Here is a 288358-nt window from a genome sequence, read left to right on the forward strand (position 1 = left end):
TTTACCAACCACAGCCAATAAAATATGGTAATAATCCTTTTTAAGTGTGGCAGGGTTGGACTTGAAAAATACACACATAATCATCACCTGAATTTGTACTTGAATTGAAGCCTTTACTTCCTGATAAGGCCTACCAGAGTTTACGCTTTATTGTCATTGATACCATCCCATGCCATCCAGCAGGAAATCAGGGCCTATCTGGGTACCTTGTCATTTGTCCTACACAAACAACCTTTTTTTTTTCACTTAGAAAATCCTCTTACTTGAACCTCCAAGATAGATCATGTTCCTCCCTGCAAAGGGCGGTAAAACTGCTCTGGTCTAGGACTAAGCTGTTCTGGTTGATAGTTTGGGCATTTTGCCCTCTGCGTTGCCACCACAAATCTTCCATATCCCACTCTGCTCCAAGCCCTGGCTTTTTATATCTTGTTCTTACTTTTGAGAACATTAATAAATTGGAAAGGACCCTAATTATACACTGATCTATGGCTCAACTCATAACTCCTGTTTCTTCCCAGGCTTAAACTCTCTTCCCTGGTTTACTATTGCTCTATATATGTGGTATCCTGCTTTTGGAATGTAAGCTCCTTAGCAAAGGAATTGTCTAACATCCAGTTTCTTAAACTGGTTTGTGACCTCATCTGGGATCCCATAAATGAATGTCCGGATTGCAAAATTATGAGTATCCATCAATGTTTGATTTATATCTCTATTTCATATATGTGTTACCTGGGGGAAACGTAAAAATTTCTTGGGTGAAAAGAGATGGCAAGTGGAAAAAGTTTAAGAAGCCCTTTAACCACACACATTATATAGCATATCCTAGGTGATTAAATTATTTTTTCTTCCTTCCTTCATGATACAATGAGTCACTAGAGGATAAAGATCTAAGTGGAGGTATAATATAAACTGTACTCTAAAGGAACTGAGGCTTTATTTGCAGTACTTATGGCTAATTGTTCTTGATATCTCTAGTGTACTTTGAAATACAGAATTGATGTAATTAAAAATAAATTTAGCTAAAATAATTTTCAGGGTTTTTTTCAAATTCTGTTTCATCCAAGTTTTTATTTACATATTATAATACAATAACTTTTTGGGAAAGAGGTAAATACCAGGAAGAGGCTTCAGAATCTTCTGGGAAATAAATCCTTCTATGATCACTTCAATTTATAATCCAGCTTAAAATCACTTCATTTATTATAGTCTGCACAGGATATAATGAATCATTGATCATGTTAATGCAACGTGTGGAATCCAAGAGTAGGAAAACAGATTTTTTTTTAAGTAAAACAAATTTTTCTGTGATGCATAGTCTTTGATACATAACAAAATCTTTTTCAGTTCAATATAATAATTATTTATTAAACATTAGCGTGCACATAGCACTATATTAGATGCTAAGTATATAAAGACAAAATGAAAATGGCTCCTGTCTTCAAGCAGCTTTCATTCTACCACAAGGAAGCATTCATTGGAGGCCTCAAGTTACCCTCCTCTAGCTCTTCTGCCTTTTTTAACCAAACTCTTAGAAAAAGCTGCTTCTGCTTCCTCTCTTCTCTTCTCTGATATTCTCAATGACTTCTAAACCTTTTGCAATTTGACCTGTTTATTTGAAACTGTTCTCTCCAAAGTTAGTAATGATCTCTTAATTGACAGATCTGAGGGCCTTTTCTCAAACCTCATTCTTTTCAGTCTGTTGGCAGTATTTGACACTCATGATCATCCTTTCTTTCTAAATATTCTCTTCATTTTTGTGATACCATTTTCCTTTGGGTCTCCTTTATCTGACTGCTTCTTGATTTTCTAGCTCATCATCCCTAATGTGGCCCCTAACATTGGGTAAACTCCAAAGCTTTGGATTGATTTCTTTCTCCACATTTTTTTTTTTTTTGGTGACTATTGGTTCCCATGGGGTTAATTATCATTTCTACACAGATGACTTCCAGATCTATATATCTAGTTCAAGCTTCCATCCTCAGCTCCAGTTTTGAATCTTCAACTGTCAATCAATAGGCATTTATTAAAGCACTTACTACGTGCCAATGATAGAACTAAGTGTTGGAGAATACAAAGAAAGGTTAACAGGCCCTGCTCTCAAGAAGTTCACAATCTATTCTTGGAGTTGTCAGACTTTCCTGATGAACATTGGCCTTGCCCTTTTGCCTCAATATCAGGACATCATAATCATTCTTACTTTTCTAAACATTGGGAGCATGACTAATGCCAGTCCCAGTATAGTCCAGCTCCCATACTACATACCAAAGATCTTTGGAAGAAATGCTTTCCTATTCCTATTCCAGAATTTAAAACTTCACTTGCAACTTCACTTTTGGCTTTGTTCTTAATGGAGTATACAAATATAAAGAAAAATCAATCTCTAAGATGTTCTGCACAGAAATTTGTGTCTTCTTTGAGTGATTGAACTCAAGACTTACTAGATTCAGTGCTGTTTAGAGCATATGCTCTCTACACAATGGCAAAGCAAAATGGCTTTAAAACTTCCCATCAAATAATAGGTCTTGTTGTTATTTAAAGTGTTTAATTAATTATAATTTGACAGTTATGAGAAAGCTCCAAAGAAATAGATTTAGAGCTGAAATGGATATTGGGGACCAAGTCCAACCCTTCATTTATACTTGAGGGAGCTAAAGCAGATAGAGGTTAAGTGACATGTTCAGAGTCACTCAGCTAGTTAAGTGTCTGATGCTGGATTTTAATTCAGTTATTCCAGATTCCAAGTCCCATGCTCTATCACCTGAGACAAAATAACACAATATTGCAACATACTAAGGGTTTAATAAATGTTCTTTGTTTTTGTTGATAGTGTTGCTTTTCTAACAAGGTTGGTATAAAGGCCAGATGGGATTCAAATCTTGAAAAATGTATAAAGGATACTTGGTTAGTCTGGTAAAACCTGTTTCTGAAAAAAAAGCCTTTCTATTTATTGTGATCCTCACTTCCTTATCTAAATATTCACTACTATAGCTTTAATAAAACATTCTATTATGTTTTAATAAAACATTCTAGGGTTATGACCCTAGGCAAATCACTTTAACTGCTCTCTGTCCCAGTTTCCTCATCTGTAAAGTGGAGTTGACATTAAGGCCTACTTTCTAGGACTATTGTGAGGATTATATGAAATGATATGTGTATAGCACTTTGTAATGTTAACTGTCATCATGTATGTTCTACTTCTGAGGCACCTCCTCTATACTGATCTTTCTGATATCACCTATAGTAGCTTAAGTAATCAGTATCATCCAAGTCTTTCAGTGTATGTACATTTAGTTCATTTGTGATTGGGTTAATCAAAGACTGTGTAAAATGCTATATAAAATCATAGCTATTGTTATTATGAATAGAAAGAGCCTAGAGAAGGGAGTAGGCAAACCAAGAAAGAGGAGAGAGTTGTAAGAAAAGAAAAACTGGGGTGTGAAGTTTAGATGAAATTGGATTAGATCCAAAAGATAAAGCAAAAAGATTCCAATTAAATTGCAAGCTGCTTAAGACCAAATACTTCTATTTATTTCATCTCCCTCTGTAATACACATGATAGCAAGTAGCTCTATAAATGATGTTGACTGACTGACTTTAAAAGGCGTTCTACCTTTATTGACTATCAAATTTTTGCAAGATAGTTAAAAATATATCCTATTCCTTATTTCATAATCTAAAAAGGAATAACTACAGAAATGAGGAGATACGATGGGCAGTCAACTTAACTCAGCTTGTTTCTTATCAAATTTAAATATGCTGTCCTAATCCCTCTCTTGATGTAGTCTAGGAGTTCTTAATCTAGGGTTCATTAATTTAAAATTTTCTTTTGATAATTTTACTTCAACATAATTATTTTCTTTATAATCCTATGAATTTTATTTTAAGTATGTCAGATATGTGATTAAAGATCCATAGGCTTCATTACTGCTGAAGGGGTCCATGATAAAATCCCTGAGCTAGTTCTGCATTATCAGCACTCTACTGAACATCTCTTTCTAGATGCCTGCTATGTATCACAAACTCAACTCAAAATGGAACTCATCTTCCCCTTTAAACCTGTTCGTGCAGATTTCCCTACCTCTACTGAGGACAACATCCTTCTAAACACACAGGTTTCCAGTTTCTTTCTTCATTCATAATAATTCTCTCCTCCTTTCTCCAGATCCTAGCCATTAACAAGTACTGTCAATTCTACCTTCCTAATAGTTTTCCTGTTTTCTCTTCTCACCTCATACAGATAACTCCTTTACATCAAACCCTCATCAGTTTTTGGTCGGACTTCAAAAGCCTCTTAACTGGTACTGTTTCCAGTGTTTTCCTTCTCCCTCCTTTTTCCCCGATAGCATTAAAAGTCATCTTCTCTGTTTGAGAATTACTTCTCTATTTCCATATCACATCTATTAAAGAATCTCTAGTATCAGCCTCTAAGATAAAATACCAGTTCTACCCCTGACATCTAAAACTCTTTCCAATTTGTCCCTAATCAACCTAGTCCCCTACACATATTTTTCCTTTCTACTTGTTCTTTGAAACTATAATTCCATTTTCCACCTCCATGTCTAGGTCAAGGAGTTTCTCTACCCCATCCTTACCTTAATACATACTTTCTCCTCCCCTTTGCTTCTCATAATCCATAATTTTCCTATAGATTTCTGTTTGGCATTATTAGGTCTTGGTCCACTAGTCAATATCTTCTCAGTTTTTCTTGCCTGTTTTTGCTTGTATGCTTGTGTAGATTCCCTAAAACCTACAAAATAAACCTTAATAATGGATTTTTTTTCTTAAATGTTTGTCTTTGTAGCTTTTAGATCCCAGCACAGTGTTCTATACATGGTGTGCACCTAATAAATGCTGGCAGAATGTTATTTCCTGCTCTGTGAAATTAGGGGTTGTGGACCCACACTTAACACCGTATACCAAGATAAGATCAAAATGGGTCCATGATTTAGATATAAAGAATGAGATTATAAACAAGTTGGAGGAACATAGGATAGTTTATCTCTCAGACTTGTGGAGGAAGAAGAAATTTGTGACCAAAGACGAACTAGAGACCATTATTGATCACAAAACAGAAAATTTTGAATACATCAAATTAAAAAGTTTCTGTACAAACAAAACTAATGCAAACAAGATTAGAAGGGAAGCAACAAACTGGGAAAACATCTTCACAGTTAAAGGTTCTGATAAAGGCCTCATTTCCAAAATATATAGAGAACTGACTCTAATTTATAAGAAACCAAGCCATTCTCCAATTGACAAATGGTCAAAGGATATGAACAGACAATTTTCAGATGATGAAATTGAAACTATTACCACTCATATGAAAGAGTGTTCCAAATCATTATTGATCAGAGAAATGCAAATTAAGACAACTCTGAGATACCACTACACACCTGTCAGATTGGCTAAGATGACAGGAAAAAATAATGATGATTGTTGGAGGGGATGCGGGAAAACTGGGACACTGATACATTGTTGGTGGAGCTGTGAACGAATCCAACCATTCTGGAGAGCGATCTGGAATTATGCTCAAAAAGTTATCAAACTGTGCATACCCTTTGACCCAGCTGTGTTTCTACTGGGCTTATATCCCAAGGAGATACTAAAGAAGGGAAAGGGACCTGTATGGGCCAAAATGTTTGTGGCAGCCCTGTTTGTAGTGGCCAGAAACTGGAAAATGAATGGATGCCCATCAACTGGAGAATGGTTGGGTAAATTGTGGTATATGAATGTTATGGAATATTATTGTAGGATGATTTCAGAGAGGTCTGGAGAGACTTAGATGAACTGATGCTGAGTGAAATGAGCAGAACCAGGAGATCATTATATATGTCAACAACGATACTATATGAAGATGTAATCTGATGGAAGTGGATTTCTTTGACAGAGAGACCTAATTCAGCTTCAGTTGATCAATGATGGACAGAAGGAGCTACACCCAAAGAAAAAACACTGGGAAATGAATGTAAACTGTTTGCATTCTTGTGTTTCTTCCCGGGTTATTTTTACCTTTTGAATCCAATTCTTTCTGTGCAACAAGAGAACTGTTCGGTTCTGCACACATATATTGTATCCAAGATCTATTGTAATCTATTTAACATGTATGGGACTGCTTGCCATCTGGGGGAGGGGGTGGAGGGAGGGAGGGGAAAAATCGGAACAAAAGTGAGTGCAAGGGATAATGTAAAAAATTACCCTGGCATGGGTTCTGCCAATAAAAAGTTATTAAAAAAAAAAAAAAAGAAAGTGAATGCTGAAATGAAATCAAGGATATTTAAAATTAAATGTTGTGGGAGTATAAGGAAAGGATTGAGTGACCTAGTCAAATCAATTCAATTTAATTCAGCAAACATTTATTAAAGAACAGATGTTTATCAGTGCTTGTTAAATTCATAATAAAAAGAAAAGGGAGATGAAAAAAAGAAAAGAAATTAGGGGTTGGCCTGACATTCTTTCCAGTTCAAAATCTATGGACCCGAAAGAACCACCAAGTGAGCGCTTAATAAGTGCTTGAGGACTCCCTCTGCCCGCCTCTCAGGGCAGCTGCGAGGACAGACAGACGCTAAATTTGCTAGGAAAGGACCGCGCTATTTTTCTAGGTCCGTTTGAAGGCGCTCTAACTACCGCGGGCCTCAGTTTGCTCATCTGCTCACACGGCAGCTGCGATAACCCCCAGCGCCCGGGGATCCCGGAGACAAAAGGAGTCGGAGGGCCGGCCAGGCTCCGCAGTGCGCAGGGAGGAGGCGCCGGGAGCGAGGAAGACCCGGCGGCCATGCCAGCGGCGGCACCGGCTCGGGATACGCCGCGGCCCGCCCCAAGGAGCGGGGAGTCCAGCTGGAATGACTCGGCATCAGACAATGCGGGGTCACCGAAAGCAACAGGTGTCCGGCCCGGAGCTGGCGGAGGAATGCGGACGAGCGGGGCAGTGGGGGGGCGGGGGGGGGAACACGATGGAAAAGGAAGCGTACGCGCTGATTGGAGGCTTCTCCAGGGTGTGAACTTAGGTGCGCTTGCTGATTGGTTGGGGTGAAGCGTCAGGTAGACCGCTCGGCCTTCCTGCCGTCCCGCCTCCTTGACCTCCCTCCATTGGCCAGAGCCGCTCCCCAGGCTCTCAATGATTGGTGAATCTGGCCCTCGGAGCCGAGAGCCGATTGGCGTGTGTTGGCCGCCGAACCGGGGTCCCTCTGGGCTTTCTGATTGGCTTGTGGAGAGAGGCAGGTATCCGGGCTTCCTGGCTCCTCCATTGGAGGGAGGAGTAAGGGGGGGTTGGGCCTCACGATTGGTGGGTTGGGGGCCGGGCCTGGGCCGGCGGGGAGCGGATTGGTCGGAAAGTAGGTTAGTGGTGCGACATTTAGGGAAGGCAGAAAGTAGGTCAGGGACGGAGGTGCCTGTTTACTGGAGTGGGGCTCGCAGTTGCCTCCTCCTCTGCCGCCGCCGCCGAGCTGTCGCCGCCGCCGCCGCCGCGGAAACTGAGGAGAGCTGGGGCCCCGGACCGCGCGCCCCCGGGCAGCTCGCCCGCCCACGGTGAGTGCCTCGGGCTGGCCGGGCGGCGGGGAGCCGAGAGGCTCTGGGCCCCGGCCCGGGCTTGGGCTGCCCTCAGGGACCGTTGACGCCCTTAAAGGCACAGTGCCCCCGGGCCGCCGAGCACCCTCGGACGGTCTGTCTCCCTTAAAGGCACAGACCCTCTCCCCTTGCGTTCCTCCTCCCCCGGGACGGAGGGGGCGACCTCTCTTAAAGGCGCCCGGTGGCCGTTCTCCCTCCGCGGGGGAGGGGGGGGGGGCCGGGGTTCCTGCTGTCACCTTAAGCGTGCCGGGTTCCCAATTCACTCAGCAGACCCTCCCCTTTCCCTCTCCAATTCATTTCTACCTGTAATGGGGGAGGGGAGGCTGCTGCTTCTTAAAGGGACAGTCCCTCCCCCCAGAGAAATTATTGGGGAATGGGGAGCTGTGGCTGCTTGCGCGAGTGTATTTCAGGGAAGCGGGGAAATAGACGTAAGCCTCGGTTAGGTTTCGAGAAGGGGGGGCGGAGAATCCATCTATTCTCCATCCCCTTCCCATCTTCTCTTTGAGCAATTCAATTCAATAAACATTTATTAAACGCCTGCTGAGTGTCAGTCACCGAGCTGAGTGCTGGGGATATAAAAAGAGGCAGAGAATGACTTGCTCATATTGGGGGGGGGGGGGGGGGGGGAGGGGGGACGGGGCCTCCCCCCCCTAGACCCTGGCAGGTGCCCGGCTTACATTTTGTTTTGTCCAGTTCCTGCCGCCCCCCCCCCCCCCGCCCGAGCGTTTTGCGGGCAGGATGGCTGCATCGCCTCCCAAGCCTGAGAGATAATGGGCCACTGAGTCCATCGGGTTGGACTTCCACCCGAGATCTGTTAATTGTTTGAAATTTGGACCCGGGACGGTTTTGCCCAGAATTGTCGTGAGCAGCTCGGAGTGGAGCTGGTGCTGGAATGACAGGTAGCGCTTCCGAGTGCGTCGTAAGAGCCCCTTTATCCCTGAGACAGCCTCGGGCCAAATCGCTGAGACCGAATGGGGAGGTTGAACTTCCAGGGTTTGACAGATGTCAAGCGAGAGGGGGAGGTTCTCGTGTTTGTCTGGTGTCAACAGCAAAACTAACCCTTGTTTGCTCAGTGAATGGGACTGAAGATAAAAATAAGACTTGCTTTCAGTGACTCTCGTGACATAAGTCTTTGCTTCAGCTGAAAAGGGGAGGGATTAAAGACAGGGAAGGGTGTTTTGGGGGTGAAAAAGTCATTGCACTTGATATGGCTTTAGTTATGTTTGTTTCTCTTTTTTAAAGTTTAGGTTGAGGTAACTGACCTGAATTAAACTCGCTTTGGCATGGATCCCTGCCTACTATTTACGTTTCTCTACCTTCAAGGTTTCACCCTTCAAAATACAATAAATGGTTTCTGTGTTTGAGTAGAAAGTCATAATGAAAGTTTTTTTTTTATTGTGTTTTGAATAGTTGATTTAGTATTAATCGACAAACATTCCTAATAGTACTTGATTTTGAAAAGATACTTTTTAAATTTTGTTTAAGAACTATATTTTAAGTTTCATTCATTCTAAGAGGTGTCTGTCATTTATTCTTCTCTCATCTTCCATTGTTACATGATAAATTATAGATAAAATGTATATTGTACTTGATAAAGACTTTTTCTTCTGATGTAAATTTAGCTTGGTGGGATTCTTAATTCATTGATTGTTGCATTGTTGTGGGGATTTTGAGTTATCTCTTGATTTTCTTCCAAATTATTCTTCTTTTGAGTGGATTTGTTGTTTTTTTTTGGCGAAGATACTGGAGTGATTGGCCGTTTTCTTCTCCAGCTCATTTTACAAGTGAGGAAATTGAGACAAACAGGACGAAATGACTTACCCTGAGACACTCAGCAACTAAGTTCCTGAGACCAGATTTGAACTCATGGAGTTGAGTCTTCCTGATTCCAAACTAAGTGCTCTTTCCTCTGTTGCTATACACCCACCCCTTTCCTTCCAAGGGAAAAGAATTTTTTAAAAATGTGTTTATCATCTCAGTATATCCTGAAATATTGAAAATTTCAGTTTTCAGTTCACATTATGTATTGCCAAGTCTTAAAAATGATTCACTTAACATATTTGAAATGAATTTTAACAATTAATTTTTAATGCAGGATTTGAAAATGTGTACAGACAATTGGATGTCTAGAATTTCCATGTTCTAGATATAAAATGTGAATAGCTTAAATTAAAACTATAATACTTGGCGTGATTTAATTTTGTACTAATTATTACTTTAACATCAAATGTAAATGCATCTACTTCTCTTTGTGGCATATAGCCAACTTTTTATAAATGTAAGAAGATTAGGGTAGAAGTCAGGAGATATGGGTATAAGGTACAATCCTGGCATCAACTACACTTGTGCTTTTAGGTAAGTCATTTAACTATAGTGAGCCTTAAAGGTCTCTTATCTATAAATGAAGGGGGTGGACAAGATGTTCTCTAAATTCTGACCTTTTGAGCTCTAACTTTCTAAACATAACTAATTATAAACTCAGAAAAAATATTTACCTGCTGAATATCTCTGAAATGCCTTTCTTTGAAAATTATTCTGGGGTAAACATTTTCTTGAAGCTGCAAGATATAGATGGCATATTTATTAAATTTTGAGACCATTAAAAACCTAGGCAGACTATCTAAAATTCACTTGGGATCTGAAAGAATGTTAGCTGCAATGATGACAGGCAAATTTAATCAGAGCTAAATTTAATCAAAGAACAGAAATAAATGTAAACTCCTCTATTGGGGTTAACATTTTGTCAGCTGAACAAACTATTAAAGATATAAAGATGAGGAAACCATGGCTAGCTGGGTTCATGTGAAAAAGACCTCAGGGATTTGAGTGGTATTGCAAACACATCAGGCCACATTGTTTCAAAGCAGCCAGAAACACTAATGTGATCTCAGATTGCACTAATAGAAGTGTTTTATCTAGAAGGAAAAAGTTATACTGTATTCTGTCTTGGTCAGATTACACCTAAAGTTTTGTGTTTAGCTCTGGGTTCCACATTTTAAAAAGGACATTGACAAAGTAATGTATGTTGAGAGGAAGATTATTAAGATGGTCAGAGTGGTAGATAGATATGCTGACATTCTCTTATAAGATGAAAGCTTGAAGCAAAGAGAATTTAGGGGGGATATAGTCACTGTCTTTGGGAGATGGTTGAATCTTCTGCTTGGCCTGATAACTGGAGGAACTTTCAGGAGCTTGCTTAAAAGAAGAGGAAGAGGGAAAAAATCCTTCCTAACAAGTAAAGCGTCCAAAAAATGTAATGGACTGTTTTGAAACATAATTTGTTCCCATTTGACAAAAGTGTTACAGAAGGCATTCATGCCTCAGTTGAAAAATTCATATCCTAGATGTGGTCTGATAAGAATAGAGTTCATTGGATTTATTAAAGCTCCTACGTTTAAAGTAGATGAGGTCAAAAGTCCCTTCTAATTCCAAGGTTCTCTGTTTCTGTATTTATAGAATCATTGAAGTAGATTTGGATTCAATGTAACATTTATTAAGCACCCTCTACTTCAAGGCATTTTATCTTTTTCCATCTAGCTCCCTCATTTTATAGACAAGGAAACAAGCCAGAAGTTCAAGTGACTTGCCCGGAGTGATACAGATAATATCAGATCTAAAGTCCAGCCCTCCTGATTCAGCTTCCAGTCTTTCCATTCATTCATACTATGTTTATTACAGGGCAGGAAAAGAAAGTGAATGTGATTTCTTCCTTTCTGTCAAAGTCATTTTTTTTTTTTGGCATAGTTTATGTATTTAGGTTTTGTGCTAGCAATATAGATTGACTTGGTTAATGAGAACACCAGGAGCATAATGATGTAAAAATTAAACATTTTTTGACCTTGTTTTGAAATAACTTGTCTTCTGTCCATTATTTATTGACTTATTTCTGATGAAGTAATACTTCTGATAGAATCAAAGGTCTTGGTGAGGAGATAGTCCTTTTCTAGAAGATTAAACAATTCCTGTCTATAATCATGTAAGATTTTAAATTTTAGATGTCAAAAACTGTTGTCTCTTTGATGTTGTATTGTTCTTCCATTATAGACTGTGATAGCTTCACAACTTGGTATAACTCTTTTGAGAGGTGCATTTTTTTTCTTATTATCGTTTATGTGTATATTTGGGGGTTATTTGCATGGAAATGATAATTAAATCACAGAAATCAATTAAATCACCTAGGGAGAGAAAAAATGGTCCTGGACAGAGTTTTAGGGGACACTTAAGCTTGGGGGTGAGGGGTAGGAGATTGCTGTGGCTTAACAATGGAAATGTTCCAATAAATAAATTTATTCCATAAAATAATGGCTTAATATAGAACTTTCCCCTATAAAGTTTATAAAACCCATAGCTGGTATTTTAATTATATACTTATATAGTTCCCCCCCCCCCCCTTAATGTGCTGTGCCTGATACAAAGTTGTGCCTCATTCTCTAAGGAGTTTATAGTTTAGTAGGAGAGAGAAAAATTGTTATTTTGTAATACTCAGTGGAATGTAAGCTCCTTGAGGTCAGGGAATGATTTCTGTCTTTGAATTAGAATCTGGCCCATAATGGGCCCTCAATAAATGTTTGTTGAGTCAAATTGAATTATATTTTTACATATACACATTTATGTACACATATCTATATAAATAAACTTCTGTATGGCTAAAGCAGAGAATCTATAGAATTCAGATATCTTAGAATTGGAATGGATTTTAGAGATTATTACTGTGACATAGGAATACCTTTTTCTAGATAATTCATGATAGATAACTGATCATTCAGCCTCTGTGCAAAGACTTCCAGTGATAGAAGCATATTGTTTGATGAAGTGGGCCATCCCATTTTGGGAGAGCTGTGATTGGTAGGAAGTTAGCTGAAACAAAAATATTCTCTATAACTTTTGACCTTTGACATATTGGACACATTTCTCCCCCCTCCCACCTTTAACCCCCCATGTCAAGCATAATAAGTGTAAATCCCTTTTCCACATGAAGACGGCAATCATGATCTTCCCAAATTTTCAGAGTTGTTATTATGGTCCCTGAGACCTCCTTCAAAAGAGTGCCCCAAAGTGCAAATCACTTTGTTTAATCAGTATGCACTCAAAACCATTAAGTCCACAAAGTCCTCACCAACATATTGATTAAGAGCCATACAGAAAGTATGGAAGTTCAAATGACATAGTAAAATAATCGACAAGAACAATTTCCCCCATTCATACATCTTGTCCTTCCACATGCTATCATGTATCATCAGGGATAGAGGAAGATATATAGGATCATGGCATAGAGGAGCATAACTGTAGGCAATATATATAGTCATATATGACCAGGGGAGGTCTTAACTCCAGTTCTATGGCTGTTAATTCTCTGGTAGAATAACTTTCTGTTGGGATTTTCATTAAAGTGTTTCTGCTCTCTGCTACCACCTTCTGGTCATTACCTGCAATTCAGCTTTTTTTTTTTCCCCCCATAGGAGGCAGTTCTGTGAGTCCTTAGCTTCTATTTTGTGATGTAGGCCCCAAACACAAAGTTTTAGCTGGCTAGCTTAGCTAGAGAAAGAGAAACCAATAGATAATTTCAGATCTGTTTTTGAATTGCTCTTTCCCATGTTGCTGCTAAGGTTCTTTGAGTCTTAATTCTTATCTCAACTGTGGCCACAAATTCCTTTCTTTTTTTCCTTTTTAAAAATAATATTTTCCCTCCTGTTATATGTAAAGACAAATTAATTCATTTAGAAAAATTTTTTGAGTTCCAAATTTTCTCGCTCCTTCCTTAAGACTGTAAGCAATTTGATTTAGGTTATATATGTGCAGTTATATATGTGCAATACATATTTTTATATTAATCATGTTGTGAAGGAAAAAACAGACCAAAAGAAGAAAAGATAAAGAAAGTAAAAAATAGTATGCTTCAATCTGCTTCAGATTTCATCAGTTCTTTCTCTGGATGTGAATCACATTTTTCAGCATGAGTCTTTTGGAATTCTCTTGGATCATTGTATTTCTGAGAAAAGCTAATTCATTGACATTCCTTACAATACTGATATTACAGTATACACTAGATTGTATACAACCCATTGGTTCTGGTCACTTCACTTTGCATTAATTCATGTCAGCCTTTTCAGGTTTTTCTGAAATCAACCTGCTTGTTATTTCTTATAATACAATAGTGTTCCATTTCAATCATATACCATGAGTTGTTCAGTTGTTTGCCAATTGATGGACATCCTCTCGATTTCCAATTCTTTGTCAACACAAAAAGAGCAGCCATAAATACTTTTGGACAAATAGGACCTTTTCTTCTATCCCTTTTTGGGATACAGTGGTATTTCAACTCCCATGATGCCCTGATTGTTATACAGAGCAACTTGGGAACAAGACTGAAAATGTCTTGTAAGTCTGGTAATGCAAGCAAACTTTACCTTATTTCCCCAGCAGCCAGAATTACTTACTCCTAAATTATGAAGCAACAGTCTATGTGTTGATTGCACAATTGTTCTTAAGCAAATTTTATTCTTCCTCCCTCACTGATGAATTGTGCAGCTTATCATAGAGTAGGTTTGGTGCAGTTTTGGCCATTGTGCCCTAGGATTAGTTAGGATTCATGAGAGAGAATATGTTTTAGGGGAAATAGCATAGATTTAGAGTCTGAGGACTTGATTTGGAATCTCATACTTGTGTGATCATGGTTTACTTGCTTCTTTCAGAACTTTGGTGTCCTCATCTGTAAATAAGAGACATTTGGGGTAGATAGATAGCTCATCTCTAAGCTCTTTTCTATCTTTGAATCCTATGAAGCCGATGCAAATGTTGCTTTAAAAAAGATCCCGTTGTGAATATTTGTTTCTCTCCGCCTGTCTCTCTATCTCTGTCTCTCTCTCTCTCCTTTTTTTTTTTTTTTTTTTTTTTGGTCTTCTCTCCTTTCACTTTCTTAATACGGGCCTTGTGGGTCCTGTTCCGTCAGCTCGTTGGTGATGTGGGAGTTTAACAATTCCTTCAACTTCAGTTTTTTTTTTTTCCATATCTGAAAATCCCTCACTTTAAACTCCATTATTTCTCTTATTGAAAAAACACCCCTCAGGTTCTGTTGCCATATTCTCTCCTTTCCCTCAGCTTTTCGGCTTCTTGCCAATTTCTTAATCTAAGAATGGGGGGTAGGTAGGTTTGTAGGATTTTAAAATGCTGTCTGCTAAAAATAAATTTAGACAGTAAGGGAAAACAATGTTATGTCAAGAACATGTTATATAAAATGTGCTATATGTGGTTCTCTTCTATATTATACAGGGAATTTATGTCCTGTATTTTTCCAAAGAATTAAAATACAGTAAAAGTATTTAATGTTTGACTTACATTTAATCTTTGGTTAAACATGATTTACATGTTTTGGTTTATTTTTTAGCTCGGAATTTTTAGGATAATTATTCTGTCTACATATACAGCACTTGGCATAGTGCTTGGCACACAATAGGTACTTGCTAAACACTTGTTCATCTATATGTAGCAAGTATTGGACTTTGAACTGAACCTGTTTTGTTTCTTGAACAGGCAGTGAAAGTGGTTTTAGTTTTTTTCCCCTTAAGTCTTAGTTTATTTACATTTGTTTCTCCTCTTTGTTACTTTGTTGCTTCTTTGTTTCTTATTGATGTGCTTATTATAAGTCAGAGCTTCTTGGTTTAATTGCTGCACTGGCCTCCTAACTGATCTTCTTGCCTTCAGGCTTCCTTCCCACCCCTTTCACCCTCCTTCTCCCCCTCCTTTTCTTCTGCATACCACTCCTGACTTTTTCACTCTCTTCCTAATTTACTTCTACTACTTAGCATCAAGTCTGAACATCTATGCTTAGTTTTTAGAGACTCCCTCCACAATCTATCCTCACTCTACCTTTTCAAACGTGCTCTTTTTCAACATGAAATTTCAGTTTTAGATAGACTAGGGGTTTTGTGGCTGTACCTCACAATATATTATTTATTTTTATATTTTCTAATCATGATTTCTCTCTCCTTAGAATACTTTTTCCTTTGCATTTGAACCAGTGATTCAGCTCAAAAAGTAAAAGTCATCATTTGAAAGTTGTAAAAGTACTCAAAATCTATGAGGTTGTCAGCATCATTCAGCAATGATAGTATATTGTTTTTTTTTAATTAAATTGTGTTTAGTTAACAAAAATCTTTGTTTCACTTCTGCTCTCCCTCTTCCACTTAGGGGAAAAAAAAAAGGAAAAAAGGAAAAAAAATGAAACCCTAATAAAATACATGTATAGTCAAGCAGAACAAATTCTTATACTGGCCACATCCAAAATATGTTTCATTCTACATCTGAATTTTGTCACCTCTGGTAGGAAATGGATCACATACTTCATCTTTTCTCTAGAATTATTTTGATTATGGTGCTAAACATAGTCCTTAAGTTCTTGAAAGTTGTTTAACCATACTGTTGTTGCACAAATTATTTTCCTACTAATGTTTGCTTTGCTCAATATCATTTCATACTTCCCAAGTTTCTATGAAACATACCTCTTATAACACTGTAGTATTCTATTACATCTTATATACTGTCTTACAGCACAATGGTATTCCATTATATTCATACACCATAATTTGTTTAGCCATTCATCAATGATGGGCAGCTTCCTGGTTTCTAATTCTTTGGCTCTACCAAAAAAGCTGCTCTAAAATTTATATATATATATACTTTTTCCCTTTCTTTGATCTCTTTGGGGTGTAGGCTTAGATCAAAAGAGTATTTTATATATATATATATATATATATATATAGAGAGAGAGAGAGAGAGAGAGAGAGAGAGAGAGAGAGAGAGAAAGAAAGAGAGAGAGAGAGAGAGAGTGAGTGTTAGAGAGAGTTTACTGGTTTTTTGGGCATAGTTCTAAATTGCTTTCTAGGATGGGTTGACTAATTCACAATTCCACCAACAGTGTATTAATATCCTTTTTTTTTCTTATTGCTCCTCTAATATTTATCATTTTCCTTTTTTTTAAAACCAACTTTGCCAATCTTTTGATATATGTATTAAGTAGAACCCTCAAATTATTTTAATTTGTATTTCTCCAATTGTTAGTGATATGAGGGTTTTTTCCCCCAAATAGCTATTGAAAGCTTGGATTTCTTCCTTTAAGAACTGCCTGTTCATAGCCTTTATCATCAATTGAAGAATGATCTTAAGATTTTTATACATTTAAGTTGGTTACCTAAATATGTTAGAGAAGAAACTTTTGCCAGAGAAACTACAATTTTTTTTTAAACTAGTTTCCTATTTCCCTTCTCATTTTGGTTGCTTTGATTTTGGTTTTGCAAAAACTTAAACCTTATGTATTCAAATTTGCTCATTCTATCATCTGTGATCTTCTGTTCCTCTTGTTTGGCCCTAAACTCTTCTCAAATCCATAGTTCTAAAAGATCAGTTCTTCTTTGATTCTCTAATTTGTTTATGACATCACCCTTCATGCTTCAGCCATTGATCCATTTGGTGCTTATCTTGCAACATAGTGTGAGATGTTAATCTAAATCTAATTTTTGCCAGACTGCTTTTCATTTTCTTCAGTAACTTTTGCCAAATTCATATCTTATTAGATAGGGACTTTGGCTTTATCAAAGCCTAGGGCATTCTATTCATTTGCTTCTGTAGTTTTGTACTTAGTTCTATTGATGAGCCTCTCTCTCTTTTTTTTCCCCTTTCTGATGAGCCTCTCTTAACCAGTATCAAATTATTTTGATGGTTGCTCGATTGTAGTTTAGTTTGGGATCCAGCATTGCTATGTCTTCTTGCTTCTCTTTGTAAGTATAAAACCATTGCATCTTTACCAGTAATACTAATTTGTCTAAATAAACCCTTTCCTACTATTCTTCCAATAGGTACAGTCCTCTTCCTCCTTCTCTCCTCTCTTTCCAAGCAATTAAAGAGAAAGATGTTTTCTTGCTACTCCTTTGCACTTAAATTTAGAGTTATGCATAGCTAGTTAATAGTTAAACTAAACCCTAAAAATGATTAAGAACATAGTTCAATCACGTATGAATTCTGTATCCAATGTTTTGTGAGACTAAGCTACTCATATCCTCATTGATTTAAAAGAAATGTAGATAGGATTCTTGGCTTTCACAAAAGATAATAGATGTATTTTTATATTCTTAAGTTAAAATGATAACTATAGTTTTCATTCTTTTGAAATGTACTTGAAGGTTTTTCAAGGGAAATGAATTAATTTGAGAATGAGAGTATGAAATCAGAAACAAGTTTGAAATATATTCATTCAAACTATTTTTGGTATAGTTGGGGAAAATATAATGATAGTTATGGAAACTTTTAGAGGAGTTGCAGCCTTTTTGCTCAGAAACATAAGGTTTCTGCTATTTTATATGGATAAAAACTTCCTGTTCCTATTAGCCCACATTTTCCTTTCTTCTCTTTTTGGAGTCTGGTTTGTCACTGTCATTACTGTGGGTGTTTCATGGTTATCATAGGTAACATTTGTAACCCTTTCTTTGCCATTTGAGAGATTAACTTTTGGTGACTCTAGTGATTAAGATCATCATTGAAATCTATCTTCCTGCAATGTCTGTCTTTTCCTTATAACTCTACAAGACCCCAGAAGAGGCCAAACAAAATAAGTCCAAAGTCATAGCTTTGATGAAATTAGTAGTTTTTAGATCTTATTTTCTTTCTTTTTTGAAAATGATGTCTTTGCTTGTTTCCATTACTATGGTATTTTCATGTGTTTTCCACGACCTTTCAAAGATCACTGACAGAGCTAATTATCACAAAGGACATCTTGTTCTCATAGCACCATATCACTCTCTTTGTATTTATCATCTGTTAACTGTTAAAATCAATTGATGGATAGGTTCCCTATGTAGTTCCATAAGTATCTTTTAGGCAGTTCTCCTTTTTGTATTTCACTAGAATCATTTGTGTTTGTTTCTTCAAAATTTCATTCTTGAGAATTTTTCATTCATCTTGGACTAATTGTGTTTTCAATCCACGAGATCCTATCTATTCTCTGTCCAAAGCCTTTGGAATGAAATCCATTTCCCTAAAATGTGGATTGTGTGTTAGATTATGCCTGACTTTTCTCATTTTTTTCCCCTCATCGTCCATGTCATTTTTCCTGAAGCAGTTAGTTCCTCCTTCTTGGTCAAAATCAGAATAGCAGTACCTAGAATAGCAGTATCCATTGTTCACTCCACCTTTTGATGAAATTGTCAATAAGGCAAGTCAAGAATTTTTCACTTGTTTTTCAGTTTTTGTAAATGCCTGATCCTTGGAGTCCCCCATAAAAATAATATCCTGTCTATGAACAGATAATTTTTAGATGATGAAATTGAAATTATTTCCATCCATAAAGGGTGTTCTAAATCACTATTGATCAGAGAAATACAAATTAAGACAACTCTGAGCTACCACTCCACACCTGTCAGATTGGCTAAGATGACAGGAAAAAATAATGATGAATGTTGGAGAGGATGCGGGGAAAACTGGGACACTGATACATTGTTGGTGGAGTTGTGAACGAATCCAACCATTCTGGAGAGCAATCTGGAATTATGCCCAATAAGTTATCAAACTGTGCATACCCTTTGATCCAGCAGTGTTACTACTGGGCTTATATCCCAAAGAGATACTAAAGAAGGGAAAGGGACCTATATGTACCAAAATGTTTGTGGCAGCCCTTTTTGTAGTGGCTAGAAACTGGAAAATGAATGGATGCCCATCAATTAAAAAATGGTTGGGTTAATTGTGGTATATGAATGTTATGGATTATTATTGTTCTGTAAGAAATGGCCAGCAGAATGAATACAGAGAGACTTGGGAAGACTTAGATGAACTGATGCTGAGTGAAATGAGCAGAACCAGGAAATCATTATATACTTCAACAAAGATACTGTATGAGGATGTATTCTGATGGAAGTGAATATCTTCGACAAAGAGAAGATCTAATTCAGTTCCAGTTGATCAATGAAGGACAGAATCAGCTACACCCAGAGAAGGAACACTGGGAAATGAGTGTGAACTGTTTGCATTTTTGTTTTTCTTCCCAGGTTACTTTTACCTTCTGAATCCAATTCTTCTTGTGCCAACAATACGGTTCTACACACATATATTGTATCTAGGATATACTATAACATATTTAACATGTATAAGTCTGCTTGCCATCTAGGGGAGGGTTGGAGGGAGGGAAGGGAAAAGTCAGAACGGCAATGAGTGCAAGGGATAATGTTGTAAAAAAATTACCCATGCATATGTTCTGTCAATAAAAAGTTATAATAATAAGAAAAATAAAAATACTATCCTATCTTTGTATCAGATCAACATAGTCCTCTGAGAGTCCAGGTGGTCTGGAGCAAATATGTTAAATTCAAGTGGAAGCTGTGGGCTACTTAATCCACACAGACTGCTTATTGACTTAGTTTTAAAATGTAATATTTTCTGGGTCTTCCTATATTTTTATTTAGTTTGTTAAATATTTCCCCATTACATTTTAATCTGCTTTGGGCAATATTTGAAAGGCTACATCATTGGCATCTTTAAACCAGAGTGTCTGTTCCTTTTTGTTTATTTTTTTTTTACTACGTTTCCCCTTTCTATTCCTGTATTTCCTCACAGATATATTTTCAAAAATGTAAAATTCCACTATGCCTTTGTATTTATTCTATTGTTTTTCAATAATGTATACTCTGGTATAGCTTTTCATGAACTTCTTCCCACCAAAATTCAGAAATACCTGTTTGTCTTCTTGTATTAGGATTTCTTGTTTATCTGATCCATTATTCAGACTTCATGCATTTATTGTTCTTGGCTTTCATATTGGGCATAATTTTCTGTATTATCAAGCTTCTATCGATTTTTTTTTTATTTTTGTAATAGCTACTCTTTTTGATATCTGGTTTAGCAGATGCATGTGGACAGCCTTCTCTCTTCCCTTCAAATTTTAGCTTAAATACATCTATCATTAGATTTGGAAGACTCCATGCAACTATATTTTTACTGGTCCTTAATAGGTATGTTATATCATTGAGCGAGAGCCACTCGTTATATAAGTTGTAGTCCAGAAATCTAAATACCATTCTTTTATCCAGCTGTTCTCTTCTTAAATCATTATTTCTCTTAAGAAACCCCAACCTTCACCTGGCAGTGGTGATGAAGGCACCATGATGAAGGTACCCCATGATCTTCATTTTCTGTCCTAGGATTTCATCATTACTAGATTCCTTCTATTGGTATTATTTGTGCCTCTTATTTATAAAATCTGAGAAAGTTTTCTATTTCATCAGATAGATACTCCCCCAAGAAGATGGCAATCTTTTTAATTATTTATATCAAGTCAACAATGAGCAGCATCTGTACCTTCTCATCATCAGGGTGTTACCACATCTCATTACTTGTACCTCTGGCAATTAATGACTAGATAACCTTTATGTAGTTGGTACCTGTGGGTCCATATCATCATTTCTTTGAACAAGAGAAACTGCTTCTTGCTCAGGAAATCCAGCTTATTGTTCTCTGGTGAGGTGAGAGCCTCATAAATATTAGTAGTGATCTCCTCTTGTTCCTTTCCTTAGATTATCATCCTCAAACTTAACTGGCTCAGTTTTGCTCTTCCTCATCTCCTTCAGAGAAATTTTTTAAAAGCTTTCTCTTTGAAATATGGTTTTTATTCTCTCAAGTAAGGTACTTCATTAGGCTCCTCAACCCCATCTCAACTTAGGGAGGAGAGAGGTTCTTCCAACACTCTTAGCTTCTCTGGTAGGGAGGCTAGTCTGTGTTCTGAATATCTGTGAATGTTTATTTGTCACTCATAGAAATACAAATATAGTAAGTATACTCATCTCTTAATGTTACTACAAAATTTTTAGTCCTTGTTGTAAGTAAAAGCCTCTGGTTTTCTTATTTAATTTGTAGCTCTCCTAGCTCACTTTTGTAACCTCCTGAATGTGTGGATAAGTACAAATTTCTCTCTCTCTCTCTCTCTCTCTGTGTGTGTGTGTGTGTGTGTGTCTGACTCTTCTGTTTCTGTCTGTCTCTATCTCTTTCTTTTCTTGTCTCTATCTCTAGGTCTGTCTCTTTGTTTCTCTCTGTGTTTCTGTCTGTTTCTCTCTCTGTCTCTCTCTGTTTCTGTGTCTGTCTGACTCTCTCCCTCTTTCCCCCACCCCCTGTCCCTCTCTCTTGTTCCCTTTCTCTCTCTCCCCTCTCCTCTTCCCTTTCCTTCCCAGAAGAAGATCCTCTGACCTCAAGGTTGCCCTGGAGGTTTAGCAGTATTATCTCCATACCCTAGGCTAACCTAGATATTCTAGGCAAAATCTAGAACAGCTCTAGATGTAGGCATGATTTTCTACTATTTCTTACTATTTCTAGCATTTAATACACAGTTCCTTACACATAATAAACAATAAATGGAAGTTTGCTTAACCACATGCTGCACAATGAGTTGGGTGCAAGTACAAGAACAGTTTATTTCCAATTTCATATCTACATGCTTACATGCATTTCCTGAATGGCAAATTATCCAGCCTCTGAGACTCTCCTAATAGCAAATCTCACTCCACATTGTAGGACAGCCCTTTGTGCTTTTGGACAACTGTATTGATTAGGAAATATTCGTTTAGCACATCAAAATCAACTGCTTTAAAATGAAGACCTTTGGTTTTTGGACATGGACAATGTAGGAGTTAGTTTTGCTTGTTAATGCTTATTTATTCTAAGTATTTTTTTTAAAGAGTTCCCCCCCCTCCCCCGAGGCAATTGGGGTTAAGTGACTTGCCCAGAGTCACACAGCTAGGAAGTGTTAAATATCTGAGACCAGATTTGAACTCAGGTCTTCTTGACTTCAGAGCTAGTGCTCTATTCACTGCACTATCTAGCTGCCCCCAAAAGAGGTTTCTTTTCTTTTTTCTTTTTCTCAATAAGGAAGTGGGAGTAGGGAAGAGAAAAAATTTATTATTTGTTCATGGGGAAAATTTTTAAATTAAGTTTTGGAAAAAAAAATCTTTTTAGATTTTTAGTACTTATTGCTTCATTTTAAATCTGCCTTGTTACACCAAGAAAAACAAACTTAATTCTTCTTGAAAAAGACAATATTTTAAATATTTGAAGATAACTATCCTTTTATTTCTCTTCTCTCCCCCTCCAATAAATATTCTCTTCTCCAGAATAAACATTCTTCATTCCTTAAGTTGGTTTTCACATGGTTTGGTTTTCTAGTCCCTTCCTTCTTCATACCACAAGTTATAAGTGTCAGTAGGCCTATCACTGACTTGGACACTGTTCTTTTAAAAAATATAGCCTAAGACATCATTAGGAATTTTTTTGACTGCCAGATAATACTTATATTGCATTTGTAGTCTACTAAAATCCCTAGATAGCTTTTACATGAACTACTGTCCAGCTATATTTAGTGCTTATACAGTTGTTTTTTTAAAAAGTGTAAAACTTCACATTTATCTCTTATTTAATTGCATTTTATTAGAGTTGGTCTGTTATTTTAGTCTCTGGAGACCTTTTAGTATCTCATATTAAAATTATTTTGCCGCCATGTTTGCCATCATTCCCAACTTTGTGTTATCTGCTGATAAGTGTGCCATTTATGGTTTTAATCAATGTCATGGTTAAAAATCTTGATGAGAATCAGATCAAAGGAAGGTCTGTGGTGCAATTGACTAAATACCAACCTCTAGTTTAACAGCGATCTATTAATGCTCACCCTTTAGGTTTGAATGTTTATTCAGTTATGTCTATTACCATCCAGCTGGTGTCTTTCTCTCTGATCTGTTAATATATCCTATGAAACTGTCAAATTTCTTTTTGAAATATAAATATATAATATCTATAGCATTCCCTCAATATGCCAGTTTGACAGATGTCAGATCATTGACCCTGTCCAAGATAATGTGTATCCTTCCTTTGTTCTCAGCCTAGCTAAAGAAATAATCAAAATGTTCCTGAAATGCAACTTCCACTTGCTCCCCATGGATAGAATCACCTCCTATACGTGTTTCCTTCAAAAGTCATCTTAAGCCCCAGTCTCATAGGAAATCTCTCCTGATTTCTTATCCTTCCCACCTCCTAGTGCCGTCTCTTCCCCCTCCCCATAGTCATATATTTCTACATGTACCTTTGGCCTCCTCTGATAAATTGTAAACTCCTTAAGGATACTTTTGTTTCTGTATCCTCAGTACCTAGAAAGTTTCTGGCACATAGTAGGGTAGGGATTGAGGCTGCACTTTTAATTTCTATGGTATTGGAAACGTCCCAGTGAGGAAAGCTTCCTTTAACAGTATGGGTAGAAACCTTCCCCTTAACCTAGAACTGAACTGCCTGTAATACTTAGAAGTAGTGACTTGGCTAGAGTCATAAAACCAGTTTTTTTCAGATGTTGTCTTGAATCCAGGTCTTCCTCTACTTTGCCATGCTGCTTCATAGGTGTACAGAAGAATAGTGGTTGGTTGGTGATTCACTAAACCTTTCTAGGCCTAACTCTCTTTATCTGTAAATGTGAGGCTATTATACTAGATGACCTTTTAAAAAACCAATCTGACTTTAATATTCGATGATTACAGAGTCACATTATCTTGGATTTTCAGTCACAAGTGACCTATTTGCTTCTTTTCAGATAAAAATATACCTTTATGGTCAAGAATATCAAAAGAATTATTGAAAAAATGCAAAAAACTTATTATAAAACAATAGTCCTCAAAACTATCTGGAACTGGCTAATAAACAGAGTGGTGGATCAATGGAATAGGTTAGATACATGACAATAGTCAATGACTATATTAATCTACTGTTTGGTAACTTAAAGCCTCCAGCTTCTGAGATAAGAATTGAACAAAAATTGCTGAGAACACTGAAAAATAATAGAAATAGATATTCGCCATAGACCAACATGTCACACCAAAATATCACATCTCATACCAAAATAAGGTCAAAATGAGTACATGATTTAGATGTAAAGAGTGATACAATAAGCAAATTAGGAAAGCAAGGGATAATTTACCTATCAGATCTTTGAAGAAGAAAGAAAGTTTTGGCCAAAGAAGAACTAGAGAACATTGTGCAAAATGGATAATTTTGATTACGTTAAATTAAGAAGTTTTTGCACAAACAAAACCAATGCTGCCAAGGATTAGAAAGGAAGCAGAGAGCTGGGGGGAAAAAATTACAGCCAGTGTTTCTGATAAAGGCCTAAATATAGAGAGAACTGAGTCAAATTTATAAGAATATAAGTCATTGTATAAATTGATAAATGTTCAAAGAATATAAACAATTTTCAGATAAATAAATCAAAATTATTTAGTCATATAAAAATGTTATGAATTGCTGTTGCTTAGAGAAATGCAAATTAAAACAACATGAAGTACTGCTTCACAATTATCAGATTGACTACTATAACAGAAAAAGATAATGATAGTAGTGGTGAGGAACTGGAAACTGAGTGTATGCCTATCAGTTGGGGAATGGCTGAATAAGTTACGGTATATGAAAATAATGAAATATTATTATTCTATAAAAAAATGAACAGGCTGATTTTAGAAATGCTTAGAAATATTTACCTGAACTGATGCTGAATGAAGCAAGCAGAACCAGGAAAACATTGTACACAGCAATAGCAGGATTGTGCGATGATAAACTATGATAAACTTTGTTCTTCTCAGTGTTCCAGTGATCCCAAGCAATCCCAATAAATGCCATCTACGTCAAGAGAAAGAACTATGGAGACTGAATGTAGATCAACACATACTATTTTTACCTTTTTTTTTTTCTTGTATTTTTTTTTCTCATTTTTCCCTTTTATTCTGATTTTTCTCACTCAACATGATTAGTATGGAAATATATGAAAAATGAATGTACATGTAGAACCAAAAAAATGTATTTTACATGTAATTGAGGAAAATAATAATAATAATATCTTTTTTCCCTCTTTCACCTACCCAAGAATTAATTCTTGTCCAAGACTGCAAATAGATAATATCGCTCACTAATCTATTACCAGCAGAGTTGACCTCCCTTTTCTTGACCTTTTGGAGTTCAGTTAAAATAATACATCCACTCAGAAAATACCTTTTCCTGTTAACTACAGATTCTCTTCCCCTTCTTTTCTTACGGAGGGCCACTCTGTAGGGCAGATGACTACCTGGGAGTACTAATTCCTAAGCTAAACTTCAATTAATTCAGGATGCCAAAAAGATGCTGATCAGGTCTGCCAATTTAGTTTGGTAGACCACTCTACAAATTTGAGCACTAGTTTGTAAGCCTGTGCCTGGGTGACGAGGGAGTAAGCCCTGTCTTCTCTCCCCTGTGCCTACAATTCTCACTGCTGATTCAGTCCATGTTTGGTCCAGTTCAAACCTCCCCGGTAGCCTTTAGCACTACTGAGTTCTTTGTACTAGTTGAAATCAAGTTAGAGTTTGTGATTTCCTTCATAATTTCCATTTTAGTTGTTATTGATGCCAGAAGTATTACTCAATAAGGGTAGAATGGAAAAGATGAAAGAATTCAAATGTCAAACCTGGAAACTTGTTGCCCATTTGTATATCTTGCAGTGTGAAGCTTCCATGTTCTCAACAAGCTCAAACCCCAGTCTCTCAGGGATCATCTCAGAGGTTAGGAACGTTGAGCCTCTTTTAGGACTAATAGCTTTTTATCCTGGTTTACATTCTTGTTGTATGGCCTTAATCATACTGCTGTTAAATTATTGCAACTGAATGCTTTTCAATTTCTTTAGTGGGGCTATTATTGGAAGGCTGTGCAAAGTCACTAGTCTCATTTTCTCCTCTGGACCATCTGGGTGATTGGGGGTGGCTGGATGCAGTGGGATTACCTTGACCTTTTTAAACTAAGGTCTTTAACAAGTTTCATTTTGACTGAGGCAAAACCCATTCAGTGATTAAGGTTAGGTAAGAAATGAGACAGAGAATGGCCTCTTTTTTTTCCTAATCAAAAAAATTTTTTTTATTCTTTGAACTTGAATCAGTCCTTAGAAAAATATTTTTAATGTTCAAAATAAATGGGAGCTTTGTGGTTTTGAGTAATATCTGCCCACATATTATTGTTTTACCTTTTAAAAAAAAGAGAGAAAAGAAAGTTCTATAGGTTTTAGTCACTGCTCCATAAAACATGAATTCAGTCAGTGGCATCAGAAAGGCTAAAATGGTTTGATCCAGTTTGCTATCATGTAAACCTTTTATATGAGCTTTTTATTAAAAAATAAAGTTGCCAGTTGACTAATTTGAGAAAATTTCCCCCCTCATTTTGATCATTTAATGGTAATTGATTGCCCAATCACTTCAACTGAATTTGCTTCCTGCCTGATTTGAACCATGCCTGACTGACTGAATGTTCTTCTTTTGAAATTGGTCTGAACTGAATTTTTACAACACTCATAAGAGTTGGAAGGAACTTCAGAGGCCACCTAGTCCAACCTAGAAATGAACAGAATTCTCTTTATAATAGACTCAACAAGTTGTCATTTCTTTGTTGGAGATTTTAAAGAAAACATTTTCCTTGCTCCTTGATAATCCAAAATAGAATAATAAAATTTCTGTTGTTGGCAGTGATAACAAAAAGGATCGCTTTCTATCTCTCTCTCTTTCTTTTTTTTTAGACATTTCAGGGCTGATTGTGTTTTTGGTGTAAGAAGCAATAATCAGTTGGCCAAGGTGAGAAGTATGCATTATACTACCTGCTACCATAGTTGAAGGGTGGAAGACACCCAAGTTTAAGACCTTATTTTATTTCTGTGAATTTTATCTACTTAGATTAGCTTAGTTTTTCTTTGATTAGATATTTTAAAATTCAAATCTGTTAGCCAGCTTATATACAAATTTAATAAATAACCCTGAGTAAAAATGTTGACCCGAACAAAGCTGATAATTGAAACTTTGATATATCATTAGAAATTTTCCTTCAAATTGATTGAATCAGTCTTTCATTAAATATTTATTAAATGCCTACTGTGTGCTATATAAGCACTAAGCACTGGGGATATAAAAAAAGGAAAAATGCAGCCCCTATTCTCAAGGAGCTCACAATCTAAGAGGGGAGACAACAGAACAACAAATATGGACAAACAAGCTTTATTCAGGAAAAGTAGGAACTAATTAAAAAAGAAAAGGGTGCTAAAATTAAGAGAGACTGGGAAATGCTTCTTGAAGAAAATGAGATTTAGTTGGGACTTAGAGAAAACCAAGGAAGTCAGATTTATTAATAAGCACCATTTGTATATAATTGTTCTTCCAACTATGAATTTGCATTTTCTTTAAGCTTTTGTTTCTCTGTGTTGTCTACAGGAATATAACTGAAAGACTTTGTCATCTACCTTGACTAAATCATAATACATAATAATCCTAATATTAAATTTATAATATTTCTCTTATCTATTAATCTAGCAAAAAGATAAAGGCACTAATTTGGCATGACTTGTTCTTTGTGAATCCATGCTAGTTCTTAATGATTACTCATTTAAGTTCTCACAAACCAACCATTTAGTAATCAGCTCTAGAATTTTTCTAGAAATTACATCAAGGTAACTTCTGTATAGTTTCCATAATCTGCTATTGCTACCATTTAAAATTTTTGGACACCATTTGGCCATTTCCAGTCTTTTGGCATTTTTTTTGTCAACACTTATTTATTAGAGTTCAGCAATTAAATTTATTGTTTTTTTTTCCCCAGAATCCTGAAAGTAATTTTATATTAACTAGAGGATTTGAATTCATTTAAAAGAGCTGTTATTGTTTTATTAGCTCCTCGCCTATGTTGGGATTCAATTCCCCATGTTTATTCTTTCCTTTCCAGATTGATTATCATTTTCTTTGGCAGATTAAATGAAAGCAAAACAGGATTTTAAAAGCAGCTCCGATTTTCCTGTCATCAGTTAATACTTTTTTTTTTTTTTTTTAACCATCTGCCCCAACCAAAGGGCCTCTGTGTTTCTGGTTTTTCATTCTTCAGACATACTCAGAAAAACTCTTTAAAAAATTTATCATCAGTATTTCTTTCAAAGCTCAGCTCATTCTTGACTTTAGCCCTTCTAATACTATTCTTGCAAATCCATGCCACTCATGTATTTGCATGTTATGTATTTGTTGTTAGTGCTCTTTAGTTTTTTGTATGTGTACAAAAAAGGAAACTAGATGATTCAATGGTTAGAGCTCTGGGCCTAGATCAAGAAGACCTGAATTCAAATGGAGCCTCAGACATTATTAATTAGCTATGTGATCCTGGGCAAGTAAGTCACTCAACCTCTCTTTGCCTTAATCCATTGGAAAAGGGAATGGCAAACTACTTCAATATCATTGCCAAGAAAACCTTATGGACAATATTGGTGTACTGTGGTCCTGGTCAGGAAGAATTAGATATAACTAGATAACAATCTATATAAAGGAGTAGAATTACTTAGAGAGCTTCATATATAACCATATTAGTATTTCAGATGTGTTTTCTTTTCTTCTTTTTCAGAATTTTTTTGAAATAACATCATTAGATTTAAATTTTTAAAGACCTCAGGAAAATTTCCTTTACAGTCTCTTTCTCTTTTTAACAGACTTCTTCATTAGATTATAAACTCTTTGAGGGTAGCAGACAATCTGATCCTCAAGACAGTACCTAACATATAGTTAAGCATTCAATAAATGCTTTTTGACTTCTCTCATATAGGAATATGTCTGATTGTGCTTATCTTATTCTTAGTGTAAGAGGAAGCTCCAGACCATCCCATTTAACAAGATCAGAAGGTTTTGAGTTGAAAGATAGTTTAGACATCATCTTTTTCAACCCATTTAATTTTACAGATGTCCCAGGAAAAATTAGAAAAAGAAGCTTACTATATGAATAAAAGTTCATATGGTGCTGGAATCATCAATCCCACTGCCTGTCCGAAGGATATTCTTTGCCATGGGGTTGTCTTAGTCCATTAGCAAAGGATCAATAGGGGACTCTTTAGAAGAAGATACCCCTAAGTCTCAGCTACGAAGAGTGAAGGGAGTGACCAATGAGAAGAGAAGAAAGGAAAGAAAGTAAGTGTTATTTTATGACTTTTGTTGCAGTTCATTGTTTGGAGCAAGAAACCAAATCCCTTCTAGTAAAATGAGACAAGGGTGGGAAAAGGCACAAAGAATGCTAAATTGATTGATCATAACTCAGAATGTTTCTGACCAGAGTATATTCTACTTGGATCTGGAAAATAAACTCTGAATTAAATTAAGCATCATTTTTATAATAGCTGAGATTTAATAAGAGGAGGTACTATCTGACTCAGTGTTTCTTACTCTGTAGTCCAGGGAACTCTAAAGGAGGGCTCCCCTCCAAAAAGTCCTTAAATAAATTTTAAGTCTGTGAACTTGCCTGAGGAAAAAATTTTATCTTTATTTTTTACTAATCTCTAAGTGAAATCTAGCATTTACTTCAATTATTTTAAAGTATTATTCAAAAAAGACTAGACTTTTCTAGATTGCCTGAAGGGACCATGACATATGAAAAAATTAAGAATCTTTGCTTTGTAATATTTTCATCAAATGGTTACTTGGTCTTGTGCCTAACAAATACTTTGATTCTTTTATAGAACTTTCAGAGTGTCTAATTTCTTAATATCATTAAGAATTTTTTTTAAAGTGGATAACTGCTTTGGCCCGTTTTATAAAAAGCTGATCAGGGTCAATAAATATCTCAATATACTACAACTTATAGTAATTACTTAATTTCCCAAATATACATTTATTTTATTTTATTTTACTCTGAATTTAATGAACACCAAAAAAAGGAAACATTTCCATATATGTATAAAATAGACCAGAAAAAGAATATGTGTATGAAACTAGTGACTCTTTTTCCTACAGCTTGCTTTAAAATATGAGTATATGTATGTGTGTATACATATATGAAATCATTTGACATGTTAACTTTCAAAGCTGTCCTGCTTATCTAATATCCTTATGAACTTTTGTGCATAAAAATCACTTCAGTAAAAATTTCCCTCCTCTTTCTCCTGTTCTTCTTCATGATCATTAACTCCCTTCACACTTCAAAATAGAGGGTTTGAGGAAAGAAAAATAGTGTTCTTGCAACAAAGAAGCAAAGCAGATTCTTGCATTTGACATCTTCAAGTCAGTAAGCTCTGGGAATACAAAGAAAGGCAAAAATATTACTGCTCTCAAGGAGATTACAGTCTAATGGAGGAGACAATATGCAAACAACTACATACAATTTAGATAGTTACAGAATAGATCTGAAATAATTAACAGAGAGAGGGCAGTAGAATTAAAGAGGAATGGGAAAGGTTTCCTTTGGCTCAAAATTATGTCACACTCTGCACTTTGAGTCTTTTGCTCCTCAGCCAGAAAGTAAGTAATGGCCTTGCCATTGGTCTTACAGATTTATGATCAGTCATTGTATTGATCTGACTTCCTATAAAATTTTCAAAATTGTTTGTAATTTATATTGTTGTTTTATAAGTTGTTCCAGGTTTTCTCACTGTATTCTCCATCACTTCATACAAGTCTTCCCAGGTTCTCTGAAACTCTTCCTTTTATCATTTTTTATGACATAGCAATTAAAAAAACCCAACTTTTATGATTAATAAAGAATTATATTCTCTCTTCTCTCTCTGTCTTATCACACACACACACACACACACACACACACACACGTACACACCACACACCACCCATTTCCATGGGGGTAAAGACAACAAAAAAATTTACATAAGAAATATGCATAGCCAGAATCATAATTAGTTACTGGATTGATCTAAGTTCTTACATCTTTTAAAATTGTTTTTCTTTAGAATATTGTGGTTGTATAGATTGTTTATTTGGTTCTGTTCACTTCATATACAGTTTTCCAAGTTTCTCTGAAACTGAGCTTTTCATCATTTTTTTTTCATTTCTACATGTAACACTTTATATAAATTATCTTTACAACCAACCCCCAAGTTAGATAGTATGAATATCTCTTCATTTTACAGATAACAAAATTGAGACCTAGAGTGGTCCCCAACTAATGGATACTCCCTTAGTTCCCAGTTCTCTTTCACTAGGAAAAGAACTGGTTTAAGTATTTTTGTACATATGGATCCTATTTACTTGATGTCTTTGAGGCATAGCTCTAGTAGTGTTATTGCTGAGATAGTATGCCAGTTTATTGCCTTTAATTCCAAATTGCTTTCCACAATAGCTTGATCAACTCCCAACCAACAGTGACTTCTTCACTATCACATAGGGTTACAATAGATGACTGGTTGACTCAATTCCTGGATCATAGGATTATACCATTACATCAATGTGCCTTCAGCCTAATAGTCATTGATTCCTATTAAACTACTATGAGCTATAAAGGATATATTTTAGGAACTTAGAAACAGCATAATAATATAAGATAATTAATCATTGTAGCATGTAAATTATAGGAACTTAGACTTCTAACCCTACCAATAATCCACAATATTTTTAATATAAGTGATGATAAATCTTGTCTCTCCTGTGATATCCCACTCTGTTTGCAAAAAATAATGTTTTCAGTGGTAAATCATTAAAGATCTGTTCTGATGCCTTGTCATGGTACCCTTGCATCATTTCTTATAGTATGATAATATTTGATCACTTTCAATCATTTGTTCAGCTGGTCCCTACCTAATGGATACTCTCTTAGTTTCCAGTTCTCTTCCACTAGGAAAAAAAAAAAAAACTACTTTAACTATTTTTGTACGTATGGGTCCTATTTACTTGATGTCTTTGAGGCATAGCCCTAGTAGTGTTATTGCTGGGATAATATGCCAATTTATTGACTTGAGTTCCAAATTGCTTTCCAGAATAGCTTGACCGACTCCCAACTAACCGTGAACCAGTGTTCCTATCATAATAAATAGTTCCTAATGTCAAGGAACTTAAAATCTATGGGGGATACCACATATAAAGAGACGAAAATATGCATGATCAACAATTAAGTCAGATTAATAATACACTGATCTCATCTGAAAGTGTGTGGAATGTTTCTTACCTCTAGCATTATTCCTTTCCCCCCACTTTTCTTTATTAAAAAACCTTTAACAGAAATCTGTTTTTTCCCCCCAACTCCATAGGGGAAAAAAAGAAAATAAAGTGAATTCCCTCAATGACTGTATACAAAAATATATATGTCTCATTCTGCATCAAAATGCATAGCATATTTTATCATTATTCCTTTGGCAAAGTCTAGGAGTTGGGAATAATGAATTATTGAGCTTAATTTGGCTGAAAATGTGAAGAGGAGTAATATTCAGTAAGCCTGGAAAGGTGTGAACAAAATCATTTTTAAAAGCCTAATATTGTACTATCTTCCCCACCTCCCTCCTGGCCCTGCCACCTTTTAATAATGTTTTATTTTTTTGAAACACACACAAAGACAGTTTTCAATATTTACCTTTGCATAACCTTGTGTTCCAAATTTTTCTCCTTCTCTCTCCCAAGACAGCAAGTAATCTGACAATGGTTAAATATGTGCATTTTTGTCATGCTGCACAAGAAAAGTCAGAGCAAAAGAAAAAAAAAAAAACCACGAGAAAAAAAGAGCAAACAATAACAAGGGGGAGAAATATTGTGCTTTGATCCATATTCGATCTTCATAGTTCTGTTTCTGGATGCAGATGGCACTTTCCATCACAACTCTAGGGTATTGTACTTATAAAAGCCTTTAAAAGGCAGTTTATCAAGCACCTACTTTGTACCAAGCATTGTGTTTGTAAAAAGCTTTAAAGGTTAAGCATGATAGCACATTCCCGCTCTCCATGTCCCTGGTTTGATGCACCTGCTTAGCCAAACCCATTCTTAGAGCATTCTCCCTGTCACTGATTGTTGGAGCCTGAGGTTAATGGATTGCTTGAGTTCAGGAATTCTGAGCTCAGTTGCTAAACCAGTTGGATGCACATATTAAGTCCAGCACCAAAGTGGGAGAGTCCTTACCAGCAGAGGTTCACAAGGCTGCTGTAAGAGGAGCAAACTGACTTGGGTCAGACAAGGACCATATCAAAGCTTCTGTACTGATCAAGATTGAGATCTGACCTGTTGGCTACTATACCCAGCCTGTGTAAAATGAAGTCTTGTGAGGCTCCAACAATCAGTGACAGGGAGAATGCTCTAAGAATGGCTTTGGCTAAGCAGGTGCATCAAACCTGGGACTGGAGCAGAAAGCCTGCAGTCATTTTCTGGCATACTTACTCTACACAGTACTACTTAAAGGTGCTATTGTAATAACAGGAGTGAGACCGTTTTACTCTTATTTTTAGTCTTATTGACCCATGAGTTCTTCCCTGCTAGTATTTTTCTGACTTTGGACTCAGCTTACTCATCTGGACTGTCTGGTGCTTTCCATCTCCCCCCAGTCATGGCTGTCCACCCACCCTATGCACCTACTCAGGGAGTGTCTACATGCTCTTAGTGATGAAAAATGAAGCCAACTGCCTGTCCATGTGCATTTTCAGGTGCTGACAGTAGTATGTATCACAGAAGATTATATATGACTATTGCAAAAACCTGGGTATTTTTTCCCCTCATTTTGGGTATTTTATTTTTGTTTTGCAAATGGAAGGATTTTGATGTATTAGCACTTGGAATATTTAGTTATTAGAGAATATCAATTGACCTAACCTTCATGTAGTTATTGTTAGTGGAGGAAATTTTCTGCATCAATTATGCTGGAAAAAAATCTATTTGTCCTTTCTTCCTTGTGGTATTTCTTAATTATTCCCATATGGTATTTTTAATATTTTAAAGTCATCTTTTTATATATATCAGCATTATTTGTTCATTCTAATAGAGGTTAGAAATGTTCATTATATTCAGCAGCATTTGTATAATGCTTTTTGGGGTGAAGAGTGATTGAGGGAAGCATCAAAACAATGACCTGTAGTGTAATCATGCCTCCAGAGGCTATAATTTGGCCTCTGATTTGATGGAAAGGAAGTTCTGTGGGTGTAGCATTAATATGATGGCCAGAATAAATGAGACTATAGTCCCACTATGTACTCTGAGCCTGATGGCCCATATGTAGAACATTGTCTAGTTCTGGATACGATGTTTTAGCAATAATAGTCACAAGCTGGAGCATGTTAAGAAGAGGACAGTCAGCATAATGAGGACCGTGTCATATGAGAAGGAACTTGGGACCATGGGGGACTGGAAGGTAAGAGAATAGGAGGTAGTAGGAGAGTTCCCAACTCTAAGCCCCAAGACTACCTGTCCAACCTTTTTTCTTAATACACACTTGCCAACATGAACCTTCTCTTCTAATGAACTGCCTGAGGCCATGCTCAGCTCATTCTTGCTTTTGCATTTTTGCTCATATTTTTCTCTCATGCCTCTCATCCTCCATTCTTGTAATAGTTTCCTTCTGTCAAATCCGGATCATCTTTAGTGTTATATCCTCCAAGAAATCTGATCTTTATAATTTCTAGTTTTCCCACATTAAGTTGGGCAATAACTAAATAACTAAATATTACTAAATAACTAAAATAACTAAATATAAACATCATTGAGAATAATTCCTGGAGGGCAAGGACTGTTTAATTTTTGTGTTTGGAGCTACAGCATCTTACATAGTGCCTGACATACAGTTGACCATATCAGTAAATGCTTCTTAAATGATTGAATATATGTATAAATTTCTTGCTATAGAAACTTTAGGATTGATAAAAAAAAAAAAAATTATCGTTACTCTCATTAAGCCTCCTGATTGTCCTGTGAGGTGAGTACTTCACAGGTTTTATTCTAATTGGTAAAATAAAGAAACCAGGCTTAAGCAAATTAAGCTGTTTGACCAAGTACACAGTTAAAAAATAGTAGAGGTAGAATTTAGATTTCCTAAAATCAGCCCAAGCACTGACATTTCTTTTGCCTTGTATTGTTCTCTAATTGTTTCAGCACATATCCTAGACAACTTTTAAAAGGCACTAAAGTTTGAGACCTTGTTGTATGCTTTTGACACCTCACAACTGGAATACATAGTAAATAAATATTCAGTTAATACTTGAGTTGAAAGTCAGTCAAAGATTTTTTGTGTTTAAGATGATTGTATGAGGATTAGTTTATAGCTAGAAACCATTTTATTACAAATAATGCTTCCAGGTCTTGGTTTTTAAGTAGCAGTCTAAAGGACAAGTGTTGAAAGTAGTTTATTCTTAGAGGAAGTGAACCATAAATATAATTTCTTTGGAGGGAGTATTCTCAGAGTGATGCTTCTTTGGAAATATGAAAATTATGTTTCCTGCTGGTGCAGTTATTTAAACAGTCTGTATAAGCCATATTAAAGCCATTAGTATTTGTAAGGTCATAACTTCTGTATGAGCATATAAATAGACTTTGACAAAATCTTAATAGAATGGTCTCTGGCATGGCTCATCTTGGCCTTGGCAATCTCTGTGGCTTACCACATGATCGTGATCTTTATTGATTTGTGCAGATCAGAGGGAAGGAATTGATGCAGCTTTTGTTGGATTCACCAGCCACTTACAGACCCTACTTTAGTTGACCTACTTTGGGTTTGACCTTGATTTGCACAGTGAAATGTTATTAATATACCCATGATTAAGCCAGTCGTGTAACAAATCAGTTTTTTTTCAACACACATAAAGATATGCAGTGGGAAATTTTAGGGTTTTACTGCTCCCGCATTTTAACTACTTATAAGGAAAGAGTCTCATTTAAATAAAGTGAAGCAATTATTTGAGCATGTATAGGACACTGGGCAAAGACAGCATGCTTTGATTCCTTTCTAGATGGAAGCTTAATCAGGAAATGGCCTAGATGGCATTCTTTCAAGTAGGTCCTTGAAGTATCTTGGCAACAGTCTCAGGGTCATAATTGGAAGAATTTGGCTCTGTTTGTCTGTGGGTGTTTACAGTGTGTTATAGGGCACTGTTTCTTTTATTTATAGAATGTTATAAGCAACAAGCAGCTGAAAACTGAAAAGTCACTAAATGTGGATTATTTGGAGCAGATTCCATTTTTAAAAGCACCAGAATAAAAACAGAGTTATTATAAAAATATATTATGATGGCACTTGACATCTATAACTATAGGGTTGCCAGTGTCTGTTGGAACCACATTTTAAGGGCTTTATAAATCAACTCTTGTTCAAGCTATGAACTTGGATTTGAGTCATCTTTATTTGGATAGAGGGTATAGTTATGTCTAAGTGAATAATTGTTTATCTAAAAAAAATGCATACTTACTAACTGAAAAAGTTGAGGTACATGTCATCCTGGTCCTTAAAGGCTGTGGTAGTGGAGAGAAAATTCCAAAGGTCCTACCAACCCAGAAAAGATAACAGTTGGCCAATAGAAGATTTTTTTGGGGAGGAGGGGGGTCCACAGCAGTTCATGAAGATTTTAGAAGTTCATGAAGGCTTTAGAAGAGTTTATGTCTCGATAGAGGAAGTACCGGCACTAACTGCCATTTATTCTCTGTCTTCTCTTCTCTAAGCTTAACATTTCCAATTCTTTCAGATGGTCATTTTTGGCACAATCTCACCATCTTGGTTCCCTTTCTCTAGCTTATCATTCACTTTTAAAATTCTGGTACCTAGAAGTAAACACAGTGTTTCAACTATGCCCTGACTAGAGCAGAAAATAAGATTGTCACCTTCCCAGTGGTAACGATACTATATCTCTCCTGCTAACCAAAGATCACATTAGCTTTTTTGGCTACCATATGATACTAGTGACTCATGGTGAACTTTAGTTCACCAAAATTCTCAAGTCTTTTTTAGAATACTAGCTGTCTAGACACATCTCCATTTTGTACTAGTGAAAGCTGATTTTTTTTAACTTAAGGATAAGGAATTTGTGAGGTATAAAGGATAGAATAGTGAACCTAGAGTCAGAGAAACCGAAGTTCAAGTCTATCCTCAGACATATTCTAGCCATGTGACCCTAGATCCTTTAATCTCTCCCAGCCTCAGTTTCCTTAGCTGTAAAATGAAGATACTCTCATCTCTCAGGGTTGTTATGAGGATAAAATAAGATTATTTGCAGAGTGTGTTGTAACTCTTAAAAGTGCTACATTAATAATACTAGCTATTATCATCAAAATCATTTTCTTGGTTTATATTTCATAATATTAGCTTCAACCTAACGTTCTAGTCAATCAAGACTGTTTTTAGAGCTGTATTTTATCATTCAATATGTTGATCATCTGCACATTTGGTAAACACTTCAATTATGCCTTATCCAAGTAACTAGCCATCTCTTTAATGAGTAAGAATTTTTCTAAATTTTGATGATATATTTTAGAATTTTTCTGGGATTTGAAGTCTAGCTCATTGTCCTACATTTTGCAGATTCTATTCTTTTCTTAGCAGGGCACCATAGAAAGTCTGCTATTAGATTTGATGTCCAAGAACCATATTTGAATCCCAGCTTTGCCACTTATAGCCTTGGTAAGCCTGGGCAAATGATTTCATCTATTTGGGCTTTGGGATTCTGTAAATTGAGGGTGAATGACCAGGTTATTTGTAAGGTTCTTTCTAACTCTGAATCTATGATCCTGTTGTCATTTTTTGAAAATCAGATTACTTATTCTTTTCTAGTTGCCTATTTTCCGTAGTCTTTCAGAGATTTCTGACAGCAACTCAGTAATCATATCTGTTAGCTTCAGAACCTCAATTTGTATTTCTTTTGGATTTAAATGACTTTAACTTATCAAGAGCAGTTAACCACTTTTTTGCAACCACCTTATTTATCTTGGTTTTCAATACTCTCCTAGACATCTAATTTTTGTCCTTTTCAGTCCAAAGATCATTCTCTTTAGCAAAAAAAACCCAGAAATAAACTAAGAGTTGAATGACAGCTTATCTCAGCAAACTGAGAGAATAGCCATTGTCAAACATCCAGTGATACATGCATTTTTCACTGTGCATGAAGTTTGCTTGAAAGTTGAAACCATCTCCCCTTGCTTCCCGCAAAGTAATTGGGGTTAAGTGACTTGCTCAGAGTCACACAGCTAGTAAGTGTTAAATGTCTGAGGCTGGATTTGAACTCAAGACCTTTTGACTCCAGGGCTGGTGACATTACACCATCTAGTTGCCCCTGAAGCCATCTTTACATGTCAGGTGGGAAGAACTCCACAACTATCGCTAACATCAGTAGCTTTCTAGCACTGGACAGCAGCTTCCTGTAAACCCTGATTGATAAATGTTACAATGGCAACTTATTGCCATTGTTGTTTGTAAAATTCAGTGCATGGAATTTACAGATTATTCTAGAACCTTCATCATTTTTGTAGAACTTTGGATGGTTCAATCAGCAGCTCAAATACTCACCAACCATTTCCAGATAAAATGGGAGGGTGGATCTTTTTTTCTTTATACTGCATTTGCCTTTAAAATATGCTTATGAGCCCTTTATTCTTGATTTGCATAGTGGAATCTTCCTAGGACCTTGCTACTGAGACTTGTGTATTTGTCGATTAACTGTCAGTTACTCAGATACTTAGTTATGGGGGAAAAAAAAGTTGATTCCATTCTTAACTCATTTATTGTGTGTTGACTTCACTTATAAAGGGAGGATTTGCTGTCATTCTTTTAGAAGTGCCTAGCCAGTATTTTAAAAATTTGAAAAATGTACAGTAGAATCCATTTTTCTTTCACTAAGTATGTCACTTGTGTGTTGTAAACTCTGTGCCATGTTATTATTTCTATAATAAAGGTAACTAAGTTAACCTGCCTCTAGGGACTTTATAATATTTAGAGCTAAGAGAGACTTTAGAGATCATCTGTGCTGAACCTTGTCCCCATCTCACCTCCCCCCCCTTATTTTTTTAACAGACGAGGAAAGATAAGGTATATAATAGACTGTAAAATTAAATGACTCGCCCTTGGTCATATACTTAATCAGTTGCCAGACTTGGGCCTTGAACTCCTCTTTTGGGCCTTGAACTTGTCTTTTGAATCTAAGACTGTTTTTTTTTTTTTTTTTTTAATAGCCTTTTATTTACAGGTTATATGCATGGGTAACTTTACAGCATTAACAATTGCCAAACCTCTTGTTCCAATTTTTCACCTCTTACCCCCCACCCCCTCCCCTAGATGGCAGGATTACCAGTAGATGTTAAATACATTAAAATATAAATTAGATACACAATAAGTATACATGACCAAAATGTTATTTTGCTGTACAAAAAGAATCAGACTCTGAAATATTGTACGATTAGCTTGTGAAGGAAATCAAAAATGCAGGTGGGCATAAATATAGGGATTGGGAATTCAATGTAATGGTTTTTAGTCATCTCCCAGAGTTCTTTCTCTGAGCGTAGCTGGTTCAGTTCATTACGATGGCAGGATTACCAGTAGATGTTAAATACATTAAAATATAAATTAGATACACAATAAGTATACATGACCAAAATGTTATTTTGCTGTACAAAAAGAATCAGACTCTGAAATATTGTACGATTAGCTTGTGAAGGAAATCAAAAATGCAGGTGGGCATAAATATAGGGATTGGGAATTCAATGTAATGGTTTTTAGTCATCTCCCAGAGTTCTTTCTCTGAGCGTAGCTGGTTCAGTTCATTACTGCTCCATTGGAAATGATTTGGTTGATCTCGTTGCTGAGGATGGTCAGGTCCATCAGAACTGGTCATCATATAGTATTGTTGTTGAAGTATATAATGATCTCCTGGTAAGACTATATTTTGATTATGTTGCTAAGTTCCTGTTTCTATTCCATTTATAATATTACAAAGTTTTAGAGTTGAAAAGGAAGTTATTTAGTGTTAGTTGTATGTGAATTGGATTTACTTTTATGATTTATCTCTGAAAAAGATGATGAAGAACTGATTCTTTCTAAGGGTAGTTCATTTCACTTTTGAAAAAACTATTTATTAGGAAGGTTCTTTGCCTCTGCCACTCAAAAAGAATGAGATCAGTAAAAAATTTCCTAGAGCACTAAATTTGAGATCTTCTGCTTTGACATCAAGTCTGTAATCAGTACTCAGATTTAGAGCTAGAAAGGAACTTTAGAGTCTATCTGGTTTTACCGGGTCATTTTATAATATGGAAGCTGAGGCTTGTAGAGATTTAAATTATTTGTCCATGACCACACAAGTGAGTAGCAAAGGTGAGGCTTACACCTTCATTTTCTAGACTTCAAGGCTATCAACTGTATCTGCTGTGCCACAAGTTAACCCCACCTTTAAAATGGAGTTTGTTGCCAGAACAGAGCCATGAACTCTGAACCCTTCAGTTGAAAGTCTAATGCTTTAATTACTGTCAGAGTCATAACCTGATTCATTGAATGAATTCCAAATCTACCTAACTATACTGTCATCTAATCCACATTTATTCATTTTGCCTAAGATCACATGAAAAATTTTGTCAAATGATTTGCTAAAATCTTTTTTATTCACTTTTTCCCCATTTTTCTGTTTGAGAGCAAAGGGTAGGAAAAGAGGGGAAGAAGGAGGAGAAACAGAGACAGAGAGAAATGCAGCAGAGGTATGGTGGATTTCCCAAAAGAGCATGACTACCACAATCAGCTCTTCATCTTCCCAAAGAAGTGACTCCTGATGGGGGATTTAGCCAAAGAGAAAGTGTCAAGATATATTAAAAGAACATTTGTCTTACCTTCAAGCCCCACAAGAAGATCCTCGGGGGCACTTTTATTGACAGGAAATATTCCTTCACTAAGAATGCTTTTATTCAAGGCAGGCCCTTTCCTATATGTTGTCCCAAATGAAGATGATGAGCCCAGTTGTTGTCTACCATGACTATTTGTGTTGTGTCCAAAAACAGCCTGTTCTAGAAGTGCCAATAGAGTGGGATAGTGCCCATTCCTTTGAAGATAGTTCACCAAAGCATCCTGGGCCAAAAAGGAGCCCCAGAAATTCTGAACGTTTCCTAGAGTGGGGAAATACTAGTAGTACATGTGTAGCTTGGCCTGACAATAAAAGCGTCTTCCATCAATAAATAACATATAATCTATGAGATTCTCCTGATGTGCCACTTTAGTGATCCTGCCCTCCCAAAAAGGGAATAGGAGGATGAAGTTACTCTCTCACAGGATGTTCTTGATCTATTCATATTGACTCGGAGCAGTCCTTTCTTCTCTCTCCAAAAGCATCATAAGAATAACAGAGAATTTTGTCAGAAATCAAAATCATACTCACTAGTCTATAATTTGAAAATTTTACTCTTTTCTCTTTTAGGAAATTGAGATGACATTTGCTTACCCTGAGTTTTATAGCCACTTCTCTTCACCATTCTTCCTGAATTTTTGAAAAAAGATGAAGATCACTAGCAATCCTGACCGCCAGTTCTTTCAGTACCCAGCAATGTGTTTCATCTAGACTTGGTGATTTGATCACATCAAGAACATCCAGGTACTTTCTCCATTTCCTTTTTGTCTTGAATTTCAACTTCCTGCTAAGCATTTTGATTCTATGCTTCCTAGAAGTTCCAGAAAAATTTATTCTTCACAGTAGAAAAAATTAGAACAGAGTGATGAATAGTTCTACTATTTCTGTTATCTATTCTTATTTCATCCACTCTGGGACTCAGCCTAACTCTTCATTAAGCTTTTTCTTGCCCCCAACACAGTTTAAAAGCAAAGCAAAACAAAACCAACATTCTTCTATTTTTACTTTTACATTTGTTGCCAGCTACAGTGTATTCTGAACTTTAACATTCTTAATGTGTTGCTAATTTTATACTACTGTGATGCTTTTTTAATTCAGTTAGTCAGTCAATAAGCATTTTATTTTTTATTCTGTTAAGGCAAGGAATACAAATACAAGTAGAAAGTTAGCCCTTGATCTCAAGGAGCTTACATTTGTTGGGGGAAGACAGTTCATAAATAGAAGCTGAAAAGGGGAGGGAAGGAATGACAAAGAAACCTGTGGGACTGATGGTTTTAGCAGTAGAAGTCCATAATACCTCCAGAAGAAGAATGAGTCATGGCGCCTGTGTGCCCACCTATCGGGGAGGTGCTCTGAGGAGCCATCTACACGGAGGAAGGGGTCACAGGGGCAGAAAGTACTTCTAATGTATTTATTCCAAAGTTGGAGTTAGGCTTATGAATAAAGAGCTGGGCAGTGGTAGAACATGTCTGGAAAGATGTCTTAGGCCTTTGTTTCCTTATCTATTCATACTTTTTAAAAATCCAAGTTGATCTTTCTAAAACAAAGCCAAGAGTATTGAGGTTTTAGTTTTGAAATCCCAGTTGCCTTGATAACTTTCTCATGCATCTACATCAGTCTCTTTTATTTGCATTGTCCCTCTTTTGCTTTCTTCTAGAGAGAGTAATTTGTGTTTCTGTAAATTCAAATTAGAATTTTGAGAGCATCCCATCCCTCTTTAGTTGACTTATATTTTATAATTCAGAATACTTTTTATTCTGAATTCTTTGGAATCCATCCTACCAAAAAACTAGGAGCCTTTTCCTTTCTTTCCCACATGAATTTTAAGATGCAATACATATTTCCTTGCAAGATTCACATTATTTCTACTTTGATAAGTGTTTTCCTCCTCATTGGTTGAAGAACATAGAATCTCCAAGTTGGAAGTATCAGAATTGGATCCTGAATAGCATATTTTAAGATGCAATACATATTTCCTTGCAAGATTCACATTATTTCTACTTTGATAAGTGTTTTCCTCCTCATTGGTTGAAGAACATAGAATCTCCAAGTTGGAAGTATCAGAATTGGATCCTGAATAGCATTTCCCTCATGGCTTCCCCTGCTTTTCAAAGAATGAAATTATCATTAAAACAAGTCAGGAATTTTAGCTGCTTTGCCTTTAGCTATTGAGAGCACTTTAACAGATGGTTAGTTAACTAAACTTTGCCATCACTGTTGTATCCTGCCTCTGTGTTTGGTTTTTGATTTGTTTCCTGAATTTTCACATCTGGTCTTATTTCATAATGAACTTTTGTATTTTGTCTCTTCCCTTCTGTCTTCACAACCTTAATCCAAGTTTTCTGTCTGAACTTTTACCACTTTACCTCCTGACCCTTAATTTCTAGGATCATTGTTTTGTTTGTTGCCTTGACTATTCCTTCCTATCCTTAATATCAGTCAATCAAAAAGCACTTATTAAACTCTTACTTTTTTACACTTGTGTAATAGTTTTTTTGTTTTGTTTTGTTTTAAGTTTAAATATAAGATGGGGAAGCTTAGTTAAACAACCATAATTCCATGTGAAAAGCTAGAGGTTTAGTAGATTTTAAGCTCAAAGAGGAATCAGCACTGTGATGTAGCAAGCAATCACAAATGCCATTATGGCTTATTCTAATTGCTGTGTTTCTCTTAATGCAGCCTAATTCTCCCTTACCTTGAGGTTTTCTTGGGAAGACTGGATGACCAATTTTTGGATAAGGAATAGGGAAGATTTTTGGTTAGGTCCTGAAGTTTCTTCTAGCTCTTAAGATTCTCTGACATTTCTACCACTGTCTACCCTGATCAGTCCATATCTAAAATATTATGTTTAATTAATGAAATAACAAATCTCTTTTAATCTAGAGAGGCAGCTTAAAGTAGTACCTTTTCTTATTTGTAAAATAATATGATAATACAGTAGTATTGAATTCCCAGGGTTATTGTGAGGCTAAAAAAGAGATGAAATATGAAATATGGAGAAGCAGGTTGCAAACCTTATTATTATCAGAGAACTGTACAGAGCCTGTGAGATGATACTTATAAAACACTCTGTAACCTTTTGAAGTGCTCCATAAATGGCGGCCAGTATTAATTTTAGAAACTGACTTGTATAAATTCACACTGATTTAGTAGCCTGAAAGGTTTGCGCTTTGTAACTGAACTTGCCTCCTTCACCCCAGGGTTGTAGTAAAGTTCAAATGGAGTAACACATACATAAAGCCTTAAGTATTATGTTAAAGAGCTTTGTGATCACAAAATGCTCCAGAAATCTGAACTGCTTTGGCACAGGTATGAGTAAGAGTGTAATGATTCTCTCTGATTTCTCTTCATTTAAAAAAAAGTAAAGACTCTCAAACATATCTATAACATTAGGTGTTTTTTTTTAATTCCTAAACCAAGATAAGTACCTTTAGTTCCTTATATGTTTGCCAAGAGATTCAGATTAGATAAATTGACTGAGCTTTGAAAATTACACAGGTTAGCTTGGTTGTAGCAGCCAATCAAATCGTTGCTACTTTGATTAAATGCATAAACTGGGAGTCTCTGAGACACTGGATTTGGTAAGCTTATGTCTTTCGAGAGGGTGTATTGGGCCATGTTCACTATGTGCTGATTAATGTACTGCCATAAGTGTTGGCATGTGGAGCTGAGATCATTTTGAAGATTTTACTGCTGCCTTGTGCAGTCTTTTGTGTCTGAAGCCTACAGAATTTAAAATAAAATTTCATAATTATTATTATTTTGACAAATAAGATTTCATTATCTTGAACATTATTCCAGTGAATGAACGTTACTATTGTTTTTTTCAAATAACCAAATGATTTCCTTGTTCTATTGAATGGCCTAGAAGAACAATCATACAGAAACACCTCTTCCCTACTTCTACCTCCCTCCATTTGTGGATAAATGATTCAGGATTTGAATATCATATGCATTGTTGCCACTAATCCCACATTTTTTCCTTGCATAGTGTGGTAGCACTGTTGTTATACCTTGGCAGGACTCTTACATTTCTTATAGAAAAGCATTTCTGTATGTAGAGAGGGCTGACCCTCCACACAGCATGGAGATATTAATTGTATGACTCAAAGAGACGCAAAATAGACATATCTAGCCTTCTTTCTCTCCAGCCTTTTCCAAGGGAGATTTTAATTCTTACCAAGTAGAGAAGCAGGAAATGGAGGGCAGAAGAAACTTGGCCACTTTGTTCTAAGAGAGAAGGAATACCAAGCTAAAATTATATCTGTCTATGTGATATGATTTTCAGGTTCACATTAACTTTTTTAATTAATGGGGGAAGCAGGATCCCAGCTTTCTATCCAAGGCTTAACTTTCTACCATATACATGTTCTAGAATGAACACAAACACAGAGTTATCAAAGAAATCCATTTATCCAATTCAATAGCAAAACAGAAATCAGAGAAAGTATACATACAGTGTGAAGGACCTTTCCTACTGGGAACAAGGTAACTCAGCTCAACCAAGAAAGAAGGTCCCAGCTCTCTCCCAAGGGGAAATTTCCAGAAGTCTCTAGTGTAGCAAGCTGAGATAGGGCCATTATCAAGACCACCAGCTGTTTTCATTTCAGCTTCTTCTCAGAGTCTTTTCCTTCACCAACTTGGAGTGGGACTAGCATCTTCCATCTTTCAATTTAAGCCAAGAAGTGCCTAAAGTCCAACAAGACTCGGTGACTACAGAGCTCAAAAACTTTGCCATTTCAGCCCTTCTTCTCACACTCGTGCAGGGAATTGATCTCAATGGGATCTTAAGAAGAGGATTTCATACTAATGGGCTTTGGGAATGGGCTCACAGTTATTAATTGTAGCATTCAGGGAACACAAATGACAGTGGTGATGTCATCCTGGTAAGGGAAATTCTTTAGGCTGGGTATGTAGGATAAAGTGTTAAGTGATAGACCCAAGCTTAGATAGTAGCAGAGCCAGGATTCAGATTCTTGCTGATGATACTTAAATTTGGGATTCTTTTCACTATATCAGGCTGGCATACATAAACATACAAAAGAAAATGAGCAGGTAAAAATATACTCAAAAGTAAAATTTTGAGAGTAATTCCTGAGATCTGTGAGAAATTTATGTGGAAAGGACTGGTGATTTAATAGATTGCAAATTCAGAATGAGATGCTAGTTTAATGTGGCTGTCACTTAAACTAAGTCTTAGGCAGCACTAATGGAACTGTCATTCTCTTACCTTCAGTGAGAAAGGTAGTAATCTCATTGTATAGTACCTTTATCTGACTTGTTATGGAGTATAGGCATATCTTTGCCCAAATTGTTCATTAGTTCTGCAAAAATCTAACTTTGAGTCTAGAAGTATTTTAGAGAGCTTTCCATTTCATGGAAAGGTTATACATTGTGTCATCAGTTGAAGAATATTACAACAGAATTCTTGATATTCAAGTAGTTTGGCTACAACATAAACTGCATTATCATGAAATGATTTTGGTTGGGGTAGTATCATTCAAGGTGTTTCATTTTGGTTGTATTATTAGTATTGTAATATTAGTATTGACAAGTTAAAGTATATCCAAAAGAAGGTGACTCAGGTGATCAGGAGACTGGAAAACTTAATTATATGAACAATAGTTTATAGGAACTGGGGATGTCTAAGGAAAAAAAAAGAGAAAAGAAAACTAATAGGAAGATATAATTATTATCTTCCAACTTCTTAATGCCCATAATGTGGAAGAAAACTTGATTTTTACATGGGATTTGTGAGAGGAAATAAGAATTGCATGAAATGACAAGGTATGGCTGGCTAGAGAGGGACTATTTTAGAAAAGGTGTTCTTATTGATGGAACAGTGGATCCACGTCTTAAAGTAGTTTCTCAGTCATTCTTTATTATTGAAAGGTAGGGAACATCACAGTCTTAGAAGAAGCAGAATTGCAGGTGACCCAAAAGGCCATAAAGTGGTATTTATACATAGACTCCAGCATATTACCAACTGCAATTTTTAGGCAAGCCTATTTTTTTTTAAATTAAAACTTTTTAATTTTCAAAATATATGCATCAATAATTTTTCAACATTAATCCTTGAAAAACCTTGTATTTCAATTTTTCCCCTCTTTCCCCCAACCCTTTCCCCTAGATGGCAAGTAATTCAATATGTTAAACATGGTAAAAATATATGGTAAATCCAATATATGCATATATATTTGTACAGTTATCTTACTGCATAAGAAAAGTCAAATGAAAAAGAAAAAAAAATAAAATGTAAGTGAACAACAAAAAGAATGAAAATGCTATGTTGTGATCCACACTCAGATCCCACAATCCTCTCTCTGGTTGTGTGGATGGCTCTCTTCATCACAAGATCATTGGAAATGGCCTCAATCATCTCATTGTTGAAAAGAACCACATCCATCAGAATAGATCCTTATATAATCTTGTTGTTCCTGGTTCTGCTTATTTCACTCAGCATCAGTTCATGTAGGTCTCTCCAGGTCTCTCTCAAGTCATCCTGCTGATGACTTCATCATAGAACAATAATATTTCATAACATTCATATACCACAATTTATTCAGCCATTCTCTAACTGATGGTCATTCACTCAGTTTCCAGTTTTTTACAGACAAGCTTATTAATATAATGAGGTGAGAGTCATTTTGTGAGACCAAGGTGAACAACTGTGTGCTGGATTGTTACTGCCCACATATTTTCAAAAATCAGAGGAAGGCCTCTCATGGGTTGGATAGAACCTCTGTGAAAAGGTATGCAAGATCATGACACAGGATTCTAAATTCTGGATAAGCTGAAACCCACACTTGTACAGAGTTTTTCTATACTAATGAGATGATCATCATTCTGTTGAAGAACTCATTTGAGCAAAATTCCATTAAAAATATTAGGTGCCCTATGAAGTCAGTTTAAGAAGAACCTTCTGATTTGGGTGTTCTTAGAATGCCACAATCAGCATTAACAACTTTAATCATTGTTATTGTTGTTGTTATCATTTTTATCATGTGATAAAAATATGTGACTTCAGGGGGTAGAGATGAAGGCATAACCCATGGAAATAGTCTTTTAAAAGTCCCTTTAGCACATACTGTGCAACACACAAAGGACATGGTTAATGAAATCAAGAAGGTTTCTATCCAAGGGAAAGCGAGCCAGCCTTCTGTTTTCTGGATGTGACTGAAAAGACTGGCTAGATGAGAGAACAGAATAGATTTGGTTCTGAAACAAGCTGTTAAGACTCTTTTAATGAGAAGATAAGATCCAAATGAATCTTGTGAATGAATCAAACACAAGAGAAACCTAAGTGCCAGCAAGTGCTGTTTTATAGCACAGATATTCATGTAGGCCTCTGAGGCAGAATGGAGGAAGGCGGAGGATCAGCAACATGTGTAGGTGCAAAGAATCAGCTGTGTCAAAAAGAAGGTGAAAAAAAACAAGTTCTCTGTGGGAATCTGAAGGAAAAAGGGGAGGAAATTCCTTCCTTCTCAAATCAACTTTAGTTCCTTAGAAGAAATAGAGGAAATGGGTAATGGGATTCAGTGTAGAAATCTCATTAAATGCTCTTGGAATTTCTTTCTTTTGACTTCATAAAGTTCAAAAGTTATAACAATTCCTTAGATTTTTATTATGAATTTCCTATAATATCTTCAGTAATAATTCTCAAGTGTTACATTAGGAACAGCTAGGTGCCATAGTGGTTAAAAGGCTGGGCCTGGAGTCGAGAAGATTTATCTCCCTGAGGTCAAATCTGGCCTCAGGTACTTGCTAACTTTGTGACTCTGGGCAAGTCATTGAAACCTGTTTGCTTAGTTTCCTCATCTTTAAAATGAAGTGGAGAAGGAAATAGCAAACCAATATCTTTGCCAAGAAGACCCCAAATGGAATCACAGTGAGTCAGATGCAGAAATGACTGAACAACATAATAGTGTTATTATTTTGTATCAGAGAATGTTTTCACCTCCATCTTTACCCAGTTATCTACTATAGGAATATTACCTATATGGGTAAATGGACATTAGACTAAACATTTTTTGAAGTTAATAAAACAAAAAAATGTCTGTCTTGCTTCCTTTTGAATTGGTATTTAAAGAACTTGGGAAATATTCTTTACAGACAACACTCTTCACCAGGCTCCCCTCCCTCTTTTTCCTCCTTCCACCTTTACATTATTATAGCCATATTTTTAAGAAGATAATTGTAAATATAAATTGTAAAATAATTGGTTAGACTGGAAAGAGATGGGATCAGGAAATATCTGATTGTCACTGTCTATATATGAAAGCCCTGTAAGTGAACCCAACTCTCTCCATTCCCCCTTATTAAAATATTCTTTCATTTATATTAAAATTATCTTAGTGTTTTTTTTCCTTTCTTCCCTTTATGTATTCCCCTTTCTAGGATTCTGTGAGAATCTTATGGACTAGAAAACAAGAGGATATGAGAAAAGCCTTTAGGTGACAAGCACACGGTGGAGACCTGGTTCCTAGTATAAATCTGAAATTCGAAAAATATTTTCAGGTAAGGAGTTATCCCCAGTAGATATACTCACTTTGAAGCTATTTTAGTGGTTATCACTAAGGTTGAACTATTCATTTCAGAAATATAGGTCAAGTAATAATAGCTCATTTTTCTATAATGCTTTAAAAAGGTCCCTTGGCTTTGGAGAATGTGTCCACATTAACTAGCTGTATCTGAGTTTAAAAAACAAAACAAAACAGAATAAAGCACAGACTTTTCACCTTCTAGGTTGGATTCCTTGGTTTCTTTGACCACATACTCATTCTTTTGCTAGTGGGTAGCCCTAAAAGATATTCTCTGAGGATAAATACCCTCCATGATAACTGTCTTAAATATTAGATTTTTAAGGCAATAGGCTAAAGGACCAGTTACTTGTTGTGGTTATAAAACAGGTGTCTCACTTGGTTGTGATTAGATTATCTGTTTTCTGTCTGAAGTTCTTCCACCTCTGAATTTACATAAGTTTATATCCTTTGGTTTTCCTTTCTTTTTACATGCATATGAATTCCAGTAAATGGTTAAGATATGATTGTACTTCACACTATACTGTTTTTCCCCCAATGGGCTATTTTTGCTCTGTTTTTGCTGATCCTATCCTTTATTTATTTCATCAATGTGGGTACTCCCTCCATGCTTTAACAGACATGAATTTCTGTGACCAAAAATATTCATCCCCTGATGAACAACCTTTTGATGATGAATCTCTATGGTGAGAGTTTCTTTACCTGGGATTTCCCTGTATCAGTGACATCACAGATCCTAGATTCTATCCCTACTCTCAATTATAGGTACATTGGTCTCTAATTAGAGTTCATCTTTACAACTCTCCATCCCTTTGACATAATTACCTTGTGGAATGATGATTGGAAAATGTGGTGGGACGTATTGGACAGAAGACATTTAGTCATTTTGGCAGGTATTATTCCTGACATGTTCTCCCTTGCTCTTCACCTCTATTTCTCCACTTCAGAATCAGGGTGCCACTTTCTCTTTGAAGCCTTCCCTTGCACATGTGTGTGCACACACATGTGCACACATACATACATACTCATGCACATGAACATAAACATATACCTATGCATGCACAAACTTGTGTGTACACAGTGTTTTCTCTCCTCAGATTACCTTGTATTTGCTTATCTCAGAATATGTTCAGTTCCCTACCCAGTAGAATATAAGCTTGAAGGCAGACTTGTTTTTCTTTTTAGGATTCTACCACATACACAATAACTTTGCTTATGATAGAACCTTCATAAATGTTTGAAATAAATAGAATTGAATTGAGTTTTAGGAAATCTGGGTTCTATCAGACATTCCCTGCCCTTATGGAGCTTATAGCATAACTCTTGCAACTTTTGGTAAGATTCTGCCATCAACTAATATTTGGTTTCTTTCTCAGAACAATGAAGGATACTGATAGTCTGTTAGGACTCTAACAGTTCTAATATTTTGATTCATATGTTTCCCCTTTATCCTTGATCTCATCCAAAGACTCCAGGTAATGCTTTGTATTCCAGGCATTCTACCTATATAACATTACCTTATTCCTTTCATAGAACAGTTTGGAAATGGAAGTCTCACTAATATTCTGCTATATAGGCTAGAATAAAGGGATTAGTGACTGGGATTTTCTTTTGCCCATAACAATTATGGGATTACCTTTTGCCCTCATAGTAATTTAGGAATGCCAGGATCCTTCTCTGATATATTTAAAGAAACTTTTTTTTCTTCTTGGATGTCATTCAAAATACTATTCCTAATCTTCTGGCCCTTAAATTCTAAGTAAAATGAAACCTAGTTTTAAATTTTTTCAAGGACCTACTAAATATAATAACTCAAGAAGCACACAGATTGCTGTAATGTTAGAGAGGGAGGAATGTCCTCACAGATCTGATGGAAACCCTTCCCTATGCAGCAGGAGAAATTGGGGAACAGAGGAAAAACTATGGTTTTTTAATGTTATTTACATACTTTAAAAAACCGGTATCAATCAGTCAACAGTCCTCCATGGTTGGTTCATCCATTATGCTGGGGTCTTTCTCTAAATGTCTTGACATAATGTAAATACATCAGTAAAATACTTGAGCTGCCATTAGTCATCTCCCACTTCTCATGTTATGACTGCTTTACCTCCTTTTCCAGTTAGGCATCTCTTAATGCCATTCTTTAGGCCACCATTACATTGGTTAGACCAACTCTGAAGAATTTATAAGGTTATGAACAGGAGTTACACAGGATGAAACATCAGATGGGTTGAAATCCTTATTACTGGTAGAAGTATTCATGTAGAGCCATGATTCATATAAGCAAGCCAAGACATCAGTATTTTTTTTTTTTTGTAATATACCACATCTTGTTCATGATTATACCATATTGTAGCTTTCATTAACTCTTTGGGCAATTAGGTTGAATTTTTTGGAGACTGTCATATTCTAAGATTTGCTATTCTATAGCTGACTAGAAGAGTTTTTATGAAAACACATTACGATTATTTTTGTTGTTTTTTCATATCATTGTCACTTCTCAATTACTCTTCGTGGCCCCAAGAACCAATAAATACAATTAAGAAAAACAAATAAATACCGTGCTGTGTCTGAAAACGTATGCCATATTATATACTTATCCACCTCCACTTTTCTGGGAGGCTAGAGGAATGCTTCATTGCCATCCTCAGAAGTCATGACTGTTTACAGTTTTGATCAGAGTTCTGAAGTCTTTTGATGTTGTTTTCAAAAGAATATTGATGTGAAAAAGTTGGGCCATTGTGTCAGAGAGAAGACATGGAATCATGTAATTTTTAATATGCTATCCAGTTTCTTTCCTCCTTTTCAATTCTAGAAGAAATTCATGATCTACTATATCTGTTCAGGATAAATGCATTGATGGTGAACCAGCTTTATGGATTGTCTATCTAACTGCAAATCATAGCCTAGGAACCAGACATTCTTCATCCAGTTGCTTTTTCTTGTATTAATAATAATTTCTTGTATTTTAATAATAAGGCCAAACAATTGAGTGATTTTGGATTTTGCTTAGGAGGCTCTACAATGTTCTGGGACTTGATATCATCTACAAAGAGGAGCATCTCCAGGACCTCACCTTCTAGAGGGAATTCCTCTTCGTTTTAGACTCTGCATTGGACATCCTCTGTGACCTTAGTAAATATCTTTGGTGAGTATACATCTGTGTGTTTTATGCCTCACTTTATCTCAATAATCAATTTTCAAACTGTTATACCTTTTAAAGAATCTCATAATTTGAACACCTGCATGGGAGCCACTTTACATGGAGTAGAGCCGTTAAAGTTCTGGCAAAGAGTATTTGCTGATTAGAAGAGAACAGACATGATGGCATCTTCTATTCACCAAACTTTTCAGTCAGTTATGTAACGGATGGAGAATATGACTTAAGAAAACCTGTCTGTTTGCTTCTTCATCAAATATACCTTTTGTAGATTATTCTCATAAAGATTATATGGAAGTGAGAAGGAAACACAAGACTATGTAGTTATTGATTTTTCACTGTTCCTTTTTCAGGTAAGAATAACAATGTCTTATATTCCCTCCAAGCATTTGATATCTTTCAGATATCTACTTTCATATATCTTGAGAACTGATCCATCAGCACCTTTAAAATTGTATTGTTTTAAGCATGAAGTTACTTTGTGATTACTAGGGCTAATCTGATTCCAGCTTTGTTCCCTTTAGTGTAATTTTTATCTCATTGTGTAACATGTCAGGGACTGTGAATTTAGAGTTCATTCATGGTGGCTCCAGTGTTATTAATGAAGAAAAGCATTTATCATAAAAATCTTGATGACTTTTTTTCATTTAGGACTTTTTCTAAGCTTTTGAAATGTTTGTTTTTCCTCCATTGCTTTTTATTGCATATAAATTTCATCTGTAATAAATTGTTGTCTTTGGTTGATGTCTTTCTCTTCTGGGCAATAAAATATAGAATAAGTGGATGGAGGTGGTTTGTAAGCTTCTTCATTGTAGCAATTGGCTGACACTAGTTAATTTAGTTAGCCTATCCTAGGAAATGATGATAGTCTATATAGTTCTTTTATCCATTTCCCATTTTTGGTGGCAGTAGCTTTTTTAAATCAGTAAGATTGGAATTGTATTAATTATACTCAGTCTTCTTATTTTCTGTTCTTCTAATGTAATTTTAATTTTGATTTTTGTTTTAGAAGCTGAATGATTCACATGTGGATTGTCAGTTCTTTCCTATCTTTCTATAAAAGTACAAAAAATCTATAAATTATAATTTCTATAAAATAGTAATTTCTAAAATAATCTTTCTGCAAAATTAAAAAAAATAGATTTCATTTGTTGTGATGCTGTATGTATTTACCATCTATAGTAACTCCCAACTTCTTGAAAAAAGTATTCATATATGTTTGTGTACATATATGTACCTTTTTTGCATAGAGTTAGAAAAGCTATTCCAATTGTTTATATGGACTATTTATGCCTGATGTGTGGCAGAGCATTCCAAGCTCATTTTGGTCAGATCAGCCACAATTGGACACAATTTAACTTGACTCTAACATAGTGATATCATTTTGGTCCTTTTCAAGAATGAGGATTAGAATATATATTGATTTAATTTAGAGGGATTTAACAGGTTCATTGTAGAATTTCTTTTACCTCCTCATCCTCTATAGCAGTTGTTGATGTGTAAGGAATGGAAAGTTTTTATTAAGCACCTACCATACAAGTATTATGTCATTTTCCCCTCACAATAATCTTGTGAAACCTTGTGTGTTTTATGCCTCACTTTATCTCAATAATCAATTTTCAAACTGTTATACCTTTTAAAGAATCTCATGATTTGAACACCTGCATGGGAGCCACTTTACATAGAGTAGAGCCGTTAAAGTTCTGTCAAAAAGTATTTGCTGATTAGAAGAGAACAGACATGATGGCATCTTCTGTTCACCAAACTTTTCAGTCAGTTATGTAACGGATGGAGCTTTTCCCATTTTACATTTGAGGAAACTGAGGCTGAAAAAAAGCTAAGTGATTTGTCCAGAGTTATACATTAGTAAGTGTCTGAGAGGCTAAGTTTGAATTTGTGTCTTTCTGACACCAGGCTCAATACTTTATCCATTGGTCTGTCTAGCTTCAATTGTCTTCATGATGATATTTTTGCAAATGCTTATCCTGAGTACTATAATATAAACGACCAACTGTCTCATGAAAATTTGTTTTTTTAAATTGTTACCGTTGGACCCACAATAAAACTATCATTTATTCTTCTATTTCTCTATTCAGAAGCTGAGTTATCTCTTCTGATTGCATTTAAAATGAAAATATAGATTGATATAATTTTCTTCATGTAGTTCTATAGTTCTATGTTTATTGGTTATTGGATGAAGATTTCACATTTAGAATATCAACAGTTAAGTTTTTAGATTGTTTTTAGAAACATTCTTTTGCACGTATTTAATCTAAATCAAATTGCTGTCTCAGAGAAGGAGAGCTAAAAGAAGGACGGAGAAAATTTTGGAACAATTAAATGAATGTTGTAAATTATCTTTACATGTAATTGGAAAAGAGTAATGTTTGAGCTAGCTTTCTGGACGTTCTTCGGATGGGCCTTGATCTCAGCAGGATAGACACCACAAGAATGATCAAGAATAGAGTCTAGATTCTTTATTCTGGCCCAGTCTTGATCTTAGTGCAGGAGGTATGAGAGCCACCAGGGGCTGGTCAAAGATAGAATGTCTCTCTTCCAGTCCTTCTTAGCCCTTATATACCCTAATACAACTACATCATTACCGCATACTATGTATATGTAAACTAGAGAACAATCATCTCATCAGTTCCACTGAGTTAACATTTTGTTTCCAGAGTTCTCTCTACAGAAAAGTCAAATGCTATTGAAAATTTTTAAAAAGGGCAACCTGCTTCTTATTATCATCTGTTCCATTTTCTGCTACTTTGCCACCATCACTGGCAGAAAAATTCATACAAAACCGAGGGTCATTTGCTATTTTCTTTTGGTTTTTATGGCCAAATGATCATTTACCAGATGTCTAATGAGCCTTTTAGCATTTATCAAGATGGGCCTTGGACACCAGATATTATACTGTGCTTCTAGAGAAATCATTACTTTATGGCAAGGACCTGCCAATGCTTGTAGTTCTCTGGAAGTTTTCAAGAACCTAGGAGTCATACCAGATGAGTAATTAGAATATGTATTTTCAAACAATTTTCTCTGCTCCCATAAATAGTTTATTTCATTGAGAGTTTTCTTTTCTTTTTCTTTTTTTTCTTTTCCTTTTCCTTTTTTTTTTTTTTTTTTTTTTTTTTTGCTGAGGCAATTAGGGTTAAGTGACTTGTCTAGGGTCACACAGCTTGAAAGTGTTAAGTGTCTGAGTTCATATTTGAATTCAGGTCCTCCTGACTTCAGGGCTGGTGCTCTATGCACTGTACCACCTAGTTGCCCCTGTTTTCATTTCTAAACCAAGCTTCATTCTCCTTTCACTACCCCTACCACCTCTAGTCTATTTCCATCCTCCACTTTCTTTTATCCCATAATTAATTTGTCTTTTACCTTTTGTTTTCTACTGCTGTTTATGGCCCCAGTTCCATCATAAACTTTGTACCCCACACCAAAGCTCTCAGTATTATTCATTATCTCTATTAATGCAGAGGAGGGAGGGGGAGAAATATCTCTTGCAAATACATTTTATAGTACAGTAGTATTTAGAAATAGCTTTCTTGAGCATTATTTAAAATGTGTTTAGTTAGAATAGATACAGTTTGAAATTTCTTTGTTTCATGTTCACTTTCCCTCTTTCACATGCCTTGACTATCTATATTTCACCAAAAGGGAAGTGAAAGGAAGGTATCAATTTTCTGTTCATTTTATGTCATGGATAAAAAATGAGTAGGCCAAATCATAAGTCTGATAATATACTTTTCTTCTCTATCAGGCCTGGACCAACATCACCCTTTATGTAATATAATGAAATGAAGCCTACCTGTCCAGTGTCATTCTTACTAAATAGTTGTAGATAGAAGAACTGAATTTCTTATCTTTATAGATACTCTTATAGTATCTATATGTACACAATAGAGATGGTAGCATTGCATCACAAAGTCCCCCAGTAGAGGTTATTACCCAGGAAAGGAATAAAAGTAGTGAGGGGAATTCCTCTAGCCATTAATTGGGCTATTAATCCTCTTAGCATATTAATAAATTGTCATATTAGAAAGTATAGTGACCCTAACATAAGAGAATGTGATAGCTACAAAAAGTTCTTGATGCCAAAGGTCAGCATGGTGTGCTAGCTAGAGGGGATAGTTCCCAGATAACGGGGTGTTTGATGTGCCCTCTAGAATAAGTTTGGCTGTAATGGCATGGTGTAATGGAAAGATTCAGAGCACAGGGACTTAGATTCTAATTTTGTCTTTACCACCTATTTAGTATTTAGTATTATATAATAGTAATACTATTTAGTATTAAGTAAATGACTTCTTGATTGGTCTCATTACTCGACTGTAAAATGAGAAGATTGGACTGAGGGCCAGTTTCCAATTGCCAATCTCCAAACCAATCCAATATCCAAGGGCCAACCTTCTATAATTCCACTTCATAATTTGACAAGGACCTAGGAGTGAGACTTGCTAAGGACTTTGGTTGTGAGACATTTCAAAATTTGGGATATTGTTGGGAATTTTGGGTCCCCTTAGTCCATTTGAATATGGTGTTTTAATAACTGGACTTATTTGCCTTTCTTGACATTTTCAGAATATTCAATGGCTGACCAGAGAATGGACATTTCTTCTACAATTAGTGATTTTATGTCACCAGGTCCCACTGACCTCATCTCTAGCTCTCTTAATGCTACTGGGATGGATTGTAATCGAAAAAGGAAAGGCAGTTCAACTGATTATCAGTAAGGATTTAGGGTTTTCTTTCTCTTATTTAAATTTGTTTAAAAGTGGTCAAATCTAAATTCTAAGCATTGCCTTTTATTTAACCTTGAAGCTATGACCTTATTCATGATAAAAAATTATTCCCCAAGACAATTATGCATTATTTCTATGTTTTCTTCTTTCTCACTGACTTCTTTTGTCCTCCTTTTTACTCCTATATAAACTAAAAGAGGAGATTTAAAAGCCAGATTCTACAATTTACTAAAATTTTTCAATTTCCTTCTAGAGCTCAGGTCTTTAATGTTTTAAACAAGATTTTGAGTAAATGTTTGTTGAATTAATAAATGAATGGATTTATTTGTGCATTTTGTCTGTGCACAGTCACCAAGTGCACCCTTTACTAAAGAAAGGTTTCTCTTCTGCCTATACAGTTGATAATCACGTCTAAAATCATTCATAAGTGAATGTGGTAATTTTTCTATTTTGAGAGCAACATTAGAGCACTTGAATAAGATTCAGATCACTGACATTTTGCTGAAGATACTATAAGCTTGTACCTGTTATAATGAATAGTATTTGTGTTTCTTTTCAGACTTGATGGCTTTTCTTTTGAGTAAGTAAATTTTCACATTTAAATTTTTATACTTCTACCATATTTAAGTAAAAATCTAAAGAAATAGTGTGAAAAAGTATATATCATTTATGGACAAAGTCAGAGTGGAATATTTTTGAAATCTTAAATTAGAGATGTTAGAATTTCTTTGGAGATGGTTAGTAAATCTGCATTTATTAAATTCAAGATAATTGGGGGTGGAGGGAAGCCCAAGCAGAATAATGAATGTAAAGACAGTGCCTCTAAGAAGATGCTACTGCTTGCTTTCCCTTCATTACTAAGAGTTGGATGTGCTTTAGCTGAGATCTTTTTCCCTCATTATGTTATGTTGTTGACACGATCCAAATTCTAGATATTCTAGATTGCTCCCTATCTGCCTTGAAGTATATAAAGTTTTGCCTTTGACATTCCTTTTCTTGAGAAGTTTCTCTAACAAAAAGATGAGGCCCAAAAGAAAAGAAAGACTTCTTTATTTAGCCCTCCCTTATAGGCAAAATGTTGTTATTCTAATGAACCTTTGGAACCACTAGGTTTTCAGTCTTTTCACATGGACTTTCAGAGTTCAATGAGGTATCCATAAGAATTCCCTGAAAGGAAAATAAAAATTAAAACATTTGATTTGTGCCTGTGAAGTCATATTAAGATACACACACATACATTCTCTCTCTCTCTATCTCTCCCCCTCTCTCCCCCTTTCTCCCTCCACCCCAAAGAAGGAAGGTTTCCCCTTCTAAAAATTTGAAAATCCAATGTACTCAAAAATTACCAAATAAGAAGGAAGCAAAACATATAGCAAGGCTTTATGTCATTCTCTGGTCTTAGTATTCAAGTCTTTCCAGTTCTGATAGGACATTGTTGTTGACCCCTCTTGGTACTTTACAAAAGTTGTTCATTTATCTAGAATGATCAGGAAGTAGGCTGTGTTCTAGTTACATTAATATTCTGTTTGACTGAATGGGATTCTGTATGTCATACTGATTTAAAAAGAAAGCACAGTAAGACACTTTACAATTGATGTTAGTGCCATATTAAACCCAAATATAATTTTTCTTTGATCTGAAAGGCATTTCAGTGTCTTAAAGTTACTGTTTCATCACTTAGGAATATCCTTCACTTATTATTCTTCTGGAGTTAAGGCTATTGTGTAATTTGATTAATTTAGCTGTTGACTTCTAAACAATGGGAGCTTTTCATATTATGAAAAAACTTTTTTGAATATTTTATTAATGAGTTTGAATATTTTTGTTTTGTTTTCAGAGAAAGTATGGATACAGACAAAGATGACCAGCATGGAAGGTATATCACGCATGTTTATTAATATGTATGTTTCAAAAGACTTGCTGTTGTTATTTTTTTATGTTTGCTTAATTTACATATAATCCAGAGCAGTAACTCCCTTCCCCTCCAAATTGTGAAACAGATAGTAATGACCCTTATCTCAGTCACAGTACCACTTCATGGCATTGCTCAGGGGACACCAGGGCCTAAAGGTAAATAACTTAGTATGAAGTAGTAGTTGAGAAAAGAAATGGGAAAGAAAATGACCGACTCTACCACTAATCTTCTGGGCTTTATGGGGTTTTTCTCTTTTAGGTTGGAATACCCAGACCAGCAAGGCAGAATCAGAAATGCCAGGTAACTGTCCAATCTCATCACATGTTTTACTTATGATGACTGATCCTGATGGATACCAAAGAAGCAGTATCATTATATCCATTCGTTAGGGATAAGGGAGGAAGAAGGAGTTGCTGTGTAACCTGCTGGGCCTTGTGCAAGGCTCTTTTCTCCAGGTTAGGTTGGCCCCATTTTCAGTTCTTTTAGCAGATTGAAGGCTCAGGGGACCATGGAGGCAACAGAGGATGTCCCAAAGCTAAAAATAGCCCTGCAGCTTTAGCAGATTATTGATTATTAGAGGGGCTTTTACCTGTAAGGACAAGGAGGTGTCCTAGATACATGGACTTTACTCCATTCTGAGCCAGAGCAAAGCCTTTATTAGAACAGTCTAGTGTTTAAGCCCAGATTTGGCTGCTGCTCTGCTGTTGTAACAAGGCCAAATGATGTATTTCTTACCTATGCACACCGTTTAAAGCTGACTGCAGATGTTTCCTGAAGTCAGTTATCTCTGCCCTGCTTATTGTTTTTAATAAGGGATCTTTTTTTTTCTTTACTATTTCATCATGCCATGAATACAGACACTTAGGCTGTGTCCTAGCAAACAGGATGTGAAGCCGTGAAATTTGTTTGAACTGTGTCATCAGGGATTTTCCTTAGGTTGTGTAAGTGGCAGAACTAGTGCTTCTGGTGCCTCCCGTATGGATCTTCTGTCTAGATCAGCAGAGCACGTTTTGATTCTGGTTCTGTTTGCTCTCCACATACAGACCCAGCCTTAGTCTCTGTTTGAGAACAGTTATAGAAGGATGGTGATCACCTCTCAGGGAGATAGTGTCTGCTAGCAAAGGAGATATGACCTGGAAAGGTAATGTTAGTGTTTATGGTGTTATGGCTTAGGAAAAAAGTTTCTTCCGTGGCTCTGAGTGATTGGCATGTAGGTCTTTCCAAAGGAGAGCAACTTTTTCCAAATAAAGCCCTAGGTCAGGTGGCCAATCCATTTGCATTCTAGGGGTGGGGGTGGTGGGGGTACAGCAGTTGATAAAAGGATGTAAGGGTTATTAAACAGTGATTCATTGAATGAGTCATTAACAGACTATTTTTTAACTAGAAAGATACCTGAAATATACTTCCTAAAGAAAACCAGTGAGATCTTTTTTAAAACTTAAAAGATGGTTAACTATGAAACAGATTCCCAACTAATAACCACTGTAAGGGGGGGAGGGGGGAGTGTTGGGGAGTGCTTTTCTTTCTTTTCTTTTTTTTTAAAGTACAGAAAATAAGAAAGTGAAAACAGAATTGAAAATATTCATATTACCACATTAGTTTGAATCTAGGCCATATCCCTAAAATGGGATCTCTTTTGAAGGAAAAAGTACATGTAGTTAGTATAATATTCTAGAGCAGTTTATGTGAAAAGGAATTAAATTTTTAAGGAAGTAAAAGCTTTATTTATCTTTCTTCAGATTTTTCCCCCTATAATCATGAAATGCCAATTGAATATTCATTATAGCCAGCAGTTTGAAATATTACTTTGGGGGCAATAGGAAAAGAAGCTGTTGTATTAAAAGTATAATTATAAACTAAATATCACATTTTATCATATTTGGGGAAAGTATAGTTTTTATGTGTGCTAAATTAGTAAATTAAACAAAAGAGATAACTGTTGTAATGTTTCAGCTAAGTCTGGGACTCAGTAAAATAAGATAATTATAGTATAATTAAGCATTGAGCCAAGAATCAATATGTATGTAAAAGCATTTTGCAAACCTTAAGTGCTATATAAATGTTAACTATTACTATATAGTCAAACCTCCAGTTTTGAACATTGTGTAAATTTTAAATTTGACATGTCAGGTGAATACTTTAAGGATTTTAAGAATATTTTGACTATTTTGTCCTGTGAATAATCATTTTTATGTTATTGCTTAGGGAAGCTCACAGTCAAATTGAAAAAAGACGCCGAGATAAAATGAACAGTTTTATTGATGAACTAGCTTCTTTGGTACCAACATGCAATGCAATGTCCAGAAAGTTGGATAAACTTACTGTGCTAAGAATGGCTGTTCAACATATGAAAACATTAAGAGGTGAGTCATTTTTGTCAGAGAATTTGTATTTTCTTTGTTTTCTTTTGCACTCTAAATAGCATATTTTCCCATACTTATCTTGAAAATTTCAAGATACCTAAGCAAATATCAATTGCAAATTTTCATACTTTAAAAAAATGTATTGCCATTTTATCAATGAATGGGCTACTAAATGATCGATTTCTGCAACTATATATTAAATACAATATATTATAGTGCAACAAATGTTGCTCTTAAAGTCAAAATACCTGATATCAAATTCAAGCCAACTTCTATTGATTTGTAGAAACAACATTGGAATTCAAGTTAGAAGACCTGTCTTTAGGGCCCAGAACCATCATTTCATATGTATGTGATGACTAAGACAAATTATTTTAGCACTTCTGAATCTCCCTTTTTTTTTCATCAGCAAAAATGGAGATAATGTTATTTGCAGGGTTTTTGTTTGGTACAAATGAAAAGACCTTTGTGACTATTCAAATATACATATATATAAAAGAACCTTTCATATGTATAGAAGACATGGTATTACTTCTGTCACTTCCTAACATATACATGTGGAGCTATATGCACACAAAAAAGAAATGAGTTATGTTGTTATTGATTCAAAAAGACAGTTCTCCAATATCTCATTTCCTGGATCCTAGGAAAAACCTAGGATTTTTGAAAGCTATGTCAGCCTATCTGCCATCTAGGGGAGGGAGTGGGGGGAATGGAGGAGATAATTTGGAAGAGAAGGCTTTGCTAGGGTTAATGTTCAAAAATTACCCATGCATATGTTTTTTAAATAAAAAGCTTTAATAAAAAAATTAAAAAGAAAAAGAAAGCCATGTCAGTTTTGGTAATAAATTTAGTTAAAGAAGGAAGTACTTGAGTTGTGCTTGACAACAGACTGTATTTGCTATCTGACAACCTAGTTAATCCCAAAATTAGCAGGTGATAGACTTTTTTGTTTGTTTGTTTTGTTAAACTGCAAGCAGTTTAAAGATCAATATTTGATCTTAGCCTACCAAACAAGAAGTTGAAATAGTTGGAGGAACAGAACTATCATAAAGACAAATAAAAAGTAGTAAGAGATGGTTGCATTTCATCACCTTTGGGTGCACAAAACTTCATTTCACAGCCCCCTTGGTTATCTCATTTTATGGTGGTCATGAAGAGATTAAGCAAATAGATTCTCATGAAAATATTTGCAGTATATATGCCTCGATAACCATTGTGAGGATGAAGAAATAGAAATACTATGAAGAATTTGATTTATATTCTTCAAATCAAATCTGCATATGCCTTGGTGCATTTTTTTTTTTCCTGAGGCAATTGGGATTAAGTGACTTGCCCAGGATCACACAGCTAGGAAGTGTTAATTGTCTGAGACCAGATTTGAACTTAGCTTCTCCTGACCTAAGTTGGTATTCTATCTACTGCACCACCTAGCTGCCCCATACCGTGGTACATTTTAATGTAAATATGGGCAAAGGACATGGAACAAATATGTTGGGAAAGTTGATTGGGGTTTAAGAAAAGAAGAGAGTCTAAAGGGTTAGAGATTTCTCAAAATCCTGTATGTTGTAAATATATTCTTCAAATAGGAATGCTTGAATTTGTTGAGTACTTAACAACATTATAAACTATTGAATTATACCTGAAAAGAGAGAAAATGAATCATTATAGGTTTGGCAGTTATTTAAAAAACAACTATCTGTGGTCAGTTTTACTGGAAAGGGCGGGGGGGGGGGGGGAATCAAGTAAGCTACCAGATTAAAAAAAAAGATAAAAATGAAAGGAGATAATACTGTGTGCCATTAGAGCAGCTTAAACTTGGTCAGTTTGAACAAGATTGTGACTCTAAAAAATGCAATATGGACAAAGAAGAAATCATTGACTTTGACATCTTTCTTAAAATAATTTAAACAAAGCAGTCACCACAGAGTACCCCCAAATTTTCAGTTTACCTAGCAATAACTGTAGACATGTGGTATTTAAGAACAATACTGGTTTAGAGTAAGAGTTTACCTTGAGAATATTATAGAACATTAGGAAACAAAACAGGAAAAACTCAATTATCATTGATTAAGTGCCTATTCTGTGCCAGGCATCAAAAATCCTAACTCTTAAGGGACTCACAATTTTGTGGGAGCCTTGAGAAAACAAATTTGCAAAGAGCCTAGCAGGAGAGCCAGGTAAGAGACAGGGCCCAGAAAGGATTTAAAGAAGATATTCAAAGGAAAACAGGAAACCAGTGGAAGATGAAGCAGTTGCTGGGATTTCTGATTTGATCTGTTCTCATCAGTGACAATAGTAAAACTACCACTTTACCATTGTAGTACATAGGGAAAAAGGGTGGTAGCATCTTCAAAGTCAGGATGAGTGCTTTAGCCTGACATACCTGCAAAGGGAAATCTTTGCAAGGGACTACAGATGGAACAAGAAGATTGATTTTCACAATGTACCCAAGAGGGCAAGAAGTTAAAAGAACAAAAGATTATAGATGGTGCTTTTTCAAGAAATGGATAGCCAAGAAGATGTAATTAAGATCTATCTAGATAGCTCATCTTTTATGAGAATGATTTCTGCACATATAGAGAAGATCCTCATTGAATATAGGAGTTAAAAACGTAGGCTTTCAAGGTCATTTTTTAAATTTAGTACATTTTTATAGTTACACAACTGAGAAACTTAGACACTTTTACTGTGTCTGTTTAGTAAAAGCATTTGACTTGACAGAACAAGATGTTGCTTTTATAGTCCTACTTAAGGTGTCTTTCACACATATGTTAAAACAATTTTGAAATCTGACAGATGCAACTCTGAAAATTACTTTGTTCAGTGACTGAGTAATAATATTCAGTTAGGTATAAAATAGAGATACATGTTTGTCTTTGGTATTTTTCAGTGTCAGGGAAGATGATCTGCACAAAGTCTAAATAGAATGATTTCCTATTAGTAAGTAGTGAAGTTTTCCAGATCCACATTCATCGATGTCATGATGCTAATTATGTACAACTTTGGAACACCACAGGCTTGTATGGTGAAATTATATAATTACTTTAAAAACATCATTTTAACCATCCACACAGGCACAAGAAAATGGATGAAAACCATATTATTCAGATTGTGATTTGCAGTGGCATAGATATTTCACTATGTATATGTGTTCTTTTAAATTTTTCATTGGCTAATCTTCAGATATCAGAGGCATTATTTATATACACATTCTGATGCAGTGAGTATTGATACTCACTGATACAGATCCATAATCTATGCTTATTATTAATAATATAACATTAATTCCTTGTGTGTGTATATATATTAAGGCAATATATGTATTAGAAGATATAGCTGATGTCATAAACTGCATATGGACACATACGTGTCCATTTGGATTACACCACAGATACCTTATAAAAATCAGAAATGTAATGTACATAGTGACAAATTAAAAAAAGTTCAATTTTTAGAAGTAAATTAATTGTGATTCTGATAAAAGAATGAGCCTCATGGTGCTTTGGACATTTTATTTTATCAAGCATGGGCATTGATGGTATTATTACTTTCCAAGGAGAAATCTCTATTGAAATATTTAATGCTAGAAATCTCTTATTTTTGCTCTCACATTTTCCTTTAACCAGCCTTCCAATGTAGGAGTAAATTGGGAGGCAGGTACTATGGTATAGACATATGGTTGCAAAGATTATATGTTTAACTCACAAACACATGAAGTTTTCATCTAATTCAGCCTCCTCATTGGACCAACAACAATGAAAAAAAATTTGAGGGATCAGTAAAATCAGAAATTGGATCTTAGGAAAGAATCATAGAAATTATCTAGTACAGCTATCCTCATTTTATAGATGAGGAAAGTGATTTGCAGAGAAGTTAAGTTACTTGGTCATGGTCACACAGGCTGCACCTAGCACAGACTCTGAATTTTCCAAGGTGACACAGCTGATTGAAATGGGTCTGAAACCTTGATCATTTGGCTTCTAGGCCACCAAGTGGCTGCTCTTGTAGCTATTAGAAACACAGACCTAAATTCTTTCCTTTTTTTTTTTTTTTTTTTTTTGCTAGTAATTGGAAAGGAACTAATATATTCTATTCTACTTTGATGCTGATGTTTTAAATTTGATAGAAGATTGTATAATAGGGAAAAAGATGTGGGAGGAATTTTTAGAAATCTCACACAACTGAAAAAGAAAAGAGTAGAAAGCTTGAAATTGTGTTGGAAGAGCTGTGGATCAATATACTATTGTTCATTAATTCATATGCAAGTCTTCAATTCAATTATACATACTGCTTTCCCTTCCATAATTCATGTTGGTTCAATCACACTATTTCTTTTCAGTATTTATTCCATTAGCCAGGCAAAAATTCAGGGTCATCTAATAATAATAGTGATAATAGCTTAGTTTTTTTTTTTTTTCTTTCTTTTTTACAAACTGCTGACTTACTGTCCCTGAAAGAGTTTAGAAATGGCAGTGTCTGGAGACAGAAGTCCTGTCTTTGTTCAGGCACTTGTTTTTCATTGCATTTCTCAGGAAATGTATCGCTCTATATTGCCTGCTGCATTCTCTTCATTTAACTCCCTTAAAGAAGGGACCATCCCTAAGTTATTTCAGGCAGTGTCCCTATTTAAGGCCATGACTGGTGGATTATATCTCCAGGAAAAGTCAGAATCATTTACTGAAAAACTATTCGCTCTTCTTACAAAAAAAAAAAAAAAAAAAAAAAGGCCAAAATCTTTTGAGGTTTGGTTGGCAAAAAAACAAAGCCAAAATCAAACCTAATCTTAACCAGCCTGTTTCTAGAATCAATTGAATGACTAAGAAGTAGAAAAGTTCAAACTTCCCTTAATTATTTCTGAGTTTTCATTTTAATGAGAGAAGCACTTTTCTCTTCCTTCCCAAGATCCCAGAGCACAACAGTATTCTCTGTTAAATGAATTATCTGATATTTTCCAAGACCAAATTCAGACCAATTAGAGAAAAGAAATGCTTTCAATTTCAATTCCCTTTGTGGGCACAGTCATTTCCAGAAGGTTTGAATAGGAGTTTTTTGAAACTAGACATTAGTATAGTTTCTCTGTGTATTTTTTTTTTAAGAATATGAACTGTTTGTTTTTTTTTTTCCCCTTCTAAGGTGCCACCAACCCATATACAGAAGCAAACTACAAACCTACTTTTCTGTCAGATGATGAGCTAAAACATCTCATTCTCAGGGTATGTCGGGATTGCTTCTCACCTTTTCCTTCCACCCCATAAATCAATGAATTACTTACCATTATAAACTTCTAAAACATGATTACGTATAAAATTGGTCTTCAGGAAAACATAATGAACTGATTTAGTTTTGAACTATGAAAGCTTCTTTTCATGACTGCAATGTCAACTGGTATTCCCTATCCTAAATTTTATTTTATTAGAAATTATCATAATTAATCATAAAGTGCTAGACTTTTAGAAATGGAGTTAGTTATTTACAAGTCATGTGTGTTATATGTGATTTTCCCAAATGGGGACAAGGAACATTTTTTAAATAGTTTTTTATCTTTTTTAAATGTCAAATTTTGGTCAAGTCATAAAGTAATGGTAATAAAGCAAAATTTATATTAGTTTGTAGTCATTGATCCATGTTAGGAAGTAGAGAGTGACAGAGGGAGAGAAAGCTGGGGATTTTAATGTCATTTTTATGCTCTTTATCTGGGTAGTAGTAAAAACAAATATACCAAAGTTTCTCTAAGTTACTGTTTTACTATTCACTTTTTTGGCAAAGTCATTATATTGGATAAGAATTATACCACTTCAAGATGATAAAAATATAACCTGGAATTGAAAAAGACATAAACGAACTAGATTAAAAAAAAAAAAAAGTCCCTCACAGAAATTTAAACTGAAATAGGCAGTCATTTCTCAAAATACCCAAACTCTTGCCCCACAGGAGAATAACTCCACAGCACTTTAGCCATCTTTTTCAGGGCACAATTTGAACCAAAGCACACTTTAAATTGTTTTCTGTATCTTGAAGAGTTAATCCGTCTTCAGGGCCTGCACTTTTCTTTGAATATTGTCTTCCCTATGTGATCCAGCTCACTGATAGGCCAGATTTACTGCTCCTTGTCCTCCCTCCTTGCTTTGCTTTACCTGCCTAGGCTCCTTCCTCAGGCTCGCCATCTTCTTATATTTGCAGCCAGGAATTGTATGCTTACGCTCCCATAGTGGCTGGGTCCAAATTAAATGCCTAGTAGAAAGTAAGCTCTTTGAGGGCAGGGGGTGTCTTATTTTTGTCTTTTAGTCCTAGTAACTGGTACAGACCTTTGCACATAGAGGCTAACCATGTGTTTAAATTAAGTTAGACTGAAATCTGTCTCTGTGAAAGGACTAGAAGTCCCAGATGTTATTATGGTTGATAAACAATAGGTCACCATATGACAACTACAGACCAATCCATGGTTGCTACATCCTCTGCTTATTCAGGCTTAGTCCTATCTGTGTGTCTCTGTTTATAAAAACCCTGATAAAAGAGTTCAAAACTTTGCTTCATAATTTAGTTACATTGTTATCTTGTTTAGTTACACTGTTATGCAATGGGTCTCTTCTGGATTGCTCCCTCTTCTGGAAGCAGACCTCCAAAGCTTAAGACTCACAAGTCTGGGATTGTGAACTTCATAACGGCAGGAACAATGCCATGTTTATTGTTGCCTCTTTTAATGTCAAGCACTGTTATTCACATATAGTAAACACTTATATGGTTGCAGGAATCAGGAAGTGAATGAACAAGTATACAGCCAGTTATCATCAGCTTCTCTTCACTAATAACCTAACCTACACAAATTATTTCCATCCCTCCCATCCCCCTGAAGAGACAAAAGATATCCTCATAACAGAGGGATAAGCTAGGCTGGTCATCTGAAAACTTGTGTTTCTGCTGAGAACACATTCACAGCACAAATGCTTTTATTACTGAGCAAAAATCCTTTCCCCTCTGCTAAAGTAGGAGCCCCCTGCTGGCACTTTTATGAGTACAGCTGCACAGAATTGTTACCAGATGGATAGGACTGGCTCCCTTGAATTGGCCACCTCTCTGAAGAGGGAACCATTTGTTTACCTGCTGATAGCATGTGGACCTTTTAGACCTTGAACATTTATGTTCTTGCTCTGGCAGGAGCAGGTTTTCAGGACCATAGACAGTGTTGGTGGCTTTTAAGCTTTCTGACTACCATGGTGAATAGTAATTTCCCTGTCTTTATAATTCCTTTAGCATTTTACTATACCTTACAATTTAATACTTATTTACATGTAGTCCCATGGTGTTTAGTGTTATTTAGTCAGATACCAAGCTGGATGCAAGACCTTCCAGTTGCATTCTACATATGAGGAACTAAGTTCTGGAAAGGGGAAATACTTTGCCTGGGTCACACATTGCTTTCAAACAGCCAAGCTAAGATTAGAATTCCAGAATTCTTTGCATTAAGTCCAGCGTTCTTTTCCTTAGGCATAATTTCATGTGTGTAATTTCATCTCCTTTATAGACTCTTTCTGAATAAACACTGCTTCTATATTCCTCACAGAAGTGATGTCAAACTCGGATAGAATTAGATCCCTGTGGGAAATGGGATTTGCTTATTGACTTAGAAAACCACAAATTAAAATTATCTGTTGCATTTTTATTTACATTTCTGCCTTACAATGTCTTATACAGAATTGAACATACTGTAGATGGTAGACTGAGTGACTAAGCTAAAAATTAAATTCCTGAACACTAGCAATGAAAGGTCAGTTTACTATCTTGCCTTCTACCTATTGTAATATATAAACTGATTAGCTATTAATTACCATACCAGTCCAAATATTTTCATTATAAATGGGACTTGCCCTGTTTATATAATCATTATCTGATAGGTTTAGTAATACGGCTTAATGAAGAATTTGGTGAAACTCCATTGTGAAAATCTGTATAGGATTAGGGAACATGGGAAATGTTTTGTTGTGATAGAATTTTGTTCAAAACAACACAGTCTTAGAAATTATATTCCCAGTCCCCAGGCTACAGAGATGGAATATGAAAAGTTACCAGGGTTCTTTTTGCTGATTTAGCAAATAGGGTGAGGAAAGTTGGGGAAGTGAGTATTTATTGGCAGCTACTCTGTGCCAGGTACTGAAACACTTTACAAATATTACTTCACTTGATCCTTCCAACAACTCTGCAAGATCGATACTGATTTTATCATCATTCCATAGTTGAGGAAATTGAGGCATAGTGACTTGCCTGGGGTCACACAGCTTGTTGGTATCTGAAATCAGATTTGAATCTGAGTCCTCTTGACTTAGTGCTTGGTACATTGTGGCACCCTTAGCTGCCTCAGGAAAGTATGATTTAATGGGAAAAATGAGAAATGTCCCCCATCCTACATCTGCTGTTTTTGTTCCTTCAAATGACTAGAACTTTTCCACATAGCAGTAATGCTGGTTTAGAAATACTAAGAAATTGTTGGGTTTTTGTTTTTTTTTTCCTTTTCTCATGGTAAGACACCAAGGAGTGGTGATTTAGGACATGTAAGACAGGAAAAGTCATAAATCAATCAATTATTTATTGCCTACTAGGGTCAGACACCATGCTGAACTCAGGGTATGTATGAGCATGGAAATGAAACAGTTCCCTCATTCAAGGAAGTTATCTTCCAATAGGGGAAACCACACATATGTACATAAGTACTTAGAGAATATATACACAATAAATCCAAGGTAGTTTGTTAGGTTGGAGGCACCAGCCCCTGAGGGAATAGACATCTAGAAAAGCTTCATGTGGAAGGCAGCCCTTGAGCTAAACAACTAATCAACTACTTTTATTAGAGAGTTAACATGACTGAGACAGGAAGTCTATTTGTCATACCCAGATCAATAAAGCCCTGTTATAACTGGTCATGTGCTGGGATTGTGAAACAGGTATGTTAGTGCAGTGTTTGACATGTAACCAGTGTTTGATAAATGTTCATTTATTATGACAATTTGGTGTGCAGAATTTGGAGTCTTGAGAAAACCTGCCTCTAACATTGTTGGTGTGTCCATGGGCTGGTGACCAAACTCTGAGTTTCATTTCCCTTGCTGTAAAATGAAGATAATAATAACACTGTTTCAGAAAAAATTATGAGTCAACTGAGTATATGTATGTATATAGTAATATACACATGTATTATTTACAAACATTTTGCAAACCTTAAAGGACTGTAAAAATTTCAGTTATTTTGTTAATAAAATTCAAAGAAAGAAATGATATTTAACCTGAAATAAAAGGAGGTAAAAAGAACAAATAATTTATGTAGAATATTTTATGCAATCTTAAAGTTGGAAGAAGTGGCTTAGAGGCCATTACTATTTTATTTTCCCCTTGCTGCATTCCCACTGTTTATTGTAAGCCTTCCCTAACCACACTTAATTCTAGTGTCTCCCTTTTTATTTATTCACTATATGGTGCTTGTATATACTTGTTTGTATGTTGTCCCTTTACTTAGATTGTAAACTTCTTGAGGTCAGGGACTATCTTTTCTACCCTTTTTGTATTCGTGGTGCTCAGCACAGTGCCTGGCACATTGAAGATATTTAATAAATGTTGATTGATTTGTCCTCTTTCTTTCTTCAGAGCCCCCTAGCATTTTCAGATCCATCCTATACACTGCTGCCAGATCTCCAATGCAGATCTGATCATGTGATTTTTGCTATTCAGTCCATTCTGGAGGCTGCCTAGGCCACTAGGGTAAAATACTAGCTTCTCTGTTTAGCTTTTATAGTCCCGTGCAATTTGGCTTTCACCTTTCTTTGCAGCCCCACAGATATTACTCCCTCTCCAGCATTCTCCCAACTAGCCAAGTTTGGATTCCTTCTCTCCTTTGTGTTCCCTACACACAATGTTCATCTGCTCCATATGTGTGTGTCCATGCTTTCCCCTTGGCTATCTTACGTGCCTGGAATGCTCTCTCCTTACCTCTGCCTCAGAGTCCCTCTCTTCCTTTAAGATGCTTCTCAAACACCATCTTCATGAAGCCTTTCCTGATCCCCTCAACTGTTAGCGCCCCTAGAGTACTTCCTATACACGGTATGTATTTATTTTATATTTATGTTATATATTCTACATACATTCTTGTCATCTTCCTTATTAGAATATAGATTACTTGCTAGCAGGAATTATTTCATTTTTTGGTTCTTATATCTTAGGTGCCTGGTACATAGTAAGTAGTTAATAAATATTTGTAAGCTGGTTTTTTGAATGAAAATAGTAATCTATTGATTCCTGTGAATATACCAACTATTTAACCCCCAAGGTTCAAGAAATTTTTATTTGATCCCCAGATGTAGAGCTGAGCAATACTATTAGCTGAAATTGAGACTAATAATCAACTAAAAACTCCAAGACCTTTTTCACTTGGACTGCTCTCAATGCAGTCCATGCAGTGTTTTTAAACATATAAATATGATATTTTACATTTATATCTTAGAAATGACTTGTTTCTACCCATTGTTCTAGCCTATCAAAAGCATTCTGAATTTTTGTTCTGTCATCCTACCATCCACCCCCCTCTATTATCTTCCAGTTTGATTAGAGCAATGCATGACTATGTAAATAGAGGTCTCCATCCAGGTGGGCATGGATTCATTACTCACAAATCTTTGGGTGTGATTGATTACTTATTCTACATGCTGTGGCTATACATGATAATTCACATTTCTTCATCAAACTATAGTAATGTTCTCTTATCAAAATACATTAGATCTTTAGTAATTACTTGTTATGCTATTCTCCTAATTGTATCAATAAAGGAATTTAAATATATTAGGTATTATTAATTTTCATGAAGCTATACTTTTTTCCAGCCCTAACTGATTTTCTTTTCTAAGTACTCATAAGTCATCTATTTAATAACCTAGGCTAGGCAGTTCTGTCAATCTAACCAATCCATAAATTCTCATATCAACTGTTCTTTACTCTTCCTTCCCTTTTTAGAAACTGGGGTGATGTTTCTATCTTTTGGTACCATTCTTCTTCTCCATGATTTTTTAAAGATTAATGAAAATAGCCCTGTAATCAGATTTGCAATTTCTTTCAGTACTCTGTACTTATGCTTTTATTTTTATTTTATTTTCAACAAAGATAGATGCTGAATTATATCGCAAGTCTTTTTTGCATCTACGGATAAGATGATGTGATAGTTGTATTTTGTTTATTGAAATTACTCATATTGATTGTATTTCTAATACAAAAAGTCATTCTTGTATTCATCCTGTATGATTCAATTCCTTTGATTATAGTTATTGTCTTTAAAAAAGGATTGCTATCCTCTGTTGTTGACTTTTTATTATTAAATATTTTTGCATTTACATTCATTAATGAGATTGTTCTTTATATTTTCTTTTTTCTTATGTTTATCATGTTGCCTCTGACAACTTTTAGTTGTGATTTTGTTATCTGTGTAGATTGAGAGACTGACCTTACTGATATAATTGCAGGTCCTTAATATACTGACATATTTACCAAGTAAACATTAGAATCAAGACCATAAAGAACTGAGTAGCATGCCATCCTTTTTGCTCTCTTGAGAAATGTTTATCTAATATGGCAGTTCTTTGAAGGTTTGGAAAAATTCACTCGTAAACTTTTCTGGAACATGTGTAAAGTTTAAGAAAATGATTTAAAATTTCTTCCTCTGAAATTGGTCTAAGCCATTTCCTGTCTTGTCCTTTTTTAGGTAATTTATATTTTTGGAAATGGTCTTCTATTTCATTAAGGTTCTCCAATTTCTTAGCATGTAGCTTGAATATAATATTCCCCAATGGTGTTTTAAATTTCTTTTATTCTTCTTGTGATCTCTTTCCCCCTCACTTAAAATTTTGATCATTTGTGTTTTCTTTCTCCTTTTTTATTGAAATTAGTTAATGCTTTGTTAGTTTTATTGGTTGTATTTTTAAAATTCAGCTCTTGGATTAATTAATTGAATTGAATTGAATTAGTTTAATAGAATTTTTCCATTTTCTAATTTTTTTTTCTTTTGTCTCTTTTTCTACTTCCCTTTGTGCTATTGCTTCTTGGTTCTTTTTCAAATTTCTTTAGGTACTAGCTTAATTTCATTTCTATTTGCTCCTCATTGATGTTGGATGCATTCCACATATTGTGATAAGTAGCATATTAGGGTTATCATTATCATTTAAGTACAACCATTAAAGCTTAAAACTACTAGGACTTTTGGGATACCCTATATTCTATTATTATTTTAAATAAATTTCTTCTCTAATCCCCTAATTGTTTCCAAGTAACCTTGTATTTTTTACTTTATATGATTCAGCAAGTATTTTTTAAGTGTCTGCCGTGCATGTCGATCAGCAGTACTACACAAAAATGAAATGGCTTCTGCCCTCAAGAATCTTATGTTTGACAGGGCAGGAGAAGTGTTGCAGAGAGAGTGAGGGAGGGGACATAACATGTACACAAATATAAAGTCATTTGGGACAAGGTGAAAAAGCACTGACAATTTGGGGGATGAGGGATGGTTATGTGTAAGAGTTGAGCTAAGCCTTGACTGTGGTTGAGGATTAGAACAATCAACCCTGGGGAACAGCTTCATTCAAGTAACATGTATCTATTAGGTATATAATATGAGCCAGACCCTATGCTGAATGCTAGAGCTGTTTTCAGTTATTTTTAGCTTGATTGCATGATTGAAAATATAGAAGCAGAATCAGAACATAGGGTTTAATGACTCCAAGGCTGGCTCTGATGGCAAATGTTATATGTCATTTTTGTAGTCTCTCCATTGTGCTGCTCCCTTCCCTCTCTTTGCTGAGTATTTCTTGTCACATTAAAAAAAAAATCAACTGACCAATTAAAAATAGGCATAGTCACAGGTTTTTATTTTTTCCTTATTATAATGTATCTACTAAAAATTCTAATTTATTTATATATATTTTTTGAAACCTATATATCTTGCTTGAAGTCTTAACTATAGATAATGACAGATAATTCTAGGCACTATGATAAGAAAGGCAGGGAGAGGGGAAGGAAATTTAGCTAATCAATCCCTAACATCATGGCATTTATTAACTAGTATAAGAGGAGGGAAAAAATACCATATTGTCTTTGTTTCAAAGAAGGATTCATTTGTAGGGAAGCTAGCAAGGGCAGGGACATATATAGCTAAATTACTATGTTGTAAAATATATTTTTAAAACTTGAATTCCCCTTTTTCATTTGTGTTAAACAGATAAAGATAGAATATAAATTTTCTTTAATTTCTTTGATGTGTATCTTATTCAGTTTATTTTTCATATTTCTTTGGACTTAATTTAATAATGTAGAACTTAGTAGGTTTTTTTCTTTAAAGTTATTTTAATAGCAGATTTTTTAAAAAGTCAAATTGGAATGTTTTTGACCTGTTCATTATCACTTGGGTTAGTTTTGTTCTTTCCCTTGGGTTTTATGGATTTTGTTGTTATCTAATGTATTATGAGGAAGAGGACCCTTGTAGTCAATATGGTATAATGGAAAAGGTCCTGGTGTTGGGGTCTAGAGACCTTGGTTCCAATCCTGGTTATATTGCTTACCAGCCATGTGATCATGGGTAAGATGTTTCTTCATGTGGGCCTGTGTTTCCTCATCTGAAGAATGAAGGTGTTGGACTATATGATCTTTAAGACCCCTTTTAAATTGTAATAGGCTGTGTTTGGAAGAATCCTCTCTTCTCCTTGATTTTCCAAAAATCACTGAAAGATACTCTGTAATCACCTCTGACTCTAAGTGTGTTTAATTTTAAGTGCTCTTGGGTGGGCTTTATCTGAGCCAGGGAACAAACTCATTGAGAACAGCTAAGTGTATAGCTGCCTCTCCTCACATCATCTTGAGGTAAAACTCCTTATTTACCTTTTTTTTTTTTTTTTTTTTTTTTTGTTCCATCCTTCCTAGTGCAAAGATTATTCTTCTTAGTAAAGAAAATAGCAGAAAAATGAAGTTGAATAGTTCTGCTTTATATCATGCCTTCTAATCTTTCTTTGATTCTCCTCTTTTTTCTAATATAGCTTTGCCAGCCGAGCAAAAACACTGGCAGGGCCAACCAACTATGCCTCAAGCATAGGCCCTGCTAAAGACTAGGTATGGTGTTTTTTTTTGTCCTGAAGACCAGCTAAATCAGTTTGAAGAGGCTTATTATAAGGTTGGCCACAGAGTGATTAGTTTTGGGTATAACAGCTCATCAGCCCCTTTACTAAAGGGGTGAAAACTCTATTAGTAAAGGAAACACTCACGCTGAGTCTAGAAGGACTCCTAGATCTTTGAAGTGTACCAAAGGGTCTGCTTTAAGTAGTGTTCTTACCAATAGGTGCCTGTCAGTTGAAATTCCCTCACAATCATATAATCCCATATCAAAATCATTACTTTCTTCTTCTGGTGAGATGATCTTTCCACCATAATCTGACTTCTCTTTCACCCTCCATCAATCCAAACCCATGTGCTCTCTCTTCATATGCTTCCCATATCATTCATGTGTCTCCTCCCATGTATATGTTCTTAATGTATAATAATACTCCCCTGCCCCCTTTTTACTATTCTGCACCTTGTGGATGAAGCATACAGTTCCATAACTAAAAGTTAGAGAAAAGTCACATCCCATCTGGTATATCTCTGTGATACTTGGAAAGTCAAAATTGCCTCCTTGTTTTAAGATAAGCTTTGTATAGTTTGTTATCCATTCTGTGCAGTTGCTGATAAATATCTGAGGCTATTTTATTTTTAAATAAGTAATTTTCTTGGATATATTCTCCTGAGAGCAATATGCTTATCCTTGTCATTAATATCCTTTTTCCCCTCACCATGCCTGCTACTCTGTGGTAGTATTTGGATGGAGTGCTGAATATTTATAAACAGTTTAAAGCTCTCTTGATCAAGTCAGGTTTCATATTCTCACCCTATAAGCCCCAATGTGTAGTGGTTTTGCGACTCCCCCATGAATCAAAAGAAATCATCCTTATTTGACCTATTTGGTAATTACTATTTTTGAATGATAGAATTGAAGGGGAATTGCTATTTACTAAATAAAGTTTTCCCCTTCCTATCTCAGATTACAGTGGGACATAGCAATCAATTAGTTGCAGGATTACTTACTTATGATACAGAGTACATGGGATTCGATAGAGAAAGCATGACCTCTACAAGCCTCCATCTAATGCAGGGATGGGGAATGTCTGGCCCATGGCCCATACAAGGCCTGCAAAATCATTTGTTAAAGCAACCATAGCTAATGATGAGCTAAAAGCTAGGTAGAACAATCTCCCACTGCTTGGACTCTATAAGTTGATACTTTTGTATGACTTACAAATGATGTTATAAATATCCAAAAGGCCTTTGGCAGAAAAAAGGTTCCCCAGCCTTATCTCTTTATTTCTAATAGGAAATTACTTTGCGTATATAGCCTCCTGATTTATGGTGGGGCTTACCATCATTATTTCAAATTTAGACTTGTAGGTTACAATGTGGGGTGTGTGTGTGTGTGTGTGTGTGTGTGTGCGTGTGTGCGCGCATGTGAGAGAGAGAGAGAGAAACCACGAGAAATAGAACTTGAAAGAACTTGGAAGAAAGAAAGAATATTTGCCTTGGAAAAGAGCATAGTGCCAGAGAAGACTTATTTCATGTATATAGAGTTTAAATTTATAGATTTTTTTAGCTTTCTGTTCTTATGCATGTGTAATTTTAGTGAAAATATTTGTTTTGGGGCTTCATATGAAATGACTGATTCCATTTCAAAATTACTGAGAATCTTATTTTGTGAATGTGCTAATTTGACAATCCATTTTTCCTAATTAGGCGGCAGATGGATTTCTCTTTGTCGTTGGATGTGACAGAGGAAAGATACTATTTGTTTCGGAGTCTGTCTTTAAAATTCTCAACTATAGCCAGGTACTGTTCATATTCTTGTTGATGAGCAACTTTAAAGCTGTCATAATTATGGTGATATAATAACCTATAAAGTTCAACTCTTTTCCACAATAATTGTAGTGTACAAGCCACATATAAAATATTTTGACTTTTTACTAATATCTTCCCTCTGCAAATTGCTGCTTCTCTTAGGATAAGTTAATTAAACTTGGGGATCTGTGAAAGTGAAAGTGCATTTTTCCATAGGAATGTGTGCTTCTCATTAGTGAATCATTTCTTTTTTTACTACTAAAAAATAAACAGTTTGTTTCCATGTTGGGGATAAGGAAACATAAGGCGAAAGGGGAAAAAACTGAATATGAAAATCACAGAATGCACATACACGTGCTTGGAACAACATGGCATTAATCAGTGAATGAATGGGAAGAGTACAGAATATTGACTTCAAGGATTTGGGATAGAGCCTGTGTGGGTAGAGCCTTATTGCCTGTGTGACTATGGGCAAATTTTTTAATCTTTCTGAAGCTTATTTAGTTTCTTTTTTTCTTTGTAAAACTGAGGGAATTGATTGAAATGCTCATGTTTGTTGGAATTCATTAAAAAAGAACATTGATTTAAATTTTAAAAAGTGATCTCTAATGTCCTATTATTTTTGAATGTAGTGATCCTTATGAGCTTGCCTTTACAGTAAGATTTTTACATGCAGAAAATTGCAGGGTTATAATCCAAATCTAGAAAACAATAATTTTTGTATTTTTATGGTACTTTTAACTTTTTGGAAGTGTCTTCGCATGCAATATATCATATAATCTCACAATAATTCTTGTGTTTGTGTGTGTGTATATATATATATATATATATATATATAGTTTATTATCATAACAATTCTTACCATAACAGTATCCTAAAAAGAAAAACCTAGAATGTTATCATTCTATAAGAAATGATCAGCAGGATGATTTCAGAAAATCCTGGAGAGGCTTACAGAAACTAAAGCTAAGTGAAATGAGTAGAACCAAGAGAACACCGAACATGGCAACAAGTTCATATGTTGATCATTTCTGATGAATGTGGCTCTTTTCAATAGTGAGGTGATTCAGACCAATTCCAATAGTCTTATGATGGAGAGAGCTATTTGCATCCAGAGAAAGACTTTGGGGACTGTGTGGATCACAACATAGTATCTTTTTGTTGTTGTTTGCTTGCATTTTGTTTTCTTTCTTTTTCCTTTTTGATCTGATTTTTTTTGTGTAGCATGATAATTGTGGAAATATTGTATTACTTGCTGTTTAGGGGAGGAGGGTGTGGGGAAGGGAAGGGAAAAAAAAACACAAAGTTTTGCAAGGGTGAATGTTGAAAACTATCTATGCATGTGTTTTGAAAATAAAAAAAATTTATATATATATAAACCTAGATCAAGAGAGATTACTTAACTTCTCAAATGTCACATAGACAGTGACTAAAATTAATAGAGTGAGGTCTTGTACTCAGGTCTCCTGACTTCCAGTTCTGTGCTTGCCATCAAAAGAAAAAAAAATGGCAGAAATTCAAAAAAGGAAGTATATATCACATAGCTGCTCCAATAAAGCCCTTCTTTAGTTTTTTACCTTGACATGAAAATGACTTTAATTTTTGAACTTGTGCCAGTGAACTTTAAAGTTTGGAAGCCTTCATGTACTAGTGAAGAAAGGACCAGCTTATCTAAGCTCAGAAAACCAATTGAAGTCTTGGGGGGACAAGAACTCATCATAAATGGATGTTGATCAGCATTGTTATAAGTACTGCATTATGGGGCGGAGCCAAGATGGCGGAGAAGACACACGCGACTTTCTAAGCTCTTCTCTTACCCTCTTTATCAATATTATATCGAGCCTCAAAAATAGTCTTGACTGCTACAATTCGTAAAGATAAGAAGTAGAACAACTCACCCGCGGAAGAAAATCTGCAGTCTCCAAAAAGGTTGGTTCCGGGGCCAGGGGGAGATCGGGCAGACGGGAGAGAAACTAGGTTCCGAGGAGAGTCTCAAACCGAGGGTGAAGGCACAGATCTCAGCAAGCGCCAGAGCCCCAACACGCAGTACAGGGCTTTTCCTTGGGCAGTTGTGATCCTGCACGGCAGGAGGACGAGCCCGGTTAGCCTCAATCTGCGAGTGGGAGCTCGGCTTGGGGCCATAGAGCTTTTCCAGGGCCGATTGCATCAGGCAGAGACACTGGGCAGAGTTTGTGGCAGTCTGCAGTCAGCTGCTAACTACTCACAGTCCCACAAGAGGCTCGCCTGGGCGGTGACACTTTCACCACTTAGTCTCTAGCCGAGGGCAATCGAAATCCACTCAGCCCTACTAAGCAGTTTGATAGCTCGGCCAGTGCTGAATCCACCTCCTGTTGGGGAAGGGAAAACTCTCACACAGAGCACTCCCATACTCGGAGCCGGAAATCGGTTTACATCTTTCCCTGCTCTGCAGAGGAAGCTGGTAACCCCTTGCCTAGGAGACCTACCCTAAAGGCTTTCAAACATGAATAAAAAGATGAAAAGAACAATCGACAGCTTCTATGCAGAAAAGAGCAGGTCAGCAAACCTGAAGAGACCTCAAACAGCAAAAATGCATCAGACTGTCCTCCTTTACATAATGCTCTCATAGAAGAGACCATTAAAAGTCTAAAAAGAGAGTTAGAAGATAAATGGGGAAAGGAAAGAGAAGCCTTACAAGAGAGCAACAACTTCCTGAAATACGAATTGAAAAGTTAAAAATTCTCAGGAAGTGCAGGGAAACAAATTGGTGAATTGAAAAATAAAGAACTCAAGAAAGTAGGATCTGTGAATTGAAAAAGAAAATAATTAACTAAAAAAATTAGTGAAATGGAAAAAATTCCACAGACCAAAACAATACATTCAAAAAACTCAATTGGACATATACAGAAAGAAGTAAAAAAGCTATTGAAGAAAATAATTCTTTAAAAATTAGAACTGAACAAATTGAAACTAATGATTCATTGAGACAGCAAGAATCAGTCAAGCAAAAACAAAAAATGACAAACTGGAAAACCACTAATTATCTACTTGCAAAAACGACAGACTTGGAAAAATAGATCTAGAGAGATAATCTGAGGATTATTGGACTTTCTGAAAACTATGATGAAAAAAAGAGCCTAGATACTATTTTACAAGAAATCATCAAAGAGAACTGCCCAGATGTAATAGAATCAGAAGGTAAAATAGGCATTGAAAGAATTCATCAACACCTTCTGAAAGAAACCCTAAAAATAAAACCCCAAGGAATATTGTGGCAAAATTTCAGAACTATCAGATTAAGGAAAAAATTTTACAAGCAGCCAAAAAACCATTTAAATACCGAGGTGCCACAATAAGGATCACCCAAGATCTGGCTGCCTCTACATTAAAGGAAAGAAGGGCCTGGAATATGATATTCCGAAAGGCACAAGAACTTGAGATGCAGCCAAGAATAAACTACCCAGCTAAGTTGAGCATTTTCTTCCAGGGAAGAAGATGGACATTTAATGAAACAAATGAATTCCATTTGTTTCTGAAGAAAAACCAGAACTAAACAAAAATTTGATTCCAAGAATAGAACTCAAGAGATGCAGAAAAGGTAAAAATAACTCTTGAGAATTGTATTTCTGTTGTGGATATACAAAAAGAATACATGTATAATTTGATTGTACTGATATAACATAAAAAAGGGAAGTAGATATGGAAAATGGATGATGGCAGAATAAGGTGGGAAGGAGGGATAAAAAGAGGGAAACCACATCCCACAAAGAGGCTAAGGAAACTTATCATATCTGAGGGAATTTAGAGAGGGGGGGAACATTGTATGAATCTTACTTCATCAGAGTTGGCTCAAAGAAAAAATAATTGACATTTGTTTTAGAGAAAATTCTCCTCACTTCATTAAAAACAGGGAGAGGAAAAGGGAAAAGAAAAAGAGTAATAAGGGAAGGAAGGGGAAAGACTCCAAAGGGGGGAGGGAGGATTATAAAGAGGATAAGTATCGTGATACAAGAGGGTACATAAGTTTAAAAGGGGAAAGAGGGTTGGGGGAGGCAAGAATAAGTAAAGCACAATCTGGGGTTATTAGGATGGCAGGAAATACAGATTTAGTAATTCTAACCGTAAATGTAAATGGGATGAACTCCCCATAAAGAGGAGGCAGATAGCAGACTGGATCAAAAGTCAGAACCTCTACAATATGTTGTTTACAAGAAACACATTTAAAGCAGGGATACATATAGAGTAAAAAGTAAAAGGCTGGAGCAAAATCTATTATGCTTCAAGAGTCAAAAGAGGTAGCCATCCCTTATCTCAGATCAAGCAAAAGTAAAAATTGATCTAATTAAAAGAGATAAGGAAGGTAACTACATCCTGCTAAAGGGTAGCATAAACAACGAAGCAATATCAATATTAAACATATATGCACCAAGTGGTATAGCACCAACTTCCTAAAGGAGAAGTTAAGAGAGTTGCAAGAAGAAATAGACAACAAAACTGTAATAGTAGGAGATCTCAACCTTGCACCTCAGAATTAGACAAATCAAACCACAAAACAAATAAGAAAGAAATTAAAGAAGTAAATAGAATATTAGAAAAATTAGGTATGTTGGATCTTTGGAGAAAATTGAATGGAGATAGAAGGAATATACTTTCTTTCCTCAGCAGTTCATGGAACCTATTCAAAATTGACCATATATTAGACATAAAGACCTCAAAATTAAATGCAAGAAAGCAGAAATAGTAAATGCTTTCTTTTCAGATCATGATGCAATAAAAACTACATTCAACAAAAAGTTAGGGGAAATAGACCAAAAAGTAATTGAAACTAAAAAATCTCATCTTAAAGAATGATTGGATGAAGCAGCAAATTATAGATACAATTAATAATTTCACTAAGATAATGACAATGATGAGACATCATACCAAAATTTGTGGATGCAGCCAAAGCGTAATAAGAGGGAATTTTATATCCTTAGAGGCTTACTTGAATAAAACAGAGAAAGAAAAGATTAATGAATTGGGCTTGCAACTAAAAAAACTAAAAAGACCAAATTAAAAACCCCTAATCAAATACTAAATTGGAAATTCTAAAATTAAAAGGAGAAATTAAAAATATTGAAAGTAAAAAAACTATTGAACTAATTAATAAAACTAAGAGTTGGTTCTATGAAAAGCCAATAAAATAGATAAGCCTTTGGTAAATCTGATTAGAAAAAGGAGGAGGAAAATGAAATTAGTAGTCTTAAAATGAAAAGGAGAACTTTCCACCAATGAAGAGGAAATTAGAGAAATAATAAGGAGTTATTTTGCTCAACTTTATGCCAATAAATTTGATAACCTAAGTGAAATGGATGACTACCTCCAAAATAACAGACTTCCCAGACTAACAGAGGAAGAAGTAAATTGCTTTGAATAGTCCCATTTCAGAAAAAGAAATAGAACAGGCAATTAAACAACTCCCTAAGAAAAATCCTCAGGACCAGATGGATTTACATGTGAATTTTACCAAACATTTAAAGAACAATTGGCCCTCAATGCTATATAAATTATTTGATAAAATAGGGAATGAAGGAGTCCTACCAAATTCCTTCTACGACACAGACATGGTACTGCTACCTAAACCAGGTAGGCTGAAAACAGAGAAAGAAAATTATAGACCAATCTCCTAATGAATATTGATGCTAAAAATCTTAAATAAGATATTAGCAAAAAGACTACAGAAAATCATCTCCAAGATAATACACTATGATCAAGTAGGATTTATACCAGGAATGCATGGGCTGGTTCAATATTAGGAAAACTATCAAATAATTGGCCATGTTAATAACCAAATTAACAAAACCATATGATCATCTCAATAGATGCAGAAAAGCATTTGATAAAATCCAACATCCATTCCTATTAAAAACACTTGAGAGTATAGGAATAAATGGACTTTTCCTTAAAATAATCAGCAGCATCTATTTAAAACCATCAGTAAGCATCATATGTAATGGAGACAAACTGCAACCATTCCCAATAAGATCTGAGTGAAACAAGGTTGCCCAACTATCCCTCAGCTATATTTAATATTGTATTAGAAACGCTAGCTATAGCAATAAGAGCTGAGAAAGAGATTAAAGGAATAAGAATAGGCAATGAGGAAGCCAAATTATCACTCTTTGCCGATGACATGATGGTATACTTAGAGAATCCCAGAGATTCTGCTAAAAAGTTATTAGAAATAATCCACAACTTTGCTAAAGTTGTGGATTTAAAATAAACCCACATAAGTCATCAGCATTCTTATATATCACTAACAAAATCCAACAGTCAGAGTTACAAAGAGAAATTCCATTTAAAGTAACTACTGATAATATAAAATATTTAGGCATCTATCTGCCAAGGGAAAATCAGAAACTTTATGAGCAAAATTACAGACCACTTTTCACACAAATTAAGTCTGATCTAACCAATTGAAAATATTAAATGCTCTTGGATAGGGCAGCAAATATAATAAAGATGACAATATTACCTAAACTAATCTATTTATTTAGCGCTATACCAATCAGACTCCCAAAAACTATTTTAATGACCTAGAAAAATAACAACAAAGTTCATATGGAAAACAAAAGGTCAAGAATTTCAAGGGAATTAATGAAAAAATCAAATGATGGTGGCTTTAGCTGTACCAGATCTAAAACTATATTATAGAGCAGCAGTTACCAAAACTATTTGGCTATTGGCTAAGGAATAGATTAGTTGATCAGTGGAATAGATTAGGTTCAAGTGATAAAACAGTCAACAAATAGCAACCTAGTCTTTGACAAACCCAAAGATCCCAGCTTTTGGGATAAGAACTTACTGTTTGATAAAAATTGCTGGGAAAATTGGAAACTAATATGGCAGAAACTAAGCATTGATCCATACTTAACAGACACCAAGATAAGGTCAAAATGGGTTCATGACCTAGGCATAAAGAATGAAATTATTAATAAATTAGAGGAACATAGGATAGTTTACCTCCTCAGACCTGTGGAAGGGAAGGTTTTATGACCAAAGCAGAACTAGAGATCATTACTGATCACAAAATAGAAAATTTCGATTATACCAAACTGAAAAGTTTTGTACAAACAAAACTAATGCAGACAAGATTAGAAGGGAAGCAATAAACTGGGAAAATATTTTTACAGTCAAAGGTTCTGATAAAGGCCTCATTTCCAAAATATATAGAGAATTAACTCTAATTTATAAAAATCAAGCCATTCTCCAATTGAAAAATGGTCAAAGGATATGAACAGACAATTCTCAGATGAAGAAATTGAAACTATTTCTAGTCATATGAAAGATGCTCCAAGTCATTATTAATCAGAGAAATGCAAATTAAGACAACTCTAAGATACCACTACACACCTGTCAGATTGGCTAAGATGACAGGAAAAATAATGATGATTGTTGGAGGGGATGGGAAAACTGGGACATTGCTTCATTGTTGGTGGAGTTGTGAACGAATCCAACCATTTTGAGAGTAGTTTGAACTATGCTCAAAAAGTTATCAAACTGTGCATACCCTTTGATCCAGCAGTGTTACTACTGGGATTATATCCCAAAGAGATTATAAAGAAGGGAAAGGGACCTGTATGTGCACGTAATGTTTGTGGCAGCCCTTTGTAGTGGCTAGAAACTGAAACTGAATGGATGTCCATCAGTTGGAGAATGGCTGAATAAATTGTGGTATATGAAAATTATGGAATATTACTGTTCTGTAAGAAATGACCAACAGGATGATTTCAGAAAGGCCTGAGAGACTTACATATCAACTGATGCTGAATGAAATGAGCAGGACCAGGAGATCATTATATACTTAACAACAATACTAGATGATGACCAGTTCTGATGGATCAGGCCATCCTCAGCAAATCAGATCAACCAAATCATTTCTAATGGAGCAGTAATGAACTGAACTAGCTATACCCAGAAAAAGAACTCTGGGAGATGACTAAAACCATTACATTGAATTCTAATCCCTATATTTATGCACACCTGCATTTTTGATTTCCTTCACAAGCTAAATGTACAATAATTCAGAGTCTGATTCTTTTGTACAGCAAAATAATGTTTTGTCATGTATACTTATTATGTATCTAAGTTATATTTTAATATATTTAACATCTACTGGTCATCCTGCCATTTAGGGGGGGTGGGGGGGTAAGAGGTGAAAAATTGGAACAAGAGGTTTGGCAATTGTTAATGCTGTAAAGTTACACATGTATATATCCTGTAAATAAAAGGCTATTAAAAAAAAAAAATGACCAACAGGATGATTTCAGAAAGGCCTGGAGAGACTTACACGAACTGATGCTGAGTGAAATGAGCAGGACCAGGAGATCATTATATACTTCAACAACAATACTAGATGATGACCAGTTCTGATGGATCAGGCCATCCTCAGCAAACAGATCAACCAAATCATTTCTAATGGAGCAGTAATGAACTGAACTAGCTATACCAGAAAAAGAACTCTGGGAGATGACTAAAACCATTACATTGAATTCCCAATCCCTATATTTATGCACACCTGCATCTTTGATTTCCTTCACAAGCTAATTGTACAATAATTCAGAGTCTGATTCTTTTGTACAGCAAAATAATGTTTTGGTCATGTATACTTATTGTGTATCTAAGTTATATTTTAATATATTTAACATCTACTGGTCATCCTGCCATTTAGGGAGGTGGGGGGTAAGAGTGAAAATTGAACAAGAGGTTTGGCCATTGTTAATGCTGTAAAGTTACCCATGTATATATCCTGTAAATAAAAGGCTATTAAATAAAAAAAAAAAAAATAAGTACTGCATTATATCAATGGAATCCTGAATCTTTGGAAGTAATTAGAATTACTTGGAATTTAGGAGTAATTGTGTTATACTGCCTCAGCTTAATATAAACCATTTTTGCAAGCATACTACCTTCCCATTCAGGATTTTTGTGATTTATTTTTTGATTCTTTTATTATAAGAATTATATAATAGCTGCTCATGTCACTCTCCTACCCAGAAGCTTACTTCTATGGTAAAAGGGAAACTCCTCACCCTAATGTTTAAGAATCTCTGCCATCTGGTTCCCACCTTTCTTTGTAGCCTTGCTTCATATAGCTATCATTTACAGGCTGCATTCCAGCCCAGCTGTACTCCTGGCTAAGTCCCGAACTTGAACTTGATACTCCCTTATCTTTGCCTTTCAAAATTCTTGCCATAAGAATAACTTGCATTTGTTTGGTTTTTTAACATTTGCAAAAGATTTTCCTCATAACAAACTTGGGAAGGTAGGCGGTGTAATTAATTTGTCATATTATTGTTATTATTATCCCCATTTTCAGATGAATTTGGGGATTTGGGGAGATGAAGTGATTTGTCTTTGATCATATCATTAGTAATGTTGGAGCACTTCCAACCCAGAGTCCTCCCTCCAATGAATTCCCTCCCTCCTATGCCTAGAACAGTGCCTTGTATATAGTACGTGCTCAGCAAATGTTTATTGAATTGAATTATAATGGCTTCTAACTATAAGACATATGGCATTTGCTCCTTAAAACAACTCTGGGAAATAAGTGGCATCAATATAATCTCCTTTTGACAGATGAAAAAACTGTACTTTAGAGAAAGTGGGTGATTTGGCACCAAGTCACCCTTCTCGTAAATGATGGAGCCAAATTCATGTCTGGGTTTTTTCCATTAATACTTTGTTGGCCTGATACAAAGAGATATTATATATTCTGAAGAGATTTTTTAACTGGAAAATTTAGGGAGTTCTCATATTTAAACTATATGGCAAAATGTACAGATTTAGTAATGTTTATTTGATGATTTCTATTCAAGGTGCTATTTATATTTAACATCAGTTTTTAACATTTCATATCTACAGAATGATCTAATTGGTCAGAGTTTGTTTGACTACCTACATCCTAAAGATATTGCCAAAGTTAAGGAACAACTGTCTTCTTCAGATACTGCTCCAAGAGAAAGACTAATAGATGCAAAAAGTGAGTAATACTATTTTCATTATTTTATTCCATGCTCTCAGCAGTCTGTGTTTTCATTGGAGTGGGTAGCTCTCCATTGGAGTAGGTTGCAATCTCTTTATGCCTTAGTAGAAAAGATGAGTTAGTGTATCTGAAAAAGAAATCCATCTCTTGGTAGGCAGCCAATGAGATGTGATGAACATCTTGGAGATTACATGGCCTGGTTCTTGGGAAACACACATAGAAGCCCATCCTTAGCCCCAGTCACCACCTTTCCAGTTCGATGTAGGGCTTCCTAGAGTATGTGCTTCACTGGCACAAGCTGTTAAGAACTTAAGGTTGCTTCTAGGCCATGATGAGGCACAAGAGGAAGAAGCTGTTGGAGGAAGACAAATAAAAATCTTGTATTTAGAAAACCCTTGTGAAGACAACGCTTCTCTGGGCTTACAGTAAAGCAGATGGTACAAGTGTTATTGTTCCCATTTTATAGACTAGGAAATGGATAGAAAGTTTGAGTGACTTAGGGATGCCAAGATGTGGCAGAGTCCAGGCTTTGGATTCAGAAGTGTTTGAGGCAGACTGTGATGCCTATCAAATAATGACTCACTCCTCCCACACAGAGCCTTTCTGTAGCAGACTTAGATAAAAGAAGTCATGTTCTTTATAGAATTCCTCCAGATCCTTTCAACTAAGTTAGTATTTACCTTGATATTTCATTACTTAATTGTGATGGTGTACACTGACTGGGAAGACAGTAAAACTATTAGAAAATAAATTGTTGAAGGACATGGAAGTCATTTTAGGATCTGCTGTCTGTGTGCTGTCACTTCATCCAGTAGTTTGAACAAAGGTTGCAATCAATCTCAAATAAGAATATGAGAAGACCCTGGGTATAATTTTACATCTGCTCCCATCTGATATGCTTAATATGCTGTCTACTCTGAAAAATAGGAAATGGACAAAGTTAGACTTCATCTCTATTGCCATTTGTTTAATCAATGAAAAACAGTTACTTTAATGAAGAGGCCAAAAGAGTTTGGAAGGAGGCTCAGCCAACAAACACTCAATCTCCTAGTCAAGCAAAAAAAACCTGGCAGCCAGAGCCAAAAGCAGTTTAGAGTATAGGCTCATTTTAAAAATATTATGGATGAAAGATTATGAGCCATGCTATTTCAAAAAACAATCGAAGGGCGAATAAGCTGTCAGGTATGAAGCTTTTCCAAGTCATATCAACCTGATAAGCTTTAAGAAATTTCAAGGAAAACAACAAATAGTGAGATAGGAAAGCAGTTTGACTTTGCTAAATACATACAAAAGAAGCCTATACAAGAAATAACTTTTAAAGGCATTCAAGAATCTGCTGAAGACATCCCAGAGATGAAGTTCCAAAAGAAAAAATATCCAGTAATAATTATCCCTTTCCCCAAAAAGGGGAATGAAGAAGACCAGCAACTACAAACCCTTATTATAATGCCTACTTTCTTATCTCTCTAAAGCCTTTGAGAAAATCTATACAGTATGAAGATATCCTTTTTTAGAATATGAGAATGATAAGATTTTGGTCAATAATTTTTTGGAAAAATTTGCCCAGATCTTTTGTTTTTATATCAGTCATTTTTTAATATATGCCTCACATAACACACTTTATTATAACAAGGAAAAACATCTAAACATAAACAAGGATATAGTGTTGATACAATGACCCCATCTGAAAACATAATCAACATGTTTTCCTGTTGTTTTTTAAGCAGACCATTTTTTGTGCTTGCAAATACCATAGCAACCTTTTTTTCCCCTTCTAACTTGGGAGAACATTTTTCTTGATAGAGAAAACAAATTTTTTTAAAGGGTTGATTAGTACTGCCTTCATTTCATTGCATGTTATTATCACCTTATCCTCTTCACAATAAGCAGTCATCTTAATATCCCTTTTGATTTTTTTTTAATCTTTTGCTTACCTCCACTTTGGCTTTTTTTGTGACTTGGTAACTTATTGAGAAGGAGGTATCGCTGTGATTTTTATACTCTACTAGTACTTTGGATGGTATTTTGTGCCATCCCTCCTTGCCATCTCTACCCCTTTTGAGACTAAGGATTAATGAAAATCTGTCTTTTATCTTCACATACAAATTCTTTGAGCAGGATAAATGATTTTGGTCAAGTGCTTTAAACTCTAGAATGAAAGCAATTGTATTTTATTTTACTTTGTACTTCCAAAGATTTTTGAGGTAAAGAGAAAATTGAAAAATTAATTTTGCTTCCTTTTTTTATTTCTGACTTTGAATTAGTCATTATGGATACCAAAATTGAAAAGATCACATAAATAAAATGTATTTTCTTTTAATATCTTCATTTTCTATGATTGAGATGACAGATTATAAAGAGAATAATAGAACAATATCACATCTGTAAGGTTTTTTAATACCCAGAAAGGCTTTATTCTCCAGTTATCCTTCCTGATTTCCACTTCTTTTATTTATTTCTACATTATTCAAGTAAATAACGATTTATTTATTTGTTCATTCCTTTGATCGTTTATTTACTTCCACATTGTCCTTGTCACCTGCATTTAAAATCTTCTTTTTACCCTTCTTCTCTTGTCCACAGATCCATTTGTATTCTAGTTCTTTTGATTTTTCCTTTACAAAATCTTTCATACTCATTTCTTCCATTTCATTTTCACTAACACAACCCTGGGTTCAGCTCATCAGCACTTCAAACCTGGACAACTGCAGTAGCCTTCTACTTGACTTACCTGCATCTTACCTTTTCCTCACTCCAGTCCATAAGGCAGATGGTTGATAATTTCCATTATATAAGTTGTTGAAATGGTTTTTAAACTGAATCATGTGGATCTTAAAATATTTCAGTGGTTCCCCTTTGCTTGTAGGCTAAAGTTCAAACTCCTCCTGATTCCTACCTACCTCTTCCTGTCTTATCTCTTACTGCTTCTACCAATTTTCTCCCCTTGTCCTCCAAATAGGCCTTATTATTTCCCCATATTTGGACCTCTTTTTAATTCTGCTGCTGGTCTTCCACTCTTCCTCCTCCCTCCCCCAACCTCTTTATCTGGATTATCAAATTTTCTAGAAAATGCCTTATTCGACCTTTTACAGCACAGAAAATTGAGGTTCAGAGAATGAAAAGAAATTGCCCAAGACCACACAGTAGTGAGGATCTTTTGATTTCCAGGCCCAAGCACTTTTGCCTTAGCACTGAACTCTATGCCAAGATTTATCTCCCTGCTACTCTATTGGGAAGGGGCCTTTCCTTCTGAATAACACTTACCTCCATCAATGAACTGGCAGCTAATATGAGCCAAGTCAGCAAGCATGTAGTCAAGACCTACTCTGCACCAGGCACTGTGCTAAACACAGGGGATACAGAGAAAGGCAGTAACAGCCCCTGCTCTCAAACAGTTCCACGGTCTAATGGGGAAGACTATAGGCAGACAACCATGTATGGATGATGTAGATGGAATAAAGGAAAGAGAATCTCCAAGAGAAGGAGTGGCTTTAGGGCCTGCTTTTAGAAGGTGGCGCCATATTATTAGTTCCTTTTTTTCATGTTTCACTGTCCTTTCTAGAATGTGAGCCCCTTAAGAGCAAAGAGTTATGAATTTTCTTTCTTTGTATTCTCCATATTTCTGAAGATTGTGTTAAGCAAAAATAAGTTATTTAAAAACCAGTTGACAAGAAAACACCCTGCATTTATTCTCAAGTCTTGGCAGTAGGAAAGAATAAGTAATAGGATTCTTGTTTTCAAAAAGTTATGTGTTTTGCCCAAAGTTATTTCTTTGGTCCATCAACAAGCATTTAAATATCTGCTATGTCTCAGGCACTAACTGTGTGAAGTACTGGAAATAACAAAGACAAAAGTGAAATCCTCCCTGAGTGTATGCATGCATGCATTTGTAAAATAAGTAGAAGGTAGTCCGATGTGGTTATTTGTGGGAAGAGTGGAAGAGGACAGGCAGCTGAGAGCATCAGGGAAAGCCTCACTAGAAAAAGGGGCAGTGGCAAAAAGGGAGTGTAGTGCCTGCCATGGGACAGTTGGAACAAAGACACAGATAGGAGAAAAAGTACCAGCTTGGAACCTGCTTGACTGGAGCAGAATGTGTGAAGGCAGAAGTAATGTCACTCAGTCACTCAGTAAGCATGCATTATGTGCAGGCCCTGTGCTAAATACTGAGGATATAGGGTAAGTTGAAGGTAGTCCCCACTCTCAGAGAGATCGGGCTAATGGAGGACTAATGAGGAGTAATGAGATGTCAGACTGAATGGATAATTCTAAAGCCAAATAGAGATGTTTGTATTTGATTTCAAAGTAATAAGGAGCCTGTGGAATTTGTTGAGTAATGGAGTAACATGAGCAGATATTATGCTTTAGGAAAACCAGCTTGGCAGCAACATGTACAGTGGGTTGGAGTGAGGAGAGGCTTCAGTTGAGGTAGAAGCTTCAGTTGTAGTATGTACGAGCCTGAAGTAGGTGGTGACCACATGGGGGAAAGACGGGACAGGTTCTAGAGACATCGTGAAAGGATAAATAAAAGCATTTGTATTTCTTTTGGCTGGGGAGAGGGAGGTAAAGAATAGCCATTACAAAAGCATAGTTATAGAAGAAGGAAAAGTAGAGTAGGATAGCCATACCAAGAGTGTGTGGAAAGGAGTAATCTGTAAAAAGACTAAAAAAAAAAAAAAAATAGAAAAAGGCTTGATTTGGAAGAATTTTAAATGTCAAATTCAGAAGCCCCAATTTTTTATAGTAGATCTTAAATAATTCTTAGCTCATAATAAGGAGGGTGACATGGTCAGGCCTATTCTTAAGGAAAATTACTTTGGTCATTGAAGATGGATTTGGAGTAGTGAGAGACTTGAAGAAGCAATCCAGTTATTGCTGTTGCATTCAATACTGTTGCAGTAGTTTCTAAGAGCTATCCTAAGGATCTGAACTAGGGTGGTAGCTGTGAGATCATTAAACTCATGGGCACAGAGGAGGTCACTAAGTAAAAATAGAGAACAACAGTGGACCTAAGACAGAGCCTTGGAATATACCCATAGGTAGGATAGGTGCTGAGTTATCACGAGAGTAGAGATGAAGCAATCAGGTCTACAATGAACAAAGTCTCAGAGGGGAGAAAATATCCAGAGATTTCAGTGTTAGATGCCATGGAGAGGTGGAAAGGGATGAGAATCAAGAAGAAACCAGACTTGACAGTCAAGGGATCATTGGTGATTTGGCGAGAGCAGTTGCAGTTGAGTGTGAGGTGGGAAGCCAGATTGCAAAGGATTAAAAAGTGAGAGGAGCGTAAGTAGAAGTGACTCCAGAGAGCTTAGAGTTTGTGCCAGTCTTGGTGTGCCCCATTACCTGTTGTTTTGCTCTGTGTTCCTTCCAAACAATAATTCACGGAGGGGCCAATGGATTAGATGGACCTAAGATTCCTTCCCAAGCAGAGATTCTGTGATTCTGTAAATGACGTTTTTCTAGTGGTTACATTCTTATGTATTTCTTTGCAGCTGGACTTCCAGTTAAGACAGATATAACCCCTGGGCCATCAAGATTATGTTCTGGTGCCAGACGTTCATTCTTCTGTAGGATGAAATGTAATAGGCCTTCAGTTAAAGTTGAAGAGAAAGATTTCCCTTCAACCTGTTCAAAGAAAAAAGGTAACATTTGATCAGCTTTTCAGAAATGGTACACAGGGTGGGAATGTTCACTTGGAAATGGAGTGGAATGTGAAGCTTTTTAGGTAGTTTTCCTATCAGCAAAAGACTTATTTTAATGGATCAGTTATCATCAGCCAAATCAGTAGATGGCATGATGACACCCACTACTCTGCTCTTCTTGGGATTCGTGGGTACTTCACGTGACTAGTAAGACGGGAATTGGTGAGGAACGTAGAGAATGGCTCAGAGGTGTTGACCAAGCCCCATAATTATCAGCTTTAAAATGGAGTATCCAAAAGAGCCTCTACTACTACTGTGCTAGACTAGTTTTCAGAGCACATTTCACAAAAAATCACAAAGTGAATTCTTTTTTGTTCCTTATTCATGCAATTCAGCGAGTCTTCCTGCTGGTGGGAATGTCCCCTATTTGTAATGAGGTAAAAGAGCCAGAACCGGAAGCAGTAACAGAACAACTGATGTTTGTTTGGACTTGGGCCAACACAGAGAAAAGGAAATGCTCTTACTGTCTGGGGTTTTTCCTCTTCGGCTCTGTCCTCAGGAGCTTCTATAGAACCAGTCTCTTTGCTCATGAGGCCCTGATGTGCAAGGGCACCTAGGGAAACATAATTCTTTTGATTCTCCTTCCCTGACCCAAATGCTGTAAGGATGACCACTACATAGGCGATTTCTAAGCCCCAAAGGCTGTGTTGACACCAACTGTGGTCTTTGTTCTCTAGCAGACCGAAAAAGCTTCTGCACCATCCATAGCACTGGATATTTAAAAAGCTGGCCACCCACAAAAATGGGCCTGGATGAGGACAATGAACCAGATAATGAAGGCTGTAACCTCAGCTGCCTTGTAGCAATTGGACGGTTACATTCTCATGTCGTTCCACAGCCAGTGAATGGGGAAATCAGGGTGAAATCTACAGAATATGTTTCTCGCCATGCAATTGATGGGAAATTTGTTTTTGTGGACCAGAGGTAAGAACCTCCTTGTAACACTGAAGTAAAAAATGGTGACAGAAAATATGCACTTGGTAAAACTAAGCTAATTCAACCATTTGCCTTTTCCTAAGCATGAGGAAAATTAGGAAAAAAAAAAAAGTTTTATGTAATGCTGATTTTTGATATTCAAAAATGATACTCATCAACAGTCACTAAAAATGCTGATTATTAGATAATTTCTCTGTGTTATTCATAAATACATGTGGACACTTTATTTGATGATTACAGTTAAATGTAGTTTCTGTAGTATTTCCTAGCACACCTCAGAAAAACCCAGCAGCTTGGAACCTTGGAACCAATAAGCATAGCATTGCCTCCTCAGATTTTCCTAGGGTTCTTTATATGGATCTCTTCTTTTTTGCTTCCACTACTCCCTACCTTGTATCCTTGTATTTTATTTATATCTTAGTATATACACTAAGCTCCTTGAGAATAGGGACTTTTTTTTTTTTTTTTTTGGTTTTAGTATCTCCCATACTTGCTCATAATAATGATAATAAATAAAGAATAAATAATGGTAATAAATACCATTCTGAAGTGAAATCTGAGCTAGAAAGGCTCTTAAGAAATTCATCTAATTCAAGCCCTTTACAGAGCAGAAAACTGAGGGCTGATTAGGGAAAGTGACTTGCCCAGAGTCATTTAGGGAGTTAGGGATGGAGCTGACCTTCAACTCAGCTAAACTCCCCTGGCTGCTTCTTTGTAAGCTTTATTAGGCAGCTGCCAAAAAGGGCCTGTAAAATCCAAAATCCTTTGATTTCTTTTCAGTGCTTTTTTCCTTCTCCTACTATATGCTTAGGAAAGTATTCACCTGCAGATTTATGCCACTGAAGACAGCTATTGGATTGATGCAAGAGAAGATTTATATAATTTGTGTTTGAATTTAATGTTAGCAAAGATCTAAAAAAATTGAATCTTTAGACCAATATTTGGACTTTATGAAGATCTGTCTTTTAAACTTGTATGAATATCACTGTAATGTTCTCAAAATATTTTAAATAAATAAAATATTTTAAAGACTTTTCCTTTCCTCCTGTTTATATGCCCTTCGAGAGCTTTTAAAATCTTGCTTAAAGCTGAAGAAAACATTTATGTATGAAGCTATTTGGGGAAAATCAGCATGGCTTTTATTTCTGCAGCATCCTGCTCTCGCATCAGGAGACTCCTATGAAGGGGGGGACATTTCAACCTCTGAACTCACTTTGCCTTTTTCCAAATGTCATTTTTAGGGCAACAGCAATTCTGGCGTATTTACCCCAAGAACTTCTAGGCACTTCGTGTTATGAATACTTTCACCAAGATGACATAGGGCACCTTGCAGAATGTCATAGGCAAGGTAAGCTCTCCATTGTGGACTTAACTCTAGAAACAAACAAAATCAGATCATGTGTTCTCAGGATAAAATGTTTTCTAAGCAGTACAAGGTATTTACTTCGGGAAGCAAGACCCCCAGGCTAGGATCCATTTGCAAGACTGTGTAGCCCTGTACCAGCACTCATCCTTCCCTGAGGCCCTCTCTGGGGCATGGACCCCTGCAATGGGGCATTTGGGAACTTCAGGCTCTGACAGGACCTGCCACACTGGAAAGACTAGGCATGTGATTATTAATAATTATAGCAGTAGCTAGCATGTATGCTGACTGCATTTAGATGCCCAAGTGACACTACAGTGCCAGGCACCCTCTGCTGGGCATTTCATTGGTGTAGTCTCATTTGATCCTCACAACAGTGCTGGGAGAGAGCTGCTGATACTCTCATTTTACAAATGAGGAAGCTGAGGCAGATGGAGGGTAAATGGCTTTCTATATTTAAATCCTACTAAGTGTCTGGGGCTGGATTTGAGTTTAAGACTTGCTCACTGCAGCTTGTCGTTCTGTGGTAGCCCCTGATAATTGTGCCACTCTAATCAGCTTTACCAGGTTCATAGGATTAGAGTTGGCCTCCTGGTGCCATGTTCTCAGTGTCTCATGAAGAGAGTCACTGACTTGACATGAGATGGGATGTGGGAGGCCTGAAGAACCCAGGGGAGACCGTTGCCGCCCTCTGTGAAGCCCCACAGTTCAAATGGTCCAGAATAACTACTGCAGGCCTGCACTGTCCCAGAAAAAAAAAGGCTTACAGAAGCACAGGTTGTCCTTGGACATCATCCAGACTAATCCCCCATTTGGAACAGGAGTCACTGAGCTTGTGAGAGGGGAAAACAGCCTGGCCCAGAATTCTGGTGTGGTTGTGCTGCCCTTGCCCTCCTCCAATGGAGGTAAAGCAGATCACAGGTGTTTAGCTTTGGTAGATTCTGGGAAGTAATCATGGATTTAGGGTTTAATGGAAACACTGTCCTCTAAAGCTGATGAAGGAGCACAGTTCTCCCATGAAGCTTTTACTGCCTTGTGCCATAAACTTAACAAATGACAGTATTCCATACGATCCTTGGTTGCCTTAGTAATCTTTATGGCATTTTGTCTTCATGCCAGGTTGAGGAAACAGCAATGTTCACATTCTCTTTACATTTTCAGTTTTACAGACAAGAGAAAAAATTACAACTAATTGCTATAAATTTAAAATCAAAGATGGTTCTTTCATCACATTGAGAAGTCGTTGGTTCAGTTTCATGAACCCTTGGACAAAGGAGGTAGAATATATTGTCTCAACCAACACCGTCGTATCGTAAGTGTTCCCTTTTTATCAGCTGTGCCCTTTTTTCAGAAAATGAAAATGGTCCTGATTTGACTTTGCTTATTGGGATGGGACCCCAAGATGTCAACCAAACTCATGTGGGAATGAAAAGAAAGGCAGTAGGGAGAGGGAATAAACATTTAGACAGCATCACTTCTTATGTTCCAGGCCCTGTGAAGCAGGTCTCATCTCATGCTCTCCCTTCTCTCTCCCCTCCCTATCCCAATTTGTATAATGCAATAGGAGGTAACTAAATTGGTCTTCATTTAAAGCACAAAGATAAAGATATGTTAAACTGTGTGTGTGTGTTTGTTTTTTTTTAACTTCAGTACAGGTCTATTCTAAAGCTGTAATTTTTTTTTTAAATATTCATGTTGGCACTAACTTTTAGCTGTGTTTCATAAATTTACTAGAGGTAAAATCTATGCAATATAACCTGAAATATTATCTTGAAGATAATAACTAGTGACTTGAAACAGTGGAGTAGATGGAAGCCAGGTATTTTAGTCCTTGCTAACATTAGATTCCATGATTCTGCTACTTCTGGATATTGGACTAAAAAGACCCATAGAGAAAAGCAGCTGAAAGACATATATCACCCATTATAAAGAAACCTATCCTAAAATGTCTTGTTTGCTGACCTGTCAAGGGCCAGAAAGCAGAATCATGGAATATGTTAGTAAGGACTAAAGGCAATTTGGTTCAATTCATACCTAATCTCAGCAGCATCCCTGACAAGTGGTCATCCATCCTGTGCTTGAAGAACTCTAGTAAGGAAGGGGCCATCTCTCACCATCTAAGGCAGCCCACTCTACTGTTGAATAGCTCTGGTAGTCAGGAAGTTTTTCCTTACATCAATCCCTAAATCCATTCTTCTATAACTTCTACCCACTATGCCTACCCTTCTGTGTCAGGCTTAGATTCACTGATTTAAAACTGGAAGGAATATTAGAGGCTTTTCCATCTACTCCTCTCCCCCTCCCCAATTTTATTGATAAACCTTCAGAGACAAAGATGAAGTCCCTTCTCCAGGATCACAGTGGTAGTAAAAGGCAGCCCCAGGATTTAGATAAAGCTCTTTTGCTTGTATCCCTTGGCTCTAATCTCTCTGTACCCACATGGTCCTTGGCACATAGGAGGGCTGCTCTCAAGTTTGCTTTCCTGCCCAGCCTTTAAGCTTCTCTTCTCGGGGCTGCCTAACTTCTCCACTCTTGGCCATCCTGGTCGCCGTACTAAGACATTCTGTAGCTGATTCAATGTACTTCCTAAAAATGTGTTGCCCAGAGATGAACACTGTGCTCTGGCTAGATGGGTTCTGATGCCGGAGGAGGGCTGAAGGCTAAGATTTTATTGGCTTTCTTGGCTCCAGCTCACCCAGCTGTCATGTGGCACTGTTGACTGATTGACTCCACCTCTAGAGCTTCACAAGACCTGCGACCTAACCCGCTTCTTCCTGCATCTCATACTTTTGAAATGGATTTCTTGAACTTCAGGGTAGGACTTTACATTTATCCATATTAAAGTTCATCTTAGTAGGTTCAGCTCCATATCCTAGCATATCAAGAACTTTGGATTCCAATTCCGTCAGACTTATTTGCTCTCCCTCCCAGCTTGGTGTCACCTGCAAATGTCATTAGCATGCCCTCTGTGCCTTTATCCAGGTCATTTATTAAAATGTCAACCAGCAGAGGGCCAAGGTCTCATCCCTGAACACTCCACTCGAGACCTCTTTGGAGCTGACTATTCAACCAGTTTTGATTACATTAGACTTAGACATATCCGTTTCTTGTCTAGCGGCGTAGCATGAAAGACAAGCAAATAAATGCTTTGCCGAAATCTAAGTGAACTATATAGCATGGCCTTGCTCTACTACTTTATGAACCCTGTCACAAATGAAAATTGTTATCTGACATGACCTTGTTTCAGAGCCAGGCAACTTTTTTCATCACTGCTACCCTTTTAGATGTTCATTAATTATCCCCTTGATATCGTTTTTACATTTTGCCAAGAGGAATCGAAGTCAAACTCACTAACCTAGTTTGCCCTTTTGGAAAATGGGAAACTTGCCCATCTTTAGTCCTGTGGCATCTCTTCCAGTCTTCTAGGATCTTTCAAAGAGCATTAACAAGTAGCTCAATAATTCTGCCTGCTGGTGATTTCAGTACACTGAAGTGGGTTCATCCAGGCTTGGGGACTTGACTTCCTGACTGGCATCTAAGTGCACTCTTACTGCCTCAGGGTATTCCTGCTTGGTTGTACCCTTCCTAGAGGTTTGGGAGGAAAAAAAGAAAACAGAACTGAACTAAGAGTGGAGCAGTTCTGTCTTCTGTCACATTAAATTATCTTCTAGGCACCCTGATTAGTGTTCCTCTTCCTTCTTAAATACCATTCTTTTGCCTGATAATTTTTGTTTTGTTTTGTTTTGTTTTTTTAACAGTCAGCTTTGGCCTGAGCTTTAACACTCCTGACATCCTTTTAGGACCATGCCATGCTTTTGTTTACATCATCATCTTGTTAGCAGTCAGTCCATGCTTCTACCCTCTGTACATGTTTTTAAAATCCAGATTGGTCAGTGAGTTTCCTGTGTATCCAGCTCTTACACTAAGCTCTTCTCCTTTTTCTTCATCACTGGAATTATTTCTCTTTGTCTCTTCAGATTTAAGTCCTTGAGCTTCCCATCCCTCCAAGGCTAACTTTGCCTGTAAAATTTAAAACCATGGATATATACTTGTCTTTTTTATGGACCTTTTGAAATTGGGGAGCATGTTACAGTATCTGGGATTTCTTTTCTCTAGTACCAATTCTAAGAGATTGTGGTCAGTTTCCACCAAAATTCCTGTCATTTCTACCTCCATAGCTACTTGTGGGTGAGAATGAAGTCCAGAATAGCAGTTACTCCTTTTTTTGCTTCCTCTGCCTTTTAAAGGTATTAGTAAGGCAAATCCATGATCATTGATTTTGCTAAGATGAAAGACAAAAAATTCTAAACAGGAATGACTCATTTTACTTTATTGCTGGGATGTTCACAGAGCCAACGTACTAGAAAGCGGGGACCCAAGTTTCCCACAGCTCACAGCTTCCCCCCACAGCATGGATAGCATACTGACCTCTGGAGAAGGTAATTACGTACTTTGGGGATATTGAGACTAGTCTCACATCACATTCTCTATTCTAAGGGGAGGGAGGGAGGGAAGCAGGGAAAGGAGACACTTTCATTCTCCTTAAACAGACTAGGAGTATCAAAGGATCCTTATAGCTTAGATTTTTCTGTGGATCCTAGCATCTTTTTTAAGCAATTAAATATAGCTGTTGACCCTAGAAATCTTCTTCACCACTACCATCACCCTCCCACATACAACTATTCATGTCCTTTGTCCTCCACTATGAAATGATGAATTGGGAAGGAAAGAGAGAAGGGATTCAAGCTCTGGTTGGAGATGATGAATTTCTCTATCACCCCCAACAGGACTTGAAGACTATTTACAATCATAGAGGGGCCATTGACCTGTGCCAATAGATGTAACCACCCCAGTGAAACTGTAGATCTTTGAAATCTTGAACTAAAATAGTTTAATACAGGTTCTCAAGTGTTCATTTAAAATGTGTCATAGAACTAGGCCATTTTTATTTGTTGAAGTTAGTTATTCCAAGGGAAAATGCATTTTCCTATTCCTTCCCCTTTCCCTTGAATACTCTCTATTCCTTCCTATCTTTCTTTGTTACAGGTGGGCAGAAGAGGAGCCATCCTACTGTTCCTGGAATTCCAGGTGGAACAAGAGCTGGTGCAGGAAAAATTGGTCGAATGATTGCAGAAGAGATCATGGAGATACATAGGTAGGTGACAGCCTACAATTTGCTTCCCTTAAAATGAAACAGTTGAAGAAATTGGCCCTTAATACAGTGTTACATATCTTAGATATCCCTAAGAAAATTGCAACCATCAAGCATCATGAAAAAGGATTCATTTGGGATGCCTCAGATGCATTTTAGTGTTTAGAACTCATTTAGCTAAGTGCCAGACCTCATTCCATCCCAGGCTTTGGGGTTGCTTTGTTGGGAAGAAGAGTTGGTTCTTGTGATAGAACCCTTCACAGTGTACTATAACCCCTCACTGGGAAGGGAGTTCTGATCTCCAGAATTCATGCAACCCAACCAGACTAGTTCAGAATATTAGGGACCACCATGAAGAAAATTAGTTAGGAGGGGCATGTAACAGTTCTTTAATGAAGTGATTTGATCCTAAATTTAAAATTTAATGCACCAGCTTCAGGAGATAAGCAGTTCGTTATTTAAACTTGCTTCCATGGGAAAGGAAGCTTTAGGAACTTGGAGAATGGAAAGGCTCTCAAATTTTCCTTTTGTGATGAATGTTGGGGTCTAAATATAGGAAGCCCAAATGTAGGTCATTGAGCCACTTGGGCTACAGCAAACAACAAGAGGACAGAGGGTAGAGTCTGGGCTAAGAAGAATTCACCATGAGATTTTAGCAGGGTTCCCTTGAGAAACTGTATAGGCAGCTAAAGGCGTACCGTTTCCTGGTAGTTGTACAGTCCTAGTCATCTCGTTAAGGTGTGTTTTCATAAAAGAAACACAGTGAAATACCCGAGTCTTAGCTGAATTAACAAAATATGGCAAAAAGGAAAGACCACCACCAAGCTCTCAGTACTAAGCTCATAATCACCATGAACTTGGAGGATCTTTTTGGACGAGTCCTTGCTGATGCACACAATGGAGTAATTTTCATGGGGTCTTACTGCCACCCACCCTACCCCTTTCCTCCCCGCTCTTCCCCACACCAGAATGGTGGTTCAGAGCTGAATCTTACAGTGAACAGTGTGGTTTTACAAGCATAATGACTGAATCCGACAACTTACCTCTTTGGCTCTGGTTAAGGAGATCGGGGGAGCGAGAATAGGGGAAGGATAACTTAAAGATTTCTCCAGCCCATCGGACAACAATGGATGAAACCAGCTGACCCTCTGAGCGGATTTGTAGTTGTCACAGCGGTCCAAGTCCAAAGACCAAACCCAAGATGTCTGAAATGCTTTACCATCAGAGGAAGTGTTCTCCAACCAGAGCTTGAATCCCTTCTCTCTTTCTTTCCCAACCTCTCTATGACTTTCCCACTTAAGTCTTCCCTTTCTGTGATAGGATAAGAGGGTCATCACCCTCTAGCTGTGGTTCCAGCCCATTGAACATCACAAGCACGCCTCCCCCCGATGCATCCTCCCCAGGAGGCAAAAAGGTAAGACTTCTGTGGTTTCCACTTCCCTAAACCTGACATCTCAAAGAACAGGATCGTTAGTATGGAACTGAGGTTGCTGAATAATACAAGAAAGGCTTTCTGAGGGGGAAGTACTAGAATTATTTTGATCCTTAGCATTGTAAGACAATGTGTGCGTTTGTGCTCATGTATTTTCATATAGCAGACATTCATACACATGCCTGTATTTGCTTAAAGAAATTGTTGCACATATCCAGACATGGGGTCGTGTATGCATGTTTACAACAGCATGTGCACGTCTGCACCTCTGGGACTCTATATATTCCTGAAAATCAGTTTGGAATGTTGGTTCTTCCTGAGTTTAGCAGGGTGAAATTATGTTCCTGTACTTTGTGGCAAAATTACTAGTTATTCAACTACTTGAAGACAACTACCAGTACTATGCCTATCTCCTCTCGTCTAGTTCCATCTCGTCTTCTCCATGTTAAACAGACCTTCCACTGTCTCCAGGAGGGAACCAAGCTGAAGACTGTGACCCACTCAATCAGCCTTCACCGAGAGCTCTCCTTGAAGAGGTCTCTTCCCATGCCAGCTGCCGGGCCATTTCCCCCCTGTTTTGTAAACTGTTTTCTGAGCATATATCCATTCATCTGTTTGCATATCTGTCCAAGAAAAGGGCTCAAAAACAGCCCAAGAGTATAAATAGCATTTCCAGAGTGTATGTGGGAGTTGGCCACCCACAGCACAAGCCACATGACTAATTTCTCCTGGCATATGGACTGTTCCCTCTTGTCACCAAGCTATCATACCCCAAAAGTCACTAAAAGAACCTCTCTTATCCTAAATGAATCTATGTACCCACCACTCTATTCTAGGAAACGGGTGGAGTTTGCATTAAGTAATACGAACCAAAGACTGAGCAGAGCAGAAGTATTATGGAGTCCAATGAGTTGGAAGGAACTTCAGAGGCCATTGAGTCCATGGAATAACTGGAAGAGAATCCCTGTTAGATTACATCTGACAAGTGAGATCATCTCACCTCTGCCTGACAGTAATACAGGACTCACTGACTCCTAAGGCCATCCATTTCACTTTTGAATCTCTCTTAATTGTTGAGTTAACTTAATTCTTAAGTTAATTCTAAACTTGCCCCTTGTACCTGTCATTTCCATCTCTGCATTCTGGTGCTAAGCAGGACAAGTCTGATCCTTCCAATTTGACAGCTCCTCTACTACTTGAAGGCAGTTATCATTCCTGTACCTTCCTCCCCTCCTCCACTTTCAGGTCTTCTCTATTCCAGATTAAATAGACTCGGTGCCTTCACCACATCCTCCTATGGTATAGCCTCAAGGTCCTTCATCCTGTGATCATTCTGATCCTCTGGACATCTAAGTGTCAGTGGGTTAGGAAGCCACTTTTTGGCTTTCTTAACCCAGAATGAACATAATCATAAATTGTCTGACCAGAGTAGTATCCAACAGTGTAGTTCATCTTAACCAGGTAACTTGAACTCCTATTTCCAAATTCATTTGTGGCTATCAACTCCCTGTAATCCTATTTTTGCCCTGTCCTTTTAGTCAAAAAATTCTTCGTTCCAGAAAAAACAGCCTAAATAAGCATGGTACGTGTAAATCTGCTTTCTCTTTTCTTCCGTGGGATCTCCTTTCTCCCCATATAACTTTGCAAAACCAAACAAAACTGCCATCTTTTGGGTAATGCTTAGCATGCCCTAGAAGCCTCAGTATATTCTGAACTTTAACACTCCTGACTTCTTAATTATAGCTATTGTGGAAATTCATCCTGTTTGTAAAAGACCTTGCTTTCATCTTCTATACATTATCTCTTAAAAGTATAAAACAGTAATTACTGAATACTTTAAATCCACAGCAGTCTCTTCAGACAAAACCCCACTTTTCCTCATTATTCATCTTCATGTTTTCATAATTCCATCCTTGGGTTGGGTTTTTTTTTAATCCCTATTAGGCAAGAATTTTATTCCATTAGATCCTACCTATCCCTTTCTCTTTGCCATTTTAAAAACCTAGGATGCATAATTACATTACATCTGGCTTTCCCATCACAAACTTTTAAATTTCTTCCTAATGCTCCCTTCACTTCCACTCCAGTAACCAATTTTCCTTTCTCTCAGAGGTAAATGGCATCATTAGAGTTAAGTCAAGAAATTCTTAATAGCTCCGGTTCCAGGAGATGGACGCACTAGTTCCCCCCAACAGTATCATACCTTTTTGTCAGGCTTGGAATTTTTCTCCACCCTCATCTGTGTCCTTTTTCTATGCAGGTGGTCTGTCATATACAAAGACAAAATCCCTTGTGTTTAGTCCTCCAGCGATCTTCACACAAATATTCTCCCACATGCTTTCTCTCCCCCCTACCCCCCCCCCCGTGTATCTTATTTACCAGATTGCTTCTTCACCCTGAAACACACATTTTCCCCTCTACTCCCTATCTGTTTGTTTTAAAGGAGTACCTGGGTAGCAGAACCCTACTCGGTCTCAGTGATACCTAGGAGGTCTATTTTTCTTCTGCATTCATCTTGTTGCTTATTCTTTGCATTTGTTTATAGAAATTTGAAGCCATGTTTTTATTGCTGGCTGCTTTTTTGAAGCTTGCTTCCTGGGAGGCTGTGTATCTCAGGTGCTACTCTAGCTTCATTATAGTTATAATATACTTCTCAGCCCTCCTGAGTTTTCAGTTTTGAAGCCCTTTTGATTAGATATTTGTATGGCAAAATGCCATACAAATGCATTCCTGCTAGCCTTTGCTGGCCATCAGTGATATATTTTAATTCATGCTTTAGAAATCCACATCTGGGTCTCATACTCAGCCTCACATCTCCATCATTTTCCCTCCTTTAAAGTCCTCCTTCATTGGGCAGCAATGAAAAAATGCCATCAGTGTTCCAAGTGGCTTTCAGCTTTTTATAAAAGTATCAGTAGCCTTGGCAACATTAGCACATCCAATCCAGAAACCATTATTTGTATACATATGAATCACCAAAAACAGTAGTACCCTTCCATCTTAACTGTTTTATCTCAGATATATGCACCAGAAAGACAAAGGATCTTCATATAACAATATTAGTTGCCCCGGTACCCCGTTTTCTAAAGTCAGTCTCGTTACCACATTCATAGTTGGTTCAGAAAGTGAACTCCTAGCCAGCTATATTTCAGGACCACAACAAATATACATTAACTAAATGGCGGCTATATGGTTCCTATTTAGGGGCAGCGTAAAATGCATGAAGAATAATGAGATAAGAGTGGTTAGAAGGTAAGGCACTGCTAGCTGGGGTGCCAATTAGAGGAGTCTGACCTTGATTCACTAGGTATTTCTGAGCAGATGTTACACATGACAGGCAGATTGGAAGGGAGAGAGAGCTGAGGCAAGATGACATGTCAGGAATCCACTGCGGTCAGTAAAATAGATGAGATGAGCTGAGTGTCCCACTCATTGCTGACAGTAGTGGGGAAAAAAAAGAGGAGGGATGAGAGATATGTAATATTTAAGATTCACAAAGCACTTTCCATCTATTATGTCATTTGATGATGTTGGGAGGTCTGGGAGAAAAAATTCAAAGATGATCTCACCATTTCATACAGGTGCCAGAAAAAGAAAAGGTAAAGTTACGAGGACAAGTAGGGTTTGGGGAGTAGATAATCTTGGTGTTCAGTCAATCCAAATATAAGTTATTATGCCATCTTCCTGATGAACCCTAAATCCATTTCCTCCCCCTCTGCATTTGCCATTCAGCTGATTAGACTCCATTAAATCCAATAATTCATTAGCAGCACTTTAAGTACTTCACAGAGCTGGGAGGGGTGCAATGAAATTTTTAAAGGCAAATTTCAGTTTTTCACATCTGTTGTTGTGTTCATAATAAAAATAAATACAATTAGAACCTTTTCAATTCAGACCATTTCTTGAATGGTCTTTGTTAGCTACTAGGACACCAAGTGAGAGACAATGATATCCAGCTTTGGTGGCATGGACATGAACTGCAGAATATGAGACTACATGGATGGATTCTAATCTGTTCCACTGGAGACACCCATAGTAATAACCTTAGATGCAGGAGAGGACGCATCTAGGTGAAATAAGGTATAGTTGTGTTCTCCTGGAGCATGTCTGCCTCACAGAAAACAGACCCAGTAATCAGAGCAGAATGGTAAGTGTTCAAGGTTAGAAAAGTGTTATGGAAGCATGAAGGCGATCACTTCTTATTGGAAGAAAGTTTGAAATGGGAGTACTAGGCACAGGAAACAATTCAGCAAAGGTATAGTCTGGGCTGGTGTGACTGAAATTTGAAGCTTTAAAATGTTGAAAAGCATTTTGTCTGTTACTTACCTGAAAAAAGCTGCAGAGCTAGTAGTTCAGCAGTCTTAGTTTGAAAATTGGGACACTGCAAAGGTCCAAAGCCACAAAAGAAATCCTCAAAAGACTTCCTCTCAGGCATAGAACTTAGCTCATTTCTCCACAGCTAGCTTCTCATCATGTCCTAGTTATAGCTTTTTTTAAATGCCCACCTCCTAGATGCATAGTAGAAAAGGGCAGAGAAGAAAGCCCTCGCCATTGTACTGCTATCCCTGGTACCGGGCCTGGTGTGTAGTAGGCTCTCAAGACATATGGGTTCATTTAATAATTCTAGGTCTGAAGGCAAATGTAAGAACATCCCTCGAGTTCCATCATATCTGTTTCCCTGGCTTGGAGATGGTGTAGTTGGTGATACTCTTCCCTATCACCGTGAAAGACAATCTAGAAGATGCTTTACCCACATGCAGGGGGCCACCAGGGTGGACCTGTTGACATTTAGTGATCGAGATTGGGCATTAAGTTCTAAGTTGCTATTAATATAGCGTGGTGTAGATGATGATCCTGAACCAAATGAACAGAGAATAATTTTTTAAATGAAGGTTTTGCCCCACTAACTTTTCTAACATTAATTAGCATGAGACTATTTCAGATGGCCTCTTTGGTTTTTTGCCCTTAGTAATCATACTGCTTGTCTGAGATTTGCGTTTAAATCACAAAAACTCCTATGCTTTCCCATTTGATAGATTTTAAATGGAGGAACTCCAGACATTCCTTCTGCTGGTCTCCTCCCAGGGCAGATTCAAGATAACCCTGGGTATCCATATTCCGACAGTTCCTCTATTCTTGGTAAGTAGCATTGATATTAATCACTTCAGTAAGCCTGCCAAATCCAGTAACAGGTCTTGTTTTTTTGTTTTTGTTTTTTTAAATATCTTTTTAAGAGTTTTTAACATAAATCAGCTTTGTCTCCCTGAAGGTGTGTCCTACCCTTCCCATCCCACAATCTACCACCGCAAATTTTAGCAGTACATCAGGCTAGTACAAATTAACTAGCTTGCCATTTGGGCTAAGAGTTTGAGAGGAGAATTTAACATTTTGGAGACAGAAATAATAGCTGAAGTTATGAAAATAGTCACCCAACTTCTTCAAAAAGAATCTATTCAACTTCTTTTTCCCCCTAGCCTTCCTTTTATAATCAGTCTCTGATCTCTCTTTTTTGTTTCTCCTCAGTAATAGTCCCTTCTTCCTCCTTTTCCTAGATTAATATGGAACTGAATTGTTTTAAATGTTTCTGCTTCCTACAGAATTTAGCTGTGCTCTTGAATCTAAGAAATTTGGAGAGTTTATCTTTCTCCTAAAATCTTAGGAAAAAGGGCCCCCACTTCAGCAATAAATAGATTTGCTTAAAGCATTAAGTTCAAAATACCAAAAATTTGATATAGGAATTTTACAAAATGAAATTAAAACCAAAGGAAGTAATTCTGACTACTAAGAAGTTTGTTTTCTATTCAGGTGAGAATACCCACGTTGGTATAGACATGATTGATAATGACCAAGGTTCCAGCAGCCCCAGTAACGACGAAGCAGCCATGGCAGTCATCATGAGCCTCTTGGAAGCAGATGCTGGTCTTGGTGGCCCTGTGGATTTCAGTGACTTACCTTGGCCACTTTAAACATCATTTTACTGCACAGTTGCTTCAGCAACATCTGCAGTATCAAAGTGCATTATTGGTGGAGTTTGACCGTCTGTGAAGCTTCTTGGATAAAGAGATAATAGCTTTTATGTTCAAACTTCATAAAAGCCATCTCAAAGCCATTGATACAAGTCAATCCTACTATGTGTAACTTAAGACAAAGTGGAACTAAAACCGCTACAGTGTTTCTGCATCATTGATTATTGAGCTAGCTGTGAATAGCTTGCATTAATTGTATATTTTGGATTCTGTTCGTGTTGAATTTTTAAATCATTGTGCACCAGAAGCATCATTGGTAGCTTTTATATGCAAACAGTCATTTCAGATGTATGGTGTTTTTACACTACAAAGAGGTCCCCCATGTGGACATTTCTTATACTAATTGTATCATAAAGCTGTTTATTCTTTCTTGTAAGAATCCTTTACTATAAATATGGGTTAAAGTGTAATGTATTAGACAGTTAAATATTTTTAAAATAAATGTTTCCTTTGTTCTATAAAATACCATTTACTTTTTTAAACAAGTTGAAAAGAATATTCCTGTCGCAAAATTTAACTGTCAGTCACGGATTCAAGAATGATGATTATCACGTATTACATCCCTTCTTTACTTTCATAGTAAACTACCCAGTGTGCTTTCCCTTTCTTTGGCTTGGGTACTCACATACTATGTTTTCAGTAAAACAGAGCTACGATGATTCTGCAAGCAAAAATGATGTATCACAGATGTTTTAGCAAAGATCTTTCAAATTTAAAGTTCAGAATTTTATTCTTCACATTATTTTAGCTTATGACAACTAGTCATAAATATCAATAATTGTTTTTTCCACTGGCACCATTGGGTAATGCTAAACTCAACTCTAAATCATCTAATCTTTCAGCATCTTTGGGAATCAGGAGATATGTTACATGTAGGTTACCAGTTGATGGCAGTACCATGATGTGATGTGGCTATCTATCGATCATGATTATTTTTAGGGGCCTGCTCTTATGCCTTCCAAATAGTGAAGTGAGTGAACTGAGTGAACAATCTGCTAATTCTAAGAATTAATAATCTGGTCAGAAACATGAAAACAATGTAAGTTTATTTCAATGAAAAACTCAAGTTTACAATCATTTAGTAAACGAGAAGTGAACACTTCATTCCTATCCCATGACATTTATGAAAACACCTTGTCAGTAAATAAATATCTGTGAACAGATTAAGGATAAGGCAGACTGGATGATAAATCACCTCTGCTGTTCACATCCCTGCATGTGACTCACACAAAATGAGTGAAAAACTGCGCTGGGAAACAGACTAAACAGCTACTGAATATCATCCTAATCATTCAACGAGCCCAGTGGTAAATACTTACACTTTGTGCTCACTCCACAGTGAGCGGCAAAACCTACTAACAGATGCCAACTGCATTTCCACCTTTTGCTGAAGAGGCTTTGATAGGAGCACTTGTTTAAATTTGTATTGTGCATCACAACTATAAAAAATGGCTTTAAGAATTCCACAGAACCACCATTTATAAAGTGCTACCATCAATATCGTGTTACTGCATTTTGTCCGGGCTGTGGCCAAAGTCTATGGTGAAGGTCCACCAGTACCCCCTACTGCCAATCCCACCCTTTCTAAACGTGAGAGAACTGTCCAGCATACAAAGAACCAATTTCACAAACCTACTGGTAAACAAATACATTTATATAAGTGGAACCTCAGGATGTCAGACTGATACCTTTGGTCTTTTAAAAAAAAAAGTCCACACTGCAATCTCCTAAACACTGGTGTGTGCATTTCACAATGAAGAACAGTGGCATTGCAGTGCCGAAGAATGAGGGCAGCATCACTGGTGAGAGGAGCATGCTAGCATTTGTAAGATGGGCCGCCTCCATCACAGCATTGGACTCTGTCCCTCAGGATCCATCTCATTGCTGCCAGGAGGAGGAGGAATAGGTAGAATATCCAGCTCATCCACTTGAGGTGTTGGATGCATGACCACCAGCTGGTCCTGGGGAATGTCTGCGGCAGCTGCTGCTAGGTTTGTGATAGACTTACTTTTCACACACTGGAAGTCCACATGCCGACTTTTTCCTTCCTCCTTCTCCCAGGACATGCGAATAAATGGTCTTTGGACATAGTTGTAGATTACTTCTGGGCGCCCACCAGGCCTTTTCTTGACTTTCTCTTTGTAAGTGGGATACCCTAAAGGAAAGATTTTGCATAAATTGATGAAATACATTACTTCTTTGAATCCCAATTTTCCTCATCTACACCCAGAAAACTTCTAAAATATTTTCTAGTTCTCTCATTATATGATCTATACTTTTAACACATCAGAATAATAGATACATCACAAAGGAAGAAGGCTAGCCATAAAGTTAGGAGACAGATCCATAAATGACTTTACATACTTACCATAATTGCCACCGTAGGAAAGAGTAGCCTATCATCCTCAGTTTAATTATGATAATACTTGCAAATAGCTACTGTTTCAAAGTTATAATGAGGAAATGCCCACAAACCTTAAAGCCCTATTAAAATAACCATTAAGATAAGAAGCATTTCCTTTTTGCAAACTAGATGATTATATGCTCTCAATAATAGAAAAAAAAAAATATGGAAGTTTACATTTTACTAGTTAAATGGGGTTACTTTCAAATCCCTCTCCTTGAAAAAAACAATTCAAGAGAAAGCAATTCCACCTACCCTAAAATACACTGTTTCAAAAACAGGTGGCTATTTCCTGAATCAAAAAAAAAAAAAAAAAAAAAAAAACTTTTCCATGTTGACTTTTTAATGTAACAGCTTCTTCCCGGTCCCCAAGCTCACTAAGCCTATTTATTCAACTAGTATTTACTGAGCATTTGTAGTAAATAAGCCCAAGTGTAAGAGATGTCCTGGCTGTGTTTGTGATAAATGCCAAAGAAGTGGGGGTAAGATAGTAAATATTATCAAGAGTTCAGGAGAGCAAAGATGACTGCCCAGAGAAGAAGTCAGGAAGAGGCAATACTGAAGAAAGCTTTGAAGGATGGCTAAGCATAGAGAAAGGTGGTAAGATTAAATTAGGCAAACAAAATCATGGATAAAGAATCAGAGACTCAGAACAAGAAGGAACTTCAGAGGACATCTAGTTCAACTTTCTTATTATAAAGGAGGAAAAAGAGACCCTAAGGTTACATATAGTGTCAAAAGCGGAGTATGAACCTTTGACACCAGACTTGGCTGCTTCCTGGAGAGCGTGAACCCTATACAACGAGGAAAATTTGGGGCATAGGGTGGAAGGGACACAGGCTGTGCAACGAGAACCACAGTTTAGCAGCATCAGATTGTTTAACTTCAGGACAATTTTCTATCAGGGGTTACTGTGTGGCAAAATAAAAGAAAAGTCCCAAGGAATGCAGGAGTCATATTTGAAGGTTGACAAGTGGCAAACTTCCCTTTTCACTAGACTCAAGTTCCATGATAGGGTTTTATCTTTCCAACCCTATACTAAATTCTGGACAACACAAGATCTTTCAAAAGACATTACAGGCCCCACCACTCAAAGCTTACCTGCTCCAAGCTATCACTCACACCATCCAAAGATGGCATCAGGCATGAAACTACTATTTCTCTAAATAGAATCATCCACATATACACAAATCTAAATCAAGAAAACTACATGAGTTGTTTCACTTTATTTTTGCTTACATTCAGGAAAATTTCCCTGGGACAGAAGTCCAACCTTAATATGGTATTTGTCCACTAGAGGGAGCAGCAAACCCTCTCAGCTCTATACACTGCCTGAGATCCCATTCAAATCCTCAAATCGACACTTTTCAACAGTTTTCTCACCTGTAAAATAAGGGTGTTGGACTCCAAGGTCCCTTCAAGCTCTAGTGCTATGAACCTAGTAAAATGCATGTAGTTGCATCAAGTAGTAGTGATTTTTTTTTTCTTTTTTAAATAAAAGTTGGCCTATTTTGTAGTAATTAGGATAGAAAGTAAATTGGCCAGAATGCCTCACTTATTTAAAAGGGAAAAAAAAACCAAGACCCAAAATAACATTTTCTCAAGGCAGGAAAAGGAAAGAACTGACTTTACAGTAGCAGGAAGCAATCCTGTTACCTTTACCTCAGTCTTATTTCCTCCCACTACTACATTTTCCTCCTATTACTTTGCCATTACTTTGATTATATGGAGGAGAAGATTCAACTTCAGGGAAAAGAGGAGTTGAGAAGGAAGGAAGAAGGAATGAGTGTGCTCATTGAAGCAACATTCTGGGAGCTGTATCAAAGTATAACCTTTGTTACAAAGATGGGTTAGACAAATTGGAGAAACTTTAGGGAAGATTTTTCCAAATTACTCTAACAATCCATTGTGGGTTTACAACTTTAAGGGCAAATGGGAAAACAAACTTCAGGGTAAAATGTGCCATTGCAGAATAGTAAGTAAGTGGAAAAGGCAAGTAGCTCCTTCCAGGAGCATAAACAGAAATGTGAGTAATGAACTAGGTGATTTCCCTATAAAGTTCCAGAGTCCTACAATAGCCTTCAGCATCCAGGTAAATTCAGTTTTTATCTCTCTGAAAAAAAAAAAAAAAATTTCTGAGTAATTTTATGACAAACCACCTCCTAAGCCTAAAAGTAATAATAGGGTACCAAGGAACTGAATAGCACTGTCTCAAAATATCAAGAACACACAAGTATCCCTTCCCTACTTCTCCCACCCCACAAAGAGAAATGCATATGAAGATATGACAGTCAATTATAGAAAGAACATTATTTTTCCAAATGCAAAAGTGTTTTTAAACCCTTTCCCCTCATAGGTGACCAGAAAAGAGTATAAATGTTTCTTTATCAGGACACAAAGATGTACCATGAGTGGTAGGGAATACAGGATCAGCTCCAAAAGAGAATGAAAACTATCTGAGCTCTAAGGCCGTAGGTGTTAAGGGATTGTACCTTTTCTGTTCTGAAAAGAAGTTCAAGAAATAACAGATCCCTAGTCCTAATATGAGCAAAGCATATTGGAAGATTATTCCAATATGGATGGAGGTCTGGGATGGAGATTAGATTTTGGAACTTCAAAGGCAGAGCTGAGTGCTATAACCATACTGATGCAATCTCTTGGCTGTGCTCATTTCTTCAGATATTGTGGCAAGAGACTCCAGGAAAGATGCTCAATACTGCCCAACTCCCAATGACTTAAGGTCAACCATCTTATTTTTTCAATCTATCTAGATCTCAGAACTCTTTAAGATATGTAACAAGAGCATGGAAAGAATATGTTCAGCCATTACAATATCCAGGAGTAAAGATCCCTTTCAACTGCTTAAAACAAATTTCATCAAGATCATCTCATGATTCAAAATTAATATACTTCAAGGCCAAAAATCCTCTCCCCATATTCTCGTTTGTATCTACCTCCAAATCTCTCCAAAGTTTGTAACACCCTTGGCCAAAATGGCCGAGTGGACAAAGAGCTGGCTTGGAGATCAGGGACCCGTTGACTCAAGCCCCACTTTTTGTATATGCTGGCCCATCCTTTGACACATTCCCACTTCCCCTTCTCAATACTCTGGGCAATACTCTTAAGAGTCTAAATGACAGAAAAAGTGTCAAGTAGCATCGCTGGGAAGAGCTTCCCCTTCCCCCCACCAAGAGTTCCCTATATTTACTTGTCCAGATAGATGTTGTTTCCCCCAATAGAACAAAGAGTGTTTCATTTTTGCCACTTTCTACAACACGACTATCTACAAAGAAGATGCTCAAAAGGACTATTTTGTGAACTGAAATATGCTATATAACTCCTCCCAGTTGTGCTGTGTCATTTCATCCCTTTTACCTTCCTTGCAGCATATAATGAGAAGGATAATAATTATGTATAATAATCAATAGTGATACAAGTAGGATTCCTATCATTTTACGGTGACAAACCTTTCTTCAGTGATATTATAGAAAAGAGCACCAGATTGAAGTCAGAAACCTGTATACAAATCATGGCTCCAAAAGTTCCTTGCTATGTGACTCTAGTTCTCTGAACCTCACAGGTTTCTCAACTACAAAGTAAGATTAATGCTTGTACTATTGTAAATCCTATTAAATTGGGCACTGGAATCACTAAGACTCACCTTCCAGAGTTCAAATATGACTTCAAACACTTAGTTGTGCGACCCTAAGTAAGTTACCTGATTTTGTTTGTTTTAGTTTCCTCATCTGTAAAATAAGTTGGAGAAGTAAACGGCAAACAACTCCAGGATCTTTGCCAAAAAAAACCAAATAGGGTAGGGAGAACTAACTAAACTAAAACAATTGAGCAACAACACACAGTTGGTGGCTATGTTTTATTTAGAAATTTTTTCTACTCTCAACCCCCTTCCTCTCAAGAAATGTTTACATGACCTCATTTCGAATCTGAAATGGGGTGTTACTGACAGCATTTTTGCATGTGCAATGCAAAGTATGTGTGTTGTGTGTTCAGAACCAAGTATACAGTGAAGTCACACAATACAATATGGGCAAGCAAGTCCTACCAGAAACATCTCGGATGGATTTTGAATTTTGAATTAATTTTTGGTTGTTCATTTAGAAATCTTTTGCCAAAATTTTTATAATCCTCATATTCAGTTATACACTCCTAAATGGGATCATGACCCATAGTTTAAGAAGCTTTGATTTTGAGAACAACTCTAATAACAGTAACTCATCAGACTTTTTTCTTAAGCTTTCATCCATATTCTTAAAGGCTTCTGCTTTTTTCAATCCATTTTAAATAAACATATTTAAGAGGGGGAAAAAAAGCATAAATACTACTCTCCTACCTTGGTTGAAAAAACAAAAAAAAATCATTAGAAAGAAGAGCCATGAATATATCTTACCTTCTATACCCAATCGAATCTTCTTAAGACCTCGCTCCTTCAAGACAGATTTGGCCACATCTCTATTTTCAATGTATTTGAAAAACCTATACAACTTTGTGCTATAAATAACTGGGGACAAAAAGCAACAGATTTTAGAAATTAGTAACAGAAATACATTTACTGAAGCTTTTTACCTTAAATTCATCTTGCTCCACAATCAGCAGGGTATGATCACCCTAAATCCCCACAATGGATGCAGTAATGCCAAAGGATGACTAGCCAACATCACAGAACACTAAGTTCAGTAGAGTTAATATACAAGCAAATCTCTAACAGGGTGGAAACCAGAAAAGCTTTGAGAATCCATCAGGTTACTGCAGCTTATTATTGAAACCCAATCCATAGGAAAAATAATCCAATTCTTAAAAAACAAACAAACAAAAAAAACTTTAAAGACCTGACAAAAAGAGTGTTTAAAAAAAAAAAAAAAAAAACAATTGCCCATCAACACAGGCAGACTGAAGAACATGGTATAAACCATTTAGATGATTATCCATCCCAAAGGGTAGAGAAATAAAACACTATTTGTATTTCATGGATTGAGCTACGAAGTGTGCAGACCTCCCCCCAAACTGTTCTCCACTGAGGTGGCCATCCCACTCAATACTGATGTTAAAAGGCAGAATCGAGCAAGTTCTGCCCAGGTTAGTCTGTTTAGGTCAAACAGGCTTTGCAAAGGACAGAAACTCCACTGACAACATGATGAATCTTCCAAATGTGCTGGGGACTTCAGGGAGTTAGACAGATGGACCCTCCTCGCCTTCTCTCTTTCAGGTGGAGTTATCTCCCTTAAAAGGTGAACTGCAAAGGTTTTTGCAAAAAAAGAAAGACACGCTCACAAACCAAACACGCTGGTTTATAGGATCCAGTTAAAAGGAAAATAAATACTTGCTTTCTCTGGAATAAGTTGGTATTTATTTCTACATCCTTAAAAATGTTGAAAATCTGAGATTTGTCATCATTTCACAGAATGAATGATGTCATAAAGCACCATCATTTTATACTACTTTCTAATTAGAAAAAATACAGCTGGCGGAACTATCTTCATCTCTTACAAATGAATCCTCTTTGGTTAAAAATCTTCTGTCTCAGAGCAAAATAAGAATTGACAAGGAAAAAATGTTTAAGTCTTTAATCTTCAAAGTTTAAGTTTTTAAAATCTTCTTTGAAAGAAAGTGAAAAAATAAAAACAAAACTACACTCTTCAAAATGATTAGATAAAGTAATTTTAAACTTTTCTCTATGCTCTGCAGGTTAAAGTTTTGGCTTTGAAAAACAAATCCTAAAGTTTAAGAAATGCATTTTACTAATATGACAGTTTTTTTTTTTAAAATCTTTTGATATCTCTTTAGTTTTGTTTTGTTTTTTTTTTTTAATTATTAATTTTTCCTTTATTTTGTCAAACTTAGGCAGCAAGAAATCATAAAATCAGGTTAGCAGAGAGCCCAGGACTAAGGGTTTGTACAGCAATATCAGATATCTAGTACTACTACTGTTCACAAGAAAGACCACAACACTCATCTGAGCACATCATGCAACAAAAATTCTTTAAGGAACAACATGGTAACCTATGACTTTAAATTAAGAAAATAATTTTTAAACAAAGAAAATACTTTTAAGAATTCCAAAATATTTTCTCCACCAAACAGGAAAAAAAGACCAACCAACTAACTTAAGTTCTTTACCAGGCCCTGAAAATCCTTGGCCTTTATAAAACTGGCAATCTAAGTTACTAAAAAACTCTATCAAAAAGACTAAATGAAGATATTTATAAAAATCTAAATTGTATTGGAAACGCTATCCTATATTCTTCTGATTTGAGAGGAAATCTCAGTCATTTCTAGGAAACCTGCCAAAGACAATATGTGCTTAATGTGTGATTTACCAAAAATAGGAAAAGCTCTGGTGGGGAGGGGTTGAAAATGGAACAAAACTGCAATTCGAAAAAGAGTATCTAAATGATTAGATAAAATGTTGATATTGCCTTAAAAGGAATAACGAGCTTTAAGAAAGCAAAAATATTCTGGTTTTCTAAAGGTAACAACACCTTTCTACAGGTCACAACACCATCTACAAATGGACAGGTTCAAATGAAGCTCCTCCAGACCAGGATTCACTTCCATAGCACTGTTCACTTTTTACCTTTACAGGAATGTTTCTAAGAATTACTCATTAATTTAAAAAAAAAAAAAAAAAAAAAAAGCAGCTGTTATGTGTAGCAAAATTCCAAAATAAAGATGCATTCTTTTTATAAACTGAAGTTAAAACCTTAAGATAAGGTGATAAAGCAGCAGCATTGGTCCAGCAGAAAAAAGACATCTTCCAATACTTACTCTGTGAATATTCTTCTCCCATCTGTGGAGGGTATTCTTCATCCCAATCAACCACGTCATCATCTGTGAGTACCACTATATGACACTCTCTTTCACCACTTTGGGCACTGGCCACCATGAGAGGGAGGATCATTTCCTCTAAATAAAATTCAAATTGTCTACGAGCACCATCATTTGATAATTCATGCATGAGGGCACCTGAAATCAAACCCATAAAAATATCATGATTTTTGGATGATTTGTTATGAATATCAGCAAAACATATCAAAAAAGACTGATGCATCTTTGAAAGGCTAGTCCCTATATTAAGCCTTCCCATCCTTCTGTAATTTGGACTTTCTTTCTGGCTAAAAAACATGTTTGATGACTCATGTAACTCTCTTGTCTCCTATTTTTTGTTAAGACTGACTACAAGCTAAATGAAGGAAGAAGTGGTTTTATATAATCATTTCATCATACCAAACATCTAGTAGAGTAGCAGAGGTTAATAAATGAAAGGCTGAACAAATGAATGACTCCAGTTCTGATTATGTTCATTAGTGACAGTATTATTGAGGAAGATTGGAGAAGTATAAACCTAGCCTCTGATACAAATTGGCTGTGTGACTCTACTATAGGCAACTAAAAGAATTCTAAGTTGGAACAGTATCAAACTGCATTGGTTGAGAGAATCTTCTCCTCCAGAAGAATGCCTATGTTCTTGACATCTGTTAGCCAAATGGAGCTATTATCTGACAAAACTTGACTATGAAAAGAAACTTTTGTACAAAAACAAACATTTCTCAATATGTACATTAAGAGATGTTATACAGACTTCTAGTTTTGTATCACCATTCCTCCTTTTTCACCTCCTTCGGAAAATACCCAGAAAAAAACATCAAGAACACAATGGAAAAAGGAAGTGGTTTGGGAATATGAAAGTAAAAGACCAAATAGGAGAATATGTTGCCAAATTCTAGAATAATAACATTATGATATGGACAAAATAAATTTGTGTTGCTAAATAGTACTTTCTGCTCTACAGCAAAAAATATGACATACAGCTCTAGGAGTAAAGTCTTAACAGATTGAAAATACTTGTAAAGAATGGAGTTTTTATTAGAAAACCAGAAAAGAGTTGTTGTTTTTTTTTTTTTTTTAAATAAGGGCTCAGACATTTTGGGTTCCAAGAAAATGAAATAAAAGGAGAGTTGGAGATACTCTGATCTGAGTCACTCACCCAAAAGAAGTTAAAGGACTAGGTAGATTGGGAGCAGCTCTCCCTCTTAGTAAATAGGCTTGAGATAGGACACAGAACAAGGAGAATAAACCTCATTCCATAAAGAAAAGAGGAAGTGTAATTCAGCTGAGAGCTTTCTTTACAGTCATGAAGGAATCTAGGTGTTAAAGTTGAAAGATTAAGGACCAAAAGGTCCTGATTTCCCCAGTTTCATTAGTTCTCCTCAGTATCTGCCTTCTAAAAATTGTTCCTTTTACATTTCATTACTTTACAATAGTTCACAACAATGAAATTTCAGGAAAAGGACAATAGAAATGAATGCCAGATAACTGCCTACCTTCTATATAATAACCAGCTTGAAGCTTTGAGAAATATTCATGGGAATCAATAACTAGTGTACGTTACACACTTCCCTCTAAACAACTTATAAACAACCCCCACCCCTCTCTTATAGCTCCCTATCACTTCCATCAAATACAAAGTCCTTTGGTTGGTATTTAATGGCATTTAAAACTCTTCATAACCTTAGCCCCTTCCTATACTTTACTTCCAATCACAGTCTTCAATTCAGTGACACTTGTCTCCTGGCCATTCCACAAATAACAGACAATGTCTCAATTCTGACCATTTTCTCTGGTTGCCCTCCATGCCTCGGGAATGCTCTCTCCTCCCCAAAGCCTACTGCCCTTCCTGGTTCCCTTTAAAAGTCTGAAGTAAAAATCCCATCTTCTACAGCAGGGGTCCTCAAACTACCACCCACGGGCGGTTTATACTAATTTTGGTTTATACTAATTGGTTTATACTAATTTTGCTCACTTTCTTATTAATGGGTTGTAAAACTAATAGTCTCCCCTTCACTGTTTTCAACAAAAAATTCTGTTTTAGTTTCCTCATCTTTAAAAAAAAAAAAAAAAAAAAGTGGGAAGGGACATCACTACCAGGGTAAACTTCTAGTTCAAAAGCTAAGGTAATATGAATAAAATTAAGTTACTATACCCTACAATGAAACAATGCATTGTGAGATATAACTTCAAAGTGTTATTGAAATCATCAGTACAGATTATGCTGAATGGTAAAATGATGCACCCCATTCATTTGGTTGGATGAAAGGTGATGTAATTTTTGACGCTAGCAATTTTGAAAGATTAAATTTGTGCGAGATCCTCCCTGGACAAGGGACTGTAGCATGCTAACAGAGAGGCAGTTTCAAAGCAAGGAAGACCTGGGTTTCAGTGCCACCTGTGACACCTACTAGCTGTGTGATCCTGATCGAGTCCCTTCCCCCTCTCAGTACTCCAAGTTCCTCTCTCTTTATTAGCTGCAAGACAAAGTGGCCAACCTGTGATGGTAAAGAGAATTTCCTCATCTGGGAGTCTCTTGTACTAATGAATCATAGACCCAGTCAATCACCGCAATATAATCTGTACTGACAAAATATGCACACACAGCAACAAAAAATTACACTCTCTTGAAATGTGGAAAAAAGAATTATGTTGGAAGTTAGGGTTGGACATACATATGCTATTAGCTTTCACAAGCATTACTGTCGCATGGCAGATAGTAGCAATGATTGGATATATCAACATTGGTCTTTTAAAAATCACTAGAAGGTCATGTGTATCAGTCTACAATTAAGAATATTAAATTTTAAAAGTTCAAAGTTCAAAAACTGCATAACGACCCTAAAGACTCTAAAATGGGGATCTTTAAATATTATACTGAGTTAAGTAATTCTTTTCCTTCAAATATATTACAATTCCCCTTAAAAACAATTACTGCACTTTCTATATAGATTTTTTTTCATAGATATCATACTTACTGAGATCTCTACATTTTATAGTACTATATTCAAAAGAGATACAAAGATAGTCACACGCTTCTCTTAGCTCAGGAATAGATATGCCATCAGGACAACGGATTATTCCAGTCTTGTAGTAATCCTGAAAAAAAAATTATCAACAAAGAATTAGCAAAATATCTAATAGTCCAAAACACAACCCTGCTTTAGCCACAGCATTAATAGAAGTAAAAGAAGAGAACATGCACTGACAATCTTTTATTACACCCACAAAAAAATAAATTCAACAAATTTGTTCGTTAAATACTTAACATATTATGCTCAGATTCCTGAACACAAAAAGATTAAGAGTTAAGCATTCATTAAGTGCCTATTAAATGTAAGGCATTCTAAGTTATAAGGATACAAAAACAACAGTCTGTAACCTCAATGATAGGATAGATATGTCATGTATGCAAGTACTAATTACACTGAGATCAAGACTATATGCTCAAACCAGGAGATCATTATACATGGCAACGAGACTATACGACAATCAATTCTGATAGACGTGGCTCTCTTCAACAATATGATTGAAACCAGGTCCACTTGCTCAGAGAGAGAGCCATCTACACCCAAAGAGAAGACTGTGGGAACCGAGTGTGGAACACAACATATTCTCAGTCTTTCTGTTATTTGCTTGCATTTTGTTTTCTTTCTCAGTTTTTCCTTTTTCTTCCTTCTTGATCTGATTTTTTTTGTGCAACAAAATAACTGTATATTCATACATATATAGTGGATCTAACGTGTATTTCAACATATTTAACATGTATTGGGTTATCTGCCAGCTAGGGGAGAGAGTGAAGGGAAGGAGGGGAAGATTTGGAACAAAAGGTTTTGCAAGGATCAATGTTGGAAAAATTACCCTTGCATATGGCTTTGTAAATAAAAAGCTTTAATTTTAAACAAAAAAAAAGACTATATGGTCTCAGAAATTTCAGAGATCAATTTGTCTTTTGCATATGTTTTAAATTTATGAACTGAAAAAATGAGTATCTCAATTAGAGTGGTTGCAGTTCTAGTGGAAAGAAGGGAACATATGAGCACTATTATAGAATAAACAACACTTGAGATAGCCTAATAGACACAGATCAAAAATGAACCTTGTGGCTGGAAAGAAACTAACAGAAATAAGGAAATGGCAAGGAAGAAAGTAGAAAAGAGAGGATAACGAGTCAATTTTGGAAATATTAAGTCTGTGTTACTAGTGGGACATGCAGGTAAATTATGTCGAGCTGACAACAAGAAGATGTGGGACTGGAGCTTTGAGTAGTAATAATTTTTTAGCAATAAAGACTCAGGAATTATTTGCATAAATAAAGAATCCTGGCTGTTTTGGATGTCATCAAAGGAGAGAGCAAAGCTAGAAAAAGGTGTGGACAGAGCTTTCTGCATTACCAACACTAAGGAGGAAGGTAGAATAAATTGAGCCAGTCCAGAATAAAAGTGGTTACACATATGAGAAAAGCAGGAAAGACACTGTCAGAGAATTCAGTTAGAAGAGTTAATATAAAAGGAAAAGGTCAGCAGTTTCCTTGTTGGCATTTGTCCTTCATTCTCATAAAGAACTGGTGACTTCACAGAGTGACTGGGAACTGAAATTAAGCGAGGCAGAGTTGCACAAAGTCATCAGTCTCATTTTCTCTTCCAGAGTCACTTTAGTCCAAAAGCAAAACAACCAGGATGCAGTGGAAGGTCTTGGTATCTCTCAGAAGTGATTAGCTCTAAGCACTCCACAGTGTCTGCTTCAGCCCTTCATGGAGGTCAGAATTAACTTCTCATCTGTCCATTCCACCATTTGGGGTAGATACCCTCTTTAGCCTATTCTACTGAGGTGGTTCTCAAATCCCTACTTTCTGCAAGAAGCCTTTTCTGGTCTCCTTTACTACTGGGGCCTGCTGAGATTACTTCCCATTTACTAGGCATACATCATTTACTTACAAAGCTCTTAGTATTTTGTCTCTCCCATTAGAATATAAGATTCTTAAGATCAGTCTGTTTTAACTTTTTATCCCAACTGCTTATTTAGCAAAGTTCCTTTCTTTACAAAGCAAGTACTCAGTAAATGCTAGGTGATCGTTTTTGCCTTTACATTAACCCTCCCCCACCCCCCCAATTCCACAACCCCTGAATTCATGCTTTCTTTAATTTCACCCTGTAAAATTCTTTTCTCTCTTTATTAAGGGAGAACTTCTCAGCTCTGGGCTCATGAATATGGACTGAGTTCAGTCTTGTGAAGACTGGCTCGTAATGGGATAGGGTTTTCCCCCCTCAACTTTAGTTCTTCTGCTTTACACCCTTCCCCTGGAGCACAAGTGAAAAGTATAGGTTTTGTTAAGTGTTTAGTCTCCCTCAAACTGGAGGAAGAAATAAGGTACTCAATATACGATGTAGATCAAGTATAGGACAGCCATTTATTTTGTCCATTCAAAAGAAACACAACCTAAAAGACTCATAAACATGCCTTGACAAAAGTCTCTAACACTCTTTATAAGGTGTTTACTTCAAGTTTCAGCTAATTCACCTTCAAATAATGGTCAATACTGAATATTGTTTTATATCTGATCCTGAGACTCAGCACTCACTGAACACTGCACATCAACCTGCTTCAGGGCGCCCTCAAATTCATCCCTTGGAGTAAAAGCTATAAGACTAAGACAACTCTATATCTAATCAACAGAAAGCATGTTGAAAGATGAGACTTCTGTCCCACACCCCAAAAGATTTTGGGGCCATGTGTTTGAGAGGAGAAGTGATGAGATAAAATACAACCACAACAAAAAGATCCCAAGTCTTGATAGCTTCTTAGGCCATACTAAGTGGCACTAAGAGGAAAGGGTCTGAATTTTACAACCCAAACTACTCTCAAAGGCAAGTAGAGAAGGGCACTGACAGGATTATCCAGGTCCTTAAGTGGTCTTTTTCTTCTTCATTAGATCTTTTGTTGTCTTAACTGGACTTTTACTTTAATTCTGCAAATTGACAAAATCATCATGACCCCACAGTTACTCTATTCAATCTAAAGACCAAGTTAATCAGAACATGATTTCAAACCCCAAGGTACTTTACCTAATTTTTTCCCCTGAGGCAAATGGGGTTAAGTGATTTGTGCAGGGTCACACAGCTAGGAAGAGTTAAGAGATCAAATCTGAACTCGGATCTTCCTGACTTCAGGACTGGTGCTCTATCCATTGCGCCACTCAGCTGCCCCTACTTTACCTATTTTAAAAACCCAACTCTATACCCTATTTCTTTGCGTGTTCATCAGGAACTATCTGCCTTATGACAAGTTCTCTAGAAACTTAGCCTGCCTCAACAGCATCTTCCCTCCTTGCTATGGTCTACATCTGTGTTAATGGCAGATTCCAGTACGGAATTTAGCTAAATATTTCCCTTTACTAATGGATAAAATTTTCTTTCAGAACTTAGGTCTGAATCAAATAGCATAATAAAATCTCTGCCTGTTGATTTGAAGATGGTCTAAGCCTACAAATTCTTTAGAGAGGCACAACACGACACTGTCCCAAAATCCCACTATATTTTGGGGGTCCAATCCTCGCCCACTAATATTTGGTGGACCATATGAGGTGAGCATGAAACCTCAATGTTTTGGAAGTTCAGCATTTCTATACCCCCACACCTCATTATCATCAAAATGGTACCCAAACAGAATGCAACATCTAGCTGTATCTATAGTATGCACCTTACTCCATACTCCTGAAAATACGTAAAACTCACCAAAATAGCTCGAAATACAGTAGAACCAATTCCCTCAGCTACTTCATACTCTCCTTTCTCATTAGGACGTGTGAAGTTGTGTTCTCTTCCAGATCCAAACATCCTATCATATAAAAAATGAGACAAATCAAAAAGTGTGATAAAAAAATTTTTAAGTTAAAATGATTCATCATCAAGGTAAAATGCAACTATCATTACACTAACTTCAGAAATTTCTGGAGAAATATATTCTGACAAAATGGAAGTGAAAGAGCTCTTAAGAATAATTCAGTGTAGTTCTATCCTAATGGTAAAGAATTAGTAAAGAACAGTAGCAGTATGAATCATAGTAACCTCATCTAGAATAGCAATGAAAATTATGCAATATACATGTTCAAGAATTTCTTTCCAAGTGTCACAGAAAAATAACTATTAGATCAAAGTTGGGAGGAAGAAAAATGATTTGTGTTTTGTTTTTTTTTTAATCCTAAAGCTACGATTTCATCAATTTGGGAATCCTCTCCCAAAATACAGGTTACAATTTATCCATTAAAACTTTGTAAAAATGGGAAGGAGTAGTAAAAGAGTGGTGTTGGCTAAGGGGTCAATCAAAAAAAAAAAAAAAAAAAAAAAAAAAAAAACCAAAACCACTCCTATATTTTTCCTTTAAAGTCTCTAGCCTTATCATAACGAGAGAATAAATAGCAAAAGACCACATATATATAATGCCAGAGAGCTCAGGGAATTGATGAGATAAAATTGTGTTTTTCATAATAATCTTTTAATAATATATAAAAATAGGTCATTTAGATAGAAATGAAGAAGGAACAATTAGACAGAACAAGGAAAAGGTAAAAGATAAGGATATTTAAATCAATATCCCAAATATTATAGTATTGATTTCATTACAAAAAAATTTTAAAACAGAAGCATAAAATATGGAAGGATTAAATTTTTGCAAAATACATATCAGTTACTTTTGTACTACTAAAGATAGCCTTTTAAAAATGTTCATCTTTTTATCTAAATGTCTTGCACACACATAAGTGAACAGATACTGCATGCACAAAATGCTATGTCTAGAAATTTAAAATGGTATTCTCATAGCAAATTAAAAGGTCTGATATTTATTATAAGAAAGTTATAGTTCTAAATGTAATGCATGTTAAAAGTAAATATGGCCAAGCATCCAAAAATTCCAACGGACAGTTTCTACATTTACTGTTACAAGTGAAACCCATACAGAACAAAGCCTTTTTATTCAAAAGTTTCCAAAAGTAAACCAAATACTTTTTACAGATCCCATGAATATTAATTTCCACTCACAATGATATACTGTAGTCCTTTTAAATGAAACTATGCCTTCATTTATTTTTTTTAAAAACTTTCTTTCAAGAATTAAATGTCACACAGTTCTTAAATACTTGAACTGGACAAAAAAAGGCAAGCTAATATACTTAGATCGATTTGGAGATTTTTAACAAATTTCACAAGCACTTTAAATTAAAATGCAGAATTACAATTTTAAATACAATTTCAAATATTGGTTTTTTTATCCTTTCTAAAATTTAGAGAAGCACAAATAGCATTAATAAGTCTTATTTCCTCAAAACACTTTTTTTCATGTATTTCTTAGAAAATAAGTAAATTTCTGCCATGTATTCCCCCAGCTCCCCAACCAACACTACTTTTGCCCTTTAGAATATCTTGGGTACTATTTGTTTCATCTCATTATCTAAAACAGTAACAAGTCCCAAAAAGAAACAAAACATTCAAATATATTACAAACCATTTGCACACAGGCAAACATGGCCTGTCCCATACTGACATTTCCTCCCCTACATATACCTCCTTACCACATCCCTCAACACTATTTTCATATAGGAACCAATGAGATTTTGACCTCATAAACTATTTGTTTAACAACATGCTTGACGGTTGCTTAGTTTTAATGCTGGATATATTATATCTACAATAAGGTTAGCATAATAGTAGTAATCAAAACTAAACTTAATATTTCAGTTCCTGCCTAGTGACCTCTCCTAAATATATACTATCATGAAAAAAGCAGGATATAGATCTAAAATTTCGGAATAGTGAAGTTAGACATATCCTTTGAGGGACAGATAATAGGTATAATATAATAACATTTATATAATGCTTTAAACTTTGCAAAATGCTTTAAATATATTGTCTCATTTGATCCCTATACCACAACATTCCCCCCCACCCCCAGGCAGTTGGGGTTAAGTGACTTGCCCAGGGTCACACAGCCAGGAAGTGTTAAATGTCTGAGGCCAAATTTGAACTCAGATCCTCCTGACTTCCAAGGCTGGTGCTCTACCTACTGTGCCACCTAGCTGCCCCTATACCACAACTTTTTGAAAGAGTTGCTATTATTCTCATTTTACAAATGGACAACAGACTATGAGAGGTTAAGTGACTGACTTGCTCAATGTCACACAGCTAAAGTCAAGTATCTGAGGTAGACAAGGAAAGTGTTGAACTGATAATCATTCTTAATGAAAGATACACAAGCTCTCCTACCTGCCCCTCAAAATTGGATGGGTTGTTATCTACACATCAAGTAAGCATAGGATGACTACTTATCTGACATACTAATACACAGGGCATTTCACTTTGGGTGTTAAGTTGAACTAGAATACCCTATGAAGTCTCCTTAAACCCTAAGGTTCTGTGAGATCAAGAAGGCAAGGTTAATATATTTCAAAATTTGAACAGGCTCTCTTCCTTTGACATTTATCAAATGTTCATAATTATGGAATGCTTGCTATTAAGCTTTATGTTAATTGCTTCAAAATTATTAAGAAAAAATAGGTAGAGGAGGGGGAAAATCTGGTAGGCTTGTGGTAATAAAACATATAAGGGACATGAGTTCTTAATTTTTTTCCTTGCCCATTTGGTACACTGGCAAAATCTATAAAATTCTTCCCAGAATAAAATTTCTTTTATTATTATTATTATAACTTTTTATTGACAGAACCCATGCCAGGGTAATTTTTTTACATTATCCCTTGCAACCCTGTTCCAATTTTTCCCCTCTCTCCCCCCACCCCCTCCCCTAGATGGCAAGCAGTCCTGTATATGTTGAATATGTCACAGTATATCCTAGATACAATATATGTGTGCAGAACCAAACAGTTCTCTTGTTGCACAGGGAGAATTGGATTCAGAAGGTAAAAATAAGAATAAAATTTCTAAGTGAAGGAAATGCTAAGTTTCCATTAGAACTCAGTGAAAATAAAGGTGTGATTTTTTTTTTTTTTTGACCCATCCAAGTTCAAAGATGTCTTTAAATTTTATTCACAAACTCCTTGGGGATATATACGTCCTAGGTTAAGAATCCCTATGCTAGGGAAAACTAGGCTAAAACCTGCCATCCAAATGAAAGCATTTAATAAAATCTTCCACATGATTACGTTTTAAAATTCTGTTACTGCTTAAGGATGGGTTATTTGTTGTTGGTCAGTCATTTCAATGTGTGACTTTCTATGATCCCATTTGGGGTTTTCTTGGCAAGGATACTAGAGTGGTTTGCCATTTCCTTCTTTAACTCATTTTATAGATGAAACTGAGGCAAACAGGGTGAATTGACTTGTCCAGGGTCACACAGCTAGAAATCTCTGAGGCCAGTTTTGATCTCAGATCTTCCTTAATCAAGGTCCAGTGCTCTATCCACTATGCCACCCAGCTGCCCCCAAAATAAAGTTATAGAGAGGAACATTTGGGCTCAAAGAAGTTCTAGTAAGTTTAAGTTGTCAAAGAAATGAATGGGCTACATTAAAGAGGACACCTGTCACTTTAAATCACTTTAAATGTTTAAGCAGGTGCTGGATAACAAGAGATTCCTACCAAAGGTAAAGACCGTCCAAAGTCCCTTCCAATCTAAGATCATAGGACACTTAATTATTGATTTTTGGGGAAAAAGAAAATAAAAGGAAATAAATTTTGGTAACCTTTTCAAAGTCTCAAATACAAGAATATATTTTCTCAGATATATGAATATGCTAATTAACAAATCCTGTGGGACAAAAACTTCTTGAAGAGTTAACCTGGGCATAGATAAAAAAAATGGAAGAAATTTTAATGTTTAAGACTGGATACAAAATCGACTATATTTGGGTGCAATCTGTGGGCTTCCGATGGTCCAGGGAAGGGTTAGACCAAAGGGAAAAAAGAAGTCCTATCTCATAGGACAAGAATTTACATTCTATAACACTCATATACTATTGCAAGCTTCTGGCAATAAAGTTTCTAAATGTGAAGTATAACATTGAAACACATGTTCTTCACTAACACAAGTCTCACTGTAGTTTCAAATAACCACTTATTTTATAATTAGACTATTATTAATACCAACCTGCCCAACATTGTATTTGGCTGTGCAGTAAAAATAGATGGATCTACAACAAATCTAGTATTATCCACAATTAGTGTTACTCGCTCTGATGTTCTTATACTTCGAGCTCCCTCCTTTGCATTCTCGTACACAAATATCATTTCCCCAGAAGTCTTACAACCACCATCTGAACTTGACTGACTACTGTTTCTGCTGTTGTTTCCAACACTGCTACTGGAACCATTGGGGGATGCTTTTTGAAGACGAGGACTGCTTGGGCGGGAAGAACTATGATCTTTTTCTCGGTCTGCAATAGAAAAAACATATATACAATTTTATACATACATACAAAGAAAGATATCTTTTTGCATTTTCAGAATTTTTAAAAGTATAGAAATCTTGATATCTAGTAATCTGATTATAGCTCAAATTACTCAAGGGACACACTGATTTTTTCAGATCACAATTTTTTTTCATTGCATATCAGCTTCTATTAATTCTTGCTTACCTTTTCTGATAAGACCGATGCAAAATGTTAACTTGTTACTTCTCCAGGATAAAATGTCAAAATGAATTGAATGGTTAGACAAAGTCAAAGATATATGGTCCTCAGAGACTAATTAAACCAGAGTAATAGTAGAAAGAACAGCATGTTTTCATATAGCAAGCAAATACAAACACTGAAAATTCAATGATAATTCTATTAAGAGCATCAATTTTAACTGTGCTATATCCTAAAGACAAACTTCTGGGGGCAGCTGAGTGGCATGGTAGATAGAGTACCACCTTTGAAGTCAGGAGGACCTGAGTTCAAATATGATCCTAGACACTTAACACTTCCTACTGTGTGACCCTGGGCAAGTCACTTAACCCCAAGTGCCTTAATTTTAAAAAAAAAAAAAAAAACACAAAACAAAAAAAGGCAGAATGCTTGAATTATTAATTCTGACATTACATCAAGCAGGAACTTTTCATAAAAGGAAGATTTAGTAACCCACTAAGGACACTAGGGCATCAAACATTTACTAAAGTGATTGCCAAATCCACTGGCTTATAGATAGTATAATGCCATATCTTTCTGAATTTTTCATAGAAAGCAATGCTGCCAGTTTCTGCGAATAATGTTTAATCACTTCACATCTGAAGAGGTAAAACAAACTTATTAAATCTGAAGATTTGGTTTAGATATTTGGCATATATATTAAATCAAGATTTTTAAGAAATTTAAAAGCATAGTGACTAGAAATTTTTTAAAAATCTGATCACTTTCACATTTAAAACACAATCGGATCAATTTTGCATTTAAAAAGAACACTTATTAAAATTGTCACTGATTTTTTTTTACCGATTAAAGAGGTTATATCTTTATAATTAGATTTGAGAGATCCCAATATAATTTTCTAACACTAGAAAATACTCTTGACTGCCAGATTTCTTTAAAAAAGAAAAAAGCCTTTTATTTTCAAAATATATGCAAAAACAATTTTCAACATTAACCCTTACAAAACCTTGTGTTACAAATTTCTCTCCCTTCCTCTCATTGCCTTCCTCTAGAAAGAAAAGAGTCCAATATAGGTTAAATATCTACAAAATATGTTTTTCTGTAAATATTTCCACATTTATGATGCCACATAAAATCAGATAAAATGGGGAAAAAATGAGAAAGAAAGAAAAAAAAAAAAAGTGAAAATACTATATTGTGATCCACATTCAGTCCCCACAGTCTCTCTCACACAAGTCTATTGGAATTGGTCTGAATCATTTCATTGTTGAAAAGTTCACCAGCTAATTGTCCTCATCTTACTCTTCCCTGTTCATAATTTGTATTTAAGACAAGCAATATACACAAATTACTGTCAGTTCTCAAATCTTTTAAAAGCTGAGGCCTAACACTGTCACCTTTGCTTTGTTTTTTGGTGCCATACATAATTTTTAAAACTGCAATCCATTAAGTGGGAGATGTTAATACACACCAATCTTTCCTTTCCCTCTCCAGACCTCTGCTTCAAAAGCAGTTCCCCCCCCCTTTTCCCCACTAGGAAAATATAAATATAAATTATTGAGATTAAAGATAATCCACCAAAGCTTTTGAATTATTTTATATTTGTCTGGGAAATTGACACTTTGTGATCCCAACAACAGAATAGACATAAGAAATAAGGCACATTAACGAATATGGATTTTTGCTAGTTTGGAAATCAGATCATCACATACTAGCTTTATTGTTTTTAACTTAAGTACTACAATTGCTCCAAATCCAAAAAAGTAATTCTTGATTAGAAAATATTCTTAATGATCAACTACAAAGCCACTACAGCTCTTCCTAGACAATTCTGGAAAAACATGTTATTGCTTTAAATTTGAGAATAAAACTTACTTTACAATATTTTCAAATCCATGAAGTTAAGAGCCAGACTAAAAGACATTTTTAAAAATCCCATTATCATTAGTGTCTAGAGTTCCAGAATATGAGGATACTTTACATACATTGAGCTTACTAAAGTTGCCTTTTCCTAGAAACAGCAACCTTCCAGGCTAAGCAAAAACAGATATGATAGAATGTAACAAAGAAATGTATGGATTTCTCACTCAAATATCAGGTATAATACAATTTAAGACAATAATTCAACCACATTACTATAAATGGAAAAGCTAAATCAAAAGTCTGTTTTTTTAAGAATGAGAGAATATTATTCTGATATACCAATGTGATGCTGTCGAGTGGGAGAAGTAACATTTCTAATACATGGAGTAAGTTGCGATTCTGCTCTCTCATGGGATGAGTCACGGGATCTGTCGCTTGACCTTCGTCTATCTCTGGATCTCTCATGTCCACCACTAGCACCATGTAAGCTCATTTTGGTGTGGTCCACTCCTCCTTTAGCAACACGAGATGGGGTACTTAAAAAAAAAAAAAAAAAAAAAAAAGATTATTCACATATTAAAAGGTTAAAAATTATTTTAAAATTTTTAAAGAAAATTTAAAAAAACAAAGGCATATAGACTTATGAACCAAATATATTCAAAGCTGAAAAAGGTAATTTTGAAACTCAGATTCTTTATATTATAAAACAGACCTTGGAGATCACTTATCTAGTCCAACCTTTGAAATTAAAAATGTTCTAAATCACTATTCATTAGAGAAATGTAAATTAAGACAACTCTGAGATATTACTATACATCTCTCAGAACAGCTAAGATGATAGGAAAAGATAATGATTGTTATGGGCCAGAACTCTGAACTTGAAACAAAGGATGCTTACAAGGTACTAAGCGGAATTGAAGAGACAATGATTGAATCTAGTTTAGCACTGATTTAATCCTACAACAAATAATGGTTTCTTAGTGATACAATGACTGGTTTATACTCAGGGTAGAGCATATAAGCTAGAAACCTCAGCCAGGGAGATTCAAAGAATTCGGAGAGAAGGCAAAGGACTGGCAGCAGGAGCTTAAGTTCTCAGAACCAAAGGGAGAAATTCAATTCAATCTTCACTCTTCCTAGTGGCTGGCTTGGACTCCCATGCTTCTCCACTAAGACCAAGGCCAGACTGAAAGGCTCTCCAGGAAGCTGCCCAGCCCCGGGAAGGAGATAAGAAAGGATATGGACTATAAGAAAGCTAACAGGGCTCCAGGAAAGGAGACAAGACTTGGAAAGAGACAATAAAGGATTTGAACTTTAATCCCTGGATGCACTTGTGGTGATTACTGAACTTCTGAAAGGAAGGCTGCTCCCAGAGACCCCAAGGAAACCGAATCAGAGAACATTACATTTTAGAGAGAACATTACAATAATAAGTGTTGAAGGGAATATGGGAAAACTGAAACACTGATACATTGTTGATCCAACCATTCTGGAGGATATGCCCAAAGGACTATCAAACTGTGCATACCTTTTGATCTCTTTGCCAAGTCTATATCCCAAAGAAATCATAAAAAAAGAGAGAGAAAAGGACTCACATGTCCAAACATGTTTAGCAGTCCTTTTTGTAGTGCAAGAAACTGGAAACTGAATGAATGCCCATCAGTTGTGTGACTGAATTAAGTTATGGAATGTGCATATAATGGAATATTGTTGTTCTATAAAAAACAATCAGCAGGATGGCTTCAGAAAGGTCTGGAGAGCCTTACACGAATTGATACTAAGTGGAATGAGTAGAACCAAGAGAACACTGTACACACCAACAGCAAGATTATGTGATGATCAACTCTGATGGACGTGGGTCTTTTCAACAATGAGGTGATTCAAGCCAATTTCAATATACTTGTGATGGAGAGAGCCACTGTATCCAGAAAGAGGACTATGGGGACTGACTGTGGATCACACCATAGTATTTTCACCTTTTTTGTTATTATTTGCTTTTTTTCCCCCTCTAATTTCCCCCCATTTGTGATTTGATTTTTCTTGAGCAGATTCATAAATGTGGAAATATGTATAGAAGATGTGCATATGTTTAACCTATATTGGAATACTTGCTGTCTAGGGAAGAGGATGGAAGGAAAGGAGGGAGAAAAATTTGGAACGTTAAGGTTTTACAAAGGTGAACGCTGAAAACTACCTTTGCATGTATTTTGAAAATAATAAGCTATTTTAAAAAATACCTGCCTGATGTATTTCATTTATCAAATGTCTGAGTATTTAGTAAATCAAAAATATGGTGCTAAGATGTTCAAAGAGCCATAAAGACACCTAAGAATTAATACTTGTTCTCATGAAGATAAAATCTAGTAGTTATTAACCATTGTACATAAACTACTACATAGTATAAAAAAGCAAATGTGTAAAAGTTAACAAGGTTCAGTTGGTAGCTCAAAGTAAAAATCAATTCTAGTTCATGAAGGAAATACAGGGGTCAATCAGAAATGGAAGAACTGGCATTTCTGCTAGGCCATGGAAAATGGGTAGCATTCAAAAATTTGAGGAAAAATGAGGCATCCCAAAATCAAAACCGCAAACAAAGGAAGGGAAATTTAGTATGCATTTGGGGAAAAGGTGAGTAATAACGGCAAAAGTGATACACCTGGTGAAAGAAGACCTGGGTTCAAATTTTTTCTTTCACAGTACCAACAAAGTAATTATTAGGCAAGTCAACTGACCTGTCATCTAATAAAATAAGGGTGGATGGGTGGAGCAGACCAAGTGGTCTCCCGGTTCCTTTCTAGCTTTAAATATATGATTCTACAAATACAATAGATCAAAAGGTTTTTGGATATCCTGTTCAAGAATCTGAACTTCATTTGTTATGCAAAGGACAGGCACTGAAGAGTAAAGTGATTGGTTGTAAAATCTGGCAATGGTGTATAAAAGAGCTTGGAAAAGTGGGAAATACTGAGCACCCATGAATCAATTTGGAAGCTACTTCAATAATATAATAGATTTTTTTCTTCTGTAGATGGCTTTTAGGAGGAAGATTATTGGGATTAAGTGACTTAAGGAGATGGCATGTGGCCTGAGCTTTGAAGAAAGCTAGAGGTGCTGAAGGTAGAGGTGAGGAAAGAGGTTATTCATGACACTGGAATCTGTCTGTTCAGGGCAGTTTTAAGAGTTGGAAAGATGACAGGCAACAATCTGTGGGACAGATTAAAGTGCATTAAAGGGACTAATAAAAAAATAAACCTGGAATATATACCAGGCAATACGCCTGACTAAACCTATGAGGAAAGGACTTTAAATGTGAGGGCATTAAGTTCTCTACTCTTAGGTTTTGAGTAAGAGAATGATATATTTAAATTTGTCTTTTAAAAAGACTACTTGAGCAAGTATATGGAAGATGAATTAACAAAGGAGACTAGACACTTAGTCCACTTAAAAAGGTAGTGCAATAATGCATATAATAAGAAAGTGAAGAATCTGATCTAAGATGGTGACATGTGAGAAAAGAAAGAACATGAAGGTATAATTGACAGGACTTTGCAAACTGACAAGATATAAGGAGAGATAAAGAAGAAAGATCATAGATAATTCCAAAGTCTGCGATCCTTATATAGCTATAAAGTTGCTAGCTTCCTCAACAGAAAAGAGGAAATTCAGAGGAGGAATGGTTGGAATGGTTATGAGAAGGAAGTCAGAGGTCTGCTTTGATGTGCTCAGATTAAACTGTGTTTTAAGCAGGAATATGCTATAAGCAGCACACATTGGAAATTTAACATCCAATTTTCAGCATGTGCATTTATAGCAGAACTATAATCAGGACTTGATATATTTTGTTGATTGTCTAGATTTAATAAAGCAATGGGGGAAAACATTAAAAATTAATATTACACTTAAAACTATGTCAAGTTTTTTGTTTGCTTTGTTTTCTCTGGAATCAAATGTTAAATATACCCTTCTATAGGTCTTGAAGTTGGAGATATCAAACAGTCCAGTTGATGAAGAGAGAGACTGGAGTTCAGCCAAATCTCAGAAGACATATATACATCTGGCAGTCATTAAGCAGAGATAAATGAATCCTTGTAATTGATAAGATCACCAAGAGAAAGACAAGGTCCCAACAGAGCACGATTTTTCTATCATCACTTCTTTACTTAAAAAAAAACTCTGGTGGTCACTTACTGTCTAAAGGATCATATCTAACTTCTTTTGCCTGGTATTTAATTTAAAAGTCTTCACAATTTTGCAGTCTTCTCCCTTTGCACACCCTTCACACTCGGCAATCCAGTCATAAAAGCCTCCTCAGTTTTCTGCATATACCACATTGCATGTCGCTATTTCTATGCTTCTTATTTCTTTCAAGACTCAGTTTAAAAACTACCTTCTTCAGGTCTTCTTTCCAGGTTCCACCAACTACTAAAGAACCTCTTCCAAAAATAAAACTTATACTCATGTTGCACAATCTATACATATGTGTATGTGTTTGCATTGACTCATGTTTTCATGCTTTCACTCATTGGAATTTAAGTTCCTTGGGAGCAGAGATTCTTTCACTTTTATTTTTATTATCCCCCATTCCCCACTTCCCTCTTCCTTAGGACACCAAAGTACTTAATGGTTAGTGATTTTTTGATACGTTTCTGCTGCATTAAAAATCATTATTTAAAAGTGAATTACATCACTATCAAAGGATTATAATACAAAAACATCAATAAGGCTTTTTTTCCCCAAAAGAATAGAAAAATAGCTTGAGATCACTATAGACTAAAAAGCTTCACAGAATTAAACCTAAGCAAGATCAGAATGGATGAATATTGAAATAGGAAGTAGAGAACTAGTATTTGCAGATGTGTAGAAGCAAAAGTGCACTTGGCCTGCAAATATCTTCTAGAGATTAAATGAACATAAAATAAATATGTAAATATAGATACATAACCAATATATACTGCAATTATGTAAGTATATATCTATACCCGGAAGTGTAGTTTATGTTAAGATCTAATAAAGTTGCCTATGAAAGCATGGGGTATTTGACTAGACCACCTTCAAAATCAATCCCTTCAACTTAACAAATGAAGATAATACAGCTCAGAAAAGTTAACTTAGTCAAAGTTAAGTTGGAAGGATGATACCTGAAAATTAGCAAAGCACCTGCATTCCATATCTCATTTGATCTTCACAACAACCTATCAATTAAGTTCTACAAATTTTATCCCCACTTTTGGGAAACTAAGACTCAGAAGAGAGGATTTCCTGACTTCTGTCCAGTGATCTACTATATATTCTATTCTCTGCCTCCATTTACTGTGAAGGTTTTTCTGGAGGCAGCCTTAGTCTCAGTTACAATCAATAATTACCCTAAAATCGCAGCCAGCTGATAAAAGATCCGAACTTTTATTGTGTCCTAAAATGTAACCTGGTTAGCCCAGAGGCCTATCTCTCTGCCTGGCTCCAAGAGATCTTGCAGCTTTGTCCTTGGTTTCTGCCTCTGCTTTCTTCAGCCTCCAGCCAGCACCAAGGTAGAAGATACGATGGATCTCTCTTGCCTCGAAGATAGGGCTTGTAGGCTTTTCTTCTTCTAGAGTGTTCTGTCTCGGAGCCCCATCGATATTCCAGGAAAATTCTTTTGAGTCGCTCACTGGAACTGTATTTATGCTACTTCTCTGAGAGCGGGATTGTGGGATATCTCCCAGCATGCTCTCTGAAATCTCCCAACATGCGAACTCCATTGAGTTCTTAGATACTTATGAGCTCTCTAAAGGTGTGAACACAAGCATTGTTTCCATCAGTTGTACTTAGTACCTAGTTCAAGTTCTGGACCAAAATAACTCTAAGATTAAATCAACTCCAATGGCTTAACACTTTGTAAAGATTCCAACAATTTACTATAATGAATATTATAGTGCCTCATCATAAAATGGAAACAACACTGGGTCTTGAAGATTATGCTAACAGAGTACAAATTCTAGAAGACCCTGTGCCAAGGTAGAAAGGCTTCAAATACCACTCACTTAAATGCCTATCATCTGAGAAACAGCCTGGATCTCTGGGAAGCTTCTTCACCAGAAAGTAAGATGATGAATTTTTTACTTGCAGGAATTCTCAAAGACAATATACTAAGTCATAGAAGAGTTTAAAATTGAATCAGGAAAGAACAGAGTACATAGGGGAGTACACAGACCAATGAATTCATAGTTTTTTGAAATATTCGTATACATATGACAGTATATAAGCAATTCCTTAAAAAGCACTTAATTATAGTCATTACTGAAATTATATTGACTACATAAGCTTAATGATTCAGAAGTCATTTCGATTTTTAAAAATGCTTTAGGGTATTTTTTACTATTATATGAACTATGATGTTGATGTATAAAGTATAAGAAATTGAATTAAGTATATATACACACATCCCAGAGTTTCCTTTTTTGGAATATCTGATATCTGTTTAATCATTTGCAATCTATCTCTTATAAAAGTAGACTGCCTTCCTTCCCCTCTCCCTCCCCACAAAAACAAAACTATTGGTTTAACTTACTCAGGTGTTTTGAGTTCTAGAGGAGAGTTGGCACTTAGTATTTTCATTTGAAATAGCAATTTTTCTCATATCTAACTACCAAAAGGCCCTGTGTATCTACATTAAAAAAAAAAAAAAAAAAAAAAAGACTTGAGGGTCCATTTACTCAAGATTTAGCAAATGAAGGGATAATTAAAAAGCAAAATCAATGCAGGCATAATTTCTACAATTCTCTGAGTTGCCAGATTTTAATACCCTAAATAGTAAGATCAAATGAGATATTTGTGATTCGCAAACCTTAAACACTGAATAAGTGAGAGCCATTATTATTGTTATTAAGAAAGGACCCATTTTCTGTGTGTGAAGGTGATCATTTAATGCATAAGGTAAAACTGTAAACACTGCTAACTAAATTCAGTCCAATATAAACAAGTGCCAAGCATGTTCATTGGGATGTAGCTCAATAAAGGCAAACATAGTATTAAATGGTAATGTTGGATCAAAAAAGGAGGCAGGCCAATCATGTTGAAAAAGGAAACAGATGGAAGTCTCCATACTATATAGTAGTAAATATAAAATATAAAAAGATACAGAGGACTGCTTCTACCAAACAGATAGATCCCCTATGGAAAATTTGTGGGAGAAACCAGGCAAGAACTGCACAGAATGAAAAGGCATAGAGAGATGTGTACTGATGGAAGTCTCAGAGAACTAGTTTTGAAAAAAGTCCTAATAGTTAACCTCTATATAGTGCTTTGAGGTTCCTGCATGTCGGTCTCTGTCTCTCTCTCGATATAAATATAAATAGAGATATCAAACCCTCTATACAGCATTTCATTTGAAACTCAAAAACAATATTGTGAGGTAAGTAAATGAGAATAATGAATCTATTTCAGTAAACTATAGTTCTGCAAAAACTAACTTTTCAGATCAAAGCAGAACTCTTCACTTATTGGCAGCTTACCCTAATTGCTGATAAGGAACTCAGGAGGATATAAAAATCTTCTCCCATGCCAGCCTTGCAAACTCAAACCTATAAAAATGACAGCAAATATCAGTGTCTCTCATTTAAAAAAAAAAAAAAAAAAAAAAGGATACAAAATCCTAGGTTTATAACTTCTTGGAATCCCTTTCTATAACAATTAAGGAAATTGTTGAAGTAGCTTGTTCTGGGACAGCTCACAAATTCTTCTCTTATTTTGGCACTAGTGAGCACTTCAATGTGAAGACCAGTTTCAACTCTATAAGGTGCAACCTAGTAGTAGAGAAAATATTTGCAATTTTATTTTGATCATTGACTGAAAAAGTCTTTTTTTACAGGAGAAAGTACTGGTTTTACAGACTGTTAGATGCTAACAATTCCATTAATTCAATAAAGAACATTAAATCAGGCTGAATTTTGCAACTATACTAAGTTTTGGGCAAGTCTTTGATTGCTTAAACCATAAGAATCATCAATGCCTGTCAATTCTATATTAGTAATGGTCTCTTGCATTGGTTTATTCTTTTATTTATATTCCTACTAGCACTGGACAAAACTCTTGATAACCTGATTTTGTACCTCTTGCTCTACTTATCTTTCCCAACTAGACCAGTTGTCAGAGCTAATGATTTTTTCACAACTGCAGCACCACTGTCTAATATGATTTTATTTGGTATTTATTTTCCATATAATGTTATTATTCCCATTTTTAATTACAAATCCATCTCTACAACTAAATCTGTAAGCCTTTTGTATACACAAAGAGCCTTTATCATCTTTATCACTTGTATTTGGCAAGTTGGTGCTATCTACTATCAACTAAGCTTATGCTTATTGGACATCTTAAATTGGATATTCCACAAGCATTTCAATTCAACTTGTCCCAAACATAACTGATCATCTTTGCCCCAAGTCCTTATTAACTTACTCATTACAGAAATGAGAGCTATTATTCCCCTAGTTACCTAAGCTTTCAATATCCCTCAATTTTTCACTCACATTCATCTCACATACTTAATCACTTAGCAAATCTCATCATTTCTACCTTTGCAACATCTCTACTGTATGCCCCCTTCTCCTTCCCCCTGTGGGCAATAGCTGCTGGTTGGTGTCCCTGCCTCTCAACTTGAAAAAGTTGTTTTCTTCTTAAAGTACCCAAAACTCCAATGCATCTATCTGTTCTTAAAAACAAACAAAAAACCCTAGATAAACAAGAACTTCTCATCCGGTAAGTCAGGGCAAAAGAAGAGAAAAAGAATGAATGTAGCAAAGGCAATGCAGAAATAATTTTTTGCAATTTCTTCTACTGCCAACTTTTAATCACCTCAACAATAAACCCATTTTTTATGCGTGAAGCTGATAATTTTAATATAGTTCATTGTACACTCATCTAATAAAGACATCTGTCTCCTTTACTTCCCACTTCAATTAACTCCAGTGGTTCTACTATCTTCAGAATCAAATATAAATAAAATTCTCCAGACTTTTAAAGCTCTTCATAACTTGTTTTCTTCCTAACTGGATAATCTTCTTAACATGTTTCTCCCCAATTGTGGGTATTCTATTTTCCAGAGAGACATTGGTGGTCTTGCAGTTCCCTTTGCACTGGTTAACAACTCTGTGACTTTTCATTGGCTGTCCCACTTTCCCTCCTCACTCCTACCTCCCGACTTACTTTAAGATCAATTCAAGTCCTATTAACAGACCTTTCCCTTTCAGTCACCCCAATTCCCTACTGCTAGTGGGTTTCCTCTAAGATTACTTTCGACTTATTTTATTTAAAAACATATGTATGGCACCCAGAGAGAGACTGTTGAATCAAAGCATAGTATTTTCACTTCTTTTGTATGTTTGTTTTTCCCCCTTATAGTTTGATTTTTCTTACACATGACAAATAGATTAAATATTCCTTTTAAAGATATTTCCATATGTCAGATTGGTTGCTGTCTTAAAGAGGAAGGGAAGGAAGCAGCAGCTAGGTGGAAAAGTAGATAAAGCACCAGCCTTGAAGTCAGGAGAACTCGAGTTCAAATCTGGCCGCAGGCATTTAACACTTCCCAGCTGTGTGACCCTGGGCAAATCACTTAACCCCAATTGCCTCAGCCAAAAAAAAGAAAGAAAGAAAGAAAGAAAGAAACAATAAGGTATCAATAAAGCTTTTTAAGCTTTGGCAAGACTTGTGCTTTTAAGAAAATTATGGGGAAAATATACAGAAGAAGGGAAGAGACTTGAAGATAGGAGATCAATTAGGCATCTAAAACAATAGTCCAGGAGAAACATGATAAGGAATTGAACTAAAGTATGGTCATATGAATGGAAATTAAGAAGTAGAAATGACAAGACTTGGAAAATGATTACATCTGGTAATGGAGAATGAGTGAAGTCAAGAATAGATTAGAAGTCTGGTGGCAACCTGGCCAAAAATGGAGAAATAGTCAATATGGTAGCTTAACATCTGTTCTCTGTTAAAAGGATAATGATCTATTGGGAAGTGACTGCAATTTTTTTTTAAGGACTAAAATTATCCATATGTATATGTAGAGTCTTAAAAATATACTTTTAAAAAAATGAGCTAAAAGGGAAGGGAGATAGGAAAATGCTTATTTTATCTACCAAGTTATAAAGAGATAATCATGTAAGGAAATCCAGAACCAGAAAGAAAAGGACTGTGAAGGATTTGGACAAAGATCAACAGAAGCACAAAAAGAAACAAGATCATTAAAATACACTACAGACCAAAAAAAGACAGATAAAAGAAATAGATAAAGAGCTCAAGAAAAGATTATACTGATAAAACCATGAAGACCTCATAAGAGCAGTCCTTTCCAATTTTGGACATCTCTAATTCTAAGAGTTCTTTACATTAAACCAAAAATAACTATTCCTATATGTAACTCCTCCTTCCACCTAGTTTTGCTTTTTATATGTACATAAAATAGGTCTGACTTTTTCTAACTGAAAGACTTCAAATTTTTGAAGACAATAATTTTAAATGTAGCACCTCAAAGTGAATATGGTTCCAAATGTAACTTGATCAAATCCAAGTATATATTACTTTCAATGTAATAATAATCATAGTTATGCATTTTAATTAGCACTAATTAGCTGTGATCACATTAGCTTTTCTGTAAACCACAGCAAGCTTAAAAAAAAAATCTAAAATGGTCTTTTTTTATTTAAACTGCTATTAAGTTCTATCTTCCTAAAATTAAATTTGTATAGCTGGGGTTTTTTTTAATCTAAATTCTTATCTTTACATTTTTCCTATTTGATTTTCTTCACCTCATCAGTTGGAAAATATCATGTATGACTAACTGAAAAATATTTTACTATAAGAAAATATGAAAGAGAATTTCAGAAATAACTATATGAACTGATACAGAGTCAAGTGAATAGAACCAGGAAAACAATCTATCCAATAAAAAAAATGAATAACTTTGAGAGACTTAAAAATTGATCAATTCAGTAATTAATCACAATCCCAAAGGACTTATGACAGAAAAAAAAACTTTATTCCTTTTTCTACGAATTAAAAAGGGATATCATATTACTAACAAGATAGAGAACTAGACATTTTTTCTGACCCTCATAAGCTCTAAACAAAAGCAGCATCAGCTGTCTCCACTGTATTATAGAACACCAAGAATCCAAACAAAGTAACAATTTAACAAACATTTAAGACAGTAATTCCTTTACTCCAATGTACTTTCTCAGCATTCTACTTACTTCCTCCAACAATTACACTCCCAACAGTATAGTTGCACAAGGTAACCCCCAAACAACTTACAATAAAACATTTTTGTAGCACTACCTTCGTTCCTGTGATAGAAAACCAAAAAGCAGAAGCTTGCTCATATTAGAACAGCAGTAAGGTAGTATTGTTCTACTACTGAAAGGTAACTTCCGTAGAGAAATGAAGAGAGGAGTGGGGGCGGGAGGGAGTGGGAGGGGTCGGGGGGAGGGGAAGAGGCAGGAGGAGGAGAGAGAGGGGGAAAGGGGGGGAGAGAGGGGGGAGAGAGAGACTGGGACCAAAGAACTAAGGCAATCAAAACCTGAGTTATTTAACATGGGGGGAGGGGAAGAAGTAAAAGGCAGGGTGGGGGAGGTATTGTTATGCCACAGTTCTCTTTTATTGTCCTGATTCAGTTTCCCTAATTATCCTGACTCAGTCCTGCCTCGGTTTCTCTGCTTCTCAGTTCTTCAAAACCTCCCCTCCCTCTTTATCAGAATACTTTATAAGGATAAAAGATCCTATGTTTTAGAATATCAGAATGCCTCTCCCCATCCCAAACTATTACAAGGGCCCTCAAACTACGGTCCCGCGGGCCAGATGCGGCAGCTGAGGACCATTATCCGCCCTCACCCAGGGCTATGAAGTTTCTTTATTTAAAGGCCCACAAAACAAAGTTTTTGTTTTTACTATAGCCCGGCCCTCCAGCAGTCTGAGGGACAGTGAACTGGCCCCCTATTTAAAAAGTTTGAGGACCCCTGTAATATCAGATACTTTATTATCAAGATGCCTCTCCCCATGTCCGGGGTGCCTCCCCCTGATTATGTCATCCCATCTCCAGTGGCTTACCCCACCCAGTCAAGAGTCCCTTCCAGCTCTCAGGAATGAGATTCCTGACTCCGCCCCTGCCTCAGTCTACACCCTGCATCTGAGCCACATATATATATATATGTCTTTGAGAACTCATATTTTTTGTTGGATTCTTAAAGACAATAGTCTCACATTCAGCCCTGGGACCAAACCATGGATCCATTTGGTTCTAGTATATCTCTCCGTTTAATAAACTATTAAATACTCTCTAATCTCTATCTTGCTCAGTTTCTCCGGCATTACAATATGATGGTGTGGAGAAGCTAAAACAGCCAAGTGAAATTATCAAGAACTAGAAAGTTAAAAAGTTCAGGAAGAAAACTCAGTTAAATACCTTGAGAATAAATAAACTGACAAGGATAATCTATGTATGATACAAGGTTTGTCACCAAATGATGGCAGGCACCAAAAGTTGGGGTTCAATCATGTGAAAAATTCACAATGGCCATTCTCTTTGGCAAAAGGTAGATTTATTTAGGGGAATAGGTTACAGATAAAATGAAGAAAAAACGAGAATGATAAATATTAAATAGAAAGCATAGGGGTTCCTCAGTGGAACCCAAGTACTCAATAGAAAGGGAGCATCCCATGAGGTTGGAACAACCCCTTAGCTGACAGGCTAAATCCTGAAAGGGACTTAGCACACTAAAAGAGTTAGCTGTAAGGAGGAAAATGGGGTTGAGAAGCATAGTGGAGTTAGGAGAGATGCCTTGTGGAATGGGGGAGAATTTAATAAAGAAATTTTAGCCTCAGGGTCTTGACATAACTTGGATTTTTAACTGGATTACCTTTAAAAGGTGGAACCAAGAAACTAAACTGATCTCCATTATCAGAGCCTTCTTCCTTCTTGCCTAAGGGATTGATTTTTACCTGCTAACTCTGCTAGCTAAACTCTGCTAACCACACCAAGCATTGAAGACCCCTTCAATATTAATGACAGAAGAGAGTCAACATGTATGAATAAATATTTCAAGACATTGGAAAATGTACCAACATTTGGTGAGGCAAAGGACCCTAAAGTTTCCCAAGAGAACAAGAAATCACATAGGATGTTCCTATGTGATTTAAAAAATAAATAAAAATTTTAAAGCAAAATTTATGGCTTGTTCAGCAGAAATAATTGATACAATAGAAAAATCTGAATCCGTAGTGACAAGTTTCAAAAAAGAAAAAAAAAGAGGATAACTGACAAGAATAAATATATAAAACAAAGTTGAGCTGGAAGCAAAGTAAAGGGGAATAACATTAAAAGAAAATGTCTTTGTACAAACATAATTTATTTCAAGGAAAAGTGTGGAGATCTCTCTATGGATAATTTATGTATAATAGATCTCCAAGAGAAACAGAACTAAAAAAAAAAAAAAACCTGAACACAACAATGCAAAAAATAATACAGAAAACTGCCAAAAAACACAAAAGAACACAAAAGACAAAATGTTAATCAAAAAATTCCAGAGAATAAAAGATAAGAAATCCAAGAAAGCAAACTTTGGATACTTACATTTAACAATTACAATGACAAACAACATATTCAGCAAGCAACCAGGGTTAAGACGTTCAAAAATAAAAGAAAGGAAATAATACTTCACTATTGTGATCCACCAGAAACCACTGGAGTAAGTGGAATAATATAAAATTCTCAAAATACAACTCAAAGTGATATCTCGCAAACCTCAGTCTAACCACTAATGAAAAAAAAAAAAAATTGTGGTTCAATTAAAAAAGAGAAGAGACATTCTAAACATTTTCAGAATGAAAATGAGAGCTGAAGTAAAAAAGTTAAAATATGGTCTTGGATTTTAAGTCTCAGGTTAAATCTTACTAAGACTTAATATCTCAAGTTATTTGAACCTCAATATGATCTTTAAGATGGGAATAATATTCAGATTAATTCTCTTACAGGATTATTGAATACATAATGCAGAAAAATCTTAAGCAAAAATCTTTTGTGCTCTAAAAATATATAACAAAATTATTTTGAAAAATAATAATTAGCATATGTAGGCTTATTTAAAACTAGTTTTAAAAAACCAAATGCAGTTTTGTATATTTGTGTGTGTGTCTCTGTGGGTGATAGGAAAAATAAGCTTCTAGAAGGGAAGGAAGGGAAATGGAAATAACAAATTTTTTAATGATCATATAATTCAAAATAAATACCTTTTTTTTTTTTAAATAGGCTGTGAGGGCTAGAAAGGCCCCTTAGAAATAAACTAATTTAATATTTTTCTTTACCCTTAAGGAAACTAAAGTGCATCTCTATCATTATAACAGGAATCTTTATTAGAGAATTCTATTTTCCATTTCCTCAGTAATAATAGTTATTTTTACCTTTTTCACCATGTACCTAAGAACACAACAATTATCTTCCTTACCCTAAAAGAACAATATGAAAACTAGAAAAGGCAATAGAGATGTGGGGATGGTAAAAGGCACTTGCTTTCCCCTCCTATGGGTCTTGATCCCTGTGGTTAAGCATCAAAGAATTAAAAACAAACAAGCAACTAAGTTTTATTTTTTGGGTGGATTATTGTTTGGGTGGCTAAAATTGGATGATAAAAGGTCAGTGTCATTTCCCTTCATTTCCCAGAGCTAATAAAAGTTGCGTTAAGATCAAGACCATGAAGAAGGTTATCATCAAAAATATGACACCTATCTGGAGCAACAACACAAACATGCTCATTTATGAGGATAACATCAACAACCCCAGCAAGAATCTCCACAACAAAATCACAATACATGTTACTCATTTGACAAAGTAGATAAATAGAGGTTCTCTAAAATGTATTTCCATCAAAGGGCAGGAAGAAGAAAAAAGAGGAATAACTAATTATGTCCCCAAAATACTGTTTTGGATCAGATCACTGAAGGACCTTGACAACATAGAAATCTTCTTAAGAAATCTTAAACTTCTATCAAACTGTGCATACCCTTTGATCCAGCAGTATTACTACTGGGATTATATCCCAAAGAGATTATAAAGAAGGGAAAGGGACCGAATGTTTGTGGCAGCCCTTTTTGTAGTGGCTAAAAACTGGAAACTGAATGGATGTCCATCAGTTGGAGAATGGCTGAATAAATTGTGGTATATGAATATTATGGAATATTACTGTTCTGTAAGAAATGACCAACAGGATGATTTCAGAAAGGCCTGGAGAGACTTACACGAACTGATGCTGAGTGAAATGAGCAGGACCAGGAGATCATTATATACTTCAACAACAATACTAGATGATGACCAGTTCTGATGGACCAGGCCATCCTCAGCAACGAGATCAACCAAATCATTTCTAATGGAGCAGTAATGAACTGAACTAGCTATGCCCAGAAAAAGAACTCTGGGAGATGACTAAAAACCATTACATTAAATTCCCAATCCCTATATTTATGCACACCTGCATTTTTGATTTCCTTCACAAGCTAATTGTACAATATTTCAGAGTCTGATTCTTTTTGTACAGCAAAATAATGTTTTGGTCATGTATACTTATTGTGTATCTAAGTTATATTTTAATATATTTAACATCTACTGGTCATCCTGCCATCTAGGGGAGGGGGTGGGGGGAAGAGGTGAAAAATTGGAACAAGAGGTTTGGCAATTGTTAATGCTGTAAAGTTACCCATGTATATATCCTGTAAATAAAAGGCTATTTAAAAAAAAAAAAAAAAAAAGAAATCTTAAACTTCTAAATTTCAACAGTTTATCCTGGGATGAGCTACAAAACACACCAAGAGGAGCTGTTTAATATTTAATTTTGCCATCTTTCCAATAAACTCGGTAACTTTCTTCTTTCCTCCAAAAAATTAGTTCCCTTTTTTGTTCTTTATGCAACATAAATCTAAATGAGATATAAAAAAAGTATAATACTTTAAGAGTTTAGAAATTTAATAAAGATTTGTATCTTTTAGGTATTAATAGAAACTTTTAGGAGGGAAATGAAAACACTTTCTTTTATTAATGAAATCTTTTTATCCATTATATTAAATATAAAATTTAATTTAAAAATTTAAAGTAAATATGATATATTCAAAAAGTCCTTTCAACACTGGCAAAAAGATCATAATATTCACTGAGAGGAAATGACAGAGAGGGATGAGAGAAAAAAAGAGGTTAATATGAGCAAAAAAGTTTTAAATTATATTAGTTTCTAAATTTAAGCAATTTTCTTTCATTCTATTAAAACAAAAACAGTAAATAAAACCTGTCCCATTTTAAAATACTATATTGACTTTCTTTTAAATCAACTCAATTTGTACCATCTTTTAAAGAAAAACTACATATAGACTAATTTTTGTTTCAAATTAAGCACCTAATCATCTTATTAATAATTTCCATTATTCAATGAAGCACAGCATTATTTTGACAATAATTGGTTATATTGATTCAGAATGTTTTTTTAAAGAAACATTTAACTTTTTGCTTTTTATAAGTGATTTCATTTACTTTATTATTCTCCCCTTGGATTTTTTCTTTTAAAGATTTAGCAAAAACAAATTCTAAATTAATCTTTTTTAAAAATAATTTTTGATGACATTCATACAAAAAGATTACCAAATCTAATGCATTCTCCAGTTGTAAGCAGATTCCACTAAGGTTTTTAAACAAAAAGCCACTCAAAACACAAAAGAAAAACCATACATGCCACTTATTTTAAAACCACCTGGCTCTAAAGTGAGAGAAAATAAATGACCTCTAACATTCAAAGATGGGGAGGGAGAAGCACCCTCAGGGCAGGAGACCAAGCATTTCTTCTTGTTTATCTCTTATTTAACCTCAGAAATTATCACATAATAAATAAATGAATACACACCTTCCTGTTGAACATGCCAAGGTAGACACACAAAAGCAAGGAAAAATTTTTGAAATCAGAGCACAAAGGAGCTCTGCTCTTTCAAACAATGCAGCAGTGAAAGCCAGGTCAGCATCCTTGAGCATTACTAGCAAAGTTTAGCACACTTGATATTTCCATTATCTTCTCAAGATTCCTTTGAACCATTCAAAATAATCTTATTGCTCTCACATACACCCAATTCCTCTAGCTTTTCTCCTGCTTCTCTGCCTTCCAAATGCAATAATCCTGTTGCAGTTATTTAGGCTGATTAATGTTTAGAGACGCAACCTCCCCATAGATATTAATTCAGTTCATTTTCTTACAGTTACTGACTCAGCCGTGGGTAGTGCAGCACTGACGTCTCTAACCTAACAGCATCGTATGAGCTGTGGTCGGTCCATTTCTCCATCTCTGAACAGCCATTGGATATTGTAATTGACAGACAGGAGAAAGGAGGCTGAGAGAAGAGAGCTTAGTGGTACACTGCCAAATGCCATCTGTAAAGCTAATTCTAACCTTGCCAGCCTTTCAGGTTTCAGTAAGAGTGGGAAAAGCCAATTGAAAATGATATAGCAAACTTCTTTTCTCATTAAGTTTTTTTTTACATTTTATTTTGTATTCCTTCAAGATATAAAGCTTTATTCATTTGGATTTAAGACCAAAGAATAGTTCGAGAAATGCTATTTGATTTTAAAAATTTATTTAAGTTATTACTCTCCAAAGGTACAAAACTTTTTTTTTCTTCTCAACAGCCATGAAGAGGACAATCTATAATTTATAAAGTAAATGGACAGCTCAGTCTTCATTCAAGCCCAGATAAGGAACAGAGCATGCGCTCCCTTGTGTGGGAGTGAAACCTTGCGGCAAAGTCTCATATTGAATGTATGATGCATGTATCTTTGGTAACTTGAGCAGGCTGCAGATTTTGAGTTTGATATAGTTATTGTCCTCTAAAATACCTCTATTCCATAGTTTAGTGCTTTATGTATCTTAATTTGTGTCATACAGAATGAAATTCTAGTTTTTAAAAAGCAAAGAGTCATCCTCTGACACACAATTTACAGAAGACAGCTACAATTCTGGCTTACTTAAGAAAAGGAATCAGAAGCTTGTTAGCAAAAATTCCAGCTAAAATTGTGAGGTAAATTATCAAACCTCAAAGAAACTCCAAAACAAAACAAAAAATACCCTAGGTTAAAACATATGCTAAATTTTATTGGTTTCAAGACTCTTTGCTAATATCATATCAGTTGTGCTTGTACTTGGAAAATAATTTAAGCCCAAAATATCAGGTCTTTTATATATATTATTATAATATGTTATATTTTATAATACATTTCTAACAAGACACTATATGTCATACATACCACCCTCTAAAAGAGATCACATTTATATATATTGTTTACAAAGTATTTTTCATATACTACTTTACTTTCTAATACCTTGGAATTAAGCATTAATTACCTTTTGGATTACTTGGATAACACTTGGACTACAAATGTTTTTATTTCTCTTTTATAGATAAGGAAAACTAGCTCCAGTGAGCTGAAGTCATACAATTAGTATGTAGAAAAGCTGAAACACACACACATAGAGACACACACATAAAAGTTCATATAGTGACTGAAATACATATATGTATGTCAGTTAACATTTATGAGATGCCTATACTATGTCAGGCATTGTAAGTGCTGGAGATACTAAGAAAGCTGTTCCCCATCCAAACTTCCACTTCCTATTCTCAGGGAGCTCAGAGTCTAATGAGGGAGATAAGATGAAAACAATCATAATCAAACAAGCTAAATACAGGATAATTTGAGGATAGTCTCAAAGGAAAGACTCACTGACTAAGGAAAACTGGAGGAAAAAAATCATACTGAAGGTCAGACTTTAGCTGAAACTTAGGAAGCCAAGGGAGGCAGAAATGAGGAGAAAGAGCATTAGTAAAAGCAATAAAGAAATCTAATTTAAAACTAAAGTAACTTTTTCAACTACAAAAAAAAAAAAAAAGTAGTCAGAAGTCCAAGGACAAAAGAGAATACCAAAAAGTCAGCAACAGCATCCCAGCTTGAGTAGAGCCTAGTCAGAGAAATGTGTGGTCTAGAAGGCTGTGTCTAGATGCAGCAGCAAATCCTCAAAAGAAAGGTCAAAAGTGGTCAGAAAACACCAGAGTGAGATTTTTTTTAATATCCTACCAACAGAACTCAGCCAAGGATAGTCCAGGTATTGAGGAACTTTAAAGAACCTCACTCTTCATCCTAAGATACCAGAACAGATACTGAAGATCCAGCACTGTAAACTTCAAAGATGAGAAGGGAGAAATATGTCATGAAGACAAGGTCAGGGCAGGAACCCAGAAGACCTAGGATGAGACCAAATACCTCGATATACATGAAAACATATGATGGCAGGGCCAAGGTCTGCCACAAAACCTCATTCAGAAATTAAAATTAAAGAAACGAGTAAACAAAGAAAACACTAACCAATATCAAAAATTACTGCAAATCTAAAGATCCTCAAAAGAAACAAGTAATACTAAAACAACTGTAAGTAGCAACTAAAAAGAAAAAATGGATTTCTTACAAGGACTACATGGATATCTAGAAGAAATGAAGCAAAAAGATAAAAAATGAAATAATGCTTGTAGAGGAAAGAATTAGAAGAAAAAGTTTGGAAGAGAAAAGAAGTAAATTTAATTCAACATGCTCTCTGAACACTAGATTAGACCAAAAAAAGGAACACACAACATACACACGCTTATTCTCTCTCTCTCTCTCTCTCTCATAAAAAATAGCTTACCCTTCAGAACTGAGAATAATCCTACAAGGGAAGCCATGGACCTTCAGTCAGAGAACATTCAACCATTTCTGAATAAAAGACTAGAGTTGTGTAGAAACTCTGAAATATAAACACTGGAATCCAGAGAAATCTAGAAAAATAAATTTGAGAAAGTGAAAGAAGCTGGATGATGACCCAGTGCTTCCATTCTAATAAGGCGGAAACTTAAGTGCACTTTCAGAACCTAAAAGTCTTCAAAAGATATCGAGTTAAAAAATATAGAGAACCTTAAGGGTGGGTTATTTATTTTGAGTGTTTAAATATCAGAAATAGAAAGGAGGAATATATTAAGTGGAAAAAGGAGGAAGCAGGAGGTAGAATTTATTATTTCTTATAATTGTTTCTTATATAACACATAATTTTTATGTATAGGAAAACATGGAAGAATAAGCAATTTGAACCTCAGATGAATTTCAATCATCTTAAATAAGTTAACCATACCCATTGAATAGAAAAAAATCAAACTCAACAGGGAGGTGGGAGAAATGGAAAGGAGAATAGCAGCAAGCAATACAGATTTCCTGACTGATGAAGGAAGGGCAGAGCAACAATTGAGGAATAGCTGAAGTAAATAACGAAATATTATTGTGCTATAACAAATGATGAAAAGGATGATTTCAAAGAAGATTGGGTAGTATAAACTGACAAAATTTACACAGGGATAGCAATATTGTAAACAAAAATAACTTAAGAACTGTGATCAAGGAAATAATATCTCTAGAAAATCTATAATGAAGCATATGTTGCTCATTTTCCAATGAAACACACAAGGTACGGAAAGAATCTTATCTTTTTGGACATGGCTATTATGTAAATTTATTTTCCCTGACTAGATTTTTAACAAGGGTGTTTTTTTTTCCCCTTTCCAGTTTTTAATGGGGAGTGAGGGGGGTTAGAGGAAGTATGGGAGAAGGGCATCAGTAACAGAAATGCAAAAAAGTGAAAATTCATGATTCTTAAATATTCCTTTTTTAAAAATTCTGCTGCTGTATATGCAAATACTGTTTAAATTTAGAATTACAAAAAACCAAAATTTTAATTTCACTTTCTACATCAGATTCAAAAAACGATTATGACACAATATAGGCAGAAAGAATGGATAGAATAATCTGCAGGGAAAAAAAAAAGATCTAGTTAGAATCTTAAGACAACTTAAGAAACCCTTTCCTTTAATTTTGAATGTGGTTCCCTTAGTCTTTTCTGTTTCTACCTCAACAATGGTCAAGTCTCAACCTCTACCTCAACTTCATTCTCTCTTAAATGACAGTTCTGCCTAATTTACTGAGAAAATTAAGGAAAACAGGGGCAGCTAGGTGGCACAGTGGATAGAGCACCAGCAGCCCTGAAGTCAGGAGAACCCGAGTTCAAATCTGGCCTGAGACACTTAACACTTCCTAGCTGTGTGACCTTGGACAAATCACTTAACCCCAATTGCCTCAGCAAAAAAATAAAAATAAATAAAAAACTTAGGAAATCAAGAAATCCTTTATTTCAACCTCCTCCATTTCAAAATTTCTCCCTATCTTTCTCATATCCATATTTTTCTCTGCTCCCCTATCAGAGTATAGCCTTGCCAAGGTTGTACCCTTTGTGCCTTCAGTTCCCCTATGGGAGAAGCAATATCTGCTAGGTAGGCTGAAGTAATTTCTCCTTAAAAGCTAACAAAAACATTCCCAAGACTTACAGTAAAAAGCTTAGAGGAATAAGATATAGGTGGCTGATGTAGCTTCCCACGGGCCAAAGTATAAGGCAGCATTCCCAGAATCACAATGCTCTTCCCTCAGGCTTATAACAGACAGATAGGCATGACCAACACTACTGAGGTAGAAATGCTTTATTTAGTGTCTCGGCTGTGACTAAGTAAATCTTTTCTTTTTTAACTGTGAAATGTTCTAAAATGTCTCATTTCATCTCATTTTAAACCTGGTGGTTCAACCAGATCAGTCTGAATCTGACCTGACCAACAACACTATGCCACTCCCTTCAGTAGTCATTCCTTCCTTCTCTTCCTATCTTCTATTTCTCCTAATCTTTTCTCAGTGCTTACAAAAACATATACATCTTCTGCTGCTTTTGAGAACAAGAAACTTCATCTATACCTCCACTTTGGCTTCCTATTTTCCTTCATTGCTAAATTTGTAAGAAAAAATATCTGCACCCAACTATCTCTCACCATCCACATTGTGAACTTAAGAAAACAATAAAGGACCAAAAAAGGAGGGGAAAGAGAGTGATGGATTTATAGTCATGAAGACCTGGATCAAAACTTCACCACCTCTCTGACTGACCTTGGGTAAGTAACCATTCTGTGCCTCAGCTACATCAGGTCTAAATTGAAAGGGGGTGGGGGGGAGAGAAGGGAGCTGAACTCAATGACCTATAATGTCTTCTGGCTACTGATTATAAGAAACCACAGGCGTGTGTTTTAACCACAATAGCAATAAAATTATTATGTGCTTCTGATGTGACTGCTATAGACACCAGATGATAGTTGGCACCAGTTGTTAGATTTTGGTCAAGTGAAGAATTCACAAGGGTCATTCTCTTTGGCAAAAGGTAAATTTATTTAGGGGAAGAGGTTACAGACAAAATAAAAGGTACAAAAGACCCCAGAAATGCTAAATATGAAATAAAATAGGAAAGCATATGAAAGACAAGAAACTCCAGTATAATTCACTATTACACAGCACAAAGGGAGTACCCCCTGAGGATGGGGCATGCCCTTAGCTGGCAGGCTAAATCCTGAAAGGGACTTAGCACTCTAGAAGCATAGCGAAATGGAATGGAGTAGAAGGACTGTGTGACATGAAGGAAGGGGAAAGATATCCTGAGGCAGAGTGCCAGTGACAAACTGACCCAAAAGAGAGCAGTAAGGAAACCATGGGCCATTAGTTGGAAAATTAGTAGGAAAAATTTAGCCTCAGGGACTTTACACAATTTGGGTTTCTAACTAATTACCTCCAGAGAATGGGACCACAGAACTAAACTGATCTAGATTATTCGAGTAGTTTTTATATATTTTTCAGTTTCTCTCTGCCAACCATACTCACCATTCAGGCCTTTATCACTTCCTTATGAATTTTTATATTTAAAAATATTTTATTAGTCCTCTTTATTAAACCTCTATCATCTACTTACAAAATAACTCACACCAAGTGTCTCATTGAAATACTTTCCTAAAACACAAAATAATTAAGGAGAGTCAAACAAAATACTTCATTATGAAGGTTATATCCAAAAATCTCATCTCATTACATACCTCTAGTCCAGGGGTCAACAAATTTGTAGACCAGTTGTTTTGTTCCCATATAGGCCCTTTTAGTTTAAAATGTTCTTTACATTTTCAAATAAGATTTTATTATATTTGAAGATATAAAATCCATTATTAACTTCAAGACCATCAGATTTAGCCTTCAAGGCTGATCCCTTCCCTAGTTTATCACTTTTCCACCAGTAGTAAATAGTACTTCATTATCAATCAATCTTTGGAAATCATGTTTGGTGACTGAAATGATCTGCTATAATCTTTAAAAGATGTTTTCCTTTACATTATTTTAGTAATGTAAAATGTAATGAGCTTTTTCTGCTCATTTCACTCTGTATTGATTGAAACAAATTTTGCCAGTTTTCTTTAAATTCATCACATTCTTAAGATAAATTTCATTACATTAAATATCACAATTTTTTCCTTCATTCAATGAGTCCCCAAACTGATGGGTACCAACTTTGTTTCCAGATGTATGCGACAATAAAAAATGCTGCTATAAATATTCTTATACATATAAGTCCTATCCCTCTTGAACCTCTAGAGACAGAATACTAACAGTGGTCAAAAGATATGAAGCTATTTTTGGAGTACAGTTCCAAACCACTGTCCTTTTCACCATACATTTCTCAACCTCTAGCAAGCTAAACTTCTAATCCCATTCTTTTATTCAAAGTATTCTTTTAAAAGATCAGCACTAAGCAATGAATATTGAATAGTAAAGCTCTCTCAGTCTTCAACAATGTTGAACCCAACTTCTTCCAAGACAGTTTAATTTCTCATGGTTTCAATGACACTGCTCTGCTAGTTCTCCTCCTATCTAGAAAATATCAACTAAGCTAAACTTCTGAAAACTTGAGATTTTAAGAAGTTAAGATGAGGGGGTAATGTATTCTGAACATTATGAAGACAGGAGATGGAATAGCCAAAAGACCATTCTGATCGAACCAAAGAAGGCGAAATGTATAAAAAAGTATGAAACAGCAGATGGAGCCATGATGTTGTGGGCATCGATGTCTAACATAAAAACTTGTATTTGATCCTAAAAGAAGGAACCACTGGAGTATTAAGCAAAGATGTGTCATGAAAAACTTGTGCTTTTGGAAAAACATCACTTTGGTACCTACGTGAAAGATAGATTGGAGAAGATAAAACTTTTAGGTAGAGGTATTATTAGGTAGGTATTTTAGTATCACTTTGACATCCATATGGAAGATGGACTACAAGCCTTAAGAAAGGGAAAGACTTAAAGAATGAAGATATGGGGCAGCTAGGTGGCGCAGTGGATAGAGCACCAGCCCTGAAGTCAGGAGGATCTGAGTTCAAATGTCATCTCAGACACTTAACACTTCCAAGCTGTGTACCTTGGGCACTTAATCCCAACTGCCTCAGCAAAAAAAAAAAAAAAAAAAAAAAGGAATGAAGAATGAAGATGAATTAGGTGGTAGCAGTATTGCATACAATAGAAATTATGAAAGTAAAACTGATAGGACCTGGCAAAAGTTTGAATGAGGGAGAAGTGGATGAGAGTGAAGAAGGCTAGAAACCTGGGTGACTGGCTAAATTCCTACAGAAGTTTATATGGGCTTTACAGTACAGTTAGTCTTTTATAGGGAAAACAATCTTGGGGGTTAATATCATAATGACTTTCTAATTGGACATACTAGCTGTAGGATTATGATGGTTTGTCAATGAAAAGAATTCAGCTAAGAACTCAACCAGGGACTCTAATAAAAATCCACTCAAGTTAATATCATCCTATCAGTGCTCTTCTCTGCTTGCTTCAGAGAGTAGCTTGGCTTTCAGATTGTTTACAGTAATTCAGACTCTCAGTCAATGGCCACCTAGCTACCAAGGTCTATCATTTCCCTCAATACTAATAGAATTTAGGGAGAGAAATAGAGAGGGTGGAAAGAGAATAAGTTCAGTTTGAGAAATACTAAATTTAAACTGTCTACAAGACATCCAGTACATTATGACCAATAAGGAGTAGAAGATTTGAAATAGAGGACACAGGACAAAATCTTGGAATAGAAAGACTTTGCTCATCCCCATAATATATAAGCATATTATACCAACTTCATCTGTCACTTGTCTTGACAGAGTGTGTATGTATATATATATGCTTATATGTGTACAGTCTCCCCTTGATAGTGTTGTGCCAAAGTTCCCTTTTTAATGTCGTGACCCAGTTTCTCCAATTGTCCTATTTAGTTATTCTGTCTCAGGTTACAACCTTTCCCTCCTAATGTTTGATGAGATAAAGGTCTACCTCAGTTGCTCTGCCCCCAAACCCCAGGCTATAATCATTCCCTCTAAAATGGTTGATGAGATAAAGGTTTTATATCTTTAGGTTATAGACATTCCTTCTTAATATTTGAGAGGATAAAGGTTTATCCATTTTATGTCATTAGAATATCAGTAACCTCTCTCCATTGTGTCATTCTAGAGGCCTCCCTCACCATTAGGTTATCCACACCTAGGTATCTCCCCCATTAAGTCATTGTTCTTGTTATCCTTTAAAAAAGCTTGCTGTCCCAATACTCTGGGCTGGACTCTCTGAGATAATAGGCTCGTCCAACCCTGGGACCAACCATGGATCCATTGGTCCCAGTATCTCTCTCCATTTAATGAACTACTGAATTGGTCTCTAATCTCTGTCTTGCTCAGTTTCTCCAGCATTACAATAGAATCTCCTTGAGGACAGATATTATTTCATTTTTGTCTTTGTGACTAGTACAGTACTTAATACATAGTAGACATTTTAATAAATATTTATTGTTTGATTGAAATATATATTATTAGGGCAAAGGACATGGTCAGGCCACATTAACTAAGAAGAACAGAACAAAAGTGTCAGTGTCAGAAAGAAAAAGAGTGATACAAAATTCCAAGTGCTCCAAAGATGTCAAAAAAGATGAGTATTGAGAAAAGATCACCAGATTTGGCAATTAAAGAGATCATGTGGTGACTTGAAAGAAGAAAGAAGAACAGTTTATATCTCAACTCTTATTCTTCAGGAATGTGACTGTAAGAAAGAACTTATTAATTAAATAGTTTGGGGGAATGGTAAAGTCAAGAGAAAACTAAAGATAGGAAGACCTAGATCTATTGTGGTGTCTCACTTTCTTCTCTGGAACCATGTGGATCATGAAGCCTGGACATCACGTTGAGTATAGTGAAAGATCTTGGCCTTTTTAAGGTAAGGTTCTTAACAGGGCTCAATTTGACAGAGACAACATTCATTCAATGATTAAGGCTAGGTAATGGTCTCTTTTACTTACTTAAAAAAAAAATTCAATTTGAAATAAGAAGACCTAAGGGGTGTCTGGCCAAAACAAAAACAATTGCAGTTTGCATTCACTAGGAATCAATCAGATCCCCACAATGACTGAGTGAGGCTGCTGCTTGGACCTATAGTTGCTCAATTCCCAAGTTAGAGTGATCTGGGTTTTAAGTTTTAAGAAAGACATCTATCCTGTATACCTCAAAATATCTTGAAAGGTTTCAACAATCTAAAACAAACAACCCAACAACTATAACACTGGCATGTATATATCAAAACTTCATTCTCTGGATGATCTTATGGCAAAGTACAATCCTCTCGGGCATTAAACAACAACTGACGACAGTTTTTACAAAGTTCAAAAATTGATAATATATATAGCAGCATACAGTGGCTATGTTAAATCATAACATGAAACAGTTGAATAACTTTTCAAATGTTTTGTAAGCTTGTAACATTCATAATTCATAACATGTAAATCATTACAACACTAATTTCACTAAGATTTTTGTTACAATGTATTCTCCAAACTGATACTTGTGCAAAATTTCATGAATTATCCCCAAGAGGGACTGTGTTCCCTTCTTCAGGACCACAATTCAGAATCTTTTATCTTCAAAGCTCAAACTCAGAGCTTCCTTACAAAAACCTTCCCAAGGATTCTTCTTTTATATATAGTTCCCTTCCTCCCCAGCAGTACTCTCCATTTTCAATTTGTTTATAGCATTTTAAGTGTATCTCTTCAGGATCTTATCACAGTCTATTTATCTATGCATATGTCACAAACATCCCAGCAGAATATAAATTCCCTAGAGCAAGAACTCCTATTTTCATCTTTGTCAAACTAGAAAAACTTGAAAGAAAAACTGTTGGCCATGGGTTTAAAACAAAAACAAAACAGCCTAACTGTTGAATGAACACTAAAATAAACATGCAACAGTATTTGTACCTTAGAGTGAGATCATCTCAGATGTGAAAAGTGACCCATTTCTTTGAGAGTAGTTATCAGATTCAGAAGGGGACCTTCAAATAATTTTTTAAATCTTTTATTAAAAGATTTTTAGCTCAAAAACCCAATAATACCATTTATCACAATTTAGTATTTTAGATTAAATATTATTTAAGAAAATCATTCCAAATCTAAATTTTTTTTTGTTTCCATTATTTTAGTATTTAGTCAACACTGCTTTATGAAGTGTTACAATACTAATAATCAGTATTCTGTTGGAAAAGCAAATCTAATAAATTAATGTTTTCCGAAACTTTCTACATATCATTTTTAACCAATTTTGAATGCTTGCTTTAATAAAATACTATCAAAATTACATTTTTTTAATTAATTTTTCCAAAGCTAAACAAGTCAAAAAACTAAAAAGGATGAAGTCTGGACCTGTGATTTTACTGGCATAAAGCTCTGCCAGGTTAAAAAAAAAAAATTCTACCACTATAGGTAAGCACCTTCTTCATCTATTAGTTTTAAAGAGTTATGTGGAATACTGAAAGGTGAACTGATTTGTCCAGAATGAGAGAGATTATCCAAGTGTGTGAAATAAGACTTAAAATCATCTTCCTGACTTCAAGGCTGTTTCTCTATATACTGGCTCTCTTCGGCGTTGATAATTATATTTATTACATTGCTCTTCTATAATATTAAAAACACTGTGTAATTTGTGTCATCCTTTATTATGAATAACTAATTGAATTATTCTTTAATGCTAATCTATCCCAATAACCAAAATACAATCTGATTTTAGCTGTGACAATTTTTAATGCTAATTGCCCCCTGAATAATAATAATCACGATGATGCCGATAGTTAACATTTGTGTAGGCACTTACAATGTGTCAGATGAGGGCAATTAAGTAGTGTAGTTAGTAGATAGAGAAAAAAGGCTTCAAGAAATTAAATGGTTTATACCCAAGTCAAAAAAGTAAGGGACTTTCTTCTCTAAACAATGTTTTTTTTTCCACAGTATTAAATTGACTCTCAATTAGATTTCTGATTAAAGAAAGGCAAAGTATATTTCAGGTAAAATGAAAGTAGACTAAATGTTTTATTTGAGTTAGCAATAATATAGTAGCCACAAAAAGCTCATATTCTTAAATTGTACTGCTTGGAATGGGTACAGTATTCGGGTCTAGGAAACCAACTGCTCTTTGGCCTCTAATCCAACTTTAATCCAACAGATACCTACCTCAAAGGTCTTTGTTCCTTTCTGGGTGCTCCCTTTTAGAATAAACTATTGCTTGTGGAAAGGTAACTTTTATTTAATGAGCATGAATCTTTTGCATATTTTAACATAAATTTCAGTTTTTCTGATATCCTCATCATAATGACTAGAGTGTATTACAAGTGCTTAATAATCACTTGTTGAATGGTCATTAAGAGTAGCCTAAACTGAAATATACATATCAGAAGGGGAAAAAACCCAAAATTTTCAGATGGCATTGAAAAAAGTATCCCATATTTAATTTAACAACAAACCAGGAGCTCACTCTCTATAACAATAAAATCTTTTAGCAATTAGGATCAAAAATGTAATGTCTCATAAACTAATGAAGGCAGAGAAAATTTATGATGGCAAACACAAATTCAGACTTATAAATCACCACTTATACTAAAAACTTTCCATTATTGATTTCAATATCTCTAATATTTCAAGATTTACAAAGTACTTTCTCACAACCACCCAGAGCTGTACACTCAAGCCAAATATTTTTATCTCCATCTTACAAATATGGAACTGAGTTTCCCTGTGAAGTGTTACCGGACTAATGTTAATTAATGCAAAGCTGAAATGCACTAACTCCCACATCTTAGGACCTGCGTTAATTATAATTAGCTCAAGCACAACATTTACACCAATAATAGGGGTGCAAGATCCAGTTCTAGGGAACGTGAAAATGAGTTGCAGAGTTTAGAGATCACCTAAAGCTGATAAAAATATCAAAATTATCCAAATAAAAATACTCATTTTGCCTTGTATTTGTAATATCCTATTCTTCCAATAAGGATGCTACAAACCAAATGCAGTAGTCTTCATAATCAATTTTATCACAGCTTTGATATGTGAAGTATATATTTTCCACCTACCTTGAGTGTTTATAAAGTTTACGAGGTCTATTATGCAATTTCCGATCCCAATTCTCTGGATCACTGGAGTTACTGTCATAAGGATGAAGGCGTCCTGCCATCCCACTTCAAGCTTCCTCACACTACAGCTCTGAAAGCATACATGTAGCACCCACAACCTACATAAGAGAGTAGTGTGCACCTTTAAGTCTAATTCCATGAAGAGGAAAACACACAGAATTTTAAAATCTTTTCAGCAATTTAGGTATGTTTTTTAAAGGCCAACAGTCAAGACTATAAAAGCCAACAGACACACTAATAAAGTATGACAATAGGCATTATATATAATTTAAAGAGGATTTTTCACCAAGATTTCAACCCTGTTTTTCTTTTATTATTTATACTTAATGTAGTACTATTTGGTAAGCATGCTCACATTTTTAATGAACTTAGTAGAACCTAATAATGTCTACACCTTCAAATAGTAAGTAGTATTTTCAACACAGTAAAAAAACCTTTTTTTGGAAGATGAGATTTCATATAAATAAATGTCATCCAAGCTGAAAATAGATATCCTGTTTTGGAAGGAAAGGTTGTTTTGGGTTTGTTTGTTTTTTTTGCAATATGTATGAGGCATTTATATTAGAAACCATTTACAACTTGGACTATTTATCTGTAGCCCTTCTTCCCCTTACCTCCCAAAAAATGCCACCTAAAAATATATACAAAGAAGTTACCTGGGTTTCTAATTATAGGGTTATTCATGAAAGTAAATTATTCTGTTTTAGTCTAGACCTATGATTTCATTCATATAGAATGAAGAAATTCCTTCTAGCAAGAAAAATCATTAATTCTGCCACTTTGATGCTCTAATGAATATTGCCTGGAACACTGTACTGGGAGATTACTCAGTAAGTCAGATATGGAACTTGAATCCAGTTTTTAGTGAATTCAAGGGTAAATCCGCATCCACTGTCTTTCCTTCGATATTATTTTTTTTTAAAAATGTAAAAACCAATGTAAAAAGAAAAAATTCACTAATGAACAAATTATAAAATTAATTCCCAATCAAACTGCTGTCCTTGCTTTTACACTAGACATAATTCTTGCCCATTAATAGCAAGGTCTTCACTGTAAATTAGTAACGGACTGAAAACAGGAATTTCAAATAAGAATGATTTGGAAATCAGAGGACTAAGAGAATCCCTGAAGAAAACTGATAGAATCTTTCAATATTTTTTTCAAAAGTCAAAAGTGAAGGATATTATTTTATGATATTAGAAATACTACCAACAGCAACAATAAAAAAATCAAAACTTCATTCATTCCATTTGTTCTAGCATACAGATATAATTATAACCTAAATTTTGGTAAAGATAAAATAAATTTATTTTTCATAAATTTTAGTTTTATTCATCAAGATTAGAGTTTCAATCAAATTTTGAGGTTTTTCCCTTTCATTACTTAGTATGGAATGTTGGTCCCTGGTCTAAATTGATTCCCATTGATATGGACTTTTACAGTCCCAATTATCCTCAGAAAATGAAGACTTCCTGTGTTTAATATGAGGAAAGTCTAAATTGTAACAACAAAAACAAAAATATGGTACTTTTATGCAAACAATCTAAAATATATTTTCAAATTAATATAAAATATTTCATTAATATTTCTCATTCTTCACATTTCCACGTTTTTTTATGAAGGTAGAAATATGTAAGTACAGCATTTCTCTTACTGGTAGCCTTCATTTTATCATTCTGCATATCACAGTAATTCATTTTATAACTTGAATCATCATAATAACTTGAAATCTCAAAGATCTAATTAATATTTAGACTGGAGAATATAGTCTGTTAGGCAAATAGTATCTAAGAAAAACTATAGCTCAGTTTTTACATATAAAGATCATTCTTTACTCTCAAATCTTTTCCTTCTTCTCTTCCCAACTTCAACCTCATTCCTATCCTGTAGAAACTTTTGAAGGATGGCAAGTAATCCTTGACATCAATACCAAAACATTCATTCATGTCTTGAACCAGGACAAGGTCCAATCAATGCTGCATTGGATAGAGTCAATGTACTCTCCTACTTAGTTATACCATTATGACCCTCCCTAACATTCTTTTTGGCACTTTCTCTCTCTCATAATATAAGCTCTTAAGTTAAGAGTTTTTTGCTTTTTGTTTAGTATCTCTATTTCTTAGCATAGAGCTACAAAATTAAATATAGTAAATATTTAATACATGCTTTTCATTTACATGTTTATTCATCATAGAGTTAGAGCTGGAAGGAATCTCAGACATAATGGCAAAGAAGAAAAATATATATGGTCACATTATTGTTATTTTTTCCCACCCCTAGTAGTTTAGTAATACTTACAGATCCTTTCTCAGAATGTTGACTTTATTTTTTTTTCAAGTTAATTGAATGAAATGCTGAATAAGTTAGGAACTAATGAAATTAAATATCATTTTGCCCCATCCATATTTATTGGACCACATGACATCCATCTAGACGACTTCTTGGGGTGTTAAGGGGTATAGACACCAGGTTAAGGAGTATAGACATCTTTGATACAGATCAACGCCTTTTAAGTTATAGATGAAGAAAGTGAAGTCCAAAAAATGACTAAATATCACAAGCTTAAATGGTAACAAGGTCAAGAGTAGAAGGAAGTTTTGCTTTAAGTATGAGACTCAATTGTCTTTTAATTCCCAGCATTTTGTATCCAGTAATTTATGCTTAATGGCAGATAAGCTGACTACTAACTCTCAGTGTAGGATTCTTCTCACTGTATCATTTATTCTAGTTTTGCACTGATACAAAGGCAGTGCACATAAATACAATAATATTCATCAAATAGCACATTTAATACAACCATGGGATCACAGATTTAAAGCTAGAAAAGAACTCTGAGATCACACTTAATTCAATGCCTTCATTTTATAAATGAGGAACTAAATTCTAGACAGACCAACAGATCAAGTATGACAGGCCTTATTATTTACCAAAAAGCTTCAATTTAGCGTATCAAATGATTGTTTTTCTATAGGAAGGATCTTTCACTTTATAGAAGTCAGAGTACATTATATATTTTCTATACAGAAATTCTCTATCCTTCAAGTTGTCCTTAAAAATTATTCCACAATGCAAGCAAAGGCCACCTATACTTACATGTCTATTTTTGTTGTTTTCAATTTACACAGGGCCTTCTGTACCAAAAAGCCTAGAGTATGACATAGAGAATTTGAAATAAGGAACATTTAAATGTCATAAGTATAAAAATAAAGTCAGCAAAGGAATAAAAATAGAACAGGAAAGAAATGAGTAGAAGGAATAACAAATGCTATCTCTGATAACTTAATTATAATTCAAACTTAAGTCTCTGTTCACATAAAGATAATATATAAAATGTTGCAAGGATGAGAAATCCTCTTTCTACTGGAAAAAACAACAAACACCTTTCTAAATGGAAATGACACATGCTGAACAATAAACGTAAAAACCATATGAAAAGGGAAAGGTTTTAGGTTATTACTAGTCCAACAGAAATTTTTTTAAAGGGTTCCCATATAACTTCCAAAGATGCAAATATATATATTTTTTAAATTCATTAAGCAGAGCCCTTAATCTTGTAGATCATTAAATAAACCTGTAAAGTACCTGCATTAAATATTCACTGTCTAGTCTCTGCAATAAACTCAAGAAAATAAATTAGGAATAACTCTTTGATAGGAACTGTATGTAGCTAGTCCTTAATCTAAATAATTAAATTAAATTAAATAATTCATTAAATTAATTAATTAATAATTAAATAATTATTAAATTATTATTAAAAAATAATCATTAAATAATTCTTTAAAGTTCCAATACTAGAAAGTTCACTGTCTAGTTGATATGAAACTAAAACCCAACTCCTCCTGACAGAAGATAGTTTGGGAAAAGAAAATCCTATCAGCTGTGCTGATACTAATTCTAAGTAATGGATTTTTTCTGAGATTGTAGAACTGAGATTTGACTTGTCATTCAGTAACCTAAACAAACAACTAAAAAGAGGCTGAAAAATTTGTTTAAAACCAGTTCTACCCATTTAAGGAACTGGATATTTTAAGAGGAAGTTACTTAAGATAATTTGGCTATAGCTTATGAAAATTCTAAGACTAAGTTTTGAAGTTACCTAAAATTGGTGATTGAAAATAATATGCTAAGTTATTTGAAATTATTATCACAATTATAAAACCTAAAACTGGTAATTACTATGTGTAGAACAGATAATGTTTAGTGAAATCATTTAGTGAACTCTCTTCACCTTAGTACTACATCTCAAGTCTTTGGTTATTTGCTACTGGATTTTGCTACTAGAGCAAAATCATTTGTGTTATGTTGAATTTTAGATCATCTATTTAGATATTAAAATAAGTTTTAAATCTCTAGTGATGGATCCCTTATTGTTACCAATGCAAGATTATAGTCAGTACATATTATTTAGAACTGGATCTGAAGCTGCGATATGGGGATTTGCTATTTGAGATAAAATCTCTCAGGATTGTAAACTGATTGTCAAGAGGGATGCTTAAACCAGTAACCCCAAAGTAACCCAGAAGGGCCCACTTAAGGCTAAAATGATCCCATCAGGGCTACTCTGTTTGCCTCAGGACTTAACTAGGGTCTCCAGCTCCTACACAGAGATGATTCAGGCAGTCTTTGCTTACATCCACTTGGCTACCCAGGGCCTCATCATAGTCTCTCCAATAAACTGAAGAAAATAAATTAGGAAGATCTCTGACAAAAGTTGTTGTTACAACTGGAAAGCAGTTCAACAGAAACTAAATTTATATCTATTATCTTATATATACCACAATAAGCTCAAAATGGATACAAATCCCTGATCATGAAAGATCATGGCATAAAAAAAAATTAGAGCAAGATTAAATACCTTTCATGTCACGATTAAGTGGAGAATTCTTACCCAAAAGATAGTCAATTTGTACAAAAGGAAAATAAATTTATTTCAATTATAGAAAATTAAGTATTTGCATGAGCAAAAACAATGCAATTAGCATAAAAGGAAATTTTATTGGGGAATTTTACATAAGAGGACATTAAGTTTGAGAGAAATACCAGAGGCAGGAAATACCTGGTTTTCTGGACAAGTCCAGCCCTCCATTCACCAGTATCAGAATCATTAATGTTTTGGGAGGTATTCAAAAGCTATGAGTTGGTGTAACCATTCTTGAAAACAAGAAAAACTTTCAATAACTATTACTTGTGCATAAGAGATTTAAGAATACATAAATTGGTGCCATTGTTCAAGATTTCATTCATATAGATGCTTTACTGAAAATTCTTCAAATTCTATGGATAATCAAAGCCCTAACCACATATGGAAAAAAAAAAAAAAAGAATATGTGGGTATTTATAAGAAATCACCTTGATTTCTATAGTTGTAAAAATGTTTATAAAGGTAAAATTTAAATGACAAATGCTATGATCAAAAGATCATGCCATTCCCATAAAAAAGCATTTAAATGTTTAAAATTTTAAAAATACATCATCTACAAGGAAAATGAGAAACTTCATTAGCTATCAAAGAGAAATAGATTTGTTGCAGTAGATTCTTAGATTAAAATATCAATTTGGTTGCATTTTGACTCGTAGTTAATAAGCTCTGCTTTCTATTTTATAGTTAGGTAATGAACATATATACCGAAAACTGGCCCAACAAGGAAATGGTAATGCTTATTTAATTAATGCTTATAAATATCAGTTAAGATAGCATGGCAATATTATCCTTCTTGATTCCTCATTCCTCTAATATTATTAAAATTCAATTGAAGTATTATTTATTACTTACTTTTACTAAGCATAGTGATGTGTAGAATTGCTAAGATGAAAAAATGATTTGCTATTTGACTCCAAGGAGATTGATTTAAAAGGAGGTTAAAAGATTTATGCAAACAAGTATAATTCAAAATGGGCTAGACAGAAACAAAGGAGAGGTCTGGGAAAATGCCAAAGAAAATTTGAGAGTGGAGACATCACTTTTAGGTTGTGGATGGGAAGTGGTATTTTTCAAGATTTTCCTGGAAAAAGTGGAACATGAGTCAGGCCTTTGGAGAAGATCCAAGTATCAACAAAGAAGTAGAAGAATATGGTTTCATTATCCTGGCACCTACATGAATGCAAAGGAAGAAGAGGTCCTATCTCGGTTAGAGAAGTTTATCCTACTGCCAATGGACAGCCAGTAACACTTCTAGATAGATAGATAGATAGATAGATAGATAGATAGATAGATAGATAAATAAATGAAGGAAGGAAGGAAGGAAGGAAGGAAGGAAGGAATATGTATTGGGAAAACTATATTGGTAGATTTGTGATTAATGAAATTAGAGCAGGAAGATACTGGAAAGAGGACAGAGTTAGGAGATTTATGATAATAATGAAACATCTGACATCTTTATGCCTTAACGTTTTACAATGCACTTTGTATTTTCTCATTTCCTTCTCACAACAATCTTTTACAAATGAAAAAACCTGAGGATCTGAAGGGTTAAAGGACTGCCCAAGGTCATACAAAGAGTTAAGGAGCAAAGCAACTTTTGAACTTGACCCCAAGATAAGTCTACTTGCTATTATACCATACTGCCTCAATATTATAAAAAGAAGTGATTATAGGTAAGAATAGAAACATGCTAAATGAACCTCCAAGGATTCCGAAGAAAAAGTGTTCTAATAAGTTCTTTTATATAAATTATATCTGATGGTTAAGTCCACTTAGGTGTTTTTCAAATTATATCCCACAATTCCGAGAACAAGAAAAACAGGGTAAATTTGTTGTTATGTCAAAGCTTCTGAAAAATATCCTAATCCCTTTCACAAGCATCGATTCCATCAAAATGTTTTATCCTACAATTGGGTCTTGTCTACCCCCAACAGTGGATATAATGCGTAAAACTACTCAGGGGCCACAGGGAGCCACAGCCTATTGTGCAAGTCCAATTCAACATACATACAAAATTCATTGTTCTTTCTCAAGAGCTTCAGACAAGAAACAATTTATTTTTTCTACAATAGCTATTATAATAAAGTACTATTATAGAAATTATTTTTGTTGCATCAAAGGGAAATATAACTGTTCTGCCAGAACAGATCTAAGTGGCTTAAACAGCAGACTTGAGTTCAAATTCTAGCACAGATACCTATTAAAATGTGTGACCCTGGGCAAATCACTTAACTTTTCTCATCTTCAGTTTCTCTATCTGTAAAATTAAGATAATAATAGCATTTATTACCACATCTACTACTAATGAGACAACAAACTTAATCACTTTGCAATATAATGAATGATGTTAATGTTTATTATTATTACTGTTATATACTACACAATTATGGACTACACAATGTGAAAAGAACACCAAACTTTTGAAAGTTCAAAGACCTACATTCTACTCTCAATTCTGTCATTATTTACTATATGATTCTGGGAATGTCACTTCATGTCTCTGGATCTCTTTCACTACTTTCTGTAAACATAATTTAACTGTTTCCAGAAGACTACAATTCATTATTACAGAATTAATTACTTCATAGACCACATGGGCATTTGAGAGATAAAGATACTCACAACTCTCATTTTTACCTATCTCTTAGCCAAAACTACTAAAAATCATGGCTTTAAAATGAGCATTCAGGAACATTAATGCACTGATGGTGGAGCTGTGAATTAGTCCAGGTATTCTGCAAAGTAATATGGAACGACACCCCAAAATTTATTAAATTGTTATGCCCTTTGACTCAGCAATACCATTACTAAGCTTATGCCTACAAAAAGACTGAAGAGGAAAAGTACCATATATACAAAACTATTTGCAGCAATTCTTTTTATGGTAACAAAGAACTGAAAAGTAAGACCACAAACTGAGGAAAGACTGAACAAATTATGGTAATGATGGGGTTTAGGAATATAGAGGTTTTGAACCCATAAATATATTGGGGTTTTAAGCTCTTCCCTATGATCCACCAAATGTTAGGGAGAGAATATTTTGGACCCCAAAAGTATATTGAGGTGTCAGGCCAGTGTCTTGAGGGTCTCAAAAGAATTTATAGCCTTAGACCATCTCCAAATCAAGAGACAAAGATTTCATTATTATGCCATTGGCTGGTGTGCTAAGTTCCAAAAGAGAGTTAGCCATTAACAAGGGGAAAGATTTGGGCACTAAGTTCCCATACACCAGTATGGCTGGCTAAACCTAAAAAGGTTTTAGCACCCTAAAAAGAGTTAGCTACAACAAGGAAAAATCATCATAAGAAAGGCTAACTTCCTAAAAAGGAGTTAGCAGGCATAGGATTACGGTACCAGTAGGTTCTTTTATAGAGAAAAAAAACCTGGGGGTGGCATCATAACTTGGCCTTCTGACTGCATACAGTAACAGTATTTGTCAAAGCAAGGAACTGAACAAAAAATTCAACTAGGGTCTAAGGCATGCACAATCAAAACTAAAAGGTCCACTTATAAATTCTATCAGAACTCTTCGCAGCTTGTCTTAGGAAGTAACTAGACTTCCAGAGAGTTTATAGTAATTAGGGATTTCTAAATCAAAGCCCTTCTAGCTGATAAGTTCTGTTAAGAAATTAATAAAAAGAGATTCAGAAAAACTGAGGAAGACTGATATGAACTAATATCAATTAGGCTAAGGAATGCAAAACCAGAAGAGCAATTTTTATAACACTTTTGAAGAGAAATCATTTTGAAAACTAAGAACTTTCAGAAATATTTTTTTAAAAAATTTTAAAATAGGGATATAATGGGGAATGGAAGAAAGAAGGAAAGAATAGATTTTTATAACTGAAATATGTATATACACACAAAAGAATAAAAAAGGTCAAGAGATAGCCTGGGATATGGTTTTAGTTGTTTTTTTTTTTTTAAATAGTAGCTTTTTATTTTCAAAATACATGCAAAGATAGTTTTCAACATTCACCCTTGCAAAACCATGTTTCAAAATTTTCTCCCGTCTTTCCCCAATCCCCTCTCTTGGAAAGCAAGTAATCCTATATATTAAACATGTACAATTCTTCTATACATTTTCTATGCATATTTCCACATTTATCATGCTGTGCAAGAAAAATCAGATCAAAAAGAAAAAATGAGAAAAACAAAAAGCAAGCAATTATAATATAATAATATGTACAATGTTCTCTTGGTTCTACTCATTTCACTTAGCATCAATTCAGGCAAGTCTCTTCAGGACTTTCTGAAATTATCTTGCTGATCATTTCTTATAGAATATTATTTCATTACAACATTCATATAACTTATTCAGCTAATCTCCAACTGATGAGCATCTACTCAATTTCCACTTCCTTTCCACTAAAAAAGGACTGCTACAAGCATTTCTGCACATATGGGTCCTTTCCCCTTTTTTATGTTCTCTTTGGGACACAGGCCCAGTAGAGGCCTGCTGGATCAAAGGATATGCACAGTTTAATAAGTGCTAGAGTTTTAAGACAGTTATTTCAAATGCTCAGAAGCCTTTTCTCCTTTATTTTCCTTCCTGGTAATATTCCAGAAAGTAAAAGCTGCAAAAAGTGTGAAATATTACTGTACTTTTGTAGCTTTTATCTATACAAATTTAAAAAGAAATTTTAGTTTAACATACTTCAGAAAACAAATATGAATATTCAAATTTATTACATTTGAAACTAGAATTTATTAACGGATTAAGAAACAGACCTTATTTCTGATAAAGGCTTCATTTCCAAAATATATAGAGAATTGATTCAAATTTAAAAGCAATCAAGCCATTCTCCAATTGATAAATGGTCAAAGGTTATGAACAGACAATTTTCAGATGAAGAAATTAAAACCATTTCTAGTCATATGAAAAGGTGCTCCAAATCACTATTGATCAGAGAAATGCAAATCAAGACAACTATGAGGTACCACTACACGCCTCTCAGACTGGCTAAGATAACAGGAAAAGATAATGATGAATGTTGGAGGGAGTATGGGAAAACTGGGACACTGACATATTGTTGGTGAAACTGTGAACAGACCCAATCATTCTGGAGAGTAATTTGGAACTATTTTTAAAAAGCTATCAAATTGTGCATACCCTTTGACCTAGCAGTGTTACTACTGGGCCTTTATCCCAAAGAGATCTTAAAAGGAGGGAAAGGAACCCACATGTGCAAAAATGTTTGTGGCAATTCTCTTTGTAGTGGCTAGAAATTGGAAACTGAATGGATGCTCACCAATTAGAGACTTACATGAACTGATACTAAGTGAAATGAGCAGTACCAGAACATTATACACGGCAACAACAACACTATACGATAATCAATTCTGATGGACATGGCTCTCTTCAACAATGAGATGATTCAAATCACACCCTGAGAGAGGACTATGGGAACTGAGTATGGACCACAACATAGCATTTCCACTCTTTCTGTTATTGTTTGCTTGCATTTTTGTTTTCCTTCTCAGGTTTTTTTTTTCTTTCTAGATCTGATTTTTCTTGTGCAGCAAGATAACTGTACATATATATTAGATTTAACATATAATTTAACATATTTAACAGGTATTGTTTAACATATTTATAACAGGTATTGGACTACTTGCCATCTAGGGGAGGAGATGGGGGGGAGGGAAGAGAAAAATTTGGAACAGAAGGTTATGCAAGAATCAATGTTGAAAAAATTAATCATACATGTGTTTTGTAAATAAAAAAGTATAATAAAAAATTAAATAAAAAATTAAATAAAAAATAATCGGGAGAGGACTTGTGGGTTTACTGTGGATTTGCATTCTCATATCTTCATTTTAATGATATTTCTTCTGCTCGACAAGATTAGAAGGGAAGCAATAAACTGGGAAAATATTTTTACAGTCAAAGGTTCTGATAAAGGCCTCATTTCCAAAATATATAGAGAATTAACTCTAATTTATAAAAAATCAAGCCATTCTCCAATTGAAAAATGGTCAAAGGATATGAACAGACAATTCTCAGATGAAGAAATTGAAACTATTTCTAGTCATATGAAAAGATGCTCCAAGTCATTATTAATCAGAGAAATGCAAATTAAGACAACTCTAAGATACTACTACACACCTGTCAGATTGGCTAAGATGACAGGAAAAATAATGATGATTGTTGGAGGGATGTGGAAAACTGGGACATTGATTCATTGTTGGTGGAGTTGTGAACAATCCAACCATTTTGGAGAGTAGTTTGGAACTATGCTCAAAAAGTTATCAAACTGTGCATACCCTTTGATCCAGCAGTGTTACTACTGGGATTATATCCCAAAGAGATTATAAAGAAGGAAAGGGACCTGTATGTGCACGAATGTTTGTGGCAGCCCTTTTGTAGTGGCTTAGAAACTGGAAACTGAATGGATGTCCATCAGTTGGAGAATGGCTGAATAAATTGTGGTATATGAAAATTATGGAATATTACTGTTCTGTAAGAAATGACCAACAGGATGATTTCAGAAAGGCCTGAGAGACTTACACTAACTGATGCTAAGTGAAATGAGCAGGACCAGGAGATCATTATATACTTCAACAACAATACTAGATGATGACCAGTCCTGATGGATCAGGCCATCCTCAGCAACAGATCAACCAAATCATTTCTAATGGAGCAGTAATGAACTGAACTAGCTATACCCAGAAAAAGAACTCTGGGAGATGACTAAAACCATTACATTGAATTCCCAGTCCCTATATTTATGCACACCTGCATCTTTGATTTCCTTCACAAGCTAATTGTACAATAATTCAGAGTCTGATTCTTTTGTACAGCAAAATAATGTTTTGGTCATGTATACTTATTGTGTATCTAAGTTATATTTTAATATATTTAACATCTACTGGTCATCCTGCCATTTAGGGAGGGGTGGGGGGTAAGAGGTGAAAATTGGAACAAGAGGTTTGGCAATTGTTAATGCTGTAAAGTTACCCATGTATATATCCTGTAAATTAAAGGCTATTAAATAAAAAAAAAAAAAAAAAAGATATTTCTTCTGCTCCCTTTATTTTAAAAAGCACACAGAAGTTAAAAGACATTTCTTTAAACTAAGTGCTATCTGTATATGGTACTCCCAAAGTTCTGACACTTTGAACATTCCATTTAAACAAAAAGAACAAGAAAACAAATGCTAGATGGAGAGCTGGCCTTGGAGTCAAGAAGGCCTGGGTTTAGTATCATTTCCAACTTCTACTCAAAAGTCCTGTGCAATTCTAAAATGATAGGAAGCAAATGAGATGATGATCTGCACAGAAATGTTTCTTCATGCAGGAGTTCCTACATAAACAAAATCATAGAGCCAAGACCCTAAACTCTACAGAAAAAATTTAGCCATTTCTCCATCCCACTCCACCCCCCCCCCACACACATATATATGGAAATGTGTGTGAGAATACTGTGAAAATGGAATGGTTAATGACTTTACTAATCACCTTGATTTGCTTCAGCTTCTTACTATCAGAACAAGTCAGACCTGGGTTATCAAATAAAAATGAACATTACTTAAGCTAAGTATATCTTTTAATGTAACCTCTTTGGTCTTCAGTTACTCTAACGCTCAATGCCCAACATTTTCCTTAAATTTCTAAATTACCTATTAAATTTCATAAAATCTGCTTTTTAGTACATTCATCAATATTAGCTTCAAATGTAATAAATTTGAAGTTTCTTGCAGTATTAACATATTGAACCCAGAATTTTCCCAGCTATGCCACATAACTAACTCAGACTAAAAATCGTATCAACTTCCAGTTCCGAAAAAAACAACCTAGACAAAAAAAAAAAAAAAACCATAGATCTGCTACAGATCACTATGCAGTTATACCACCACTCCTCTGTAATTTTTGTCTTTATAACTGCTGCTGCCTATGTCCACGTGGAGTTCAGTTCTAACTGTTCCCATATATACATGTCCACTTATTTAGGAGGAATAAAACCATGAATGTCTTTCTTAAACTCTGGGGGAAAAGTTGACAATACATATTCCAACATGTTCCTGAACAACAATCTTTTTTACAATAAAAGTCTCTACCAAGACATTCAGTAAGACAAAGCCCTGTTTATCACCTGAATAACCCCTTGCAATTTTGGATAACTCTGCTGGAAAGTTTCTCTTGACATCAAGTCAACTCTTCAACTACCTGAAAACTAATCACTCCCCCCCAATCCCAAGGTCAATCAATACAAAAACATCTATTTTGTGTCTACTATATGCTTGGACTGGAAAGACAAAGACAAAACAGTCTCTGTTGTGAAGGGGCTTGTTTTATATTGGGAAAAACAAGTACATGCATAAATAATTGAGTAAGGTGTAATGTTCTCTCTAAAATGTAATATTCTCTGTTGAAGTTTTCTTAGGGTCTCTGGGAGCAGCCTTCGTTTCAGTTCAGTAATCACCACACAAGTAGCCAGGGGTTAAATTCCAAATCCTTTATTGTCTCCTTCAAAGTCTTATCTTCACTTGGGGCTAGGCTAGTTTTTCTGGAGGCCTATCTCTCTCTTTGGTTCCGAGAGCTTGAACTCCGGCCAGCCTTCCCTGGTTTCTGAATCTCCCCAACTTCCAAGGCTTTGTTCTTCAGCCTCCAGACACAATAAAGGTGGAAGATGGAATGAATCTGTCTCAGCCTCCGAGAGCTTCTAGTGCGCTTATCTTTTCTGGCCCCGAGAGCTTCTAGTTTATATGCCCCACACTGAATATACACCAATCATCATATCATTAGGAAACCATTATTTGTTGTAGGATTAAATTAATATTAAACTAGATTTAACCATTGTCTCCTCAATTCCACTTAGTACTTTGTTTCAAGTTCTGGCCCATAACATCTCCTTGTAGGATTAAATCAATCATACTGAACCATGCTAAATTAGATTAACTATTGTCTCTATCAATTGAGTTCTGGCCCATTACAAGGAGGGCGGAGGAAAGGAGAGAGAAGTCCAACTAGAAAATATTTATACAAGAGAAGATAATGAATAGAATGTTTTGAAGGAATTAAGGGTAAGAAATGGAGGTGAGAAGAGAATGCCACAAGTACAGGGCTGTGGAAAGGAAGACAGCTAACTATTAAACATCTGTAGTTCCTTCAACCAATCTTTATATGACATAATTTTGAGACCCTTAACCCCAGTTGTTTTCCTCTGGACATTCTTCAAGCTTAGGAACAAGGTTTTGGGGCCCTGAACCTGAACCAAATCTGTAACATTACAAATCAAATCTGACAAAGGCAAAATACAATAGAAAAGAGAAGATGCGTAACCTGAGGAAACTGGGAAGATAGGAAAGAAAAAGAAAGGAAAATCATCTCACATAATCAGCTAGCTCAGTGTTTGGGAGGTTCTGAAAGAAAGTGTGGGACTGATATTAGACTATTAAACTGAAGGTCTACAGAGCTCCGTTATGTTGACCTCTTTGCTGTAGTGAAACCTGGACAGTTAACAGCACCATGCCAAGAAACTCAATCGATTCCATTTGAATTGGCTTAAAAAGATAATGAAGATCACCTGGCAGGATAAGGTACCAGACACTGAGGTCTTTCTCAAACCAAAGTGCTAAGCATCCAAACTCTACTGCAGAGGGCACAACTCCATTGGGCTGGCCACATTGTTTGAATGCCAAATGTACCCTTACCAAAAAGACTATTTTATGAAGAGCAAGTGCTCACAAGGTGGTCAGAAAAAGCAAAATAAGGACACTCTTCAGGTCCCTCTTAAGAACTTTAGAACTGATTGTACATGGAAGACACTGGCACACCACATCAGAGAAGGTGCTGTATTTTGTTAATAAAGCGGAACTGAATTACCTCAGAAGAAATGTGAAACAGACAGAGAATCTATCCCAAATATTCCTAGGAACTATTTGGGCCCAAACTATGAGAAAGCATTCTGAGCTTGAATTGGCCTGATCAGCTACCAATTGGACATACCAGACTCTAACAGTAAAATCATTTTGGTCTTCTAAAGAACAAGGGACAACAAGCAACCAACCAGAAGTTTGTACAAATACGTAATTTGTAACTAATTCTCATCTTAAGTGGTCAAAGAATGAAAGAACATATACACATAGTTGGATACAGAAATACATTTCATTAAAAAGGAAAATAAGAGAAAAAGGAAGAAAGGAAAACTAGAAGACAGATTAAGAGAGGGATTAGTCCTCAGCAAAACAAACTCCAAAAAGCAAGATACACAAAAATATTTATAGTTCTTTTTGAGGTGGCAAAGAATTAAAATCTAAGAAGGATGCCCATCAACTGGGCTATAATTAAACAAGTTATAAATTTAATAGAGTACTATTGTTTTGAACATCAAGACATTCACCCTTACTTAGTTCTAGGATATCTTTCCCATTCTGCAATATCTTTCAAATATTATTGACAATGGGTACAGTAATTTACACCTACTAGCCCTTTTAGAACACAAGCTCATCTCATCCCAGTTTTGAAATATCATATCTATTTTCAAGTATTATTTCCAAATAACCTTCTTACTAACTTTAAACCAAATTCTGAACTGTCACTCACTGAGGAAATAATGCTCAAAGCTGATGCTAAACTAAATCATCACTAGGGAAACAAACACCACTACTTCCAAAAACACATACCTTTTTATCCTTTTCTCAGTATCTGTTTTGTGTTCAAATGGAACACTTAGGACAATCTCCACTTATAGTTATAGCATAAACTCGGGTGACAACCTTAGAAGAACTGAAAACTTATAGACTCCCAGAACAAGCTCTGAAAACAGCTGCACAAAATATGTGAAGCTTGGAACAATGCCCCTTCTACCCTGAGAGTAAAGGCCCAACTTTAACATAAACTTTAAAAAAGGCAAGAAATAGGGTGGGAAAATGAGCATAGGAAGTTATTGTGTTAATTAGAAACTCAAAACACAAACTCAGAAGAAGATAATGTCAAAACTACTATATAGTCAAAGCCTTGAAAGAAAAATGTGAATTGGTCTAAGACCCAAAAAGAATTTTGACTATCAAAAGAGAGAGGAAGAAGAAAAATTGGGAAAAGAAATGAGAGTGATACAAAAAAAATCATGGAGAGCCAACAGTTTGGTAAAGATAGCACAAAGAAAATAACACCTTAACTATACAGAATAGGTCAAAGAGTAAAAAGAGGTACACAAATACACTGATAAACTCCTTAAAAGGCCGATTTGGACAAGCAGAAAAAGAGATAAAATTCACTGAAAAAGTAACTCTCAGAAAGTCCTCAGAGCTTTCAGATGAAGTAATCAAAGCTATTTTATGGTTATTTGAAAAAAATTCTCTAAATCACTATTTATTAGAGAAATGTAAATATAGTAACTCTGAGGTACCATTATGTTGGTTAATATTACAAAAAAGGAAAATAATGGATGTGGAATGTGGGAAAAATGAGACGACAATGCACTGTTGGTGGAGCTGTGAACTCATTCAACCATTCTGGAGTGCTATTTTAAATTATTCCCAAAAGGCTCTAAAACCAGCAATACCACCATTTGGGATCAGTATCCCAAAGAGATAAAAAACAAAAAGGAAAAGAACCTACATGTACAAATATATTTACAGCAGCTTTCTGAGTGATGACAAAGAATTAGAAATTGAGGGAATGTCCATTAATTGGGGAATGGTTGAACAAGTTGCGGTATATGATTGTGACAGAATATTACTGCGCTTTAAGAAATAATGAGTTTGCCTATATCAGAAAACTATGAAAAGGTTTACATGAACTAATGAGCAGAACCAGAACATGTACAGAGTAACAAAATATTGTAAGATGATCATCTGTGACTGACTTAACTATTCTCAGCAATAAAATTACCTAAGACCATTCTGAAGGCTTATGATGAAAAATACTATCTATCTACAGAAAAAGAACCGATGGATTCTGAATGCAGATCAAAGCATACTTGTTTAAACTTCATTTTTCTTATTTGGTTTTTTGGTTTGTGTGTTCTTTCACAACATGACTCCAATTTTTTTCCTAAATATTAAAAATTATTTTACATGTAATTGAAAAAAATAAAATATGTAATTTGGAAATATTTAACAAAATAAAAATGCAATATAGTTGTCACATTTTAAAACTAAGTAGATATACCCACACATACTCCTACCTCCTCTCCCCAACCTTATGTGGCCCATTTCTATTTCTCCTTGCGTTTGACACCACAGATAAGTGATCTGCAAATCATCAGGCAAAAAAGGTACTTTTGAGTCTAAAACAAAGGATTTCAGTTAAACCAACTCTGATCAAGTATTTTTGTCTCTGAATTAGTAAAACATTTTAGAAGTAAAAGGGGGTAACATTGACTTACCAATAAGGTATTCCAAACAAGAATGTATTCCAGCTTAACTGACCTTAGAAAAGTATGATTCACAATTTTAATCATGCACTTCAATCAATGATTCACAATGACACACCTGCATTACAGCTAGAATAAAGGAAATTAGCTCTCTAAAATAAATCATTCTGGCTGTGAATATAAAAATAAGTACCAGACAACCTAGCACTGTCAGAAATGACAAAAATCATATTTTTATAACATTGAAAATACTAGTTTGGCCACTTGGTGATGAATTCTTTATCTATGACAACGCATAAAAAACACTATTTCAAATTATCAATTTGAAATTAAAAAAAAAAAAGTTATCTATATTTCTAAATTTTCCCTATGGCATCTCACTAATCTTTAATCAGTGTGACAGTTAGGTGGTACAGTGTATAAATATCCTGACCTGACTTGGAATCAGATGATTTAAGTTCAAATACTGCCTCAAGCACTCACTAGCTGTGTTGACTATGGGCCTCAATTTCCACATCTGTAAAATGGGGATAAGAGCATCTACAAGCTTGTCCATCATTTGCAAAGAACAAAATAAATGTCAGCTATTATCATCATCATCACACAGAACCTTTCTATTGTTATGTTAAAGTTTCTATTTCTCTTGGTCCCATACCATAGTTTATTTTCACTCACCCATCTCTTCTTTCTAGCTACAAAGAACTTCCTCTTTCTTGATGTAACTAGTAATGGCCATTCACAAGCAAGAATACCAGAAGATCCTTGCCATCCACAGAGTAAAACCAAAAGGAACACATACAGCAGGTATAGACAGAAGCACAGAATTAAATGTCAGAAGGGACACTCAACAATGCTCCAGTCCAATCTATACATGACAGACTAATCATAATGTGACTGGTAATATAAATCCAGTTTCAGCCTGAAAGACCTCCAATGGAAAAGGAACCCCCTTTCTCCCTACTCTTGAGGAAATCCATCCAAACAGATTATATAGTTATAAAGCTCTTCATTATATCAAGTCTAAATTTGTTTTTTGCAGCTTTTCTACCCATTGCTCCAAGTTCTCCCTTCTGAGATCAAAGAGAACAAATAAATTATTCCTCCGTTTGACAGACCTTCAAATATTTGTAGACAGTTAACCTATCCACTTCTCTCTGACAATCCCAAATCATCTCAGACTGCAATATATAAGGAGTGAAGGAGAAGGAGACAGCAGGAAGGGGAGGAGATAGGATAGGCTCATTAAACAATTAGGATGCTTTGTACCAGCTGTTTTTGTTTGTCCTTTGCTCTGGAAGAGGACCTCCACATAAGGGAGATGATTCCATGATATGCAAGTGAATTGGACTTAAGTGAGGGAGGGCAGTACAAGGTCACCTGCCCCACTTTCTCCTCCAAAGCCATTTGGGTCCAGTAGTCCTGATACAGTGGGAAACCTTGAAGTCTCTTATTGAGCCAAAAAAAATGAATGAATGAATGAATGAATGAATCTGGGAGGGTTTTCTGGACAAAACAGAAATGACTGCTATTTATATTCACTCTGAGATAATCTGGACCTAAACAATGATCAATAGAGTGTGGCCTAATACCTATTATTAGCCAATGAAAAAGAATCAAAGAGACTCGAGTTTAAGGCATGGTCCTTAAAGAAATCAAGCCTGTAAACCTCAAGATGTCTTGGAAAGGGTGCAGCAATAAATAAAATAAAAAAAATTTATACCAGTACTATGTATAGTCAAAAGAAAATGAAAAAGATTCCCCAGTGACAAATATATGGGAGAAAAAGTATGGATCTGTCAGTCAACTAGCAATTCTGCTTTTAAATTTCTGGCAATACAAACAAAAATAAGTCTCTAACCCTGAGGAGCTTAAACTTTAATGACAGATAACTATACATAAAAGGAGAGTAAGTATGTGGGAGGAAGTTAGGGGGTGCTATGATAGGGATATGGTTGCTGAGTCTACAGAATGAGGGATGGCTGTTCTGGGTCCTTTCTCAAAAATGGAGGTTTTATGTAGAGATTGAAGGGGTCCAAAGTTTGATAGCATATGAAGCAAGTACCCCAGAGCCCACAAAGGAAAATGGAAGGCCACAATGTCATCTACTATGTCAGTAGCATTCTGGGGAAATCTGGGCAGTTTACTCCACATTCTACTCTCTAGGCTTTAGCTTCCTTATCCATAAAAATGATGTTGGCCTAGTTAGCACCTAAGGAGCCTTCCAATGTCCAAATGTATAATACCATGATCTAATGTAAATATTGTAAAAAGGTAGCCAGGTATGAAAGGAAAATAGACTAAGAGAAGAATGCAATATTAAATAGCATTTAAATTAATGAATAATACTATAGCTAGAAGCAAAAAAAAAAAAAAAAAAAAAAAAAAAAAAAAAAAAAAAAAAAAAAAAAAAAGAGGTAAAAAGGATAAAAAGCACCAAAAGAACTCAAAAATTGATAAACATTCTAAAGAGGGCTTCTATTTTTAAAAACATAACAAAAAGAAAAAGCTTTGGATGAAAATAATGTCATATTACCCATTAATCTCTCCCACATTTCTCTGTGGATTGCTCCCATTAATCAATAAGTATATTATAAGAACAATTAACATTTATATGATACTATGTTCTAGGCTCTGTGCTAAGCATTTTGCATTATCTCATTTTATTCCTTACAATAACCCCGAGAGGTAAGTGCTATTATTATTGTCCCTACTTTACAAATGGGGAAATTGAGGCAAAAAGAGGTTAAATGACTTGCTCCTCAAAGAGTTCACAATTTAATGGGGGGAAACAACAAGCAAACAAATATGTACAAAATATGTTGTTCTATATAGGTTAAGTAAAAAAATAATGAAAAGAGGAAAAGCACTAGAATTCAGAAAGGACTTGAAGGATGCCAAGGAAGCCAAGACAGAAATGAGGAGGGAAAGCATTCCAGGCATGGGAGACAGCCAGGGAAAATATCTGGAAAAGAGAGACTGAGTGTCTTGTTCATAGAACTGCAATAAGGCTGGTAGTAGATCACAAAATATATGGCATGATTAAGAGTTAAGACTTAAGAAAGATCAAGGTGGCTAGATTATGAAGGGCTTTGAACAAGAAACAGAAGATTTTAGGTTTGATCCTAGAAGTGAAAAGGAACCACTGGAGTTTAATGTGGGAGAAGACTGGGGGAGTTGTTAAACAGTCAGACCTATACTTTATTAAAATTATTTTGGTGCCTGATTTCAGAGTAGATTGGAGAAGATGAAACTTAAGGCAGGCAGGACCATCAGCATCACAAGAGTCCAAGTATGAGTTACTGAGCACAAGCATCAAAATGGTAGCAGTATCAATGGAGAGAAGGGGTTGTATTAAAGAAATATTGCCAAAGTGAATTCATGACTATTCTCTTTAAGATATGACCTAATCAGGTTGTACTCAATCAATTAAGTATTCACTAAGCACCCTTCTATGGGCCAGGCACTGTGCAAGACCTAGGGACACAAGTATAAAGAATAAAACAATTTCTATACTCAAGAAGCTTATATTTTAATAGGGGAGACTTGTGTGTATACACACACACACACACACACACACACAAGCATGTATATTTAAGATATTATAATAATAAAATTATTTATATAATACTATGTGCCAGACACAATGAAAGTGTTATATATCGATATAAATGCTATTATTATTATTATTAAATATGTAATATAAAGTAAATACAAACATATGCAAAGTAATTAAACACAAATTAGTTTGGGAGTGAAGGCACTTGGATTCTAAGGGACTAAGAGAGATCAGAAAAGGATGCATGCAGAAGATGCTTGAGCTATGTCTTAAGGAAGAGAAGAATTTTAAGAGGTCTAAGAGGCATTATAGGAATGTGGAATGGCCAGTGGAAAAGCATGGAACTAGGAGATGGTATATCTTGCATGAAAAACCAAAAGAAAGTCAGTTTGACTAGACTGCTTTTTGGGGGGAAATAGGGAGCTGGGAGAAATAAGCAATAACTAATATCTAGTGAAAAGTCAGTCAATAAGCATTTACTATGTAGCAGGTACAATGACAATACTGGAGATACAAAGCAAAAAATAGTCCCTTTGCTTTCAAGAAACTAAGCCAAATGGGAGAGATAAAATGCAAAATGGAAACAACTATGTACAAGCAGATAAACTAGAAATAATCAAGAGACAAAATATTAGATTAGAGATCAGAAAAGGCTTCCAATATAAGGTAGGATTCTGGTTGGCATTTGAAGCAGGTGAAGACCAGGGAGCATTCTAGACATAGAGAATAGCTAGTGAAAATGTCCAGTATCAGGAGAGAAAACGTCTTTGTCAAGCCAAATCAACAACTATTTATTTAGCACTTATTAAAGGTCAGGTACTGTGCCAGGTCCTAGGGATATTAAAAAAAAAAAAAAAAAAAAAAAAAGCCCATACTCTAATAGGAGAGACTACATGCAAACCACCATATACAAAACAAGGTATCAATAAACAAATTAGAGAAAACCTCAGAGAGAAGGTATTAAGATTAAGGAGAACTAAAAAAAGCTTGCAGAGATTTTAGATGATATTTGAAAAAAAAAAATCCATAAAGCTGAGAGGGAGAAATAAGGAGGAAAAGTATTTGAAGTTTGGTAGATAGCCAATGAAAATGTCTAGAGTTGAGAGATATGTCATATAAGGATTCAGAAAGATGCCAGCATTACTGGATTGAAAAATACATTGGGTGGGAGAAGGGTTTGGGGGGAGGTAAAGAAAATCAGAAAAGTAGGAAAAAGAAAGAGATATATGGTCAGAGCTATGCTTTAAGAAAATCAACTGGACATCTGAGTGGAGGATGGATAGAAGTAGGGACAGACTGGAGGCTGGATGATTAGATTTTTCTGTCCTCTCTCCACCACCTAGATTCATAGGCTTTCATTAATTACTATTGAATGTAATTAATTACTAATGATTCAACATTTTCAATTGTATCAGACCCTATTTGGGTTTGCTTGTTGTTATTGCTTTTTTCAAAGACACTACATTTGCCATTAACTTCTACAGCTCATTTTACAGATGAGGAAACAAGCAGGGTTATCTGACTTGTCCAGAATCACACAGCTAGGAAGTGTCTGAGCTCAGCTTTGAACTCAGAAGATGAGTCTTCCCTACTCCACGGCAAGGCACTCCAATCACTGTACCACACCTAGTTGCCCAATTCTGCTACTGCTGTTGTAATAGTCCAGGCATGAAGTGATGAGAGCCTACACCAGGAAGGTGGCAGGGTCAGAGGAAAGTCTATATGAGAGATGTTATAAAGATAAAATCAACAGAACTTGGCAACTGATTAGGTATGGGAAGTGAAAATGAGGAGTTAGCTGAGGAAGTCATCTAAGTGAGTTACCCAGAGAATGGTGGCACCCTCAACAGTGAAAACAGAAGTTTAATCATGAAAAGTTAGTTAATAACAGTAAAGAGATGCCCACAATAACATGAGAAATACCAGAGATCAATGTCATTAGATCTAAGAATACAGTGTGAAGGAGAGGACTGGTTAGGAAGGGCCAGGAGGCTCCCATACCCAGAATGCTCTGGCTTCCCCAACTTCCTTTAATTCCCAAATACAATCCCATCTTGTAAAAGAAGCCTTTCCCATCTCCTCTTAATTCTAGAGCCTTTTCTCTCAATTATTTTCTATTAATCTTATATATACAGCTTTCTTTGTAACTAAAGAATACTGGGGTAGAGGGGAGGAGAGTGAAAAATGTAAGGCGACTGGGATAAGGAGAGGTCTAAAGGGCTTTAAACACCCAGGAATTTATATCTTATCCTTCAGTAATAAAGAGGCACAGAAGTTTACATGAATCTGGTCACTTTAAAGAACAATATGCTATATTCCACTTTCTATGTGTGAGGATATATTTCAGCTAAGTGTTAATGGAAATTTATGAGATTTATCACTACCACTAGGTCAAATCCACCTCCCATATTAGAATGAAAGCTCCTGGAGGGCAGGAACTATATTTGCCTTTTTTCGTATCCCCAGAGATTAGCACAGGTTGCTGTTTTTTAGGCATGTCCAATTCTTTATAATACCATTTGGCATTTTCTTGGCAAAGGTACTGAAGTGATTTGCCATTTCCTTTTCCAGTTTATTTTACAGATGAGGAAACTGAGGTAAATAAAATTAAGTGATTGTTGGACAGAGTCACACAGCTAGTGTCTTAAGCTGGATCTGAACTCGGGTATTCCTGACTCTATGTCCAGTACTCTATCCACTTCACTATTGAGCTGCCCAAATTAGAACAGAGTAAGAGCTTAATAAATGTTTGTTGAAAAATATCACCCAAGTTCCCTAATTGGCTCCCTGCCTTATGTCTCATCCAATCATCATCTAGATTACTGCTAAACTGATAGTTATAAAGCACCGTTTTTAACCATAGCATACCCTTTCAAAACACTAGCAGTTTTCTAATAATTTTAGAGTCAAGTCAGGTCAGGTCATAGGCTCAAAGATCTAGAGAAGAAATAGAACTGAAGAGGTCATTAAATTCCAAGCCCCTCATTTTATAGATAAGCCATCTGGATTCAGATGGTTAAATGCCTTTCCTGAGGTTATAAAAATAACAAGGGTCTGAGGTAAGATATAAGCCCACATCTTCCTGACGCTAAGGCCAAGGCCCACACAGAAGACAGACACATCCTGTGTCTCAGGAGACACAGGAGACATGTCTTTTCTGATATTTAAAGTCCTTCAGGATTTGACTCCAACCAACCTTTACAGCCTCATTATACATTGCATCTCTCTTCCTAGCTGATCTCGCTGCTCCTCACACATGTTGTTCCTTCCATCTGACATGCCCAGGCTTCAAAGTGTTCTCTCCTTACTTCTTCTTCTCAGAATTGCAAGTTTCCTGAAATTCAGGTGTCATCATCTAGAGGGGTTGTTCCTTCCTGATCCCTTCAGCTCAGTTTTCAGGGCCCTTTCCATAAACAAGAAAAAAAAAAATTCCCTATACCTGCTGATCTAAATGTATGTTGTCTTCTAAAATAAACTGTAAACTCCTTGAGAGCAGATATTATTTTACATTATTCTTCTTGGGCCCCTTTCCTGGATCTTTATCCGGGTCATGCCCTCTAACTGAAGGTATCCCTCAGAAGTCTGTGTGGCATTCTCTTCGCTTCTCCCTCCCTTCCTTGGTGATCCCATCAACTTCCAAGATTTAATGGCCATCTCTATGCTGATGATTCTGAAATCTATCAATCCTGTACTGAGTTCCAACTTCCTTTTTCAAATGCCTTTCAAGTAAGTCAAAAAGAACATCTAATAGACATCTTAACTCAAGTTCAAAACAGAACTTCTTATCATTCCTCTCAGTCCTCCTCACCTAACTTCTGTATTACTGTCAAGAGCAATATAATCTTTTCAGTCTCCCAGGCTCACAACTGAGGGGGGTCTTCTTTGGCTCCTCACTCTCTCTCCTGTCCTATTATCCAGTCTACTATCAAGGCCTGTCAAATTCATAATTACAACATCTTCTTGAATCTGTCCCCTCTGTGGACACTGCCTACAGGTGTTTATTACTTGACAGGAACCATTCTAATAGAGTGCCTCAAGTCTCTTTCAACTCCAATTGTCTTCCATTCAGTCACCAAAGTAATTTTCCTAAGTTACAGATTCCTGTCACCTCCCTACCTGTGATTCCAAAAGAACTCCTACTTCAGGAACAAAGGAACCACCACTTGTGGTTCCCCATCATCCCCAGGACAAATACAAAATCCTCTGTTTGATATATTCAAAGCTCTTATTAACCCAGCACTCTCCTACCTTTCCAGTCTTACTTCTTACTCCTACCACGTACTCTTTTACCTTGTGGCACTTACATCCTGGCGGTTCTATGAATAAACTCTGCATCTCTTGGGTCCTGGCATTCTTTCTGGTTGTCCCTCATGCATGCTATGTTCTCCTTAACTTTACCTACTAGCTTCCCAGGGATCCTTTAAGTAGCAATTAAAATACTACCTTCAAGAAGACTTCCCAACTCCCCTTAATTCTATTGCCTTCCCTGTCAATTATTTACTACTTAATCTATATATAGTTTGTTTTGTACAATATTTGCTTGTTGTTCCCCCCTATTAGATTGTGATCTCTTTGAGAGCAAAGGACTGTCTTTTGCCTCTTTTGTAACTCCAATACTTAGCATAGTACCTGCACTTAGTAGGCATTTAAATATTTCCTTTTTTGTCCTTTCATCCCCAGTACCTGGGACAGGGTCTGGCACATACTTAGTGGTTCATAAAGGTCTGGTAATTAAATCATCTTAATATCTTCAAAAATCATCCACCTCAACAGTTTTATTCTTCCAATAAATCTTTTCATGGTTCCCTTTTAAGGACAGTTAATGTAGCAATAGTACTGATCTTGGAGTCACAATTCTTTGATTTGAGTGCTGACTCCAATATTTAGTAGCTATGTAACTCCTAGATAAATCACAAATCTTGACAACTTTTGGCAATGAGAATTTATTAAGTGCTTTCCTACTAAAAATCAGGACAGTGGCTAAGTGCCAGAGATAAATTCTAAGTTATAATACTCTGTGGTCAAAAATCTGTTGTGAAATTCAAATGAAATAACATACATAAAATTTTGAGGTTTGCCACTATATTGAAGTTTAATTAGAAATTTAAACATTTTCTCCTTGAGTATACCTTCCTCAATTCTTGCAGATATAGGGGATCATATAAACAAGTGCTTTGTTTGCAAACACATGCTTCAGGGTTTTTTTCCCCCCCTAAGGCAATTGGGTTTAAGTGATTCGCCCAGGTTCACACAGCTAAATAAGTGTCTGACTTCTCATTTCCCTGCCTATTCCTTTGAAATAAGGGTAGAAAAAAGTGTCAACAAAATTAATTTTAAAAAAACAAAAAGGGGGCAGTTAGGTGATGCAGTGGATAAAACACCAGCCTTGAAATCAGGAGAACCTGAGTTCAAATGTGGGGATCATATAAACAAATGCTTTGTTTGCAAACACATGCTTCAGGTCCTCTCCCCCCCCCCCCCCCCCCCCCAGGCAATTGGGTTTAAGTGACTTGCCCAGGTTCACAGCTAAGAAGCGGTAAGTGTCTGAGGCTACTTGGGATGGAAAAATACCCTCTACATCCAGAGAGAGGACTGTGGAGATTTAATGTGAATCAAAACATAGTATTTTCACCTTTTTTTCCTATTTGTTTGCTTGCTTGCTTTTTCTTTCTTGTGCTTTTTTCCCTGTTCTGATTTTGCTTGCACAACATGACAAACATGGAAATATGTTTAAAAGGATTGCACCTATTTAACCTATATCAATTTGCTTGCTGTCTTGTGAAAACTAAGATAGGGAGGAGGGAAAATTTTGAAACACAAATTTTTACAGAAATGAACATTGAAAACGATCTTTACATATATTTGGAAAAACAAAATACTTTTGAGAAAAAACTGGTAAAGGACCTATACGTACAAAAATATTTATAGCAGCTCTTTTGGTGATAGCAAAGAATTAAAAATTGAATTCATTTAAGTAGGGAATGGCCGAAGAAGTTGTAGTATAAGAATGTAATGGAATACTATTGTGCAATAAGACATGATGAGCAAGCAAATTTCAGAAAAACCTGGAAAGCCTAAAATGAACTGATGCGGAGTAAAATGAGGAGAACCAGAAATACACTGTAAATTGTAACAGCGACATTATGCAATGATCAACTATGACTGACTGAGCTCTTTTCAGCAATACAACGATCTGTAACAATTCCAAAAGTCTCATGATGGAAAATGCTATCCAAATCCAGAAAAAGAACTATGGAATCTGAATGCAAGTGGAAGCATCCTATTTTCACTATTTTTTTTTTTTGGGGGGGGGGTTCTTTACCATTTTTCTCTTTTTTTCCGTTTCTTCTTTTAAAACATGACTCATGAGGAAATCTGTTTTAACATGATCATACAGAGATCCAACTGGCCTTGCTGAATTTGGGAGAGCAGGGTATAGGGAGGGAGGGAAAAATCTGAAACTCTTAAATCTTACAAAGAGTAACGTTGGAAATTTATCTTTACGTGTAATTGGGAAAAATAAATACTATTAGTTGCAAAGACAGAAAGGGAGAAACGGAGCAAGGAGAAGAGAGAGGAAGAAGGGGTGGAGAGGGAAAATGGGAAAGAGCTACCACGTAATTCACCGCTATCCACCTGCTCCAACACCTTTCCTCAATTCCTTACACGCAATTTCTTTCTTCGGACGTATTTCTCATCCATGTCCTCAAAGTGCAGCTCGGCTATCGCCTGAGGACTTTAAGACCCCATCGGAACTATGACCCGTCTCCTAACTCGGGTATAATAATCCAACCTAAGATGAGAACAGCCTTTGCCGGCTGCTGCTGCCGCCGCCGCCGCCGCCGATTCCTAACAAGCCGGTTTCCCGGTCTGTACGACGAGCCGGAGAGAAATGGCCCACGGCGGCAGTCTCCAGCGGGGTCGCGGCCCGCGCGCACCGCAGTGACAGGGATGATGAGCGCCCCCCCACACACACACACACACGCACACAAGCCCGCTCACGCGCCCACCCCGGGCGCGGGCAGGGCAGAGGGGCCGAGCCCAGCCGCCGCTCGCACCTGCCGCTACCGCGAGGCGGACGCGTCCGCGCCCAGCCCAGGTCCCGCGGCGCCTCCCGGGCCGCGAGCGGCAGAGGGATGGAAGAGGCGCCCCCCACGTGAGGTGGCTGTCACTGAAGCCAGCAGGGCGGCCGTGGGCAGTCTCCGATCAGCGGGTTCCCCGGGAGCCCTTCCCCCTCCCGGGCCGCGCCCCCATTGTGATGCCAACCGGCTCTTCTCCCCGCCGACGCGAGAATGATGCGGGGGGAGGGGGAGGGGCGCGGAGAAGGAACCCGAGTGGGTCTGTCGGCAGAGAAGGCGAGAAGCTTGGGTTCCCCCAGCCGCCCAGCACGGGGTGGGGACAGGGGCCCCCGGCCGTCTCCCCTCCGCCCCCGGGCTCCTGGGTCCAGACTGCGGCACCGCCCCTCAGGTGCTCCCTCCCCGCCGCGCTCTCCTACCTGCAGGCGGCCCCGGCGCGTCGGCGGGGGTCGGGGGGCCGCGGGCGGGCAGCGGCGGCGGGAGCGGCGCCTCCTAGCTCGCAGCCTGGGGGATCGCCCCTCCTCAGCCGGCGCGGCCGCGGCGGCCACTGCTGAGGCAGGAGCTGCCAGGGCCAGCCCAGGAGATTGCAGGCCGGCTCCGCTTCCTCCTCTCGCGAGAGCCTGTGGGCTTGAGAAAGCCAGGGCCGCCGCGCTCTCGCGAGAGGCCTCGGCACCGGAGCCGTAGCGGGAGGAGTGGCGGGCGGGAGGCCGTTGCTGAGGGGCGGGACTCCTGGGCGGGGCCTGCCCTTAAACGACGCCGCCCCGCCCCGCTCCGAGTCAGCTGGCCGGTGACGCTCTCTGGGGCGCTAGGGGCTCGCGTGCTTTCAGGTCACAGTTGAGTTTCCGGGGCGGGGGTGTCCCCCGAGCTTTCCTCTGCCCCCATCTCGCTCGGAGAAGCCCGCAGCTTCCATGGACCCCCGCGTGGAGGCCATAGTGGCTCTGATCGAGCTCGTGCGCAGACTGGGCGTGGGCCACGGCCCCACGAAGGGAGAGCGGGACGACCTCCTGGGGGGAGGCGGGGACCTGCGGGGCAAGACGCCCGATTGCAAGGCCCCGGGGGACCACGCCGGGAGGCCGGCGCCCCGCGCCAGGGCCCCCGCGGCCGGCGGCTCCCTGCTAGTCCGAGACCTCGGCGCCCCCGACGGCGCCGCCCGGGTCCAGGAAGCGGCGCTCCGCCTGCAGAGCCTCCCGAGCCGCGACCCCCGCCGCGCCGAGTGGGAGCCTCCGCGGGGGGGGGCCCGCACGGCCCCGGCCGGCGCCCCCTCGCTCCGCGACCACATCGAAAAGCTGGTGAAGAACCAGTGCGCCCTGCACGAGTCCCAGAAGTCCCTGCAGCTGGCCATCAGGGACCTGTCCGGCAAGGTGGACGTGCTGGCCAGGACGATCCCGTGCGCGCTGGATTCCATCACCAGCACCCAGACCAACTTGGGCAAGAACCTGAGCTACCTCGGGAGGCAGCTGTCCTCCATGGAGTCCGCCCTGGATCGCTTCCAGGCCAGGACGGGCCCCGCGGGCAAGCCCGAGGCCGCGGCCCCAGCGCCGGACCGGGCCGACCTCTACCCCCTTCGGGAGGGCGCCGGCGGCGGCTTTATCTTTGATTAACGCATTAAAGTTTTAACTTACAAAGGATCCCTGGGAGGGACTTGGAGGGACTTCCTGCCAAGCCCGGCCAGCTCTGGGGGGCGGGGAGGGAGGGCGAAGGGTCCCTCCTCATCTCGGTCCCCCTGCTCTGCAGCTTGTCTCCTGGCGCCCCGGGGCAGCCGCACCGTGCTCTCCCACATGTCCGAGATGGCTGGATGTGGGGGGCTGGGGGGGGGTCGGCGCCCCGGGGTGCAAGATCCAAGTATCGTTGTCCCGAAAGGAGAAAATAAATGATTGGGACGGGCTTGTTGGGGCTGGGGAGGGGCTCAGCCTGGTCCCTTCTCTTATCTAAAAGCAGAAACTCTTCCACCATTAGCCTAGTGCCTCGGGGGCCTTTCTGCGGGTCCTTCAGGCCTGGGTCTCTTATAACTGAGAAGAGGGCACGCCCCCAGTGTGGCAACGCGCGCAAGACAGACATGCGCACACACGTGCACTTCCGGCCCCAAAACACGTGGTAAATATCAATATGTATGTAGTGTGGCTGCCCTCCAGGCCAGGCTACCTCGTGCACTTTGCTCTTTGACCTCCCTGGAGCAGTGGAGAAGAGGCGGTACCCTTCCCACTACGGCGGCTGCGAGCTTTTGGTGGGTAAAGCGGGTGTGAATACACCTACGTCTGCATCTGCGGTTGCCGCTTGAGTTGTGATGTGTTTCCAAACGCAGGTCCCTGAGGAGGGATCTGAAAAGGTTTCCAACCTTAAAGGGAGCCCGAGGAGTTCCAACACTAGAAATCCTGGTTCCCTCAGTCAGAAGTATTCTGTCAACTCTCCCAGTGCTTCTCCGAGACCCCCCCTGAGAGGGAGGAAAAGTGTCAGCATCGTCTGGCTTCGAAGACACAGACCTAGAGAGATTGGTTCAGAGGAAGTTACAGAGCCAGGGCGAAAGGAGAAATGCTTATTTAGCAGTCTCATAAATGGCTTCATGTTATAAGGTTTCGGCCTTCCAGAAGAGTATAATAGAGATATTACTCCTTAAGACTCTTATCAAAGCATGCTTGTGAACCTTTTAGGGTGTTTTGTAGAGAAAATGTGTAGCCGTATACCTGATGATCTTTGAGTATTGAGTACCTCGTTTCTCCCCCAATTTGGGGGGAGACTTTAGATGTAAGCCAAAACCTAAGCTTTATTCCTCCAGGTTAGAGGTGTAAAGCAGAACCAAAGATGAGGAGGAAAAAACCTTACCCTTTATGAGCCAGGCTCCTCAGTCCACATTCAAAAGTCCAGAGCTAAAAAGGGCTCCCTTAAAGAGGGAAAGGAATCCTACAAGATTCAATTAAGGAGAGAATGAATTCAGAGCACGTGAGATTGGGGAGTAGCTGTTGTCCAGCTGTATCTGACTCTTCATGACACCATTTGGGGTTTTCTTGGGAGAGATACTGGAATGGGTTTGCAATATTTCCTCTTTCATTTTATAGTTGAGGAAAATGAGGCAAACAAGTTTTAAGTGATTCCCCCGGGGTCATACAAGCCAATGTCTAAAGACAGATTTGAACTTCAGAAAATGTTTTCTTGATTACAGGTTGGGCACTTCATCCACTGTGGCATCTAACTGTCTTGGAGGGGGTGGCTAAAGTAAAGGCAAAAAAAAATAAACATTAAACACCTACTATGTGAAAGGCCCTTTGCTAGATAGGCACTTTGAACAAGAAAAGGGAAAAAAAACCCCACAACTCAAGGATCACACATTCTAATTTGAAAGAAAGACACTTAGACTGGCAAAAGATAAGAACCAATGCTGAAGGAATTGTGAAGAGATAAACACACTAGTGCATTGAGAATCAAGTTGTGAATCATCATTGCAACCATCCATTTTGGAAAATATTTTGCAGTTAATGGAAATAAAGTGACTAAAGCATCCATACCCTTTGATCCAGAGATTCCACTCTAAAACATATACTCCAAGGAGGTCATTAATAAGAAAAACCCAAGTATTAATAGCATTTTTTATAATAGCAAAAAAAATGGAAATAGAAGATGCCTGTTGACTGTGGGACAGCTTAAGCAAATATATGTAATATGTTATGCTGTAAGAAATTATGACTGTTGAACAAAGCATGGACCTATGAGCAGGAGAAGGAAATGGCAAACTAGTCTCTTTGCCAAGAAGACCTCAGATAGGGTCATAGTTACATATGGGTGAACGATAAAATTAACCCCCTCTTAAATAGATGAGGAAAACGGGCCAAAAATCAACTTGCTCATGTGCACACAGGTATTAAAGTTGCACTATACAGAGTCCAAATAGAAAAATTCCCTACAGAGGTTTATCTGTGAGTCATCATCTGATTACATGAAATTTGGGCACATGATAGAGCCTCTTAAATGAAATCTATAATCACTTAAAAGAAAAATCAAGTGGATGAAAAATACTTAGTGTCCAGACTATGAGATGCAGTTGAACTGACAAGTCATAGAGTCAGTCCCCTAGAATATTTATCTTGGACAGACACTGGAGATGGAAATTCCTGGAATTGAGCAAGAAGTTTGGTTACCTTTGGGAAACTTTGTGGTTTTAATGAATCTAAGCCTCTCCTTGAAATGGATCCATCTTTTCATCAATATTATGCTGGTGATGCTGTATGACTGTGAGTCATGTAATAAAATCACCGTCTGCAAAGGATTAAAGTAAATGGTCACCCAAAGGTCATCACAGAGTTTCATGATGGTTTGAGTAGGCTGCAGTGTATCACCAATAAGAAAAATGCACATAATCGCTATTAAGAATGTGATCAGAAAAAGAGGAGGGCTGGTCATAAAACAAAAATGAGCAATAGTGGACAACCTTCAAAAATTGTTTTACAAGATGAATCAATATAAGGCAGCATAGCATACTGAATATAATTGGACTTGGAGTTGGGAAGTTCTCATTTAAATCCCACCTCTGATACAAATAGGCCATGTGATCTTGAGCAAATCATTTAATTCCTTGATACCCCCATTGACTCTTAGACTTTAAATGCATAGAAGCTACTTGGCTGCATCAGTCCGGGGAGTTTTCTCATGGGGAGTTCTCTACACCAAAAGAATCACAGGTCTAGTTCTGTTCTATTCCATAAAGAGATTTAGCAAAAGGCCTCCAGCACATCAAGAAATCCTAGAATTTAGTCTATGAAGACATGGTTTAAATTTATGCCATGAAGGGGCTGCAAGATGCACTGTTGGAGGGAATACTAGTATTGATATGATGACAGATTCATTGAATCTTGTGGCTAAAAGATAAATTTCACTAAAGAAAGTATTTTGAGGGATATACACTCAAGGAAACAAATGAGTTGATTTTAAGTAGGGCCCCCCCCCCAAAAAAAGTTTAAAACAAAGCCTCCCAAAGCAGCTTTAGGGAGATGCCTATGAGAAAGGCAACAGTCTTGCCATCTTAAAACAAAGTGTGCTGCCATATATTTAATAAATGTATGTTGAATTAGAGATCGCAGGGAACTCTGACCCTTGAATTTAAAGTCCAAATCCATATGAAGGATGTGCCATTCCTTTCCATAAAAATGTCAAAGACAATTTTATGTCTATCCAGGTGACAATTGTGCTCTACTAGTCATATCTCTTTAAGAATTAGGGGGACTTTTCCTTTCCTTGAAGTTCCCTGACCAAAGAATTTTGAGCTGCTCAGTTAAAAGTTTTATTCAATGGAAGAATGTAGCAGTCAGTACAGCTTGTTCAGAGATTTCCTAGGGACTGCTAAATTGGACTATCTTTGACACTTACTTCCCTGAATCCTGCTGATCCTTTCTGGCTTACTCTGCTTATACCTTTTCTGTCAAAAACGTGATTTCTACAATTTAATCCATAACCAGAGGGAATTTAAAAACCTCTTTGTGTCTACTTTGTTGTTTATTGAGAAAAAATGAAAGATAATCCCCAAAGGGACATATGTCTAACCCAGTTATCCTAGTTACAACACTTTGCAGTTGAAATGTTTACTGCTTAGAATTTCCACGTTGTAAGAGGCCTGGTTTTTAAATTCCTCAAAACTAAAAGAAATATTACACCTGTGTGTAATCCAAATCTTAAGCAGAGCTTTCCTCCTTGGCTACTCCCGTTTCCTACAATAGCTTCCTTAATTTTTGCTTTCCTATTCCTCTATGTTCCTGATCTCTAGCTAGTTCATTAAATTTTTCCTGTTTCCTAATCTACCAGTCCTCTTCTAGCTTCATCTAACCTCCTGAAAAAAAGATGAGGTGAAATCTTTCAAGACAGTGATAAAAATCGAGTAAGGCTTCATCTACTTCAGAGTTTGAGTAGGCCTGAAGCAGGAGCATTGATCCAAGGGCATACTTAAGTCCCCTTCCTGCTATCTCGCAGGACATCATTTTCTCCCTATTTCAGTCAAATATGGGCAACTATGTGCTTGTTGATCAAGTTCAATCTCTTGGGTAGTTCCTGCTTTTAGAATGTAAGATCCTCAGCCAATGAGGATGAGGGTCATTGGTGGGAAGGGGTATTTGCGTTAGGGTTTAAAAGTGTTAACCCTGCCCCAGAAGAGGCTTCCTCACTTAGATTGTCTGCCAGACCATGGGATACCCTTCTCGAGAGAATATATAATAAACTTTGCTTTGCTTCTAGAGATTTTTCCAGCTTTTTTTTTTTTATTAAATGGTGACCCCTCACTCCTATCCTGGCCTGGATTCTATGGCCTTGCAGAGAGCCTAAAATTCCATCCCTTTATTTTAGGCCTTTCCCACCTTGTAAATCCTGAGCCCTGCCCAATGAGCACTGATCTAGAAAGTCATGAAACTGCTGATAGGACTTATCAGACCTTTATGCTATTTGACTTTAGGTCATTTGCATAGCTCTTACTTATCTATTCTTGTTCAGTCACATCTGACTTTTCTTCTGAAGGGTTTTCATGACAAAGATACTGGAGTGGATTTGCCATTTCCTCTTCCAATAAATTAAGGCAAAGTTGCTTAGACTTGTCTAGGGTCACACAGTTATGTATCTGAGGTTGGATTTGAACTCGGGTATTCCTGACTCCAGGCCCAGTGCTATATCCACTGAATTGCCTAACTGCCTACCTTCTCTTGTTGATTCCCTATCCCCAGTTCACCATCCCTGTAATTTTCTAGATCAAACTGATACTTCCTTAGTCCTAAATGTGTTGTTGCCCCATTAGAATGTAAGCTTGAGAACAGGGACTATCTTGGCTTTTATATTTGCAATCAATCAATAAATAAACATGTATTAAACATCTATGTGCCAGGTACTGTTCTAAGCATGCTGTCACAGTATTTAATAAATAGTAAGCATTTAATAAATACTTTTATACTCATTAACCTTCCATTTCCTCACTGTCAACAGAAATTTCCTACTAAGGAAATAGATTGACCCACATACATTCATATACATTCATAGACACCTCAGAAAATAATTATCATTCCTTTTCAAGAGTTATTTTTCTTAAGCTTCCACAATCCTTCTCTCTGAGGAAGAGATTTTCCTTTATGACATGCTCTTTCCCTCTTTCAGTCTTCCTTTCACATGGTCAATCTGTCCATCTCATTCAACTTATAAATAATCTCAGCTCTCCCCTATCCTAAAACTTATTGTTCAGTCATTTCAATAATGTCTTACTCTTCAAGACCCATTTGAGGTTTTCTTGGCAATGATAGTAGAGTAGTTTGTCATTTCGTTCAACTTATTTTACAGATGAGGAAACTGATGCAAATGGGATTAAGCAACTTGTCCAGGGTCACATAGTTTGTGTCTGAGGCCATATATGACACCAAGAAGATGGGTCTTCTTGATTCTGAGCCTGATACTTGAGGCATTGCATTATCTAGTTTCCTTTATCCTAAAACTCCAATGACAAAAATTCAACCTCAAGGAGTTAGCTTAATGCCATTAAGAAGTGTATACTTATAACAAGATTGCCCATTATCACCACTGTTATTCAATATTGTAGTAGAAATGTTAGCTTTAGCAATGAGAGAAAAAAAAATTGAAGGAATTACATTAGGTAATGAGGAAACAAACCAATCACTCTTTGTACATATATATTTAGAGAATCCTAGAGAATCACTAAAACTATTAGAAACAACTTCAACTAAGTTGGAGGATATAAAATAAACCCACATAAATCATTAGCATTTCTATATGTTACCAACAAAGCCTAGCAGCAAGAGATAGAGAAATCCCATTTAAAATAACTATATAATATAAAATATTTGGGAGTCTGTCTACTAAGACAAAGCCAAGATCTATATGAACACAATTATAAATAAAAAGGTGCTTGATAAATTTGTTGAATGAATAAAAATTAAATTATTCATTTCCATTCAGCTGGTAGCCTTATATTTTAAAGCTCCATCTTAATGTCACTATCAGATGTCTGTTTCATTTACATCCAATTCACTTGAAAGTCATGACATCATTTTCCCAAAGTCCCGTTCCTCTTCCAGAGCGGAGGATAAACAACAGTACATGAGTAAAAGGGTACTCAATTGGCCAGTTCCAGGAGAACAAAACAGCTCCCTCCCTCCTGTCCTTCCTTCCTTTTCCCCTCCTTCTCTCCCTTACTTCCTTGCTTCTTTCCTCCTTTCCTTCCTTTCCTTCCTTCCTTTCTTCCTCCTTTCTGTCTTTCCTTCTGTTCTTCTTTCTTCCTTTTTCCATCCTTTCTCTTCCTTCCTTCCTCACTTTCTCCTTCCCTCCCTCCCTTCCTTCCTTCCTTTCTTCTTTCCTTACCTCCTGACCTTCCTTCTCTTCTCTCCCTCCCTTCTTCCCTTCTTCTCTCCTCTCCCTTTCTCCATATAGAAAATCATACCATTATTTGAAGTATATATATATATATATATATATATATATATATACTCTGCCATATATAAATTTTGATCTCTTAAACCTTACAAGAAATCAGGACTATGCCTAAAACCCAAATCTTTTTGGCTTTCATGGATTGACCAACTATAGGTCCCAGCTAGACTCCCTCTTGATCATTGTTTGGGCCCTGACTGGCTCACATTGAAAGTAAATAGCAGTTGTTTCTATTTTGGCCAGAAACTCTGAGAAATCCTCTGCCTGATTTATTTTTTGAGGTAAAAGAAGCCATTTCCTGCCGAATTTATAATGTCTTAATCACTGATTGGGTGTGGCCTTAGTCAAACAGATCTGTTAAAGATATTAGCTTAAAAAGGCTAAGTTCTCCCATTGCATCCTGGGCTATCTCTAGTCGCCCTGATCTCTATCTTGCCACTGGAACCAGATGGCTTCGGAGGAGAAAGTGCAGCTGGTGACCTTGCACAGCTCTCTGATGTGGATTTTGACAAAGCTCAACCTGCTATTATCAAGCAAAACCAAGTTCCAGACTATCCTGTTTATATAGAATTATTGTGAGGATGGAAAGCTCTATCACCCTCCATTGTCTATCCCTCAAACCTTTGGAATATTGATTAGTATGTCTTTTAGATAATCTGGGACCTGGCGTGCCAGGTGCATGTGGCTCCTTGATCTCTGAGCTACCAAATTCTTTCCTGGTACTTTCCCTCCTCCCCTGAGAAACCCCCAAGGTTGTATTTCCCCTATAAAAACTGTTGCCACTGTGAAAATCTTTGCTACTTTTCAGGACTAAGCCCACTATGAGCTTCTCTCTCTTCCTCATAGTGCCTTCCCTTTAAGGGCATCTTAGCCTTACTATACCATACGATTATAGCTAACTGGTTAAACTTTTCAATTTTTCCATGGATCTAATCTGCCAGTCAATGGCATACTCAGCATATTTTTTTTAATGGATTCTTTCAAACTTTTTTTCCTTGGTAACCCTATTGCTCTCCCAAATCTATTTCATATTTGCCACTCCTGGTGCCTATTGTACATCTTTCATTTTATCTGTAATCTCTTCTCCTAAATAAACCCATCTTTTTGTCAAAGAGATGACTATTGTAAATTTGTCACCTGTTTATTTCAAACTAGCAGTTGCTACCCTGATCTCATTACCTCCCTCACTTAAATTCAATCCACTTATGTGTCATGGTGTCACCTTCCCCATGTCATGGTCCTCATAAAGAATGAAGGACAAACAGCAACAATAGCCTCATCACTTCTCACCTAGACTATTAAAATGGTCCTTCCAGCTTTAAGGCTCAATTCTCTCTCCTCTAGTCTACTCTTAACACAGGTTACAAATTGATTTTCTTTTATGTATAGTTTGGATACTCCATAAACTCCAGTGACTTCTCGTTGCTTTTTGGATCAAATAAATTCCTTTGTTTGACTTTTAAAGATCTCTGTAACCTGGTTTCTGATCCCTTTGATCCTAGGATCAAATGGGATATTTGTAAAATTATTTAGTAAAGTACTATACTAAAAAAAAAAAAAAAAATCTGGCACTTTGTAGGCACTTAATAAATACTTGCTCCCTTTCCTCCTTTTCACTAGCATATTACCCCTTGCATTCACTTTGCAATCCAGCCAAACTATCCCTCTCAGTTATTCATACATTGTATTCTATCCCATTTCTATTTCCTATTTCAGTATCTATCCCCTTCCCTTTCCCTCCTCACCTCTGTCTCACAGACCATCTCTTTCAAGACCACCTCAAGTACCAACTTCTACATGAAGCTTTTCTTGATTACCTCTAATTGCTAATGCCTCTCTTCTCTTTAAAAAAAAAAAACAGTTTTTAATGATATTTATCTATTATTTTATCATTATTCATATATATTTTATTATATATAATAAATATTATTTATTATTATATTATTATTTACTTATAATACCTGTAATATTTATTCCCTTGAAATTTGTTCTGTATAAATTTGTACTATTGTTTTTTCTGCCTGAATAAAAAGCTTTTTAATAGCAGAGACTGATTCTTTGTTTTTATATCTACGTTCATCTAGCACAATGCATATAATACTATTTAATATTTGTTGATTAATTGATATATCATTACAGGGCTTATGTAAATTTCTCACTCTATCTACACAATCTGTGGTCCTGTAACATGTAAACTTGGCTCCAAGTACCTATTTATGTCTATCCTTAAATATCTACTCCATGGAAATGCTCTATAACAACCTAATACAAGACTTTGCATGTAGCAGAGGCTTAATAAATAGTAGTTTGTTTTTTTTTTAATTAACTTTGCAGCCACAAGTGTTGGTAAAACTCTTGAATACTGCTTCAACCAGATTAAAATGTCATTGAGAAACATTTAACAAAATAATTTAAAATAAACTAATCTAACATAGGTGTTAATTTGAGATAGATTTGCTTGTTTTTTAAGCCAATATGGGACAAATAGATGGCACAGTTGGTAGAGTGATGGGGCTAGAGTTAAAAAGATTCATCTTCCTGAATTCAAATCCACTGGTGATTCTGGGCAAGTTGTCACGGACCCTTGTTTGCCTTAATTTCCTTCTCTGTAAAATGAAAGGGAGAAGAAAATGGCAAACCACTCCTATACTAAGAAAACCCCACATGAAGTCATGATGACATGAATATGACAGAAAAATGACTGAACAAAAGCAATATCTAAATCCAGATTGACCAAAGAGTGAAGAATTTTTCATTCTTAGAGACTCCTCTGAGTCTTAAAGGGTTTGAGATCTTTTTTGTAGAGAGAATACCTATACGCAGTCTCATATATCCTTGAAATACTGTAGAAAACATGGTTGATTTAGTTAGCATTTTATCTGAACAATGAAACAAGGCCTCCATCTAGTGACCAAAAGAGTGTATACATTTTGGTACCAAAAAGTTTATAAGTATAATCAGAATTTTGCAATTATATTTTATATAGCCTGGTTTCCAAGACTATATTGAAGTGATATTTAAAACAGATTCAATACATATGCACACTTTTACACATACAAACACTTCTAAAAGACAATTAGCTTCAAGTGGAAGAAACTAATGAAATTGAAATTCTAAAACCTCCCCTACACAACTCCACCTAGCCTGTTAGCTCATCAGTGCAATTAATCTACAACCTTTCTGTCAAAGGACAATGAAATCTTGGGAATTTGCTAAAACCCAGACTGCCTAAATCCTAGCATTTCTTGACCGCTTAAGATTTCAATAAATATCTATTAAGTATTTCCTGTGCAAGTAGCTGTCAATATGGGGACTCACACGATCTATTCTAGTCACCTTTTATATCACTAGCCCAGTTTAACTAAGATCCAAAATATCATTGATCTCTTCCCTGAAGGGTACAAAATCATACCTTTTAAAATTACAGAATCTCAGAACTAGAAGGGATCTCAGAGATCCTCAAGTTGACCCTGTAGTTAAACAGGAATCTTCTCTGCAGCATCCCAGTAAGTTGCCATGAAGCATCTCCTTTGCATATCTCCATTGATAGTGAGCTCACTCTTTCTGGAATAACCCTTTTCATTATTCAATAAATATAATAATAACAGTTAACATATAGTGTTTACCAGGTCCCAGCTACTATGGTAAGCACTTTTACAACTGTTATCTCATTTGATCCTCATAACAACCCTGTGAAATATGTGCTATTATTATCTAATCTCCCTTTTACCGATGAGGAAGCTTGAGATAAATAGGGTCACACAGTAAATATCTGAGAGTGGACTTGAACTTGTCTTCCTGACTTTAGACCTAGTGTTCTATCTACTGTGTCACCTAGCTGCCTCTAAGTTCTAATTGTTAATTCAGTGCAATTCAGCAATTACAAACATTAAATGTAATGTACCCGGGCACTCTAGATAGCAGAATTTAGCTATTCAGCTCCTCCCCTTTGAGCCTAGTTCTTCCCTCTGGGGTCAAGCAGAATAATAATATAACAGTAGCAGCTCACATTTCCACACTGCTTAATGGTTTACAATGTACTCCGCTTATAGCAGCCTGGTGAGTTAGATAGTAGAAATATCCACATTTTGCAGATGAGGCAAGTGAGGAAAGTTACTTACCCAAAGTCAGACACTGGTTGTAAATGGTGGAGTCCAGATTCCAGCCCTGGTCATGTCTTTCCATGAAACCATACCACATTCACTAGTCTAATGTCTCTTCTAAAGCACATCTCTTCAAACAGGAGGATCCTGATCACGTTCCCCTAAATCTTCTCTTTTGCAAACTACATGTCCAGATTTCTTTCTATCAGTCTGGTCTCGTATAAAATGATTTCTGAATCTCCTCTTGTCATCTTATATGATTCTCATTTGGCTTCATACCTTTGCCTGCCCAAATGCATGCTGAATTAACTGGCAGGTCATGATGTCCTTTCAGTTAGCCTTAGAGGCTTAGGGTACTTCTTATTCCCTTTGAGAGGACTAAGAGATTAGCATGCTGTACTTTATGTACCTTCTCCAGAGTGAAACTATGTCCTTCCCTAGAGATTTGAGTCCAGAATAGAAGCACAATTAATACACAAATAGTGGAGCTAAAATGGCAAGAAACCTAAACAACACACAGCCATTCCACCTCATTTTACAGATGGTAAGGAATTCACCCCTGGCAGATGTGGGGATGGTCATGTGTCTTGTTTTTTCTAGTGTCCGACAACATCCCTGTCTTTTGTTTGGGTGATTCTAAGTATAAAATGAGCATGACAATCATTCCTTCCTTTCTAAGATTGGAATTCAAGCCCTGGCTCCCTACCTCTATAATACTGCATTAGTCATTCCATTTCTCTAGGCCTTAGTTTGCTCAGAAAGTGGGGATAATATTAATTAATATTTGCATTTCCTAACTCAAAGAGTTTTGAGGAAAGTATTCTACAAATTTTAAAGTGTTATCCAAATGCATGATTATTGAGAGAATTAACCCTTAAGAAATGTGAAGAGATCTAAGTAAAAGGGTTTTTTTTAATGAAAATTTTGATTTTCTTGGTATAGGGAAAGAGGATCAATGCTTCTAGTCTCCCAGAGTTGTTTGGACACTAAGAAGTTAAACACTTTGTACAGAGTTCACACAGCTAGCACTTATCAAAGATGAAGCATGAACCCAAATTGTGCCATTCTGAAGCCTTTTTTTTTCTTCCTTCCTTTTTCTTTCTTTCTTTTTCTTCTTTTTTCCTTCCTTCCTTCCTTCCTTCCTTCCTTCCTTCCTTCCTTCCTTCCTTCCTTCCTTCCTTCCTCCCTATATTCTTCGTTCTTTCTTTCCTTCCTTCTTTCTTTCTCCTTTCTTCCCTCCTTCTTTCCTTTCCTTTCCTTTTCTCTTTCTTTCTTTCTTTTTTCTTCCTTCCTTTCTTTTTCTTTCATGCTTCTTTCTTTTTTTGGTGAAGCAATGAGGTTTAAGTGACTTACCCAGGGTTATATAGTTGATTGGTTGGTTATTGTTCTTCATTCTCTAAAAGGACCAAAATGACATCACTATGTTAGAGCTAAGTTACAGTTTGTTCAACGTGACTGATCTGGCCAATTCAAGCTCAGAATGCTCTCCCATAGTTCAGGCACAAATAGTCCCTATAAACATTTGGGGTGGTTTCCCTAACTTTGTACATCTCCCATTTCTTCTGGGCCAATTCAATTCTGTCTTTCTCATAGAGCACAGCACCTTCTCCCATGAGAGCATGCCATACTAGGGGTTCCTGTGCCAGTGTCTCCTGGGTCATATAATCAATTCTAAAGTTCTAAAGATTTTTTCTGACCTCCTTGTGAAGGCTTGCCCTGTGTGAGTTCTTCAAGTGTCTGAGAACAGATTTGAACTCAGATCTTCCTGACTCAGAGACCGAGGCTCTACCCACTGTGCTACCTACACCAACTTTCTATAGACTATCCACACTACTTTCTGATAGTGGGCATAAAAATGTGATTAAGGACAGAGCATGGGATTTCATTGGCATAGAGAATTCTCAGATGAGGAAGCTCCTGCCAACACATTTTGCTATTTGTTCTGTAACTTATAGTCTTAGAGAGTTGAACAGTGTACTGAAATCAAGTTTAAGTGACTTCCTTAGGATCACATAGTATGTGTCAGAGGCAAGACTTTCACTTGTACTTGAACAACAGTTAAACTGTTGTTATATATATATATATATATATATATATATATATATACATACATATATATGTATATATATATAATTATACATATATAACATTATTATGTATATATAAAAATATAAATTAATATATCAAAATAGAAATAGAAAACATTAATTTCCACCTTATGTGCTTTAACTCTAGTAGTCAGTTTTAAATGAATCAGACTGAGATAATAGAAAGGGAATTACAGTACAAAATGAGAGACCCAAGTTTTAGGTCTTGTTGTATGACTTTAAAGAACCCTCCCCCCCCAAAAAAAATTCCCTGGGTCTCAGTTTCCTCCAGTAAATATGGAGGTGATTGGATGTCCTTGTCATTTTATAACATCAGCCATAACCCAATATACTCATAAATGATCACAAATACTAAGTTTCATGTTTGACATTACTCATTGGGAGGATTTTATTTGGCATTGTAAAGTAGAAAAGAAGATTGAAAGTGCAATTTTATTCCTTTATAGATGGTCTACAAACATACATTCAAAAAAATTAGCAGTAGAAATAGGATCATTGAAAGTGCTTTTAAAAATGAGATAGATAAGATCAAAACAGGCAATAAAATGAACTGTGACGATTCTTATTTGCCCTCAGCTGGTTAGGGGTGGGACAACCAAGGGATCGTGGTCATTTCAACAGAGCCAGGACGATCAGCAGCATGGACAGTGGTGACAGAGGTCTGGGCCATAGTGATCCAACCTCTTGTTGTATCTATTCTAGCTAAGGATTGACTTTAGACAGGATGTCCACGTCAGCCTTGTCAATCTTCCCATGTGTCTTCTCTCCTGGAGCCAGCTGGTGATCCTGATTTGCAATTAGATTGGTGTCTGCTCGCTTTCGGAGCCGGACCTCTGCAGGGGCCACGAGGGCCCTAGAGGCCCCATGGGAGATAGTATTGGGAGGCAGTATCTCCGCAAGCTTCTTTCTTAGCCATTCCAACCTGGTTTCCCTGTTCAGGTACTCAGCCCAATCATGCATCAGTTGTACTTCCGTCACAGCTCTTTTCCTGGGGAGGAATGGAGGAGCCGGGAAAGTAAGAGAAGAAAGAAGAGAGAGAATAAACCATTTGGTTCACTCACTCCTTCCCATTTTCCAGAACAACGGTTGTCCCGTTGACCAACAGGGTAAACCAGACTGTAATACTTACTTAATTGATTTTCCATCAGCATTTGTAAGGAAGCCAATTACATACAAGACCATGATGGCTTTTGCTACATCTTTTGCAGAAACCATCTTCACTAAAAGAAAAGGAAAAAAGGGGACATTTAAAACTTAAACAATTCCAAACAAATCTTTTTTAAAAATCTATTCAGTATATATAATCTATACCAAATCACTTGAATTTTGAAGGAAGAACAAGGAGAGGAAGGAAAAGAATTAGAAACTCCATTTTTTAAAAATGTTAAACATTTTTACAAGTATTTTAAAAATTTTAAATTCAGGTTAAGGATTTTTTAAATAGCTTTTTGTTTAGAAGTTATATGGATGGGTAATTTTTTTAGCATTGACAATTGCCAAACCTTTTGTTCCAACTTTTCCCCTCCTTCCCCCCATCCCCTCCCCAGAATGGCAGGTTGACCAATACATGTTAAATATGTGAAAGTATAAATTAAATACAAAATAAGTATACGTATCCAAGTAGTTATTTTGCTGCACAAAAAGAATCGGACTCTGAAATAGTGTACAGTTAGGCTGTGAAGGATAGGTTAAGCATTTTTACACATACACACACATATACAAACATTCACAAGTGCACATATATCATGTAACTTAAGAATGAAGTCACCAGGCAATTTTTTTTTCTGAGACAATTGGGGTTAAGTGACTTGCCCAGGGTCACACAGCCAGGAAGTGTTAAGTGTCTGAGACCAGATTTGAACTCAGGTCCTCCTAACATCAGGGCTGGTGCTCTATCCATCACACCACTAATTGCTCCACCAGGCAATTTTTCTTCAAGATATTGGTTGGACTTTCTATATAAGTAGGAAAGTTGCCAGTACACAGGGTAAGGTTTAAAGAAGACTTGCATACGATGATAACTATTTCTACTTTTTAACATTAGACTAAGTGGATACTTCTAGGTATTTTATATGAGATCTAGAACTGATTATACCCTATGATGATGATGATGATGATGATAGGCTTTTAAGACTTGCAAAGTACTTCACAAGGGTTATCTCATTTTGTTCTCCCTACAATGCTTCAAAGTAGATGCTATTTTTATCCCCATTTTTCTTATAGGGCAACTGAGGCCAAAAAAGATTGTGAACTTGTGTTTTCCTGACTCCACGTCCAATACTCCATGTATTTTACCATTTAGCTGACCTTAATTCCAAGAACCCCACTTTTGAAGATATTACTTCCCACCCCCCACAAATAATCATGAAAATTAAGAATGAAGTCACCTTGCAAGTTAAATTTTTCTCAGGTATACAGGTTGGGTTTCCTGTATAAGTAGGAAAAGCAGAATTTCCAGTATACAGAGCAAGGTCTGTGAAGAACTCATCTGTGATAATTTTATATACAGAAGAAGGGTAAGAGGAAATAATTTTATAATAAGCTTATAATGGAAGTTCTAACTTAGTAAATAAGAGGGGACAATTTAAATGCCCCAAAGCAAATCAAATGCAAGAAGATCAAGTCAACAAATATAGGTATATACTGGTACCATGAGATATGAAGAGCTAAGAAAAGGGATAGACATAATGGAACTCGGAGAGGATATGTAAAAGCAAGGGAAAATGAACAAAATGCAGTTCTCTCATCACGAGTAACAAGTAAAAAACGTGCACATGTGGTCAGGGCAGTGATGGGGAGGTCATGAAGAGATAGAAACAGATGTTCATAGGATTAGTTTTTATTATTTGTACATAATTTTCCCCTCTTTTTTTCCCCTTTTTATTTTGAGGCAATTGGGGTTAAGTGACTTGCCCAGGGTCACACAGCTAGGCAATATTAAGTGTCTGAGACGGGATTTGAATTCAAGTTCTCCTAACTGCAAGGCTAGTGCTCTGTCTATTGCATCATCTACCTGTCCCATTGTAGATAATCTTTCTTTGAATGTTGTCTCATTGTTGTCATTCTCTTTAATGAAAGTACTGATTTTTAAAAATTATAATAGTTTTTTATTTTTCAAAATACATGCAAAGATAGTTTTCAGCACTTATTCCTGCAAAACCTTCTGTTCCACATTTTGCTTTCTCCCCCTACCCTCCTTCTCTAGACAGCAAATAATCCAAATACAGGTTAAACATGAGCAATTCTTAACATATTTCCATATTTGTCATGCTGCACAAGAAAAATCTATATACAATTTTAAAAAGACTCCCTATTATCCTGTTGAAAATGACAGGTCATCAGTGGGAGACTAGTAAGTAGCCAACAATTATGCTCTGTGGACAAGCTGGGAGTTCTAAAATGCTTGAAACCTTTGGTTCTCCTAATAAAGCAAACTGTCCTCACAATTAATTTGCTAAGCAACCCACTACCCCTCCATGCTAATAAACTTTAGTCTAACCTGTGTCCCAAGTCTCACAAGTTCAAAATTAGCCTAATTTAATAAGTTTTCTTGACTAATATTTAGTTTTCCTGAACTTCTCCAACAAGTATTTTCCAGGTGTTTGTGCCAATGACTGGTACTCCTGATTCCGGGCCTGGCACTCCATCCACCAGGCAACCTAGCTGACAATGACTAACCTTATCTTAAATAACTGCATGTAAAGTTTGCAAAGTGTTCTGCACAATCTTTTCACTGGAGCCTCACATTAACCCTCTGTGAAAAAAACTATAGAGCGAAATACAATTTATTTATGAAATAGGAATATAAGTTTCTGAATCTATAGTTTTTCTGTTTGTTTTAAGGACAAAAGTCTATTTTCCACTATCCTTCCTCCATTTCTTATGACCTTTTCCCATCCATGAGATTGCTTACCTGTGACCACATCCTAAGCATTTCAAAGGCAATTAATCTACGTAAATTTTTTAAATGCTTATTTTTGTGTTGTTTGTTGAATATAGAAATGGAATTCCTGAATGACCAACTTGGATGGTTTTGTCCATTTTAATTCTATCCTGTCTTGCCAAACATTATTATTATTATTATATAATTATTATTATAATTATGCTTATTGAGCTATACTAAAGAAGTCTTCCTGTCCTAAGTATGGCAATAAGGCAATAGTGGACATGGCCAGAAAGTATCTATGGATAATGACCTCAGATCTGGAAGCTTTATTTCCTTGTTCCTCAAAAGATGATGGATTCTCATAGAGCAACATAAAGAAGAACTAAAAAGAGACTGTAAAACATATATTTAAAATATAAGGCATTAATTTTTTTTAATTTAAGTGGATACCTGGTATGAATGATGCTAAAAAACATCTCCAGAATTCAGATTGCACTTGTGTAATACTAGTGTATAAAGCAGCTTCTTAGTTTTTTTAGTATTAAGAACTCCTTGGGTAGTTTAGGGAAGCCTATGGATCCTGTCTCAGGAAAAAAAAAGTTTTTAAATGCATAAAATAAAATATATGGGATTATATGGAAAACTAATTATGTTGAAATACAATTATCAAAACATATTTGGAAAAAAAAACCAAAAACAGTTCACAGACTCCAGGTTAAACATGTTTGTAGAAACCAAATTCCTTTTACCTTCAAATGCAGCATTCTTTATGTGGGACTGGAGGATGGAGGAAAAGTAATGCAAATCTCTGCCTTAATCAATGTTCTTTCATTACTGAAATCATTCTTCATGGGAATATTTAATTTTCTACTTTTATCCAAGGAACCACCACATATTTCATGCCAAATTTTCATAGATTTTTTTTAGATTAATGCATTTTTTAAAAATTCTATCATCTCAAAAGACAAAATTGAATTTTTTTAAAGGCTTTCTTTTGCTTTGCAAAATTTTCTGTTTGCCTAGCTTATACCCTAAGGTATCATGCCCTTGGAAAGAAATTGTACCACCTAAATAATTGCTTAATAATCAAATCATGTAGCTGACTGAACCACAGGAAATAAATTTTACTTACCCAGGAATATCTGAGGAAAAGTTTTTCCTTCAGAGGACTTGGCTTGGTAGCTGGTGATCTGTTAATGCTGAGTAAACTGGAGGAGGCTGCTGAATTAAACTTCAGGAGCCTTAAATGTGACTTATATATATAGGTCTTCCCCACACCAAAAGAAGCCCTTTTATTGTTTCAGGTGATGTCACTCCCATTTCTCTGGATCACAAACTATAGGGGCTGAACACACCCACCCATTCATTCTCCTCTGTCCACTCTTCTCTTATTGGACATCAAGAAAAAAGTGAGGTGGAGGGGGATGGGGAAAAGGTCAGAGGGGAGAGGAAAGAATCCTAGAAAAAAAAAAACTACTGGATAACTCAAAGGAAGGCTGGGCTGGGTTGGCAAATCTGAAGTTAGATTAGGAAAAGAGAGCTGCTAAACTAGCAAGGATTACAACTTAATTTACAAGGTGTCTTTAGAGGAAATTCAAATCTGAAAGTGCAAAATAACAGATATTGGTGTGATTGTCATGAATCACAGTATAGGTGAGTAAGAAAAGATGAAGGAAGATATACAGCAAACCTGAAGAGGTGATGTGCTTTGGAGACCCAGGCCTTGGGAGTCAGGAACACTTGCATTTAAGTCCAACCTCTTACATATTGAGGCTGTTTGATTATGGACAAGCTGCCTAAATTCTTTATTCTAGACAACTCTTTAAGATGATGTGGTACAGAACAATCACTGATCTGCATTGGCAGAAGGTGTCCCCTCATCAAAAAAACAGCAGGTCCAGAATCCCAATTTCTTAAAATAAAAAAAGGAGCATCCACTTTCAATCATAACATCAATCAATAAGTTCTATTAACTTCTTCATTTTTGACAAACATGCACTGGCTCCGGCAGCCAGGTTTTATAACCCACCGGAAGGTCAGTGTCCAGAGTGAGCAGCTCCACTGTCTTTAGATAATCACCAGGTGATGTGGAGAGACCTAGAAAGTGGTGAATGGAAGGGACCAGAGAGGTTAACTGCTTGGGGGAGAGAGTTTGCTTGTATCTCTACAGGTGGAGAAGGAATCACATGGGAGCCAACGAGCCATATTCACCTTGTCCATCAGAGAAAGATGGAGCAGACCCTTGAAACAAAGGAGTAGATCCAAGAAACATCAGATGGTTCTGTTGCTGATTGTGCCCACCACTGAAAGAGCATGGCAGTCACGGCGTTTGACTCATGGACATCAAAGATTGTAGGACTTCAAAATCCTCAGGAATCATTGGAATCCCTGAGGCATGAAAAGATTGTTGTAGGACTTGAAAACCTTCAGGAATCATTGGATTCTCTGAGAAATGATAAGACTGTTGCAGGACTTCAAAATCTGCTGGAATCATTGGATTCCCTAACACAAAAAAAGACTGTTGTAGGACTTCAAAAACTTGTGGGGATCATTGAATTCCCTGACACATGAAGCAATGGACAATAGATTGGTTTTGGACTATCTCTTGGCTGCTGAAGAAGGTGTATGTGTGTTGTTTACATACCCTCCTTCTAGGACTTCTGGAAATCTTACAACATCATGTTGATCTATATTGTTTGTTATTAGGCTACTTGCATGTACAATTCATGTTTGTTACACCACATCGAGCCTGCACTGACTGTGGGGAGGGTCATCCCTAATAGCCTCTGCGTTATTGCTATGTGCTTGTGCTGTTGGGTTTATGCATACCTGTTTCTAATAAGACCCTTCGGCCCAGAAACCTGCTAGCAATATCTGGCTTGATGCCCTACTTCCCTTTGGTGCTTTTCATCTACCTTCCTGAGTAGTCAGGGAGGGCATGATCATCTCCTTTTTAGTGCTTTCCACCTCCTTTCCTGAGAAGTCAGGGGCAACGTGATCACCTCCTTTTTAGTGCTTTCACCTCCTTTCCTGAGAAGTCAGGGGGAATGTGATCATCTCCTTTTTAGTGCTTTCACCTCCTTTGCTGAGAAGTCAGGGAGGGCGTGATCACCTCCTTTTGGGGGCTCTCACCTCCCTGAGAAATCAGGGATGGTGTGACCATTTGTGTTCTAAAACAAAAGAAAGTGGGAGATGTAGAGGGCTGAAACTCTTGAGTTCACACACTAAGGTTGGGCAACTGAGCACTTAAGGCTAATTACCAATTGGACAATACTCTATAAGCATATACTTGGAAAATGGCCCTTCCCACTATCCTGTGCTGGCTCGATAATTGGTTTATACAGAGAATTGTAGGAAGACTAGGGGGTGGAGTAAGACTAGCCAGAGTCACTTCTGAGTGGGAAACAAAGAAGGAAGGTTGAAGAGATTCTGCTTCCATCCAATTCAATCCTACCTCTAAAGACTAAAAATAAAGACCAAGGACTTTTGCTTAAACTGACTCCGACTGATTCTAAGGTATCCAGGATGCTAATGCGGTCATCACAAGTAAGAATTAATTAATCGTGTCCACTACATACCAGACAATGGGGAAATGTAGACAAACTGCTTTCATTCTATAGAGGAAACAATCTGCATATATAAGTACATTTAGGATAATCTCAAGGTAATTTGGGTTGGAGGTCACTAGCCTTTGGGGGTAGGGAGAGATCAAGAAAGGCTTTCTGTAGCAGGTGGTACATGTTGAAGAAAGGGCATTTTCCGAGATGGAAATAAAAGAGGGAAAACTTCAGACATAGGAGACAATGGATAGGCAGGAAACAGAAGAACCTGGAGAGAGTATTATGAAAACTTGGAGGAAAAAGTATCCAGAGTAGAAAGGAAGGTCAATAATGTCAAATGCAGCTGAGAGATCAAGAAAAATAACCGAGAAAAGCCCTTTGGATTTGGCAATAAAGAGATTGTTGGTAACTTTGGATTTTCAGTTGAATGATAAAAATCAGAAGTCTAATATCCAAGGATTGACTGGTGAGTAGAAGAAAAAATGAAAAGAATAAATATAAACCTTTTAGTTTGGAAGGGAAGAAAGAAGTAGAACCGAACTTAGATGTAATTTGTAAATACCCTTGGCCAGAACCATAAAGACCCATCAGAAATCCCTGCCATCACTTTGTTCCTGGGTCATGACTGGGACAGACCAAGTTCCCTGTACTGTAATTAGGTATCTTATGTTCACCTGAGAGCAATGTTGATTTTCCAGAATGCCATCTTGGAAGGGGACACAAAGCTTCCAGCTGGGTAGAGAGGAAATCTTGTTGTGAACGCCAGAGTGAGGAAGTCAGGTTGGTGATTTGTTCCTAGAGGGATTAATGTTTGTATAGTTAAAAAAAGTCAGTAAAAAGGGGATGGTTTTTGATGCTTCTGTTCAGGACTTTAGTATCATTACCCTTTAAGACATAGATACAAAGAGGTCAGTTTCCATGACAGCACAGAAAAGTATTTTATGCTGATTATTATACCTATCATCCACATGGATGGTTCAAGACAGAAGAAAGAGATTGTTCTTACATGACTGCTTCTTAAATCCCACAGATGATCCAAGACAGTTGACTGATCTTCTATAGAGATCACAGTGACAGCCTCATTTGGCAGTCATCTTCCTCCTCACCCCCAATAGCATGTGCTTCATAAATTTTCATTAACTTGAATTTAATTGAATTATCCAACTTTGGCTGCAACAGATAAATATGAATGTTAGGCACATCTCAGCTTCTTAAAGGAAATTGCTGTGCTCAGCTCTTCCCTGCCCTTTCCTGTCATTGCCATCAGCATGTCACAGCTCCTAGAGCCCCTAGCCCTCTCCCTTCTAAATGCTTTCTCTCTGCCTTATGTTTACTACTCTAAAATCTGATGGCTGAGATAAGCTACTGTATTTTAATCTATCTGTTGCTAACCTCGAAGAGCCTTAACTCTAGCTAAATAGTGTATATAGCACAGCATCCACATTATTACCAATTTCCCACTAAAGCACAGTTCTGACCAAGTCACCCCTGTATCCAGTAAAATCCAACATCTCCCTGTCCCCATTAGAATTTTAAAAAATCTGTCATTTAAAGCCTTCATACTTTACTTCCCCCATCTCCCACCTTTTCAATCTTCTTATGAAAGCCTCTCTGTCTCTCCCTCCCATCTCTGTCTCTATCTCTCTCTCACTCTCCTGACATTCAGTGACACTGTCTTCCTTGTTTTTCTTTAAGTAAGAAACTACATCTCCCAACTCAGGCCATTTTCACTCATTAGCCCTTATACTTAAAATTCTCTTCCCAGTCCCCTCAACTCTGCCTCCTAGCTTTCCTGGCTTCTCCCTAGCTAAAAGCCCATTTTTCACTGGAAATTTTTCTTAGCCCCCTTAATTCTATTGCCTTACCTCTGGTGATTGTTTCTAATTTATTGTATATGTAGTGTGTTTATACACAGTTGTTTGAATATTATCCTCTTTATTAGACTGTGAGGTACTTAGAAACGGGAATTGTTTTTGTCTTTCTTTGTATCCCCAGTTCTTAGCATGGTATCTAACACACAATAGGTACTTAAAAATGTTTATTGGGGGGCAGCTATATTGTGATGGATTGAGCACCAGTCATGAAATCAGAAGGATTTTAATTCAAATCCAGCCTCAGACATTTAACATTTACTAGCTATGTGACCCTGGCCAAGTCATATAATCCCAATCTCCTCACCCAAAAATAAATAAATGGAACAAAAAACATGTTTATTGATTGACTATAAAATAATAAAAGCTATAGTAACCCAAATCATAGTAATACTGATTTATAAATCTCTTCTCAAACATTTCCCCACTTCAATCTTCAGAATGATCTTGGGGATAAGTACTGCAAATAGCATTACAGATGAGGAAACTGAGGCACAAAGAAATGAAATGACTTGCTTGAGATCACAAGGTCATAGAACCAAATACCAGACCTACATCTTCTGTCTATAATCCAGTGTGACATGGAAAAGTCTGATGCCAGACTTGAGTTTGTCTTTGTTATTGACAGCCCTCCAGGATAGCATTAGAGAAAGACCACTGGCTCGGGCTTGTAGACAGATGTCTTAATGTAAAGCACAATATCATATAGAGAAAGGCATGATTTCGTAGCTCTCCAGTGTATGTAGAAAAACCCACGCTCTTTGTTTCCAAACAAAGTTCTTTCTTCTTCTAATGTTTCCAAAGGAGCACTTTAGTTTGCCAACTTTACACAAATGATTTCTAAGAAAGAGAAACAGAGAAAGCATTAATCTTGTTCTTCTAAGAAAGCTGTCAATGTTTTGTTAAGCTCTTTCATGAATAGGAGATAACTGTGATTTCATTGGTAGAGTGCGTAGACCTGGAGTGAGGATGACGAGGTCAAATGTAGACTCAGACACTTCCTAGCTATATAATTAAACTTCTCATTGTTTTTCTTTCCTTAATCATGAAATGGGGATAATAACAAAACCTACTTCCCAAGGTTGTTATCAGGAACAAAAATGAGATAATGATTTTAAAATACTTGGCACATAGTAGGCACTTAATAAATGCTTATTCCCTTCCCTAGTGAGAAAAGTTAGTACCTGTTCAGTGACTATATGATTATAGGCATAAGCCTTTATTGCACTCATACAGAACAGAGACAGAGAGAGAGAGATGGAGAGACAAAGATAGAGACAGAGAGAAAGTCTCTCTCAAAAGAAGATTGGCTTAAGACAGTGTCTTGAGACAAGTCTCTGAAACTCCATGCCTCAGTTTCCCATAAAGTGACTCCTATAAGGAGGCTTCCATGATTCAGTAAAGAAGCTTGGGTCCTCATTTTTCAAAACTATTTAGTTTTTCCATTAGAATTTTTGATGGGGTCCAGGTGGGTATTCAGGAGCCTAAACAAGAAGTCATGTTGACTTCATCTTCCAACAATGAGGGGAATCCCAAGCTTGGTCGTCGCCGAATAGAATTACCCAGAGGAATGTTGCAATGTTTGCTCAGACAGTAATGAAGAGCGGATGCTGCATATTCTTTAAAGAGACATGCCCTGGATGGCTAAGTGGGCTGCCCACCAAATGGGGACCCACCACAGCAGCATGTAACACGTCACACAGATGATGGATGGGCAGGATCTCTGTGAAACTCATCACTCCAAGCTGTCTCCGGCCCATCCTCATTCCTAAAAGTCCACATTTTCTTCATTCACAGAGCAACCCTTCCCAGTCTTTTTCACTTGAAATAATTAGTGATCTGCCTTCTACCTCTTTTTAAACTTTAAATGAGCAAGAAGAATTCACTGGTATTGAGCTAGGCTTGCCATCCAAGTGTCTAGTGGGACCACTTTGGGTGGTTTAACTAATGCTTTAAAGTTTACAAAATGCTTTCTCCATGACAATCCCTTGAACCTGGAGGTACAAATGTTATTACATCAAATCAATTTAACAAGCATTTATTAATGGCCATAATGCTAGAGACTCAAAGATAAATGAAAGAAAACAGTCCCTTCCCTTAATTCTACTACTATCATCAGTATACAAATGAGGAAACTGAGGCTCCTAGATGTCAAATTACTTTAAAGGGTCATACATGTAGAACTGGAAAGATCCTAAGAAAAGGTTAATTCTTTTATTTTATTGAAAATTAATTAATTTCTCCAAGATCTTACAGAGCTTGTAAGCTATAGAGATGGAATTGAACTCAGTCCTCTCACTCCAGGTATACTGCTCTGTCCACAGGGTTAGAACCAGGATTTGAGCCCATCTATAATAAGTATGATGCTTTTTGTTTGTATTGCACTATCAATGAGTCTCTTCAACCTGGAAGTTCACTCTGTTCCACTACTTCTCACACTTCAAGTACTCTCTGCCCCCAGGATTCTATTCTCTAAGGAGTTTCTCCTAAAACCTTCTCCAGCTAATTCTTTATCTTTTCCAGTCCCTCTCCCCCACTTTTTTGACTCTTGGGACTGACCTCATTTATCTCCCTCCCGTTGCTATTGTGGTTCAGTAGTCTGACTCTGTGACTCCCTTTCCTTGTCCAGCTTATTTCATAGATGAGGAAACTAAGGTAAAAAGGGTTAACTGACTTGTCCAAGGTTACCCAGCTAGTAAATGTCTGAAGCCAGATTTGAACTCAGGAGATAAATCTTCTTGTCTCCAGGCCAGATACTCTCCATTTTGCTATCTGAATTCTATCTTTTCTTCTCTCCCAAGACCTCCCTGAAAAAACACATTCAATAGTGTGAACTTTGGGCAAATCACTTAACAAATCTCTGGGCCTATTCCTAAATTGTAAGTCTTGAACATTGAAGGCTCCCTTCAAGCTCAAAATGCTATTATTTCACTTCCTTTAAGCTGTGGCTCTATTATTCACTAGTGACCTTGAATATCAGTTTTTCCATCTGTTAAATGGAGATGATTCATTGATTGAAAAGTTTGAGTTACAGTAATTCTTCCATTTTTTTGGTCTTGATCTCTGCGCCTCCTTTGTTCATCATATCTTCTGCTTTTTCTCTTTTCTTTTTTTCTAGCATTTTTAAAATTAAATTTTACTTTCAGATTCTTATTTTTCCCCTCTCCCTCCTTCGATCAATTGAGAAAAAAAGAAAAAGAAAACCTGTATTACAAATAGGTATAGTCAGGTTGGAGACTGATGGACTGGGAAAAGAGAAGGGACTGAGGGTCTGGTAGTGGGGAGTGATTATGAGAGAAAAGAATGGATTCAATGGGAGAATAGAACTGCACAGGGTGGTTTGCACTGCATATTTGATCCACATTCTGTGAATGTCTATGAGTAAGAGTAAGGGTGATATCCTTAGGGACTGAGACATTGCTGCTTTTTCCATTGAAGAAATCTATGAGAAAGAAACCGTGATGACATGAAAGGAAGTTGACCCATGAACTATATACAACAAGTGCCCCATAAAACACAATGTGACAGTCAAATATAAAAATTACCTGGGATGAAGTGGGTCAGAGGAAGGGTAGCACTGAGCTAGAAAGGGATGAGCTTTCTATGGGAGAAAGCAGAGGAAGGGAGAACCCAAGCTTGGAAATGCAGAAATTAGGGAAACTGGTGATAGAAAACAAACGATTGAAAAAATTTCTCCACAGGACAAGGTCTGGCGATTCAGCATGGATACCTCCTTGTTTCTGCTGGTTACAAAATTTCTCAAGGTCAGAGTCTCATACTGTTGTGCAATCTCTGCAGATTGGAAGATAATTTTAGAGAAGCTAAGAAGCGGTGAAAGATGACTTGATTATGATGAAATTGCAGATCTCAGTCTGCAAAAAGACCGTTGCTTAAAATCTTTCAACTGTAAATGTTTTTACAAGTAGATTGGTTGGTAACTTGATTTTTTAGTGTGGGGATCAGCAATAGGTATCCATTTTCCATGAATCACTAAGCAATACAGGATTTAAAAAATAAAAAGGTGCAATATCACATTCTGTGTGTTTTGTAAACACTTTTGAAGAGAAAACAAATTACATACAAATCCAAGTGATCAAGTGACTTGCCCAATATATTCTTTCAGCACCTGTAATGGGGTCATAGGTAATTTTCAGAGCACCAGACTCAAGACTCTAAAGATCTGATCTCAAATCTGCTCTCTGATATACGAGTTGAACAATCTTGGGTTGTTATTTCACTTCTCTGAAATCCATTTTGTTTCTCAATAAAATAGGTATGACAGTTATGTCACAGTGTTGTTGTCTAGAAAGTGCTTTTTGTAGAACATTCAGGCTGCAGAATAAAGCAAAATCAAATGGTAGCTTTAAAAAAAAAAATCATTCAGCTCTTTTTTCACATCCATTTTTGATTCAACACCCTGCAAACAGAGCAGAGAGAGCTGGCTTCAAGATCAGTAAGATATGTTAATACTGATTTCTGACACATATTGACTATATGTCTCCTGTTTGTTAATTTAATTTCTCCATGCTCTAAGCAGCTCTCTAATATTATAAATTTTTTTATTATAATTTTTTATTTACAAGTTATATGCATGGGTAATTTTTGAGCACTGAAAATTGCAAAACCTTTTATTCCAATTTTTCCCTTCCTTTCCCCCCACCTCCTCCCCCAGATGGCAGATAGACCAATACATGTTAAATATGTTAAAGTATATGTTAAATACAATATGTGTATACATATCCATACAGTTATTTTGCTGCACAAGAAGAATCAGACTTTGAAATAATGTACAATTAACCTGTGAAGGAAATCAAAAATGCATGTGGACAAAAATAGAGGGATTGGAAATGCTATATAGTAGTTCACATTCTAAGATTATAAATTGCAGAAAGGGCATCAACCTGCATTGGTAGAGGAAATTTCTTTAAGTAAAATAAAATCAGGTCTAGGCCTTGTCTCCATCTATTATTTGGTCATGACTAGACATAACTGGACAATTGATGGCTTATTTTTTTTTAATTTATTTTTCTCATTCTTCCTCTCCCTTTCCCTTTCTCCTAGGGCATTCCTCTTTATCTAACTCTTCTTCACTTATCCTTTTTTTTTTTTTTTAACATCATCACAACATAATTAACTAACTCCTATACCCCATTTCTGTGTAGAATCTGCCCTGATACTGATAAAATTCTTGGAAAATACATGCATCATCTTCTGATACAGAAAGATAAAAAACTTTTCTTTTAATCTTATTGAGGCACTTATGATTTCTCTTAAATGTTTACCTTTTAAAGCTTCTCTTGAGTTTTATTTGAATGTCAAATTTTCTCTTCAGCTCTGATCTTTTTAATCAGGAATGCTTGAAAGTCTTCCATTTAATTAAATATGCAGTTTTTCCCCTGAGGGTTTATACTGTTTTATTGGGAAGGTATTATTGGTTATAACCACAGTTCTTTTGCCTTCCAGAATATCATATTCTAAGCTCTCCACTTCTTTGATGTGGTAGCTGCTAAATTGTGTGTGATCCTGACCATGGTCAGACAATATCTGACATGTTTCTGTTTGACTTGCTTAAAGCATTTTCTCTTTGACTTTGAGAATTTTGCTATAATGTTGCTGGGAGTTTTCATTTTGTTATCTCTTTCAGAAGATTATTGATGAATTCTTTCAATTTCTATTTTACTGAGTCTTCACTCTGTACTTCTTCTCTTCTTCCCTCCATCCTCTCTTCTTCTTCCCTTTCCCAGCCTGGATGATGCAGTAATAGAGATGGCCAAGAAGGCCATGAAGTTGACATCATTAGCTGTGCTTCTTCTCCAAGATGGCCATGTACCTGACAGATGAGCTGATAGACACCAGTAAAGACTATAAACCTCTGGAAAATATGAATAAACTGGCCAGTTTGAAGTATCTAGAAATGAAAGATATTGCAGTTAACATAAGTAGAAATCTAAAGGACCTAAGCCAGAAACACATAGCATTTCAGCCTTTTCTGGATCAGATTATTTTAACTGAGGAGCAAGCACTAACTCTTGAGCCTATAAATTGGATGCATATTCAAAGAAATTAGAAGTAAAAAGTACAAGAAGTTAAACAGGTAATGCAAGAATTCTTTAAGAGCTGAAACGCATTGGATTAAAATTATCAGCCTTTTAAGCATCAGTTCATAAAAGACTGTGGTACTGCTGGTCAAAGGAGAATCACAGCCCCATCTTTGGTTGGATGTGTAACTTTGGCCCCTTTAATGTCTTCCTAAAACTGTACCCCCTGGAATTCCACTTTATTGTGTGCTTCATTGTGTGTCCTAGACAAAGACACAGAAACCAGGATCAACACCCATTAGAGCAGACACAGATAAGATGCTCTGGTCTCCTTGTCTCCTCCTTCCCTCCCTCTTTGACTCTTTGTTCTAAATATACCCACACCCCCTTCTAACCTGTTCCTGAACATATAATAAATGCCAATTTATGACCAAAAATTATATTTTACCTTCTGGTTTTTGAGTACCAGGGAAACTTTCCTTAATAATCTCTTGAAATATGATGTTTAGGCTCCTTTTTTTAAAATCATGGCTTACAGTTAACCCAATAATTATAATTTATCTCTAGTAGATCAATTTTCCAGGTCAGTTGTTTTACTATAAGACATTTATTTCATATTTTCTTATATTTTACATAGATTATATATGTGAGGTTATGAAAACATTTTCCCATATAAAAGTCATCCTATGAAAGAAAACATTGACAAAAAGAAAAAAAAATTAAAGTAAAGAAAAAATATCTCTGATCTGCATTCAGGCTCTACCAGTTCTTTCTCTGGAAATGAATAGCATTTTTCATCATAAATCCCATAGAATTATGTTGTAATCATTGCATTGCTGAGAATAACTAAGTTATTCATAAGTAGATCATCATACAACCTTGTTATTACTGTGTATGATGTTCTCCTGGTTCTGCTCATTTCACTTTGAATCAATTCATGTAAATCTTTCCAATTTTTTTCTGAAAGCATCCTGTTCATTTCCTAAAGCACAACAGTATTCCATAACAATCATATACAATAACTTGCTCAACCATTCCCCAAATGATGGACATCTCCTAAATCTCCAATTCTTTGCTACAACTAAAAGAATTGCTATAAATATTTTTATATGTCATACCAATTCTTTTCCCTTAAAAAAAAATTTCTTTTGGATACAAACCTAGTAGTGATATCACTTAGTCAAAGGGTATACATTTTATAGTTCTTTGGGCACAGTTCCAAATTGCTCTATAGTATTATTGAATCATTTCATAACTTCAATAATACATTAATATTTTAATTTTCCCATATCTTTTCCAAAATTTATCATTTTCCTTTTCTATCATATCACCCAATCTGACAGGTGCTAGGTAATAGCTCAGGATTATTTTAATTTCTCTTATCACTAGTGACTTAGAGCATCTTTTTCTTTTTTTAATTAAAATTTTTTAAATAATATTTTAGTCTTTTAAATACATGCAAAGATAGTTTTCAACATTAACCTTTGCAAAACTTTGTGTTCCAAATTTTTCTTCCTGTCTTTTCCCCTCCTACCTCCTCAAGACAGCAAGCAATCTGATATAGGTTAAACGTGCAATTTTTCTAAACATATTTCCATATTCATCATGCTGAACAAGAAAAATCAGATCAAAAGTGAAAAAAAAAACACAAGAAAGAAAAAAGCCTAGTAAACAGATAACAACAACAACAAAATGTGAAAATACTATGCTTTGATCCACATTCAGTCTCCATAGTTCTCTATGGATGCAGATAGCACTTTCCATCACAAGTCTATCAGAACTGCCTTGAATCATCTCATTGTTGAAAAGAGCCAAGTCCATCATAATTGATCATTACACAATCTTGTTGTTGTGTACAAGTGGTTCTGCTCACTTCATTTGGTATCAGATGTTCATACAAGTCTTTTCAGGCCTTTCTGAAATTGCTCATCATTTTTTGTAGAACAATAATATTCCATTACATTCATATACCATAAGTTATTTAGCCATTCCCCAATTGATGAATATCCACTTAATTTCCAATTTCTTGCCACTACAAAGAGGGCTGCCACAAACATTTTACCCTTCAGAATATCATATTCTAATCCTTTAATGTAGACATGGCTAAATCCCGATTGTGGCTTCACAAAATTTTCTTTTTGGATGCTTGCAGTATGTTCTCCTTGATCTGGGAGATCTGGTTTTTGGCTATAATATTCCTGGGAGTTTTCATTTTGGGACCTCTTTCAGGAGATGATAGATTCTTTCTATTTCTCTTTGATCATCTGGTTCTAGAATTTTGGGACAATTTTCCTTGATAATTTCTTGACAAATGATGTCTAGGCTCTTTTTTTTTTTTTTTTTTTTTTTTTTTGATCATGGCTTTCAGGCAGTCCAATAATTTCAATAGTGTTTTATTTTTCTAAATATAATGATGGTTTTCAACATTCATTGTTGTAAGACTTTGTGTTCCATACATTTCTCCCTTCTTTCCTTACCCTCCCCAACACAGCAAGCAATCTTGCAATCTTTTAATATATGCAATCCTTTTAAACATATTTTCAGATTTGTCATATTGTGCAAGAAAAATCAGACCCAAAGGAAAAAAAAACATGAGAAAGAAAAAAAACAAGCAAAAGTGAAAATATTATGTTTCAATCCATTCTCTAGATAAGGGTGGCATTTTCCATCTCAAGTCTATTGGAATTGTCTTGAATCACAAAATTGTTGAGAAGATAGGCTCTTTTTTAATTCATGACTTTCAGATAGTACAAAAAAATCTTAAATTATCTCTCCAGGATTTATTTTCCAGGTCAGCTGTTTTTCCAGTGAGATATTAAACATTTTTTATTTTTTTATTTTTTAAAAATTTTGTTTCTACAAGGAACAAAGAGTGCACTAAAAAGGCAGGATCATTGCCAGGTAGCCCTTACCTAATGATCTCCTTCCTGATCTGAAATGGTCATCAGTAAAGTCACTCTCTAGAAGTAGACAACAAGGGTGAAGGTGTTGTCTTCAGTGGGACCTTGTTATGATGTGTATTATTGGAAGAGAAGGAGGCTGGGGTGTTTTTGAAATCATAAAATCACAGTGGATATTTCCCAAAGAGGATAGACCCAACTGGGGCATGTTCTATCACAGTGTAGTAAAAAAATTATTGATTCTGGAATCAAATGATCTTACCTTTGATGCTTACTTACCTCTATGCCCTCAGACAAGTTATTCAACTTCCCTGTGCATTACCTTCTTCATCTGTAAATTGAGGACATTAAACTAGATGACCTTTGATATTCCTTCCAGTTCTAAATCTGTAATCTTATGAACAGTCACTTGGCAGGAGAGGAAGTATGAATCAACAACACGAATCTTGATCAACATCAACATTTTGCTTCAGACCAATCTTTTTGGGAAATATCCATAATCTCTTCAATGCTATATCCAAGCCAGGACAGGGCTAGAGAATAAGCCAAATAATAGAACAGTTCTGTGAAAGACAGACAAAGATAGCCTAGCACTGCAATAATCCTCTCATATCAAAATAAACAGAATTTTTCCAAATCTCCAATATGGTCAGATCAGATGAGATCAAAGAATACTTTATTTGTTGTCAACACTATCCCTCTATAGAAGTAGAAAGATGGGAAAAATTTTTATATCCAGTGTTAAGGACCACATCTAAGTGTGAAGGGGCAGATGGATTCTCCAAAAAAGCCCCCACAGCTGTGAATCATAACACTTGAAGGAATTGCAAATCGGCCTTTACTCAGATGTTGCTTGTGAATTGGGAATAAAATAAATTAGAGGCAAGGGGGGGAGAGGAGAGAGGTCAGATAAAACACTTTCCCCTCAGGACCCTTTTATCATTATCATCCTCTCACATTAAGGGATCTATTCTGATGGTCAGAATTAGATCCTCAGCAGCCACTAGCAGGTGGCTCCCATAACACCTAGCAGCCACTAACAGGTAGATACTGCTACAATCCAATCACAACAATCCAAATGTTTCTGATAAAAGCTTCATTTCTAAAATATGTAGAGAAATGACTCAAATTTATAAGAATATAAGCCATTCCTCAATTGATAAATGGTCAAAGGATATGAACAGACTATTTTCAGATAATGAAATTGAAACTATTTCCACTCATATGAAAGGGTGTTCCAAATCACTATTGATCAGAGAAATGCAAATTGAGACAACTCTGAGGTACTATTTATTTATTTTTTATTTAATAGCCTTTTATTTACAGGTTATATGTATGGGTAACTTTACAGCATTGACAATTGCCAAACCTCTGTTCCAATTTTTCCCCTCTTTCCCTCACCCCCTCCCCCAGATGGCAAGATGACCAGTAGATGTTAAATATATTAAAATATAAACTGAGGTACCATTTCACACCTCTCAAATTGGCTAAGATGACAGGAAAAGATAATAATAATTGTTGGAGGGGATTTGGGAAAACTGGAACACAAATATACTGTTGCTAAAGTTGTGAATAGATCCAACCATTCTGGAGAGCAATTTGGAACTATGCCCAAAAGGCTATCAATCTGTGCCCACCTTTTGATCCAGCAATGTCTCTACTGAGTCTGAATTCCAAAGAGATCATAACAAAGGGAAAAGGACCCACATGTGCAAAAATGTTTATAGCAGCCCTTTTTGTAGTGGCAAGGAATTGGAAATTGAGTCGATGCCCATCAGTTGGGGAATGGCTTTATAAGTTTTGTTGTTTGCTTGGTTTTTCCTCATGTTTTTTTTTTTTTTTTTTACCTTTCACTTTTTGATCTGATTTTTCTTTTGTAGGATGACAAATATTGAAATTTGTTTAAAAGAATTGCACGTTTAACCTATTAAAAAAAACACTATACCTCTACAATAACAGCCAAAAAAAACTTTCCTTTATCTATTTTTTGTCACCTTGCTCCAGTTGCAGCATTCTCATTTGTAAATGAGTCAACCTTTTAGAAATTTAAATCTGTCTCAAAGGTCAGACGAAAAGAACAAAAGGGAATTCTCCCTTTTCACCAGCTCTGAGCCCACTATGGACATTTTGAAGTATATTCCCCTAAAATTCCTATTAGAGTAGAAATAAGCAACCTCACCATAGCCTACCTTTCATTCCACTGCAAAACATATTTTCCTAATGTATGTCTGACCATGGCACTTCCCTACCCAATAAATTCTAGTAGCTCCCTGTCATTTCCAGGTCAAATATAAAAATCCTCTGGCATTCAAAATCCTTCATAATTTATCCCCCACTTTACTGTTCCAGTATTTTTATCCTTTTACCCTTTACACCCCACCCCACCTCTTATACACTTTAAGATACAGTGATGCTGGCTCTTTTGCTGTATCAAAAAGATAAAACTTATCATATTTTGGCTCTGGACATTTTCACAGTCCTGCAATGCCCATGCCTGCAATTCTTTATGTTCATTTCTACCTTCTGTCTTTCCTTACTTCTTAAAGTTCCTACAGGCAGCCTTTCTCAGTCTTCTTTCATTATACTGCCTTCTCTTTATTTTAAATTTATCTTGTATATACCTTGTTTGTATAGTTGTTTACATGCTATATCCCAAAATTGGACTGTGAGTTCCTTGAGAGGCACTTAGCATAGTGCCTGGCATATATTTAATGCTTAATAAATGTTTATTGATTGACTGATCAATGCTCTTTCTCTATTGACTGCACATTCACCCTGCAATCCCATCATTATTCATTTATATCAACCAATATTCTGACTAGAAAACAATAAGTTCTTTTTTAAATAAAATTTTTAAATTTATGAAATAAAACAAGTATTTCTATGACATAATATAATAAAAAGATGATTACACATGAAACTGCAAATCTATAAAGACCTTTTTAACATATAATAAAGTTATTATGTATGTTTCTTTTTTTCTCTCCCCCCCAAGATGCTAACCATTAGATATAAATTAGAAAGCAACAAATTCTAAAAGTAAACCCAAACTGTTAAGATACTTATTATATTTCATAGTACCAAAAATGGAAGAATCTCAAAGGCTATGTAGTTCAAGGTATACTTGGGCAAACATCACTTGGCTATAGTGAAGAACTCCAATGAAATGGAACCCATTCGTTACCTCCAGGGGGAGTCATTTTTGAACAGCTCTAACTTGTGAAATTTCTCTTTGCAGTTAGCCAAAATTGGCCTCTTTGCAACTTCCATCTCTCATGAATAATTCTTTTCTTTGGGACCTAGGAGAACAAATCAAATCCCTTTTCCACATGATAGCCTTTTAAATGTTTGAAGGTAGCCAACATAGTCCTCCTAAATCTCCTCCAAAGAATTAAATATTTCCAGCTCATTTAAGCAAATGCATGATTATCAGTTTTATCTCCATTTTGGTTACACTCAGTGTCCTTTGCCTTAATTAATTTGTTAATATCCTTCCTAGATTATGCCATTCAGTCCTGAATACAACCCTTCTTTATGTGGTCAGGTCAGGTCAGGTTAAATAAAATATTCTTCATTTATCTCAACATTATACCTCTGTAAGGATAACCAAAAAGAACCCCTTTAACTACTTTTTTTACATGTCATTTTGCTCAGTTGCAGTTCATTGAAATAGCCATATCCCCATCACATGAACTCTAGATATCTTCCAATCTTGTACATGTTTTGTGTGTTTTTTTTAAACACAATAGCAGTACTTTGCTTTCTTTCATTTTTACTTCATTAATTTTTTGTTTTAATATAGAAATCATTTCCCATAAATATAGAAATAAGGCACCACCATAAAGTCACTCCCTATCCCAAAGCACAATTTCCTGGCACATAGTAAATGATTAATAAATACTTTCTCTATTAAATTTCATCTTGTTCTGTTTTGTCTATTGTTTTAACTTGTATAGACCTTTTGCTATACTAATATTATTACAGCTTATTATCTCTTTCCTAGATTAGCATCATTTGCAAATTTGATTACTGTCACCTGTTCTTTCACTAAATTACTGTAAGTATGAGCAATTGTGAAAGACTTGACTAATATGATCAATACAATCTGAAAGTACCTGTGAGGAAAAATGCTGTTTATCTCCAAAGAGACAGTGATACAGAAACAGAGACACAAAGAGACAAAGAGAGACACACACACAAAGGAAATTGGTGAACTCTGAGTGGAGATTGAATCTTTAAAACAAAACTTTTTTTTGGCAGTTTTTGTGTGTGTGTTTTCTTTTGTAACATGGCTGATGTGAAAATATGTTTTATATGACTTCTCATGTATAATTGATAGCATACTACTTGTCTTCAAAAAGAGTAGGGAAAGGGTGGGAAGGGAAAAAACTTGGAACTCAAAATTTAAAAAAAAGAATGCTAAATTTTTTCATGTGATTGGGGAAATATTTAATGAAATAAATAAAATATATTAAAAATAAATTAATGGGGACACTCTACTAGAGACCTTCCTTTGTCTTGACACTGACCTAACATTCATTAGTGTTCAGTTCTGTTCTTTCACTGAATTCCAAATCTACCTAACTGACTGTCATTCAGAGGCAGACCATCTCTCTCCATCTTGTCCATGAGCTTTGTCAAAAATCTTACTAAAATCTAGGTATACTTTGTCCATCACATTCTCCTGATCTTTAATGGTGTTGAGAATTAAAATATTTGAGAAATATTGACTCGTAACTTTTACAGAAAAATCATATTTTCAAAGTATAATAAAATCGGAAAGATTGAGTTGCATTGTATAGTCAGAAATGCACTGAATTTAAAGAACCTATTTTCTTTCTTTTAAAATTAGGCTTTTTATTTACAAGTTATATGCATGGGTAATTTCACAGCATTGACAATTGCCAAACCTTTTGTTCCAATTTTTCCCCTCCTTCCCTCTACCCCCTCCCCTAGATGACAGGATGATCAACATATGTTAAATATGTTAAAGTATAAATTAAATACAAAATAAATATACATGTCCAAACTGTTGTTTCGCTGCACAAAAAGAATCGGATTTTGAAATAGTGTACAATTAGCCTGTGAAAGAAATAAAAAATGCAGGTGGATAAAAATAGAGGGATTGGGAATTCTATGTAATGGTTCTTAGTCATCTCCCAGAGTTCTTGGGCTGGGTGTAGCTGGTTCAGTTCATTACTGCTCCATTGGAACTGATTTCGTTCATCTCATTGCTGGGGATGGCCAGGTCCATCAGAATTGATCATCATATAGTATTGTTGTTGAAGTATATAATGATCTCCTGGTCCTGCTCATTTCACTCAGCATCAGTTCATGTAAATCTCTCCAGGCCTTTCTGAAATCATAAAGAACCTATTTTCAAATTCCATTTCTACTATTTATTACCTACATGACTCTGAGGGAAAAAGGTTTAAGTGACTTGCCTAGGGTCATACAGCTAGTAAATATCTGAGACCAGATTTGAACTAGTAAAAGGAGACTCCCTTATTATTATTATAGCTATACCATATACAGAAGCCATCGCCTGATAAAGCTGTCTCGGCAGACAGTCTCAACCAGCTTGAGGGTAACTAATGAGCCTCAAACCTGTTGGGGAGTTGGGGAATGTGAAGATTTCCCCTGGAAGAATGGGCTGATAAGAACAATTTGTACCAATGGCCACATAGGCACCTGAAGTGGCAGTTGTGGAAAGCTTAGAGCTTAGTCAGCCTTAAAAAAAACCCCAAGGTCATCCAGTGCATACAGGGTTATTGCCCAAGACTTTTGTCTTGCCATTGGACTTCCATAGCTCTGAAAAAAAGAGTGAATCTAAAAACTTTGTGCAATTTTGCCTCACTTAAATCCAATTCACAAGCACGCTAAGTGACATTATCCCATGATGTAACTGATCCTCTTTCAAAACAAAGGATGAACAACCATGACAAAAGAACCTGATTCTGAAAATGTTATGTAAGTTTTCTGAACAGCAAGTTCCTTATCAATAAAATGACAGAGTTTGAGCTTCAAGATTGACGTTTCCCAACCTACAGCTATTAGACTGTGGCCTCCTTGAGGAGAGATAGTATGTTTTGCCTTTATTTTAATACTCCCATATTAGCATAATGCCAGGCACATAATAATATGTTCTTAATAAATGTTTTTTTCCTGAAATCCTATGATTTATGATATTATTTCACAATAATTTTTGCTCCCAATTACACTGTGGTGTATGGTTCCCTTATAACACTATGAGGCATGGAGGGATATATATATATATTTTACAAATAGTGGAAAAAAAAACCCAGAGAATGATCTGTCTTCAATACCATGGAATCAGAGTCAGTTCTTGAATCTAACTCTGCTGATTCCAAGTGCAGTATTCTCTCCAATGTACAAGGATTTTTCCATTGAATTATGTGGTATACCCTTACCAATGTGGGGAAAGGCTCTGGAAATAGAATTCTGCAATCAGAACATAATCCTCCTCAAAATTCTGTCATGTGATCACAGGTGGAAAGGAGGAAGAACAAGGTGGACATGACATTCCAGTAATCTATTTGGCAGATTTAACTGCATAGGAGCATTCCTTTCTTCTTCTTAATATTCCTTCTTCCCTACATTTACTCTCCTTGAATAACTCCAAATACTTACTAATGGTTAAGATGATTGATTAAAGTGGGAGAAAAATTCTACTTTTTTTGTTTCTCATTTAAAACACTGGGAACCCAGTCTAGTCTCTCTAATACAGGTCAGAGTGGTGCTCAGTCCAGAAATCAATAAGGTTTTACATTTATTTTTACAATCACCTTGATTATCTAGCTTTTATAGCAACAGGAGCCCCCATCCACTGTAAGACTGGGAATTAATGATAATAATTGTAGATGTTTATAAAGCTTGTAAAGTGATTTCCAACTATGAAATACTTGGTTATTCTCAGCAGTTTAGGGATCCAAGGCAATCCCAATAAACTTTGGATGGAAAATACCATCTGCATCCAGAGAGAGAAGTATGGAGACTGAATGGAAATCAATACATGCTATGTTCACTTTTTTTCTTTTTCTTCTGTTTTTTTCCCCTCCTGTGGTTTTTCCTTTTTGTTCTGATTTTTCTCTCCTGACATGATTCATAAGAAAATGTGTTTAAAAAATGAATGTGCATGTATAACCAGAAAAAAAAAGAAATAGAGAGAGAAAGAAAGAGAGAAAAAGAAAGAAAGAAAGAAAAAGAGGGGGGAGGGAGGGAAGGAAAGGAGGAAGGGGAGGGAGGGAAGAAAGGGAGAGAAAGGAGGGAAGAGAAGGAAGAAGGGAGAGAGTAAGGCAGGAAGGCAGGAAGAAAGGTAGGCAGGAAGGAAAGAATGGAGGAAAAGAGGGAGGGAGGGAGGGAGGAAAGAAGAAAAGGGAGGAAGAAAATGAGGGAGGGAGACAAGAAGGGAAGAATGGAGGGAGAGAGGAAGGGAGGAAGGGAGCAAGGAAGAGAGGGAGGAAGGGAAGAAGGAAGGAAGAAGGAAGGAAGGAAGGAGTGATTTCCATGAATTATTTCATTTAAGCCTCACATTATTCCTCTGAAGTACTATTTTAAAACCACATTTTGCAGATGAGGAGCTGAGAAAACCACTTGCCCAAGGTCAGACACCTAGGAATTATAAGATGTAGGATTTGAATCCTTATCTTCCTTGCTCCCACTTTAATATTCTATCCCCAAAACAGAGCCAAATTGTGCTTGGGCCTGATGTAGGGGTTACTACCTCCCTGTGTAAGATCCATAAATATATTATTTTCTTTTAATCTCCTTCATCAAATTGTAATATCATTCTTTTAAAAACTGGATGGTTAACTCATTCATATTCAATGATTGTACTATTACAATCAAAACTGATTTCATGTTTACATGCAATTAAATTCTTCAAAGGCATCTCTATTATCAATTCTGTCCACAAAGGAAATTTTTATGTAGGTCACATATAAGAAATCACAGTTTCTGTATATATATTCTAGATTCATTTTTCCTTCCTATTATAGGACAAATTTCATTAAGATATCAAATAAAATCTCTTTTAAAATATGCAAACTTTGCCCAGAATTACATTCATTCTTTGCATAATACAAACGCCTTTCCTGGGACAGCTGCTCTTCCTGAGCTCCTCATCGCACATCTGTTTTGTCATGTAATCAAACACTCATCAGGATTAGCTCACTAACCCAGTATGATAAACATTTTGTCACCCTTATTCACTTCACCCAAGGACTGGGACACACAGGTGCTAGCAGACTTTGCAGTGGCCTTTTTAATGAGGAATTCTTTCTTCTATCAGCTGCTTGCAAATAGTTTTAGACAAACTGATCCAAATCAGTTGGATTCATCAACTGATGAATCTCATCAACATGTTTCATAAATTCAATTCAATTAAACAATAGTTTGTTGAGTGCCTACTACAAACAATACAGCAGTACTGTGCTGGGTCCTGGTAGAAATAGGAACTTGAATTAGTTGTAGTGGTACCTTCAAGGTACTAAAAGACTGATATTTCAAAGCTTTAAGGATTCATGGATTCATCAGTGTGCATTTAAGCTTTCCACTAATGCAAATAGAAATTATTCCATATAACTTATTAGATATTTCATTAGAAATGAAATCATTGACCAAAAATCAAAACAAAATCTTTCACCTGTTTAACTTGCTGGAGCTTAGCAAAGTTCATCCTTGGAGGAAAGAGTATATTGGCTAGATTCATTCCTGAAATCTTTCCAGGAAGACCTGCCAAAACTTATGCTCCACTGGATAGACACTGAAAATAATAATTATTGTAATAATAGCAGGTGTTGATATCACTCTTTAAGGTTTAAAAAATTCTTTGTGTTCAGGGCTATTTCCATGGGGAGATAAATTTTTCAGAGGAGAACACTGATGAAGATGGGAAAATAGAGAAGACAAAGCATTTACATAGATTATGATACAAAATAGTACATTGCAATTGAACATGAGAGAGGCAAAGAAGAATGCTATTTGGAAGCTGAGAAACTGATCATTGTATCATAGGTTTATTTATTTATTTATTTTTTTATTCAATAGCCTTTTATTCACAGGATATATACATGGGCAACTCCACAGCATCAACAATTGCCAAACCTCCTGCTCCAATTTTTCACCTCTTACCCCACCCCCACTCCCTCCCCCAGATGGCAGGACGACCAGCAGATGTTAAACACACCAAAATATAAATTAGTGTATCATAGGTTTAAACTAGAAGGTATATTAGAAGCCGTTAAGTATAACTCACTCATTTTTAGATGAGGATACTATGACCCAGAAAAGTTAAGTGATTCTACTTCAGATATTTATTGAGTTAGTAATGGGGGGCATTACTAACTCAATAAATATCTGAAGTAGAATTTGAATCCAGATCTTCTTTAATCCACGTCTCTACCCACTATACCATATTCTGATTGGGGGAATCAGAGAAAGTTTTATGGAGGATATAGCATTTGTTCTAGACTTTGGAAGATGCATAAGATTCCAAAAGATAAAAATAAGAGAAGGGTATTCTTGGAATAGGGAATGAGGTGAATAAAGATCCTGAAGCAAGAAAGCATAGACATGGAAAGGGGATGAGCAGGAGTGCAGTCCAATTGGAGCAGAGAAGGGACTAGAAGATGACTGCATCAGAAAGGTACTAAAGAATGGTCAGTCCTGATCTAAGAAACTTGAAATTTCTTTGCAAAATTATTCTCATGTCTGAAGAGAAATCAGAAGCCATGGAAAACTTGCTATATCTGACCAAGAATATAATCTATCTTACTGATGAGTGACTATGCAGCCTCTCCTGTCTAGGAAAGGAGTAATACCATGGACAGAGACCATTCATTCATTCCAAGGTGGACTGCTCCGGTTATGTGTAAATTTTTCCTTACATTGAGTTTAAATCAGGCTCTCTGCAATTGCAATTGGATTCAACAACTTACTTAACACCATCTTTGTTCAAGGGACCGGTGATCCAAAGAATCTAGGCACTAGTGATCCAAAGACAAAAGCAAAACAATCCCTGTTCTCAAGGAGTTTACATTCTTCATGCTGAGAGTGAGTATAGCATATGACTCTTGAATAAATATGATGCGAGAAGAACAAGGAAACTGCTATCTAATAAGAGAATAAGGGAAAGCATTCTGGAGGATATGGCATCTCAAAGGTGAATCTCAAAAGGATATCATTACTTTGACAGCTAGAAATAAGGAACTTGTACATTCCAGGAAACCTTGGGACAGACTGGATAGACAGAAAAAATGGAATTTGGTTTTCTGGGAATAATCAGTTGTTTGATTTGAATAGAATATAATAAAAAAATCTACTCTAGTTTTTAGGCATGTTTTGCGTCATCTTTCACAACAAACCATAACTGATTGGAAGAACTATTGATCTTTTCCTTTTACCACTTAGTAATCAAATTTTTTGTATTCCCTATACATGAAATGGAAAGTAATTAATGTGAAACAAGGCCAGAAAAGTAAGAAAGAAACAGATTATAAAAGATGTTAAATGTCAAGCTGAAAAATTTATGTCTTATCCTGGAAGTAATGGGCATTTAAAATTTTAAAGTAGAAAAGTGATACAGTCAGACTTGGGCCTGAGAGTAGCTCTGGAGATGGGAAATTCCAGAGGGGAAGCACAAGAAGCAGAAAGATCAATTAGAAGAATTACCAGTCAAAGTAAGATGCTTGAATTTGGAGGTGCTTTTATGCATAGGGAGAGAGTAAAAAGGTTTGGAAAGGGGGCAGTTAGTTGATGTAGTGGATAGAGCACCAGCCCTGAAGTCAGGAGGATCCCAGTTCAAATTTGGTTTTGGACACTTAACACTTCCTGGCTGTGTGACCGCGGGCAAATCATTTAACCCCCATTGCTTTAGTCAAGAAAAAAAGAAAGAAATAAAAAAAAGGTTTGGAAAGTGAATGATGTGGGAAATATGGAAAAGAGAAGAATCAAGAAGGATAAGGAGGTAACATACTTGGATTATTGAGATGATAGTGGTTTCCTTGAAAGAGAAATTTGGAGGCTGGTCTGATACAAAAGGAAAGATGATGAGTTTAATTTTACTTATTTTTTAAAAGTTTATTTTATTTTCAATTCATGGAAAAAACAAGCATTTCCATAATAGAGTATAATGGAAAAGATGATTGCTCATGAAACTACAAATCTATCATGTACAACTTTGCTATTCCCTCCAAATATACAACAAAGTTATCATATAAATTTCTTTTCCCCCTCTTTTTTTTTCTTCTCCACTGCTCTAGAGATGGCTACCATTAGACATAAATAAGTATACTCATACTTACACAGCATATGTGGTGTGTGTGTGTATGTGTAAAACTTATTCTATACATCTATTAATCAGTTCTTTGTCTGGATTCAAATAGCTTCTTTCTTATTATGTCCTTTATTTTTTATTTATGTATTTATAATACTCAAAAATAACTTAAATATTCAAGGTTGTTTTTAAAATAATATTGCTTTTACTCTATACAATATTCTTTTGATTTTGTTCATTTCACTCTTCCTTATTTCATGCAAGCTTTTCCATGTCTTTATAAGATCATTGAACTCATCATTTCTTATAGTATTCTGTCACCATACACTGTTTAGCCATTTCCCAATTAATAGGGATTCCTGTGATTCCAGTTCTTTACTACCACAAAGAAAGCGTCTATAAATATCCTATTCGAGTTCAACATTATAATAACTATTTGTGAATTTCCCTCTCTCTTATTGTTACTATTTTCTTTCTCAATCTTTCTTTTACCCTATTCCAGTTACCTCATCTTCTCTTCTTCTCACCTCTCTGACTTCACCCACCCCTTCAAGAGTTCTCCAGTTCCTTCCCCCCAATTTTACCTCTCAAAAATCCCCCATTCTCTCTCCCATTCTCCCAAATCCCATTTCACACACTGCTGTAAATGTCTCCCTCCAACCAGTTTTCTCACCTTTCTATATGTTCAGAAGATTTCCACACCCTTCCAGATGTACACGTTGTTTCCTCTTCAACCCAAATGAGAGGAAGTTTCCAACATTACCAGCTGCTTCCTCCAGTACCTGTTTCCTTTCTATTAGTTCTCCTTTCTTGCCCCAATTTTTTCCCCTTGTTTTTATAGTTTACTTTATTTGAAAAGAAAGTAAGAAAAACAGAAAATAAATACAAAACAAAATAAAATAAAACAAAAGAGAACAGTTATGTGCCCAGTAGAACATCGGGGATGTTTTAAAATACATACCAACAAATTACCACATCAAGAAAGTATGTGTGTGTTTGTGTGTGTGTGTGTGTGTGTGTGTGTGCGTGTGTGTATTAGTAGGAGAAATTATATTCATGAATGTCCATTTTTCTTTGCTTCCTTGTAAATTGTTCTTTGGTTCTCTGCTGTGCATCTTATTTACTTTATTCTTTTTACCCCTTTTCATCTTCTCTCCACCCCCAAGCAAGCTACAGTAAAGAAAATAAATATTTATGTATACTTACGTAGATTATATACATACTCACAGCCACCTCACACACACACATGCCTTTCCTATCCCTGCTGCCTCTTTAATTAAATTCTGCTCCATAGCTTGCCTTGCTATTACTTAACCTCTCCCCACCCAAGAATCCCTCCCTTGTCTTCTACCCTCATCCTTTGCTTCCCCATCCATCCATCCCTCCCCCCTTATCTCTTTATAGATTTTGGAGGGTGCTATGGTATATCTGTAGTGTTGCCTATTGAACCCATTCCTGATGTGGGTAGGTTTTCAGAACTCCAAGCCCTCCTCTCTCCCCCCCCCCCCCCCCAATGCCTCTTTATCTACTCTTCCCCTATACCTCATTTGTATAACCTGATTACTATTTTTTACCTTGACTTTGCCAATCTTTCTTTAAAGAAAGACAGTCTGCCGTCCCAATCAGCCCAGGTTTACTAAATCTTCCCAGACAGTCCAGGAGGTGAAAGTCTTGTGGTCCTTGTGGAGGCTCCATCTACTCTCAGCTAGCCCGAGGGCCTACTTGATGGGCCTGTGGAGCTAGCCCAGAGGGGTTTGCATTCAGACAGGTTAATCCCCAGTCAGAGGTCTTTCTCAGATCTCCTGCTCTATCAGGAGGACCCCCCTTTCTGCCCCAAGTCTTTCTTTTTCGTGAATCTATGTTCGCCCTGAGGAGCAAATTTGTTCCATTTATGGGGGAAATCTGCAGAGCTTGAAATTTACCAATCTACTTTGCCATCTTCCCAAAATCCTCCCTTTGTGTCTTAATTTTTAACATAAAATTGCTTCCTTTGACCTTTTTCTACTCAATTTTGTTTTTTAGAATCACCCCCATCAAATACAACTCAGCCTCAACTTTTCTTTCAGACTACTTTAGTAATGATGACAGTTTTAAGCACATTTATAATATATATATATACATGTATATACACATATATGTAAACAATTTGACTTAATGAGTACCTTATAATTAGACTTTAATGTTTTCCCTATATTTCTTCTGGATCTTTTATATAAAATTTTCCAATGAATTCTGGTCTTTTTGTTACAAATAGCTGAAAATCTTTCAGTTCCTCAAATATCTATTTCTTTTTTCATTCAGGATTTTATTCAGCTTTCTTGAGTGTCCTTCATTCTCAAAAGGGAATCATGACTTCAGGGAAAGCCCAAACAAGTGAGCCTTGGGTTGGGAATCTATTGTTTTGTTTTTTTTTTTTTTTAATTTAATAGCCTTTTATTTACAGGTTATATGCATGGGTAACTTTACAGCATTAACAATTGCCAAACCTCTTGTTCCAATTTTTCATCTCTTACCCCCCACCTCCTCCCCTAGATGGCAGGATGACCAGTAGATGTTAAATACATTAAAATATAAATTAGATACACAATAAGTATACATGACCAAAGCATTATTTTGCTGTATAAAAAGAATCAGACTCTGAAATATTGTACAATTAGCTTGTGAAGGAAATAAAAAATGCAGGTGGGCATAAATATAGGGATTGGGAATTTAATGCAATGGTTTTTAGTCATCACCCAGAGTTCTTTTTCTGGGCATAGCTAGTTCAGTTCATTACTGCTCCATTAGAAATGATTTGGTTGATCTCGTTGCTGAGGATGGCCTGATCCATCAGAACTGGTCATCATCTAGTATTGTTGTTGAAGTATATAATGATCTCCTGGTCCTGCTCATTTCACTCAGCATCAGTTCGTGTAAGTCTCTCCAGGCCTTTCTGAAATCATCCTGTTGGTCATTTCTTACAGAACAGTAATATTCCATAATATTCATATACCACAATTTATTCAGCCATTCTCCAACTGATGGACATCCATTCAGTTTCCAGTTTCTAGCCACTACAAAAAGGGCTACAAACATTCGTGCACATACAGGTCCCTTTCCCTTCTTTATAATCTCTTTGGGATATAATCCCAGTAGTAACACTGCTGGATCAAAGGGTATGCACAGTTTGATAACTTTTTGAGCATAGTTCCAAACTACTCTCCCAAATGGTTGGATTCGTTCACAACTCCACCAACAATGCATCAATGTCCCAGTTTTCCCACATCCCCTCCAACAATCATCATTATTTTTTCCTGTCATCTTAGCCAATCTGACAGGTGTGTAGTGGTATCTTAGAGTTGTCTTAATTTGCATTTCTCTGATTAATAATGACTTGGAGCATCTTTTCATATGACTAGAAATAGTTTCAATTTCTTCATCTGAGAATTGTCTGTTCATATCCTTTGACCATTTTTCAATTGGATTCATCTGAGAATTGTCTGTTCATATCCTTTGACCATTTTTAAATTGGAGAATGGCTTGATTTTTTTATAAATTAGAGTTAATTCTCTATATATTTTGGAAATGAGGCCTTTATCAGAACGTTTGACCATAAAAATATTTTGGGAATCTATTGTTGGCCAATCATGAGAGTCAGAGTGCTTTGGATTTAAGACATGGTTCTTGAGAAAGAAATCTAGCCTGTAAACTCCAAAATATCCTGTAAGATTTTGGGCATCAAAATTTATATTTCTTTGGGAAAGCTCTCTCATGTAAGGTATGGGTAATGATTCTCTATGTGGATAGAGTGAAAAGAGGGAGGGAGAAATAGAAGGGAAGGAAGGAAGCGAAGGAAGGAAGGAAGGAAGGAAGGAAGGAAGGAAGGAAGGAAGGAAGGAAGGAAGGAAGAGAAGGAAGGAAGGAAGAAAGGAAGGGAAAGAAGTGAGGGAGGAAGGATTAAGGGAGGGAAAGAAGGAAAGAGGAGGGGAGTGAGCTGTGTTGCCCAATCAAAACTGAGTAGTTGGGTCCCCTATGCAGCAACTAGTACTATTCACAGATTGTTGGTGTTTGTTGTTGTTGAAGAAGACCAATATATTGTGAAGGTATTGGGTAAAGTTATTCCTGAATGCAACCTCAACTCTTGTAAATATAATGTTCTTAGAATGAAGTTGCTAGGTCCTGTGAAATCTTGACTATTTCCACAGTATTTAAATTTTGTTGTTGCTTGCAGCATTTTCTTCTTAGCATGAGAGTTTTGAAACTTTGCTATGACTTTCCTTTAACTTTTACTTCTGGGATATCTTTTAAGTGGTGAATGGTAGATTTTTTTTCTATTTTTACTTCACTTCACCTTCTTGTTTTAGAACTTCAGGGAAATGTTTCCTTAATAATTTCTTGTAGCATTGAATCCAGATTCTTTTTTTTTGATTATAACTTTCAATTAGTCAAACAATTTTTATATAGTGTCTTTCATTGATCTATTCTCCAGATCAATTGGTTTTCTAATGAGATGTTTCAGATTCTCTTTTTTTCCCCCTAGTTTTATTATTTCTTGGTGTCATATAGATAGATAGATAGATCATCATTCAATTCCTCTTGCTCAATTCTAATTTTGAAGGAGTTATTTTCTTCCTTAAGATTTTGGACTTCGGGGGGCGGAGCCAAGATGGCGGAGAAGACACACGCGACTTTCTAAGCTCTTCTCTACCCTCTTTATCAATATTATATCGAGCCTCAAAAATAGTCTTGACTGCTACAATTCGTAAAGATAAGAAGTAGAACAACTCACCGGCGGAAGAAAATCTGCAGTCTCGCCAAAAAGGTTGGTTCCGGGGCCAGGGGGAGATCAAGCAGACAGGGAGAGAAATTAGGTTCCGAGGAGAGTCTCAAACCCAGGGTGAAGGCACAGATCTCAGCACAAGCTCGCAGCCCCAACCCGCAGGACGGGCTTTTCCTTGGGGCAGTTGTGATCCTGCACAGCAGGAGGACGCAGCCCGGGTTAGCCTCCAATCTGCGCAGTGGGGAGCTCGGCTTGGGGCCATAGAGCTTTTCCAGGGCCGATTTGCATCAGGCAGAGACGCTGGGCAGAGTTTGTGGCTGTCTGCAGTCAGCTGCTAATACTCACAGTCCCACAAGAGGCTCTGGCCTGGGGCGGTGACACTTTCACCACTTAGTCTCTAGCCGAGGGCAATCGATAATCCACTCAGCCCTACTAAGCAGTTTGATAGCTCGGCCAGTGCTGAATCCACTTCCTGTTGGGGGAAGGGAAAACTCTCACCCAGAGCACTCCCATACCTCGGAGCCGGAAATCGGTTTACATCTTTCCCTGCTCTGCAGAGGAAGCTGGTAACCCCCTTGCCTAGGAGACCTACCCTAAAGGCTTTAAAACATGAATAAAAAGATGAAAAGAACAATCGACAGCTTCTATGCAGAAAAAGAGCAGGTCAGCAAACCTGAAGAGACCTCAAACAGCAAAAATGCATCAGACTGTCCTCCCTTACATGATGCTCTCATAGAAGAGACCATTAAAAGTCTCAAAAGAGAGTTAGAAGATAAATGGGAAAGGAAAGAGAAGCCTTACAAGAGAGCAACAACTTCCTGAAATACGAATTGAAAAGTTAAAAAATTCCTCAGGAAGTGCAGGAAACAAAATTGGTGAATTGGAAAAAATAAAAAATCTCAGGAAAGTAAGAATTGTGAATTGAAAATAAAGAATTCACTAGAAAGTAGGATTTTGAATTGAAAAGACAAAGAATTCGCAAGAAAGTAGGATCCGTGAATTGGAAAAGACAAAGAACACGCAAGAAAGTAGGATCTGTGAATTGGAAAATTGGAAAAAAAAAAATTAGTGAAATGGAAAAAAATTCCACAGACCAAAACAATACATTCAAAAACTCAATTGGACATATACAGAAAGAAGTAAAAAAAGCTATTGAAGAAAATAATTCTTTAAAAATTAGAACTGAACAATTGAAACTAATGATTCATTGAGACAGCAAGAATCAGTCAAGCAAAACAAAAAATGACAAACTGAAAACCACGAATTTTCTACTTGCAAAAACGACAGACTTGGAAAATAGATCTAGGAGAGATAATCTGAGGATTATTGGACTTTCTGAAAACTATGATGAAAAAAGAGCCTAGATACTATTTTACAAGAAATCATCAAAGAGAACTGCCCAGATGTAATAGAATCAGAAGGTAAAATAGGCATTGAAAGAATTCATCGAACACCTTCTGAAAGAAACCCTAAAATAAAAACCCCAAGGAATATTGTGGCAAAATTTCAGAACTATCAGATTAAGGAAAAAATTTTACAAGCAGCCAAAAACCATTTAAATACCGAGGTGCCACAATAAGGATCACCCAAGATCTGGCTGCCTCTACATTAAAGGAAAGAAGGGCCTGAATATGATATTCCGAAAGGCACAAGAACTTGAGATGCAGCCAAGAATAAACTACCCAGCTAAGCTGAGCATTTTCTTCCAGGGAAGAAGATGGATATTTAATGAAACAAATGAATTCCATTTGTTTCTGAAGAAAAAACCAGAACTAAACAAAAAATTTGATCTCCAAGAATAGAACTCAAGAGATGCAGAAAAGGTAAAAATAACTCTTGAGAATTGTATTTCTGTTGTGGATATACAAAAAGAATACATGTATAATTTGATTGTACTGATATAACATAAAAAAGGGAAGTAGATATGGAAAAGGGATGATGGCAGAACAAGGTGGAAAGGAGGGATAAAAAGAGGGAAACCACATCCCACAAAGAGGCTAAGGAAACTTATCATATCTGAGGGAATTTAGAGAGGGGGAGGAACATTGTGTGAATCTTACTCTCATCAGAGTTGGCTCAAAGAAAAAATAATTGACATTTGTTTTAGAGAAAATTCTCTCTGCCTCATTAAAAACGGGGGAGAGGAAAAGGGAAAGAAAAAGAGTAATAAGGGAAGGAAGGGGAAAGACTCAAAGGGGGGAGGGAGGGATTATAAAGAGGATAAGTATCATGATACAAGAGGGGTACATAAGTTTAAAAGGGGAAAGAGGGTTGGGGAGGCAAGAATAAGTAAAGCACAATCTGGGGTTATTAGGATGGCAGGAAATACAGATTTAGTAATTCTAACCGTAAATGTAAATGGGATGAACTCCTCATAAAGAGGAGGCAGATAGCAGACTGGATCAAAAGTCAGAACCCTACAATATGTTGTTTACAAGAAACACATTTAAAGCAGGGGATACATATAGAGTAAAAGTAAAAGGCTGGAGCAAAATCTATTATGCTTCAAGTGAAGTCAAAGAGGGTAGCCATCCTTATCTCAGATCAAGCAAAAGTAAAAATTGATCTAATTAAAAGAGATAAGGAAGGTAACTACATCCTGCTAAAGGGTAGCATAAACAACGAAGCAATATCAATATTAAACATATATGCACCAAGTGGTATGGCACTCAACTTCCTAAAGGAGAAGTTAAGAGAGTTGCAAGAAGAAATAGAAAACAAAACTGTAATAGTAGGAGATCTCAACCTTGCACCTCAGAATTAGACAAATCAAACCACAAAACAAATAAGAAAGAAATTAAAGAAGTAAATAGAATATTAGAAAAATTAGGTATGTTGGATCTTTGGAGAAAATTGAATGGAGATAGAAGGGAATATACTTTCTTCTCAGCAGTTCATGGAACCTATTCAAAAATTGACCATATATTAGGACATAAAGACCTCAAAATTAAATACAAGAAAGCAGAAATAGTAAATGCTTTCTTTTCAGATCATGATGCAATAAAAACTACATTCAACAAAAAGTTAGGGGAAATAGACCAAAAAGTAATTGGAAACTAAACAATCTCATCTTAAGAATGATTGGGTGAAGCAGCAAATTATAGATACAATTAATAATTTCACTCAAGATAATGACAATGATGAGACATCATACCAAAATTTGTGGGATGCAGCCAAAGCGGTAATAAGAGGGAATTTTATATCCTTAGAGGCTTACTTGAATAAAACAGAGAAAGAAAAGATTAATGAATTGGGCTTGCAACTAAAAAAACTAAAAAAAGACCAAATTAAAACCCCCAATCAAATACTAAATTGGAAATTCTAAAATTAAAAGGAGAAATTAAAAATACTGAAAGTAAAAACAACTATTGAACTAATTAATAAACTAAGAGTTGGTTCTATGAAAAAGCCAATAAAATAGATAAGCCTTTGGTAAATCTGATTAGAAAAAGGAGGGAGGAAAATGAAATTAGTAGTCTTAAAAATGAAAAGGGAGAACTTTCCACCAACGAAGAGGAAATTAGAGAAATAATAAGGAGTTATTTTGCTCAACTTTATGCCAATAAATTTGATAACCTAAGTGAAATGGATGACTACCTCCAAAAATACAGACTTCCCAGACTAACAGAGGAAGAAGTAAATTGCTTGAATAGTCCCATTTCAGAAAAAGAAATAGAACAGGCAATTAAACAACTCCCTAAGAAAAATCCCCAGGACCAGATGGATTTATATGTGAATTTTACCAAACATTTAAAGAACAATTGGCCCCAATGCTTATATAAATTATTTGATAAAATAGGGAAATGAAGGAGTCCTACCAAATTCCTTCTATGACACAGACATGGTACTGATACCTAAACCAGGTAGGCTGAAAACAGAGAAAGAAAATTATAGACCAATTTCCTAATGAATATTGATGCTAAAATCTTAAATAAGATATTAGCAAAAAGACTACAGAAAATCATCTCCAAGATAATACACTATGATCAAGTAGGATTTATACCAGGAATGCAGGGCTGGTTCAATATTAGGAAAACTATCAATATAATTGGCCATGTTAATAACCAAATTAAAAAAACCATATGATCATCTCAATAGATGCAGAAAAGCATTTGATAAAATCCAACATCCATTCCTATTAAAAACACTTGAGAGTATAGGAATAAATGGACTTTTCCTTAAAATAATCAGCAGCATCTATTTAAAACCATCAGTAAGCATCATATGTAATGGAGACAAACTGCAACCATTCCCAATAAGATCTGGAGTGAAACAAGGTTGCCCACTATCCCTGTTACTATTTAATATTGTATTAGAAACGCTAGCTATAGCAATAAGAGCTGAGAAAGAGATTAAAGGAATAAGAATAGGCAATGAGGAAGCCAAATTATCACTCTTTGCCGAGGACATGATGGTATACTTAGAGAATCCCAGAGATTCTGCTAAAAAGTTATTAGAAATAATCCACAACTTTAGCAAAGTTGCTGGTTATAAAATAAACCCACATAAGTCATCAGCATTCTTATATATCACTAACAAAATCCAACAGTCAGAGTTACAAAGAGAAATTCCATTTAAAGTAACTACTGATAATATAAAATATTTAGGCATCTATCTGCCAAGGGAAAATCAGAAACTTTATGAGCAAAATTACAGACCACTTTTCACACAAATTAAGTCTGATCTAACCAATTGAAAAATATTAAATGCTCTTTGGATAGGGCAAGCAAATATAATAAAGATGACAATATTACCTAAACTAATCTATTTATTTAGCGCTATACCAATCAGACTCCCAAAAACTATTTTAATGACCTAGAAAAATAAAACAAAGTTCATATGGAAAAACAAAGGTCAAGAATTTCAAGGGAATTAATGAAAAAATCAAATGATGGTGGCTTAGCTGTACCAGATCTAAAATTATATTATAGAGCAGCAGTTACCAAAACTATTTGGTATTGGCTAAGGAATAGATTAGTTGATCAGTGGAATAGATTGGGTTCAAGGGATAAAACAGTCAACAAATATAGCAACCTAGTCTTTGACAAACCCAAAGATCCCAGCTTTGGGATAAGAACTTACTGTTTGATAAAATTGCTGGGAAAATTGGAAACTAATATGGCAGAAACTAGGCATTGATCCATACTTAACGCCGACACCAAGATAAGGTCAAAATGGGTTCATGACCTAGGATAAAGAATGAAATTATTAATAAATTAGAGGAACATAGGATAGTTTACCTCTCAGACCTGTGGAAGGGAAGGTCTTTATGACCAAAGTAGAACTAGAGATCATTACTGATCACAAAATAGAAAATTTCGATTATACTAAACTGAAAAGTTTTTGTACAAACAAAACTAATGCAGACAAGATTAGAAGGAAGCAATAAACTGGGAAAATATTTTTACAGTCAAAGGTTCTGATAAAGGCCTCATTTCCAAAATATATAGAGAATTAACTCTAATTTATAAAAATCAAGCCATTCTCCAATTGAAAATGGTCAAAGGATATGAACAGACAATTCTCAGATGAAGAAATTGAAACTATTTCTAGTCATATGAAAAGATGCTCCAAGTCATTATTAATCAGAGAAATGCAAATTAAGACAACTCTAAGATACTACTACACACCTGTCAGATTGGCTAAGATGACAGGAAAAATAATGATGATTGTTGGAGGGGATGGGAAAACTGGGACATTGATTCATTGTTGGTGGAGTTGTGAACGAATCCAACCATTTTGGAGAGTAGTTTGGAACTATGCTCAAAAAGTTATCAAACTGTGCATACCCTTTGATCCAGCAGTGTTACTACTGGGATTATATCCCAAAGAGATTATAAAGAAGGGAAAGGGACCTGTATGTGCACGAATGTTTGTGGCAGCCCTTTTGTAGTGGCTAGAAACTGGAAACTGAATGGATGTCCATCAGTTGGAGAATGGCTGAATAAATTGTGGTATATGAAAATTATGGAATATTACTGTTGTGTAAGAAATGACCAACAGGATGATTTCAGAAAGGCCTGGAGAGACTTACACGAACTGATGCTGAGTGAAATGAGCAGGACCAGGAGATCATTATATACTTCAACAACAATACTATATGATGACCAGTTCTGATGGATCAGGCCATCCTCAGCAACGAGATCAACCAAATCATTTCTAATGGAGCAGTAATGAACTGAACTTGCTATACCCAGAAAAAGAACTCTGGAGATGACTAAAACCATTACATTGAATTCTAATCCCTATATTTATGCACACCTGCATTTTTGATTTCCTTCACAAGCTAATTGTACAATAATTCAGAGTCTGATTCTTTTTGTACAGCAAAATAATGTTTTGGTCATGTATACTTATTATGTATCTAAGTTATATTTTAATATATTTAACATCTACTGGTCATCCTGCCATTTAGGGAGGGGTGGGGGTAAGAGGTGAAAATTGGAACAAGAGGTTTGGCAATTGTTAATGCTGTAAAGTTACCCATGTATATATCCTGTAAATAAAAGGCTATTAAATTAAAAAAAAAAAAAAAAAAAAAAGGAATTGTCTTCCATCACTATATTGCTGAGAAGAGCTAAATAAATCTATCATAATTCTGCTGTTAAAAAAAAAAAAAAAAAAAGATTTTGGACTTCTTTTTTCGATTGATTAACTTTCTTTTTTTAATTTTCTTGGATTATTTTTATTTTTTACCCTAATTTTTCCTCAGTCTCTCTAATTTAGTTTTGAAATCCTTTTAAAGGTCTTCCAATAATTCTTTTTGGGTTTGTGACAATTTGATGTTACTTTTTGAGGTAGGAGTGACTTTTTAAAAAAATTCACTGTTTTTCTCTGAATATCAACCTAACTCTTCTTGTACAATAAAATAGTTAGCTTTTTAAAATTCTTTTTATTTTGCTTACTCATTTTTCTTTTCTTTTCTTTTTAACAGCCTTTTATTATACTTAAATTTAATCCTGAGTTGTGGGTAATATTCCCCTAGGCCTCAGATCCTATTTACTGTTGTTTTTAAATTCTGTCTGGGGGAGGCTCAATCTCAGGGACTCATCTGTTCTTACTTTGTGTGACACTATACTCACCAGGTACATGCTATATCCTCACCCACAGCCACAGCTTGATGGATCATTTCTGGTCAACAGATTGGGAGATGGATTTTTTTTTAATATTAACATATAACAGAACCTGAAGACAGCCCCACAGGGAAGTAATTTAGACCTGGAGAAATTTTAGCTCAACTTTCACCTCACTGTCACACAGCCACAAGAAATTTCACTCCAGAAACTTTTACTTCACAAATTTTCATCTAAGGAACAGCAGACTGTCAGCAGACTTGAAAGCTCTAGCTATCTCCCTTCAAGATTCATGTGTGAGAAATTACTTTTTTGTGCCCATATTGCCAGGTCAGAGTAAAATGTAAGTGAATTATTTTAAATTATTCTAGGATTATTGATCAGAAAGTTACTTAGTCCAACTTCTTCAATTTATAGAGAAGGAATCACAGGGGGTTTGTCATTTGCCCAAGGTTACAGAGGTATCAAGGGTTAGAGATGGAATTTGAACCCCAGATTCCACAGCCTCTATTGTAGAGCCTTCTCTACTACACTGTCTCCTAGCATAGTTTTCATCACTTTTTCATCACACCATTTCATAATAGGAGCTTAATTAATACTGGTTGAATTGAATTGAATTAAATATAGTCCTTTAAAAAGGAGGTTCAAACTAACCAAAAACAGGAATGAATTCTCAGCCCTCAAAGGGCTCGGATATTGGTTCTTTCTATGTTCTTCACTGAGTAAAGAAAATCTTTCCAATGTGAGTGAGCCTGAATAACTGTAAAAAGAGTTGGTGAACACCTGTTGGGGGAATGCTATGTGTAGGTTGCTTTAAGGGCCACTTGTGTGGGGGTAAAAGAGCTAGATTAGTGAGACGAATGAGCACCTTCATTTGCCTTCATTGCCATTGGAAGAATTTGTGCTCTTCTACCTATTCTGCCAGGGAAGGTCTTCACACACTTACAATAGACATCCTTAACTCACTAATAGGTTTAAGACCCTGTCATTTACCATCAACCTGGTTTAGACTATTTGTCAAGACAGTTTTACCATGGTGTGATTATTGCACATACTACAGCCTTCTTGGAATCCCAGCTGAGAGTTGGGTAAAAGTAAACATTAAAGGTGGAAAAGTAACCCTGCAAAAGGCTTGGACAGGCTTCATGCTAGAGGTGCTAATCCTCTCTGAACACCTCATACACAGGTAAGGTGGCCCTTCTTGTTCTGGTCCCCCAAGCACTAACCATACCTCTCTCCCCCATCTTCTAGTATTGTAGATTAATAAGTAGCCATAAAGAACAATAGAAGGAAATAAGATGGCAAAAGGGAACCTGGAAATCACCTACAAACTCTTCCAAAGATCAAAGAATCTTAATTTACAAAAATTATCATATATTAACCAAAATTCACACCCTGGCAATATGTGATAAATTAGCAGTATTGCTGGCAAGGGCCTTTTTAGTCCTATAATCTGAAAATTCCAGAAAAATTCCAGACCTTTACAGTTTTATGCCAGCAGAACATCAAAAAGATGCTGATAGTTTTGAGATTTAACTTGGAAGTTTTACCAAGAACATTGAGATGATTTCATATGGTCATAAGAATCACCAGAAAATAATTTTTAAAAACATTTACAATCCCATGCTTCCTTCAATATCATAAAAGTTGAACAAACATACTTAAGGAGAGTCCTAAATTCATATATTCCCTAAAGAAAGAAATCTAGTTAAATAGACTCCATGAGTAAACTAAATCAGATTGCAGATTAAACTGTATTTATCAATTTATTTCATCTTTAATCTTAGCTGTACCATAAAGCTGTGTAATGTTTAGAAACATTTTGCCTTGGAAATTTTGGAATAGACTTCATTCACTGGGCAGTTCTGGTGGGATATTCCTCTTAAATTTATTTTTTCAGTAACTAGTTTCATATGTTGAGAAGCAGTTCTAACTTTATGAAGCTAACTTTATATTTATCCTTAACAAAATTTTCAGCATGAACATTTATATCCTCAGAATTTAGCATATGCTATAAGTTAGGGCTTGATTTACTGTTTTGTTGATTGTCTAGATTTAAGAAAGTGATGAAGAAAATGTTATTTTAATACAGATTCAACTTAAAAGGGTGTTGTACATGCTACTTTTTTTTGAAGAGTCAGCTGTTAAAACATTTACCAGATCAACTCTAGAATTGGGACACAAATTTGGTTGAGTCAGCAGAGGGTTGTTGAATCATAAGATAATAAATCTAATAACCCATCCAAGTCAACCCTCTCATTTTATAGATGAAGAAACTGGGGCCCAGGAAAGTTAAGTAATTTTTCACCTTTAATGATAACTGGATTGCATTCAAGTTAGGTCTACAGTAGTTTTAGAGGTATAGCATTCTATCCACCATTGGAGGGACTAGATAGTTTAGGGTAGATGGAAAAAATAAAAAGGAAATAAAAGAAGGAACAATCATCATTGATGAGTTGCTGATTTTCATCTTTGGCTTTCAAATTTAAGAATATCTTCATCATCATTAGTGATTATTTTGTTTAATTCATTGTCAAATTTTTCATAGCTCTTTAACTGGATCTTTTCTTTGCTTATAAAGGTCCCTTTCATACAAATCAATTCAAATGATGTTAAACTTTTCCAATGACTATCCCAGTGTAAACGAACTGAGTACTGAGAATCCACTACCACAAAGCATGTATGTAGAAATGACTTAAGAGGTTTTTCTTTTCTTTTCCTTTTTTTTGGCCTTACATCTTCAAGGTGGCTTCTTCAAACTCAAAAATTTGTATTGACCTCAGTTATTTAGATTTCTCTGGGATGATAAATTACATCTATAAAGGGCTAGGCTGTGAAGACAGAAGCTTTCCATTAATGTGGATGTGTCAGCAGAAAAGGAACTGAAACCTGTAAGGAAAATCAATAGTTAAATCAATTTAAATCGATTATGTCAAGGGGTAGGGAAAAAGGAGTATGTGTAAGGCTATATGTTTTTAAATACCTGTTATAAAAAGGAAATTTTTCAAATATGGAAAAAAGCCTTAGCTGTAGCAATAGAAGAAAAAAAAAAAAAGCCATCAAACCCAGACACAAAATTCAAGTTTCCAACATAGGTTATTATTAAAAACAACACAAAACACAAAACTATACTTTGTGTAAGAGCCAATGAGCCATTCTCCATCTGGGTCCTATAATTTCTATCTGCCATCTGAATTCCCTGCTACGGAGTGAGATGTCTCCATCTGCACGTCTCTGCAGCTGCTCACTATTAATTTTTTTTTAAATAATAGAGTTTTTATTTTCAAAATATATACATGGATAATTTTCAACATTCATCCTTACAAAATCTTGAGTTCTCAATTTTTTTCCCTCTCTTCCTTGCCTTCCCTCTTCCAGATGACAGATAATCCAATATATGTTAAAATGTATAATTGTTCTATACATATTTCCACAAATGATCATGCTGCACAAGAAAAATCAGATCAAAAAGGGAAAAAAAAATGAGAAAGAAAACAAAATGGAAACAAACAGCAACAAAAAGAGTGAAAATGCTGTGTTCTGATCCATGCTCAGTTCCCACAGTCTTCTCTGGTACTAGATGGCTCTCTTCATCACAAGATCATTGGAACTGGCCCGAATCATCTCATTAGTGAAGAGAGCCACGTCCATCAGAATTGATCATTGTATAATCTGGTTATTGCCTTGTATAATGATCTCCTGGTTCTGTTAATTTATTTAGCATCAGTTCGTGTAAGTCTCTTCGGTACTCTCTGAAATCATCCTGCTGATCATTTCTTATAGAACAATAATATTCCATAACATTCATATCCCTAACTTATTCAACCATTCTCCAACTCATGGGCATCCACTCAGTTTCCAGTTTCTTGCCACAAACATTGTTTTCATGTGAGTCCCTTTTCCTTCTTTATAATCTCTTTAAGATACAAACCTTTATAACTAAATCATGAACTCATTTCAACTTTATCTTGGTATCCAATGTTAGGTGTGGGTCAATGCCTACTTTCTGCCATACTAATTTCCAATTTTTCCCAGAAGTTTTTGTCAAATAATGAATTCTTATCCCAGAAGCTGGGGTCTTTGGTTTTATCAAACTCTAGATTACTATAGTCATTTACTACTTTATCTTGTGAACCTCACCTATTCCACTGATTGACTGATTTATTTCTTAGCCAGTCCCAAATGGTTTTGATGATTGCTGCTTTATAGTAGTTTTAGGTCTAGTACACCTAAGCCATCTTCATTTGCATTTTCCCCTTTAATTCCCTTGAAATTCTTGACCTTTTGTTATTCCGAATGAACTTTGTTATTATTTTTTTTCTAGATCTGTAAAATAATTTCTTGGGCATTTGATTGATATGACACTGAATAAGTAGATTAATTTAGGTAGTATTGTCATTTTTATTATATTAGCTTGGCCTACCCATGAACACTTGATATTTTTCCAATTGGTGATATATGACTTTGTGTGAAAAGTGTTTTGTAGTTGTGTTCATATAGTTCCTCACTTTGTTTTGGCAGGTAAACTTCCAAATATTTTATATTATCGACAGTTATTTTAAATGGCATTTCTCTTTGTATTTCTTGCTGTTGGACTTTGTTGGTAATATATAAAATGCTGATGATTTATGTGAATTTATTTTGTATCCTACAACTTTGCTACAGTTGTGAATTGTTTCTAGTAGTTTTATAGTTAATTCTCTAGGATTTTCTAAGTATACTATTGTATCATCTGCAAAGAGTGATAATTTGGTTTCCTCATTACCTAATCTCTTTCATCTCTTTTTCTTCTCTTATTGCCAAAGCTAACATTTCTAATACAATATTGAATAATAATGGCAATCTTGTTTCACCCCTGATGTTATTGGGAATGGTTCTAGTTTATCCCCATTACATATGATTCCTGCTGATGGTTTTAAATAGATACTGCTGATCATTTTAAGGAAAACTCCATTTATTCTTACACTCTTTAGTGGTTTTAGTGGGAATGGATGTTGGACTTTGTCAATATGATTTTTCTGCATTTATTGAGATAAATATGGTTTTTGTTAGTTTGGTTATTGATATAGTCAATTATGCTAATAGTTTTTCTAATATGAACCAGCTCTACATTCTTGGTATAAATCCTACTTGGTCATGGTGTATTATCCTGGGGATAATCTCTTTGCTAATATTTTATTTAAGATTCTTGCATCAATATTCACTAGAGAAATTGGTGTATAAACTTCTTTCTGTTTTGACCCTGTCTGGTTTAGGTATCTGTATCATAAAAAGAATTTGGTAGGACTCCTTGTTTCCCTATTTTTCCAAATAGTTTACATAGTATTGGAATTAATTGTTCTTTAAATGTTTGATAGAATTCACATGTAAATCCTTCTGTCCCTAGAATTTTTTCTTAGGGAGTTGATTAATAGTTTATTCAATTTCTTTTTCTAAAATGGGACTTTTTTTTCTGAGGAGGCATTTGGGGTTAAGTGACTTGCCCAGGATCACACAGCTAGGAAGTGTTAAGTATCTGAGACTAGAGTTGAACTCAGGTCCTCCTGACATCAGGGCTGATGCTTTAACCACTGTGCCAACTAGCTACCCCCAAAATGGGACTATTTAAATAATTTAATTTCTCTTCTGTTAACCTGGGCAATATTTAGTTTTGTAAGTATTCCTCCATTTCATTTAGATTATCAGATTTATTGCCATATAGGTGGACAAAATAACTCCTAATTATTGATTTAATATTGTCTTCATTAGTAGAAAGTTCTCCCTTTTCATTATTGATACTAATAATTTGATTTTCTTCTTTCCTTTTTCTAATTAAATTAAGTGAAAGTTTATCTATTTTGTTGTTTGTTTCATAAAACCAATTCTTACTTTTGTTTATTAATTCAATACTTTTCTTACTTTCAATTTTATAATCTCCCCTTTTATTTTTAGAATTTCAAATTTGGTATTTAACTGGGAGCTTTTAATTTGTTCTTTTTCTAGCTTTTTTAGTTGTATGCCCAATTCATTGACCTTCTCTTTCTCTATTTTATGCAAGTAAGCATCTAGAAATATAAAATTTCCCCTAAGGACAGCTTTGACTGCATCCCATAAATTTTGGTATGTTGTCTCATTATTGTTATTTTCTTGGATGAAATTATTGATTTGTTGTTTCACCCACTCCTTCTTTAGGATCAGATTATTTAGTTTCCAATAATTTTTGGTCTATTTTCCCCTGGGCTTTTATTGCATGTAATTTTTATTGCATCATGAGCTGAAAAAAAAAAAAGCATTTACTATTTCTGTCTTTCTGCATTTGATTTTGATATTTTAATGCCCTAATACATGGTCAGTTTTTTATATAGGTTCCATGTACTGCAGAGAAAAAAAAAGTATCTTCCTTTCTGCTTCCATTCAATTTTCTCCAAAGGTTTATCATACCTAACTTTTCTAAAATTCTATTTATCTCCTTAGCTTCTTTCTTATTTATTTTGTGGTTTGATTTATCTAGTTCTGAGAGAGCAAGCTTGAGATTCCCCAGTAATATTGTTTTGCTGTCTAATTCTTCTTGCAGCTCTCATAACTTCTCTAGGAATTTGGATACTGTACCATTTGGTGCATATGTGTTTAGTATTGATATTACTTCATTATCTACCATTATCTTTAGGAAGATGTAGTTTCCTTCTATATCTCTTTTAATTAGATCTGTTTTTGCTTTTGATCAAGATCACTATTCCTGCGTTTTTTTTTTTTTTAACTTCAGCTAAATTATAATAGATTCTGGTCCAGCCTTTTACCGTTACTCTGAAGATATCAATATGCTTTATTTAAAGAAATGTGTTTCTTGAAAACAACATATTGTAGGATTCTGGCTTTTAATCCAGTCTGCTATCTGCTTCCATTTTATGAGAGAATTCATCCCATTCACATTCACAGTTAAAATTACTAATACTGTATTTCCTGCCATTTTATTTTCCCCAAGTTATACTTTTCTCTTTTCTTTTTCCTCTTTTCCTCCTTCCTAGTATTTTGCTTCTGATCACCACCTCCCTCAAACATTCCTCCCCTTTTAGAATCCCTCTCCCTTTCTTATACCTTTCCCCTACTACTTCTGTTTTTCCTTCTATTAGCCTCCCCCTTTCCTTTCCTTTTTCCCCCTCCCACTTTCCTATAATGTGAGACAAGTTTTTCTGTGAAGCCAAATATGTCTGATATTCTTTCCTTGAGTCAAATCTGAAGAGAGTAAAATTCACACAATGTTCATCCCCTCAATTATCATAGTTTTTTTTTCTATTTCTCTTCATGAGATATAATTTACCTCATTTTACCTCCATTTTCCTCTTCTTCCAATACAATCCCCTTTCCACCTCTAGTTTCTTTTTTATATTGTCACAATAAAATCAAATTATACCTGCATCTTCTAAGTATACCCATAACAAAGAGACAGTTCTTAAGAGTTCTTTCCTTTTTACCTTTTTATGCTTTTCTTGAGTTCTGTATTTGGAGATCAAATTTTTTGTTCAGCTTTGGTCTTTTCATAAGACATAAATGAAATTCACTTGTATCATTGATTGTCCATCTTCTTCCCTGAAAGATAAAGCTCAATTTGGCTGGATTCTTGGCTGCAATCCAAGTTCTTTTGCCTTTTGGAATATCAGATTCCAAGCCCTTCAATTTTTTAAAGTGGAAGCTGCTAGGTCCTGGGTAATCCTATCTGTGGATCCTCAGTATTTGAATTATTTCTTTCTGATTGCTTGCAATATTTTCTCCTTGATCCCATAATTCTGAAATTTAGGTACAATATTCCTTGTAGTTCTCATTTTGGGGTTTCTTTTAGAAGGTGATTAGTGAATTCTTTCAATGGCTATTTTACTCTCTGGTTCTAGAACATCAGGGCAGTTTTCCTTGATGATTTGCTGAAAAGTGATGTCTAGGCTCTTTTTTTTCATCATGGCTTTCAGCAAGTCCAATAATTCTTATATTGTCTCTTCTATATCTATTTTCCAGGTGAGGTATTTTTCTGATGAGGTATTTTATATATATATATAGGTTTTGTTTGACTGATTCTCGAATTCTCATTGAGTCATTCACTTCCATTTGTTCAATTCCAATTTTTAGTGAATTATTTTCTTCAATTGACCTTTTTAAAAATCTCCTTTTGCATTTGGCCAATTGAACTTTTAAATGGGGTGTTTTGTTCATTGTTTTTTTTTCCATTTCACAAATTCTTTTTTTCAAGAAGTTGATTTCTTTGTTCATTTTGTCAAATCTATTTTGTAAGAAGTTATATGATTTTTCCATTTCACTAAGTCTATTTTTAAGGAGTTTTCTTCAGATAATTTCTGTTTTTTCCTTTTCCAAACTATCTTGCAAAGTTCTCATTTCCTTTCCCTATTTTTCTTCTAATTCTCTTTTAAGACTCTTTTTGAATTCTTCAAAGAGAGCCTTGTGAGATGAGGACCAACTCATATCACCCTTTGGAGCTTCATCTGGAGATAATTTACCTTTAAGATCCTCAGGTTTGGAGGTCTGTTTGCTTTCTCCATAAAAGCTATTTATGGTAAGATTTCTTTTTGCTTTTTTGCTCACATTTTTAAAAGGTTAATGCCTGCTCTTAGGACAAAGGGAAGATTGTCCCAAGCTACAGGCATCAGGGGTTTTAGGCTGTTCAGGGCTGGTGCTGATTGACTTCTAGTGCTAGATAGGCATGGCTAGATCCCACATTATTCTAGGGTTCAGAGGCTCACTGTTTGCCTTTTTTTTTCTGAGGCAATTGGGGTGAAGTGACTTGCTTAGGATCATACAGCTAGGAAGTATTAAATGTCTGAGGCTCAGATTTGAACTCAGGTCCTCCTGACTTAAGGGCTGACACTCTATACTGTTTGTCTTTTGTATTTGTATTGGATGTCTCACAGCTAATATGATGATCTCCTGGGTTGTAACCATGACAGAGTAGCCAACGTTGCTGTATTTTGACTAGGAACCTCCCAATAGATTTCTCAGCACACCTGTGCTTGGCCACCTTCCCTCCCTCCTCTTTCCCTGATTATATCAGACCTTTTCTGAAGTTTTTCCAAAATATCTTCTGCTGGAAATTTGTTACACTCCAAATATTTGTGAGTTCTGTCACTCCAAAACCAATTCAGAGGCTTGATCTGGGAGGAACATAAGGAGGAGCTCAAATAAAGACCTGTGTACTCTCAGCCATCTTGCACTCCACCCCACAAATGCAATTCTTCTATACCTACATTTGTCCTGCTGCTAAAGAAAAATCAGATCAAAAATTTAAAAATGATAAAGAAAATAAAAAACAAGCAAACAAGAACAAAAAGGTAAAAATACCATACTGTGATTCACATTCAGTCCCCACAGTCCTCTTCTGGATGCAGATGACTCTCTCCATCACAAGTCTATTGGAATTGTCACCATTAATTCTTAATGGAAAGATCATTGACCTTTTCTCAATCCTTAGCCTGTTTGGTCTCTTTGCAGCCAATAACACTGTTGATTACCCTCATTTCTTGAATCATCATTTTTCCCTAGGTTTTTCCATATTATTCTCTTGGTTCTTTTTCTACTTGTTTGACTATTCATTTTTCTGTTTCTTTCATTGGTTCATCATCAGTATCACAGAACATCATGTCTCTATCCTGGGTTCCTCTCTCTTTGTGGCTCCCCTTATTAGTTTCCAGGGGCTTAAATACCATCTCTGTACAGATGACTCACAGATCTATACATCTAGTCCTATTCTCTCTTAAGCCCCATTTCCCATATCACCATCTATTTATTGGACACTTCCAAATGGATATCCTATAGAAATTTTAGATTCAACAAATCCAAAACAGAATTCATTTTCTTTCCTCAATTTTTTTCTTTCATCCCTCTATGAAATGAGATCATTTCTATTCAGGACACTGCCATTTTTCCAGTCTCCTAGATTTACAACTTTAATATTATTCCTAATTTCTCATTCCTCTTTAGAAGCTTTAGACATGGTCAGAGGATATGAACAGACAATTTTCAGGTGAAGAAATTGAAACTATTTCTAGTCATATGAAAAGGTGTTCTAAATCACTATTGATCAGAGAAATGCAAATCGACAACTCTGAGTTACCACTACACACTTAGATTGGCCAAGATGACAGGAAAAGATAATGACAAATATTGGAGAGGATGTGGGAAAACTGGGACACTGATACATTGTTGATGGAGTTGTGAATGGATCTAACCATTCTGGAAAGCAATTTGGACCTATGCTAAAAAAGTTATCAAACTGCATACCCTTTGATCCAGCAGTGTTTCTACTGGGCTTATATCCCAAAGAAATATTAAAGAAGGGAAAGGAACCCACATGTGCAAAAATGTTTGTGGCAGCCCTCTTTGTAGTAGCAAGGAACTGGAAACTGAGTGGGTGCATCAATTGGGGAATGGCTGAATAAATCATGGTATATGAATGTTATGGAATATTATTGTTCTTTAAGAAACAACCAGCAAGATGATTTCAGAGAGGCCTGGAGAGACTTACATGAACTGATGCTAAGTGAAATGAGCAGAACCAGGAGATCATTATACATGGCAACAGCAAGACTAGGATCAATTCTGATGGATGTGGCTCTCTTCAACAATGAGATGATTCAAACACGTTCCATTTGTTCAGTGATGAAGAGAGCCATCCACACCCAGAGAGAGGACTGTGGGAACTGAGTGTGGACCACAACATAGCATCCTCACTCTCTCTGTTGTTGTTTGCTTGAATTTTGTTTTCTTTCTCAATTTTTTTTCCTTCTTGGTCCAATTTTTCTTATGCAGCAAGATAACTATAACTATGTATACATATTTTAAATTTAACATATAATTTAACATATTTAACAGGTATTGGACTACCTGCCATCTAGGGGAGGGGGTAGGGGAAAGGAGGGGAAAATTTTAAACAGAAGGTTTTGTAAGGGTCAATGTTCAAAAATTACCCATCTGTATGTCTTGTAAATAAAAAGCTTTAATAATTTTTTAAAAGAAGCTTTTAGACAGTACCTGGATAGAGTGATGGGTCTAGATTCAGGAAGACCTGAATTCAAATATAGTCTCAGATATAGGTTGATGTCACACACACACACACATATGCACACACATAGACAGAGGCATATAAAATATGTCAAATAATCAGTTCTGTGACATGAAAAAGTTATTTAACTTCTCTCTGCCTCAGTTTCTTCAACTATATAATAAAGATAATAGTAGCACCTACCTCCTAGGATTGTTATCAGGATCAAATGAGATAATATTTATAAAGAACTTAGTCTGGTACATCATAAAAACTTAATACGTGCTCCTTCCCTCTCTTCTCTTTTACATTTGCCATTTCTCCCCTTGAGCATTTGTTACATTCTTTTTCTCACTACTCACGTAACCCAGAAACTTAATTCAGGTGCTCTGAATCTTCTTGCCCTTCAACTACTGCAATTGCCTCCTAATATGCCTCCCTATCTCAAGTCTATTTTATCCTCTGCACAATTCCTTAAGAGATTTTTATTAAGCCTAAATCTGAAAACTCTCCATTGGCTCTATTGACTGTAGGATCAAAATAAACTCTTTTGTATGATTTTTTAAAAACCTTGACAACAGAACACCAAAATGTCTTTTCATCTTTATTGTACATTACTCCCTGTTCTGAACTCTCTAGTCCATCCAAATTAGCTGATCCTCACACATGGCATTTCATCTCTCATCTTTTTACTGATTGAGCTCATGAATCACCTGCTCACTTTTCCCTTCACAGCCAAACCCAAACATGACTTCTACTTTCAGGCCTTTCTACTCCTCCTAACTGATTTTGCTTTCCAGTTCTAACCATCTTGTATTTATTTTGTATTTTTTCAGTACATATGAATACAGCAGGTTAGGTTAGAATATGTCTCATGAAGCTGAACTGAGCTCCTTTGGTTACTTCTGGTGACATGTATGGTGGGATAGATTTGACTCAGTCCTGAAGGACTTATTATCTGGCATGTTTAGAAAAATATTTAATATCTATAAGGTTGTATAGCATTTAAGGCAGGGCAAGAGAAGAAAAAGGCTGAGTTGGATAGGAATAGAGAAATACAGAAAGAGAGATTTCTGAATCACCATGATTAAAGGAATGGACGATGTGATTTTGTTAGCTATAGGACAAGGGAAATACCATTTGGTTGGGGATCTAAGACCCGTAATCTAAGACAAAATTATTTAAACTGTGGGTCATGACCACAGTAACTATGTGTGGGGATTATGAAATAGTTATTTATTGTCAATAAATGTTCTATTTGTATACCTATTTTATATACCTATATGTCCAAAATGCCATAAAAATTTCTCAGGAGAAGAAAAGGGTTGCAAGAAAAAAAAAAAAAGAATAAGAAACCCTGTTCTAGGGTAGTGTTTGTATGTGTGTTATTTTTTCCAGACATTGGAAAGCTAGATGGAATGGGGCAGAGAATTTGAATCAGTCTAACTTTCCAAAGTCCAGATCGAGCTTCCATAGCAGCTCAATAGTCACATCTAAGGAGGATGGGGGTATAAGACACATCAAGAAGATAAGCCTAACAAGGAACATCTCTCCTCACTTCTCTGGTATCTACAAACCTGTTTCTTAGACTTTCAGTTTAGTGTCTGAGGCCCCATTTGTGGCAGGAGGCCTCCATCAGAAGGTCTGTTCTTTCTAGCTTCCTTTGTGGCATCTAAGGTTAAGGTAGTGTGATTGGAAGGAGATAAATCTCAATAGCTTCAGGCTTATTGCGTAAGACCCTGATTGACTGATACTAAGCTACTTTGTCTTACCAGTAGTGTCAGAGCATGAACTTTAATACAAGTTTTCTGAATTCAAAACCATTGTTTTTTTTCCACAATACCATATTATTCTTCAAAATTATTTGGCTCATGGCAGTCACTAGGAATGAAAATGAAAGAACAAAATGTACATCTTGTGGGAACATAGAGATGCAAAAACAAAAAACAATTGCATTTTTGTGTTTGTCAGATTATACAGGTTAGTCACGGATTAATGCAATGAGGGAAAAGATCCAGTGATATGCAATGATCCTGAAAACAGCACTTGTTCAGCCCTCATGAGAAGAGCCCAGCATGTACAATATGGTCTCCATCAGCATTTTACCTTTGTCATCCCAATTTGTCTGAGGGATGTGGAATCAGGTACAAAATACATTTATTCTGATATTTGAATTAATGTAGGATGCAAGTCTTTTGTTCTTTTCATAAGATAGCACTTTATAATAATGCATAACTACAAAAACTAATGTTCTAAATTAGTCCTAGGATGCCAGAACTAGAAAGGACCTTAGAATGAATCTGTTCCATTGAGTTATGTGACTGAGGTCGAGCCAGGTGAAATAGCTTGGCCCAAGAATATAAAACTAGTGTGTAACAAGAGCTCTTTAATTCCTCATCTAATTTTCTTTCTCAAATACCATGCTACAGGGTCAAACCCTTCAAGATATCACTTGTTCCTTCTGTGAGAACTAAATGTCAGTTATTGGCTAAAAGTGGCCTGAAGGAATACTGTTTGCTAGATATTTTACTGTATGTGCTTACTTAGTATTTTTTCGGAGCATAGATTTGTACTAAGGGTTATCAAGGTTACAGGAAAGTCACTGCCTTCAAAAAATTTACAGTCCTACTGTCTAGCCAACACAATATACAAAAATAAACTAAAAAACAATATGAGATGCCACAAGTATTAAATGATTACCATATGAGCTGTAGACTCTCTTTCCACTTTACTGATTGCTCATTCTAGTTTTTTTCTCCCAAAATTATTATATATCCCTATTGGTTCGCTTATCATCTTTATGCAGATGACTGAAATCTATATTTCTAGACCTACTGTCTCTCTTGAACTTCAGTTATGCATTGCCAATGACCCATTTCTATAAGAAATGATGAGTAGGCTGATTTCAGAAAAGTTTGGAAAGACTTACATGAACTGATGCTGAGTGAAGTGAGCAGAACCAGAAATACTTTGTACATAATCTTGCCACCACAAGATTATGTGATGAACAACTGTGATGGAATTGACTCTTCTCGACAATGAGATGATTCAAAGCAATTCAATAGACAGACTTGGGATGGAAAGTACTATCTGAATGCATAGAAAGACCTATGGAGACTGAATGTGGATCAAAGCATAGTATTTTCTTTTTGTTTGTTTGTTTTTTGCCTGCTTTTTTTCTTTCTCATATTTTTTTTCTTGCACAGCATGACAAATATGGACATATGTTTTAAAGAACTGCACATGTTTAACCCATATAAGATTATTTGCTGTCTTGGGGAGGAGGGAACTAAGTGAGAGAGGGAGAAAAAATTGGAACAGGTTTTGCAAAGGCAAATGTTGAGAACTATCTTTGCATGGATTTGGAAAAACAAAATACAATTAAAATAATTAAAAAGAAGAAGCTTTACTCTAGCACGCCATTTTACATCTGGCCCACCTGGAATCTCTGGTTCCAGGCCCATTGAATTTAGGCATGAAGATAAGGGCAAAGCTTTACTGGCTAAATGAAGACTAGGGTCTATGTGTGATTTATTATAGCCCACATCCATGCCCCAAATATGACTCTAAGGTTCAACAGCATAGTCCAAGTTAATACCTGAGCTAACACCAGTAACATCATGGTACTTTGAGCTTAGGGAATCCTGAGATCTAATGGAATTTAAACCATTGGATCCTAGAAGCTCAACACCCTTATTCTACAAATGACTCAGATGTTCAATCCCCTCAGGCTATCAACAAGGAAAAACCGAAGATTGGGGAATTGCCTATTGGTCACTCAAAAAACATTTATTAAACACTTAATTGTGACAGAAACTGTACAAATTGTTCAGGAAAATAGGGGCAGGGCCAAGATCAGAATCTTGGTGTTCTGATTATGATATCCAAGGTTCTTTTACATCAATATGCTTCAGATTAATTGGGATCCTGAGGTATTCAAGGAGGACTAGCACCTCTGCTGTGAGGGGTTGCTGAGCTCTTTTCATCCATCTCTGGTGTCCCTCTTTCACCCATTTCTCACCTATGGGTCCAACATGCAATAGCACATGAACACAGCCATAAAATTATCACAAAAGATGGGCTAAAACTGTAACTGACAGTCTCAGACCCATAGATGAGTTAAGGAGATGTCTACCAAAGCATTCCTCTGGTAGAATGGGAAGATGAGAATAATTTATTTCAAAAATTATAAAGGCAGCTGAAGCAGACGCTGTAGAGAACTTAGACATTGAAGATGCCAAGAATCCTAGAAAATTGCTTTTCATCCTGATTTTGTCTTGCCACTGAACTCCCGTGACTGAGAGAGAGAGAGAGGAAGCTGATAATCCTGAGCAGCATTGCCTCACTTAAATCCAGTTCATACACAAATCAAGACATCACCCTGAGATGTCATTGGTCCTCTTGGAAGCAAATGATGGAAAAAACCTGAAATTGATGATGTTGAAGGGAAAAATTGTTAAATTTTCTCTCTTTTGAGTCTTATTTTTCTTTGATTGTTGACTTAAATATAGTTCTCCATTGACTTTGTTCTTTTTTATTTTTAATGTATAGCTATATGGAACTTTAAAAAATAATAATAAGCATTGTATTGATCAGCTATTTAAGAATTGGTATTTTTCTCAACTAATAATGACATTTCCCATCTCCACGCCTTACCTTTGCCTGGGTAAAAACTTCCAGAAAACTAAGATAATTCAGTAAAATAACAGTGAGCCTTTTGAAGGTGATCAAAAGCATCATTTCTGTGACTGCACCTTGTTTTCTGTTTTTTTACCACGCTCTGCTCCACAGCAAAATGGAGCTTTAAAACTTGAGAGAAGGCAGGATGCTTATGTCCCTAACTTCATACAGAACTTTACTTCTAAGCAGCTACAGAACAGTTGCCCCAACACTGGCCAGAACACTCTCAATGTTGCCATCACGTGGAGAGAAGAGGAACTACTCAAAGTTGGAAAAGAAATGAGACTAAATATATAGCACTTCAGAGCTGGAAAGGACCCCAGAGATCTTCCCCACATTGGATAGAAAGATAGATATTCAGATAAAGATACAGATATACACATATATACATACATATAAATAGATATAGCTTTAGCTATACACACATATATATATGTGTATATATGTTGTGTAATATATATATGTAAAGTTGTGTAATATTTATATATATATATATATATTTTTATATATATATAAATTTATTTATATTTATATTAAATATATTAAATATATTAAATAAATAAATATATATTAAATTTATTTATATATATATAAATAAAATATATATATTTTATATATATATATATATATATATATATATATATATATATATATATATATATAAAATCTCTGGTGCTTCCATTACTAGATTTTGGCCCAAATTAGTTCATGTTGTAATTAGGATTCTTGATGAGCAGAAAAGAAATGATGGGGGGGGGGCGAAGGCGGGGAGAAGATTGCCATATCTATCTTATCTATCTCCATGCAAAAAAATAAGTATGGGTAGTTCTCTCTGTTGAATGTTATATATGGTTGTTTAATATATATTGGATTACTTGGCCTCTGGGGAAGGGGATGGAGGAAAGGGATGGAAAAAAATTGGAACAATCAGTTGGAGAATGGCTGAATAAATTGTGGTATATGAATATTATGGAATATTACTGTTCTGTAAGAAATGACCAACAGGATGATTTCAGAAAGGCCTGGAGAGACTTACACGAACTGATGCTGAGTGAAATAGCAGGACCAGGAGATCATTATATACTTCAACAACAATACTATATGATGACCAGTTCTGATGGACCAGGCCATCCTCAGCTAGAGATCAACCAAATCATTTCTAATGGAGCAGTAATGAACTGAACTAGCTATGCCAGAAAAGACTCTGGAGATGACTAAAACTATTACATTGAATTCTCAATCCCATATATTATGCCACCTGCATTTTGATTTCCTTCAAGCTAATTGTACAATATTTCAGAGTCTGATTCTTTTTGTACAGCAAAATAACTTTTGTCATGTATACTTATTTATCTAAGTTATATTTAATATATTTAACATCTACTGGTCATCCTGCCATCTAGGGAGGGTGGGAGGTAAGAGGTGAAAAATTGGAACAAGAGGTTTGTAGAATTGTTAATGCTGTAAAGTTACCCATGTATATATCCTGTAAATAAAAGGCTATTAAATAAAAAAAAAGAAAAAGAAAAAAAAAAAAGAAAAAAATTGGAACATAAGGTTTTGCAAGGGTGAATGTTGAGAATTATCCATGCATATGTTTTGAAAATAAAAAGCTTTAATAAAAACAATAAAAAGTTATATGTGGCCTAGAATTTTTTGTATTCCCTACTTTATAGGGTCCTGCTGTAACCATAGCCTCAAAGTCCATTGGGATGCGGTTCTCTCCTTGCCTGTTTGTAGGAGAGGGTGGAATTGGCAAGGGTGAAAGAGAAGAGTAATCTGGTCTTTTAGTCTCTTTGGGTTCATCTTCTGGCTTACAGAGAGAGAAAATGAGGCATCTCTGACTTCCTCGGAAAGGAAAATGACTCTGGGAAGAAGTTAACATGTACTTTGATGTTCTCCCAGCTTCTTATTCAGAAACTTGCTAAGCTTGAAAATTTCCCTTTGGGACAATTTTTCTTACTTGAGCTATCTCACTCCCAAAGATAGAGTCATTTTTCATTTATGTCTGGCTCCTCACGACTTCATTTGGGGTTTTCTTAGCAAAGATACTGGAGAGGTTTGTTCTTTCTTTCTCTAGATCATTTTATAGATAAAGAAAGTGGGACAGACAAGGTTAAGACTTGCTCAGAGTAACATAGCTACTTTATGAGGCCAGATTTGAATTTAGATTTTCCTGACTTCAGGCTGGGGGCTCTACTTACTTTGCCACTTAACTGCCATCAATATGTATTAGCTGGTGCATTTTCTTAAATGTATACTTTCTCTAATTTCTATTTAGCTATTGACTTGGATAAATGTTTTTGTTTGTTTGTTTTGCTATTTACTCTATGCGTTTGTTCTGGAAGTAGCATTTGGGGAAAAGGGTAGGGTCCTCTTGTAATGCCAAAAGAAACTGAGCAGGACAGAGATTAGAGACCAATTCAATAGTTTATTAACTGGAGAGAAATACTGGGACCAATGGATCCCAGGGCTAGAGGAGACTATCATCTCAAAGAGTCTAGCCCCGAGTAGGGACAGCAAGCCTTTTATGGAATAACAAGAACAAAGACATAATGCAGAGACCTAGGTGGGAATAGCCTCCTAGATGGAGGTTACTGATATTCTAATGACATTAAGGAATGTCTATAACACCTTTATCTCAACTATTAAGAGGGGATGGTCATGACCTAAGGCAGAATTATGAAATAGGACAAATGGAGGAACTGGTCACCCCATTAAAAGTGACCTTTGGCATTACACTCTTTCCCCATTGAGAAATAGTGATCATGAGTTTAGATAGAGCCTTAAAATGATATATTGTTGACCAATAATATTTAAGGGATCAGGTGAATGCAGTTCAAGCCTAGTACTCCTTTCTTCTGAGCCTCTGGTCTCAACATTCTGCTTTTCCATTTGGCAGGAATTAAAGTCCCACTTGGAGAAAAGTAAGGGAAAGGGAACCAGACTTTAAAATTGTCTGTTATCTCCTCACCTGGAATAGTTTGCATTTCCTTCTCATTTTACAGATGAGGAAACTGAGGCAAATAGTTAAGTGACTTGTCCAGTATCACACAACTAAAAAGGATTTGAAGCTTTGAACCCAGATCTTCCTGACTCTATATCTGATGCTTTATCCACTGAGCCACCTAGCTGCCCTCTTGAAATCAGGGTACTTGCATTTCTGGAGGAGGAGGACTTGGAAATCACAAAAGAGTTCAGACTTTATTTAAACACAATTTCTTCCCTTCAGGCTTCCCTTCAGGAAACTGATCTAAACTCTTCAGAAACTCTGAGTGAATGAGGAAAGACAACGAAGGGCTGCCAGTTATAGTTTAGCAGAGGACGAAGCCTTTTTTGGCATAGAAGGAATAACTGATTCAATGATGATTTAAGAGAATTATAAAGCTTCATGAAAGTTTGGAGATCAGCTAATCTTCCTCCTCACCCCCATTACCTCACCCATTCCTTTTTTTTTTAAAACAAAAGATAAAATTCTCGCCATATTGATTAAGAGACCTTTCTCTCTCCAAAGTCATGAAGATAGTAAGTAGCAGCTTGGCTGAAATTTGAACCTGTGTCTTCTGGCTTCAAATCCAACATTTTTCCTGCTATATCCTATACCACAAAACAGCAAGAGACTGCATCATAGGAATGCAGCAGAATTTATATAGGATGTTAAGGTTTGCTGAACATAACACATAGATTACCTCAGCAGACTTTCAGAACTCTGTCAGGTATGATAGATACCCCCCACTTTACAGATGAGAAAATGAAGCCTAGAAGGAGGTAAATGACTTATTTTCTGTTCCTTGGCTGTTTATATAGCAAGGAAATGACAGGGTGAGGATCTGAGGCTAGATAGGTCTCTCCTGACTCTCTATACTTTTATCATGGGACATTCTATGCTGATATGCTGAAGACAAGGATATTTACTATGAATCAAGGTTGGCTTTCTTATGTTTCTGTTGTACTGAAAATACCAGAATCAAGAGTAACAAGGTTGGCTTTCTTATGTTTCTGATTATTGAAAGCAGATCAGAATCTTGGAGGATGGTTCCAAGTAAGTAGAACACATCAGTGTCCTTCAACTTTTCCTTCCACTTTAATTTCCTGGTTTATAAGATGGAAAGAACCACATTTTTCCTGGTGATCTTCTTCATAGGGCAATTATTCACATCAAAGGGATCTGGTTCCTCTAGAAAATAAGCACAAGGCAAAAACTAGAGCATCTGGGGGTACTTAGGTTAAAGTTGCAAGGAGTGCCCCCTGAAGGTTGCTTATCTCCTTCTGCATATGTTACCAAATAGGTGATTCCTGTGTTTGAGCTGCATTTCTTTCCAGGTGTAAATGACTCAGATGGGGGAGGAAAGGAGGGGTGAATACTTTCTCCTCCTTTTTTTCCCATGAGGTAGTTTCCAAAGAAAAAAACTGTTAATATTAACAAGATGCCATTAACTCTTTAGGAAATGTAAACATCTCAATCTGCATCAGAAGGGAGCAATAGCTTTGGATGAACAAGACTGGTGATCTTTAAAAGTTCCAATCCAGTCAGAATGAGTTGATAACCAAGGTGAATACCTTGTTCATACATTAACATCTCATTATTTATAATTGCATCTTATCACTTTCTCATCTAAGCTGCAAGCTGCCTCTCTCCTCTTACATAAGGAACACTCTAGTCTTCACAATAACAACCAGGGCAAGAATCCCCAAACAAAAAGGAGTCTACTATCCTGTCATTGTGAACCAAGTTTTCTAGGTTTCTGACAAGGGCTGAGTCCAGCAGCAATCTACTCTTGCTCAAACCCAAGCAAATCAGAAGCTTGCAGAGTTCAAACCATGGAGGTAGGTAACAATTCGATTTTTTCCTGGATCAGATCCCTTTGGGAACATTAAAAAATTTCAGGTCCCCAGCCTCTTCTTGAAATCCCAGAATAACACAAAATGCAATGCCTCAAGAACATAGTATGGGGATAAGCCCAAAACTTCCCTTAAGAAATGTCAGAGCCCCACCCTAACGCCTGATTTTGTTAAATGAATGTCCCATATACTTCTGTTTCTTGACTGTCGTGTTGTTTTTCACTGATAATTAAATCCAAGTAATTTTGGGTCATATCTTGGATTTCTTTGATTTTGGGGAATATATAATTCCATTCTATTTGGTGATTTCTAATGACTACTCAATAATCTTTATAGAAAACCCAGAATTTGAGACCAAGAAAGGATTTCAGCAACCATGTAATTCAACTCACACACTAAAGGAATTCTCTTACCTTTTCTTGAAAATGCTCAAGAAGGAAACTACTCCTTATCTAGTAGATCATCCATTACACATTTGGACAATGATTGTTCCCACTTCTGACTTTTGGAGTCACACAGAGCAAGTGTGTTCCACTCCAGTTTCTCACCTAACTTGAGGATTCCTTTTCTCCAGGCTAAACATGCCCAATTACTTCAACTGAGCTTAACATGACATGGACCCCATGCTGATTCTCCTCTGGATACTTTCCATCTTATCAATGTCTTTCTTAAACTGTGGCTCCCTGAGTTCTGCGCTCCAGATGAAATTTGATGAGAGTTGAGGTTGAGTACAATTAGATTATAGCACCTTGGGTTTTCAGTAGCTTTTTTTGGCTATCATATTGCATTGTTAAATCATGCTGAACTCGTAATCCATTAAAAAAAATAACAAAAAACAAAACAGACTTTTCCTCCAGAACAACTGCTATACAGAGCAACATGCCTCTTCTATTTTATGCTTATGAAGTTGATTTTTATATTCAAGTGAAAGAATTTATATTTTATCTCTATTTAATTTCATCTTAATAAATTCAGCCTACCAAGATCTTTTTGTGTCCTGATTCTATAATTTACCCTGATAATTCTGCTTCTATCTGCTTGTCATCTATACATTTGATAAGCCTACACACTACACCTTTATCAGATCTCTGAGGCATTCTACTGGAAACTTCTTCCAATACTGACATTAAACTATGAACTACCGAGTCCAGCTCTCCAACTGGTTCTGAATCAATCTAGTTATGTCATTGTCTAATTCATATGAGTCAATATTCTCCATAATAAAAACATGAGATAGTTTATCAAAAACCTTGATAAAATCTGGATAATATCATAGCATTTTCTTTATCTGTTCATTTAGTAATCCTATACAAAAAGGAAATGAGGTTAGTCTGGCATGACTTACTTCTGATGAAGACATGCTGGATCTGTATAATTACTACTTCTTATTATAAGTATTCTCTGTTTCTTAAATCACCTTAAATTCCAAAAAGTTTTCAAGAATCAAATTCAAGTTCATCTCCTCAACTGTGTAGATGCTTTTATTTTTTGCATTTTGAATATTTGAGATAATATTTTTCTTCTTCCAGTCCTAGTGTAGTTCTCTCATTTTCTACAATCTTTCAAATATCATGACTCAACAATAATATGTTAATTTCTTTCAGTACTGATGTATATAATTCATTTGGGTCAGATGACTTAATTTCATAAAGGATAGTTAAATTCTCTCCTACTATTTTTGACTAATCTTGCATATCAGTTTTCTAATATCAATTCTTGTTTTGTCATTTTCAGAATAAAGAATAATTTAACTTAACATTTCTTAGCTGTGTGACCCTGGGCAAGTCACTTAACCCCAATTGCCTCAGAAAAAAGAAGAAGAAGAAGAAGAAGAAGAAGAAGAAGAAGAAGAAGAAGAAGAAGAAGAAGAAGAAGAAGAAGAAGAAGAAGAAGAAGAGAAGGAGGAGGAGGAGGAGGAGGAAGAGGAAGAGGAAGAGGAAGAGGAAGAAGAGGAAGAGGAAGAGGAAGAAGAAGAAGAGGAAGAAGAAGAATTTAGCTTTGCAGAAGAAACAGAAATGGAGAAGAAACAATGGGAATCTGGCAGTCTTGTCTCTCTCTATTGTCAGTTAACATCTTATCTACCATAAGGAAATATTCCTTCTTTGATTTTTTCTCTTTTTCTCCCACAGTAGTTTTGTAAGGATTAATATTGAAAAATTATCCATGCATATGCTTTGAAAATATAAAGCTTTAATAAAAAAATTAAGTTAATGACTTCCTGTGCATTTACATTGGTTTCTTCCCACAAATCCTTTCTTTTTCATTTTCTTTTGAATTGTTACCCTGTGTCTTCAGAATTTCATTCTTGAACTTCTCTCATCCCTCTTATTCACCACCATTGGATCCTATCTATCTCCGAACTCTTTGAAATTTGCTTTCTCCAAATCAAGTATACACATAAAATCATGTCCAGATTTCCTCTCTTCTATAACAAATTCAAGTATGGAGTGGCGATTGGAGTTGTCTCATTTCTGTCCAAAAATTCCATCATTTTTACTTCTTCAAACAGTTCATTCTTGTTACTGAGAATCAGATCCAGAGCAGAAGTCCTCCTTGTTGATTTTTCCACTTTCTAAAGGATGAAACTATTACTAAAGCAGTCAATAAGTCATGCACTTCTCTGCTTTTGGCAGAGAGAACTCCAGCAGATGTCTAAATAATTGAAGTTGGTTATCACTTAATTAGATGATGGGGTAACTTTCTATGTCATATATTTCAGTGCCAGAATTGTAATACTTCCCACACTCATCATCTCCTTCTTCTTTCTGTCCAGGTGACATATCACATGTTCTAATGATAAATATCTATTCTGTTTCTTCCAATCTTCCCTCCTTCTACTTCCTGAATTTTCTCACATGAAAATACCCACTTTAATGTTATACCATCCCTTCCTTTTGTCTATTCAGTTTCTTCTTAAAATATGCTCATCTAGATTAGTCTAGGCATCCTACTAAATCACAGTTGTACCTATGAGGACAAATGTTAAGATACCTTGTTCCTCATGTTTCTTGACTGAACTGTGTATAGACATTTGAGGTAATGAGTTTTACTCCTTTCTTTATTGAGTTCTATGAATGTTAAATATTTCTGCTTCTTTTCTTCCTTCTTTATGGCTACTTCCTATAGTACATAACTTGAAAGACACATAAACTATTCTCTTTTCCTCTTCAATTTTAATTTGAACTAATAAATGTTGAAGAGGATGTGGGAAAACTGGGACACTAATGCATTGTTGGGAAAGTTGTGAAATGATCCAATCATTGTGATATTTTTGCATAGAGAATTGCTTCAGTTTGTAACCTTATTGATTAGATTTTTCAAGACACTGAATAAATACATTCTTACCAATTTTTGTTAGATATATTTCAACTTTGGCCAGGAATTTCTCAAATTTATGTCATAAAACAAAAACTAGAAATTCAAATCCTATTCTCAGATACCACTGTTTTAGTCATTTACCAAATTATTTTTTCCTCTTTTGTCTCCTTTGCCTTCAAGTTTGAAAGTGAGGCAAATGTAATCTGTTCCACTGTGGGCTTCAGTTTCTTGTCCAGGATTTCATAATCATTTTTATGGAATGATTTCTGAAATATCATATGTGATATCAATTAGAATACCATCCAGAAGCAGGTGGTTGTCATTTATTGTGTAAAAAATTTGAAAGTTCTCTGCTATATCTTGGATATCTGCCCCAGGAAGAAAAGGCATCACCCCATTGTTACTGTCAACTCAGAAACAGCTGCTTCCCTATTCCTGATCAAATAATCTCTTAACAATTACTACTCTGCTCTTTTTCTGCCCTGATAGTTTCTGGACTCTACTATGTAATTCTTGGGAGGACAAGCAGTTGCTCCTTCCTTGGAGCATCCAATTTCTTTAAGAAAAACCTCAGATCTGTTTTGGGGTTTCTATTATTAGGTGCCCCCATCTTTTTCCTTTTTTCTCTAACACTTTTACATTCTTTATCGGCTGGCAAAGGTCAACTGTACCCTGGTCCACTCAGCATCCTTCCCTCCCCACCCCACATTGAAGCTGTTTTTGTTTCATTTATGAACTCCTCATCTTCATGGACCCCTTTGACAGATTAGTGAAGCTCATGAGTGCTTTAAAAATTTTCAAAAAATTTCAAGTTTCAGTTAGAAGTTAGTGAAAACAAAAATACAATTTCCCCTTCTGAGTTCACTAGCCCCTTGAAATCTATAGTCCATATTCCCAGATTAAGAATCTCTGTTTGAAAGTTCATCTGGAAGAACAAAAGTTAAGAATTTCAAGGGAATTAATGAAAAAAAAAAGAAAATGAAGGTGGCCTAGCTGTACTAAACCTAAAAATATATTATAAAACAGTGGTCATCAAAATCATTTGGTTCTGGTTAAAAAATAGAATAGTTGATTAGTGGAATAGCTTGAGTTAACAAGACACAATAGTCAATGACTATAATAATCTAGTATTTGACAAACCCAAAGACCCCAGCTTCTGGGACAAGAACTCACTATTTGACAAAAACTGTTGGAAAAATTGGAATTTGGTATAGCAGAAACTAGGCATTGATCCACATCTAACACCTACACTAAGATAAAGGTTTTTTTTTTTTTTTTTTTTAATTTAATAGCCTTTTATTTACAGGATATATGCATGGGTAACTTTACAGCATTAACAATTGCCAAACCTCTTGTTCCAATTTTTCACCTCTTATCCCCCCACCCCTCCACTAGATGGCAGGATGACCAGTAGATGTTAAATACATTAAAATATAAATTAGATACACAATAAGTATACATGACCAAACCGTTATTTTGCTGTACAAAAAGAATCAGACTCTGAAATATTGTACAATTAGCTTGTGAAGGAAATCAAAAATGCAGGTGGGCATAAATAGAGGGATTGGGAATTCTATGTAATGGTTTTTAGTCATCTCCCAGAGTTCTTTCTCTGGGCATAGCTGGTTCAGTTCATTACTGCTCCATTGGAAATGATTTGGTTGACCTCCTTGCTGAGGATGGCCAGGTCCATCAGAACTGGTCATCATATAGTATTGTTGTTGAAGTATATAATGATCTCCTGGTCCTGCTCATTTCACTCAGCATCAGTTCGTGTAAGTCTCTCCAGGCCTTTCTGAAATCATCCTGTTGGTCATTTCTTACAGAACAGTAATATTCCATAATTTTCATATACCACAATTTATTCAGCCATTCTCCAACTGATGGACATCCATTCAGTTTCCAGTTTCTAGCCACTACAAAAAGGGCTGCCACAAACATTCGTGCACATACAGATACCTTTCCCTTCTTTATAATCTCTTTGGGATATAATCCCAGTAGTAACACTGCTGGATCAAAGGGTATGCACAGTTTGATAACTTTTTGAGCATAGTTCCAAACTACTCTCCAAAATGGTTGGATTCGTTCACAACTCCACCAACAATGCATCAATGTCCCAGTTTTCCCGCATCCCCTCCAACAATCATCATTATTTTTTCCTGTCATCTTACAATCTGACAGGTGTGTAGTGGTATCTTAGAGTTGTCTTAATTTGCATTTCTCTGATTAATAATGACTTGGAGCATCTTTTCATATGACTAGAAATAGTTTCAATTTCTTCATCTGAGAATTGTCTGTTCATATCCTTTGACCATTTTTCAATTGGAGAATGGCTTGATTTTTTATAAATTAGAGTTAATTCTCTATATATTTTGGAAATGAGGCCTTTATCAGAACCTTTGACTGTAAAAATATTTTCCCAGTTTATTGCTTCCCTTCTAATCTTGTCTGCATTAGTTTTGTTTGTACAAAAACTTTTCAGTTTGGTATAATCAAAATTTTCTATTTTGTGATCAGTAATGATCTCTAGTTCTTCTTTGGTCATAAAGACCTTCCCCTTCCACAGGTCTGAGAGGTAAACTATCCTGTGTTCCTCTAATTTATTAATAATTTCATTCTTTATGCCTAGGTCATGAACCCATTTTGACCTTCTCTTGGTGTACAGTGTTAAGTATGGATCAATGCCTTACACTAAGATAAAGTTGAAATGGGTTCATGATTTAGACAGAGTGATATTGTAAGCAAATTAGAATTATAAAGAATAGCTTTCCTCTCAGATCTGTGGACAAGGAAAGAATATGTGGCCAAAGAAGAACTAGAGTACACTATGGAATGCAAAGTGGATAATCTTGATTATATTAAGTTAAAAAGTTTTTGTACAAACAAAACCAATGCAGACAAGATTAGTACAAACAAAAACTATGCAGACAAGGGAAGCAATAAACTGGGGAAAAGGATTTTGAAAAAGGCCTCATTACTAAAATATATAGAAAATTGACTCAAATTTGTAAGAATTCAAGTCATTCTCCACTTGATGCTCTAAATCATTGATCAGAGAAATGCAAATTAAGACACTTCTGAGGTATCATTATACATCTCTCACCTTGGCTAAGATGACAGGAAAAGATAATGATGAATGTTGGAGGGGATGTGAGAAAAGAGAGACACATACATTTTTAGTGGAGTTGTGAACAGATCCAACCATTCTGGAGAACAATTTGGAACTATGGCCAAAGGGCTATCAAACTATGCATACCCTTTGATCCAGCAGTGTTTCTATTGAGTTTGTATCCTAAAGAGATCTTTAAAAAGGGAAAAGAATCTATGTGTGCAAAAATGTTTATGGCAGCCCTTTTTGTAGTGGCAAGGAACCAGAAGCTGAGTGGGGGTCCATCAGTCGGAAAACGATTGAATAAGTTATGGTATATGAATGTTATGGAATATTATTTTTCTGTAAGAAATGACCAGCAGGATGAATACAGAGAGGTTTGGAGAGACTTACATGAACTGATGCTGAGTGAAATGAGCAGAACCAGGAGAACATTATTCACAGCATTATTAAGATTATTCAATGATCAATTCCGATGGACATGGCTCTCTCTTTTCAACTGAGAGGTGATTCAGGCCAGTTCCAATGGTCTTGTGATGAAGTGAGCCATCTACATCCAGAGAGGATTGTGGGACTGAGTGGATCACAACATAGTATTTTCACTTTTTTATTGTGTTTGCTTGCATTTTGTTTTCTTTATCACTTTTTTGCTTTTTTGATCTGATTTTTCTTATGCAGCATGATAATTGTAAAAATATGTACAGAAGAATTGCACATGTTTAACATATATTGGATTGTTTGCCTTCTAGGGGAGGAGATGGGACAAAGGGAGGGAAAATTTTTGGAATGCAGGATTTTGCAGGGGTGAATATTTAAAATTATCTATGCATATGTTTTGAAAATAAAAAGCTTTAATAAAATAATGACCAAAAATATCTCTGAGTCCCTTTACCTTTTCCTTTAGAAACAAAGTCAGCTTACCCCTGGGACACAGACAACTGTCACAGCCGTAATAGAAATATAAACATCAAACTCTCTCAAGTTATTTCATAATTTCCATTGCTACCCACAATTGTTAGAATTTTCAGTCTTGTTTCTTAAAAATTATTTGTGGGTGTTTATACCTCATTCTAAGATTCTTATATAAAATATATATTTTGTATATAAATATATATAGTATACATATGTTTTTATAACATATATTTTTTAAAATTTTGAAAACAATCACAACCAATTTGTCCCATCCATCTTAAATGTGCTTTGTTCCACCTGTCTTTTTCTTACTTTTCTTGTGGAAGATTTGAAGAAGTTTACAGAAAGTGATTAATCTATTATCTTATTCTCTGAGGCTGAGTTGTTTGGAAACCCATGTGCAATACTTCATATTTCTCTCTGTTAGATTTGGTATTACAGTTTATTCTGCAACAAGCTTTTTTTGGATTTTGATTATCGTGTAATATGTTTTTTAAAAATATTTATTTTTTATTATAGCTTTTTATTTACAAGATATATGCATGGGTAATTTTTCATCATTGACAATTGCAAAACCTTTTGTTCCAACTTTTCCCCTCCTTCCTCCCACCCCCTCCCTCAGATGGCAGGTTGACCAATACATATCATGTAGTATGTTAAACTCTATCCACCCATTCATATCCCAACATTTCCAGATGAAATCAAATGAACATTGCCTATGTTTACTTTCAAATCAGTGATAAAAATTTTAAACAGCACAAGCATAAAGTCCTAGGGCATTTCTTTTGAAACTTCATTCTAAAATGATATCAATCTTTTAGTAAGTCTTTTAGCTAATTCTTATCTCTCTCTCTTATCTGTAATATTGGCCCAAGACTGCTATCAATTGATTTCCTAAAACTTAGGTAAACTACTTCTATAGCTTTTCTTTGATCTATCAGTTTAGTATCCTTTTAAAAAAACAGAGAGATTGAGATTAGGCTAATCTGGCCTGACTTGATAAAAACATATATTCTTATGAAAGCTATGAGGCTCTTTACAATTTCTGCTTTTTCCCCCACCTCAGAGGTTCACTAACGATGTCTTAATAATATATTCTAGAATTTTGTGTGCTCTCTTATTATCTTCTTAATTATTTTGGGTTTCTATTTTATCAACCATTAACCATTTCTTTTTGGCGTCTCCAATATGAAGAAAACAGATGAAAGATTATAATTGAATGGAGCAATGGTAACAGACAACCGACCTAAAGTAAAGTAATATCTCTTTTGTCTGCTACCATTGTTTCATCCATTTTTCTTTGATTCATGTCTTTTCATCAATATATTGCCTCTTACTGAAGATTATTTTGAAGCCTGGTTTAAATACACACAAACATACATATATATCTGTGTGTGTGTGTGTGTGTGTGTGTGTGTGTATCTTCTATTTGTTTCTTCCCATTCTAAATCAAAAGAGACAAACTCTATTACTTATTAACTTCTGGATTTCCTTTTTTTATGTGTCAGAGAATCTTAACATCCAACAAAGGTACATGCAAGAAAACAGGGAAGAACTCCAAAAAAAAGTGTCATTAAATATGACATTATGACAAGAAATCATAATTGCCCGATGTTTTGATATTCCTCGTGTCCAAGACCCCAAGCAGTCCTTGACTCAACCTGATAGATAAAAATCTCCTCAGAGATAATCCACAACACACTTTAACTGAGAAACAAAGAGAAATCCACTCAGGAAAAACCTCAGTCCCAAAGGTACCTGGTTCAGCCACACACAAAATTTACCAGGCTTACCATCTCTTCACCCTTCCCAAACAATTCTATAACTGCAATATGATAAGTGAGTCAATTATAAAACACTAGCCTGGAGGCTTGGCTTTTCTTGCTTTTACATTCCACTTCAGGGGGGACAGAAAGGTCAGTAGTTTTATTAGAGCTTTTGGAAGCAGCTGCTGCTTTTCCTGCCCTCTTATTTCCTTGATTGTAGAAACCCACTGATACTCAGCTTCCAAACAAGATACAACTCTCTCAGTAAACAAGTTTTCATTCTAGAGAATATTTATTCTCTCTTCTATATGTACCAATCTCCTTGATTATCTCCTCTTTCTAATAAAGAGAGTAAAGAGTTCTTATTTTTATTTTTTAAATTGGTTTTTTTTTTCTGGTTATACATGTACATAAATTTTTTTAAAACAAACATTTCTTTATGAATCAAATTAGGAGAGAAAAATCAAAGCAAAAGAGAAAAACCAAAAGAGAAAAAAAAAACAAGAAAAAAGTGAACGTAGTATATGTTGATTGACATTCAATCTTCATAATTCTCTTTCTGGCTGCAGATGGCATTTTATATCCACAGTTTATTAGGATTCCCTTGGATTATTGAACCACTGAGAAGAACCGAGGTTTTCACAGTTGATCATCCCATAATCTTGCTGTTTCTATGTACAATGTATTCCTGACTCTGTTTGTTTTGCTCAGCATCAGTTCATGTAAATCTTTCCAGGCCTTTCTAAAATCAGCTTGTCCATAATTTTTTTATAGAACAATGATATTCCATTACTTTCATATGCCATAACTTATTCAGCCATTCCCCAATTGATGAGCATCTACTCATGAGTAAAGAGCTTTTAATTTTATTTTTTTGAGTGGGAGTGGATGGGAGGTGAACAGGAAGGGTAAGAAGAAATATAACAAACAGTTCTGAGAACATATTTAAATATTTGGTCAGCTGTTATGCAGCAGAAGAGGTATTGAACTTGTTTTATTTGATTCCAGAAAGTGAAACTTGGAATAATTGACAGAAGTTAGAAAAAGGCAAAGTGAGACTCAATGTAATAGGAAAAAATTCCAACAAGTGGCACATTTCTCTTTTTATTTAGGTCAGCAAAGGTTTCTTCATTCCTGGAAGTCTTCATGCAGAAGATGAATGAATCCATCTGAAAATGTTACAGAGAAAATTCTTAGTCAGATATAGTTACCCTAGATGGCCCTTGAGGTCATTTCCAACTCTGAAATTCTGGGATTCAACCAATGGCCTACAATCATGCTCCACCCATAAACTCTACCTGATAGATTCTGACAGGAACTCACTCTGTGACCTTGGGCAAGTTTCTTTTCCTTGCTAGAATTTCAATATTCTTCTCTGTAAAATGGTCTTTTAGAGCCCAAATGGCATCAAAGAAAAGTTGTATTGGGGCCAGCTCAAACTAATATGAGCATTTATAACTTGGAAGTCAACAAATACTATAAATGAGGACTTGGTTCATCATTTTCTTGATTATCCATACTTAAGAAAGCCATAGAGAAATTTTAATAATGCAGATTAAACTTAAAAGTGTGTCATGCATACTTTTCTCCTCTGAGAACCAGTTAAACAATTAGCAGGACACCCCTATCTCTAAGGTGCCTTGAAATTCTAAAGCTCTATAATTCTATTTCTTTGACAACTTGTAGCATTTCTATCTCACTCCCAAACATCTTCCTTTCCTTTCAGCTTAGTTCTGCTGTCACTCTTTTAACTGTCTGAGAGTTCTGATATCCTTTTCACTGGCAGACCTACATTGAAATCCTCTCTCTCTCTCTCTCTCTCTCTCTCTCTCTCTCTCTCTCTCTCTCTCTCTCTCTCTCTCTCTCCCCCCTCCCTCTCTCTGTCTCTGTCTCTGTCTCTCTGTCTGATTCTCTGTCTCTGTTTCTTTCTCTCTATCATACACACTCACATACACACAATGAAAATGTCTTAATTCTTCAAGGGTTTTAGAGAAGTATGTGCTAGTTAATGTTTAACATCTGGCTCCTTGGGATGGTACTTTTCAGTTTAATCTTTAATTTAAACATTTTAACCATTACCTTTTTAATACATATAAACATTATGATTTAGCAATAAATAAACAAAACAGCTCAATGAGCAGTGATCTGTAACATTTGTCAATTTCCAAGGTTATAAATGATCACACAAAAACTTTAACAACAAGCTTTCACAAACCAGTTTAAGTTGGTTCCAGGACATTTCTGACCTTGTATCTATTTTTATTACATTGTTGCTATACCATGGTCCAAGTATCAACATCATTCTGGTAATATATGGCTACAGTTTTTGAGGCATTATTTTCTGAAGAAATAAAGTCGTTTAACACAAAGGGCAATGGGAAAAGTACAAGGTGGGTGTGGGAAGGTTACACCCTTCTAAGAAAGTGTAAAGAATATGAAGAGATGTAAAGGATAAATCAATGTATAACTCAAAAGAATAATATGTACTAGCTATATTTAAGAGATAACTGATGAAGAATTTGTGTGCTCCATTGGTAGCTGAAACATGAATTAATCCAGAATGTGGGTGCCCCCTAACTGCCAATAATAAACCAATGAAAGGATATGGTTGAGAGTGTTTTAGGACTGATGATAATTTTTAATCTCTAATTTGTTCCATTTTCCCTGTGGAATGCAAACTTTGTGAGTGCTTGCAAGGACTTTTTATTTTTGTCTTTGAATTTTCAGAATCTTAACAGTGAGTAGAACAAAGTAGTCATTTAACAAATGTTTATTAAATTGAACTGAAATTCAGTTCAGGTTAAATATGTTGAAATTGTTTCATGTTCTGCTCCTTCTAACCCCCTAGTTCATACAATAAGCAAGTTAATAAGTAGCCCATAGAATAGAACAATAGCACAAAGTAAGATTGCAAAAGGGAACCTAGAAGTCATGTAAAGATCATATTGTTGTTCAATCATTTCAGACATATCTAACTCTTCAGCACCCTATTTGGGGTTTTCTTGGCAAAGATATTAGAGTGGTTTGCCATTTCCTTTTCCAGCCTGTTTTACACAGGAGGAAACAGGTTGTCACACAACCTATGGCCAAGTTTTAACTCAGGAAGATTAGTCTTCCTGATTTTGGAACCGTCGCTCTATCCACTGCACCATCTAGTTGCCCTTAAAAACTATATAACATAACAACTAAAAATCACAACTTGAGATAACATGCTAAATCAGGGGAAGCCAGCCAAGCTTCAGTGTAAAGGTCTTTTGATCCTGCTAATTGTCATGCTCTATAATAAGCTCTGGACATCTGTAGTAAGACCAACAGAATAGCAAATGTTGTCAATAATTTTGAAATATGAATATGTTAATGAACTAAGATAAAAAGTGGTGCAATTAAAATTTGGTCCGCCCCCTCCCCCCCATCTAACCTTAAAAAAATGAGACATCAAACTCTTATTTCCTGAGCACTCTTCCATCAGCTAAGGGTCTATGCTGCTTAAATGCTCCCAACTCTAATCCACGGTTATGTGACCCTCTGTATTTCTCCCCCTCACCATTCTTTTTCTCATGCTGCCTGCTTTTATATACTACTCCATTTCTGTCCCCACATTGTCTTTCATTGTAGCTCATTACCCCTTGTGCAGTTTTTCCCTTGCTTTATGTCATTTGCATCTATATCTTCTGTGTCTTATTAAATTGTGATTGAAATTGAAATATTATTTCCAACTGCCATCATGGCCTTTCCTCAAGAGTACCCAAAGAACAGAGTGTGCTTGTTCAAATTTAATAATTCTATAAATCAACACCCCCTTCACCTGTAATCAGTTAACAAATTTTGTCAATTATTTCTCTTTAATATTTCTTTTATAGAGTCTGCCCCCTTTTCTTCATTTGCACAGCCACAACCTTAGTTCAATTTCATCACCTCTCACTTGGACAATTATAATAGTCCCACTAGAATGTAAGCTCCTTGAAAACAGGGACTACATTTGCTTTTTCTTTTATTCTGAATATTAACTACTTAGTACTTGGCAATATCTGCCTTATGCTAAGTATTGAATAGGTACTTGCTGATTGATTGATCATCTGACGATGAGTAATGGAGAATTTGAGAGGCTAACATGCCGGTTCATGTTTTCAGCCATCCTTTCATATCCAGATCCACTTATTATGAATGCTTCCAACAACATGGTAGGGGTTATCCTCTCTCAGCTGAGTTTAAATTCATTTTTCCTATTTCTCATGCCTACATCTCTTGAAAGTTGAACAACTAAACCAAAGTAGGAGCTCTTAGCCACATTGGAAGCATGGAGGCATTAACATAATGGAGCAAGGAGTCTGGTGATGATGGGGATTGTTCACTAGCACCTAGAGTTCTTCCAAATGACCTGCAGTCTAAATCAGACATAGGTCTAATGATCAAATACAATCATAGATGCCTTGGCAAAAAATGGAGGCACCTACTTCCTTTTCAGAGTCACTAGTTCAACTCAAATTTCTGGAACATATGCTTTATTTGTTGTGTAAGTAAAAATAAAATCTATCCTTTGGTTATCACTATCAATGGATACTAGGACAGTGTCACTGCTATTATAGCAAACACAAACAAAACAAAAATCTCTCTTCCTTCCCCACCACTAATTCTGTTATGAATGGTATCATTTTACAAGAAAGTTTCTCATCTCCACTGTCCGAGTTTCTTGAAGAGTTACAAGGGAAATCAAGGATACTATAGTCAGTGGTTCTGAAACTTTTGTTTTCAGTATCTTTATCCTATTAAAAATTATTGAGGATCTTTCCAAAGTGTTTTTGCTTATCTGGATTATATTTGTAGACATTTACCATATTGGAAATAAAAACTAGTTTTGAATTTGTAGACCCTCTAAAAGGGTTTCAGAGATCCCCAGGATTCTCTTAGACCTACTTTGAGAACCACTGCTATAGATTAATGTGATGGATGCATATAGATTTTTGCTTTAGAATGAGAATATTTTTAACCAAAATGTAATTACAATTGTGTATCTTTACATATATATGTATATATATATTACATATTACATATATATATATACATATACACACACACACACATATATATATATATATATATATATATATATATATAAAGAGTGGAACTTTGGAGAAGCATACTTGAAACAAGGTGTTAACTCAGTGGAATTGATGAGACATTGATTATCTAGTTTACATATACTTAGTATGGTGATGTAATAGTTCTACAATTGATGTAATTATAATAGGGTATTTAAACAGAGGACAAAGTCAATCACAAACATTCTATCTTTGATCATCCTCGTGATGATTCTCCTGTTCCTGCACTAAGATCAGACTGGCAGACTAGCACAATGCTGGCAGAAGAGACTGGGCCAAACTATGACAGACACAGACTGTGGAAGGGGACAATAAAGACTTTGGACTTTATTCCTGACTATTCTCGTGGTGATTATTCTGCTGAGACCAAGGCTGGTCCCAAGGCCCTCCAGAAAGCTAGCCCAAACATTACATATATACACATACATCTATCTGTCTTTAGAATTAAGCATTTGCACAAACTCATTATATAATTATTGCATACTGCATGCTATACAAATTCTCAGAAGCCTTGCAATAATAAGCAAAATTGCTGTATAATTAATTGTATCTCACCCAAACTGCACAAACATAGTCACTTTAGCCAAGAGTCTAAAGGTATTATTGGCCATGTAGGTAAGTTTACGATCTTATAAAGTCTGCCTCCTCCCCTCCAAATCCAGCTCAATCTAAACTGGAAGATATCTTATAATTAGACTAAGTAAAAAGGATGATAAGGGCAACTCCAATCGATTTGGAATGGAAAATGCCATCCACATCCAGAGAGAGAACTATGGAGACTGAATAAGGATCAAAGTATAGTATTTTCACTTTTTGTTTATTTGTTTTTTTCTTATAGTTTTTTCCCTTTTGGTCTTATTTTTATTGCACAACATGACAAATATAGAAATATGTTTAAAAGAATTGCACATATTTAGTCTATACATACACCTTTTTTTTTTTTTTCTGAGATAATTAGGGTTAAGTGACTCGCCCAGGGACACACAGCTAGAAAGTGTTAAATGTCTGGAACTAGATTTGAACTCAGGTCCTCCTGAGTTCAGGGCTGGTGCTCTATCTACTGCATCACCTAGCTGCCCTATATTTAGCCTATAGTGAATTATTTTCTATCTTGGGGAGATGTGAGATAAGAGAGGGAGGGAAAAAAATTTGGAATACAAAGTCTTACAAAAATGAGTGTTGAAAACTATCTTTCTATGTATTTGGAAAATAAAATACTATTGAAAAATTTTTAAAAAGAGGATGATAATCTAATGATCAGTCAACAAAATTTATTAAGTATCTATTATGTACCATATACTGGGACATTTAAAGTGACAAATATAAAGAAAGTAGACATTAGAAAAACAAATAGAAGAGCTCTATATCAATTGAAGAAAATGTGAAAAAAGTTTCATAGAAAGAATACATAATGTATTTATCTTGTATTATAATTGTATATATTATTACTGCCACTTTCAGTCTTTCTATGGTCATCACTCAGAAACTTCCATTTTTAGAGATTCATTCAATCCAAATTTATCACTCAATTCAAAATCAGGTAACTGTTATCGGCTTACCACCAGCACATTCTCCTTCTTTTCTCAATGAAATTTAGTGTCTGACTCATTCTCTTTTTTACCCTAGCTCTTTTCCTCATTCTAAGAACATCAATATACATGTTAGTGTTCCTTCAAATGTACTAACTCTCCTCCCCCCCCACCCAATTTTTCTTAGTCAAGTTCTGAGAAAGTTGCACATGTAATTGCAACCCAGGAAATTGTTGTTTCAACACTTTAGGGGCCCAAGTTGTTAAGGTCTATGCAATTCTATACTGAGGCATCCAAAGGGAGCTGAAGTCTTATATAAATGCACCAAACTAAGGTAAACCAAACCCAGGCCCCTTTGAATACATCAATGAAGAGTAGACTAAGGAAGAAAAAGCACAGGTGCCATGATTCATTTGGTGTCATGAGTTGGAGTCATGAATTCATCAATCATTTTACTTATTTCTAGCTACATTTACTACCTTCTCTTTCTGGAGGAAGGGGTCCATTTTAATCAACATTTATCAAGCACTTACCATGTGCCAGTTTCTGGAAATATAAAAACAAAAATGAGGTATTCTCTCACCTCATGAATTATCACCTCCTGTGAAAGGATCAGCTCCTTTCTTATTATCCCAAGTTCTGACTAGAAGGCTTCTTGATTGGCCATAATGTAAGAAAACCATAATGTGGATCAGGAGTTGGCAAAATATTTACTAGTGAGTCAAAATTAAGCTAAAATGTTTTTTATATTTTAAATAAAATTGTATTGTATTTAAAAATATAAAACAAATCTTAGATTGTAAGCCATACAAAAACAGGCTGCAGATTTGCCAACTCTCAATTTGTATTATAGTCATGGTCTCATCATAAATAGACCATAGGTAGGAGGGTGGGTGATGGTCATCATTTGAACCTTATTCTCATCAGTATTGGCTCAAAGCCAGAATAATATGCATAATCAATAGAAAGCAGGAGGGGGAGGAGATTAAATAAAGTTGGGGGCAGGGGAGAATGACTGAAAAGAGGGCTGACTAGGGGAGGCATTAGGCAGAAAATCACTTTCATTCTTTTTGCCCAGACAACAGGGTTTAAGTGACTTTCCAAGGGTCACAGAGCCAGGTAGTGTTAAGTGTCTGAGACCAAATTTGGACTCAGGTCCTCCTGACTTTAGGGTTGGTGCTCTATCCACTGCACCACCTAGCTACCCCAGAAAACTATTTTCAAGAAGGGAAGGGATGAAAGGAGACAGAGGACAAACAGAAGGAAAAATAGGCTAGAGAGAAGTACATAGTTAATCATCATAACTGGGAATGAGAATGAGATGAATGCTCTCATAAAATGGAAGGGGATGCAAAGTCAGAATACTATAATATGCTGATGGAAGTGGATATCTTCAACAAAGAGAAGATCTAACTCAATTCCAATTGATCAATGATGGACAGAAGCAGCTACACCCAGAGAAGGAATACTGGGAAATGAGTGTAAACTGTATTTTTGTTTTTCTTCCCAGGTTATTTTTACCTTCTGAATCCAATTCTCCCTGTGCAATAAGTGAACTGTTCGGTTCTGCACACATATATTGTACCTAGGATATATACTAAACATATTTAACATGTATGAGACTGCCTGCCATCTAGGGGAAGGAGTAGAGGGAAGGAAGCAAAAAGTTGGAACAGAAGTGAGTGCAAGGGATAATGTTGTGAAAAATTACCCAGGCATATGTTCTGTCAATAAAAAGTTATAATAATAAAAAAAGAATACTATAATATATTGTTTACAAGAAACACACATAGAGTAAAGGGGTCAGTGCAGAATCTATTATGCTTCAGCTAAAGATTAAAAAAAAAAAAAAAACCAGGGCTAGCAATCCTGATCTCAAACCAGGCAAAAGTAAAAATAAAATTAATTTTAAAAAATAAGGAAGGAAACTATATCTTGCTAACAGGTACCACAGACAATGAAGTAATATCAATATTACACATATATGTAGCAAGTGGTATAGAATCCAAATTCTTTTTTTTAATAATAGCTTTCCACCTTTCAAAATATAAGTAAAGACAGCTCTCAAAATTCACTTTAGCAAAACTCTTGCTCCATACCCTTTTCCATCCCTTTCCCAGTCTCTCTCCCCAGACAGCAAGCAATTCAATATAGGTTAAACAAGGAAATAAACATATTTACACATTCATCATGCTGCACAGGAAAAATCAGATCAAAAAGGGGAAAAAATGAAAGGAAAAAAAACAACCAAGTAAACACCACCAAAAAAGATGAAAACACCATATTCTGATCTACATCCAATCCCTATGGTCCTTTTTCTATATGCAGATGGCTCTCCCCATCACAAGTCAACCAGAATTGGTCTAAATCACCTCACTATTGAAAAAAGTCAAATTCTTCATCACAATCTTGTTGTTTCTACACACAATGTTCTTTTGGTAAGCCTCTCTGGGCCTTTCTGAAATCATCCTGTTGATTGTTTCTTATAGAACAACAATATTGCATAACTTATTCATATACCAAAACTTATTCAGCGCTTCCCCAACTGATGGGCATCCATTCAGTTTCCAGTTTCTATCTACTGCAAAAAGGGCTGCCACAAATATTTTTGTACATGTGGGTCCTTTTCCTTTTTTGATCTCTTTGGGAAACAGACCCAGTAGAAACAATGCTGAATCAAAGGGTATAGCATCCAAATTCTTAAAGAAATTAATTGAATTATAGGAAAAAAATAGACAGCACAAGACATAGAAGTAAATGACCATAATAAGCTAGTGTCTTGATCAATCTAAAGACCCCAGACTTTGGGATAAAAACTCACCATTTGAGAAAAACTACTGGGAAAACTGGAAAACAATAGGGCACAAAACTAGATAAAGATCAACATCTCACACCATTAACCAAAATAAACTCAAAATGGAAACACGATTTAGCCATAAAGGGTGACACCATAAGCAAAATAGAAGAACAAGAAATAGTCTACCTGTTAGAATTATAGAGAAAAAAAGAACTCATGACCAAGTAACAGATAAGAGTATTACAAAATGTAAAATAGATAATTTTTATTATATTAAATTAAAAAGTTTTTGTGCAAATAAACCCAATGCAACCAAGATTAAAAAAAAAGCAAGAAGCTGGGAAACAATCTTTACAGCTAGTGTCTCTGATAAAGGTCTCATTTCTTAGAGCCAAATGTATTAGAACATGAACCATACCCCAATTGATAAATGGTCAAAGGACATATCCTGACTTTAGGGCTGGTGTTCTATCCACTGCACCACCTAGCTGCCCCAGAAAACCACTTTCAAGAAGGGAAGGGATGAAAGGAGAGAGAGGACAAACAGAAGGAAAAACAGGCTGGAGAGAAAAATAGGCTCACTTTTGATGAGAGAAATGTAAATTAAAACAACTCTGAGGTATCCCCTCACACCTATCAGATTGGTTAATATGACAGAAAAAGAAAATTATAAATGTTGGAGAGAATGTGGGAAAATTGAGACACTAATGCATTATTTGGAATTGTGAACTGATCCAACCATTCTTGAGAGCAGTTTGGAACTATGTCCAAAGGCCAACGAAATGTACATATCCTTTGATCCAGCAACACCACTACTATGTCTGTATCTTAAAGTGATTTTAAAAGAAAGGGGAAAGGACCTATTTGTACAAAAATATTTATAGCCGCCCTTCTTGTGGTGGCAAAATATTGGAAATTGAGGGGATGCTTATCAATTAGGAAATGGCTGGACAAGTTGTGGTATATGAATATAATGGAATACTATCATGCATAAGAAATTATGAAATCCAGGCAGAATTCAGAAAAACCTGGAAAGACTTATACAAACTGAAGCAAAGTGAAATGAGCAGAATCAGGATAACACTGTACACAGTATCAATAACATTGTGTGATGATCAACTACAAATGACTCAGCTCTTTTCAGGAATGCAATGATCCAAGACAAGTACAAACAAAGGAGTCAGGAAAGAAAATGGTGTTTGATTTTGAATGTAGATCAAATTATACTTTTTTCACTCAATTTATTCTTTTTCATAGATCCCCTCCCCCAATCTGTTTCTTCTTCCATAATTGAAATTAATATGAGAATATGTTCTACATGATAACACATGTATAATCTATATCAAATTGCCTACCATTTTTGGAAGAGAGGAGGGGAGGGAAGTAGGGAGAAAAAATGGAACTGAAAATCTTGTAAAAAATGAATGCTAAAAATTGCCTTGACATGTAATGGGGGAATAAGACACTATTTAAAACAATACATTATAATAAAAAAAAAAAAAAAAAAGAAAAGAAAGAAAATAGAATTAGGGGTAGGGAAAGAGAGGATAATCATTGATAAGTATTAAAAAGTTGTCCTGTTGATGAGGTGCTGGGTAACTAAGTGGGGTTGGTAAGGAAAATCTAAAGTACTGATAAGGTTTTAATACTCCCTGAGGCAAGTAGAGAAGTACACTGATGGGAATTAGTTCACCCAGACAGTCCTACTTCCTATGGAGATCTTGGGTAAACTCATCTTACTGTATCCAATCAGAAAACCAAGTTATGATGTCAAACCCCCAGGGTTAAATATCCCTTATAAATCTGTCAATGGCCTAAGGCATCTTTGCTAAATACCTTTTGGTTTACTTTTACCTGCCTCATGATGTTTTTCTCCTCACCCCTCCTCCATGACTCACAGTGTCTTTCTCCTATTTGTGGCTAACTCTTTCAGGGCACTAAAGTAAATTATGGATTTAGCCTACCAGTTAATGGCATATTCCCACCTCATGGTGTATTCCCTTTCTCCTGATTAATTGTGAGTTCCACTGAGGAGCTTGTCCTTTCCATTGTTAACTGTTAAAACAATGACAACAATCATCTTTCCTTGCTAATATACCGCTCTCCCGAATCTATTTCATATTTATCACTCCTAGTACCTATTTTACCTCTTCATTTTGTCTGTAATTTCTTCTCATAAAGAAACCTGCCTTTTAGCAAAGAGAAAGCCATTATGAATTCTTCACAGGTGAATTCCACCACACCCCATTATTTGGCACCAAACTTCATCATTTGGTGCCAGAACTCAATCTCATTGTTTGGTGCTAAACCCCAACATTTGATGCCAGACCCCAACCTCATCATTGTGGAAGAGGGATTCTACATACTTTCTTGGTCTTGGAGGGCAGACCTAGAAGGGGGAAGGGAGGAATGTAATTGCAGTGAGAAAGATTTCAGCTACATGTAGAAAAAAAATTCAAAATAATCAAATGAACCCTGGCACAATAATTCACATACCTATTCTTAAAAAAAAAAAAAATCATACCTCCTCCTCATCAAAAAATGCCCAGTTTTACTTACATTATTTTTATGATGTTAACAGGATCTCTGAGCCTTCTTTCAGGGTCTCTCACAGCCCTCAATGCATGTACCTAAATCTTTATTATTATTATTATTATAGCTTTTTATTTACAAGATATATGCATGGGTAATTTTTCAGCATTGACAGCTGCAAAACCTTTTGTTCCAACTTTTCCCCTCCTTCCCCCCACCCCCTTCCCCAGATGGCAGGTTGACCAATACATGTTAAATATGTTAAAGTATAAGTTAAATACCAAATATATGTCCATACAGTTATTTTGCTCATGTACCTAAATCTTAACAGAGTATGTGACATGGTTTTATTTTATCACTTCTAAAGGCAGTAAGGGTAATAATCCTAACCTTAAATCCACTGAGCAAAGCTTTAGTTTACAACTACTGCGCTTAAACAAATAGTTAGATAATAATTATAATGGCTGCTTCAAGAAAACAGGAACAAAAGAACTTTAATTATCCTCAGGTTGAAGTGAAATTTTATGTCTTTCATTAAGGTATATTTACAGTAAACACAATGCTTATTGGTTAATGAATAGGGTATAGGTCCTAGTTTTATAGCATATAGGTATGTAGTTTTTTTTTTTTTTTTCTGGTTTTTAAATAGTACTCTTATCTTGCTTATTTTGTGTATTTTGGAAAGCAGGAAAAGGAAGTTTCTGAAACAATAAGAACAGAACTTTGTAATGCAAACAATTGAAAATTAAACCGTACTACCAAACTATGTTCTTTTTTTGAAGTTTTTTCCTTGATACTTTATATATCTGATGAAAGAGTGATTAGTATGGATTGGTTTTGTATTTTAATTACAATCACAGTACAAAAGACATAAAAGACAAAAGATAAAACTTAATTTAAAATCTTACATAAAAGATCATGATATCAGACATGACAGTAAGATTCAAGTTTAATTTTTTTTGGACAAACTTTGTGTCTGTGAGGTTTTCATTTTTGTTTTTCTTTAAAAATAAATGTACAGGGGCAGCTAGGTGGCACAATGGATAAAGCACCAGCCCTGAAGTCAGGAGGACCTGAGTTCAAATCTGTTCTCAGATATTTAACACATCCTGTGTGATTCTGGGAAAATCACTTAATCCCAATTGCCTCAGCAAAAATAAAACGAAAACAAAATTTATATGTATATATATATATATATATATATATATATATATATATATATATATATGTATATATATAAATGTACAGTGAAACCACACACACACACTCACTCACTCATTCACGAACACCCCCAAATAAACAGGAAAACGCAAACTATTGAAAAGGCACTCTGTATGTTATAAACCAGAGTCTTTCAGAGTGAAGCTCAGCTATTCCTTTCATTCCTTCAATTAAGGTTTGGCTCTTGAATTGTTTGCAACAGCCATCCAGTCCTGATCAAATATTAGCTTCCTTTCTTTTGAAGTTGGGAAAAAATAACATTCCCAGGGTCTTTGCAGCCAGCCCAAACCTTGGTGGATAACTGTTACAAATTGACCACTCACTCTAAAGATGTGCACAAAGAAACTATGTTTAGAGTCCATAATGTATCAAACAAGAAAACAAAGATTTTGTGAATAAAGAGCTTTATAACGGAGATTTGTATGTGTAAATTTGTATAGTTGAGATTAGAGAACTGATAATGAGACTTACTCAATTATAGAAAAATGATGGGCTAATAAGCATAATGAAGCACATTTGGGACATGGCCACTATATTTGTTTTAGTTGACTGTGATTATTTGTTTTTAGGGTTTAAATTTTCTTTTCTTTTGGGGAATTCGGGGGGAATAACAAATATAAATACTTGATAAAATTTAATTTTAAAAGATCTTTTTTTTTTTTTTTTTTATGAGAGATATATGGAAAAGCTTGCAAGGCCAAACAACTGGATTCAACCAAAAAACATGAAACAATTAACAATTAATACTTCCATGCCATGGAAAAGCAGAGGTGCCAAAATTTATATAAACAATAATTGGAAAGAGATTATAAAAGTCAAGAGCAGAGAAGGAACAAGGAAGTCTTGAAAAAGTCATAAAGGGAATAAGAATAGTGGAATAAATAAGGCAGTTGACAGGCATGCCCTCCCCAGAAGCAACAGTAATGGTGATTTGATTACAGCTTCCAGAGCAAGTGGAGGAAAGCTGGAGAGGGCTGTCTGAAGTAGAGTAGAAGATGGTTAAGGTGGTTAAACATAGTCCTAGGACAGAATTTACAAGCTAAGTGGCTTAGCTCCTCTTGGGCTTGGTGGGTAGATCAGT

The 288358-nt window shown here is 35.9% G+C and overlaps 4 protein-coding genes across 18 annotated transcripts; 2 read left to right on the plus strand and 2 right to left on the minus strand.

The window, feature by feature from the left end:
* The first annotated feature begins 7338 nt into the window (after nucleotides 1-7338).
* Nucleotides 7339-108885, plus strand: ARNTL (aryl hydrocarbon receptor nuclear translocator like). Of its 8 annotated transcripts, none has more exons than XM_031941585.1 (21): nucleotides 7341-7524; nucleotides 41723-41896; nucleotides 49550-49669; nucleotides 52706-52840; nucleotides 57434-57581; nucleotides 58154-58174; nucleotides 59432-59470; nucleotides 59768-59809; nucleotides 61715-61872; nucleotides 67009-67088; nucleotides 77707-77799; nucleotides 87691-87808; nucleotides 93304-93453; nucleotides 94194-94437; nucleotides 95691-95797; nucleotides 96974-97124; nucleotides 100163-100251; nucleotides 100859-100967; nucleotides 102285-102378; nucleotides 107433-107535; nucleotides 108202-108885. In XM_031941585.1, exons 5-21 carry the CDS (start codon nucleotides 57442-57444, stop codon nucleotides 108360-108362), a joined length of 1899 nt encoding a protein of 632 aa, XP_031797445.1. In that variant the 5' UTR covers nucleotides 7341-7524; nucleotides 41723-41896; nucleotides 49550-49669; nucleotides 52706-52840; nucleotides 57434-57441; the 3' UTR covers nucleotides 108363-108885. The 8 variants fall into 8 exon arrangements, with proteins under 8 accessions (XP_031797446.1, XP_031797445.1, XP_031797442.1 ...); XM_031941582.1 differs by having other exon boundaries at nucleotides 7342-7524; nucleotides 94191-94437; XM_031941583.1 differs by having other exon boundaries at nucleotides 7342-7524; nucleotides 52709-52840; nucleotides 94191-94437.
* A 562-nt stretch (nucleotides 108886-109447) lies between these two features.
* On the minus strand, nucleotides 109448-188924 carry BTBD10 (BTB domain containing 10). 8 transcript variants are annotated; one of them, XM_031941594.1, is made up of 9 exons: nucleotides 188878-188924; nucleotides 138595-138663; nucleotides 131447-131643; nucleotides 128764-129049; nucleotides 124404-124506; nucleotides 120648-120768; nucleotides 117610-117807; nucleotides 115235-115345; nucleotides 109448-110577 (listed from the first exon to the last, which is right to left on the minus strand). In XM_031941594.1, exons 3-9 carry the CDS (start codon nucleotides 131598-131600, stop codon nucleotides 110267-110269), a joined length of 1284 nt encoding a protein of 427 aa, XP_031797454.1. In that variant the 5' UTR covers nucleotides 131601-131643; nucleotides 138595-138663; nucleotides 188878-188924; the 3' UTR covers nucleotides 109448-110266. The 8 variants fall into 8 exon arrangements, with proteins under 8 accessions (XP_031797454.1, XP_031797450.1, XP_031797449.1 ...); XM_031941590.1 differs by lacking the exon at nucleotides 138595-138663 and adding an exon at nucleotides 160524-160681; XM_031941589.1 differs by lacking the exons at nucleotides 138595-138663; nucleotides 188878-188924 and adding exons at nucleotides 160524-160681; nucleotides 163677-163742.
* Nucleotides 188925-189345: 421 nt separating this feature from the next.
* Nucleotides 189346-194382, plus strand: LOC116419736. The gene has a single exon (XM_031941596.1). It carries the CDS (start codon nucleotides 189367-189369, stop codon nucleotides 190057-190059), a length of 693 nt encoding a protein of 230 aa, XP_031797456.1. The 5' UTR covers nucleotides 189346-189366; the 3' UTR covers nucleotides 190060-194382.
* Nucleotides 194383-203469: 9087 nt separating this feature from the next.
* On the minus strand, nucleotides 203470-208318 carry PTH (parathyroid hormone). The gene is given in 3 exon segments (XM_031943131.1): nucleotides 203470-204057; nucleotides 204199-204289; nucleotides 208234-208318. Coding segments are annotated over 3 exon segments (462 nt in total). The 3' UTR covers nucleotides 203470-203771.
* Between the last annotated feature and the right edge of the window lie 80040 nt (nucleotides 208319-288358).

Source organism: Sarcophilus harrisii, chromosome 6 (genome assembly GCF_902635505.1).
Source record: "Sarcophilus harrisii chromosome 6, mSarHar1.11, whole genome shotgun sequence".
Taxonomy (NCBI): Eukaryota; Metazoa; Chordata; class Mammalia; order Dasyuromorphia; family Dasyuridae; genus Sarcophilus; species Sarcophilus harrisii.

Bases quoted from the DNA above. Each gene is read 5' to 3' on its own strand.
- BTBD10 (XM_031941588.1), bottom strand. From the start codon at position 148,145: ATGCTCAAGGATGCTGACCTGGCTTTCACTGCTGCATTGTTTGAAAGA. The intron at 117,808-120,647 runs GTAAGTATGATA...GTTTGATTTCAG, and splicing joins TATAAAATGTAGAGATCTCA to GTGCCCTCATGCATGAATTA. The intron at 115,346-117,609 runs GTAAGTATTGGA...TTTTGTCCCCAG, and splicing joins GGGAGAAGAATATTCACAGA to TTATTTATAGCACAAAGTTG.
- ARNTL (XM_031941582.1), top strand. From the start codon at position 57,442: ATGGCTGACCAGAGAATGGACATTTCTTCTACAATTAGTGATTTTATG. The intron at 58,175-59,431 runs GTAAGTAAATTT...TTTTGTTTTCAG, and splicing joins CTTGATGGCTTTTCTTTTGA to AGAAAGTATGGATACAGACA. The intron at 102,379-107,432 runs GTAAGACTTCTG...CCCATTTGATAG, and splicing joins CCTCCCCAGGAGGCAAAAAG to ATTTTAAATGGAGGAACTCC.
- LOC116419736 (XM_031941596.1), top strand. From the start codon at position 189,367: ATGGACCCCCGCGTGGAGGCCATAGTGGCTCTGATCGAGCTCGTGCGC.